Raw genomic sequence first — 288,358 nt, forward strand, 5'->3', positions numbered from 1 at the left:
CTGAAAATCTAGAAGAAGAAAAAAGATCTGGGAGCAATCAACAATTTGCTTTCATTTTCTGTTAAATCGTGATTTTTTTTTGCACTTGGTATTGTTTGCTAAGTATGAAGTAAAAATCCACTCACAATCTACTTAACGTAAGCGCGCCCAGAACGAAATAGCTCATTTCACATCTAATTGTGGATATCGTTCCTTTGTTAAAAATTCATAGGGTTTATAAACGTGTCCATTAAGTACCGGAGTCTCCGTTATTTCCCCAGCTCTTTTCCCACTGCCAATTCTGATCAGAATTTTAAAACACCCCTCTCTATGAAGGTGTTCTCTGAAGAACCAAAAGCCGGGGGTGGGGAGTGGGGAGGTAGAACTTATGAATATAACTAGAAAGACCCCCTGACCAAATATGCTGCAGTTTCCTGATTTAGTTTCAGTATAATGTAGGTAAATGGACAGGGGCAGACCATCCTGTGTTTACCTCAACGTCATGTTACTGCTCTAAAGTTCTGCCCCTCGGTAATCTTTAAATGTGGTCTTAACTAACAGCTGGTCGGGTTGTTCGGTTGTGTTGCTTTTTGGAAAATGGAGGAAACTGAAGAGCAGGCAGTTGGCTTAGCTTCTTCTCCGTTCTGGTTCTAGCGCCCCTCCACCCACGTTAGCAAGACCTAAGTCATGTGCCGCTTCTTAATACTGGGCATGTTGTTTGCTGCAGGGGACAAGACAAGCAATGCTCTGCAGTCCAGTGTCTTGGTTAATCTCCATGTGGGGCCCCTGTTGCTTGTACTTCATGTGTTTTCATTGATTTGGGTCAAGAACATGCACATACTAGAAAACTAATGGCGGGGAATTCCCCGGCGGTCCAGTGGTTAGGGCTTGGTGCTTTCACTGAGTGGGTCTGGGGTCAGTCCCTGGTTGGGGAAGTAAGATCCTGCAAGCTGCATGGCATGGCCAAAAAGAAAAAAGGAAGAATGAAAAGTAATAAGAAAAAAATATAAAAAACTATTAAAAAAGTAAATTAAATTAAAAAAAAAAAGCAAAGAAAAAGGAAACTAGTGGAGAGTATAAAATAAGGCTGTGTAACTGTACATAACAAAACTGTGATCACGTGGCATGGAGGAAAAACACTTTTCTGGATTTCGTATGTAAATTTACAGCCATTGTGTTACACTTAATATATTTCAGAAATCACCTTTTCTCCTCATATGAACTTATCTTTGTAATTTAACTCAGCAAGGAGCTTGCAAATTCTGGAACAATTTGAGCTCAATACAACTCTGATTGGAAGGATCGACTATCACCTGTATTTTATCCTGCATCACTTTTCAGTATTAACTCACATCTTCTCGTTAGTTTGCTGCCCTGCGTAAAACGGCCTACTCATCTCCCTGGTTCCCGAGTGTGTGATCCAACGGCAGATAACGTAGATAAAAGATCCCTGCAGCTGTTGGCCATTGTTCTGAATTTCGTTTAATGGATTAAGTCATCAAGGTGATAATACTACACGCTTTTCCCACGTTTGATCTCCTGGACCACAGGAGTTTACAGACCAAAACAGTGACGCTACTGCCAAACCCTGCCACTCACAGCCTCCAACCGCCTAGCTTATTATTCTGGTGTCCTGTGAACCAACAATGAATCAAGCCAAAATACTGATGGAAAAAAACCAGAGAGACCAGAATGTGGACTTTTCAGGGGGGAGTAGTCGGTGTGAAGATGCGCTCACAAAATTGTCATTGGTGGAGGTTTGGCTTCTGTTTTGTAATCCAAAGAATTCCTCTATGAGAACCTATCTAAAGGGATCTGGATTTTAACTATCAAAATGTCTCACCGTGTTGCCAGTAATGCTTCAATTTCTTTCAGTTCCTCCAAGAGGCATTATGCGTTAGCCCCCTCACATAACTCGTGAGATGAGGAGTGAAGGCATACAGTGGAGAAGGGAACCGGCCCGGGGCAAACTTGTGATGAGAGCTCTCTTGTGACGTACAGATTGTGCTGTCAAACTGCTGTGCACATTTTTACAGGAGAGGCACAAAGGGGGTCCCCAGACCAGCTCTCAGGGTTTAAGGCTATCTTCACTGGGAACGAAAAACTGACTGCCACAATGGTACTGATCCCCTGGTAAGCACACAGTGGGAGTTGGGCTCAAGTGTACGTCACACAGTAACACAGACCCTTGTGCTTCCAGCCCCTCCAGTTGCCAGTCCCCTGGGAGAGGAATTAGAAGTTGGGATTTCTGGTTCACTCAGCTCCCAGCTTTACCCGGCCCCGAGGTACCCCCATTTCCTACTTCCTGTAGCCCTCCTTCATGGTGGAAGGCAGAAAGCAGGCTTGAACTCCAGGCCAGCCTGGTTGCCAGCTGCCAACGGAATGAGATAGCTTGTGAGGTAAGAGAGGTAGGATGGGAAGGGGTGCTAGCACAAAACGGGTGAGGAAAAGGAAAAGAGGAGTAGTCACCTGACTCTGCCTCCCAGCCATCCCACTCATACGGCCCTGACCAGCCTTTCCATCTCGCCCTCTTTATCTCTCACTATCGTAGTTCGTTAGGTGGCAGAAATGTGGTGGGAGTGTTGGTAAACTGGAGATTCCAATAGAAGTTGTCTACACAGGGATAGCAGTTCTAGGCAAGCCTCAATGGTGATGATACTTACACCAGGCTCTCAGCTCAAGACCACAGATCGACCCTCATTATATGTATTTGGACAAAATCAAGCCCAGTGTGGGGCTAAAGCATCTGTGAGGTTGTCTGATAAAACCTAACCCATTAAAACCCTCAGAGTGTCGATCAACCCTAGGCAGACATCTTATACATATGTTCCCCACCTCTGTTTCTCTAGGTGCACAATGAATATTCTAAAAAAAATGTGCTTCTCCATAAAGCCTGGGTCTTCAGATGTTTTCCAGCAGACGTTTCTGCTGATTTGCTCAGATTCTTTCCCCTGTCTACTTTTATAACTGAAGGAGAAGGGTCAGGATGGCTGAATGGGGGTGGGGTGAGGGCCGTGCAAAGACACAACAAGGCTTGCAGGTCCTGATGACCGAGGGATACTCAGACCCTGCCTCTACTTCACTGTGACAGGCTGTCTCCTGGCACAGTGCCAGTGCTAGCATTTTTCCCTGCAAGCATCTCTGGCTTCATGTTTGCCTACTGCTCCAGCAACTCCTGGTTTCAGCCTACTTGTCTTTCTCTTTGTTGGGCAGTGGGGGAAGGAGGAGAATGGTGGGCGGGGGAAGCAAAGAATCTTAGTGATTTTTCCTTCCTTCCTTCAAGACTAACAGTACGTTAATAAGTAGTTCTATCCAGAATCCAGTTGTTGTTGTTTTCTTATAACAGGCAGGCTCTGAAGAGTATCTAGTTTGCCACACTGCAGCAAGTTCAAGTTTGCTAATATTTTTTTTTTCAGTTGAACTATAGTGGACTTATTATGGTAGTTTCAGGTGTACAACATAGACAGTATTTTTGTATGTTATACTCCATATAAAGTAATTATAAAATATTGGCTCTATTCCCTGTACTGGTACTGTATCTCATTTATTTTATACCTAGCAGTTTGTACTCTTAATCCCCTTCCCTCTCCCCACTGCTAACCACTAATTTGTTCTCTACATCTGTGACTCTCTTTCTGTTTTGTTGTATGTGTTCGTCTGCTAGCGCTTCTTACTTTGCAGACTTTTTGGAGACGGGGTCTGTGTCTTGCTCACCACTGTATCCCTAATCGCAAGCACAGTGACCCACATACAGTAAGCATGTAATAAAGATCTACTGAGTGAATGCATCCCTGGGGGACGAACTAACCCTTTACCCCAGACTCCTCCAGTCAAACCAGGAGGGACCTCCTAGTCTGGCTCTTTGTTGGAGAAAAGTTCCCCAAATCTATAACAATAGAGGTCTAGGCCTGGGCTCTGCCAGTCGTTAGCTTTGTGACCTGGGGTAAATGGGCCGGTCTTAATTTTCTGAAACTTAGCTTTTCTTCTTTTGCAAAAAAAGTGCCAATAACATCTGTCACATAGGTTGTTGTGAGTTTTCATGAAATCCAAGATGTGGGACTGTTATATAGTAAGCTGTTTTCCCACTGGGTGCCTCTGGGGGAGGGCTGAGGGAATGACTCTCACTTTATAGACTTCAGCTTTTTTCTTTCTTTTTTTGTCAACTCATTCCAAGCATTAGTATTAGTAAAAATGCCTTTAAAATAAAAATGTCCTTATAAGAATATTAGTTTCCATCTGCCTGACGTATATGGATGTTTATTCTCAGATTGAAAGGAACTGCGTCACTGCATTTCCATGCAAATCTCACTACTCAAAAAAAGGGCAGTTGAATTAGCTGGTAAATAGGAAGGGTAGCAAGTGTTTGGGGAGCGTGTTTGAATGAAGATGGTGTCTCCTATGAAAGTAAGGGTTTAGTATTAGGAGATTTTGCTGTGGGGAGTCTGGAAATAATGCTACACTTAGTTTTCATGTTGATTATGTATCTCACGGTTTCATCTACCCTATTTTTAGCTTATTAATAATTAATAAAACTCTTTGTGTTGTAGAGAACGCGTCAGACTGATGTGCTGGATAAGCTCATGAACACATGTCTGCTTCATTGTGCGAGTAATAAGATTGCATTAATGGGCCGGGGCCTGGTGAATATTTGTAGGTGGCAGCCACGTGGTTCTCAAGTGCCGTCACCTCATACCCTGCACTGGTTAACCACCACTAGTTGCTGCTTATTTTCTCAGTCATCATTTTACAGTAAACATTGTCTCATGATAAACCATAAAATTTAGAAACACACAAGAACGTCGGAGTTCTTGAAGAGCCGATGATCTTTTTCATTAAGGCTAGAAAGGGGAAAACGTGATAATGCTATAGTGGGAATTCTTTTAAAATATTTGTTTAGCTTGGGTTTAAGCCATCTAGCTGTGAAAATAATAAACCATGGTAGCAATAGCAATATGCTGTAATTCCCACAGAGCACATTCAGCATAATTTCTTTTTTTATATACATAATAAAACCATAAATAAATGTGCTTACTCTCAGCTCACGTGAAATTACTTTCAGCACCAGGTGTTTTTCTCTCATACCTGTCTCCTTTAGGGTCAGTTTTTGCTTGCCCCCCCGCCATCACCACCGGTAATATGTGAGTCATCTGTGAATAAATAACTGGGGGTGGCATCGGATCTTGAACTTGAGTTTGGCGAGTTTGAGGGGAGACGGATCTTTGTCTCACACGCAATAGGCAGGAAGGGGCCAGATGGTGCCTCAAAACAGCCATTTAAAACTTCTTAGGCTCCAGGCACCAGCAGCTTTCTTCTGGAGGCCTCACCCCACACCGTATCAAACATGCAAAATGCACTCACGTGTGACATTCAATATAATTTTCTCTATAGGACTTTTGGACAGGATTTTTTGTTTTTTTGAAGAGGGGGGCCGTGCCGAGCAGCATGTGGGATCTTAGTTCCCCGACCGGGGATCGAACCTGCACCCCCTGCAGTGGAAGCGTGGATTCTTAACCTCTGGACTGCCAGGGAAGTCCCGGACAGGGTTTTTATAATTCTGCCTTTGAAATTATTTTCCTACAAGTTGCTCATTTCATTTACAGCCAGCTCTGACTTCTCCATGACCGTGCGGGCTCAGAGACTTTTTCCAGTGCGACACAGCCCCACTTACAAATGATTTCTAACTCAAACGATGTCTGTGTGGATGTTAACTTTGCTAATTAGAGAAGTTGTCATGATACAAAATGTATAGGTATTTCATTAAATAACTGTTTGCTTTTGATCATGCACATTTCACTGCACGTTGACACAAACCATTTTCAGTTCTCCAACATTATCGTAGACCTCGGTGCCTTTAGTGCCTTGCTGGTAACACAGCCGTAGTTAGAAAAATAGGTGACTTTCCCAGGGCCGGATGGCTTCTTAATGTGGAAGATAGGAGTAGAGAAAGAGATTCCATTTGAGGAGCTTAGTCCTCCAAATGCCATCCCCTTGTACAGAGGAAGGGTTTCTATTAAGACATGCTTAAGGGGCAAATAGCACTGAGTGTCAGAGAGTATGAGTGTTCGTGGGAGAAGGTGGGGTAGAGCAGCACATTTATACCTTTCTATGGGAGGAGAGAGAGAGAAAGAGAAAGAGGTGGGGGGAGCGAAAGGGGAGGGGAGGGAGGAGGGAAGGAAGGGAAGGAGTTATGGTTATAGCAGCAATGTTTTACAGTGACCTTCAGCCTTGTCTTCAGTGCTGGAACCTTCCCATCAGCGTTTATCCCACCCCCTCTTTTTGACTCTTGCCAAACACAGCCAATATCGACTAAAGTTTGCCCCACTTCCTCAGGATGCTCCCTGCCAGCCTAGAATTTTCCAATTGGATATCTTGCTGCACATGCGTTACTCGTGCCCTAGTAGCCCTCCCCCAACTAGCCCAACGCCATGTCACCACCTCCGACTCCCTGAAGAGGAAAAAGGACCGACCATCCCAGGGAACCCAAGGCCCCCACTATCCTGCCTACTGGTTACACAGCATCAGCAAGGGCTGTGCGCGCTCATTTCGAGAAGAAAAATCAAGGTCTCCCGCCCCCGGTAACACACTAGAGGTGAAGTGTCCTGCTCAGGGGGTGATCGGCTGCCGCGGGGCTAATGCTTTATTCATTGTGTTGCAATGGCATCACTAAGAGCACATTAGCTTAAAGAGTAACTAATATGTTCTTGGTGAGAAACATTAAACAGGATGAGCAACCAGCTCAGGCCGGTCATGCTCTGATCCAGGTTTTATTGCAGGTAGATTTCCATAGATTAAAGAGCTCTAATCAGGGCTTTTTGGAAAACAGATAACTCATTTACTAGAGTTTGCAGCCGTTTAAGGGTCAGTTTTCCACCCACTACAATTAAAATGTTCCACTTTGTAGCTTAATATGTTTTCCGTGGTTGGGTCAAGGTGTAGAATGAGGGTGTAATGAAAAAAAAAAAAATGAATACAAAACAGCACAAATTATAGAGTTAAATATACTCTGCTTTCCCTTACATAAGAGGATAATAATGTTCACAGAAATCACTTTCTGTACATAAGTGTGGCTGAAAAGACCAGTATGTGAATGATATACCTTAATACACTACGCATTAATTTAAAAGTCTTCTTGGATTTGTGGCGCTGTCCATGGTTTATAGAGGTTACCTCTCCTGATGGCTGTGTCTTTGAAGCCAGAAATCCACCCGAGGTCTGTTTCGGAGGCGTTACCCCCTTTCTCAAAAGGACTCCTCCTCTGGTCTCTCTGCTGCTCTCTATCGGCAGCCTGTAGTTTTACCATTTCAAGTGAACCTTTTCTGTAGTTCCAGCTTTCTGTTTACGTTGTCTATTCTGTAGAACTTTTTGAATGGGAAGGGAAGAGAACAGAGAGGGTGCCAGCAGGAAAAAACTCGTCGTTTGAGTGGAAGCAAGGATTCTCTGATACGTCCTTATGTATTTTAATGAACTTGTCTGTGACTTACTTATTTGGCGGTTGTGCCTCAATGTCCCTATTCAGGGTCTCGAAGCGCCCCAAGGCCTACACGTGTCTGTAGAAGTAGGATTGAAAGACGGAGCTCAGCTGTCTTGTTTTCTAGATAAGGACTTTGCTGCGGGGAGACTTTTTGAACTGTTAAGGCTATTTTGAAACAGTTGCCTGTCAGAAACATTTTGGGGACTTTTGTATCTGGGAGAAGTTAGAAGTGATGAACTCTCAGGTTGGAATCTTGATGTTCTGTGAGCTTGGGTGTGTTTGTCCTGATTGATAGGTATCCATTAATGAGGGGAATTAGTTGACCCATGTCATGTTTCATAAACAGTCTTCAAGTATAATATTGCCCTTCTCAGAAAATCTGAAATATACTAAGTATGGAAGGTGTCTCTACAAAGACTTTGAAATTACATATTTTTATCATAGCAGCTTCCAGTCCTGTTTTCTTTTCTTTTCTTTTCTGTTTTTAATGGAAAGAGAAGTACTTTACTCCTATGGTCTCAAGCTTTCTCTTTTATTATATTCTTCAATTTAGAAATATAAAGTTAATTTTTTTAAAAAAACAAAGAGTTCCCGAAAACAAAATAATTTTGCCTCTGTCATTTCTCTACACTTACGTATGTAATGCCGAATAGTATTTTTCTTTGTATCAAAAGATAATTGGCGGGCTTCCCTGGTGGCGCAGTGGTTGAGGGTCTGCCTGCAGATGCAGGGGACACGGGTTCATGCCCCGGTCCGGGAAGAGCCCACATGCCGTGGAGAGGCTGGGCCCGTGAGCCATGGCCGCTGAGCCTGCACGTCTGGAGCCTGTGCTCCACAACGGGAGAGGCCACAACAGTGAGAGGCTGGCGTACTGCAACAACAACAACAACAACAAAAAAAAACCAGATAATTGGCTTTATCTGCTCTCCTGCCGTGCTGGTTGAGTTATCCCTTTGGCAAAGTTGGTTATTTTGTTTGAATGCATCATTACAGAGGGAGGCCTTCTGTTTCTCTCATATTCATTCTCTCTTTTTCTCTTTCAACACTGAGTTCTTCGAAGACAGATATGTCATGGGTAAAACTTTATCATCCATTCAGTAACCGTTTCCTCCCTAAGCTGGAAGGATGACGAACTGTAGTTTAAAATTGGCTACTAGACAAAGTAGAAAAATGGAGGATGTAATCACAGACCCTTAATGGCATTTTGTGTTTGAGAAATGGCCAGACCTGCTTTTTATCCTCTGTGGTGCATGCCAAATTGAAACTTTTCCTTTCTTCCCCTGATTTCACTTCTTTAGCACTATAGGTATCTGCCTTTGTTACACTAACGCAGCACTTAATGGATCAGGCGATGCCGTTATTTATAGATTTCAGCTTCTCCAAGGAGCAGCTGGGAAGAAGTGTCACAAAGGAGAACATCGCTGTAACCTGCTTATGACCCTACATTGGTTACCAGGGAGGTGTGGAATCTTAGATCTTGGAGAAGGACTTGTTAAGCGCACCAAGAGCTTATCTGGAAAATTCTAACATTTTTAAAAAGTTGTCTTTGATACTTGTCTGTGTTCTAGTTTCCAACAGCAATTTTCCCTTTTGTGTTCTTTAGCTTTCAGACCTCCAACCTTTGAGACTGGACCCTGGAACTGAATTTTGTCTTTTTGTCCCATTATTACTTCCTTCTTTCCCTTTCTTATTTTCCTTTTTACTTTCTTTCCTTCCTTCTATGCCTGAATTTATTTGAAAAGCATACGTGTGTGTGCGCGTGCGTGTGTGCGTGCGTGTGTGTATATAAAATTTTGTATATGTAATTTATATGATGATTTAAATACATTTTAAATTTATAAATACATTATAATTTTATATGTATACTGAGCATCTGGCATATTCTAGGTACTATGCTTGCTCCCTGCAGGGATGCAAAAAATGGCCAGTTTCCATGATCATTCTAAGCATGTTGTTTATTAGGGACATAGACATAAACAACTAATTAGGATATGAAGTTACAAGTGCTGGTATAGAGAAAGGTTCAGAGCACTGTGGGAACACAGAGGAGGGAATACATACCTCCTTTGTCTTCTTGCCTTAAGGGGCAAACTAAAAACTACTTAGAACAGGAATGGCATTTCTCTCCTCAGGTGCACTGTGCTGTGAGGTGTGTCACATCATGACCCCTTTGAAAAGAGTTCAGTGGTTTTATAAACATGTGAGTAAGATATTAAAGAAGGTCGTAGGTCAGGTATTAAAGAAGACCTTTTGATTTTGTGGCTTTGATAGAAAGTACTGCAGGGTCCATCACTGCCTGAATCCATCTTAACCCAGTTCCATCCTCTGCCCATACTGTTTCTAAGAGGTGACTTTTCTGTCCATTTCCGAGTAGGATCTTTCTAGCTTTATTTGATATAATATTCCTACCTTGCAATTTCCTTCATCAGAAATTCCCCCACCAAATCTAATTCCTCATAAACTTTAATATAATTTAAATCTCTTCTTCAAAATCTTAATCCTTTTGTCTCACACTAATCGGGAGACATCAATCATTAATAACCAACATCCTGTATAGTTAGCAGACGTGACAACTTCATCATGCATTATCACGTAGTACCTTAGGTAGTCTTTGCTATCGGCTGCCTCCTTATAACCCTCTTCAAGCTCTCTCCTCTAAAGGGTACCCACCATCCAAAAACTACTCCCATCTAAGAAGTAAGCAGCAACATAGACTTTGCTGACATTTCTGTAGAGGACCCAGGGGAAAGGTTTACATTGTATATTTCCCAGTGAAGCACCTCAAAGTCCGCTTTAGTCATTTCTCTTCTCTGAAGTCCCCTTTTCTCATGAGTGGCTACCAAAGATCCCTTCTTTCTTTCCCGTCAAAGCACTTAGCCTTGGTGTCCTTTTTTTTCTCTTTTTTTTTTTAGCCACATTTTTTTTTAAATAAATTTATTTATTTTTGGCTGCATTAGGTCTTTGTTGCTGTGCGCGGGCTTTCTCTAATTGCGGCGAGTGGGGGCTACTCTTCGTTGCAGTGTGCGGGCTTCTCGCTGCGGTGGTGGCTTCTCGTGGAGCGCGGGCTCTAGGCGCGTGGGCTTCAGTAGTTGTGGCGTGCGGGCTTCAGTAGTTGTGGCGCGTGGGCTCAGTAGTTGTGGCGCACGGGCTTAGTTGCTCCGCGGCATGTGGGATCTTCCCGGACCAGGGCTCGAACCCGTGTCCCCTGCATTGACAGGAGGATTCTTAACCACTGCGCCACCAGGGAAGCCCCTTTTTTACCACATTTTGCAGAGCAATTCTGTTCTGCCTCGAAACTTGCAGATTCCGCCCATCTCCTAGATCAGTGTAAGAGGACCCATTCTCCTTAGAAGCCTGTTTAGTAATCCTCTACCATAATTTAAGCATGTCTTTGTGATCCTTTTGTGTTTGAAGAGATAATAGTGAGAATTTTTGTAAAACTGATGAAAGACATTAGGCTCTTCTGGGGTTGTTCCTCAGTGGGAGAATTAGTCTGAATTACTTCACTTACCATTATAGGAAGCAGAAATGTCTCCCTTATTCCTAAACGGTTGCTTAAAAATCATGGGGTTAAAACGTAAGTAATATCTATTTAACAATACTCTATATTGTTTTAAACTATGAGCATTTCCATAACCTCAAGAGAACATCCTACTGATTACGTGGAGATCAAAGTGAGATATTTTCTTAGTAATAGAAGCAGAAAGTAGAACTTTGGATGAGAATGCATTTTTCTTTTTACTAGAATATAAAACATAATAATGCTAGTGAATACTTCCTATAAAGTAAGAGAGTTTCAGATGTCATATGAAATGTTTCCTTTGGAATGACCTCTCAACAAGACGTTAATAAATCAGATTTTCTCACTATAATTATTCTTCTATTGAAGTAGGTATAAACCTAAGGACTTAAGTCAAACAAAATCATCCTTTTAAATTAACGAAAGAAAAATTTTCAAGACTGAACTCATCTCCACCCCCTTTTAATAGGAATCTGTGTTTTGTGGACAGTTACAGGTGGATTTTATTACTCACTGTGTGTGTGTGTATGTGTGTATGTGTGTGTCCGTCCTTGTGTTCCTTGGGACCTTAGACAGGTAGAATGAGTTGTGTTTCTTAGAGCAGAAGCCTGTGTCATTTTTTTAGGCCAAATAATATTTTCTCAGGCTTGGTGAGTTTCAAAAACTATCTGCCCCATGGATACAGCTCAGTGAAATTCTGAGCATAAATATGTCTTGTTGAACAGTTATGAAATTGGGTCTGAGGTTTTGTACTTGAAGGTACCTTAACAAAGAACAGGTTAGATTTCAGTTGAAACCTGGACAAAGCTGTACTGTTATCCTTGGCATCTGTACATCTGATTGTACAAAAGCTTCACTAAAAGCTGTAAATAGAAACTGCCAATTTCACAATTCATCATGAATCTCTTGAAATCTTTTGCAGTTGCACAGGTAGAAAAAGAAAAACCCAGAGAGAAAAATGTATACATCTTTTAAATTACATTGTATTATTTTATAAAGGAACGGTGAAAAGGAAGAAATGTTCTGGTACAATTTAGATGCGACACAGAAAACTAGGGCAACACTTACTTTTAGAAATATCAAGTGTTACTCACTGTTTTAAAATTAATTACATAATTATCCAGTAGAACACAAAGATCCCAGGGTACCTTAATGGAAACACTACACTTTCAAATAAAATAATAATAATTAGCACCTACTATATTCCAAGTGCTTTATTAGCTATAATTTTTAACTCCCCACATCTCTGTGTGTAAATAAACATTAAGAATATTAATCTTTTCTATAGTTTAGAAATAAGAAAACTAAGGCAGAGACATTCATTGGAAAGATGAATTAGGCATTATGGCCTTGAATCATTTAAAGAGGCAGGTACTCTGTAGGAACAATAGATGTTAGTAGAGTATAAAAATCACTCTTGTAACTATTCATAAATTACCAGGTAGTAATTAATTTAAAATATCACCTTTCTCCCAAACCAAATCACTTTAAAATTTTTGAAGAATTGAAAGGCATCCTTGGGCTTCCCTGGTGGCACAGTGGTTAAGAATCCGCCCGCCAATGCAGGGGACACGGGTTCGAGCCCTGATCCGGGAAGATCCCACATGCCGCGGAGCAGCTAAGCCCGTGTGCCACAACTACTGAGCCTGCGCTCTAAAGCCTGTGAACCACAACTACTGAGCCCGCGTGCCACAGCTACTGAAGCCTGCGCACCTAGAGCCCGTGCTCCGCAACAAAAGAAGCCACCGCAGTGAGAAGCCTGCACACCTCAACGAAGAGTAGCCCCCGCTCGCCGCAGCTAGGGAGAAGCCCACACCCAGCAACGAAGACCCAACGCAGCCAAAAATAAATAAATCTATTAAAAAAAGAATTGCAAGGCATTCTTGAGTCTATTGGAAATGCCTAAGACATGACAGAATTTCCTTTAGAGTCACCATTCTAGGTAGGTACATGGCAGCCACATGAAGTTGTATGTCATTCAAACCGTTGGATAGGGACCTTGAAGAGATGTCATACATAGAATGTCACCCTCTCATTAGGGGATAAATTCAGGTTTACAAACCACAGCTTGCCAAGGAAGCAATACTTTTTGCTTTTGTGATGAAACAGTAGCAGTTTTGTTACTATTCTCGGTGAAACAGTATCAGTCATAAAATGGAGATGGAGAGCGTGGGTAGAAGCTAAGGGCCACCAGGACACTCGATTCCCCTTAGTAATACCACAGTCACTAAAGTGAAAACGAACACTGGAACAGGTATAAAGCCAAGGAGAGCTACCACCACCCCTAAAATACTGTAGTGATAAAGGCAAAGTGAAACATGGCCAGTCAGGCACAAGTCATAAAGCCTACAAAGTAAAGGAACATTCTCTGATACAGTGTTCCAGAACTGCAGACTCATTGGACAGAAAAAAAAAGTTGTCATTAATGCCAGTTTGGGGAGAACTTGAGCTAGAAAAAGAACCAGCCAACTGAACTTCACTGGGGAGATGAGTAAGACAAATAGTGACCTTGCAGTGATCTCAAGCGCCTCTCCTCCTGGGCCATTTGAACAAAAGCATGAACACATTGTAGCCTGACTTTGCTTTGGCGTTCTGAAATGGCTGGAGGTGGAGAGAGGAAAATGCTTTGAGGTTTCACCACAGAACTGTTGCTGGTCTGTGGCTAGCTAAAGGGCAGGCATTTTGGTTAGCTATATATTGATGTTATTGGGTGTATTTTATATGGTGAGAATCTCTTTGTCTGATGGCATCCACTGCCTGGGATAAATGATGCATATAATATCTAAACACGTTCTGAGTTTATTTGGGTGGTAGAGTCTAATTGCGAGGTTTGAAACATTTGTCCTGAGTACACTTTGCTCCCAAAGTTGAAATCATTCACTACTTCTTGATGAAGGTGTTTTATCTTCCTGATAGACTATTGGAAATAATTCCCCACCATCTCTCATTCCCCTATGTCTGAGGGCTAGGGATTTGTGGAGACCATAGAAACGATTTGCTCAATATCCACCTATCCTTGAGATATTGAAACCTGAGCTTCCATTTGAATTAAACTTATACTCACCTGGCAGTAAGGGGTTTTTTGTATGTTTTTTGGTTTTTTTGAGAATACAGTGTTCAAAAGGATCACTGATTCTTGCACCTGAGAATCAAAGAAATAAAAGAGCATACCATAAAAGGGCCAAACTTCACACTAGATACACTGACAGACTGTAACACTAATTCTAAAATATATATTAGCAAAAGACAGTTGCAAAATTTTCTAAATTTGTGTCTAAATAAAGATAAGTACTTCGAATTCAGTTGTTCTACCAATCTACTTAAAATTCAAACTTCTCAGGTCAGCCATCCAAGTGATGTGTTTTGTCTTCCAGTCTTGAACTGGTAAAAGTGCTTTTAAAATATGTACATAGGAATGCTATGTCTTTGCATTTTTAAGGATGGAGAGAAGGCATAGCATTTTATAAGTGGTACAACATAGAGGGACCCTTTGTAACTTTAAGTAATGTTTTGTTTTTTTGTCTTTTTCAGAAAGGTGCTTTGAAAAGTCTTATAAAAATACATTTCTATATAAGCTGTGCAATTCTCGGGAAAAGTCAGACCAAACAAATTGCAGCCAGTTAAATTTATCTTGTCATAGAACTAAGAAAACAAATGCTTTTCCTCTGCTGCCCCAGCACCCTCTGCGTCTTCTTCGACGGGTGGGCAGCACACCATTCTTTCCTTTTGCCTTTCCTGACGATTGTAATTTGGGCACACTCTTTACCAATCTCACGGGGAGTAGCTCCTTGCTTTTCTTTCTCCCTCTTCCCAACTTTTTCTCCCTCTCTGAATACATTTCACAGACGACCGTCTTCGAAAATAACAACATCAATTAATTTTTGAACTTAAAAAAAAAATCACATTTAGCCCTGAGTCTGCCCTCTCCATTGATGTGTCATGTGCGGAGTAGGCTGTGAGGGTCTGATAAGTCCCGTTTGTGAAGTCTCTTCAGTAGGAGGCCAGGCACTAGCCGCTCCACAGACAGGCTGTTTATTTCATCCAGCCCTGCTCCAGGTGGTTTGACAGTTGACCCGCACATCATCCCGGGAGGATGCAGCTTCGCCTCTGTGCCTCCCACTGAAAGCTGTTCTTTGTCACTTATTTGTTTGGTTGTTGTTGTTTGTTTTGAATAGACAACAGTTTTTCCCATGACAGCTCCCCCAGTTAACAATGACACTTTCTCACCGCACTGCTCTTCTTCCCCTTTTGCAGAATCCGATGATCTCCGTGGGGACCCTGCGCTCAGCCATCAAAGCACTCCCGCCCCTCAGGATGTTCGTAATTCAATAGTAGATGCAGGCGGCGTTGAAAGCATCACACAGTGTCCCCAGCAGCTTCCTCAGATGATGGCTGCAGGTAAATGTCGGTGGCCAGCACGGAACACAAACAAGGCATTTTGCGTCTTAGTGGAAAGCCTCCCCAGCCATGAAAATAAGTATTGAACCAGGAGCCTGGGCTCCTCAGAGAAACCAGGCTCTGGAACTAGTGAACCTCAAAGAGCATTAAGTCAAATTTAACTTATTTTGCTGACCCCCTTTTTTTTTTTTTTTTAAGCTCTGTGCTATTTGTCTTCAATATTATTTATTTGTTTATTTTGTTTCGATGAAAGCCTGTGCTTATAAGAAATATTTCGGGAGTCACTTTAGAAAGACACCTGCGTTTCCTTAATGTACGTATGTAAATAGTTTGTAAAGGACGGAATATGTTACAAGGTAACACTTAATAAATTCAGTCAGGACCAACTTGACTGCTTGACATCTGATTTTAGAGATTTTATTAGACGGTTAGAGGGAGTGCCCGCTTCAGAATTACTCTCGGAAACAGGTGAATTTATTTATTCTAAGCCAATTGACTTGTTTTACCCAGAGAGTCCCCTGGCTTTGCCTCTCCACCAGGGAACTTAACTAATGTTTCACCTGGAGAAGGAAGCGATTCTTCAGTTTTTTCCAGGGGTACTTCCTTAATGGCATGCTGCGTATAATATAAACTGCGTGTCATTCAGTTTCCCCCCAGAATGTGTTTGGAAACTCTTTTATGTTTCTGCCTGGAGAAAGCACCGCTGTAGGTTACAGTGCTATTATTTTTTGTGGTTTGGGAATGTGCTTAAACGAAGCCTCACGTCTCTAGAAATGCGATTTGTTTTCAAAGAGACACCATTGCCTGTGGACTCTAAATCAGAGTTTCTTCCCCCCTACCCCATCACAGCAGCCGATGGTTTGGGGAGTCTCGCCATCGACACGACCCAGCTGAACATGTCAGTGACGGACCCCACCGCCTGGGCCACCGCTATGAATAACTTGGGCATGGTTCCCGTGGGGTTGCCTGGACAGCAGCTCGTGTCAGGTAAGCTTGCTCTTGGGTTGGAAGATGCCTGCAACCACGCCACTGGGTGTGGGCGACAGGCGCCTTGGCCGTCTTTGCACGCGCAGGTGTTGAGCCCGGTCTGGGACTGATGACCGGGGCATGGTTAGGCAGGCTGTATGCCTGAGATTCTTCTCATCACCTCGCTCTTCTGCCTAACGGCCATTCTCAGAAAAAGCCACACGCGGTTATCTCTCACCGGTGGCACTGCAACACCAATTTTGTATTTTAAATGGGTAAATAGAAGAGCTGATATTTGCTTTCCAATTTACAAAACTCTTCCACAGACGTTACGCCATTTGATTCCACAGCCGTCTCTTTGAGACAGGTATACACTTACGGTGGGCGTGGCTCTTGTTCATGTTCCCGTGTTAAAAACAGGGAAAGAGGGGTCCAGAGTTTGGGTGACTTGTCCAGCACTGAAGTGGCAGAACTTAGAAACCCAACTCAACGGACACTGCGTTCCCTGTTTTCTTTCCGTCACACTTTGAAATAGTAATAACAGTCGTGTATTCAATATAGAAAAAGTTTGGAGATGTCACAAAGTAGAAGGTCATTTGAAAGAGTTGATCATTTAATTTAACACATGTTTATTGCAGATTTTCCATGTACCCTGTAACAAGTGCTTTGGGAAATAGAAAAAAATATATATGTATGTAAGTGCCCTCGAGGGTTGAGTGAGCATATCTCCCCAAACTGAAAAACACAGCGACAAAAAACAGCAATAAAAATAATGTGTAGAATCAGGTGCTAAGAGGTGGTTCGGTAATTTCCAGAAGGATCAATGCCTGGGGCTCTGAGGGAAGATGTTATCAGGGAGGTGGGACTTGAGCTGTCTGGAAAGATACATAGGGCTTCAGTATTCACTTATTCAACACACATTTTTTCCCCCTACTTATTTATTTATTTATTTATTTTATTTTACTTATTCATTTTTTACAGCAGGTTCTCATTATTTACTTTATACATATTAGTGTATACATGTCAATCCCAATCTCCCAATTCATCCCACACACCCCTCACCCGCCGCTTTCCCTGCTTGGTGTCCATACATTTGTTCTCTTACCATCTGTGTCTCTACTTCTGCCTTGCAGACCGGTTCATCTGTAACATTTTTCTAGATTCCACTTATATGTGTTAATATACAATATTTGTTTTTCTCTTTCTGACTTACTTCACTCTGTATGTCAGTCTCTAGGTGCATCCATGTCTCTACAAATGACCCAGTTTCATTCCTTTTTATGGCTGAGTAATATTCCATTGTATATATGTATCACAACTTCATTATCCATTTGTCTGTCAGTGGGCATTTAGGTTGCTTCCATGACCTGGCTATTGTAAATAGTGCTGCAATGAACATTGGGGTGCATGTATCTTTTTGAATTATGGTTTTCTCTGGGTATATGCCCAGTAGTAGGATTGCTGGGTCATATGGTAATTCTATTTTTAGTTTTTTAAGGAACCTCCATACTGTTCTCCATAGTGGCTGTATCAGTTTACATTCCCACCAACAGTGCAAGAGGGTCCCCTTTTCTCCACACCCTCTTCAGCATTTGTTGTCTGCAGATTTTCTGATGATGGGCATTCTGACCATTGTGAGGTGATAGCTCATTGTACTTTTCATTTGCATTTCGGTAATAATTAGTGATGATGAGCAGTTTTTCATGTGCCTTTTGGCCATCTGTATGTCTTCCGTGGAGAAATGTCTATTTAGGTCTTCTGCCCATTATTGGATTAGATTGTTTTTTTAATATTGGGCTGCATGAGCAGTTTATATATTTTGGAGATTAATCCTTTGTCCACTGATTCATTTGCAAATATTGTCTCCCATCCTAAGGGTTGTCTTTTCATCTTGTTTATAGTTTCCTTTGCTGTGCAAAAGCTTTTAAGTTTCAATAGGCCCCATTTGTTTATTTTTGGTTTTATTTCCATAACTCTAGAAGGTGGGTCAAAAAAAGATCTTGCTGTGATTTATGTCAAAGAGTGTTCTTCCTATGTTTTCCTCTAAGAGTTTTATATTGCCAGGCCTTACATTTAGGTCTTTAATCCATTTTGAGTTTATTTTTGTGTATGGTGTTAGCGAGTGTCCTAATTTCATTCTTTTACATATAGCTGTCCAGTTTTCCCCACACCACTTATTGAAGAGGCTGTCTTTTCTCCGTTGTATATCCTTGTCTCCTTTGTCATAGATTAGTTGACCACCGATGCATAGGTTTACCTCTGGGCTTTCTATCCTGTTCCCTTGATCTATATTTCTGTTTTTGTGCCTGTACCATATTGTCTTGTTTACTGTAGCTTTGTAGTATAGTCTGAGTTAGGGAGTCTGATTCCTCAACATTGCTTTGGCTATTCAGGGTCTTTTGTGTCTACATACAAATTTTAAGATTTTTTTGTTCTGGTTCTGTAAAAACTGCCATTGGTAATTTGATAGGGATTGCATTGAATCTTTAGATTACTTTGGATAGTATGGTCATTTTCACAATATTGATTCTTCCAATCCAAGAACATGGTATATCTCTCCATCTGTTGGTGTCATCTTTGATTTCTTTCATCTGTGTCTTATAGTTTTCTGAGTACAGCAGGTCTTTTACCTCTTTAGGTAGGTTTATTCCTAGGTATTTTATTCTTTTTTGTCACAGTGGTGAATGGGGTTGTTCCCTTAATTTCTCTTTCGGATCTTTTGTTATTAGTGTATATGAATGCAAGAGATTTCTGTGCATTAATTTTTGTATCCTGCAACTTTGCCAAATTCATTGATTAGCTCTAGTAGTTTTCTGGTGGCATCTTTAGGATTCTCTATGTATAGTATCATGTCATTTGCAAACAGTGATAGTTTTACTTCTTCTTTTCCAATTTGTATTCCTTTTATTTCTTTTCCTTCTCTGATTGCCATGGCTAGGACTTCCAAAACTGTGTTGAATAATAGTGGTGAGAGTGGACATCCTTATCTTGTTCCTGATCTTAGAGGATATGCTTTCAGTTTTTCACCATTGAGAATGATGTTTGCTGTGGGTTTGTCATATGTGGCCTTTATTATGTGGAGGTAAGTTCCCTCTATGCCTGCTTTCTGGAGGGTTTTTATCATAAATGGGTGTTGAATTTTGTCAAAAGCTTTTTCTGCATCTATTGAGATGAGCTTTTGGTTTTTATTCTTCAATTTGTTAATATGGTGTATCACATTGATTGATTTGTGTATATTGAAGAATCCTTGCATCCCTGGGATAAATCCCACTTGATCATAGTGTATGATGCTTTTAATGTGTTGTTGGATTCTGTTTGCTAGTATTTTGTTGAGGATTTTTGCATCTATATTCATCAGTGATATTGGTCTGTAATTTTCTTTTTTTGTAGTATCTCTGTCTGGTTTTGATGTCAGGGGGATGGTGGCCTCGTAGAATGAGTTTGGGAGTGTTCCTTCCTGTGAAGGTTTTTGGAAGAGTGTGAGAAGGATGGGTGTTAGCTCTCCTCTGAATGTTTGATAGAATTCACCTGTGAAGCCATCTGGTCCTAGACTTTTGTTTGTTGGAAGAATTTTAATCACAGTGTCAATTTCATTACTTGTGATTGGTCTGTTCATATTTTCTATTTCTTCCTGGTTCAGTCTTGGAAATGTATACCTTTCTAAGAATTTGCCCATTTCTTCCACGTTGTCCATTTTATTAACGTTGAGTTGCTTGTAGTAGCCTCTAATGATGCTTTGTATTTCTGTGGTGTCCGTTGTAACTTCTTCTGTTTCATTTCTAATTTTATTGATTTGAGTCCTCTCCCTCTTTTTCTTGAGGAGTCTGGCTAAAGGTTTATCAATTTTGTTTATCTTCTCAAAGAACCAACATTTAGTTTTATTGGTATTTGCTATTGTTTTCTTTGTTTCTATTTCATTTATTTCTGCTCTGATCTTTAATGATTTCTTTCCTTCTAACTTAACATTAGTTAACCGTATAAGTTTGGATTTTGCTTTGTTCTTCTTTCTCTAGTTCCTTTAGGTGTAAGGTTAGATTGTTTATTTGAGATTTTTCTAATTTCTTGAGGTAGGATTGTATTGCTATAAACTTCCCTCTTAGAACTGCTTTTGTTACATCCATAGGGTTTGGATCATCGTGTTTTCATTGTCATTTGTCTCTAGGTATTTGTTGATTTCCTCTTTGATTTCTTCAGTGATCTCTTGGTTACTTAGTAACGTATTGTTTAGCCTCCATGTGTTTGTGATTTTTACGTTTTTTTCTCTGTAATTGGTTTCTAATCTCCTAGCATTGTGGTCAGAAAAGATGCTTCATATGGTTTCAGTTTTCTTAAATTTACCAAGGCTTGATTTGTGACCCAAGATGTGATCTATCCTGGAGAATGTTCCGTGTGCACTTGAGAAGAAACTGTAATCTGCTGTTTCGGATTGGAATGTCCTATCAATATCAATTAAATCTGTCTGGTCTGTTGTGTCATTTAAAACATGTGTTTCCTTATTAATTTTCTGTCTGGATGATCTGTCCATTGGTATAAGTGAGGTGTTAAAGTCCCCCACTATTATTGTGTTACTGTTGATTTCCTCTTTTATAGCAGTTAGCGTTGGCCTTATGTATTGAGATGCTTCTATATTGGGTGCATATATATTTATAATTGTTATATCTCCTTGGATTGATCCCTGGATCATTATGTAGTGTCCTTCCTTGTCTCTTGTAACTTTATGTTAAAGCCTATTTTATCTGATATGAGTATTGCTACTCCAGCTTTCTTTTGATTTCCATTTGGATGGATATCATTTTCTATCCCCTCAATTTCATTCCGTATGTGTTCCTAGGTCTGAAGTGGGTCTCTTGTAGACAGCGTATAAATGGGTCTTGTTTTTGTATCCATTCAGCCAGTCTATGTCTTTTGGTTGGAGCATTTAATCCATTCACATTTAAGGTGATTATCGATATGTTTGTTCCTATTACCATTTTCTTAATTGTTTTGGGTTTGTTTTTGTAGGTCCTTTTGTCCTCTTGTGTTTCCCACTTAGAGAAGTTCCTTTAGCATTTGTTGTAGAGCTGGTTTGGTGGTGCTGAATTCTCTTAGCTTTTGCTTGTCTGTAAAGCTTTTGATTTCTCCATCGAATCTGAATGAGATCCTTGCTGGTAGAGTAATCTTGGTTGTAGGTTCTTCCCTTTCATCTCTTTAAATATATCGTGGCACTCCCTTCTGGCTTGTAGAGTTTCTGCTGAGAAATCAGCTGTTAACCTTATGGGAGTTCCCTTGTATGTTATTCGTCGTTTTTCCCTGTTGCTTTTAATACTTTTTCTTTGTCTTTAATTTCTGTCAGTTTGATTACTATATGTCTTGGCATGTTTCTCCTTGGGTTTATCCTGCCTGGGACTCTCTGCGCTTCCTGGACTTGGATGGCTATTTCCTTTGCCATGTTAGGGTAGTTTTCGACTATAATCTCTTCAGATATTTTCTCGGGTCCTTTCTCTCTCTCTTCTCCTTCTGGGACCCCTACAGTGCAAGTGTTGGTGTGTTTAATATTGTCCCAGAGGTCTCTTAGGCTGTCTTCATTTCTTTTGATTCTTTTTTCTTTATTCTGTTCCGTGGCAGTGAATTCCACCATTCTGTCTTCCAGGTCACCTATCCGTTCTTCTGCCTCAGTTATTCTGCTATTGATTCCTTGTAGTGTATTTTTCATTTCAGTTTTTCATTTTTCATCTCTTGTTTGTTTGTTCCTTAATTCTTCTAGATCTTTGTTAAGCATTTCTTGCATCTTCTCGATCTTTGCCTCCATTCTTTTTCCGAGGACCTGGATCATCTTCACTATGATTATTCTGAATTCTTTTTCTGGAAGGTTGCCTATCTCCACTTCACTTAATTGTTTTTCTGGGGTTTTCTCTTGTTCCTTCATCTGGTACATAGTCCTCTGCCTTTTCACTTTGTCTGTCTTTCTGTGAATGTGGTTTTCATTCCACAGGCTGCAGGATTGTAGTTCCTCCTGCTTCTGCTGTCTGACCTTGGTAGATGAGGCTGTCTCAGAGGCTTGTGCAAGTTTCCTGATGGGAGGGACTGGTGGTGGGTAGAACTGGCTGTTGCTCTGTTGGGCAGAGCTCAGTAAACTTTAATCTGGTTGTCTGCTGATGGGTGGGGCTGAGTTCCCTCCCTGTTGTTGGTTGTTTGGCCTGAGGCGACCCAGCCCTGGAAGCTGCAGGCTCTTTGGTGGGGCTAATGGCAGACTCTGGGAGGGCTCATGCCAAGGAGTACTTCCCAGAACTTCTGCTGCCAGTGTCCTCGTCCCCGTGGTGAGCCACAGCCACCCCCTGCCTCTGCAGGAGACCTTCCAACACTAACAGGTAGGTCTGGTTCGGTCTCCTATGGGGTCACTGCTCCTTCCCCTGGGTCCCAATGCACACACTACCTTGTACGTGCCCTCCAAGAGTGGAGTCTCTATTTCCCCCAGTCCTGTCGAAGTCCTGCAGTCGAATCCCTCTAGCCTTCAAAGTCTGATTCTCTGGGAATTCCTCCTCCCGTTGCTGGACCCCCAGGTTGTGAAGCCTGACGTGGGGCTCAGAACCTTCACTCCAGTGGGGGGACTTCTGTGGTATAATTGTTCTCCAGTCTGTGAGTCACCCACCCAGTGGATATGGGATTTGATTTTGTTGTGATTGCACCCCTCCTACTATCTCACTGCGGCTTCTCCTTTGTCTTTAGATATGGGGTATCTTTTTTGGTGAGTTCCATTGTCTTCCTGTCGATGATTGTTCAACACTTAGTTGTGATTCCTGTGCTCTCGCAAGAGGGAGTCACACACTCAACACATTTTTTGATACACTGTCCTCGTGCAGTCACTCCAGCAGTAAACCAAATAGGCATGGTCCCTGCTCTCCCAGTATTTGCAATGGAGAAGCAACAGTTATTATAGTGTGGTCATTGTTATATGTCAGAAGAACAGTTCACTTTTGCGCATCAAGTTAGCTGAGGGTAGACGGTATGCATTAAGTAGAAACCAATTGCCTTTGGAGAGTTAATAAGTTTCACACCCACGAACCTGTGTACTTTGAGTTGAGTTGACCAAACATTTGGTTTTTGGTTGTTGTTGTTTGTTTTTGTTCTTTTTGTCAATATGGGCCATACATGTAAAAGTCTAAACTAGCTGTAGTAAATTATATATAATGTGTATGCATGTGTGCACATGTATACAAACATATATGTACACACACATACATATATAAATATATATGTGGTTTCTTATTTAATATAAGAAAGAACATGAGAAGAGAGGACAGGAAAGCGAGAAACAGAAAAAGGAAAGTCAAATATTGAGTTAAAAGCATTATACTTAGGATTTTTATAAAATTCTCCAAAATGTTATAAAATTCATACAGTTGAGGATTGGTCTGCTATGGGATGTGTGTGTATGTACATAAAATGACATTCTCTATGGTTTGAACATGCGTTTATCTGGACTCCTTTTCTCTAAAGCTAATCTAGACAGCTAATCTAATAAGTTGAGAGCAGAGATTTGTATGTTTCTGCCCAAATTTTCTCAACTGCCTAATTGAAAGATTCCTATAGCAGAAATTACTTTACTCTTGTCTCCACCTCCCACTCCTCTCAGAAAGTGTTGTGTGACTTCCAGAGTAAGCCACAGCCTCAATAATTCATGATTTTTTCTTACGATTTTGAGTCTTCTGACGTTTTAACCATGACCAGTTTATGATTTTCCCAGTAACTTACCATGAAAAGAATTACAGCCCTACTTGTTATAGAAGATTTACCGTATCTACTGTGAATTACATTCTCTGTCTCTCGTGTTAGCCAAACTGCTTCAACTGTGTCTGAGCCTTTTGCGCTCTTCCTGAGCATCCTTCATCATTCCCCTCATCCAGCAGCTGAAGTACACTCTGCTTTGTTCTCAGGGCTGCCAGCAGACTCTCTTTAATGACCCTCTCTCAGGGTCAAGTCCTGTTTTATTTGGTGAGTGTTTATATGTTTTCCTCCAGTCTTTTTTCTATGCAAATATTTGAATCCTATTAAATATAAAATTTTCTATTGTGTATTTTTATTAGCACCTTATCCTAAATTATTTTTCCTTTCTATAGTTTTATATTAAAATTTTAGAATAATCCATTAAATAAATCTTCCACAGTTTTCCTGTATTTACATTTAAGCTATTTCCATTCTTTTACTCTTACTAACCAAGTTTCTTGGGAGAACATAATCTCTTCAAGTATGTAAAAACATTTTACCTTTTCTGTAAAATGATGATTATATCTGTTTCCTGGGATAGTTGTGAGATTATAATATGATAACTTCACATACAGTAGCTGCATAGTACCTACACATAGTAAGCATTCATTAAACATTAACTGTTATTCCTTCCTTCCTTCCTTTGATGTTTTTCAACAAATAATATTGCAGTGAACCTTTTTTATGCGTAGAGCTTTGCAGCAATTAGAATTATTTTGCTTGGATGGACTACTACGTGTAGAATTAGTTGGTCAAAACAAATGAACATTTTAAACTTTCTTGTTAAATACTGGGTAATTAATTTCCAAAATATAAACATATATTTAATATTTACTGACTTGATATACAAAGATGGCATCCTGTTATTTTACTTTATTTTATAACTACTCCTTTTAAATTGTATCATTTTCCTGCATTTATTTTCTATTCATATTTACTCTTTTGTAAATATATTTATTACTTTCATACTATATCCATTTATCACATAGGGTTCTGGGTGATTTTTTTATTAGCTTGTATTTGGTCATTACTTTTAAGCATTTTAATCTTTAAAAAAATTTTTTTTTAATTTATATTTATTTTTGGCTGTGTTGGGTCTTCGTTTCTATGCGAGGGCTTTCTCTAGTTGCGGCAAGCGGGGGCCACCCTTCATCGCGGTGCGCGGGCCTCTCACTATCGCGGCCTCTCTTGTTGCGGAGCACAGGCTTCAGATGCGCAGGCTCAGTAGTTGTGGCTCACGGGCCCAGTCGCTCCGCGGCACGTGGGATCTTCCCAAACCAGGGCTCGAACCCGTGTCCCCTGCATTGGCAGGCAGATTCTCAACCACTGCGCCACCAGGGAAGCCCTAAGTATTTTAATCTTGACGTTCATATTTTCTAAAAATATTTATCCAGTCTGTATTTTGCCTCTTTAGTATTGTTCCTTTAAAAAAAAAAAAGTTTAACATTTCCTTTATGAGTCCTTTATGGTTATTTCATTTCTAAATACAGAAAGGTTTTGCCCATTCTCTACAGTTGATATATAGTCCTAACTTGCCATGGCTCCATGAATGTACTTCCTTCTTTTATCAGAAATTCATTTCTTAGGTATATTTCAACCTGTTGCTGAAATACCTATTCTGTACTACTGATCTCTTTTTATTCTGGCACCACATTGTTTCAATTCTTATAGCTTTATAGTATATTTATATAAAATATCTTTTTACTGTACCCAATGTGTGGTGCTCTTTGTTTCTTTTTCCCATAGTCGTAGAGCCACAGAATGTTACTCCTGGCCCAGTTTTCATGCTGGTGCCTCTTTGAGGCAACCTTTAATGTCTCAGAAGGGACTTAAAGATAATTTAGTGTATCCTTCTTTCCAAGAAATCTCCTCTAAAATGTCTCTGACAGAATTATGGAGAGGCTGGATTTTATGCGCGCTTGGCTTTCTCCCAAAGTTTCTGGTATTTCTAAGTGACCAACGCCTCTTCCCATGTTTGTTAAAATTAAATTGACACTAAATCCCTTTCCTTACTACTTTTTTACTATTTTTTGAGAGATTAAAATTATCGGCCAAACAAGGCACACATTTTTCATATCCTCTGATTTTAATCCAAAGGATTTCCAAGGAAATCTGAGGCAGTTATTGCTGCCACATCACGCCATTTTGATGGGGCATTGCGAGCTCCCACAGTTACACCTCCTTCATTTTCCTCCCCTTTCATCATCACTCACATGTTCCCCACCACAATCCCATTCCCACTTTCATGAAAGTCCCCATTTACCTTCTTCATATGAAGTGCTACTTGAGATCATTACATTGAATTTGTTTCTTTTATCCAAAATACACCATTCTACTGGTACGCTGGTATACTAAATCCCATACTCGAAGTCCTCCTTTGTGTATGAGCTAATATTTCCCTCCTTATGGTATTGTATGTTTATTTTATTCCTCATACTTTTAGATTTGTGGACTTTAAAATTTTTTCTTTTTTTTCTTTTTTAATTATCAATTCTTTCTGCATTGGTATAGATCCAGGTTTCCTAAACTGGCCTGTTGGGATATCAGTGTCCCACAGTTGTTAGGTAGGGTGGATGTCATGTAAGTATTTACGTGACCTAACAAGCATGGCAAATTCTGGGTTTAACACAAGTAGGTTGCTTTCTTTGTGGGTTCCTCAGAGCCTTTACTCTGCTAATGAGTAATGCACAGTGTAAAAGAGTGGTATCTCTTAGGTAGGATTCCCTAGACGTAATTTAGCCTTTTAAAGATATCTATTAGCATCTCATGAGACACTAGAATATAGCCATCTAAGCCAGACTTTTCCCATCAACTGTGGAGATCCCTCTCTAGGACCATCCGTCTTTCTTTGCCACATATGATATCTTCCTTGCGATCTAGTTTACGATCAATTTTGTTTGTTTGTGTTTTCACTGAACAGTGTCCCTGCCTAATCTCAAGTTTCAGAATAATCCTCACGTGGTCTGGTGTTGCCTGAAAGCTTCTTCCCAGTTTCCTACAATACACGTTGTCTCCTTTCAGGAGTGCCCCAATCCCCACCTCTGGTGTCATCAGCTGAAACCAAGAATATCAAATCCCGAGCTTTGACACCATCTGTGTGACCAGCTGCTCCCTTCCTATATACCCTGGCTTCTTCTCCAGAGTTATCATCATCAACTGGAAAGCTTGGGAAGCAGCAGCTGAGTCCCCAGGTGTTAAGTTGTTTGCCCAGGCCTGCCTGGGAACGGGTAATATTCCTGGACGTTCTCTGACTGTGAGATTATACCTCGCTTTGCTGTAAACTTTTTGAAGTTTTCTTTCCTAATGTCAGCAATCTCTCCTTAGCTGTTACTGACTTTAAGTGGACATGCATCTCTTACCCCAGGTTTCTCAGTGTGCCATTTGTTGTATTTCAAATACATGTTCGGAAAAGGCATCACACCTCCCTGTTAGCTGTGGAAGTGCCACGTACCTTATCGCGTCTTAACCTGGAGCTTAACCTGGAGAGGTCTCAAAAGACCTCTTCCCTCTCACAGGTATCCGAGTTGTTCCTTGGTTCCTACCTTGCGGTTTCTCCTGAAGCTCTGAGTTTGCTCTCAGCGCCTCTGTTCTCTGCCACTCTGGGGAGAGCTGAGATTTACAACTCATGGGGACAGTCCCCTCTCTGTCCTCTTCCTCTCTCCGACTTACGGATGCCCCCATTCATTTTAATTCCACTCTGCTTCCTCAGAATATTTTTTCTCTAGTTTCCTTGTTGGGTTGTATAATCCTCCCAGGAACAACTTTATCCTCTTCAGTATGCCCAGATATGAAGAGGCATTTGTTAAATCCTTTCATCTCCTGAAGCATCACTCTTTTAACTGGGATTTATTGAGCCAAACGTACTGAATACTGGGAATAAAAGACATAGACCTCACTCTCCTGTATTAGACCCTAGTGGGGGAAATAGAGAAGAGGGAATAAGCAAATACAAATCAATGTAAGTGGTTCTGCCACTAGCAGATAAAGGGTGCTATTGGATGTCGCTGAAAAGCGGTAAGCAGGAGTGTCATATGATTAGAGCTGTAGTTTTTGTTTGTTTTGTTTTTGTTTTGTTTTGTTTTTTTATGATTTTTATTGGAGTATAGTTGATTTACAATGTTGTGTTAGTTTCAGGTATACAGCAAAAGTGAATCAGTTATACTTATATCCACTCTCTTTTAGATTCGTTTCCCATATAGGCTATTACAGAGTATTGAGTAGAGTTCCCTACGCTATATAGTAGGTCTTTATTAGTTGTCTGTTTTATATATGGTAGTGTGTATATGTCAATCCCAATCTCCCAATTTATCCTTCCTCTAGAGACTGTCATACTGAGTGAAGTAAGTCAGAGAGAGACAAATATCATATGATATCTCTTATATGTGGAATCTAGAGCTGTAGTTTTACAGAGCACTTTTATTAAGTCCTACAGACAGCCGATGGGAATGAGGGAAGATTGGCAGCAAAGAGATCAGATGGGAGGCTGTAGCAGTTTCCCAGGTAAGAGAAAATGATGGCAATAATAATCATGGTGGTAGAGACAGAAATGAAGGGACCCATGAGACATTTAATTATAGAAAAAAAAACAGGAATTGATGACTGAGTCCATGTGGAACGTAAGGCAGGTAAAGAATCAACAGTGACTCCTGGGCTTGTAGCTTTGGAAATTGTGTAAATGGTGGAGTCATTGACTGAGATGGGGAAGGCTGGAAGGGAAAAGGGTGAGGGAAGATGGCGAGTTTCTCTTTGGCTGTGTTGAATACGAAGAAGCTGTTGAAGGAAACACGTGGTGATCAGTCACACGTAAGGGGTCTAGAGCTCATGAAAGAAGCGGGTATGGAGATGTGGCTTTGGCAGTCACAGCACATGGATGGCCATTGACTCCTATCTCTACTAGTTACACTTTTGCTGTGGAATTAGAAACAGGCCCCCAGCTGCTCATGCAGGTCTCAGCCTAACCTCTAATTGCATCTCCAAATAGCTCATTCATCTGTGCCCTCTCTTTTGACCCACTGGATTGCTGTCTGTTGCTGGACTTCGATTGAAATAAGAGAAGTAGTCAGAGACTTTAAAATGTAACCTCGGGATCTATACCTGAAGCCATCTCATCAGCGCACAGAGACACTCAGATAGACTATCTGATGATAAACCATCCCCCATACTCGTTTTTAAGATGAAAATTATACTCAGGCCAGCAAACTTCCTTTCTTTAGTCCCTTCAGATATTGATGGTGACACTCTGTCACAGGCATGATTAAGGGATGCAGATAGCCTGGTGCTTAGTAGTTGGACTCTCTAAAAGATGATGCTTGGTCCTCTTTTGTTTTCCTTTTCCATCTTGTTGAAAGATTTCTCATTATCAAGTGTCAGAAAATAAATAGGCCCTTGACTCATATCTCACAATTTATGTACCTGATTTCATGTCTCCTTGACAGTTCTGTTATACTTTCCACGGTTATTTACCCTTTTCTCCCCAGGACAGCAGGACAGTACATTGGTGTATTCATTCATTCACTACAATATTACTGAAAGTTCATAACGTACAGCGTGTGTTACAAGACACCAGAGAAACAGCAGTTTACATGACAGACAGGTGATGCCCCTGTGGAGATACACATTTCTAAAGAAGCAGATGTTATCCAAGTAGCTGTGCAGGTGATTATATAATTACAGTTGTGGGCTGTTACAAAAGAGGGATGGGAGCCTGACTTTTAGCTCAGAGGCATTGGAGTGTGTTCAGAAAAGGTTCCCCTGAAGAAGTGATATTCGGCCTAAGACCCCAAGGATAAATGAAAATTATCCTGGTAGCAGGAGGGAAGAACAGGAAGAAAGGGCGAATTTGGGAAGATGAGAAAATTCTAAAAGCAGAGAATTCCCTGTGGAAAGGCCTGAGGTGATAAGAACTTGGCTCTTTCAAGGAAATGGAAGTAGGTGTATGCATGGGCAAGAAGCGGCAGTTGGCACGGGGCGGGTTGGCAGATTGGTACTTAACATATGTCTGGAGAGGTTGGCTGGGGCCAGATCCTGCCTGCCAAAGCAAGGAGTACAGATTTTGTTGGAAGTGCAGGCTGTTGAAGGATTTTAAACAGGGAAGCAACCTCCGACTCGTGTTTAAAAGAGAAAAAAAGTCAGCCAAGTTGTTTTATAGGGACTGGATTGAAGAGTGGTGAGAGGCACCTGACCTCACACCTAGAGGCTTCTGGAAATCCCAGAAGAGATTAATGGTAGCATGGAGTATTGAGTACCTATTACGTGTCAGGCATTGCCGTAGGCGCTGGGGATGTACATGCCCTCCTGGAGCTTTCGTTCTAGTGCTTTGTTTATGATGTGTGTGTGTACAGTGTTTCTAGAGGTGAGACAATTTGTAGATAATTGTTTCCAAAAGCTGTAATATTTCCTTCTGCCTGTACTGTGTACTGTATAAGGTAATTGATGTCACTTCAGACAAATCAAGGCTTGTCCTCCAGTAACTCTCCACAAGTGACAACAGCCCATATCCTTGTTGGCTAGAGCTGTTAGGAAGTGAAAGTCCTTTCCAGATGCTTGCATAACATAATATAGTTATTTGAAATATAGTCATTTTCTTCTCTTCCATGGAATGAAGCACATAAACATTACTTGCTTTGTAAATTTACTCCCTTATAGATTGACTTCTTTTGAATTATCGATGTGTAATTTCTTTCTTCCTGTGTATGCCATAACAATTTTTTGGAAAATTTTAAACTGGTTTCCGTCTCTTGATTAGCTTAGTCTTTATTTGGTCTGCTGTACTGTGGTATATGTACCAGTCAACTAGCGTGTTGGACTACGCAAGTCACTTTCTTACCTACTAGCCTAAAACTAGAGAAAATATATTCAAAGAATTGCATGCATATTTGTATATGCATATATCTATACATTTATATATGTATACATAAATGTCTTTACATAAATGTCTATACATAAATGTATATATCTATACATTTATATATGTATAGATATATATTAAGTATACACATATTGCATAGAAATATAACGTGTACATGTGCATATACGTTGCAAACACATGCATTCCCTAGCTTTCTTGGTTTCCTTTTCTTCCGCTGGGATAGAGAAGCTTTGATATCTTTGACAGCAACATGAGCTGAAGGGAGATATTTGCATTTCATAATGGAAAATTGTATCCTGGCCCTACAGTAGACATTCTAATGCAGCCGGGAACAGAAAGAAAAACCAAACAGTTTTATTCCGATATTAAAATCAATTTGTGTGTTTTCTGTCTTGTGTGCACACATGCGTATTACTGTGTATTGGAGTTTTGTTTTGAATTAATGTCAACGCCTTTTATTTGTAAATATAGAATAATTGCATAGCGACTTCTGTATCTTGTTTCTTTTATTTCCTTTTATTTTGCAGCCTTATCATTTTCTGTGTTCCATATTGTGTTTCTGAGTTGTAGATATATCACATTATACCTTTATATAATTAGGCTATCATGTATCTCACAGACTGTGACGGACTCTACACTTATACAAGCAAGAACCATATCGAATTCATCTTTGTATTTCCTCTATCATCAAACACAGAGCTGGGTGCTCAATAACTATATAGTTGATTGAATGTGTGATTTGATTTCTTTATATAATTAATTATCTAAAATGTATTAATTTTGGAAAAGTCACTTTTATACCTGGTCCTTGGACTGTTCTAAAGTATAGCTTTTATGTCATTAATCATGGTTAGATATGAAGGGTGGCCGTAACCATCAGCCTCCTTATTTGATGTCTGTGAGATTTGATGTCTTTTTCTACTTGTTATCTTCCCATCTCTCCTTATCATGCTTATTCTTTCATTTATCTTCTTATACGTGTGAAATATATTTATAACAGCTGTTTCAGTGTACTTATCTACTAAGTCTGTTATGTGTGATGTTTCTAAGTTCTTTCTATGGGTTTTTCTCCTTGTGATGGGTCATATTTTTCTATTTCTTCTTTGAATGCCTAGTAATTCTTCGTTGGATGCCAGACATTGTGAATTTTACATTGTTAGGTGCTGGGAGGTACACCTCAGGCTCTGTTTGGGTTTCTCTTCCCTGAGTTAAATCCTCAAAACTTTCTAGACAGCAGACTGGGACAATCATAGGTTTCACTTCATCTGTCTCTCTTCTCTCGGTAATTACTGTCCTGTACTTCCCGTTGTCCAATCCCTGAAAACTGTCACTTCATGTATTTTGTCTTACTTTTTAGCTGCTTGAAGCAGAAGGTTTAATTCTATCCCTGTTGCTTCCTCATGGCTGCAAGCAGAAGTTTTCAAAGTCTTTTGAAAAAAATGTGTGTGTGTGTGTGTGTGTGTGTGTGTGTGTGTGTGTGTGTGTGTGTGTTTCCCTAGGGACATAATCAGTATAAATCTGAGGCTATGCTATGAATGGTTTTACTAGGAATACTGAAAACAATAGTAATAACTCCACCAGTTACTGAGCACCTAGTATGTACCAAATACTCTAAGTACCTTGCTTCATTTAATCCTCTGCTAGCTAAATATTATTAACCCCATTTTCCAGATAAGGGAACCGAACTTGGGTGATGTTAATTAACTTACGTAAGGTTAGCCAGGTAGAATGAGGCAGTGCTGGAATGGAAATCCAGGTCTGGCTGCCTAAACTGTTTCCACTCTATCAGGAATTGGGGGGAAATGATTAAAACAAAACCTCCTACATTTTTGCCTCAGGCCAGCCCTATCTTCACACTTTTACTTTTAAAAATAAATACCTTAGGTAGAAATATATCTTGTGGGATGGGAGGGAGTGATGATTGTAGAGATTTTTTTGTATTGCATTGAAATTTAAAAGATTTCAGTTATTTAATTTTTATGCATATCATTTATTGTGCTTGAAATCTGGAGATTTCCATTAAAAGTTACAAGTTTAGGACTTGGGGTCCAGTGATCTAAGATCTGTACTAAAGTTTAACCAGGAAAAACTTAGTAATACAAAGTTGACTGCTATGAATAAGACCGTGGTGGTCATGCCCTCCAGTTAATGTCAGTAATCAAAAATGATCATAAATATAGGGCAGATATGTACATTTCAGTCTAAAAATAAGTAAAGAAAGCTCTCCCAAAGGAAAAAAGAAACTTAGAACTTGTCAGTGATTAACACACATCAGATGGACTTGAGTCCAGCATATGTGCTCTTGGGAAGGTACCAAATCCGGAGCAGGTGGGCTGGTTGGTTTGGTAACATGGGTGGAGGGAGTTCTTGGCTGAAGGATTCTGTTGATGCTTTCCCAAAAGAGTGGGAGGCAAAGTTATCTGGTGAGGTTAGGTGGGCTGATGAGGAATGAAAAGTTTGAGGAGGGAGAGCCCTTGAAGGCAGTCGCTGGAGGAGTGAGAAGAAGCTGATTATGGAAACTTAGGAAGGTTGACGAACACTCATTGCGAGCCTAGCGTGATTTCCCCCAGCAGTGCTGTATGTTCCCACTGGCGGGGGGTGGTGGGCACAGAGAGAAGGAGGGTGGCTTTTATCCAGGTTGGGTTTCAGCAGGTGGCTGAAATAAAAGGACAAGGGCACAAAGTGGATACGATGAGCTTTGCAGGAGAGCCATTATGGAGCCAGACCACACAGTTGACTGGGGGCAGAGCAGTGAAAATGGGGAGGACTGGTGTCAGGGAGAATGTGGAGGGGTCCCTGGATGGGAGAAGCTGGTAAGAGCAAGCAGGAGGTTGGAAGGGTTGGAAGGTGTGAGGGAGAAAGGGGAGTTAGCTGATAACAGCAATGAATGGGGACCCTTTCTGTGGTCTTTGCAAAGAAAAATCCTTTTCATTAGAAATTGATGAACTCTCTCTCTGCAAGAGGCAGACGGTGGCTTTAGAGCCTGAGGTCTTGGGTTTGAATCCAGGCTCTTTCCATTAGCTGTATAACTTCGAGCGATGTATTTCCCTTCTTTGAGTTTGTCTGTCTGTAGAGGGGACATAATACTCTCAACATCAGAGAACTGTTGCAGTTTCCACAATGGGTAATGAAAGTGTAGGACATAGTGTGGGGATCCAAAATGTTAGTTTCCTTTACCCTCATTGGAGGGCAGTGTAGGGAGGAGTAGTGGGGTGGGAGCGATCTTGGCCGACTCTCTATTTTAAGGGAAGGAAAGAAGATGTGGCCCCTCTAAACAGTGATTCCCTTGTTCTGACTTTCCTCCTGTTCTAGGAGCAGTGACAATGCTTCTCCTCTACAAGCCAAGTGGAGGCATCCACATGTACCAGAACACACCCATAAATTGTAGCTCTGTGACAATATTACTCAAAGTAATTTCCACAAGTCACTGTGTCAACTGTAGATTGCAGGGCCTATTTCAAACCTTCTGAGACATGAGGCCCGGAAATGACAACTGAAAACTTGAGAACATAACTCCTTGAAGTACTTCAGGGCCTGGGCTGGTGGGGAAACAAAGCAAAATGAAATACCCCGTTAGGCCTGGGAATGGGTAGGGAAACTTGTCTGATGCTGCATTTCCCTGGCCTTAACTGTAACGTAATTTTACAACTGATTTTTTTTGGTGAAAGTACCCAAGCCATAAAGTACCTAAAAGGGAGCTGCCAACGCAAATCTAAAAAATATATTTTGAACATCTACTGTGTTCAAGCACTGTGTATAATCTTATCTAACCAGGTTTTATCTTGGAGAAAAAGGTCTTGGGCATCAAGATACACATCCTTGAACTATAATAAACCATATTTTCCTCCTCGTTAGGGACATTTACTTGTTCTCATAGAAGGCACATCTTTGACCTTGAAGCCTTACTTCTGCAGGTTTATGCCTGTGGGCGAAGAGACACTTTATCCTGAAGAGCAAGGGGAAATACTGTAGTCTTCAAGTTCACTAAGGCTTTGCGACCACGAGGGCATCTTTAAAGAAATATTCCTCCCTTCACTGGCTGGAACTCTTGTGGTCTCCATCAGTTAATGCTTCCTAGCCATGTACTCTGTCTCATCAGGAAAAATAGGCCTCACACTCTAATGCGAGGCACCTAAAGTCTCCGCAGGGGACCCTTGCTCGGAGTGAATCACTGCTGACGAGGTTCTAACCAGAGGCATTTTCGTGAACTGGGCAATCACTCAAAAATGCTCGTTTTCTGTTTTCAAAACTTTGTGGCCTCTCTCGGAAACCATGTATTTGAGAACGTCTTTTTGAATGTGTTCATCCCCAGCTGTGAGAAAATACTGCCTTGTCGTGGGTAGGAAAAAAGCAATTTAGGGAAATTTTAGAGGAAGATGATGATGCCATACGTGTCTGGATTTCTGTGTCATCCTCGCTGGGGCTCGGCTGGGAGAGGGACAGGCCAGAGGCTCTGCAGGGGCCAGAGGAGGCCCTGACTGACTAGAGAAGCCTGGGAAGGCAGGAAGGTGCCGGAAAAGCCAGTCAGCATCGTGTAGGGAAGCAGAGCGCCGGCGGCCCCGGAGGCTGGGTGTGAATCCCCCTCTGCGCTGTCACATGGGGACTAAATGACCCTGGGCCAGTTGCACAGGTCCCGAGGGCCTTGCTATGCCCACCTGTCAAAGGAGGGTGTCCAGGTTCTCTTAAAGGTCTGAAATACTAGATTTAGGAAAATCCTCAAAATTCAAAACATGAGCCCTTACTATGCATAGTGACTAGCATCCAGGTAGTATCTTGAGGAAATAAAGCAGGATGGTAACTTTTAACAAGAACCACAGGAAGAGTATCTCTATAATTGAGGTAATCTTTCTGGCAGCAGTGGTGGTTTTTATTTGTTTGTTTGTGTATTGGTTCTTTAATGGACCCAGAGAGCCCCTGCAGAGTTAATCACACACCCAGCCACGGAAGTGATGTGGGAGAATCATTGTAAGGAACTTTCATCTTTCTAGGCTTTGAAGAAACAACTTGCAACACAGGGAAGGCAAGTCCTTTGGCAGAGCCGTGGCATCTACTGAATAACCAATAACCCAGGGCAAACGTGAGGGTGAGAGTCGTGTAGATGCTAGAAATCAGGTCTCAGTTCAAGCAGCCTTGGGAGCAGGGTGAACAGGGCCTTCTGTAGCTCACCTTTTCCTATCAACAGAGGGTAATAGGGTACAGACTATCTAAAATCCTAAGTAAGCGGCCTTGTTTGTTCGTATTTGTAGTTGCTCTTGGTCGTGGCTATATCTGATTTATGAATTGTCAGTTCCTTAAGGAAATTAGGAACTTCATAAACACATGAGTAAGGAGGAACCAGAAGTGTCTGTTTTCGTTTTCCCACCCACCTCCCTTCACAAAGCTCTTGCTGTTCCCGAGCCCAGGCTTAAACTGAGGAAGAGAGCCAACACAGCTTCCGTGCAGCCCTTTGCACGGTCGATGTGTGACGGGTTCCTTTTTTGAGTGAGTAAACCACGTGTTCTGTTTTCAACGGCCTCCTGCTGGGCCCCACGCTTAGGAAGGAAAAGGAAATAAGACCAAGCCTGTTCCAGTCATGTTCATGAGAACCTGAAAACAAGACATGGGGCAAAAAATAACTGAAATAAGAATCATTATCAAGAATTATTAAGAACCATTAATAAGGATCGTTAAGAATTTATCGTAACATGGTATCCATTGTATGGGAAGGTAAGAGCTCCAGCTCAGTAGAAGTAAGATTTGGGCGTTAGAAGGGACTTTAGATAGTAATATCTTATACTGGTGTTCAGGGTTTAATTTTTCAGAGAGATTTCAGATACCGTATTTCATTTAAACCTTAGTGATCCATTCCACAGTGGCAAATGTGTCTCATACTGTTCCCATGCAGACGTTACTAACCTATCGGGACCCTCTTTCCTACTGAAGTAGTGTGTGTTTTTATATGTCAACATGGCACTCCAGGCAGCCAACACCAGTACAAGCATGAAGAAGACTTTCTGCTGACCCTGATCTGGTCCAGCCCTTGCATTTCACGGATGAGGAGATAAGGTCTGGATAGGGTCTAGTTAAGTTCTACAGAATAATGTATCTTGACTGCTTTCTCCATCTTTGATAGGTGGAGAGGACCATCCAGGCACTCTTACCTCTTTCCTTCCACACCTGGTGAAGAGCGTGCCAGGTCTGGGAGTGCCATTGTACTTTCCACTGAATGAAACTGGTTATAAAGCAACAACTAAACTCTAACCTTGGCTGCGTAAGCACAAGACTTACTAGGAGATGACATTTTTCATTCATTCACTGTAAGAGTTTTGTGTACATTAAAGTAAAGGGAAAGCCTATTGATATTTCCCAGGGCAATTGAGATACGGATAAAATTAATGAACCATGCTCATTTCTCCACATTTACAATCAGAGTCTCCTTAACTCTTCCTTGTTAAATTTTGTATTCTGGTTACTTTCTTTTCCCTGGGAGACCATGCTTGCTTATCCATCCTTTCCTCATGCTGTATCTGCGTGTGTGTCCATCTGTCCATCCGTCCACCCATCCCTTCTTCCTTCCACCCAACCTGTATCTTCTGCTTGATGCTAAGCCTTTTAAGGGAAAGAACTATGTTTTATTCATCTTTGTGCCCCGACACCTCCCAGCACGGTGCATGTTCAGTAAATGTTTGTAAAAGGAATTTTTTGCCTTTGATTTCTTGCCCCTTTACCCGCTCTCTTTTTATTAGAATGGTACAAACCATTTGTACCCCCTTTTTCTCCTATTTGAAAAAGAGAAATTAAAAAGTACCTTCCTTAAAGGCTTGTGATTATCTTTCATCAGGTTGTAGACCTGAGTACTCACAGCAGGCAGCTCTAAGACTGTGTAAGTTTCTCGCTGCTACTTGTACTTCCAGCCAACGACATATCAAAGGGGTGAGGCGCTATTGTGTTTGGGCTGAAAATGAATTTCCTTCCAGGAGCAATTCAGAAGCATACAATGCATCATTTTCTTTCCTCTTATTATTTGTTCTTCCCCTTTTTTATATAACTTATTTATAATGACTAATATAACTATCAGAAATGTCCGCAGAGCTGTGCCCGGCTTTGCCTCAAACTCCTTGGTACCAACTGACAGTGGTCAGGATTGGGGATCCACCCCACTCCAGTAGCAGCCTCACCCCTCACACCTTTTGTTTGTTTGTGTGTGTGTTTGTTTGTTTGTTTTGTGTGAGGACAGAGAGAAGAACGCAGAGAAGGGATTTCTTTAAGAGACTTCTCAGGAGAGTCATGCTTTTCGTGCTTTGACTGAAAAAACAGATCGGTAAAGAAAATAGTAGCCTTTAAGGAAAAACATATTATAATTTTTAAAGTGTATGTAAAAATAAAGCCAAAATATGCAGAAAGTATTGAAACTAAAATTTTATTCTCAAGAAAATGGATTTTTGAATTGATATTGCCCCCTCCCAATTTTAGGGATTCCGTACTATTTCTCATTGTATAAAGTGACAGTATCCATCTATTTTCTACTTTCCCTCCCTCCCTCCCTCCGTCCCTCCCTCTCTTCCTTCCTTCCATACCTCCCTCCCTCTTTTCCTTCTTTACTAGTTGTCCACCTTTCACTGTGAAGAACCAGAGTTATTTCTGCCCTCATGGAGCTATTTTTCAATGGTGGAGACAGATAGTAAGCAGGTAAATTAATAAGTACATCATTACAAATCATAATAATTACTAGGAAGGAGATAGTAGGATGCTGCAACGGTAGAGCACAAAGGAGGGAATCTACCATGGATCTTCATGGAATCAGGTCAAAATTTAGCCTGAGAGGGGGCTTCCCTGGTGGCGCCGTGGTTGAGAGTCCACCTGCCGATGCGGGGGACACGGGTTCGTGCCCCGGTCCGGGAAGCTCCCACATGCCGCGGAGCGGCTGGGCCCATGAGCCATGGCCGCTGAGCCTGCGCGTCCGGACCCTGTGCTCCGCAGTGGGAGAGGTCACAGCAGTGAGAGGCCCACGTACCGCAAAAAAAAAAAAAAAAAAAATTTAGCCCGAGATCTTGAAGGCTGAGGAGGACTCAGCTCTGGAAAGAGTGGAAGGAAGAGAGTTTGAGTTACCCTAAGGGCAGAAGGAGCTTGACTTGCTTGAAGAACTGCTGGAAGACCGGTTTATGGGATGCGGTGGAAATTGTTATGAGAAGACTTATAGAGGTGGTTAGAGGCCCTGTGCATCCTGAGAAAGGGTCTGGACTTAATTCTAAGATCAACTGAAGGTTTGTTACTCATACATTCATTCATTCACTCACTCAACCAACAAGAGACTCCATGATTGAATTAAAGGAGATGGGTTTCGGCGCTGGAGTGGGGATGGAAGCAAGGGAATCAGTAAAGAGACCTTGCGAGTCCCAATAAGAGGAGAAGAGTGAGTGTGGCCTCCACTGGGGGATGGGAGTGAAGTTGGAGAGATGGGGACAGACCCGTGATACAGTTTTGAGGTCGAGGCCTCAGGACTGTGTGATTAGATGAGAGGGGAATGAGGGAGAAAGGGGAATCAAGATGGATCCCAAGTTCCTAGCTCAAGAAACGGGGTAAGTAGTGGTGGCGCTTCATGAGACGAGAACTACAAGAGGAACAAATGTAGGGGAGACTCGTGTATCAGATCTATACATCTTAGGTCTGAGCTCTTGTGAGAAATCTAAGTGATACGACGTAGGCAGAGGGAGATACGGGTCTGGGGTGGGAGACGTGGGGCAGACACATACACATACGGGGATGCCTGTGTTCCTCAGCACGTGGAACATAGCCGGCGCCATGGGTGTATGGGAAACGGCATGAAGAGAATAGCGGCAGGGGAGGGGGGAGGAGCGGGCTTGGAAAATCTCCAGCATTTAAAATTTAGAAAGAAGGGATAAGTCAGTCATGGGGGTTGAGAAGGAGCAGCCAGAAATTTAGCAGGAAGCAGAAATGTGTGACCTTATGGGGGCCAAGACACATTTCTCAGCCCCGGAGCAGCCGCAGGAGTGATTTCTTCTAAGAGCTCAAGTAAAGAGACTGAAGTGGGGAGGTCACTCACTGGTGACCTTAACGAGAGCTAATTCTATTTGTAGAGGTAGAAGCCAGGTTGGTGGGTTAAAGATTGAACAGAGGGCTTCCCTGGTGGCGCAGTGGTTGGGAGTCCGCCTGCCGATGCAGGGGACGCGGGTTCGTGCCCCGGTCCGGGAGGATCCCACATGCCGCGGAGCGGCTGGGCCCGTGAGCCATGGCCGCTGAGCCTGCGCGTCCGGAACCTGTGCTCCGCAACGGGAGAGGCCACAGCGGTGAGAGACCCGTGTACCGCAAAAAAAAAAAAAAAAAAAAATTGAACAGAAGAATCAAGTGAGATGAAGCCAGTGAGAAGCCAAAATGAGCTACACAAAGAAAAGAGATTTTTAATAGTAATAATACCCTGATGATATTAATGGATTCACTACTTTTCATTTTTGCTTCATATTTAAATTTGGACCAACTATTAAACCCCCTTCCAAAAAGAGCAAAAAAAAGAGGGAGGGAGGAAAGAAGACGGAGAGTAATGACAAATTTAAAGCAGAAACATTTTGTACAGTCAGCTCTTTGAAGATGTTTGTCTAGAAAGAGAGCACATAAATTTAAAGGCAACTTGAGGGAGATATGGGATCAAGAGAAAACGAAGATGAGCTCAGATGTAACAGTACAGTTTTGGAAATGGTCCCTTAGATAGGAAAAAGTATTTGATTCAGGACAGAGGGACTAGTATAAAAAGTAGAGTCCTTGAGAAAAAAGAGCCCCAAAACCCTTGATGTGAGCCAAGCTCTTCAGTCCACATTACAGATAGTAAAACTGAGGCACAGAGAAATAGTGAATCCTTGTTCTGGGATCAAACAGTGAGCCACTGGGAGGGAGGATTTTAAAACTCGACATGAAACACATTCTTGACTGACACAGTCTTGTAATTGCCAAAATTTGCGTATACTGACTGAATTTTTTTCTTTTCTTTTTATTGGAGTAGAGTTGCTTTACACTGCTATGTCAGTTACTGCTGTACAGCAAAGTCAATCAGCCATACATATACATATATCCCCTCTTTTTCGGATCTCCTTCCCATTTAGTCACCAAAGAGCACTGAGTAGAGTTCCCTGTGCTCTACAGTAGGTTCTCATTAGTTATCTATTTTATACATAGTAGTGTACATATGTCAATCCCAATCTCCTAATTCATCCCACCCCTCCCTTCCCCCTTGGTATCCGTACGTTTATCCTCTGTGTCTATGTCTCTATTTCTGCTTTGCAAATAAGCGCATCTATACCATCTTCCTAACTTCCACATATATGCATTAATATTGGATATTTATTTTTCTCTTTCTGACTTACTTCACTCTGTATGACTGTCTCTAGGTCCATCCATGTCTCTGCATATGACACAATTTCATTCCTTTTTATGGCTAAGTAATATTCCATTGTATATATGCCACATCTTCTTTAACCATTCCTCTGTTGATGGACATTTAGGTTGCTTCCATGTCTTGGCTATAGTAAGTAGTGCTGCAATTGAACATTGGGGTGCATGTATCTTTTTGAATTATGGTTTTCTCAGGGTATATGCCCAGTAATGGGATTGCTGGGTCATATGGTAGTTCTATTTTTAGTTTTTTAAGGACCCTCCGTACTGTTCTCCATAGTGGCTGTATCCATTTACATTCCCACCAACAGTGCAAGAGGGTTCCCTTCTCTCCACACCCTCTCCAACATTTATTGTTTGTAAGTTTTTTGATGATGACCATTCTGACCAGTGTGAGGTGATGCTTCATTGTAGTTTTGATTTGCATTTCTCTAATAATTAGTGATATTGAGCATCTTTTCATGTGTTTGTTGTCTATCTGTATGTCTTCTTTTTTTTTGTTTTTTTTTGCGGTACGCGGGCCTCTCACTGTTGTGGCCTCTCCCGTTGCGGAGCACAGGCTCCGGACGCGCAGGCTCAGCGGCCATGGCTCACGGGCCCGGCCGCTCCGCGGCATGTGGGATCTTCCCGGACCGGGGCACGAACCCGTGTCCCCTGCATCAGCAGGCGGACTCTCAACCACTGCGCCACCAGGGAAGCCCTGTATGTCTTCTTTGGAGAAATGTCTATTTAGGTCTTCCACCCTTATTTTGATTGGGTTGTTTCGTTTGTTGTTTTGATATTGAGCTGCATGAGCTGTTTGTATATTTTGGAGATTAATCCTTTGGCAGTTGCTTCATTTGTAAATATTCTCTCCCATTCTGAGTGTTGTCTTTTCGCCTTGTTTATGTGCAAAAGCTTTTAAGTTTCATTCGGTCCCATTTGTTTATTTTTGGTTTTATTTTCATTACTCTAGGAGGTGGGTCAAAAAAGATCTTGCTGTGATTTATGTCAAAGAATGTTCTGCCTGTGTTTTCTCTTAGAGTTTTATAGTGTCTGGCCTTACATTTAGGTCTTTAATCCATTTTGAGTTTATTTTTGTGTATGGTGTTAGGAAGTGTTCTAATTTCATTCTTTTACATGTAGTTGTCCAGTTTTCCCAGCACCACTTATTGAAGAGGCTGTCTTTTCTCCATTGTATATCCTTGCCTCCTTTGTCATAGATTAGGTGACCATAGGTGCGTGGGTTTATCTCTGGGCTTTTTATTCTGTTCCATTGATCTATATTTCTGTTTTTCTGCCTGTACTCACTGAATTTTTGCAGACATTTTCCTTGATAAATAACAGAGCAATGACGACAGGTGTTCACTGAAGTTACTGGGCACGGCCATCTAGTGCGACACCATTGCTCTCTTTTGTGTAATCTCTGCTTCTGAAGAGTGATTTTACATGTCTAAAGTTCACTTATATGCCTTGATTTCCTATCTTTGTGCTGTAACTCATTCTAAATATTTACTTTGGTTAACTAATTGATTATTGTGAAACCCATTGTAGTACACATGGCTTTTAGAAACGATGAGAATTATTACTTCTCTTGCTGTGAAATAATAAGGCCTCACCTCCATGTTGGAACCTGCTCTCCAAGGATACACAACACTTGTGAATAATAGATTTCTCACAATCCTCACCTCCATTGCATCTTATATCTGCATATATGTTATTTTTGTCTGTTCTTTCACACGTGCTAGGTCAGAGGACCAACAAATCATTTCTCTTTCTCTCCCCACCCCACTGTCTCTCCCTCGTCCCCCTCCCTCTTTCTCACCCCACCCCACTGTCTCTCCCTCTTCCCCTCCCTCTCTCTCTCTCCCTTCCCCCCAAAATCACCACCCCCCAAATATAGTGGGAGCAGTATTATCTATTATTCCACAGAAAATATGGAATTACTCCCCAGACCCTAGTGGTTTGCCTCCGTGAAATGGAGTTCTATGCCTAAACAAAGAGATATTTTACATAAACAAGATGACTGTGTTTAGCCTTATGGAATTCTAGTAAATACTAGTAAAGGATTTGACTTTTACTTGCTGGGCATATGAATTTCGGGGTAGAAAAAGATCTCACACATCGATTTGCATTACTTTGACTGCTCTGTTGGTAGTCTTTGAACTGTTTCCAAGTTTCAAATAGCATAAGTAACTCTGCAGTTAGTATCTTGGACTTTTTATTTCCCATGTGGAATATTTCTTTAAGTTCAGTTTCCAGGTCAGCAGATGATATGGTCATTTCAGTTACTCTGGAGGCATCACAAATTATTTTTGAAAGGGCTTTATAATTTCTACCCTCATCAGAGATGTTTTCTGTTTTCTTTTTAGCATCCTTGCTCACTCTGGGTGTTGTTGAAATTATGTCTGCTAATTTAGTAAGCAAGAGTTCTGCCTTCTTTGTATTTGCCCAGGAGCCATAATTTAAAGGGCCTCCTAATGGTCCCACAGCCAGATGGAAGCCTGCACTGACACCAGAGGTGTTTTTGCTGTTCTTTCACCTGCTAGTTAATAATTAGGCAATATTTCCAGGCTCACAGTTGGATCAGACTGAACTGCTCTTGCTGAGCTGTTAATGATTCAGAAACACCTTCCCCTACCTCTCCACCCACCTAAATTCTACCAGGTCCTCCGAGGGCACCTCCAGTCCCAGTCCATTCAAATAGCCTCCCCTGGTAGCTTGGGCCAACTGTGGTGTTGCCCTCCCCCTTCCACACCAAGGCAATGATTGCTCTTAGCGTATGGTTTGACCCCGGGCTATGGTCAATTTGTTTCCATTATTTGTTCTGCTGATAGGATTTTGTAGAACGGATACACTCCACCTGTCAGAGGACGCTCACACCAGGCCTTTTCTCTTTAGTAGGTTTTCCTCTCTGTGAGCAGAGACTCTGCCTAGCACAGTGCTAGACACACAGGGATGCATAATTTACATGGATTGTGGTGTTGAAATGAATCCCACGTCAGACAGATTTTACTCCAAAGAGTGATGGAGTACAAGAAAAGCCGTCCTCTCCCCCTCAAGTCATTTCCAGAACTCTGGACAAGCACAGCAAATTATTATTATACTTCATCGTCCAACATTATTGTTTTCAGATCATTCTGATTTGTTCTTTAGGTACCGTCCCCTCATGGTCTTTTCTTGCTTAGTCTTCTGGCTTTTTCCAGTGAGCAAGATTAGTTTCTCCTCAAACAAAATAGTTGAAACATTCTCACACGTGGGTTGAGTTTCTTCTCTATTTAGATCATGTCTCTTAAGTGACACGGATCCACTTAATCCTGGCAGCCTTCATTGTTATTATTGACTCCGTCTCTAATGTTAGTGTTTTCCAACTCTGCTGTTTTCAGAATATACCTGTTCGTGTCATTCATGTGTTCTTTTATTAGTCATCTCAGGTTTCACTGACATACTGAGCTTCTCCGGCTGGGGAAGAGCTGCCACCCGCTTGTGGCTATCTCTGCTTCCTCAGCTTCAAGCACTTCTAAATCGTGATGGTTCAATTTTACCTCCTCTGCCATGATTTCTAAGCCACTGATTCTCTAGAGTGAATCCTTGGCAAATGCCCCAAAACACCGGTATGTAGGGGTGTGTGTGTGTGTGTGTGTGTGTGTGTGTGTGTGTGTGTGTGTGTGTGTGTGTGTATACATGTTTGTGCATATGTATATATGTCTATAAACGTGTGTTTATATAGTCACATATACATTCATGTATATATATATGTGTGTATGTGTATCTATATATCCTCTAGCAATTAGAATAAAATTAAAACTACAGAAGTTTTCAAAACTTTTTAACGTTAAAACACTCTTGAATGATCACTGAAGCAGAAAGTCATAAAAGATAGTGATTATCCAGTTGAATAGTAGGGATGAGGGGGTTCTTGGGAGCATGTTTCAAAAACCATGATCTGTCCCCCTGCTGTTCATTTCACATCTCTTCACTGTACCCTTTGCCCACCAGGTTCCAGCCACATTGGCCTCCTGGTACTTCTGGAATGTGCTAAGCCTGTTCCTGCCCGCGGGCCTTTGCTCCACCCATACACTCTGCCTAGAATCTCCTCACCTAGAGCTTTCCGCTTCCCACAGCCTGACCCCTCGTTATTAGGAGCTCAAATCAAAAGTCACGTTTCCAGAGAGACCTTCCTTCACCAGTCAGATGGCTTGCTCCCTCCTTTCCACCTCCAGGTAACTCTGTTACATCCCTACACCCAGCACTTAACCACTACCTGAAAGTAGCTTCTTTCCTTATGGCTTATGTTCCACCAGTTCCCCATCAGGAGGTAAGGTTCGGCAGAGGAGAGGTCACTCTGTCCTTAGAAGGCACTTATTAGTATTTGCTGGGAGAAAAATATATTGATGAGACGTTAGCTCTAGTGGACTCGAAAACTTTCATACAACTTCCTTCTCTCATTTCTAAATCCATTAGGGGTTTTGTGTGTGTGTGTGTGTGTGTGTGTGTGTGTGTGTGTGTGTGTGTGTGTGTGTGATACGCGGGCCTATCACTGTTGTGGCCTCTCCCGTTGCGGAGCACAGGCTCCGGATGCGCAGTCTCGACGGCCATGGCTCACGGGCCCAGCCGCTCCACGGCACGTGGGATCTTCCCAGACCGGGGCACGAACCCGTGTCCCCTGCATCGGCAGGCAGACTCTTAACCGCTGCGCCACCAGGGAAGCCCCAGGGTATATTTTTTAAGCTCCCAATTTTTAAAAATGTGTTTCACGAGCTTCTTCTGTAGTTAATGTTATCAGGTCAAGTTTTGATATTTGAAGTCTGATTGCTGATAGGAATTTGAAAGCCCATGGTCAGAGGGTACTACAAAGAATGAGATGTGTTAAAATCAGTTCTAAACATTTTAAAATAGCACCTGAAGAGAAGTTTTACTTACTAAAGTATTAAGTAGAATTTCAAAGTTCATTTCCCCAAGGGAACCATCACGTTCTTGTACCACTTAAATTACAATGCCCAAAAGTAATTTTATTTCTTATCTTTTAACTGGAAATGAAACAAAAAGCTAAAAATTTTATATCCAAGTAAACGATGGCGGGTTAATATTACTATTTGGTGAACATTGGTTTTTATCACTTTTCTCTCAGTTGTAGATTTACTGAATGGGAAGCAGCTATTAGGCACATCATTTATTTGGGAAAAACAATATGTTAATATAGTATTGTAATTTGTATTCTCTTCATTCCTTTATCGTAGAAGAGTCTGTCCATGCTGAACTGGACTCCTAGTTCTAAAAATTATTTTATGTAGAGTTAAATTTTTAATAGGCCTACTCATCCAATCCTAAATAATCCTCTTGGGAAAACAACATCAACACTGTTACAAAGAAATTATATACATTATCAGCATGTCTCAGTAATGACATGCTCAATGACATGGAGGGGTGTGTAACATGAATCCCGTCTCATCTATTTCCCAACTAAGATAGGGATTTTTTAAAAAGGAACTTGGAACATACAGAGAAAATTTTTATAGCGTAGTTTTATTATAAAAATTTTGAGTACGTAACAGTTATCTTTAGAAGAAAACTATTGTAATCTAAGGGCTCAGAATAACCACTCTTATATCAATGTATTTACTTTCGGTCACTTTTTTTTACAAAAGTATAAACAAATATATTTGATACTAAAAATATGGTATCGTTTCAAATATATGATTGTTTATCACTTTTTCTTACCAGGGAGGAAAAAGACAATTTTCTCATGTCAGTAAATATTCTTTGGATGCATAATAGTAGACTTAGCCACATGTAATGTTGACCCATTCCTTAAATCCTTGCTAAAACCGCTATTATTGTAATTTAAACCTTTGCTAATGAGTGAAAAGAATCTTGCTTTTATTTGAACCTTTTCAAATCTTTTTTTCCCAGTTTTATTAAGATATAATTGACATTCAGCATTATATAAGTTTAAGGTACACAGCACAGTGATTTAATTTATATATATCATGAAATGATTGCCACGATAGGTATAGTTAATATTCATCATCTCAGATAGGTGAGAAAAATAAATAAATAGATAGATTGTTCCTGTCTTGAGAACTCCTAACAGCTTTCCTATATAACACACAGCAGTGTTAACTCTAGTCAGCGTGTTGTTCGTTACTTATTCATCTTCTAACTGGAAATTTGTACCTTTGAACCACCTTCATCCAATTCCGCCTCTCCCCACCCCTCCCCTTTGGCAACCACAAATCTAATCTCTTTTCTATGAGTTTGGACCTTTTCAAAATCTTAATTGATTATATGCATCTATTTCTCCTCTCGTGAATTCCCTGTTTGTTCTCTACTGAAACATTTTCCTTTTTTTCTTTTTGATTTATTAGTGTTCTTTCCATATTAGGGGCTTTGCCCTTTTATATGTCATATATATATATATATATATGTTGCACATATTTTTAATAGTTACAATTTGAATTTAGTGTAGGCTACTATGTTTTAATAGAATTGTTACTTTATATAAAAGTTAATCATGGTACGTTTTCTTGAGAATCTTGAGAGTATTCTGATAGCTGTGAGCTAGCTTATTGACAGTATAAGATCAAATTTTCTCCTGCTTATAACTACTTCTTATTTGTATTCATGAAATACTCCAAATATACATTAACATGCACTCATTTATGCATCAGTCAGAGGATCCTTCCCTCCCATTGGGAAACAGGAAGGCTTACTCTATATCTTGATGCTACAGGTCCTTCCAAGCCCTGTGAGACCTTGATGCTACCATGCCCCATACTTCTTTGCTCTGTGCTTTCTGCATAATATCCTTCCCTGAGGAAGTAAACACTAAACAGCCTGATGTGAATTATGGTACCAGGTAGGGACCAAGGAAAAAGCAGAAAAAAAAGAAAAATTCATTATCGTTTCAAGTATATTCTCCTGACAGACAGAGATGGCTCGGCAATAACGATGTTATCTCCGTGTTCAGGGATGACAAGGAAAGTATGTTTCACCCAGCAGTACTTGAGACTGCCTTGTTTTAATAATTTCAAAAGACTGTGCATTGTTGGAAACTCTGCCTTCTGAAAGATTGTTTTCCTCCTGAACGGCTTTGCTCAGAACACAGCACCACTTTGTGGGTTGAAAAACCACCTGGCATAGTGGCAAAACCATGGGCTAAGAGCCAGACTCTGCCAGGCTCTGTGCAGAAATGCTCTTACCGTCCATGTGAGCTGAGGCAAAGTATTTAACTTCTCTAGACCTGAGTTTTCTTGTCTCGAAAATGGGAGTTCTCTCATCTGCTTCTTGGGGTTGCGATGGGAATTAATAATATAGTGTATGTGATGCCTTTGCAGTGTATGCAAAGGTACTCAGTAATTGGTGGTATTAGTATAATTATTATTTAGTAAACTGGTTTTGTATAGCTCTCTTTCCAAGAAGATTTTGCTGCATCATTAGAAGAAGTACTTCTATGTCTTATTCCTACTGTGCTGGTTAGAAGGAGGCAGCTTAGAGATGCTTCTGTCATCCATTCTCCACAACTGCGGTTGTGTCAGCAAAGCTGTGTTAATAGTAATAATTGCTCACATTCATTGTGTATGTGCCAGGTATTTTGCCAAGCATCTTAGAGTTATTATCTCATCTAATCCTCATCTAATGAAATAGGTGCTAATAGTACCTCATTTTTACAAACGAGTACCCCCAAGGCACAGAGGAGCTAAGGAATCTGTTCTAAGGCCAGTGAGAAGCACAGCCAGAAAATACACATGAGCAGTCTGGCTCCCCCGCCCATCAGTCTCCTGCATTTTGCTGTGCTGCCTCCCTGGAGACATTTAACTCAGAAAGGTGCTGAAAGAAGAGAAGGAGGATGCTCAGAGTTGAGCGTGTCATTAACCAGCAGGGTGGTGTCCAGAAGGAGCAAAGCCACTGCCAAACAAACTCCATGCATTCTGCTAACAACAAACTGGCTTTGTATTTCTTTCAATAAAGAGTCTCCACAGTGCCAGGAGAATTCCTATCGTTGGTAATGGTGTCATTGCTTCTTTTCCCGAGAACCCTTTTCTGTAATTGCAACCCTATAAACAGCAGCAGCAGGGGACCACAAGGGAAGCCTTTGTTGATAGTACTGTAGGGTCTGTTGCCTTTGAGTAAGTAAATAGACCTTATTTATTAATAAGCATGTAGAATTTATTTAAGATACTAATTGTGAGGGAAGCAGTGGAAGGATGTGTGGATTTCCCATTGGATTACAAACTGAAAAGAATCACATTGCAGTATTAACAAGATCTAAACTAGCTTTGCCTCAATATTCATTTTAGCACCCAGGATAAGGATGTCGCTCTCCTCGATTCTATTTTAAAATCTGAAATAAAAACAGTTTAAGCTTTGCTTGCCTTGAATCATTATTACAGTGGGGTTGAGCCATCTGTGTTTTTCTCATTCTGCTCATGGTTCCAAGGAGAAGTCTTCAAATTTAACACGTTGGGAGAAGAATTTCTGTGGAGGGAATTCAGATATACAGTGACATCTAAAACCCTGCAAGTTGGTATGTTACTTGGGAGACTTTTTCACTCTTGGATTGAGTTGAGAGTGAGAATTAATCTCACCCTACCAAATCATCTATAATTTCCCAAACTGCTTGAGGTCTGGAACCATGCTTCGTGCCAAATTTTGCTGAGTTCACCGATAATCCCCAATATGTTTCCTGTTGACTTCTGAGATTTTAGAATTGGCATAATAGTGGGCTGTTTGTTTAAATTTTACTTCGTATATCTATGAAGTATTGCTATAATCGACACACAATAAACTCTACATATTTAAATTGCATGACTCAATAAGCTTCGGCACGTGAGTACATTTGTGAAGTCATTATCACAATCAAAATGATGAACGTGTTTGTCACACCAAGAAGCGTCCTTGTTCCTTTTGTAAATGCTCCCTCCTGCCTGTTCAAACCCACTCTCCCCAACAAGCCAATACCCAGGCAATCATGAATCTTCTATTCATCTCTATACATTATTTTGCATTTTCCAGAATTTTATATAAATGACACCATACAGAATGTACTCCATTTCTGGCTTCTTTCACTTAGTATAATCATCCTGAAAATCATGTGTTGTCATATATATGGATGGATGAATAGAAGTAGTAAGAGTGGATATCCTTGCCTTGTTCCTGATCTTACAAAGAAAATGCAGTTTAGGATGAGGATGCCTCTAGGTTTTATCATCACCTTTATTTGGTTGAGGAAATTTTCTTCAAGTTTTAGTTCGCTAGGAGAGTGGATGTTGGATTTTTTTCAAATACTTTTTCTGCATCTATGGAGATGATTGTAGTTTTGGGGTTTTGTTGTTGTTTTATTTTTTAGTTTTAGTCTGAAACTTTGGTAAATTAAATTGATTTTTTAATGTTAAACCAATCTTGCATTCCTGGAATAAATCCTACTTGGTCATGATGTATTATCCTTTATATGGATCATTAGACTCAATTTGCTAAAATTTTTCATCAAAGTTCATGACAGATACTAATAATTTTCTTTTCTTCTAATGCTTTTTTCTGGTTTTGGTATCAGTGTAATGTTGGCATCATAAAATGAGTTGGGAAATATTGCCTCCTCTTCAATTTTCTGGAAGAATTACTGTTATGTTTTCTTTAATATTTAATTTATACTAGGGTAGAGTTCTCTACTGAAGTCATCTGAAATTACAGTTTCCTTATAAGAATGACTTTATGAATTCAATTCCTTTAATAGATATAGGGCTATATATTTATTTTGACTTTAATGAGCTTCAGTAATGTGTGTCTTGCAAGGAACCTGTTCCATCCAAGCTGTCAGTTTTATTGGCATAAATCTGTTTGCAGTATTAATTTATAGTTATTAGGATCTGTAATTATGTTACCTTTCTCATGTCTAATATTAATAGTTTGTATCTTCTATCTATTCCTTCCTAATCTTGGCTGGAAGTTTATCAATTTAATTGATCTTCACAAAGAATTAACATTTGGTTTCATGGATTTTCTCTACAGTTTTAAGGTTTTGTATTTGATTCCTGTTTTATCTTTATTATTTCCTTTTACTGTTTATATTGGGCTTAATTTGCTCATCTTTTTCTCTAGATTTTTAAAGTGGAAGGCAGGTGCATTGATTTGAGACTCTTTTCTAATTAGGCATTTTAGTGCTATAAATTTCCCTCTAAGTCTGCTTTAGCTGCATCCCATGAATTTTGGTTTGTTGTATTTATTTTCATTTAGTTTAAAATACTTTTTAATTTCTCTTTTGGTTTCTTCTTTGACCCTAAAGGTTATTCAGAAATACGTTATTTTGTTTCCAAATATTTGATGATTGGCCAGGTGTCTTTCTGTCATTAATTTCTAATTTAATTCCTTTATGGTCTGAGAATACACTTTGTGAGATTTGTATCTTTGTAATTTTATTGAGATTTGCTTTATGCCCCAAATATGGTCTATCTTTGGTAAATGCACCATGTACACTTGAAAAGAATGTGTTTTCTGCTATTGTTAAGAGAAGTGTTCTATAAACATTAATCGGGTCCAATTGATCCATGGTGTTATTTTAGCTTTCTATATTCTTACTGATTTGCTACCTATTTGTTCTAGCAATTATTAAGAGAGAAGTACTGAAATCTCTGACTGATATTATGGATTTTTCTATCTCATCTTTCCATTCTATCAATTTTTACTTCATGTATTTTCAGTCTTCTTATTCAGTGCAAAAATATTTGGGGTTTGTTATGTTCTTTTGATTATTTGACTCCTTTATTATTATGAAATGACCCTTTTATCTCTGGTAGCGTTTTTTTTTGTTCCAACATCTACTTTGTCTGATATTAATATAGCTCCCCTCTCCAGCTTTCTTTTAACTAGTATTAGCATGGTATATAATTTAAATACTTTTAACCTATTTATGACTTCAGATTTAACATGGGTTTCTTATAGACAGCATATAGTTGGGTCTTGCTTTCGTAATCCAGTCTAACAATCTCTGCCTTTTAATTAGGATACTTAGACTGCTTACCTTTAATATGATTATCGGTACAGTTGGGTTAAAATAAATCTTACTAATTGGTTTTATTTGTCTATTCTATTCTTTATGCCATCCTTTCTGTCTTCTTTTCAATTGAGTATCTTTCATGATTCCAGTTTTCTCTCCCGTTGGTTTACCACTTCATGTATAGTATAAGAACCATAGACAGTATAATTTTATATCCCCCTCTTGTCTTGTGTGCTATTTGCTGTTATACATTTTACTTCTACATTTATTATGAACCCAAATACATTCCTAGTATTTTTGCTTTTTCATTCAATTATCTTTTAAAGAAATACAAAAATCTGTTTTACACTGAACCACATATTTACCATTTCCCATGTTCTTCATTCCTTTGTGTAGAACAAGACTAAGATTTACATTTTATATCATTTTTTGCTGCCTAAAGGACTTTATTTAATATTATCATAGTGTATATCTGCTGTTTTGGATTCTTCAGTTTATTATGTCCAAAAATGTCAATATGTTGCTTTCATTTTTGAAAGATATTTTTATTGGGTACAGAATTCTAGATTGACAGAATTTTTTTTCCCAATTCTTTAAAGATGTCACTCCAGTCTTTTGGCTTGCACTGTTTTCAGCAAGAAATCTGCTGTCATTGTTATCTTGTGCCTCTGTACATAATATAACTACTTTTCTCGGGATGCTTTTAATAATTTGTCTTTATCACTGGTTTTAAATAACTTGATTATGATGTGTCTTGGTATACTTTTCTCCATGTTTTTTGTGCCATATATTCTTGAGCTTCTTGGATCTGTATTTGTCGCTTTTATTTTCCGTGAAAGTTTATGTCCCACTGGAACCGTGAAGCCCAAACCCAGTCTTCAACCTTTTTGTGTCCCCAGCACCCAACACAAGGTTTGAGCACAAGTGCTTGGTGATGGTGGTGTTTAATAAGTGTGTCACAGAGTTCTCTGTTCCCGATATCAGGTAAGGGTACTGGGCAGAAAAGGCCCCAGGATCAACCCTCATAATACACACTTGATACAACCTCCCAGTTTACTCTCTTTGATTTAAGCTTAACTTAGCTCTGTTTGTACAACAAACACTTGATGCTGAAATTGTTCATTTCACTCACGCCTCTGTCCCATCACTCTGGGATGGAAGGAAGACAAATACCTTTGATAAAGGTTTCAAATCCTTTTGACTGACTTACCAAATGTATTTGAAAAAAAAAAATGTGATGATCTGTTTTTGTTACAGTCAAAAGAAAAAAAAAAAAAACCATTACTGAATAAGGGTATGAAGGCCCAAGCTAGCATTTCTACTCTGGGTTTTCTGGCGAGTGGAAATTCCCTGTCCAGTTTCAACCAGCAGATGTAGATTAGCTGGGCCTTGGACTCGGTCCCTGACAGATCTGTACTTTGTAACTGCAGTCCTCCACGCCATGGACGCTTTTGAGGTAGACTCAGCCTGAAGGAGGCCTGCTGATCCAGAATGCCCCCCCGTACTAAGATAGAGGAGAAAGATACATAACAACATAGATAAAGAATGATGGAACACCCAACAATCCCCTGCCCTCAAAAAAGTCATTCGATAAATGCCGTAAACGTGGCCACTGTTGGAAGCTTGGCTCCAGCCCCAAGGGGAAGCCACCGTCTGACTTGGGAATGTATTTACAAAGTGCCCTGTGCTCGGGCTTGGGGGCACGGTGGCTCGGCTAGACAGATACTTTCAGTGAGGAAGGCTACTTGTCATTCAGAGTGTGGACTGTCTCTTTTCAGGAGGATGGCACAGGTGCTGTGTAGCCCTCCCGAATTTTGCTGCTACCTTCTAATGCAGTTATGTGCCCAGGTGTCTGCATCACAGTGTCCTGAGCACCTCAGGGCCAGGGGTCCTGGCTTACCTCTGTGTCCCCAGCGACTAGCACAATGCTTAGCAACCCGGTAGATACTGAATGAGCAGGTATCTCAGAGGGGTCTAGGGCAGTAGGCCGCTCAGCTCCTCAGTGTTTCCAGCTATAAAACTTAGTGCAGGGACTTCACTGGCGGTCCAGTGGTTAAGACTTCACCTTCCAATGCAGGGGGTGCGGGTTCGATCCCTGGTCGGGGAGCTAAGATCCCGCATGCTTTGGGGCCAAAAAACCAAGAAAACATAAATAAAACAGAAGCAATATCGTAACAAACTCAGTAAAGATTTTAAAAATGGTCCACATCAAAAAATCTTCAAAGAAAGAAAAAAAAAAAAAAAAGAACTTAGTGGATGACCCTAAGGTGGAGAATGGCATGGTTGTGTTGGGACCATGGGTTATGGTGAGAAGAAAGAGGGTACGCCACACACACACACGCACACACATCCATGCTCCCTCCGTTTCCCCTCCTCCCTCCTGTCATGCTCCTGTGTACTCTTTAAAGCACAGTAATATATGGAGTAATGTATTGAATTCTCTGTCTGCACAAGATAAACACTTAGCACCATTGTGGAGCCCCAGAGGCCTTTGAAGTGGAAAACCCTAACTGTAATTTACATTTGTATATTGATTTCTGGTTTGTAAATTGCTGGCATATAAATACCTGTCGTAACATCTGGCATCCACAGTAACTGTGGGAAGTAGGCAGGGCAGGTTGTAGCCTCACATCTGCGAGGAGGAACCTTAGGTGGGCGTGGGGCTGACCCCTAAATGTTGGGCATCCCAGCTCTTTCCCTGGGCCCTGGGCCTCCCTGGAGACCACAGGCAAGTAGACCCTCACTGCAGCCAGGAGAGGATGGGCCACAATCTACCTCTCCTCCAAGTCCAGTGATGCTGTGGGCAAATGTCTTTAGTCTCCCAAACCTCAACCTCCTCATTCATGTTTAAAGCGGGAACGATCTTGGAGAGATGTAATGAGGACCGGCTTATTAAGCGATAGGAAAAGGACTCTGAAAATGTAGTGTTGCCCAAAGGCTTAGTGACAATTCAAAACAAGATGTGTCTGGGAGTGAGCATGAGAGGTGGACCCCCAAATGAAGAAGAAAAACATTCTTTGGATTTACAACTGGACAGAAAATAATTTCAAGTGAAAATCTGGCAGCTAGTCTCTGCTCTTAACCTTGAACTCTCCAGGAAAAAAAAAAAATTGGGGTATACATTTCATGCGGGAAATGAGTTCTCTGAGTTTTTCCTACTGAGGAATTGACAGTGTGGAGGAAGACTCGACCAAAACAAGCACTTAAGAAATGTTCCTCAAAGTATACCATGCTCAGCGCAAAGAGCTGAATTAGTTTTAAATGGCAATTTCTTGGTGAAATTATTCCACCTTAGTTTACTTCTCTAAAAAAATCAGCCACTGGGGTTACTCGGGATATTGCTAGAAACGGCAGGCTATCAGAGAGTCTGGTCTGGCGTTGGTGTTGTCTAAATTAAAATGCACGCCAACGTGTAAATAATTAAATCTAGCCAGAGCATCAGATGTAACGAAGTATTTTTAAAGTCTTGTGCTGCTCAGTTTTAATTTATTTAAAAGATATGCGTGTGTGCGCATGTGTATGTGTAAAGAAGCTTAATAACATAGCTATGTTCATTTAAGTTAATAAAATAGGATTGCAAAGGGAAAAACTAAGTTTAAGGGGAAAACAGATATGCCAGATATATGAAGAGCACAGTGGTGTGTTTGGGTATAACATCTAATATTCCTGGCAGAAAAAGCAGAGCGGAAATAGCATTGAATTCTGTAATTCTCATTTCCAGGCACAGAAAAACATCTTGGGTCCTTGGCGGGTAGGGAGGAGTATTTTCCTGATACTAAACTCTCGGAGAAATTTCTCCTGTGGAGATACTGTACAGCACTGCCTCTCTCAGTTGTTTACCTAGAAGACCCTCCTGATTTCCACCTAAAGAATTACTTCTTGAAATGAGGATAGATGATAAAACTTTAGCTTAGAAAGCAACGGAGGACTGAGATACGCCTTTTTTTAAAAAGAGGATGCTCACGCAATACTGTATCGTGTATACGGTGTAGCACACACATGCGTGTTCTACACACACAAATATACATAATACTCATCATTAAAGTAATTAGCTAATATGTATCGAGCACTTCCTGTGTACCTGGCACTCTCCTAAGCCCTTTAGGTGTTTTAATTTATTTAAGCCTCACAACCACCCTATCAAGGTAAGTATTATTTTTATTCCTCTTTTTGAAGATTAAGAATGGAGAAGTAGAGAGGCTAGTCAGCTGGGCAGAAGGGTGAGCCTGCCCTGGGCCATCCCTCCATCTGTCTGTTACTGCCTTTCCCTCCGATTTCTCTTTTCTTTCCATCTTCAACTCTCTTTGCCCCCTATCTCCTCATTCCTACCCAGGATCTACATTTCCTTTACTCTCTCCATCTTTATTTTTCCCTGAATTGACCATAGTATAAAATCAAAGATAGTGTCTATTGAATATGGTTTATGCTTCCTATGTAAAATTTTAGCAGTGGATGAGTTAAAATTTTTATTTCACCTCTTTTGTCAGCTTGCTTTGATTAAGTAGCTCTTTACTTATGCCACCATTAGATTATAGCATTCCCCTGTGGCATGAAAGTAAGTTGTACCCATAATAAATAATTTTTAGGAAGTATCCATTCCTGGCCTGAATTTTCCAAGTGGTCCCAAGCCGATTGACCTTGCATGGATTTCAGTGATACCGTATCACCCTCCTGCCTCTCCATCCCATTCCTCTAGGATCAGGCCTGTGTTTTGCAGACACGAGCTGGCGGGAGGGGGAGTGTGATGCTCCAGTGACGAGCGCTGAGACCTGTCCTGTCAGTGTTTTCTGTGGTCTCGAGCACCCCGTCACTCCTCTGCCTCTCAGACTCAGTATCAGTCACATGTGAGTAACAATCATGTCACTGTCCAATGATATTAAGAGGAATGACTAGCAGAAGCCCTCGTGGCTCTCATTGTTCAGTTAATAAGCTAAACAGAAAGAACACCAGATATCATTTGCCCTAGAATCTTACATGAATTTATGCAGTGACATTACGATTGAACAACCAAGCGTTACACTGTCTTGTCCCTTTAGTATGAACTCTGTCAATTCTGCGAATTTTGCAATTTCTCTCATTCATTTAACAAAAATTTCTTGAGGGTGACACCCGGTGCCGGAGACTGTGTTGGATCCAGGCGTTAAGGTGATGCTTACACAGTAGAAAAATTAAATTAGTATTAGATTAGTCTGTGATTTAAATACAGCACACGCTTCACAGTTTCCCTTAGGAGCATGAAGTGTTTACTTTTAAAATAGGCTCAATTTTCTCTCCAAGTCCACAGCTCTGTACTGATCTTATTTAAAGAGACCAACTCTGTGTTCCTTCAGTCCCTTCAAACAGTAAGTTTAAACTGAAACCTACGTAAATTGTTTAAAATAATATGATGTGAATGTTTTCTTTGAAGCTAAACGTTGAATACATTTTCCTTTGTTCCTGTTTAAATTTATGAGATGTTACCTATCTCCCAGATGCCTTTGTAAACCGAAACCAAGGTTGATAAATAAAATCAAAAGGTTAGGCCCTGTATATTGCCTTGGAGAGATGCAGGTTTCAAAGGAAAGATCCCTATAAAGACGTTCACGGGCTGTGAAACGCCACCTCTGCTGTCACGACCACTGACTACAGCGGGCTTTATATCAGTATGACGCCAGGCTATTACCCTGACTTCAAAGAAGAGGAACAGCTCTACAGAGCGAAGAGGCACTGAATGCCAGAAAGAAATGTGTTGACGTAAATGCTCTAGTCTTTCAACATACACTTGGAGTGTCCCCACTCCTTGGAAAGATCGGCAGATAAATGGATTAATAGATGGGTAAAAATTAAAGAGTGCGTCCTACGTGCTTGACAGAATATTCACACATATTTCTCAAGATTCAATAGTGTGTGGCTTGTACTTTCTGCTCCTGTGCCACGAGCCTGTCAGTGAGGACAAAGCAGAGAACACCAAGAGCCTATCCAGTCCTTTTTCCCCATCATTATGTAACAGTCCTGCTGTACGAAGTCACATAACATCTTACAGAGAGGAAATTAATCATCAGCTAATGAGATAGGGCTGTAAAAAGAAGTTTGAAAGAAGTAATTTAGAGACCCCAATTAGGGCCTGTTCTCGTGGGTCTCCCATGAGCATCGCTGGCTGATCCCAGGTCCAGGGGTGTGAGAAGGGGTTGCGGGGAGAGAGTGGGGGTGTGGGGAGGGAAGGGTGGGAGAAGAGGGAAGAAGATATAGAAACTTCTGGGCACACAAAGAGGCTTTTGCAGTACTCTGGATGAGAACTAATGAGAATAAATAGAAGTGGGGTGGAAAGAGAAGATGCCGTAGAAAACCTCTCAAGGGTAGGTCTGTCCGAAAGGCCTACCCTGGATGTGTTTGCCTACAGAGGTTTCAAACTGGGAACTGAGAGGAAGGGCAAGTACCATTAAAAGAAATAGGGAAACCCCGAAGTTACTTCATCTGCTCAGGAGGCTCTAATAGCACTGGGACAGGATGGATGCCCTGCACACTAAACAGGTTGCCATGGAGGACGTTCAGACGAAACAGAGAAACAGGTGAGAGGGTGCAGGAGGCCACAGGGCAGGGACAAGAACTCAGCACGAACTTCCAACACCGGGACGTAGGGGTAACCCCGCTTGCCAGCGGACTTGGCAATGGCCCTCCAAGTTGGAAATCAACAACAAAGCGTTCAGAAGAAATAAGCGTTAGGGGGAAGGTGTCTAAATGGATTTGTCTAAGGGTATCTCCTCTCCTTCTGTGGCTGAGTGTGACCTGCAAGGAGAAATTTGCTGGGGGATTGGAAGGGGCAGGAACTTACAGAGAGACTTGTCCCGCTGTTGTGCAAGATACTGAAGGCCCGGGAGGGAACATTCGAGACAGGAGGAGAACCTAAAAAGGCAGATTGGGGAAAATTCAGTGCAGGACGCAGAATCTTCTATTTCATTTCACAATGCCAACTGCAGAGCTGCACGATGGCGTCCTGCAGAGACAAGACACGTGTGTTCCAGTTGAATGAGGTCGTTCGGTGATGTCAGCTCCGTGATGGGACTGCCAGAAAGGCCCGCATCACTAGAGGATGTGAAGCTGTCGGCACAGGCCTGGCACAGAGCAAGTGTTCGAACGTGACCACTGTCTTTCAGTCACGACGTACCAAGTCAGCAAAAAACACAGAGTACAGAAAGGGAGCGAGCACTGCTGATCGGAGCATCAGCGTCTGCGTGGCCTGTTTCTGGGGACAACCCCAGACCTCAGAGAAGGTGGTCTTCGAGGACAGTCCCACGTGGAAGGACTGCGGGAGGCAGGGTGCCGAGCGTGGCCGAGAGAAGACGCGGGTATTCCCGTGAGCTTCCGTCATGGATTTGACCAGTAGAGGTGGGAGAGAGAATTAGGCCTGGGGCAGCAGCTCAGGAGTGCAGACTAAGGACAACGGATTTAACTACGGGATGTTAGGTCCTGAGCCAGCACAGGAAGGGTCACTGTCTCATTGTGAAAACCGTTAGAAAATGGAATGGGCCACCCTGGGAGTTAGCGAATGTGCTGTCTCTAGACGCCTCCCAAGGAAGGCAGATGGAGAGGTGTTGGAGACGGCAAATGCACAGTGAAGAAGCGCAGGACTTTTTGATTCCAATTCCAGCTTTACTCCTAACCAGCTGTGTCGCTTTGGGCAAGTCACTTAACCTCTCTGGGCCTCAGTTTTCTCCTCTCCAAATCAAGAGGGTAGGACTAGGAAATGCCCAAGTCGCCTTCAGCCTTGGAAGTAACACCCAGTGTCTTTTGCTTCCTTGTCTAAGTGAACCACTCCCCACCTGGCTGGCACTGCCAGTGTGGTTTTTGTGCCTCAGCTGTGAGGCTCATTGTGTCTGAAGGGTGTGTTTCAGCAGGCCCAGGGGACACAAAGCTGCTTCATTTGGGTGTGACAGCTCAGGCCTCTGTAAAAAAAAACCTGCTCCGGCACTGAATTCAAATCACCCGGCCTCCAGCGTGCATGAATTTCCCAGAACCTTTGACGGGCTTTTACCTCCAGCTCCCTCAAAATGTATCTGGTTCCTGTGCACAGGTTGCTAGAAAGATCTGACAGACCCCTTTCTAGCTGTCAGTTCTCTGCACCGGTTTTGGTCAGAAGGTTTGAAAATCCTCTTCACTTGGTGTCGTGTCGTATTTTCAGACATGGGCACAGATTTCCTCACTCAAGTCAACAGTGCTTGAAATAGCTGTTGACGGCTACATTCCTCCAACTGCCAGCATCACATCCCCCGTGGAAGGGGACAGAGGGCTTTATTGATGGAATGAGGTCTTTGTTCATAACGTGTGCACAGCAGGGCTCGAGGAGCTCACCTCGGATATGCATCCTGGGTTTAAATGGAAAACATACCTCTCCACCTTTGGATCTCTTTGGAAAGATCACAACAGCATTTTCAGTTTTGCTTTCGTAGAGATTCTGCTTGAAGATATTCACTTATCATGTAAAGGACACTATTATGTTAACTGATAATCTGTGTGGTTGCTTTGTTCTCCACAAATATATGGCAGTCTTCAAGGTTTGCTTCTTTGCAGAGGGAGAACCTAAGAGCAGTTCTGCCTCCAGAGGACCGATTTGGGACATTTCTTCTAAGACAATATTTACAACTATCTTTGTGTTTATGATCCCAATAAGGATATTGTGGAAATACCTTTTTTATATGCCCATTGCATATATAGAAGCCATCCTTTTTTAAGACTTGGGTCAGCTGTCATGCCCTCCCGGGTTCCTTCTGGGACAATTACCCCCACCCTGCTGTATTAGTTTCCTGGGGCTGTCACAACAAAGTACCAAAAGCTGGGAGGGCTTAAAGCAGAAATGTCTCCTCTCACAGTTGTGGAGGCGAGAAGTCGGGATCACACTGTTGGCAGGGCTGTCGTCTCCCTGAAGGATCTAAGGAAGAATCTGCCCCACGCCTTTCTCCTAGCTGCTGGTTTCTGTCAGCAGTCCTCAGCGTTCCTTGGCTTACAGCCGCATCACGCCAGTCACTACCTGCGTCCTCTCTGTGTGTCTGTCTGTGTCTCTTCTCTTTTTCTTATAAGGACACCAGTCCTATTAGATGGGCCCCCCCCCAACCAAGTATGACCTCAACTTGATTACATCCTCAAAGACCCCGTTTCTAAATAAAGTCACATTCCCAGGCACCAGGGGAGTTAGGACTTCAACATACCCGTTCAGGGGACACAGTTTAGCCCAGGACACCCCCTATCCCAGACTGGTTCTGATGCCCCGCTTCTCTGTGTTTCCATAGCACATCGTATTTAAATGTTCCACAACTGTCGTCACACTGTAGTGATTGTCATTTTCTGTTTAGTTGTTTCTGCCACTAGACTGCTGCTTCCACGAAGAGAGGACTCATATCTTTGTCTTTGCAGGCCAAGTACCTAGCAAAACATCCAGCACCTAGTAGGCGCTCAACTGTTCGTCAAATGAAATACATCACCGTGATGATCTCTGATGTGTATACAATGTTGATAACATACTTATATAAGGTTACATTAAATAGATGTAAAAATACGTATTAACGTTGTATGTGTTACCATTAGTCGCATACTTAACCATGTGTTGGACATTCTGTTAAACACTTCGGGTTTTTATTTAATCCTAATTAATCCACCCAAGAACGTTAAGATTTAAATATGATTATCCCCATTTTACAGATATTATAAACAAGACTTAGTAAGGTTAATTAAATTTCCTGAGGTCACGGAGCCAGTGTGTGGGAGACCCAGGGTCCTGACCACAGGCTGCAGACTTGGGCGCGATAGACGGCTGCCCTGAAGACTGTCCTCTCTGATGCTCCCATTTTGTGGATGTAGCATGTCTGGTATTCATGTTCGCCTTTACCTGATGAACACACAGAAGCCCAGAGAGGTTAAGGAACCAGCCAGCCTTGTGGTCACCCAGCTGTGCCCACATCCTTTTACTTCAAGATCACCTTTTTAGAAACTACTTTCCTTTGTTGATCATGAAATGGTTTTTTAAGAATATTAAAGAAAAGGAGGACACGGAATGGAAAAAGAGTTACTTTCGTAGTCCATGAACTTAACCGATCTTATAGAAGGGCAGGACTTGTCAACTGCAACGGGAAACCATTGTGAAACAATCTCCCCTTCCTAAACTCCCAGGAAACAGAGTGTCCTCAAGTATCACGTGGTTTCTCTGTCGAGGGACGATAGATCATATATATTTTTTTAATTTTATTTTTGGCTCTGTTGGGTCTTCGTTTCTGTGCGAGGGCTTTCTCTAGTTGTGGCAAGCGGGGGCCACTCTTCTTCGCGGTGCGCGGGCCTCTCACCGTCGCGGCCTCTCGTTGCGGAGCACAGGCTCCGGACGCGCAGGCTCAGCAGTTGTGGCTCACGGGCCTAGTTGCTCCGCGGCATGTGGGGTCTTCCCAGACCAGGGCTCGAACCCGTGTTCCCTGCATTGACAGGCAGATTCTCAACCACTGTGCCACCAGGGAAGCCCTTGACAGATCACATTTTGAATCAATAATTCTTCTGAAGAAAGGAGAGGAGCTACTGCATATTTGTCATAGCCCCTCCAGCTTGCCTGTGCCTGTGCAAGTCCTGAGTCCGGGACCCGCACGTGCATGGCATCTCCCTGGACTTGAGGTCCCACCTGGCCCTCAGGTAGGAGGAAGGGGATCCCAGAGCCCTGCTTCTGTGCTTGCAGCCAGCCATACGAAGAGGAGCTGGACAGGGCCGCAGTCTTGGCAATAAGTAACACTTCTTCTTGTTTGAGTGCAGTTTCGAGAAGAAAGTTCTACTATATGCTTAATTGGATTCTTTCTTCCTGCAATTTCCACCTCCTCCCTCTTTTCCCTGAGTGGAATTGGAGCTCTCCATCTCTCAAGTTCACGGGGGCAGCTTTTCTAAGCAAGACAAGGACCTGACTCTGAGAATGGACATTCTCTCCCCACCTTTGTCTTGCGGTGCACGTGTCTCAGACTTTCAAAAATTGTGCCTTTGCTTTAATGCGTTAGTCCATAATAGGCTCCTGTGCTCCTTCTATTTTTTTAAACATCTTCATTGGAGTATAATTGCTTTACAATGGTGTGTTAGTTTCTGCTTTATACAGAGTGAATCAGCTGTACGTATACATATATCCCCATGTCCCCTCCCTCTTGCATCTCCCTCCCACCCTCCCTATCCCACCTCTCTAGGAGATCACAAAGCACAGAGCTGATCTCCCTGTGCCATGTGGCTGCTTCCCACTAGCCATCTATTTTACATTTGGTAGTGTATATATATCCGTGCCACTCTCTCACTTCGTCCCAGCTTACTCTTTCCCCTCCCCATGTCCTCAGTTTCAGTCTCTATGTCTGTGTCTTTATTCCTGTCCTGCCCCTAGGTTCTTCAGAACCTTTTTTTTTTTTTAGATTCCATATATATGTGTTAGCATACGGTATTTGTTTTTCTCTTTCTGACTACTTCACTCTGTATGACAGACCCTAGGTCCATCCACCTCACCACAAATAACTCAATTTCGTTTCTTTTTATGGCTGAGTAATATTCCATTGTATATATGTGCCACATCTTCTTTTTCCATTCATCTGTCGAGGGACACTTAGGTTGCTTCCATGTCCTGGCGCCTGTAAATAGAGCTGCAATGAACACTGTGGTACTTGACTCTTTTTGAATTATGGTTTTCTCAGTGTATGTGCCCAGTAGTCAGATTGCTGGGTCGTATGGTACTTTTATTTTTAGTTTTTTAAGGAACCTCCATACTGTTCTCCATAGTGGCTGTGTCAATTTACATTCCCACCAGTAGTGCAAGAGGGTTCCCTTTCCTCCACACCCTCTCCAGCATCTGTTGTTTGTAGATTTTCTGATGATGCCCATTCTAACTGGTGTGAGGTGATACCTCATTGTAGTTTTGATTTGCATATCTCTAATAATTAGTGCTGCTGAGCAGCTTCTCATGTGCTTCTTGGCCATCTGTATGTCTGCTTTGGAGAAATGTCTATTTAGGTCTTCTGCCCATTTTTGGAGTGGGCTGTGTGTTTTTTTAATATTGAGCTGTATGAGCTGTTTATATATTTTGGGGATTAATCCTTTGTCCATTGATTCGTTTGCAAATATTTTCTCCCATTCTGAGGGTTGTCTTTTCGTCTGGTTTGTAGTTTCCTTCACTGTGCAAAACGTTTTAAGTTTCATTATGTCCCAATTGTTTATTGTTGTTTTTATTTCCATTTCTCTAGGAGGTAGATCAAAACAGATCTCGCTGTGATTTATGTCAAAGAGTGTTCTGCCTGTGTTTTCCTCTAAGAGTTTTCAGTGTCCGAGCTTACATTTAGGTCTCTAATCCATTGTGAGTTTATTTTTCTGTATGTGGTTAGGGAGTGTTCTAATTTCATTCTTTTACATGTAGCTGTCCAGTTTTCCCAGCACCACTTATTGAAGAGGCTGTCTTTTCTCCACTGTATATTCTTGCCTCCTTTATCAAAAATAAGGTGACCATATTTGCGTGGGTTTATCTCTGGGCTTTCTATCCTGTTCCCTTTATCTATATTTCTGTTTTTGTGCCAGTACCATACTGTCTTGATTACTGCAGCTTTGTAGTATAGTCTGAAGTCCGGGAGCCTGATTCCTCCAGCTCCATTTCTCTTCCTAAAGACTGCTTTGGCTCTTTGGGGTCTTTTATGTTTCCATACAAATTGTGAAATTTTTTGTTCTAGTTCTGTGGCAAATGCCAGTGGTAGTTTGATAGGGATTGCATTGAATCTGTAGATTGCTTTGAGTAGTATAGTCATTTTCACAATGTTGATTCTTCCAATCCAAGAACCTGTTATATCTCTCCATCTGTTTGTATCATCTATAATTTCTTTCATCAGTGTCTTATAGTTCTGCATACAGGTCTTCTGTCTCCTTAGGTAGGTTTATTCCTAGGTATTTTATTCGTTTTGTTGCAATGGTAAATGGGAGCGTTTCCTTAAATTCTGTTTCAGATTTTTCATCATTAGTGTATAGGACTGCCAGAGATTTCTGTGCATTAATTTTGTATCCTGCTACTTTACCAAATTCATTGATTAGCTCTAGCAGTTTTCTGGTAGCTTCTTTAGGATTCTCTATGTATAGTATCATGTCATCTGCAAACAGTGACAGCTTTACTTCTTCTTTTCCAATTTGGATTCTTTTCATTTCTTTTTCTTCTCTGATTGCTGTGGCTAAAACTTCCAAAACTCTGTTGAATAAAGGTGGTAAGAGTGGGCAACCTTGTCTTGTTCCTGATCTTAGAGGAAATGGTTTCAGTTTTTCACCATTGAGAATGATGGTGGCTGTGGGTTTGTCATCTATGGCCTTTATTATGTTGAGGTAAGTTCCCTCTATGCCCACTTTCTGGAGGGTTTTTATCATAAATGGGTGTTGAATTTTCTCAAAAGCTTTCTCTGCATCTATTGAGATGATCATATGGTTTTTCTCCTTCAGTTTGTTAATATGGTGCATCACATTGATTGATTTGCTTACACTGAAGAATCCTTGCATTCCTGGGATAAACCCCACTTGATCATGGTGTATGATCCTTTTAATATGCCGTTGGATTCTGTTTGCTAGTATTTTGTGGAGGATTTTTGCATCTATGTTCATCAGTGATATTGGCTGGCCTGTAGTTTTCTTTCTTTGTGACATCTTTGGTTTTGGTATCAGGATGATGGTGGCCTCGTAGAAAGAGGTTGGGAGTGTTCCTCCCTCTGCTATATTTTGGAAGAGTTTGAGAAGGATAGGTGTTAGCTCTTCTCTGAATGTTTGATAGAATTCACCTTTGAAGCCGTCTAGTTCTGGGCTTTTGTTTGTTGGAAGATTTTTAAGCAGAGTCTCAGTTTCATTGCTTGTGGTTGGTCTGTTTATATTTTCTGTTTCTTGCTGGTTCAGTCTCGGAAGGTTGTGCTTTTCTAAGAATTCGTTAATTTCTTCCAGGTTGTCCATTTTATTGGCATATAGTTGCTTATAGTAATCTCTCACGATCCTTTGTATTTCTGCAGTGTCAGTTGTTACTTCTCCTTTTTCATTTCTAATTCTATTGATTTCAGTCTTCTCCCTTTTTTTCTTGATGAGTCTGGCTAATGGTTTATCAATTTTGTTTATCTTCTCAAAGAACCAGCTTTTAGTTTTATTGATCTTTGCTATTGTTTTCTTCGTTTCTTTTTCATTTATTTCTGATCTGATCTTTATGTTCTTTCCTTCTGCTAATTTTGGTTTTTTTTTATTCCTCTAATTCCTTTAGGTTTAAGGTTAGGTTGTTTATTTGAGATGTTTCTTCTTTCTTGAGGTAGGGTTGTATTGCTATAAACTTCCCTCTTAGAACTGCTTTTGCTGCATCCTATAGGTTTTTGGTTGCCGTATTTTCATTCTCATTTGTGTCTAGGTAGATTTTGATTTCCTCTTTGATTTCTTCAGTGATCTCTTGGTTATTTGGTAGTGTATTGTTTAGCCTCCATGTGTTTGCATTTTTTACAGATGTTTTCCTGTAATTGATATCTAGTCTCATAGCGTTGTGGTCGGAAAAGATACTTGATATGATTTCAGTTTTCTTAAATTTTTAAATTTACCAAGGCTTGATTTGTGACCCAAGATATGATCTATCCTGGAGAATGTTCCATGAGCACTTGAGAAGAAAGTGTATTCTCTTGTTTTTGGATGGAATGTCCTATAAATATCAGTTAAGTCCATCTTGTTTAATGTATCATTTAAAGCTTGTGTTTCCTTATTTATTTTCATTTTGGATGATCTGTCCATTGGTGAAAGTGGGGTGTTAAAGTCCCCTACTATGATTGTGTTACTCATGATTTCCCCTTTTATGGCTGTTAGTATTTGCCTTATGTATTGAGGTGCTCCTATGTTGGGTGCATAAATATTTACAATTGCTATATCTTCCTGTTGGATTGATCCCTTGATCATTATGTAGTGTCCTTCTTTGTCTCTTGTAATAGTCTTTATTTTAAAGTCTATTTTGTGTGTTATGAGAATTGCTACTCCAGCTTTTTTTTCAGTTCCATTTGCATGGAATGTCTTTTTCCATCCCTTCACTTTCAGTCTGTATGTGTCCCTGGGTCTGAAGTGGGTCTCTTCTAGACAACATATATACGGGTCTTGTTTTTGTATCCATTCAGCCAGTCTATGTCTTTTGGTTGAGCATTTAATCCATTTACCTTTAAGGTAGTTATGATATGTATGTTCTGTTACCATTTTCTTAATTGTTTTGGGTTTGTTATTTTAGGTCTTTTCCTTCTCTTGTGTTTCTTGCCTAGAGAAGTTTCTTTAGCATTTTTAAAGCTGGTTTGGTGGTGCTGAATTCTCTTAGCTTTTGCTCGTCTGTAAAGGTTTTAATTTCTCTGTCAAATCTGAACGAGATCCTTGCTGGGTAGAGTAATCTTGGTTGTAGCTTTTTCCCTTTCATTACTTTAAATATGTCCTGCCAGTCCCTTCTGGCTTGCAGAGTTTCTGCTGAAAGATCAGCTGTAAACCTTGTGGGGATTCCCTTGTGTGTTATTTGTTGTTTTTCCCTTGCTGCTTTTAATATTTTTTCTTTGTATTTAATTTTTGATAGTTTGATTACTGTTTGTCTTGATGTGTTTCTCCTTGGATTTATCCTGTATGGGACTGTCTGTGCTTCCTGGAGTTGACTGACTATTTCCTTTCCCATATTAGGGAAGTTTTCAACTATACTCTCTTCAGATATTTTCTCAGTCCCTTTCTTTTTCTCTTCTTCTTCTGGGACCCCTATAATTCATACGTTGGTGCGTTTAATGTCCTATAGGTCTCTGAAACTGTCCTCAGTTCTCTTCATTCTTTTTTCTTTATTCTACTCTGCAGTAGTTATTTCCACTCTTTTATCTTCCAGGTCACTTATCCATTCTTCTGCCTCAGTTATTCTACTATTGATTCCTTCTAGAGAATTTTTCATTTCATTTATTGTGTTGTTCATCATTGTTTGTTTGCTCTTTAGTTCTTCTAGGTCCCTGTTAAACTTTTCTTGTATTTTCTCCATTCTATGTCCAAGATTTTGGATCATCTTTACTATCATGACTTTGAATTCTTTTTCAGGTAGACTGCCTATTTCCTCTTAATTTGTTTGGTTTGGTGGGTTTTTACCTTGCTCCTTCATCTCCCGTGTGTTTCTCTGTCTTCTCATTTTGCTTCTCTTACTGTGTTTGGGGGGGTCTCCTTTGCACAGTCTGCAGGTTTGTAGTTCCTGTTGTTTTTGGTGTCTGCCCCCAGTGGCTAAGTTTGGTTCAGTGCATTGTGGGGGTTTCCTGGTGGAGTGGACTGGTGCCTGTGTTCTGGTGGATGAGGTTGAATCTTGTCTTTCTGGTGGGCAGGGCCATGTCTGGTGGTGTATTTTGGGGAGACTGTGACCTAATTATGATTTTAGGCAGCTTCTCTGCTAATGGGTGGGGTTGTGTTCCTGTCTTGCTAGTTGTTTGGCATAGGGTGTCCAGCACTGGAGCTTGCTGGTTGTTCAGTGGAGCTGGGTCTTAGCATTGAGCTGGAGATCTCTGGGAGAGCTTTCACTGTTTGATATTACGTGGAGCTGGGAGGTCTCTGGTGGACCAATGTCCTGAACTCGGCTCTCCCACCTCAGAGACACAGGCCTGACACCCAGCCAGGGCACCAAAGATCCTGTCAGCCACATGGCTCAGAAGAAAAGGGAGAAAGAAAGAAGGAAAAAAATTAAGTTATTAAAATGAAAAATTTAAAAACAATTATTAAAAATAAAAGAAAATTAAAAAGTAATAAAAAGAAGAAAAAAAGAAAGAAGAGAGCAACCAAACCAAAAAACAAATCCACCAATGATAACAAGCACTAAAAAGCCATACTGAAAAAAAAAAAAAAAATCAGACAGAACCCTAGGACAAATGGTAAAAGCAAAGCTATACAGACAAAATCACACAAAGTTCACCTCCTCAATTTTGGGATGATTGGTTGTCTATTCAGGTATTCCACAGACACAGGGTACATCGAGTTGGTTGTGGAGCTTTAATCCGCTGCTTCTGAAGCTGCTGGGAGAGATTTCCCTTTCTCTTCTTTGTTCTCACAGCTCCCAGGGGCTCAGCTTTGGATTTGGCCCCGCCTCTGCGTGTAGGTCGACGGAGGGTGTCTGTTCTTCGCTCAGACAGGACGGGGTTAAAGGAGCCGCTGATTCGTGGGCTCTGGCTCACTCAGGCCGCGGGGGAGGGAGGGGCACGGAGTGCGGGGCGGGCCTCCGGCGGCAGAGGCTGGCGTGACTTTGCACCAGCCTGAGGCGCGCCGTGCGTTCTACCGGAGGAGTTGACCTTGCATCCCGGGACCCTGGCAGTGGCGGGCTGCACAGGCTCCCCGGAAGCGGGGTGTGGATAGTCACCTGTGCTGGCACGCAGGCATCTTGGTGGCGGCAACAGCAGCCTTAGCGTCTCACGTCCGTCTCTGGGGTCCGCGCTGATAGCCACGGCTCGTGCCCGTCTCTGGAGCTTGTTTAGGCGGTACTCTGGATCCCCTCTCCTTGCGCACCCCGAAGCAATGGTCTCTTACCTCTTTGGCAGCTCCAGACCTTTCCCCGGACTCCTTCCCGGCTAGCTGTGGCACACTAACCCCCTTCAGGCTGTGTTCAGGCCGCCAACCCCAGTCCTCTCCCTGCGCTCCGACCGAAGCCCTCAGCTCCCAGCCCCGCCCGCCCCGGCAGGTGCGCAGACAAGCCTCTCGGGCTGGTGAGTGCCGGTCGGCACTGATCCTCTGTGCGGGAATCTCCCTGCTTTGCCCTCCGCGCTCGTGTTGCTGCTGTGCTCTCCACCGTGGCTCTGAAGCTTCCCTTCCGCCACCCGCAGTCTCCACCCGCGAAGGGGCTTCTTAGTGTGTGGAAACCTTTCCTCCTTCACAGCTCCCTCCCACTGGTGCAGGTCCCGACCCTATCCTTTTGTCTCTGTTTACTCTTTTTTCTTTTGCCCTACCCAGGTACGTGGGGAGTTTCTTGCCTTTTGGGAGGTCTGAGGTCTTCTGCCAGCCTTCAGTAGGTGTTCTGTGGGAGCTGTTCCACATGTAGATGTGTTTCTGATGTATTTGTGGGGAGGACGGTGATCTCCACGTCTTACTCCTCCGCCATCTTGAAGGTCTTTAAAGGGTGCATTCTGCTGATCTTGGAGAGTCTCCTGGAGAGGCTGGGGGTGGCTGTGTCTCCTGCTGGGGACACAGACAGTAGCCTAGCAGCAGCCACACTCAAAAACTCCTACCCTGTGGAAGCCGGAAGACACTGCTGGCAGGTGCCTGGTGAGATCCTCCTATGCTCTTGGAGAAAACAATTTTCATCTGTTCATATATTGTTAAAAAGTAATGGGTTCATACTTTTTTTTTAAAGTCTAATCCTTCCCACTTCTTCCTCTCAAACACTGAATCTCAGATCCTTTGATGTGTAGCATAATTGAAGTGTTAATTCCTTGCTAAGCTCTTTTCAAGCTACTACACTCACCATGCAGAGTTCATTCCATCCCACAGTCTCTTTGTATTAATGTCTCAGAAAAAGCAAAGTAACTCTTGCTCTGTATTCAAATATTTTGCCCAAGAGTAGTATCTTTTGTCTCCATTCCTGAAGATGTGTTTATTTATTTGGCCTTCAAAAAGAAAACACAAGTCTGCTACAACTAAAAGAGAATGCAAGAACTGGGCTTCTCGTCTCATTTTGGGAAGCATCTGGTTATTGTAATTCACGGAGCTCTCATGCGGTCCTGAGTGGTTTCAGCCTTAAATCACCCTGTGTTGGCAAACAGTAGTAAGGGCCGGGCCAGGAAAGGAACAGACCAATCTCATGTACGGAATGAGATTAAATAAAGGCATCAGCGTGCCAGTATTCCCATTACCAATATTTCTGTTTCTGATATATCCTCCTGAGAAGCCAATGTGTTATTTCAGTGATGTTGACATTGGAAGCCATTCTGCTGTTCTGGAGCTCCCCTTTAGAATTGGCATCGGGATCAGAAGGCTACATCTTGGTTTGTTTTAAAGAGTAGAGTACATTTGTGGTAGTGGCATGTTATTAGGTCAATGATCCAGTTGGGTCATTCTAGGTGGAAACTTCGAAGTGGTTAAAAGAGATGTTTTTATATCCGGAGCCAGAGACCTGGACCCTAGTTCTGACTCTGCCATTTGTTTGCTTTGTGATGATGGAAATTTTACTTTACTGCTTTAAGCCTCGATTACTTTAGCTGTGAAATGGGAATAACACCTATGAAACTTGATGAAGATTTCAAACGAATAACCAAAGTGTGAGTCCTGCCTCTGTCACTTCCAAACTTTTATGTCATTTGTACTTCACTTTGTTTTGAACAATTATCAGTGAAGAATCCTGGAGTCCCAGGAGGCTAGTGCTCCAAGAGATTATCCACTCAAAAGCCCCGTGTGAGAGACGAAGAACCTGAGAACCATAATTATAGAAGTACCTCGAATGTCAGGGTGACTGCTTTGAAAGAGAATGCTTATTTGACATTTACACTGAGGGTTTCTTAAAAAAGGCCAAAACCAAGAAACAAACCCAAAACCCCACCTCATTTTCCTGAAGTAAGGCTGGTATGCAGTCAAATTAAATGGATTTCCTCATAAATGGGACAGCAGTCCTCTTGAGCTTATAAATCAGGATCACCCTGCTTATTCTGTTCGATCCAGAAGAGGAATGGAAATACCCAAAGCAGCTGGAGGAAAAGCTATAATAAACTTCTTCCTAGAAAGGAAAAGTCCATGCTGGTCCTCTGTATCCCCTGGAGAGTCGGTAAACAAAGTCTGTAGTTGTCACTTCACCTGCCTCTGGGCTTATCTGACCTTTCAGCACAGGTAAGCAAAGGATGAGGCCATGCAGGGGCCAAAGGCACGGGCTGGCTGGACGTGAGAACCACAAAGGACAGGGGGTGGGAGGGAAGAATAGGAATGGTCTAGAATAATGGGGAGAAAAGGAGAACAAGAGAAAGAAATTTCATCCCTGAGAACTATAGTGGAGGGTCACCACGGCTACTGCTGGGGGGGATCTGTGCTTCTGTTTGTCTACCTCCGAACAGTACCACACCACCAATGAGAGTATGTTTTCTGAAAACAGAAAAATTCTCAGGAGAGGGCTCCCCTTGCAGCTACTCTAGAAACTCAATACATCTTAACAGTCCCTACTCTTAGAAAGGTCTTACTAATTAAAAAAAAAATCAAAAAAAATCCCTGAATATCACTTTTGAAATGACTTGCTTTATTATCCCACTAAAAAAAAAACATTCAGTGTTTATATTGGAAAACCTACCCTTTTTGTGCCCTTCCATTTTTTATGCAGGGCGTAAATTTGTATTTTTTATACAACAAGTAAAGATTTCAGAAGGGTGGTCAATTATTTGCTGATTGAATTATAGGAAGAACGTGTGATTCTCCAATAGAACTCAGAAATGTATATAGCTAACATTATGCCCACATGTATCTAACCCAGCCTTAGTAATTATAATCACTCTTTGTTTTTTGTTTCCTGAGGGGAATAGGTTAGGTTGGACCTGAATGCATCATTTATAAAGTATGCACATATAAACTGAGCTTTCTTAAATCGAGGTCACTTGGGTAAGAAGGCTCTTTTGACAAAACTGGGTTGACAGTTGTATTCACTGGGCACTTCAGTGTTCAATGATATTCTTCCCACATCCTGGGTCATAAGGCAGTCACATCTACATCAAAGTTAAGAAACAAGATCATGTTCACAGTAACAGCAAAGCTTCATGGTGTGTGCTTTTACACTTGAATATGCTGTGTTCTGTTCTGCCATGTTAATATTTTAAATAATATAGCTTCCTTTCCACGTAGTATTAAGTTCATCTTTCATTTTCTCTTTACCTTTCTGAAATAGCTTTCTATATTGCTATATTTATGCCAGGGGAAATTCCTAAAACATAGGAAGCATAAAGTCAAATCATCTTTGCAGGAAAACAGCAAAAGTAACAACAAAAACCGGTTTAAGATCCTCCAGCCAAAATGATATCTTGTGTACTTTACAGACTCAATCTGTGTACCAGGCTTTGATCCAGGCCTCAACATAATGACTGGGATCACCCCTATTAACCCAATGATACCAGGCCTGGGGCTGGTACCACCCCCGCCAACAGAAGTGGCCGTCGTCAAAGAAATAATCCACTGCAAAAGCTGTACTCTTTTCCCCCAAAACCCAAGTAAGTGATACCTGTGAGAAGTATTTGATCATCGATTTAAGTTTCTTTCTTTTTTTACTACAGTATTGCATTCATTTTCAGATGTGACTCAAAGTTCTCCCACCTAGGTACACAGAGTGGGGATCGTTCTACAGCAGTCCTTCGTCTCTAGATCAAAACAAATACGTGGGTCCCTGTGTCCATCCAGGAGCTGAATTGACACCACGAGGGGAGCATGAGTGATTGGGGTGAACAGCCAGCATTAAGGACCTTTTTGCGCGCAACAAAGCCTAGCGTTTGCCGCAGATTGCAGTGTGAAATATGTGAACACTTCCATCCATCTTCACAAATGTGGGAGAGAAACTCTGAAATGCGTTTTGCTAGATGGAAAACGGAATTAATTTGGCAGTTAGCAATTTGGTGGTGGAGGGGAGCGGGGAGCCTGCATCTCAGAGTTCCTGGACCAGATTGCATTCGCTTGAAGGAAACATACATTTGATGAAATAAATAGGCCAGTTTGTTTTTTTGTTTTTTTAACTTAGTCTCTGATACTAAATTCATGGGCTTCAATAGCTGGGATTTTTTTTTATTCATATGAAATCAGTGTTGCCTTTTTAAAGTGGACTTTTCAGAAGATTGCTTTTTATCTTTTTATGCAGGCTCCCTCAGATTTAGTAGTTTGCTCATTTAAATGTGAATAATAAAAAAAAAAAAGGAGAGGGTGGTTTCAGGCCTTGTGTTTCGCAGCCAAGTAAGTACTGCGCCTGCTTTCAGGCTCTGCTCCCTGTTCTGCCTTACTGCTCCATTATCCTGCAACCAGCCAAGGCAGACAACAACCATCGGTTTGTTTTTTTGTTTGCGGTACGCAGGCCTCTCACTGTTGTGGCCTCTCCCGTTGCGGAGCACAGGCTCCGGACGCGCAGGCTCAGCGGCCATGGCTCACGGGCCCAGCCGCTCCGCGGCATGTGGGATCTTCCTGGACCGGGGCACGAACCCGTGTCCCCCGCATTGGCAGGCGGACTCTCAACCACTGCACCACCAGGGAAGCCCAACCCTCGGTTTTTCGTCATGTTTTCATTTCATCATGCTCTGTACTTAATGAAGTTTTTTTAATCTTTTTTTTCTGATTTTCCGGGCCTCTGTATTATGAAGGAGAAATGAAATGATGGTAACATTTGCTTGATCTCTGTTCGCGGACGAGCATAGCCACTCTGTGTAGAAATGAACACAGAAAGTAGAGAAAGGTGGGGAGAAGGAGGGGACAGGCACTGAAAGCCAGGACATCCTGCCATCTGTGTAGATCACTCTAGAAATCCATCATTACTCAGAATGGAGAAAGGTAGTCTGTGAGTTTGACTTTCACCAGGTGAACCAGAAAAAAAAAAAAACAGGAACTATAACTAAAAGGCAAAACCCTCTGTTTTTTTGTGATTCTCAGATCTTCCACCTCCCTCCACAAGAGAACGACCTCCCGGGTGTAAGACCGTGTTTGTCGGGGGATTACCAGAAAACGCCACTGAGGAAATCATCCAAGAAGTCTTTGAGCAGTGCGGTGACATCACAGCGATTCGGAAAAGCAAGAAGAATTTTTGTCACATTCGCTTTGCCGAGGAGTTCATGGTTGATAAAGCCATTTACCTTTCTGGTACTTTGCATCACATAAGGGGGTTTTCTCGGTGCTTTGGGATGTTTTGTTACGTTAATATGAGCGTATTCCCTTTTGCCTTAATGCATAATAAAAGTCCTCACAGTTTGGGGCTGGAGAAGGAGGAATTCTGCCCTTAGGCTGCCAGAAGCTCCCTGTTAAGTCTGTGAATGCACGTACGTCCCTGCTTGCAGACATGGTGTCCCATCATCCAGGCTTTAGGAATTCCATCGAGTTTCTAATTAATGTTCTCAAGTGCTTCTTAGATGAGAAGCAATATTATGAATACTGAGGACCATTATTATTATTGGATGTAATTCTCTGGGGGAATAAAGTCCTCTGTCAGCATAATTTCAGTTTTTCAGAAGTGGTTCACTTTCTAGACACCAGGGCACCAGATCAAGATGAGTGCCTTGCAGACAGTGGTCCCCAGGCCTGAGGAGGAGGCCCAGGAAACCGCCCCGTTGCTAGTGCATTTAGCCTGGCTAAGCCCGCCCCACCATCCCTGCTTCCCTGGTGCCATTTATCAGGGAAATTCTTACAGAGGTTGAAATTAAGCCTTCTGCTGCCTTCCACCCTATGGGTGTTGGAGCAAATGTATGGAGCCTGTCAGCAAGGCCTTTGCCAAATCTAAGCATCGCAGAGCTGGTATTGAAATGTAGCTTTGGAAGGATGTCTTTTTAGATTTAACTCACTGCCATTCCCTCTCTGTCTCCATCTGCATATTTCAGTCTGTCACTCTGCACATTACTTCCCTCTTCCAGAGGCGAAGCTAGTGGGGAAAAGTGGGAAAAGAAGAGGGGAAAAAAATCTGAACATTACTACCAGGTTTACCTAACTCTGCAGTCAGCCCCGATGACCATAAAATTGTCTTGCAAACCCCAGAAGCCTTGGGGTTATTCCAACACTGAAGAGACTTTCCTGAGCTAGATAGTGACCTAGAGAACTTTAAAACCCTTATTCCAATAAAACCTGACAGTGGAAAAGAAAGCCTGAAAGTATTCCAGAATGGAGGGGGACGATAAAACATCAAATAAAAATACAACACTCGGATCTCTCACAAAGTCTTGAGCTACAGCATCAGAGTAATCTATTAGACAACTGGGGATTCTATTGAGTGTATGGCACTGGCTTTCACTGGCAAGATAACCTCTCTCTGAGCCTCTCCTTTCTCTTCTGCAAAATCGAGATAGTAATAGTGCTACCTCATCGGATTGCTATGCAGATTGAATCAAAATAAGGGATATTAAGTGCCTAGCAGGGCACGTGCAACATGGGAACCATTCAGTAAGTGGTTGTTTTTAACACAAATATCCTGATGATGATAGAGAAGGAACCCTGCCCTGGGAATTTGGGTTCTAATCACAGCTCCACCAATACAACTATGGCTTTACCCCCACCTGATTAAATGAAAGGGCTACAGTAAATCAAAGGTGTTTTTCAACACTGGCATAACATAATGTTTAGACCCAATCAGAAGACTCATAGTACATTGCCAAAAGATGAACAGTTCCAAATTTAGGCACATGAAAGTTTCAGATTTATGCCTTGATGCTATATTTTTTTCAAGCTCCGACCCGGGCCCCTGCCTGACTACCCCTTGGCATCCCACAGCAAAGGCCTCACCTCCAGCCGACCTGCCTGAGTACACAGGGGGTCTCCCAGCTCTGCCTGGGCTGCCCTGGCAAGGTTGCAGCATGGTCCTGGGAAGATCTGAAAGGCTGACTGGGAGGGGCAGGAAGGAAGGCAGGCTGCCGCTCTTACGTAAGAGCTCCTGCAAGCCCTAGCCCAGCTGGATGGCCTAATTTTAGGACCACAATCACATTTGAGGGCCAAGCTAATTTTAGACTCAGCTTCATCACGGGCTCTTTTAAGGCCTTAATGATGGTGTTGTGATGAAAGAGAGGGTGATTTTTGGAACCAGAAATGTCTGAAAAGTGATGCTCGGGACATGACCAGGGGAAAGTTGCTTGGCCAGTTGGGACAGCTGGCCAGTCTTAGGCCATTCTGCCTGCTCAGCTGTTATGTATATATCACCACGGCCTGCTGATTTGTTAAATTTCCACAGCCCACAACCAAAATATACTCTGCTTTAGCATTAATTCTGCTCCTCTGTGATCAGATGTTTGCTTTTTTTTTTTTCTTTTTGCTTGTGAACACTTTTTTCAAAATTTATTTTCTAACATCTTTATTGGGGTATAATTGCTTTACAGTGGTGCGCTAGTGTCTGCTGTATCACAAAGTGAATCAGCTATACGTGTACATACATCCCCAAATCCCCTCCCTCTTGAGATGTTTGCGTTTTTGATAGGTATTGTTATGTCTTCCCAGTTTTAGAGAGACAATACCTTTTAAACCTGGGAGTGAGAAGGTCATAACAGGAATCAGACTTGAGATCTGTTTCACATTTGTAACTTTTCAAAGGTGTGAAGTACCCTACTGGGGAGAAGCCAGCCTCTCCTGGGATTTTTCAGCTGAGTTTCAACCCCAAATGCTAAAATAATCCATTAAAATCTACCACAAGGTCCTGAGCATCAGTGCAGTACAGCCTAGCATTTCACAGTGGTGTCTCATTTGCAAAGTCCCTGCACAGCAAAAGTGCTTATTTTGCTCTCTCTTCTGGCAGCCCCTGACAGCAGGGATCCTGCTGGGACCTGAATTTATGTTTTTAAAAATCTGAGTACCCCAAACTGAAGAGCAACCTCAAAACCAAACCTCCTTCCCTTGAAGTTAGTCTGGCGGCCTGGTTTCAGTTCTGTTTGTGTTGATTTCTCAGATCAAGTTTCTGCTTATAATCTTTATAAGTTGTGTAGCTCACAGTAAATCCCCCAAAGACTTCCAGGCCCATTTTTTTGGTCTAGCTCTGGGCTCTCACACGGGCTCCTGTGGCCTTCAAAGATTGCATGGACAATTTGCGCAGTGCTGCGTGCCAGATGAGGTGCTGGAGGGGCTGTAAGGAAGGCCGCGGTGAGGCCTCTTGATTGAAGGTAAAATATTCTCCTGTGTGCCCCAGAGGATAAGTGGAAATAAAACAGTATTGCAAAATTGCCTCGGTAATTGTGGCTTTTGCAGCTGCCGAGAGAGAATGGAGCAAGCAGCATTTTCTAGGAGAATGAATTAATAGCCTGTGATCTTTTTAAATATCATAGATAATATTTATAAACTCGCACTCCACCTCTTTCTAAAAAATAAAAGGGCTTATGCAACAGAGTTACAGTAAATTGAAAATATAAAATTGAGGCCATAAAAAGTGGAGGGGGGAAAAAAGCTACATGCCCCATATTTTTCTGATCTTCCTGGAAGCCAGAAGGAAGAAGGAGTTAGGATAAGTGCCCTGGTTCTTGAGATCATCCTCTTGGCAACATTGGCTTGAAGACCCCTCCCACTGGAGCGTTTATCCCCAAATCTATAATAGGCGTACCTTGGGCCGCGCTTCCGCTTCCGGATGGCCTCGGAGGGTAACAGCTTCCCACCTCCTATGGGAAGGATGTCCTCTGTAAGGGAAAAAGAAATCAGTGAGAGCTCCCCTGGCGCGCCTTGAGGGCCCGGCCCCGACTGTGACAGTCGTGCGTGACAGTGTTGTGACAGTGGGATGTGACCCGCCTTCCCACTGGTTTCAGGTTACCGGATGCGCTTAGGGTCTAGCACGGACAAAAAGGACTCAGGCCGGCTGCACGTGGACTTCGCCCAGGCCCGGGACGACTTCTACGAGTGGGAGTGCAAGCAGAGGATGCGCGCCCGCGAGGAGCGGCACCGGCGCAAGCTGGAGGAGGACCGGCTGCGGCCGCCCTCGCCGCCGCCCATCATGCACTACTCAGAGCACGAGGCCGCGCTCTTGGCCGAGAAGCTGAAAGGTAGGAGCTGCGCGCGTTTGCTTCCTCCGCCGCCCCGCCTGCCATGGCCCGCCGCCAGGGTAACAGAGATCCCCAGGCGCCGGGCCCAGGCGTTTCTCCTGTCCCTACGCATGCTGAGTTCATGGGACCGGGGTCCCCCGTGCTTCCTCCTGCTGCCTGGACAGAGCCGTGCCCCTGCCCAGCCCTCTCCCCTGCCTTCTCCCTGAATGTGTGTGTATATATCAACCAAACTCAAGCAGAGGGGGGCAGAAGAGCCCTCCGCACTAGCCCCATAGCAGGCCACCATCTGACTTCCTACCCCTGTTGAATGAACCAGTGCCTCCTCCTGCAGGCGGGCAGGTCCCGGGGCTCCTCCAGGTCTGTAGTTTGCACCTCTGCTGGCCTCTTAAGAAAGCCCCCCCCACACACACACACACACCAGGCTCGTCTGCAACCGTGCTGGGGCCCGTGCAGAACAGAAGAGAAATGTAGAATAGGCTCCCTGTCTAGAGATGGAGGGGAAGGGACCCTCCTAAGGTCTACGGAAGAATTAGAACTAGAAGTGGGCACGTGTCATTTCTTTGACTGTTTTCTGTGCTCCTCTCCCGGGTTTGAGGCCCTGGGGGATAAAGACAGAGAGACGGAGGCTTTAGTACCTGCCACAGTGAACTACAGATGACTGGGGAGAGGCCGGATTTGGAAGGTAGGATGACATGTGTGTCAGTTCTGATCCATTATTGAGCAGAGTTGTTTGACTCCAGCAACGTGGGTGTACTTACAGGCAAGTGATGGTCACACCCTCCTCAGTCCGTTGGGCGTGTCAGGTTTCGATGAAAAAACAGGTCGTGGTCGCTGGCCACCATGAACTGTAGTACAAAGCCAAGGAAGGACATGACTGTCAACCAGCATATGAGCAACGTGCTCTGGGAACTCACGGACAAGTGTGAGTGGTGGTGATGACAGTGTCAAGAAAGTCTTCACAGAGGAGGCAGAACTTGAACCTTGCAGGATAAACAAGATTTGTTTCCCCAGGAGAAGAAAGGGCCTAAAGACATTCTTGTCAGAGGCTGGAGCTCAAGAGTAAAGACAGAAGGAGGCAGAGGGGAATTGGGCACAGGCGGAGAAAGGCAAGTCGCCTCCTCGGGGGAACAGAGCGAAGGTGAAGCTGGGAAAGCAGCCTGAGGCCAGATGGTGAAGGCCCGAGGGCTGCCACCGGATTTGGGTTTTATTCCATAAACAATGGAGAAGTCATTAGGAGAGGAGAGATGCGATTGATCCTTGGAGTGTTTTAGAGCATAGCTGGCAGTGTTTAAAGTGGATTGGATGTTTTCACTAAAGGAAATATGAAAAGCTGCCTGAAACCTATTTTAGGAAGATAGGAAGTTGACATTCTGTTTCTTTAAAAAAAGCATTTAAGGGCTTCCCTGGTGGCACAGCGGTTGAGAGTCTGCCTAACGATGCAGGGGACACGGGTTCGTGCCCTGGTCCGGGAAGATCCCACACGCCGTGGAGCGGCTGGGCCCGTGAGCCATGGCTGCTGAGCCTGCGCGTCCAGAGCCTGTGCTCCGCAACGGGAGAGGCCCGCGTACTGCACAAAAAGAAAAAAAAAAAAAAAAAACTTCTGCTTCTAGCCCTCATCCCCTGCTCCAGCTTTGGGAACCCCTAATCAGATGCAGTTGCCACTGAAACTGTTGACATGGGGAAAAAAAAAAGAAAAACACCTCACATTGTAAGAGCTGTGAGTTGAGTTTGTTCAGTGTCTTACTGAGGACTCTAGCTCAGGGGACAGCCTCTCAGCTCTGAGGAAATTTTCCAGGTAACGGAGGAAGTCGGTATATATGTGATTTTGGTGAAGGGGGTGCCTGTACCCAAGCACACATCTTAGGAGAAGGATGCTGCTAGTCACAAGGAACAGGTATCTTAGTTAATGGCTCTAGTACTTTTCTAAGTGTGGGAAGATGCAAGAATTTGGGTTCATAAAAGTTCCTTCTGAAAATACCTACCCATGTGGAAGCCTGTTCTTCCAGTTTCCCCAGAGCACAGAGTGCCGCATTCCTTTTCTCTGCCCTGCATTCCTTTCAGGGTGTGTTGAAGGTCAGCGACTGCAGTGGCTAATGACCTGATCCTTGTAGAACCTTCTTTAGTTGACGTAACCATAGAGCACCTCTTCCTGATGCCCTTGGCATAGGCTCTGCTGCTCCGAGAAGGCGTGTCTTACCATCATAGGCTGTGGCTGTCCCTTTCATGAAAAGCACATAAAATGCACACGCAGACGTTCTCACTTTTCCATTCAGACTAGAATCCGTAGGGAGTGGGCAGAATGAGAAACAGCAACATTCTCAAGCAGGAATGTTGATTTTGGAACAAATAACTTTTTCTTTAATTAATTAAAGATGGTGTAATTATTACACCATCCAGTACATGGTGTAGTATCACCTCACCTAATGAGCTGCATCAGCTAAACTGTATTCGATCGTGTCCACACCTAGAAGTGACAAAAACTAGCACCTTGGCGCCGTGACCCCGTGGAGGAGTTTCAGGAAAGTTTGGCATCTACGTTAGGTTCTCACCCCACCTCTGCCAGGCTTACACGCAAAGACACACAGAAGTGTCTTTGCGTGTAAGAGTTCCACAGCATTGCCTTTCCTGTTAAAGGATGGCAGATTGGGAAGTCAGTTTGGTAAAGTCATTTGCAAACCTTGCCATTTCAAAACTGTATATTTATATAGATGAGTATAATTTGAAGAATTTAGGAGCCGTACTTTTGCCAAGTACTGTGTGATCCCTTGAGGAGAGAACAGATTGGAAATTTTAATAGATGGCAGTTACAGTAGAATGAGCTAGATGGGGCGACATCTTAGGCAACAGTCAGGTAATATCAAGCATGACAATTTCAACCCAAGCACAGAGTCTGGAGTATAAACAGCTTTTAATTGCTTAGGAAATTGGCTGCCTCTGAGAGGAAATCCACTCCATGCTCCTGATAACGCTGCAGAGCCAGACAGCAGGAGCCAGGGAAACTGTTTCCCTGAAGATGATTTCCTTGATGTGGGGATGTAAAACACCATCAAGACCTCAGGTAAAAAAAAAAGCCCGGATCAGAAAGGAAATGGAAATACGATCTGAAAATACCTAATTGGATTTGACTTTTTTTCCTCCCCTGAGAAATCTTGCTATCTCAGGTTTATTACAAGCATTTTTTCCCCCATTTTACACCATACTCGTTTAGCCTTACAATTTTCTTGTGGAAAATCAGCTTTATCCAGCAAAATCTGTACTGGCCAAGTCTTTACTATAACCGACAAGGACCTCCATATCCTGCCCGGTGGTAAAACTATGCATACAGTAGATGCTCAGTAAATTAATTCCTGTCTCTGTTTCTTAGCTGTTTGGAGCTATGAGCGTGTTGCATTTCCGGCCAGCAGTGCTGCCAGGCGTGATGGGAAGTGTAGGGAAGTGCGATGTGCCCTCGGCCATCATTCCACTCACTCCACAAGTATTCGCTGAGCTCTTTGCCACGTCCCTGGCACTGTGATGCCAGGGAAGCAGCACACAAAGCCCCTGCCTCACAGAGTTTAGGTGTAGTTTAGGTTTCTTGAGTGACAGAGGCAGTTACAAAGCTCTTCCCACTATTATGCGTGGGAAGTGCAGCGTGCTAGCCCGGGAGTGGTAGGCGACCCAGCCTGGCAGAGGTGGGGTGAGAGAGGGGTGACCTTCTGGGACCCGGTAGCCCCGATCCAGTGGTCCCTGGGTCTTCTGAAGTCAGAGGAGACGCTGAGTTGTAATGGTGTAGCGTCTGAGGCGCTGAGCACCCAGTGTCCGTTATGGTTAATACAAATTCTAAAAAAGAAAATTAGCGGGCACCCTGCTGATTAAATAGACATTGTTCCGAGACAGTTCAACTTAGTGAAGACTGACTGGGAAGTGACTGCCCACAGATCCAAAGTTTGTAGCACGGCTTTGAGAAGGTGAGAAGCAGCTCAATACCACCATGATTACACTTTATTGGAAACAGTAGTACCAGGCAGATGAGATAATGAATTTCTCTTTGTCTAACACAGACCATCCACCCCTGGAGGAGCCCCCTGTTTGGACTGTGGAAGGGAGAGATTGATTAGACAGTGAGGAAAGATGATCTCCTGATTCACTGGGGATTTCTCCTGGCAAGAGCATTTAAAAGTTCTTGTGTCCTTTTTCCCCCTTTGGAAAGCTTCACATAATCTTGCATTATATGATGAATGACGAGTTTCTCTCTGAATCAGGTGAAGTTTTGACAGAGCTTTGCAAGCATTGTCCTTGGGATTCCCTGATATGTCATCCAGGATACAGTCTTCCTGCGATCAGCATTTGTAATTTCTGAGGACTAGTCTCTGATGTGCATACAGAATGGCCCCCGATCAGCCTGCCAGAGGGAGAAACCACGGAAGTGGTTGCCAGCATCTTGCTGAGATGGTTGTCAATATTTATGGTTCTGAGAAACTAAAAAAATCCATAATGCTCTGAGCCAAGTCGAAGTTCCATTAGCTAGAAGCCAGGCTTCCTTCTCAGGGCAAAGGAAATATGAAGCACGGGAACCTGTTTGAGAATGACGTCCTTGGACGTTACTGACCTTCACAAGGCAAGATAAACCATTTCAACTAGAAACATTTTACCTGATCCAAAAGCAGGAAAAATCAGTGCATGTTTATGTTGTCCCCGCTGAATTTTCTCATTTTCACAGGTACTAAATTGTTGGAGAGATTGTGTGTGTGTGTGTGTGTGTGTGTCTGTGTGTGTGTAAGTGAACTTGTAGGTATGTCGAGGGTAGAGGGGGAAGTATTAACATTTATGTAGCCTTTCACACTGTCAGTGATTTGAAGGCTAGGTAAGGTACCACCCCTCTTGATGGTTAATTGAGCAGCCAGAGAATGGAGATTTGTTTAGGGATGTCTAAGTTTTAGGTACACATAGTGAAATCTTGGGGATGTTGTAGTATCAGTGCCGTCCTGGAATGTCCATTCTACCTGAATCAGTGTGTGACTGTACACTATAAGTTATTTCCACCTATCATAGAAGCTAGAAATCAGGGACAGCTGTATAGACATACCACTCATTCTGTGTGTGTGTGTGTGTGTGTGTGTGTGTGTGTGTCTATCCCCATTTCTGTGGAAAGAAAAGTGTTGTAGGATGTCTTCCTTTTTTCCCTCATTCTCGAGACGTTTTGTTCAAACATGGAATCTCCCTTCCTGTCATTCCTTTCTAGACCCACCAGAAATCAGGCTACTCCAACCCACTTCAGTTTTCATATTCAGGGCTCGTGGCCTGGCTCTTGTCACACTTATTGTTCTGAAATTCAGGGCCAGATCTCCCTGTGCACCCAAAGAGGGAGAAGAAATACAAAATGAGCCTGTATCAGTGATTTTACTTAACTCACTAATTAATGAGAGAATGAGTAAATGTTAAAACTGGTTCAAAAGAGAGTTTGCTTTGTAAAGACATATTTTCTTCTGGACAAAAATTCATTTACGTTGTTACAGAGAAGAATTATTTGCATTGTTATGCCTTTTCACAATTTGTCTTCTGTCCCTAAAGAGTTGTAAAATAGCCTAGTCAATAACAATTAGAGATTCACATCCCTGGGAAATCAGATAATTCCAGAGGCGGGTGGAGAGGAACCTCTAGCCCAGCATTCCATCGAAAGGGGCTGCAGTCTCTGTGCCCATTTCCAAGACTTTGACATTTTTTTTTCACATTTTTTTCTGGGATGAAGATGACTGACGTTTAAGCAGCCCTTCTTTAAATGGGGGTGGAGGTTTGGGGGACAGGGATTCACAAAGCTCATGAGAATCACATCAGAGCCTTTCAGTATTCGCCACTCTCTCAGATGCTACTTTCCATTTCAGGTTTTCATTATCTTTTAACTTCGGTGAGCTCCTCACCAGTTTCCCTGGCTTTTATTGAGTGACTTCTTCTAGCGCTTCTCCGGTTTCAATGTGCATATGAAACGCTTGGACTAGGTTACAGATTCTGAGTCTGGAGGCCTGAGTAGGGTGAGGCTACGTTTTTGATAAGCCCCCAAACGAGGCTCGTGCTTGTGGTCTTTGACTAGCAAAGATGTGTGCCATATGCAATTTTTAGAATGCCTCCTACGTGCCCCGTGCCCAGTAAACGTGGAAAAGAGGGATAGGGAGGGAGGTGACGAGAAATGAAATGAGATGGGTATGGATTCAGCTACTGAAGTGTGATAATCATTATATTATTTAGTCCTCACGAAGCTGAATACAAAGGTTATTACCTTCCCAGAATTAAAAAGCTAAATTCAAAGCTAAACGCAAGGGTTATTGCCTTCCAGAATTAAAAAAAAAAAAAAACTTTCAAAAAGATTTTTAAGTCACTGGATAAGCTGATTAGCTTACTGTGGAAAGCTCTGCTTCTGTGTAATTATCTGATATCTCTCTTAACTTTCATTGCTTATGGTAATAACCTCGGAGGCCTGGAGGATGAAAGGACCAGCCAGCTTAAGTGCCATGAGAACATTTATCTCTGGTAGACAATGTGAAAACACTCTTCAACCTGAAATTAAAATGTTTATTATCAACTGGTATTTCCCAACTTCTGACCACTGGATTTGCTGTAACTCTCCAGCGCTAACGCACTGCAGATCTATTAGAAATAGAGTATAATGAAAGAAACTACGAAGGGAAAAACTCAGAGTGAGCAGAAGACTGAAATATGTTTTGGAAGTTTTCTTCTCACGTTGACCCCTCAGAACTGGAGGGCCAGTGGATACATGAACCAATGATTACTGTATAGAGTGACTGATGTTTTCATAGCAGGATAGGTAGGGAATTGTGGAAACGTAGCAAAGGGACACCGAATTCATGTTAGGGTTGCAGAAAAGCTTCCTTTATGAAAGGCACTTAGGCTGACTCTTGAGGGAAGCATAGCAGTTAGCCGGGTGGACCAGGAGTTCCGGGGCCCCTAGAATGAGTGCACAGTACATGCAAAAGCAGGGAGACAAGCCCATGGTCCTTAACAAAGAGAAGCGTGACAAAGGAATGGCGAATGGATTGAAGGGGAAACTGCAGCTCAAGGGAGGCCATGGAGCAAACAGTTACAGTAGGCCAGGTGTGACATTGTGAAGACGCTGATTAGAAAACATTGGGCAATTCTTAATGAGCAAATGGTCCATAGTCACTCCAAACTATGCCAATTTCCCCAGTTCTTTGTGTGGAGAAGGCATGTCTGCACATTCTAGTTTCTGAAGGGCACCCATGTTCAGAGTTGAACCCACTCACGTTCACAGAAAGTATTTGGAATTTTTTATAAGTGCGTCTTTGATGTGATTTTTATGAGCTGTGTTAATTTATTTCCGCATGAATAGCTTTAGGAGTGCCGCAATCTAAATCCTGTTTAAATTAGTTTATACTGTTTTCTGTTTTCTCTGTGATCTTTCCCCTGAATCCAGAATTGAATTTTCATTTGGGTATTGAAAATGACCGCTCCCAACACCCTCCTGTAGCCATTCAGGCGGAGCTGCTGGCTTCGTCTTCATTTAATATAAAGTCACGTCTTACATGGCAACAGACATCGACTAGACTTAGCCAGCCGTAGGTTAGCTAATGTTTTCGCAGTTAATTTGAACGTCAGTACATCAGTCATCCACCAGCCCGCCTCAGAAAGTTCAGAAACGAGGTTGAAATTGGGAGTTTTCAAAACTATGTACTAAGCCATATATATATGAGATATACACAGTATATAATGTACATTTTATTTTACATATACTGAGAAAATGGAATTCTGCCTACTATTACTTGTTACAATGTTAGAAAGTCTCTTACCTACTTACTTTTTCAGCTGTGTATTTTCAGTTGCTTAATCCTAAAATTGCTGTCTCTCTTTCTGAAAACTATCAATTAGCTCTAATCTGGTGAACTTATGCTTTAGGTCTAAGAGTGAAGAACGATAAAAATTGGCTCTTAGGTCATTCAAGGAGACATGCATTTTTACAATTTAAGTGTGCTCTTCCTGACAGTAAATTAGGGTATTTATGAACTGCGTGACCACAAGCAAGAGAAGAAAACACTGCGCCCATGCGAGGGTGAAAGAAAGATGGGACCCCGTTGCTCTCTCTCTCTCTCTCCTTGGAAGCCCCATAATGAAAACATCTAGGATTTTTCTCTGTGTTACATAGAGATGCAAGTCACAGCAAAGGCGAAAAATGGTCCATGAAGTCAGAGTTCTCTTTTCTGTTGTTGTTATTTTTTAAGAGGGGGGGAAAAAAAAGAAAAGATTTCTTATACGCATTAGGTTGATTTCTGCTGTCTTTTCGGAGGCCCATTCTCCTAACACATGTCTGCAGAGAGGCAGAGAGAGGGAGAGAGGCAGAATTTATTCTGACTGTAAGGGTCGCAGTGGGGCTCCCACAAGCATAATGCTGAATTACGGGCCTCTCCACGGGTTGAACGCAGTGTTAAGTCGTGTGATGGATTCTATCTTATACAAGCCGCTCTGGTCCATGAAATAAGAACCCCGTGCAGCTGGAGTTCATTGAGGGTTGAACTCAGACTGAAATTCCAGAGTTAACAAAACTGTGCAAACCAGCTGTGACGCTGAACAAGTGCGCGCTCAACTGCGGGTTGGTTGAAATTGGCAAGGAAACTTGAGTCTTTCACGTGCAGGCCGCCCTATGGGCCTTCCCCAGGCCACTTATCTCCTGGGATCAAAGCGTGAGGGCAGATGGGGCAGGTTTGCCCAGGAGTAAAGCTTTGATCCCCAAGCCCAGACTGGCACCACCCAGGCGGGAGAGGGCCCGGGACGGTGACCCATCAACAGCAGGATTTCCATCCTGGAGAATCCGCGGGCGCTGGGTCAAGCGACCCTACCTTCACTCAGTGCAAGTACCTCCTGGGCAGGAAGCAGCCACAGCAGTGAAGTGCCCTGGTCTGAAAGGGGGCCTCTGGGAGAAAAGGTACTCATGGTGTTCCCACAGCGCTCTGCCAAATTCACAAAGCACTCCGCAAATGCAGGCTTTGTATGGTGTGTAAAATACTAACAGCGGTGGTTGATTGTAAAACCTCTGGTGAGTAAAATAAAATAAAATTCCTTTACTAAATATGAATCACCCTCTGTCTGTTCATCTAGAGTGTGTATGTATGTGTGTGTGTATATGTATGCACACAATATATAATAATATATAAACAATGGACGATACACATACAGTGTATAAGGATGTCTCTGGTGTCTCTGGTGTTCCTCTAGCAGAGGGAACATGGTAGTCACTTAGTATTTGTCAGATGCGTGAGAAGCATTTGAATCTTTTAGTCTAATTTTGCTTCTTAGTTTTAGAACTCAGATTCTACTCCGTTTACTTGGAAAATGTAGGATGTTTTTTAAAATTTTTTTTGAAGTCTAGTTAATTTACAATGTTGTGTTAGTTTCTAGGATATTTCTCTTAAATCACATCTTTTCGGGGGTAAAAAAATAGGGATGAAAGGCTCGTCTCCTCAAGTTTGTCTGGAAAATACGCAGTAAGCCTTCAGCAATGGGATCAATTAATGTTGTAATAACTGACATACAGCTTCCACTTCCAGTTAACTTAATCTCCTTCAAACTTGCTTCTTCTCCACCTCCAAGTCAGTCGTAAAACACAGATCTGTTCCAGTAACTATTTGCGAACGGGCAAGTATATTGATCTCTTTGAAATAAACTTTATCACTTATTTACAGGTAGAACCTCCCATCCCCTCCCCCCATCAACACACCCCTCAAACCGAGTTCAAATGGGTTTCCAGTAGCCTTCGAAGGCAAACACTGACCACCTCGGAACAGGTCCTCTTTCGTTGAAAACAAGGAAATATTCTAGTTTTCAGCCTAATCAAATATGTTCTATTAAACCTAAAGTGAAATTAGTTTTGAACTGTAGTGGTAGAAGAATTGACCTATTCCTACTACCACCTTGGGAACAATATCTCACATCACAACCACTTCTAAAAGTAATTTAATCTGTCATCCACATCCTGACAATAACTCAGCAGATTCTAAGTCAGAAAACTAGTATCACCGTATGCGATTTCTGGTGAAAGAATAAAGAAATCAGCTGGAGGCCAAATAGGTGAATAACTGTTTTTCGAGCCAGCCTTAAGAAGGAGAAATCTGGGTTTGGTGGAAGAGTGCGGGTGTACCATATTTCAAAGGATGCCCAGAACAGATCTTCTAAAACTGAGCTCATCGAGAGGGTGAACCACCCTTTGTTTCTTGGGTTGCTTGTGCAGTGCCGTGGAGTTAGCTGTGGGAAGACAAGCTAAGTGATGATGGAGCCATTAGTCGCAGGAAAGCTCACAAGGTCAAGTTCTGAACACACATCCATTAGGATGGACCGTGCTTTGCCTTTAGAGAGGAACCAAAGTGAAAACCAAAATCTTTCCTGGGCGTGATTTGGACTTGGTGGTTTTGCATTTCCAGACGATAGCAAGTTTTCAGAGGCCATCACAGTGCTGCTGTCCTGGATTGAGCGAGGGGAAGTAAACCGGCGGTCCGCAAACCAGTTCTATTCCATGGTGCAGTCGGCCAACAGCCATGTCCGCCGGCTGATGAACGAGAAAGCCACCCATGAGCAGGAGATGGAGGAGGCCAAGGAGAATTTCAAAAATGCCTTAACCGGGATCCTCACTCAATGTAAGTAAGATTTGGGGGGGCCATCTCTTTTGTCACGACGTTGCCTTTTCTTATGTACTCTTTTTTTTTTTTTTTTTTCATTTGGGGGTAAGTAGTCCCATAATTTCCCATCTTACTCCATATCGAATGGCAAAACCTCATAACCAATTTCATGTCCTGTGGCAACTTGGAGGAACACGGACCCCGCCCTGAGAGCTTACTTCTCAAGGTGAGCAGCATTTCTGTAGCTTTTCCTCAGAACACCCGGCCTGGCCCCCAGGGCGGGGCAGACAGACGCTGCTTCGGTGCCTGCTGGACCCACTGCAGTTCACACCGCCCCTGCAGGGTGGCCACCCTCACGTGCGGGCTCTACACCCAGACCCTCACATCCTCCCCGTGCCGAGAGTAGAAGCAGCCCCTGAATACACTGTCACGCGTTGTCCTTGGGCTCTGTTTAGAAAGAAGGTCAGAAAGACTCCTCAGGATCCTTTATTTGAGGTGAGCCTTGGCTGTCAACACAGGCAACTCAGGAGTAGAGATTTTTCTGCAGTATTATTTTTTGTCCTTTTTTTCATTTGGAAAGCAAATTGCCTGAACCACTGGATGCCGGTGATTTTTCACGTCCAGGTCCTAAACTGATGAAAAGGAGTAAACGGGGCTTTTTCTCATAGAACAATAGTTAGGGAAATTACCCAGGGCTCTATTCAAAACAAAGGGCATATATTTTTTTACGGGCACTCTGCGTCTGTAGTTAATGTCACAGTGGCGTCGCGCCTCACAGCTGATCATGTGCCCCTCGCTTGGTAAAAGCTATTAAATGACACTCGTAACGGTGCTGCGCTCCATTCCACACCAGGTGCAGGACCCCGCACGGGATGGCAACATATGAAATTTACATATTCATTCTGAGAACACGTATTATTTTCAATGACATCACGTACCACAACGCCCATCACCTCCTTCATCAGTGTAAACCCCAGCCATAATGTATCCGTTAGGATGGAAAGAGAGGAGGGGATGAAAAGCCAGCATCTTCACTGTAAATGTGTTTTATATGACTTTGTTGTCAAAAGACCATTTTTGCCACAGTGTAAAATGTCACGTGAGGAAAGTCCCAAACGTAAACTCTGATAAGTGACCAAATATCCGGTATGAGACCAACCTGGGACACCCTGTCTTTGTAGGAAAAAAAAAAAGGAAAAACGGAACTGCTGTATCTCATAGAGACTGCTGTCAGACCACCTTACCTAGATTCCCTGGTGGCGAGCAATGACCTTTTACCAGACTGTGTATGCCCAGCAGTTCTGAAGTTGGGGTTACTAGGGCTAGGCTAAAGTCCACTAACACCCAGACCACCTTTTAAAGGAGAGAAGCAGAGAATTGATTAGTAGGCGGGGTAGGGTGGATTGGTAGCAGAGAAAAGGGAGAGAGGGAAAGGCCACACCATTCTAATAATACAATTCCTGCAAAGTTATGGCAAGAAGCCAACTGCCTGGACAGTAGAATGATCACTGATTACCTTTTGCTCACTAGCATCAGTTTGAAATAAATCCTTATTCCTGTGCGGTGTACAGTCCCACTGGGCAGGGAAGACTCAATCCTTGACTCTCACAAGGAAGATAGGAAGGCAGCCACATATTAGAATAGGGGAGGGATTTTGGTTTTTTCTTACGATACCCGTTGAAAGAAGCACTTGTTAAAAACAAGCCCCCCAGCATGTGGCTGAAAGAACGGGATGTGTCTAATATTATACAGGTAGAAGCCAACCTAAGTGTAGAACCACCGAGAGATAGACAAAGAAGTCCAGCACGTGGGGATACAAACGTCAGTGTTTTACTCCTGATAAAAGCTGAATTGGATAATGGGGTTGAGATCTGCAGCGATGATGGGCTTCCTGATGCTGGACCTGGGGGTTGAGCATCCAGCCACAGGCAGCTCCGAGGACCACAGGCTTCTTCCTGTGGCGCCTGTATCTGTATGTACCACATCACACGTGGAGAAGCAGACGGGAATGAGTACAGGTGACCCTCGAACATTGCACAGGGGTTAGGGGCTTGGGCCCTCTGCAGGATGAAAAATCTGAGTATAACTTTACAGTCGGCCCTCCCTGTCCCCAGTTCCATGTCCGCAGATTCAACCAAGCATGGATGATGCAGTATGGTAGTATATATAAATGGACCTGCACAGTTCAAACCTGCGTTGTTCAAGGGCCCACTGTACCCTGTACAGGCAGGCTGGTTCACTTGCTCCCTGAAAAAGAAGAGAATGAAGGGCTAGAGCAGGGCCAGGAGTTTTGGAGGAAGATCCCACCTCATGGAAACCACAAGAATGGAGATTACTAACATAGATAACACTTAGGTACCTCACCTGTAAAATATCAAAATTTAAATTCTTGCTTTTAGCCTTCAAACCTGTCCTTCTTTGGTTTTTTCCTTCCCATTTTAATAAATTCGCAGACCAAAATCCTGTAATTTTCACACCCACCATTCCCCACCACCAAAGCCCACATGTAGGACAGCAGGAAATCCCATTGTTTCAACATTCAAAATTGACCCACTTTTATTCATTTTCACTGCCACCATTCAAGTGCAGGCTGCCTGAACGATGATAAGAGCCTGTTATGTCAGTTAAATATGGTGTCCACTTGTAAGTAATAGAAAACCCAAGCAAACTTTATCTTTAAAAATGGAGCATTTTCTTTTTATACCCAGTGAAACCCGGATTTGTTGGCACTGATTCAGTGGTTTAAGGCTGTCAGGCCTGAGGTCTCTGTGATACTATCAATATTAACCTTCTTAGATAGTTGTCTGAGAGGGCTGCTGTTGCTCCTGCCATCACATCTTGTTTTTACAAGCTGGAATCACATAAGAAAAAGGAGAGGAAGAAAGGAAGAGGAAGGGGTTGCACCTTTAGAGCAGGAAAGCAAATTTGCCCAAAGATCCCCAATAGGCTTCAATTTATGTCTTGTTGTGCAGAATTATTACATGTGGCCATGCCGAGCTACAAAGAAAATGGGAAATATACTTTTTGACTGGGCCCATTGCTCTCCAGAATAAAACTGGAGTTCTCCGAGTTAGGAAGGAGGGGAGAATGGCTACAGAGAGACATTTTGCAGTTTCTGCCATGTGTAATTCCTCCCTTTCCACCTTTCCTCCAGCTCAATCTATTTTTCACACATTGTCTGACATAAGTCAGAGCACGTCTTCCCCACTTAAATCCCTTGAGTAGATTCCCATTGCGCTTACAATAACATTCATCCTCCCGAGCCTCAAGCTCTCCGTGCTTGCCTCTTCAACGTCAGCTCTCCCTCACCTCATGAGGCATCATCTCCACTGGCCTTTTTCCTGCCGAGCCCGTTAAAGCTACCTCCCACCTCCGAGCCTTTGCACATCTGTTCCCTCTGTCTGCTGTGCTCTTCCCTGTACTCTGCGTACTTCCATCCCTCTCATCCTTTAGGTCTTGGCTGTAAGGCCACCCTTTCAGAGAGGCCTTCCTGATCCATCCTCTCCTAGCAGGCTCACCATTTCTGCATCTCATCAGGTTCCTCGGGGCGCTTATCCAAACGGGTATGACTTAATGAATTCTCTGGTTTTGGTTTATTATAATAAACGTCACAAAGGAAAGGACACGTCTCTCCTAGTCATCGATGTATATCAAGTGCCTGGAACATGGAAATACGCAACAAATATTTGGTGGGTGAGTGAGTGAATGAATGAGTCCGTTGGAAGGAAGGCAGGAAGGAAGGCTGAAACAGTAAGCTCAGAAGTTTCCAGGAACCTTGTAGAACAGTTTGGCATCGGTGTTAGCACTGTCTGTGGGTAACAGAGTTTCACCTTGCATGTGTAATCAAACAAGTTGAAGAAAGAGCTCACCAGCTATGCTCTTGTTGGAAGCTGCTATATTTTACCAGACACTTGGTAACAGGCTAGAGGATGGCAGGAGAGTTGGGGTAGAAGAATAAACACAGAAGTTCATGTTGACATCTCCCCAGTTGTCACTGTCTGACGAACTGTACCTTCCCCATCTCCCTATTACTGTTTGCGAGATTCCCCCCCTTAACCCTGTAATTTGATTCTGGGAAGTATTTCAGCAGCCAGCAGATACCAACAGGGATTGTGAAAACCCCAGCTGAACTTGACAGGCCCCCAGAACTGTCCAAGGGGTACACGCCCCAGCCACAGAGGCCCTGAGGGGCCTTCGTGTGAATCCTCAGTAGCCGGGACCCTTCAGGATGACTTGAAGATGGCAGATACTTTCAGTATGAGCCTCAGCTGGAGTTAAGCCTGTGACGTAGAACGGGAACATTGCATAGCTCACTGAGCCATCTCAGAATTTTCCATTCGTTTTTATGTGCTTTTACAAAGACGACAATTCCCCAGATGCAAAGGGGAACCAAATTCTAATGTGAAATTCACCATAAAAATATTAGCAGTAACCTGACTAGCCTGGTAGGTGTGTGTACATTTTCTCATCCTTTGAATTTTGAAATAGATCTCATGTCATGTCTGGTGGAGTTATGTTTGTTCGTCTCCACCGCATTTTCTGCTTCCCCAGATGGCTTCAGGGTGAGTTTGGTGTCCATACACGGAGCTACCTCTAAAATAATAGCTGCGGAAGTCCACAGCAGTCGACGTACTTGCCATATTTTCCAAAAGTAGAACCAGTCATCCCCCCACTTATCAGCTTTCATGTTTCTGGCAAACACCACAGGAATCCCATTTGGCTTTGTCTTTTAGAATTAGATTAGGATTGTAAAGCACTGGGTTTCGGGAATGACATCTCGGCTGTCTTTCTCCAGAGTGGCTGGAAATTTCCTGGTTATTTGACAGTTGCTCCCTCCCACGTAAAAGATCCACACAATGTCAATGTTACACTCCTAGAATTCCATGGCAGCCTCTCCATTAGAGAGTCAAGTTTCAGGGAGTCGTTCCTAGGCGTTTTGGAAGCAGGTCTATTGTTGAACTAGTTTATTACAGCAAGTAGGGCTGGCCCGGTGTCCTGAGGAGAGGGCCCACTGAACAACTTCCAGGCAAATTCCGGCACGTTACAAAGCTCCAGGCGCAGTAAAAGTGTGGGTCCCTATATAGATTTTGTTGGAAATAGCCAACTGGTTGACCAGGAGAAGGGAAATTCCAGTGCATGTTAGTCCATTAAAATGGATTAAATGCACATATCTCCTTGCCTTGCTTATCCTTGCTTTCATATTTGAACAAATAACATGTGTTCAAAGGGAAAAAAAGCCCAAGAGCCATGAATAATTTAAAGGTTGAGATTTATTTCAAGGTCTACATCAAAGGCCAGCAGTTACCTTCTAGCTTTGTTGGTGTTCAGTTCTGCCAACATTTGTTTAAGTTCTAACCTTCTTCCTATCTCTGGCCTTCACCCCAGGATGGGCTATGTAAATATAATCAAATAGGCATTGTTTCCATCTGAGCCTTGGCATAAAGTGTCAAAGGGCAGGAACTAAACCCAACCACGAGTTTGGGAAGTATGGCATCCATTCACTTCTACTTTGGATCGTTTTTCACCTGTGACAATGGATGTGCAGTTTTCAAAGATGTTAGATGAGAGCATCCTTTAAACTGGTGGGGCACCTAGGGCTTTCCCTTCCTTTCTGGGCCAGCTGGATAGATCTCATTCACTATATATAAAGGAAAAAAAAGTTCAGTACAGGTGAATCATCTCATCCTTATGTCATTTTATTCTCATATCATCCTTATCTCATCTTTATGTCACCTCTCAGCCTATCTGTTGGGCAGAATCTCCCCCAAGTTTCCCAACCGAGAGACTTTCAGGTTTTGATCTTCCTTGCTTTTTAAACGTCAGAGGAACTCCCCATAGGCCTGCCCACATTCAGGTTTTCAGTTATGAGCAAAGCTTGTCATTTCAAAGCTCAGAGAAGAGCTGTTTATAAAGTTGTGGAAGCATGTTCCACAACACTCAATTATTAATGTGCATGCCAGGTTGATCAATTGTCCATGCCTTGTTACAACACGCACACATCTGATGAAAATTTAAACACTCCATGATCATCCCACTCTGGTAATTTCCCAGCACACTTCCTGGTAAGAGAGGAAAGAGGGAAGGGAGCAAAGTGGGGAAAAGGCAAACGGGAAGCAGAAGGTGATGGAGAAGGACTTAGTAATATTAATTTAAGATTATGTGGGGCTTCCCTCGTGGTGCAGTGGTTGAGAGTCCGCCTGCCGATGCAGGGGACACGGGTTCGTGCCCCGGCCCGGGAAGATCCCACATGCCGCAGAGCGGCTGGGCCCGTGAGCCATGGCCGCTGAGCCTGTGCGTCCGGAGCCTGTGCTCCGCAACGGGAGAGGCCACAGCAGTGAGAGGCCTGCGTACCACAAAAAAAAAAAGGATTATGTGCCGTAAGTATTAGCAGGATGGAAAACTAGAAATTGTTGAATGTCAGAGCTGGAGGGGACCTCAGACCCTCATTGGCCCAAGCCCCCTCATTTTATAGAGGAGGAAACTGAAGTTCCAAGAGCAGCCCTGATCGGCCCCTGTCATTTAGCAATTTATGGGCAGATTAGAACCCAGGACTCTTGGCTCCTTGGACAGTTCGCTTTCTCTGTGTGCGTGTGTGTTTATGAAAAATGAAAATGATCAGAGGAGGATAAGTATAAGTTTATAGTTTACAGGTGGGTGTGAAGAAGTGTGCTGACATCACACTGAATATAAGAGCTGCTCCCTGGTCAGAAAACAAAGTCTTTGCTTCTAGCACGACCCTCTATCCCCCCTCCGCACTCGTACTTCCTCCCCATCCCTTGTCTGAAGCATTTCCCCTCCTCCCCAGGCCAGAACCAAAGCTCCTATCACACCTCCTCCGTGAATCTTTTCTGTCTGTCCTACGCATAGCCACCTCCCTTTCTCCTCCCTTCTGTAGCGCTTCTGTAGACAGTCGGTACTGTCTACTTGGGCACTTGATTATTCTTTTAAGCATCAGGTTTGGGGTTTTGGTTTTTTCCTCCAGCAAGACTTTAGGCTAAGCAGAGACAGAGACCGTTTGCTGTTCTCTTCTCCCGCCTCACTGCCCCACTTTCAGGCAACATTCTTGTAAGCACCTCAGTATCCAAATACGGGTTGTTGATCCTGTGTCACAGGTGGAAATGAAAGTAGTATTGGAAGTTGGGCTGGAACCTAATAACTGCGAAACACATTGTAAATGTTGGTTTGGGGGGTAAACCGTGATCTTAACTGGCTTTGATCTAATATACCATTCTCCTTAAAAGTGAAATACATAGAATATACTTTAGTTGAGAATTTTGCAGAAGTAGTATTAGAGCGCTGTCATTGATGTTATTTTAACCTGGAGATTGGGAAGGTTAGAACTACCATGCAGATTTGTTTTGTGCACTTATGATAGGAAATGGCATCAACCTCATCTTAGATCTCGAAAAAAGCCGACAGTGGAGAGTTGTGAGCCCAGCTTGACCATAAATTAGCCAGGTGACTTTAGGAAAGGCCTTGAAGCTCCTTAAGTCTTTGTTTTCTCATCTCTGCGATGAAAGGGTTTGACCAGACAGTCCCCTAGGCTCTCTTTCCACTCTGAAAATTCGGCTGTCCTTATCGTATCAACAACTTCGATCCTTGAACATCTCTGAATGTCTGCACACAAGTACCTGCCGGGATGTCAGTAAGTCCGGAGCTGATCATAGAACAGAGGATCAGATGACACTCTCGGTGCCCGTCCGGACTCTGCCTGGCTGCGGAGGTTACATCTCCGGGCAGTACTGTAAGTTTTAAGTTTCTTGAAGGCAGATACGACGTGTTCTTGACTCTCTGTGCAACTGAAAAAAGTACCGATTAGTATTTGTGCTCAAACAAAAGAACACTGTCCAGGGAGACTCGTGACAGAGTAGCCACAGACAACGTGAGAGAACATCTACTTCAAACTGCTTAGGTGTGCAGACCCCTGCTGTAGCAGGTAGCCTTGTGATCCGCAAAGCCAAAAATATATCCTGTCTGTTCCTTCACAGAAAGTTCGCAGACCCCTGTGCCATGGGATGACAGAGGTAGGAAGGATATTCAGGACTGACCGCCCTTGACCTTGGGATTCAAACAGGTGGAGGTTTCGCAGGCCACACAGCTGCTTAGAGGTGGAGCTACGGCCTCAGAAATGCAGGCCGCATGACCCTCCCTGCCCGCCCGCGTGCCCCCAGAAACCCTGTGCGACTCCTCGACCCCTAAAAGCTCTCCCTCAGCCCCACCTCAAGCTTCGCCTGCTGAGGCTTTTATTCAACAACAGTGATAAGCAAAAGTAGGACAGCACGGATTTTAGATGAAAGCATGTGCTGAGCGCGCACCCCGAAAGGAGTCAGTTGCAGTCTGGTAGACAGGTGAGCAGGGGCCCTCTTTCCAGACCCTGGGATTCTTCCTTGCTGTCTTTCACATTCCTGAGTACACTTTTGGAGAGGGCTCAGTGCAGCTTCCTGCCCCATCACAGCCGCAAATATTTGTCTTCTTTGCAGTAGAAAATTCTGGTCACCTTAACATTTTGGACCAGCCGTTGTTAAAGCCTTTCCTGCCCGCCTTGGCGCTCTCTGCAGCCTCCCTCTCGGCAGTTCTCATGCTGGGATTCACCGGGGCTGCAAGGACCAGCAGCGTCTCTGGATCTTTTTGTCCCCAGTGCCTAGTGCAAGGTCTGGCACGGCGGTATGCTCCACAGTGTTCGTAAGACTTTGGCCCATAGTACAAATGCATATACAAATGGGTATAAATGCACGATTTGAAGTTGCACAGATGCTATTTTCCATCCCCAGCTTCACCACTTGCTAAGTATATGACTGGTAATGATACCCTCTCTGTGAATCTCAGTTTCTTTCTCAGTGAAATGGGCATAATAATAGCACCTGCCTCAGATCGTTGTTGGGGAATTTAAATGAGGTAATGTTTTAAATCAGAGGTTCTCAAACTTCATTATGCGTTGGAATGACCCGGGGACCTTGGAAAAACAGACTCTGCTGGATCGGTGGTTGCCAGAGGCAGAGGTTGGGGGGTGCAGGGAAGGGGTGAAGGAGGGCAAGAGACACAAACTTCTAGTTATAAAATAAGTAATTCCCGGAGATGAAATGCACGGCCCGACAGCAATAGTTAACAGTACTGTATTGTGTATTTGAAAGTTGTTAAGACAGTAAACCTTAAAAATTTTCGTCTCGAGAAAAAAAACTTGTAACCATGTGAGATGACGGATGTTCACTAACCTTGTGGTAATCATGTCATGGTACGTACGTACTGCAAATCATTATGCTGCGTACCTTCAGCTTACACAGTGTTGTATGTCAGTTATATCTATCTCAATAAAACTGGGGAAAATGTTTTTAGGAGAAGGATCTGCTGGGCCCCACCGCCCCGCCCCCCCGAGTTTCTGTGCAGTAGGTCTAGGGGCTACTTGCATTTTAATAAATTCCCAAGTGATGCCCACGATGCTGGTCCAGGATCCACGCTTTGAAAGCCACTGTTTTAAATCATCAAGCGTAGTGCCCGGGCCAGTAAGTCTAAGTAATCAGAAATAGCCAGTTACTGTTGCCTGATTCTCCTGGCGCCACTCGTGGAGTTGATAGTGACCCAGAGGAAAGCAGGGTCACGAAGGAGAAGGGATACCCCGAAACCAGGTCTCTTCCCTTCTTGCTGGGTGATCAGTCTTCACGACAGGCCAGTTACTGATAAAAAGGGCAGTTCTGGGCTTTCCTGGTGGCGCAGTGGTTGAGAGTCCGCCTGCCGATGCAGGGGACACGGGTTCATGCCCGGTCGAGGAAGATCCCATATGCCGTGGAGCGGCTGGGCCCGTGAGCCATGGCCGCTGAGCCTGCGCGTCCGGAGCCTGTGCTCCGCAACGGGAGAGGCCACAGCAGTGAGAGGGCCCGCGTACCGCAAAAAAAAAAAAGGGCAGTTCTGATGGGTCTGTGGACTTCTTTCCGTGCTTCGCAATGGAAACTGCAAATGTGGATAGCTCAGGTTCAGAGAATCGGTCATCATGTAATTCAGGCCTTTTCTCATTGATCAGGAATGGCAAAATTTAACATTTGATTACCAGCTGTTGACAAGGGATAGGAAAACAATCTGAAAAACACTTATGGGCATAAAATGTGAGTGTGACTTGGCGATAGCTCTCAAAAATTAAAAATTCATACACTCTTTTATATATTTTTTCCACTGCTGAGAATTTCTTATAAAGATACTTAGGTAAGAATGTGTCAGAAAGTATGTCTGAGGATGTTCACTGCAGCCTTACTGATAATACACGTAGGACTTAAGAGCAAGATACAGCACAGTGTATATATCAATAATATTGGCACTTTATGTAAGTAAAACAAGGTTACACATAGTGTACTGTATGTATCTTTGGAGGGATACTCTGTTAACAGTGGTTACCTTTAAAGAGAGACACTGGATGGGCGGTAGTCAGGATGGGAAGATAGACTTTTACTTTTCATTTTATTCATTTTTTTCTTATATACGTATATTACTTTCATTTAGTCAATAGGGATCATCCAGACAGGGTGATTGATTGGATTTTCAAAAGCCTAATAGATGCTATATATTGTAAGGAACCATCAAAATTATAATAGCTTCATGGATTTTTGTTCCATTACTTTCCAGAATATTTGAACAGATGCATTAATAAGGGTATCTACAGTTCCCTGAAGTGTATTGGGATTTATACTATACAGAGCTTCAAAAGTCACTGTCTGCCTAATAGCTTACCATTTATTGGAAAAATGTCACCATTTCCTGCTTGCTCAGAATTTGCCAAAAGCACCATGTTTCTTTTTGTGGAATTTGATCCAGCATGTTTTTCTTCCTATCCGCACCCCACTCCCCAAAAGAACCAGATTTCTGGCCTCACCTAGCCAGGAAGTTCAGAACCGTGGTACCTGCTGGTGGCGTTCTGGCCTCAGGTTTAACAGGGCTGGAATGGATTCACAGGGTTACACAGCATGGCTCTTTTTAGTCATCTCAAGACAAAAACCCCAGAATGCCCTTTTTCCTCCTTGACTTGAAATTCCCGTCCGTGCCTCCTTAATATATGGGTTTGATGGAGTTAATTCTGTTTCCTGGGCTTCCCGCCAGACTCACCGGCTCCTGAGTGAGGACCCAGAACACAAGTGAGGGCGCAGGAATCTCTCTGGGAATCACTCTAGCAGCTTCCCCTGTCATGTTCAACACTAACGGCTCCTCCCTCTGGCTTTGTCTCACTCCTCTGGGCGTCCAGAGGGCCCAAATCACTTATTCCACTCACTGTTATAATTCTGCAATCCAGGACCAAGGCTCATCCGTCCCACCCTAGCTTTTGGTATTTAAAAACAACACTAAAACGCTAGTGGGGGAACTCAGCTCTTTTCATTTGTTACACACCTTTGAAAATCTCTTAAAGGAAAGTAAAATTTCCTCTGAACCCCACAGAGTTAAGGCTCTATCAGGAGCCTAGATAACATTAAAAACAAAAATTCAGCTTGGAAGATTTGTTTGAGGTGCTCTATTTAGGCAGGCCTACTGCCTATAAGGACTTAATCGGTTTCTCTTGATATTTGGGAGACTAAATGGATTGAAAGCTCTCTCACAGCTACTTAGCTGGAACAAAAGATGCAGGAGGTGTGGGGGACTCAAGACACACACTCAGGAGCACATGGAGGAAAAGGTCTGGGTTTGTTCTCTGGAGGAACCTAACCTTTCTCTTTCATTGCTTCCAAGGCTTTTCTGCCCAGAGCTCAAGAATCAGGAGCCTCGTACCCCCCAGAAGTCTGAGGTTTTGTGCTTGGTGCCTGGCCCCTTCCCAGGGAGCTTGTTTGAGTGTGTTCTATTTCTGGGTGTTTACCCAGAATGTCCTGTTCTGAGCTTGTCTTTTCTGAGAAGACTGAAGACAAGTGCTTCTCAAGATAATTGATCAAATTCTCTCTCATGTAAGAAGTCTGTTCTGAAGTCAGCAGATGTCCAGACATTTTGAGGTGAGGGGAAAGTACAAAAAAAAAAAGGTTGTTTAATTACCGAGTCTTAGGATTTTTTGTTGAAATGCTGAAGAATTTATACACATGTGTCTGCATGTTATGTGCATAAGAGAATGAATAATCACTAGTAGGGTGTTCAATTAATTAAACACAGAGGGCATTAGAGGAGGCTCTAATGTCGTGGTGGCCTAAGTATGCAAACCAAAACCTAAGCCTGTAAATGCGTCACGGTTAAGAAATGGAAACCTAAGGACAACCAATCACAAATAACCAGCTAGGTTTTGAGAGACAACCAAACAATAATCTCCTGGCTTTGCTTCTGCCTTTTCCCTGTAAGTCTCTCCCCAACTCCTGTCAACGGTGCACTCCTAAACACTTCCGGTTTGGTGCCGCTCGACTGGAATCCATTTTTGTTGAAATAAACTTCAAACATTTTAATATACCTCAGTTTATCTTTTAACAAGAGGTTTGTCTCTGCCAAGAGTGATTAGCAGTTTCCTCAAAGCTCTATTTATCCTCCGCTAATGTTCACTTATACCTGCTGGAAATGTACTAGGGACTCTACTATGACACCTAAGACGGACATTCCAGCCTACTTTAGAAAAATCAGTCCCTTTTAATTTTTTCCGTTTCTCTCAAATAACCTAATTTAGGCAAAGTTAATACAGAGGATTGTGGGAGGGCGGATTGCAAGGTGTGAAGGGTAAATATTAATTCTCTTACGGAGCGCTCTTTCTGTCGTTAATACTTCCCAAATGCTGAAGACTTCTAATCGCTATAGGCTCTTATGGGGCCCTGCAGCCACCACTCTGTAGACCCCTGGGTGGTGGAGGCCCCGGTGGCGGTTGATGTGAGTCTGCTCTGCTCTCAGCTCAACGTCTGCACGCTACCTTTCTGAACAAAGGCCAGTGCCATCTTGTTTACTATTTCTGTCTTCTCTGAGCGGTGAAGTAGAGTGTTAAAGATTCCACTTAGTAACTCCCTGTAGTTTTACTGTGTATAGAATAAGCAGTATGAATTATACTGGAGAAGTAGTGAGTGGTAGTCGGATTCAGGGACTTGCTCTTTGGTGTTTCCTGCTGCAGTGAAGAGAGCATGGTCTTTCCCTGGGACACCAGTCCTAGCGGTCACCCTGATTTATGGTATTAAAAATATGCCGTCTTTGAATCACATTCATTACGGCCTACTCTTGGAGGTAGTTTTTCACTAATGATGATGAATTCCTGCTGATCCTAGCACTCTTCTGAGTCCTTTTGTGTGCCCAAGATCTTTCATTTGCAAGACGAATGGCTCATTCAGGGACAGTCTGCACAGAAATGAGAGAAGTCAACTGGACCATAGAAACACTGTGCGAGTATTTTTTAAACCTAAGGTGAGTTACACGGTTTTTGTTTTTTGGGATTGAGGGTTTTTTTTTAAACTTGTTAATATGTGGGGGGAAAGTATAAAACTTAATAAGAAAAGAAGTATAAAAGTTCTCAGATTTAGTTTTGCTTTTAATTAATTACGCTACTGAAAAGAATACAATTACAGGAAATTGAGAATGGCCCAGAAAATTCAAGATAAGTCTCTGAATTCTGACTTCTTTCTGAACTTCCGGTGTGTATTCCGGCTCCCTCTGGATGACCTTCAGGCATCTCAGATTCAGCCCGTCCAGAAGTAAACCCCTTATCTTCTTTCTCAGACCTCCACCTGTGCTCTCGGTCTCTGATGTGCTTCTCAAGTTTGAGTCATCCTGGTCTCTCTTCTCTCCAGCCTCACAGCAAGTCAGCCGCCGTGTCCCATCGACTCCTTGCTCCTCCCTCCATTCCAGTGCTCTGTCTTAATTCAAACCTTCATCATCTCTCCCAAACAAATCCTACTCGGATATGCCTCCTCTAGCCTACAGTATAAAGTCACAGTCTGGCTCGGCATACACGGTCCTTCCTGACTTATTCCCACCCAGCTTTAGCCCTCTCCCCACCAGCTACTTCCACACAAAGTCCTTTCACAATTCCATGGCCACCTCTGAACCGGATGTCCCTGCCTTCTCTACTGGGCAAGCATTGATTCATCATTTAAGACTTAGCAAATGTTGTTCTCTTTGGGGGTGTTCCCTGACTCCATCTACTGAGTTAGCTATCATGTCCCCATAGCTGTCATCCATACCTCTCTTGCATAGGATAGTTATCTGCTTGTCTTTCTTGCTCCCCAGAGACCATGGTCTCATCAAGGGCATGGACTTTGTCTTAATCATATATTTCTAGCAATCAGTGTCTTAATCATATATTTCTAGGAATCAGTCAAATGCCTGGTGACTAGGAGGGTCTCAGATGTTTTCTCAATGGATGGATGAATGAGTGAATGGAAATTAAACCCTGGAATATGGTAATAACATGTTCTAAATAACTGAGGCATTGGGGCTTCCCTGGTGGCGCAGTGGGTGAGAATCCACCTGCCGATGCAGGGCACACGGGTTCGTGCCCCGGTCCGGGAAGATCCCACATGCCGCGGAGCGGCTGGGCCCGTGAGCCATGGCCGCTGAGCCTGCGCGTCCGGAGGCTGTGCTCCGCAACGGGAGAGGCCACAAAAGTGAGAGGCCTGCGTACCGCAAAAAAAAAAAAAAAAAAAAAAAACCTGAGGCATTTATCCTCAAACAGGGAATATCTGCAGGAGTACATGCCTTGAGTAGATATTAGGGGATCCATTTTTGCCCTTGAACCTGTGCAGAGTCTTTCTTCTAAGTACCTTCCCTTCTGTACTCCTCCAAGTGCATTACTGGTCTCTCTTCCTCCCACTCCACACACGCATGTATGACCACATAATTTTCTCTTTAGTGTATCCCCTCTATTAACAGCCTTCTCCAGTTGATGGCAGAATTTTGACTTCTATCACCCAGATAACTCAGCCTCGACCTTTCCTGTCCTCTCTCCTCAGGCCTGGTGTCAGGACACCACAGTTGTTACTCTTCTAAATGATGCTGATCAAAGAGGTCTACTATCAAAAGCAATGAGACCCATTACTCTTTAACAATCCCGTGATCACCACCCCCGCCAGATAGTCTCATCAGGCAGTGGATTCCACCATGGGCATTTTGGGCCGAGTGCTCTGTGCTGCCCGTGCAGCAGGCATCTGGAGGCCCCAGATGATCCCAGCATCCCCGCAGGCGAAGCCATGGGAAGCCCAGGCAGTGGGGCTGAACCAGTTCTCCTCGGCCAGCCACGGGCAGTGCATCCAAGCAGAGCCCTGGGGGTCGGTGGTCAGGGGAAAGTCAGCCCTGGGAGCAGCTCATTGTGACTAGTCTGGCAGCGTTACTTCCTCCAGGTGAGGCAGGAGAGGGGAACTGCATGCGCTCAAGGGCAGCGCGAGCTTAGCTTAAATCCTCCTGTTACAGGCGAGCGCGGCAAGTTCATCAGGAGACATGATGATCAAGTTTGATAAATAAGGAGATTTGGAGTTGCGATCTTCGTGAGTCAGAAAACGGTCCGTGTAAAACCCCTGCGAAAATCACCCGTAGACCGAGAAGTAGTTGCTTATTAGCGTTAGAAGATATTTACCATGTAGTAAGTGAAGGGAATCTGCTTTCTTCCTTTCCTCCATCACACACTTGTTTATTTCTAATGTTTGCAATGGGGGCACCAGGTGTTGCTCTTCTGTGGGGATTCTTCTATTACTCTCTGACATTCCTCGGACACCTGGAAGATGTGGAAGAGCTTTGATGTCCTTTTTTAGAATAGAGCCTTGGGAATCACTTTAGAAAGATTTATGTTAAGTAGAGCATTGGCACCCCTAAGAAGCTCATTTTGACTGTGCCTTCCTAACTAAATATTTAGGAGTTCAGGTTTAATCATACGGTTCATTCAGTGCTGTAATTTCCTTAATCCCGTGCTTACTAGATCAATAACTGCTTAAGCAAGATTGAATCTGCAGTTGGTTGACCCCCGCCTCTCACATCCACTACTAAGAGCCCATCCCTTTCCCTGTCTACGTTTGTTCACCACCCTTCAACGTTGATCACGGACGTAGCGCCTCCCCTGGAAGCCACAGAAGTGCTAAATTAAGTCAAAGTGTTAGAGTTAGAACTTCCAGAGTGTCGGGAGCCAGAGGGAGGAGAGCCTTATGAAAGTTGAAATGGAGTACGTGGCCATGATGAACTACGAAGGACGCCATATGGTGTTGGAATAAGATCTGCACGAGGTGCTGCTGGTTGGGTGAGCCTTGGTCTGTCTTGAGGTGAAGGCAGCGGCTCCCATTTTCTGCCAGAGGGCTGGAGGGCTGGCTTTAATGGGTGCGACAGGGGGAGAAGAGGGGACCAAGGGGTAAAAATGGCCTTGAGACTGAAGGGAGATATGACACAAACTACTCATTGCCCCAACTTGGAACTCGGACACGGTAATGTCTTCAGCGGGCTGCACTGGGGTCCTTGAGATGGAGACCAAAAGCTAAAAAGAGATGTGTTTGGTTCTTCCTCATTCAGCCACTCCCCCCGGGCTTCACTTCTAAGGCTCCAATCCAGGCATTACTCGATCCGTATATCTATATTTGTGTGTCAACACCAGTGCCTGTATATCTATAGATCTAGGTGTATAGATGTACCAAGTCATGTTTTTAGACAAGAAGTAACAGATGCTTGGAAGCAGATGTCCATGAACTTCTCCCAGTCATATTTAGAGTTTGTTTTAACCTAAAGTTATGGACACAGACATGAAGGGAGACCTCCCCAACCTTGCTGCCATGTAAGTACAAAAAGGCACAAATGGGATGGATATTGATGATGTTATTTCTGCTGCGACATCATCCATAGACTCCTAGTGTCTTTGCTTTGCTTCCCTATAGTGATCACAACATAAATTACTTGTCTTGTTTGACTTCCTTGTTCACCAAAGTTGAGCAGATTGTGGCCGTTTTCAACGCTTCTACCAGACAAAAAGCTTGGGACCATTTCTCGAAAGCTCAACGCAAGAACATAGACATTTGGCGAAAGCATTCTGAGGTTGGTGATTTTATTATTACTTTTCTAACCACCGTCACACAGCTGGATTGGCAGGGGATAGTGTGGCTGCAGCCATGATGGTTTTTGTTACAGTGGGCGGGCATCCTGCCCCTCGCTGTCAGCTCCAGATCCAGCTCAGATTTGTTCCTTATCCAGAAAAGCAGCTGACTTAATGCTTAGAGGACGGAGTGCTTGTGTCCCCTGCAAAGGGAGAAAAGCATCTCTCCCATTCGTAGTAAAGAGCTCAGAAATAAGCTAAGACACTTCGCCTAATCACTGTGCAAAACAAGAAAACGAAAAAGTGTAACGTAAACTAGAAAACTAGTTTTTAAATTACTGAGTTTCTTTTCAGTGTTCTACAGCATGATGGTGACGGTTTGCTCTTTGGCTAGAAATGGCAAGTATGCCTTTCATCCACATCTTCTCATCCTAAGCAATGTCTCCGTCCCCTGTGCTAGCCAGCAGGTCCTATCAGACCTCTCCCCAGGGCAGATTTCCTCAGGGAAGTGAATGTCCAGGCTAGCCCTGTCCACCCTTCTGCATCAATGCATGTGTGAAGTGTGAGTATCTACCCCAAGGCAAGAGTTCAGAACTTAACCTTCGCTGCCACCTAGAAGGACCAGATTGTGTCATTAGTCATTGGTGGTCCAGCTGTTATTTTTAATTCCTCAGTGTAGTGTACGCTTTGAACCTGTAATTTAAAAGTAAGTATACTGTCTTTGTTTGCTTCTTCCTTTTTTTTTTTTAACGAGAGAATGTTTTTCATTTGGATGCCTCTCCGTCTCTAGCGTGTTAGTATTAAAGTTCTCTAAACGATAATCCCCTTTCCAAATCCCAAACTTATAGAAGGTAAGGTTTATTAATGTAATGATTTTGGCTCACACTTGTAAAATAAGTGTTTTATGTAGAGTTTGAGGAACCACAGAGTACTGCAGTATCAATCATTTGGGTAGCATTTTAAGTGCCCATTAACTAATGCTAAATTACAGTTGAATACCAATGGCACTTGATGTAGCATCCATATGCATACCAAGTGAATTCTTTATTATCACTGTTATTATGGTGAGTACTGAATGCGCAATAATGGGACACTTAAAAGGCTAGTGCAGTTTATTATTAAGAAGGACATTTTTAATTTTGTTCACAAATACCGAGAAGGTGCTTGGTGACTGATGCAGGAGGCGGGATTTCTCTCTTATTCTTCGGGGGCCAGAAAACCAAAGGATGCTTACCCAGTGCTCTCCCAGACACTGACTTGAGCCCCATGTCAAGGTTGATTTTCATGAGGAAAGAGTCCCAAAAATCAATGATGAAATACATGAATCGAGGGTTCTGAAACACTAATTGGAATCCATAGACTATGATTCAGATTTGGGAATGATCTGCCTGTGAATTGTTTATTTATTTTTTCTTTTGGCTTCACATAAAACCAGACATGATTAAAAGAAACATTAAGAGAAGGGCAGGTGGCATGACGCTGAGTAAACCCGGGCATAAAGAAGACTGTCGTTAATCTGGGAGTGGCGGCAACTGTCCGTTACTGATCTAAATCACGCTTCCTGCCACGTCGTATCCCGTTCCCCCAGCCCTGCCTCCCCCCTTGCAGAGCCATCCCCTCCCTTGCTGAACAGGACACGCGAAGGCTTCCAGCCTTGTCCCGAGGAAGCCTGCTTGCTTTGCTCCCTACTGGGAGGTAGAAAGGGACACAGCCCAGAAAGATGCTTCTGTAAAGGGTCTTTGTGTCTCCCTGCCACTCCCACCACCACCTCTTCTGATTATAGGAGGAAATAGAATTCTAAATTACCTTTGATTTTCTCTCCTCCGTGTTGCCCGATTGATTAAATACCAGTTGGCAATTTAACGTTGTGGATGATTTCTCAGTTGCATGTGAGCTTGATAATTGGCTTGATTTTTCCGCGTTCCTGTGAACAGCGTCTGTTAATTACCTGCAGCACCTTTACAGATTTATTAGCGTGTCCACGTGATTTACTGCTGAACCAGAGGCACGCTGTGGAAACAGCCTCAGCTTTTTTTTTTTTTTCCTCCAATCTTTTCCTTTCTGCCAACCTTCCCCACGAGAACAGCTAATGTATGACAGTTTGTCATTAACTGTAGGAACTAAACAACAGGCCCTTTTAGCCTCGTTTATTCTTTCCACCTGAAGTTTCTTTGCTTCAAGTATTTTCAGGCCACCTCCTCGGGAATTGGGCTCTTTGTCGGTAGAAAGATTAGTTGTCCACAACCTAAAAACTTCCCCACTAATCACATCCGCCTCCAAGACCCGATGGTGTTACTTAAGGCGGAATAGGCACCTCTTTCTACAGGGTGGCATGGGCAAGTGAGGGGACACTGCCTGTCATCCTGGTGCCTCTCAGGACTGCCCTGTGATGGGTGGCCCTGTCCCAGGGACCTTGCCTTCTGCCCTCCCCCCTTTCCCTGTCTTTGGTGACTTCCCTGTCTTTGTCTCTGCAATTGTGGTTCCCAGAGTTCAGAGCTGACCATGCAAATGTGGTTAGCAATACAGAATTCCCTTCCCATCGTGCTACAGTTAAAATCTGTGGGCTAAGGAGAGAAGAGAGTTGAGAGCACCTATAACAGAATAATATAGACGTATCCATCCATCGAATGAGCACTTTAAACTGTGTTTAAAGTCATGCCATTAACACGTTAGGTGTTGTAATTTAGTTTTATTCTTATTCATAGATTTATTATAAAGTGAAATTATTTTAACTGTTTGACTTTTTTTTTAGACTCCAATTTAAATGGGGAGAAAAACAACAATGCAGCTCTTTTCACCCCACCCCGCTTTTTTTCTGTTGTTTTGAGGACAGAACATATAAAAGAACAGAATGGATAAGGATTTGCAAATATATAATTTACAGCTTGATCCAAAATAATAATATAATTATTTAATGTAAGCAATTAGTGTCCTGATTTTTAAGCACAGTAGTAAACAATTTATTGTGTAATTCTTCACTTTTTTCAGTGAGTTTTCACATATACTCTTGCAGTCAAACAGCCTTGTATTACTACTACCCCATTTTTGTGTGAGTAGACAAAGGCTCAGGAAATTAAATGCCTTGATTGCAGTCACTTTTCTAGGAAGTGGAGAAAGAAATGACCCTTAGATCTTAAAGGGATGCTAAAACAACCATTACAACATAAACAATAAACCCCACGTGATAATTTAAAACACCAACAAAGAAGGCATCTGTTTTCATTTTGTCCTCCGACATCATTTGAATTTCACCATTTGGATATCTGAAGTGTGTGTGTGTGTGTGTGTGTGTGTGTGTGTGTGTGTGTGTGTGTGTGTGTATGTGATCACACATGGGCACATACACATGCAGGGACACTATTTTGCATGAATAATAATAGTGGTCAACATTTTCAACTTAATGGACCAAGTCTCTCACGTGATGCTAAGTATCTCACATGCATTAACTATTTTATCCTCAAAACTCTCCTTGTCGCACTATCTCAGTGAGTGAATTGACACTAAGAAAGATGAAGAAACCTCCCTGAAGTGACACGGTGGGTCAGTGGTAGAACGGCCTTTTAAAAAAATTCCCTTGCTCACATTCCTGGCTGCCCCTACGTTCCAGTTCTGGTAATAGACATTTCTATGGGAGCCTCACAACAGCCCTACCAGTTGGACGTTGTTGTCCCCCTTTTTACAAATGAGGAAATTCAGAGATTAAAGAACTTGCTGAAGAGCCCTTGACTCACCATTGGTGATCAGGAACTTCTCCCAAGTCTGATACCGAATCCCTTGATTGGTCCACACCCCAGACCCCTCAGAACTTCACTCTAGATTAGGTGGGGCAGTGTTTGGGAGGTGAAGACATTCCTACGTCAGTCATAACACACGGAGACACCACTGGGAAAGGTGTGTCATGTGTCGCTGACTCTGACGCCCGTGGGTCCTCTGCTTCCAGGAGCTCCGGAACGCTCAGAGCGAGCAGCTTATGGGCATCCGCCGAGAAGAAGAGATGGAAATGTCGGATGATGAGAACTGTGACAGCCCTACTAAAAAAATGAGAGTTGATGAATCAGGTAACGTGGGTAACTGCCACATCCCTGTGAGATACCTTAATGATCTTCCTAATCTGAGATGGGGCATACAGATTGAGAAATGGCCACAGAACTCACTTTTATTTGAGTTAAACTAAACTTTCATCTTTGACTGACTCTGCCTTGTAGTAATAGAACTTGAAATTCCTTCTTGGGAACATAATGGTTTAAATTGTTCCAGTTGTTTCTCTGTATGTGGGTCCGGGGCCACACTTACTTTCAGGGATATTTGCCTGTTCCCATAAAAATCCTTTTCCACAGTGTGGCAGCCACCTCTGATGCTGAAATACAGGTAAAATCTGGTTTCAGTCAGTGTACTTCTTACGTGGGAAACGTTTAATCCCTAAAGAAGCTTTCTAGCCTCCGAAGCAATGTGCTGGAGAATTAGACTGCTTTCCGATCAATTTTAGTTCCTAACCTGTAATCAAAGGGATGGTCCCGTTTGGTACCAAGAAAGGGGCATCAATCCTTGAGTTATAAAAAGGAGAGAAGCTTAAAGAGAACCCTGATTGATATTCTCTGCCTAATCTGAGATGCTGATTTAAAACTCTCTTCTCAAATTGTATGTTATTCCCTTGATGTAAAAGCAAGCAGAAGTGCTCACTCAAACGTAGGAGGCACCAAGGGAGACTGCTTGTCCGAGGGGAAGGGTGTTTCCTAAAGGGCCTGGGGAAAACCACAGTCGCCACCTTTGGCAAAAAGGGAATAAAACACTCACCTCTCCCAGGCCTTTTCGGGTGACCAGGAACAGAGGATCTTTGCTGGTTTGGTTAGTAGAAGCCAAAATCAAGATTCCAAAATGGTCAAGTCATCAAGATTACAGAGCGGTCAGTTAGGTTGACCGGTCAGTTCCACATCTTGGCTGTTGTGAATAGTGCTGCTATGAACATAGGGGTGCATGTTTCTCTTTGAATTATAGCTTTGTCCAGATATATGCCCAAGAGTGGGATTGCCGGATCATACGGTAATTCCATTCTTAGTTTTCTGAGGAACCTCCGTACTGTTTTCCATAGTGGCTGCACCGACGTACGTTCCCACCAACAGTGTAGGAGGGTTCCCTTTTCTCCACATCCTCTCTAGCATTTGTTATTTGTAGATTTATTGGTGATGGGCATTCTGACCCGTGTGAGGTGGTACCTCATTATAGTTTTGATTTGCATCTCTCTAATAATTAGTGATGTTGAGCATCTTTTCATGTGCCTACTGGCCGTCTCTATTTCTTCTTTGGAGAAATGTCTATTAAGGTCTTCTGCTCATTTTTCAATTGAGTTGTTTGTTTTTATTGTTGTTGAGTTGTATGAGCTATTTATATATTTTGGAGATTAAGCTCTTCTCAGTCGCATCATTTGCAGATATTTTCTCCCATTCCGTAGGTTGTCTTTTCATTTTTTTTTTTTTTATGGTTTCCTTTGCTGTGCAAAAGCTTGTAAGTTTGATTAGGTCCCACTTGTTTACCTTCGTTTTTATTTCTGTTGCTTTGGGAGACTGAGCTAAGAAAACATTGGTACGATTTATGTCAGAAAATGTTTTGCCTGTGTTCTCTCCTAGGAGTTTTATAGTGCCATGTCTTATATTTAAGTCTTTAAGCCATTTTGAGTTTATTTTTGTGTATGGTGAGAGGGTGTGTTCTAACTTCATTGATTTACATGCAGCTGTCCAACCTTCCTAGCACCACTTGCTGAAGAGACTGTCTTTTCCCATTTTATATTCTTGTGTCCTTTGTCGAAGATTAATTGACTGTAGGTGTGTGGGTTTGTTTCTGGGCTCTCCATACTGTTTCACTGATCTGTACGTTTGTTTTTGTACCAGTACCACGCTGTTTTGATTACTGTAGCTTTATAGTATTGTCTGAAGTCTGGGAGAGTTATGCCTCCTGGAAGCAACCTAAATGTCCGTTGACAGATGAATGGATAAAGAAGATGTGGTACATGTATACAATGGAATACTACTCAGCCATAAAAAATGAACAAAATAATACCATTTGCAGCAATATGGATGCAACTAGAGATTACCATACTAAGTGAAGTAAGTGACAAAGAGAAAGACAAATACCATATGATATCACTTATATGTGGAATCTAAAATATGGCACAATTGAACCTATCTACAAAACAGAAACAGACTCCCAGATGTAGAGATCAGACCTGTGGTTGCCAAGAGGGAGGAGAGGAGGGGGAGGGATGGACTGGGAGTTTGGGGTTTATAGATGCAAACTATTGCATTTAGAATGGATAAACAACAAGGTCCTAGTGTAGAACACAGGGAAGTATATCCGGTCTCTTGGGATAAACCATAATGGAAAAGGATATATATATAAAAGAATGTCTGTATGTGTATAACTGAGTCACTTTGCTGTACAGCAGAGATTGGCACAGCACTGTAAATCAACTCTACTTCAATAAATAAATAAATAGTGGTCAGAATGCTCTGTTTTTCCAGGGCTTTAGAAGAGAATGCCAGAAGCACAAGATGATCACAAGAAAAAGCTCCTGCATCCAGACGTATACAGAAGGGAGTTTCATTTCCCTAGAACAGTGGTTCTGAAAAGCATGGTCCCCAGTCCAGCAATGTTAGCATCACCTAGGAACTTATTCGTAATGTAAATTCTCGGGGGTGCTCCTCGAGACCTACTAAATCAGACTCCAGAGGATGTGGGGGTGGGGGGGATGTGAGATTCAGAATCTGTGATTTAAAGCCTTCGGCGGGATCCTGATGCAGGCTAAAGTTTGAGAACCACGGCCTTAGACAATTTCCCTTTCATCCTCAAATTCCGTTCATTTGAATCTTTTAGAAGCTTAGCATAAAAGCAGGCACCACACCACTATTTTCTGAAGCCATATATTATCCTTTGTCTGAAAAATGAACCGAGCATTTATGTGTCAATGTATGTCTCTTATTAAACTGATATCAGATTTCTCAGGACTGCTCGATTATTGGGTTTGGATTTGCTTATTTGAGGAAACCACCTTCCACGCAGCGTTTCTATTCTGCAGACCTTCATATATCAGAAGAAGAAAGTGAGTTTTGGGTGTGATTTTTCTTAAATTCAAGGAGCTCTTCCAATAAATAAATAAATACTTTTTTTCCTCAAAAAAAGCTTTCATCATTTTTTTAATCAGAGTTTTTCAGGACATGTCTGCTTTTCTGATTGTCAAGAATACTTCCTTGTAGTTCTGCTGTTTACCACGTATAGTAATTTACAGCGTGTCTTTGACTAGATGAGGGGCAAGTTTACACAAAACCTGGATCCGTAACATCTTTATAAGGTAGGTGTAGAAGAAAAGAATGGAATCAATCAGGAATTCTGATTTGAACCTGTGGCTTTTTTCCCCCTTTGCGGGGAGCGGCATTTCTTTTTAAACAACCTATCAATTTCTCAGGTAAGAATTATGTATAATTCCATGGCCTGCTTGGGATAAGACAAGAATAATAATAACTCAGGAATAGTCACAAGCCACAGAGGAGATCTTACAGACCACGGCAGCCAGCATATACCTGCAGGATTGGCCCCTGATCTGTGCTTCGGAAGAATCCGCAGGGATACCAAGGACCTCTCCTCTCACTGAGGACCACAGGGGTCCTCCCTGGAAGTTCGACTGAAGAGCCTTCTTCCCAGACCTCTGTGGTTTTCCTCCCAGACGTCTGATAAGAGCCTGAAGTAGGACTTGAACTTGCAGAGCTTTCTCCAGGCTCGTTCCTTGGTCAGCAGGATTAATGAACACAATACAGTATGTGTTCCACACCAGGCCGCGGGCAGAGATGAAAGAACCAGGGTTCGAATGCCAGGCCCTGAGGGGTTCAAAGTCTTTTGTGCTTCTTGAAATGAGACGGACCCGGAGAATGCGGTGTGTGGTTTATGAGGAAAGCGCAAGACTGATTGGAGGGAAGGGAAGGCAACTGACCTTCCTTATTCCGCTGGGCCCTCAGGATCCTGCCTAAAGGCAGGTAGGTGGTGGTGGTTCTTTCAGCCATGCGTATTCGGGGTGGGGGCAGCCTAACAGCAAGAATCCCATCTTGTCTTTTGACCAAGCTTCAGACAAGATCGTGTGAACTGCTGAAAGGGGGGACTGAGGCCCTACAGCCTGAGGGAAACAGGCCTTCCAGCGGCATCTCCATAGGCGACCCGCCACTCGTTTTTTTAGGTACAAATCTGCATGTGTTAATCTAGTCACCTCCAAGCAGACCTCCGAAAACAGAGCGCTCTACTGAACGGACAGAGGAATTGCCAGACCTGAAATAGAAGTAAACTTCTCCATCCTTTAAGGAATCCCTGCCCCCTCCTTTTCTGCCAAAACAATGAGACCTTGCCTCACCGGCAGCAGCTGACCCAGGAATTCTTGGAAATCCCGGGGAGCCTCGGGCCTGCCCTGCCCTCCATCTTCCTCCTAAAACAAAAACCTGCGCAGGTTTTATTGCATTTCTGAGGGGGAGGTGGAGAGAATTGACTTTGGTTTTCAGAAAAAGCAAGGTTTATTGTGTGAGGACTTGTATGATACCTTGCGTTCAATGTTTTTTTTTTAATCAGAGTTTCTCAGGGCATCTCTGCTTTTCTGATTATGAAGAATACTTCCTTGTACTTTTGCTGTTTACCACGTATAGTAATTTACAGTGTGTCTTTGGCCAGAGTTCCGCCAGACCGGCTGTCACTTCCACATCCCTCTGGGCGGCGGGCCAGTCACCGCTGCTCAGCCGGTGACTCTTAAAGGGGAAAAAGGAGTTTGCTGGAGCCAAACTAAGATGCTGATAAAAATGAAAATGAGTTTTGCTAATACACTTGAAAATCAAGACAGATTTATCGAAGCATTCGTTCAAGAAAATCGGCATCCTGTTCCAAAGTCTGTGAAGATAATTTTTGATAAAAATTCAAACGTATTCTTGCATATAGTCTGTCTCCTGCTGCAATCAAGCCAAACTTTCAAAGCCAGATCACTTCCTCCTTCTCCCTCTCTCTCCCCCCTCACCTCTATTCTCCCTCACTCCTTCCTCTCACCCTTTCTCCTTCCTCCCTCCCTCCAGGTTGGCAGTGGGGGAGGGCCAGGAGTTGCACAGGAAGGAAGGGAGAAGAGAAGTCTGTCCTAGACGGTAAGGCTTCCCTGTCAGAACCTGATCAGTGTCAGTATTGTGAGTTCAGTGAGTCGGTGCGTATGAAGCCCTTCCAACAATACTTAGCGTGGAGCATGTAACAGGTAACTCAGTGACTGTAACTGTGCTTCTCGTCTTAGTCATCCCCCAACACCTAGTCCTGGGCCCTTCACCAAGTAAGTGCTCAATAAAAGGGGGTTGACTTCAGTTACATAATCCCCTTCTTCTGGTCCCTGTTTTTGATGGTTCCGTCGTGTAAGTTGATCAGAAGACGATAGCCCTTGCTCTGGCTAAACTGAAATGGCAGGCATTAAGCAGCGTGTTCAGACAAGAATGGTTCATTTCTCCACAACGTTCAGAACTTCTGCACGCCCAGAATTCAGTGCCACATGCTGAGACCAGAGAATTGAAACTCAGCGTCATTCTGATGATTGACAAACGCTTGTCAAGCATCTTCTTGTGTTCTTGTGTTCAAGACACTGTGGACCCAGGGGGTATGGAGAGAGCTAGACACAGCCTACCCTGCGCTCTGAGGTGTGAGATACTTTGAAAGAGATAAATAAGCATTTTAAGTTAATAGAAATACAGTGCCTGATGCCAAATATATTTTAAGCCGTTAATTTAAATTCAGGATAAAGCGGAATGAACGTCCCTCTCCAGTGTATGTACCTAACCCAATATTTGGTGAGTATACATTGCACATTGAACACAGATTTTAGAAGAGAGTAAATCTAAAACGGCCCTTGCTTAATAGACGACCCTTAAACCATTCCATGTGCACAAATGCTCTTGGCTTTTAATTACACCTTATTTAAACTCTGAGCTCCTTATAGGAGCAAATACTCTTTTAATTATGAAGAATGTTTTCTGGGTTGTTAACTTTCCATGGAAACTCACCACAAAATAGGTACGGACCTTTTTTTTTTTTGATTCCAGTAAGAAGTCAAAGATTTTCCAGCTCTTTCAGCCAATGGAGTCAAATTAGGGACTCATAATTAAGTTCACTTGGAATCAGCAGTATTCAGTCTGTCTAAACAGTTTCATATATAGCTGGAAGTCTTAGGTTAAAAAAGTTAATAGTAAGGCTCTCTCGGGCTATACCCTGATCTCTTTGAACACCAGGACTGCCTTCATTTTTCTGATTCAGTTTATTTCCAGTATGGGAGTGCTTTTGAAAGACATAAGAATGCCCAACAGACAGATTACAATTAGGCACGAGTCCAAGAGGAGGTTCGCTGCAGCCCCCAGCACCAGCCTGGGCACAGAAGGGAAGGGCTACTGGATTCCAGTTCAGGGTCCTGCAGCCGACTGATGGGGCCCTGACGGGAGCCATGTCACTCGCAGCTGGTAGAAGCTTCCTTTTAGGAAACATTGAGTGTGATCCTAGCAGGCTTACTCTGGGGTCGCTGAGAACCGGGCAGAGGGACAAGGGCCTTCAGACGTGCAAAGTGAGATGGCTCAGTCTCACATGCCTGGGACTGTGCTCCCTGCCCAGCAGACTCCCGAAGGCAGGAGTACCAGTGGTGAGAAGGATAGGCTGTTCGTAGACCTTCTGTTTTCACACGTGATGAGCGTCTGAAGGAGAAGTAGAACAGTGATGTGTGTCCATCAGTCACCGCCAAGGTAAAGACAAGCGTTGTATTTCCAACCGTGACAGAATGTCTTCTGGGAACCCAAGGGCCAAACAGGGAGGTGTGATTAATTAAAACTTATATGGCTTAAAGATGATGAAACCAGTCTTCCGAGGCGGGCTGAGCAGCCTGCTTCATTCCTAATCTCTTGAAAGAGAGCTTCATTTGCAAGGAGACAAGGCTTCTTTCTCTGTTTCTTCCCTTTATTTATTTATTTTTTTAAATCTTGCTCATCTTGCCACAGGAAATCCAATCACTGTTTATTTGGGGTAGATTTTTCGGTTCCTTGATTTCACGTGCAGTTACAGTTCCCATTTCGTAATGGATATGTTTCTGAACAGTGTAGAAATCAGTTCTTTACCTTTTAAACGTAAGAGGCAGATGCTGTTAAACCGACCCCATGCAGCAGGATTCCTCTGTCACGGCAGCACTCCTGTCCAACCAGACCGTGCTTACCTGTTCTGTAAATTCACATTTGGAGGCTAAACTGTCCTTACGCGGAGCCCCCTTATAATCGTAGTTTTCTGTAGCCCTCCACAGTGCCGTATTCCCAACATCGCTCTCATACATAAACAGATTTTCCAGAATCGTGTGTTTCGTGTCAAATCAATTTGGGTTGCTGACATTGTGTTGTCTCGGAGACCACAGATTTTTCCCTAATGCTCCAGCCATTCAGCTGAGCGGCGCCTCCAGAAAACCCAGGCGAGCCCTGGTTGAGGGTCTGCATCAGTTCACACCTGGTCAGTACTAGCTTGGAGCCGGCTGGGTTCTCTGAGTAGTTTTCTGTGTGCCAGCCCAGCACATTCTCCCAGCTCAGCCACCTTGCAGAGAGGACTCCGGCTCTATCAAGCCCTGGCTTCTGACCTGGTGACAGGAGCCCCTGGAGTGTGGTGAAGGGCTCCTGAGCTGATGGGTAGCTGGCAGGCAGAGGAGAAAAGCGAGGAACTTAGCAGCCAATGTTCAGAAAGGGAGAAGTGCGGAGACCTTGACCCAGGAGGAATGGAGACAAATGGCCAGTGGGCCGCACGAGGTCACGGCACAGCCGCCCGTGCCCAGCCTGCGGCGCTGTGATGCCTTTCAACTGCCAGGAGCGCCATGATCTAGATTGCAGTTTATCATGTTTTCGGGGCATTTCATTCTGATAAGTTTTGATGCAGGATCATTCCGTAGGGGAGTAGATTTAATCCTGTTTTCTTAGCAGGCTCTGAGGACACTGAGGGAATATTTATGTAATAAGGTGCAAAGTTGCTATGGAAAATACTATAGCAACCTAACATCTTCGCAGAGCCAGGCAGCCACTTATAACAGCAATCTAAATTTACATTTATTTTAGTGTCATTTTATCGACACTCTTAGTATCTCATTCTGACAGGATGTTAAAATATGTTTTCAGCTTGCATCTGAGCAAAATTAACACAGTGTTCTTGGAATTTAAGTGGGGTTTGCACAACTTCTGGAAAAAAGCAGAATATTTTCGAGGGAGTTTAGATGACAGAATCTGGGTAAGTTTGTAACTCTTCTTTCTCTTTCCTAAATGTACGAAAGAATTCCTTAGTGGCATTTATTCCTAGTTTTTTCTCTTAGATGGTAACTAATGAGTCGGAATTTCTGATTACCAAATGAGGATTATCCTTTTCGACACTGACGTAATTTTTTAAGTGCTCACCTATGATTCTAGCTGGCGCTTATAGAAAACACTTTTAGTAGATCAGCTCATTGCCCTCCAGCAGCATGTGACTTTTTGATAATGAAATCTATTTTTTATATAAAAAATACCTATTCATTTTGGAAAGTCTAATGATTAAGAATAATAAAAGATAAAAGTCAGTTATAACACTACAAAAGACTCTTTAGTTTCTGATTCGTTTTCTTCTTCACAGCCTAACTATATGAGCATTTTTGTATGTATTTTTTAATATATACATGATTACGTTTTTAGTCAGACCTTTTTCTATAACAAGTGGGGTTTTTTAAAGCTTTTTTAATATATTAATGAAATAGAAAATATAGAGCAAATGCGTGTGTATCCTTTCTGGATCACGGGCTCCTTCCCGTGAACCTTTAGGACTTCAAGCTGTAATCTTTGAGGTGGTCAGAGTAGATACCTGAGGTCATTAAAGCCTGAAAATTGGGCCAGCCCTCCCCAAAGCATCTTTTAGGTCCCTTAAATGTGAGTGTGGCAGGGAACTATAGATACGTAGCTGGTTAGTAGTGGAAAGATAGTATCTATTGATTTTCTTCTCTACCTCTCCATCTGAAATCTTAAAGTGTGACTTTAACACTGTGAAAGTGGGACATTGGCCAAAAGAATCGATACCAGACTGTATTAAAACCTATGCTGCTACCAGCTTCTTGGCCCTGATGTACTGTTTGTGAACACCATTGTCCTAATTCTCCTGTGCTTTTATACTGCATCGTTCATCAAGACACAGTTGGTGACATAAAGTTATTGTACCTTGACTCCTAACACTGTTGCCTGTAAGCTTCATTAATCCAAGACCTGAAGATCTACTGAAGGAATACAGAAAGTGAGGACAGATATCCAATTGAATTCCAGTGAGCCACACTCAGTTAAATGCCCCATAACTGATGGAGAAAGTAATTGCCAGAAGTAGCAGTAATTATTTCTCCCCGTTCTTAGAAATTCCGCCTTCCAGTTGTGATACTTCGAAGCGCTGCACATTGAAGTTTATAGCAATTTTAACAATTATTATTATAGCGAGCGCTCCCATGTCTAAATGGCTGAGAGATTCCTCTCTTTCACTGGCATGCATGTCCTTGATCCCAAAGAATGCTCAGCAGACCTTCTCCCCAGCTCCAGGACACAGTGTGGGAAGCTTTCGGGGAAGGGGCTAGAGAAGGGACATTTTATTTGAGGCTCCCCATTACCAGCAGAGAAGTAGGGAGACAGATTTCTGGAGCAGTCGATTCATCGTAGTGCTTCAGGGCAGGTGTTGCAGGTTCTTTAATGAGCCCATTGTACTGATAACTTCTAGAGCCGCTGTGTCCCAGAGACCTCTGCATTCCACGTCCTGCATGTGGGTCATTGCCGCCTGATGCAGTTACCCAAATTTTCAGTTATCAGAATTACCTTAGGAATATGTAAATATCAACACTAGGGTATCGGTTAATTAATCATATATCCATAAGCAGCCTTGAAAGCAACCATGTTTTAGAAAACTATATAATGGCATGAGAGAAGGCTCTCTGTATATTGCTAAGTGATTTTAAAAAAAGCAATTACAAATCAATGTACAGATCATTCCAGTTGTGTGTCTGTGGATGTGTTGTATTCACAATGTATATGTTAGGGGGAATCTGTAAGGAGATAGGTCCAATATTCAGAGTGACTGTTTCTAGATTGTGTGATTACCAGTGATCTTTTTTCTTACTTTTGCATCTCAAAAATTTCTACAGCACATACATGTATGATTTAAATAATTGGACTACAGCAAATATTAATATAAAAATTACCCAGGAGAATCTGTGGTGAAATTTGTATTGATTGAGGAATACTACCTGGCCATTTTCAATCACAGGAAAGTTGAAAGTAGTCATGAATGATAACTGGTATCAGATGATAGAAGTTCATTGAATTGCCCTCTTTTGCTTCAAGTTGGGGAATAATCACCTTTAATTTTCCATAATATTTTACCTTCCTAGACCACATCGTCCTGCAGTTTCCTCTTCCAAATATGATCATATTTGCGTGACTATTTAATTAAGGATCCAAGAAATAATTCAAGTTCTGATCCAGGCAGACATGTTGAATTCTTACCCACGAGGAGACTGGCAACCATGAGTCTCTTCAGATATGAAGAGACCCCTAGAAAGCACCTTAAATAACCTTCTCCTTTCTTCACAAACAGGAATGTGCAGTCCCACGTTGAGCAGTTAATGTTATTTGCCCAAGATAGTAAGTGGAAGGTACTAGAACTAGAGCTAATACTAATACTAGGTATTAGTACTAGAACTCGGTACTAATTTCCTTCTTTCCACGTTAATGACCTTTCTATGGCACTACTAAATGTTGTGGGGAAAAAAGCTCCAGAATAGAATATCCCTCAAATGCCGTTAAGTGGCATCTTAAGAGTCAGTAAAATCAACCAAGGATTTTGAATGCCTGCTACGTGCATGGCACCACGATGCCGTCTGGAACAGAGGTAGGCCGGAGATGTTTACTACCTTAAAATGTTAATCCAGACCAGGCTGACTGGGGCTTTTGCGTAGTCTTCCCGTTACTTTCTGGATTTTTCTACTGACTAGAAAGAGATTGGCTTCAACATAGGCAGTGTATCCAGCAAACTGTTTTCTAGCCCATTCCAACAGAAATGCCAGCTTTTAAAAATATTCAGGAAATTGGCACAGTCCCTTTTCTAGCTGAATGATATTTATTTCCTCATAAACAACCAGCTCTATGGCTTTGGGCAAGAAGAAGAACTGCTTTGAAGAGGCAAAGTGTATCAGGAAGGAATCATGCCATATCATGTATTCCTTTGGTAAACCAGGCACACTGTCACAGCCCGAGTCTTCCATTCCCTGACTCTCCAAAAAGGTAAAGAGAAAAATAAAACTACTTCTCTAAACACAAGCACAGATGTGATGATGGATCTGCAATGATCTGAGCTACAATATTAGTTCTTTGATTTCCCATCTCATCCCATGTTTCCCCTGCATCCCCAGGGCCTGGGAGAGCCTACCTGAAAATCATTCATTGACTCTCCATCTAATTTCAAGACTTACTGAAGCGCTCTCCATCCTTCCTTGTTCCTGAGGCTTTTCTTTATGAGATCTACCCCTCAATCAATCTTAAAAATAAAAGTTTGAGCGAGAGCACCTACAATAATATCAATGTTATTGAGATGCACAGACTCAGGGAAGTTTTGATCGGGAAGAGATCTTAGAAGTAACGTGTCCTCTCCCTTCTTACCCCATGTTCAAAATTAATGAGAAAAATGTGGTTTTTATCCCCAAACAATAATCAGCTGGAATGCTGAATAATGTCTGCAAGTTTGTATTGGGGATATTTTTTTTTGTAATTACAAGTTTTCACGTAAAACTTAAGTGATAACACACATTTGGCAAATCTCTTGGAAGTAGGATAAGAGATTTAATTCTTCTTTTAGTGACTTCCTAGTCGGTTGATTAAGAAATGTCTCCACCTGCCATACTAGACTTTTCTCATATAGTTTATATAATCCGAACGTCGTAAAGCCATCCATTTCTCTATCCTTAGCTCTTTGCTTCCATGAAATTGTCTTAAGCAACGCCGTAATACGAAGCAATGATAAAATGAAAACAAATATTTAGTGAATTCTTACTTATGACATGTATGGGACCGTGATATCATTTGTCTTGCAGTGCCATATGAAGGGGGAAAAATAGCAGACCAAGTCTTGTAAGACTACTTGAGACTCAGTCTTTGATCTGAGAGTGGTGTTTATCTGCTCTGAAAAATCCCTGTAGCTCCCCAGAGTTCTCCTTTTCCTGGAATAGCGCTGGATCGTGGGTCCATAAAGCTCTCGCTCTCAGAAGTCAGAGCCAGAACTAGCAGATAAACTCTAACATGCAGAGCTGTGAGAGCTGAGAGTATCTGAGAAGAAGTTGTGTAAATCTGTTCATCTGAGCTCTTACCGACCCTGTAGAAGGTTTTGTTTGGTTCTTTGTTTGTTTTAAGCAAATAAAGGTGAACACATGCTGAGATGGAGGACCTTCTACCCAATCTGCTCCTTCGAGACTAGCTTTCTCAGAGGAATTCTTCTCACCTTTCAGAAACAAAATATTTCATGCTAATTCCTGCTTAATTGGAGGGAAGTCATTTCTTTAAAATCATTGAATATGAATTTGAAGTCTGTTTCATCCCCGTCCTCTTTAATTCCATCAAGGTCACCTCCTAAACTTGCCCAGACCGCACTATTTCTCAATTAGAAAAAGGGGTAGAGCTGTTTTAAAGCATTTAGCATCTGATTAATAGCGCTGAACTGGGGCTTCAGCACTTGCAGAGGGATTCTGAGGAGTCGCCAGTAAGAATATTCATTGCTACCTGGAAAAGTGTCCTCTTCAGAAACCAAAAGCAAATCATTTTAATGAAGAAGGCAAAAACTGCTTTTTTTATGGGGATGTGAGAAAGATGATTGTACTCAATATATAGCGGGTTTTAATATCCGAACAACTCTCTCCCAGGGAAAACTTGCTATAATTTAGCCATCCAGACGGTTTATAAAATGCACCCACTTTTCCCTGCCCAAGGACTCTGAGTCTGTCGAAGCAGGATTTTGTCGCACTCAGGCTCTGGGGATGGGAAGAAGTGATGAGAAGAGGTGTCCAGTTGACAAATGTGAGCTGGAGCCATCCAAGTGGAGAAGAAATCAAGAGTTCCGAAAATAAGTTTTTGAGAGCCTTCCTTCCAACTTTCCTCCCCATTTCCCGGGCCTGACTGAGGAACGCCGAGCTCACCTTGACGCTCTTTTGAAGAGGGCTGGTCAAACCACTAGAAAAGCTCTGAGAAAGTGGCCTACATGAGTGAGAATTGGTGTCCCCGGAAGCGAGGTTTTAGAGTCACCAAACAGAGTGCAGAAATAACTTTGAACCAGATGAGGTCAGAGGCCCCTTGAGGGATCGTCGTTTTGTTTCCAGCGTGGCTTGGCAAATGATGTCCCTTCCCTAAGCCTCAGCCTTCTTAGCAGTAACATGAGGCTCATCCTAAGAGGGTCTCCTTGAGGTTGTAAGAAATAACCGATTAAGGGTTTCCATGGCATTTTGCAAATGGTGCTGTGACAGTGTGGGGAATGGATACTGCTAAGCAGTGACAAGGGTAAAGTGAGCAGTTCCCAGCCCTGGCTGCACACAGGAAAGACCTGGGAAGCTTTATACAACAGACACCAATGCCTGGGGGTTAATGCCCAGGCATCTGTGTTATTAAAACGCTCCGCAGACGAGTCTGATGCACAAAGGATTGGGAACCACTGGCGTGTGACATGAAGATTGATGGCTGTCAATTATAGGTGGGAAAGAAGAAAAAAAAAAACAAATAGAGGTAAGGTAACAGAATATGAAAACAAGAAGAAAATGAAGTAGAAGATAAAAATGATTAGTGGAGAGGAAGTGGCTGACATGGGCAATGTTAAAGGACCAAAGAAAGAAGAAACGAAAGGGAGGTAGTTTAGTCGTTTAAATACGGCATGCGTGACACAGATGGAGACCCCCCCTCATCATATCTGTGCGAGATGCATCCAAGTATCCTTTGGTTAATTGGAAAAAAGACTAGCTGGGAGGAAAGGAAAAATTAAAGTAGCCTGGATGCAGAAAGACAGAGTCCCTGCTTTTCTCTCATGCTAGGAGAATAGCCAAGGACTGTTTTCTCATCCATCAGTGGTGAGAGAGAGAAGCAGGGGTGCCTGGGCATTTGCCAAAGAGAAACGCCTCAGAGGACCTAGCGACTGGTCTGGGGAGAGTGTGCACGCAGGAAGGGCCTCCTCTCCTCCACTGAGAGGCTGGTCCAAGCGCCCTTGGTCAAGGGTGATTAGTTCCCACAGAGCACGGAGATATAGCTCAGCCTCTCCTGGGTGCAGGCCACAACCCTGCTGTAGCCGAGCTTTCCCCAGAAATATGGCTGCAAAGAAAAGTAATACACAACCACGTGTAGTAGGTCAGAAAAATGTGTTTTGGAGACACTGCCTGGAGGATTTGTGAAAGCAGTCACAGTATCATCACGGAAAGGCAGTAACCCGCATTCAGAGAGGAGCAGGGAGATAGATGAATGAAATGCGAGAAGGCAAGGCAGATGGCAGAGAACCCTGGAAGGCTGTGTTGGATGGTAAAGGCTGGAGAAGAGTAGGTCCTTTCAATAACAGAGAAGCCGTTAGAAAAGGCTGAGAGAAAGCAGGCGTCAAAAAACAATGAAAGAAACACAAGCCTGGAAAAAGGTTATGAAGAAGTGGGGATCTGGTCTCTAAAGGCTAGTGAAGAGGTTCCAGAACTTCGGTGTACATTAGAATGACTCGAGAAACTTGCTGAAATGTCCAACCTCAGGCCCCCATTTCAGAAACTCAGATTCAGAGGGTCTGGGGTGGGTCTGGGAATTCTCACATATGAGATACCATGGCGGGACAGGTTGAGGCTGCGTGTGGACAAACTTTGAGGACAGCTGGAGTGAGGGTGGAGCACGGTCCCCCGGAGAGGTGTGCCGTCTGTGAGGGGGGAACACGGCCAGGGAGGGGGCACTGTTCCTGAAGACCCGTGTCATTCTGTGATGTATCCTGGTCTAAGTCGGATGGCCCTAAAAAAGACTCTCTGAAGCTTTCAGAGAGAAAAAACTGTACCTGCATCTTGGAAATCGGAATGGGGACTGCAAGTGAAAAAGAAAACTGAAGGGTAAGCAAAAACAAAACAAACAAAAAAAAAACGAGAGTTGGGAGGAAGTGCCCTTCTGGATGTGTCTACCGCCGCGACCCGAGTCGTCGGGCCCTTAGCAACCCAGCCTCCCCTCCTCCCTGCACCCATCTTGCCCTGTCTCCTGGGCACTGGCTCCTTCTGGAGTCGGCAGGGTCCTTTGGGAAAGCGGTCCTCACCGTGGGACGGCCCCACCCCACTCCTTGCAGCTTTTCACAGTGTAAGCCTGACTTCAAGGCCCAGCCCCGCCCCGCCCCGCCTTCTTCAGAAAGGAGCCTCACCCACCCCCAGCTTTCTTTTCCCAGTCTCTTCCTCGGTCTGACCACCACGGCTCGTGGTGGGGAGAGGAGGGAAGCGGCCTCCGCACGTTCATACCTGTATCGTTTTCCCCATCGCTGGGCGTGGAGCCCCCGAAGTCAGGCGGGTGTGCTTGCCTAGAGCAGGCTCTGAGCCAACGTTTGCGGGACTCACTGCAGCTGTGCTTCCCTGAGGACTCTCAGGGCATCCCTCACCCAGCAGAGCATCCTGCAACCTTTTAAATGGCAGACACCCTGCTGTTGGAAGAAGCGAGCATGCCTCTTTCCTTCACTTACTTTCCTCCAAGGACAATGAGAGAGTTGGGGGAGGTATTAGATATAATAACATCAATGGAAAAGCGGTAAGGCGTGAATGCGGTGAATTCTTAGCAGCGTCAGTGGCCCAGAGGCACCGCACGGTCACGGCCACCGGTGCAGACCGCTTCCTGAGGAGGAGCTCTGTGGACAGGGCGACAGAGGATTTTCTTTTCCTGAGTCACCTGCTGCCGGTTGTGCCCGCAGACGCGCATTTAAGCCATTATAATAACGAGATCCAGCTTACCTGCACTCTCGAAATTACCCTTATTCCACTGGCCTCACACAAAGATGGAAATAGACCCTGCATTGTGCTTCTGGTGAGCTCTCCCTAATCATAGCTAATGCGCAGACTATAATACACACTACAAATAGAAAATGTTATGTCAGTGCTAAGTTGTAATAATAATAATCCTGCAAAACCGTAGCTGAAGGAATTTCCGCCAGCAGTTGGAGGAAGATCGCTGCTTCAGTGGCGATACAGGTGTTGCTGGAAAACAGATTGATTATAGTTCATCCGGACCACGATAGGCTGTCTAGCAAGAGACTGCAGCAGGCGTCTCTGATGCTCTCCAGCTCTGTGCCTGGACGCTGGGGGCACCGACATGACAGCATTCCAAGGACCCCGTGCTTTGTCTGGTCACCTGAGGGTCATCTGATGTTTGTCCTGGGCCTTCCTGAGCCTATTCAGACCCTGGGGAATCTGTGGAAGAGGGTTTTCACTGCCTTTACTCCAGCTGAAGGCACAGGACACCTAGAAAAGCAGAACATAGAGGAGTTGGGTGGGATAGGCACTGGAACACTGGTCCTTTGGGACTCCTGAGACCAGGCAGAGTCCTTGGACACGGCTCTCTTCATAGAGCCTTTTATAAAAAAATTTTATTGAAATATAATTGATTTACAATGTTGTGTTAGTTTCAGTTGTACAGCAAAGTGAATCAGTTATAATATATATATATCCATTCTTTTTTATAGACTCTTTTCCACTATAGGTTATTATAAGATGTTGAATATAGTTCCCTGTGCTATACAGTAGGTCTTTGTTGGTTATCTATTTTATATATAGTAGTGTGTATATTTTAATCCTAAACTCCTAATTTATTCCTCTCCCTTTACCCTTTTGTAACCATAAGTTTTCTATGTCTGTGAGTCTACTTCTGTTTTGTCAGTAAGTTCATTTGTATCATTTTTTTAGATTCCACGTATAAGTGATATATGATATTTGTCTTTCTCTGTCTGACTTACTTCATGTAGTATGAGAATCTCTAGGTCCACCCATGTCGCCGCAAACGGGCAATATTTCTTGTTTATGGCTGAGTAATATTCCATTGTATATATGTGCCACATCTTCTTTATCCATTCATCTGTTGATGGACACTTAAGTTGCTTCCATGTCTTAGCTGTTGTGAATAGTGTTGCTGTAAACATTGGGTACATGTATCTTTTCAAATTAGAGTTTTCTCCAGAAGAACAGAGCCGAAGGAATCAGGCTCCCTCACTTCAGACTATACTACGAAGCTGCAGTCATCAAAACAGTATGGACTGGCACAGCAACAGACATCTAGATCAATGGAATAGGATTTAAACAGGATAGAAAGCCCAGAAATAAACCCACGCACTTATGGTCAATTCATGGAGCCTTAATAACCGGCCGAGGCCCAGGAGCTCAGTGGTCGGTGGTCTCAGTGAAGCCATTTCAGAGGAGGGGGACACAGCATAGAAGGCGGGATCCCTGAGCGGATCAAGTCAGGCCTCAAGGCTCCAGGAGCCTGAGTTTAACTTCTGTATGGCTCATCCCCAGACTCCTCCTGCAGAAGATCTATGTGTGTTCGTTTTAAAATGGGCTTATCCTCTCTGCCTCCGTAGTGGAGCCCTTCTCCTGCAGAACAGTCCCCAAAAAGACCCAGCAAGGGAATGTTTGCCTCTGTTAGGAGCTGATCAGGTCCCACAGCAGGGTCCCTGGTTTCCTTCGTGCTCGAGCTGCAGTGCTTACCTGCGAGGGGCCACCCCGGTGCCATCACGTCGGGGAGTGTAGGTTCTGGAGTCCCCCTTGCGGAGGATAAACCCTGCACCTCCAGCCACCTGTGCAAACCTCCACACCTCTCAAACTCAGTCCCATCACTTGGAAAATAAAAATAATAGTTGTATTTACTATGTCATGTTTTTGTGAAGGTGAAAGGAGATTGTGCAAACATTGCCTGGCACACAAAATTGTTAGCTATTACTACCACTGTTACTATTCCTATGACTACAGCTACTCCTGCTGCTACTGCTACTGTTATTGGGGGAAAACAGGGAAGGAAAACAGCAGTGACTGTACCTTTTGCCCAGATTTCCCCCTCCCTCCGTAAGGAGGTGGCTGGGGCATGGAGACAGGGCTGGGACGGGACTGCCTTCACAGGTGCAGCACATGGGGCTGAGGCTCATTCAGAAGGTCGAGGAATGGAAGCAGAATGCCAAGCTGAGCCTGTGGTGCCGTCAGACGTATTTGTTCAAACAAGCCAGTTGTAGCTCCAGTTCAGAAGCCGGGGGATAGAAGCGGCCGTGGCCTGAGCTGCCGCTCACCAAGTGTGGTCTCGGCCCTGGCAGCATCAGCACCACTCGGAGCTTGGAGGAATGCAGATTCTTAGGCTGCGTCCCAGACATACCCCATTGGAAACTGGGGAAGGGGCCCAGAGATACGTGTTTAGCACACCCACCAGGAATTTCTGATTCAAGCCAATATTTGGGAAACTCTGGGTTAGAGTAAGGCCAGCTGTTTTACAAATAAGTTCCAAATCTTCAAGTGTCTTTACCAAAGAAAAAAAGTTCATTTCTTGGGCACACTAGAGTCCAAAGCAGATATTCTTGGTCTGTGGGCACCTTTCCTCCAAATGATGACTCAGAGACCCGGGCCGACTCCGGCAGCAGGAAGATAACAAGGGATTGAGCAGAAGGCACACCTCACGCCCCCCTCACGCTGCATCGGTGAGAACCAGTCAGATGGCAGCCCCTGGGCCAGTCACCTCTCAGGAACAAGCTTCACTAAACAGAGAGAAGCACGACACAATGTGCCGTCTGTGCCGCAGCAGCGCCACTGGGCCCCCCACCCCAGGCACCCTGCCGGAGGAAGAGCAGAATGCAGGAAGGCAGATGGAGCCTGGGGACGGTCCCTAGGTGCCCAGGCCATGGGGGCTGGAAGGCGCGCTGATGTGGTGGCCGTGTCTTCCAGGTCTCAGACGCATCCAGTCGTCCTGGGTTCTGGACCTTTCAGCACACGTGCCTTTCTGGGCAGCAGCCGATGGAAACCTTGAAAAAGACATTCTTTGCGCGTAGGGAGGAAATGCGCAGCTGGGCAGCGTCCTCCCAGCATCTCAGGAGGACATCTGGCAAAGTGGAGGGGGGACCCCCCCCCCAACGACACCAAGACAAACAGTTTTCGAGAAATCCAGATATTGTTAGAAACAGTATGTTAAAGTGTTTGATTATTTAGTTGCATCTTGCCTGAGCATGGAAGAGACATTAACATACTGTCAGCTTACAGGGACGTAACCCAAAATAGCTTACACATTTTCATATAGGGCTAATTATTTTTCTGAGGCTGGCTCAGGGTGCTAAGCGAGAGATTTCAAGGCTTTCAGCAGAGTATTTACTTAAAGAAGGTAAGCATGCCATTATCTGTTCCCAGGGAAACACCGTAAGTAATGGAAGAGACAGAGGAGGAGGTCACTCTGACCATGATTAATACAAAGACTAATGGTTTATATAGGATCTAGTCAAGGGTGCAGCAAGGTGCCGTAATGCCTTTAAGCCTCTTCTTCAGCAGTACAATTTAATCTTTGGATCAATTTATATACACTTTGGTCATTTTAGTAGCCTAGTGCTAAGTTCTGAAATGGAATTTAATCTTGTTTAGCAGAGTTTTTTCAGCGTTGTCGTTTTGGTTTTGATCCAATCAGAAAATCCCTGTAACAGAATTTTCCTAAGGTCCTGAGCAAGTATAAACTGATGCCCGCACTGGCCTTGCCCTCGTGGAGGCCACAGCTCTCCTCACATGGCTTCACTATGAATAGCTGATTGGTGAATGAATGAATGATAATCCAGAGGCATCCCTGGATTCAGCAGTGCCTTTAAAATCACCAAAGGAAAATTCAGTTGTGTTCAGAATAGTTTACATTTAAAGTGCCTTCACTGTATCCTTTTTAAAAAATTTTATTGAAAATCGGTAATCCACGTGTTAGCTAAATATTCTATTTATTGGAACACAGTGCAGTCCCCAGGGATTCCTACAAAAAGATGCATACCGTTGTTTATTTTTAATCCTTCTTGTTTGAACAGTGGATTCGTTGTGCTGTCTCTCAGGGGTCAGTTTTATCACAGAAGCTTGATTATACGTTGTTCGAAACTGTTTACTTTGATACAGTGTCCTAGAAAGAATGATAGAGAGAAATGAAAGGGTGGTCCTTTTAAGTTTCTGAATTTTGAGTACACTGAGAAATGATGTTAAGTTAGAAATTATTAGGATTTTGTTTCCTTTAGAGCTCTGGTCCAAGAAACTAATCTAGCTTCTTCCAGGAAGCTTCATCTGAGGGGTGGATGATGCTGAATACTGTTTACAGACGGGTGACCACAAGTTAAGTGGAGTCAATACATAATTTCTCACCCTTTAGAAGAAAACCACTTTGCTGCCACATGAGTAACCAACATTTCCTTTGCAACTATCAAGCTTGAAATTATTTAATAAGGAATGTAAATCAGTTATATGCCCCAATTATAAAAACGTTGATGGGATTGGCTATGGTATTGATTTGGGGGCGGGGGATGGGGGGGATGGAGTTACAGCTGCTGGGGTTTTTTAACCTTTTTTTATATGATGATATCCCATTCATATTCCAGAAATGCAAATGACACTGCATCCTACTCGGTAGGAACAGTGGTCAGTCGGCTTAAGCCAAGAATAAGAAATGTCAGCAGTGCCATCCCACAGGCTTATGAGAGAAGCCCTAAAATAACGGATGGTGCACTTCCCTCTATGTATTTCTGTTCAGAAAATGTACTGAAACGTTGCTGTCACATGCTTTATAGCTGCTTGCATTTGGCTACACAGATTCCAGCGTATCTTGCGGACCATGCAATGCATCTGGAAAATGTGATTTCCATCCCTGCACACTAACCGATTTCTTCACAAACACCTGCTATCAGATATGACAATAAAAATGCCACTCTGAATTGAGAAAGGGCCAGATAGAGCTTCCTAAGGAAATGACTTAAGTGTCTTTGAATGCTACTCAATGTCGTAATGTGCTTCTGTAGCGCCAACACTTTTCCCATCATTTGCATTTTCTGTAATTTTGCCCTGTTACAACATCCCTCTCTTAAATGATGCCTCATAACCATTTCCTTAGGGGTTGGTAAACTGAACTGTCAGGAGTTGGTACCTCAGGGTGTGGACAAGATCTGAAGTTGGGCTGTGCAGTGTTGAAAAAGCACTAGCTCATACTCCTGGGTATACCCTGGGTCGTTTCCCATTGTTTTTTTTTTTTTTTTTTTCGGTACGCGGGCCTCTCACTGTTGTGGCCTCTCCCGTTGCGGAGCACAGGCTCCGGATGCGCAGGCTCAGCGGCCATGGCTCACGGGCCCAGCCGCTCCACGGCATGTGGGATCTTCCCGGACCCGGGCACGAACCCGTGTCCCCTGCATCGGCAGGCGGACTCTCAACCACTGCGCCACCAGGGAAGCCCCATTTCCGATTTTATGTCCCTGAAAACTGTAAAATTGGCAGTTCCTCTGTTTTGCACACACATATACACCAAATAAAATTTCCTTTATTCAGCCTCCAGTTCATTCCACGCACCATTGCCAGACCAATCTTCCTAAATCACCGATCGCATCACGTCCTTCTGCCGCCTGGGCACCTTCAGTGGATCTCAGTTGGCCTCCCCATTTGACCCTACCTCTCCAGCCTGACTTCTGAACCTCCATCCTCTCTCATCACCCGGTGTGGCTCAGCTTTCTCTCAGCTGCTTCCAGACAGACTCTTGCCTTTTGGTCAAGCTTCTCTGCTTCCTGCCCCAAATATTCTATATTCAGTTCTCATCTCTGGGCTTTGCTTCTGCTCTTGCCCCTGAGTGAGGTGCCCTTCCCCAGTTCTTGGGCTTTCACCCTTCAAAGCCCTCTTTTTTTTTTTTAAGTTATTAATTTATTTATTTTTGCTGTGTTGCGTCTTCATTTCTGTGCAAGGGCTTTCTCTAGTTGTGGCAAGCGGGGGCCACTCTTCATCGCGGTGCGCGGGCCTCTCACTGTCACGGCCTCTCTTGTTGCGGAGCACAGGCTCCAGACGCGCAGGCTCAGTAGTTGTGGCGCACGGGCCCAGTTGCTCCGTGGCATTGTGGGATCCTCCCAGACCAGGGCTCGAACCCGTGTCCCCTGCATTAGCAGGCAGATTCTCAACCACTGTGCCACCAGGGAAGCCCAAAAGCCCTCTTTTATTAATCCAGTCTGCCTTTTCCTTTCTCTTCTCTGAATTCCTGTAGGATGGATTCTCTTGCAATAAACCTTGACACTAAATTAGTCACTTGTTTATTTAGCCAGCCAACATTTATTGAGTGCCTGCTATATGCCAGGCATCAGGCTCTTCTCTCTTGCTTTGAGTGTGTTCCTTTCAAACGTGTTGGTTTCTATTATATTTCAAGCTCCTTGAGAGAAGAGACATACTCTGTCTCTCTGTCTTGTGATCCAAGATGCCCAGACAGGCTCGGGCATGGAGTACATATGCAGTAACTGCTTGTCGACTAATTGATCCCTGATGGTTTGAGGTAGGGAATTTTCTGGTTAATTGCATGTTCTATTCGATTAGTATTTCAGTGTGTACTATACATAATCATTTTGCAAAGTAGAATACCATAAAACACTCAACTATAAAACTACTGTTAACATAATTTGATGGTTGATATTTAAGGAGAGAACTCACTGGGGTTTCAGGGCACCTCCGTACAGATCTGTCACCATTGCACGGTAATGTGTGGGTGGAACATCTGAGGGGCTGACCTGGATTTGGCTCTAGGATTGGTATCGGATATGGTGTGGGGTGCGGAAATGATCCTGGACCGAGAACCTGCTGGACAGGGACTCCATGCCATGCCCTTACCAACCGGAAGTTACTTCTTTAAAGAAGCTTCTGATAAGAAGCTTTTAAAATATCTACACTTTTCTCTTGCTTACAAAAGTAGAGAATGGATTTTCTGAAGGAGGGGGGAAGAAAGCATGGGAAACTGGTGAGAAAGTAGAGGGGGAGCATTTGGAGTTCTTTTCAAACAGTCTGGTATGAAGTAAACTCATCTGGCTGGCAGAATATCCCAGTGACAGGGAGCAGAGACTCTGGAGCCCCATCTGGGTTTGAAGGCTGTTGACGCTACTCTCTTTGTGGGATCAGACAGGTTCTCTAACTTCCCTGAGCCTCATTTTTCTCATCTCTAGAGAGGGGGTGGGTAAGAGCAGCACCCACATCAGAGGCTTGATGGGGGGATGATGTGAGTTAGTCCACGGTCCCGTGTCTATCGTACAGAGAGTACTTCGGAAGCTATTGTGATTATTGCAGAGACCACCAAGCAGTAAGCTGGAAACTAGGGAAGGGAGTCGCCATCCTCAATTTTGTTTTGAACCATTCACTCTGTTCTATTCCATTTCGGTTGTTTTTGGAGCCTTGAGATGCGTAAGACCCTGAGTTAAGTGTCTCGGTTTCTCAGTCAGGTGGAGATGTGAGTGAGCTCTGAATCTGCACATAGAGAATTTCAGGTTTCAGGAAGGAGTATTAGGGTAGGAATCTGTTGGTGAAACAGATGGAATCAGGTCAGCATTCTGATAGGAGTCAGAGGGAACTAACTAGCTAACTAACTGACTCATGCAGTCAGTCTGACCCGGCAGTAGAGCAGGAAGGAACAGTGTGTGTGTGGATCAATCCCCAGCTCCCCTGGGCGGCTGCGGCTGCGTGCCTCCATTGGGGGGCCGCTGATAATTTGAAAGAAAGTGGCCCTCCAAGGAGCTAAGCCGTCCTGCCTTCCTGCCTTCCTGCCGAAAGGGAAAGGGCAGCCACGAGGTAGATAACGATGATTCCCTGGAGTTCTGGGCACTCATCACCTAGCAACACGAATCAGCTTCTGAGAGGGAGCCTGGGATCGGGGAAGAGATCAAGAGACAAGAATTTGGAAGGAGTCAATCCTGTGCCCACAATCGTACATAAGACAGGACAAATAGAATAGCGAAAAATTCCCAAAGAAGCAATGCTCACCAGCTGCAAAATAAAGCACCCCAGGGTAGCTCATTTGGGTTTGGTACAAACGTGAAGAATCCGGTTTAGAATCCCTTTCGTACTGAAGGCTGTCCATCTAAGCGAGAAGGTCACTCACTTGAACTCATTCTGTTTGCCCCTCAGCCCTGGCCGCCCAGGCCTACGCGCTCAAAGAAGAGAACGACAGCCTCCGGTGGCAGCTGGACGCCTACAGGAACGAAGTGGAGCTGCTGAAGCAGGAGAAAGAGCAGCTGTTTCGAACGGAAGAAAACCTGACCAAGGACCAGCAGGTGCAGTTCCTGCAGCAGACCATGCAAGGCATGCAACAGGTACCTGCGCCCGCATTGGTGTCTTTGTTCTCTAGAGAAAGGGACGTGCGTATGCAGTGGCGGCTGTTTGCTGGGAAAGGTGGAGGAGAAAAAAGAACAGCAGCAAAGCTTAGTGGCTAGGTCAGGAAAGTGCCGATGACCGTGGAAGGGGAGGGTCAGGGGAGAAGCCACACTAAAGAAATAGGTTGAAGCGCTACACCCTCGAAGTGGGAAGCAAAGGAAGAGAAGCTAGGAGTTTGCAAGCTCCGTACATAAAATTTAGCCTCATGGCAAAAGGTCAGAAAATCCTTGCCAGTTGTGACACCAGTGTTCTGTAATCTTAGAACTTCTCAACTTAAAAGCAGGCAGACTGATTTCTACAGAAGCGTGGCGAGTTTGTTTTTGAGATAGATGAATACGTAAACTGTATTATTTCCATTTCTCATCTTGGATGATACTTAGGATGTAGACCGGTTCTCTGAACACACTGTGTATTTCAGAAATGTTTGTTGATGGGGTGGATGAAGCACTAAAATTTGGGGCGATAGGTAACTTCAGAAACAGGCCAGCATCTCTGCTTTTGTTAAAGATCGACAGGCTTCATCCTGGCACACTCACGTTAAAGCTGGGTCTTTCCAGCTCATGTAAGAAAGAGATAGAAGCTGTGGGCTTTGGAGGAAGCGGAAGGAACGTGGACTGTGGGAAATGAGGGCTTGAGGGGGTGGGAAAAGACTGGGCACTGACAGCAGAGGGCAGAATCAAAGAGTCATAGCTGGGTTTATATCTGAAAACATTGACTGATACGTGATACTCTTAAGGTGTGTGAATTATCTTAGAATAATATAGCCTGAATTATCATCACACATGGTTATTTGTATTACTCCTCTGAGTATATAAATCTAACCACTCTTTTCTGGAAAAAAAAGATTGTTCTCTATAAACAAGGAAAATATAAGCAAGGTGATGGGCAATTGTATAGTGAGTAGGATAATTTTTTCGAATTCCCCCACCGATATTGACTGCTCTCTAAGAGCAGGAGCCTGAATTGCCTACAAAAGTGTCACGATGATTAGAGGTAACTGCTGCGGCTAAAACCTCCGCCAAGCAGGGAAAAAATAATTGAGAGGAAGGGATGTAAGAAAGCGTGGATCGGGATACAAACAAGTTAATGACCAAGTCACAGAAATTCTGTCTTAAACATCTCCTGCCATTTAAAAGCCATTTTGGCGTCTTGGCTTTGAGTCCTAACTCGCTGATGCTCACAGTGTGTGTTAGACAAATCAGCGAGATTCAGAGGTCAGACCCAGCCAGGAAAGTGTCATTACAGGCGGGGCTCAGGCCCCCCGCACTTGGAAATCGGTGTTAACAGCTGCCGCCGGGAGCTCCCGGGGCTTGTCCATCTGTCCGCACGTTGGGGGTGAGTGGCGCCCTTGCCAGGAGGAGGAGCGTCCGCCGTCTCTCATACCTTATGCGTCGGGCCCTCTTTTCCTCCAGGAAAGATGACTCTGGTTGCATGAAAAGTCGATATAAACTTTTAAGCTGTATATATAAGTCCATGCCACTCTCTCACTTCGTCCCAGCTGACCCTCCCCCTCCCCATGTCCTCAAGTCCATTCTCAACGTCTGCGTCTTTATACTACCAAATGTAAAATAGATAGCTAGTGGGAAGCAGCTGCATAGCACAGGGAGACCAGCTCGGTGCTTTGTGACCGCCTGGAGGGGTGGGATAGGGAGGGTGGGAGGGAGACGCAAGAGTGAGGGGATATGGGGACATATGTATACGTATAGCTGATTCACTTTGTTATACAGCAGAAACTAACACAACATTGTAAAGCAATTATACTCCAATAAAGATGTTATATAAAAAAAAAAAAAACCTTTAAGCTGGTTGAAGATTCAAATCTGAAAGAAGTCAGGAGGCGAGGGTGAGCTAGCCAATCAGAAAGAAGCATGCGGGGTGTCAGCGCCCCGCCCCGGTCCACACTGGAGCCCCGCTGTGCATCCCCACGGAGCTCCAGCCCCTTAAAGGAGCAGTTCCGTTCTCGCGGCTTCTCATACATTTGCAGAATCTCCTTGTCCGTAGGAAATGTACTTTACTGTGTTTGCTTTGTTTTGGGGGGAATTTTGTTTGGGAGTTTGTTTTGGTTTGTTCTGGTTTGGTTTAAACCACAGAAAGTTCTGGACCTAGAAGTGCAAGAGCAGGGTGCTGGTAGGGTTGGTCCCTCTGTGGGCGGCGAGGGAGAGTCTGCTCCGGACTTTCCCCTTTCCTCCTCAGGTTTGCTGGCGAGCTTTGTCCTTCCTTGGCTTGTAGATGCATCACCCTGCTTTCTGCCTTCGTCTTCAGATGGCCTTCTCCCCGCGTGTGTGCCTGTGTCCCAATTTCCCCTTTTTATAAGGTCACAATTTGTATAGGATTAAGGGGCCCACACTATTCCTGTATGACCTCGTCTTAACTAATGACATCTGCCGTGACCCTGTTTCCAAATAAGCTTGCATTCTGAAGTACAGGCTTTAGAACATCACCATATAAATTTGGGGGGACACAATTCAATATTTGTTGAATGGAGGAACGAATGGACAAAGGCACAGAGGCAAGAACTCGCCTGGTGCCTCCGGGGAGCTCTGGGTTGTTTAGGATTCTTGGATCATAAAGGGCAGGGCAGGGTGTGGGGAGAGGTGATGCCCTAGGAGTCCGTGTAGCACCTCCTTAGCACGCGGAAAGCACTAGTGCAAAGGCAGCAGTTATGATTTCCATTTTCACTAGTTGTTAGCTGGATGCACGGCGATCACTGTGGCAACACATCTTTAATATAGTTTTTAAATATATGTGCTCATTTAAGAGTCATCTTTCTACCTTACCTGCTTTGAGTGAATCCCCACAACTTGCCAGTTTGAGCCCCACTGCAAAGAGTTCTCCTGACTGTAAAACCCACCCTCAATCTGCCCTCTGTCCACTTTATAAATCAGAAAAGCATCGTCTCCCAGGCAAGTCAACAGAGAGAGGAGAGGGCTGGTCTCTCATATGTCATTGTTTTAGCAATCCATATAGGGGAAATTATTTCTGCAACAAACAAGAATATAAACAGTCTTAACAGCCTTAAGACAAGCATAAAATTTTTAGAGTTGCCTTCATGTTTAGCCAAAAAGTTTCTAACCTTTCTTCTTTTCATCCCTGAAGGGTATGTTCACTGACTTCCCATGGTTTCTCATGAGTTCATGGAGGAAACTTTAAGGGCAGGGTTCTGAAAAATGAAAGAGCCTCGGGTGACTTTGTCTGGTTGTTTCTTAGTCTCCCCTTGCCTTGCATGTGAGTCACAATTTAATGTTAGAGGTTTCACACAAAAGGAAATGATAGCTTGTATCCATGGTAACATGGTAGCCTTAACCTGATCTGAAGCTGGCAACAGAGTTAACCTGTCTCTGCCACAGGGAGAGTCAGGTTGCAGGCTTTCGTTTATATCTTTAGGTATCCAAGAAAAGCATATCCATATTTGAAATTCTTATTTACCTTCAGGTTACCACACTGAATTATTTTCTTAGGTCGATCGAGGTAAAATTTACACACAAAAAAAATACTCTTGTGAGGGTTCTGGGAGTTTTGACAAATTCATACAGTCATGTAACCATCGCTACCACAATCAATATATAAAATAATTCCATCACCGCCCCCCAAAGTTCCCTTATGCCCCTTTTTAGTCCACCCCACTCCCAGCAACCACTGATTTGTTTTCTACCCTCATGGTTCTGCCTTTTCAGGAAAGTCATATAAGTGGAATCGTACGGCGTACAACCTCTTGAGCCTGGCTTCTGTCAGTCAGCATAATGAATTAGGGATTCATCTGTGTTTCTGTATGTGTCTGTTGTTCGTTCTTTTTATGCTGAATGGCATTCCACGGTAAGGAAGGGCCATGCTTTGTTTATCTAGTCACCAGTTAATGGACATTTGGGTGGTTTCCTGTTTGAGGCCAATATGAATGAATCTGCTATAAACATTCACTTACAGACTCTTTGTTTGGACATAATTTTTCATCTCACTTGGGTAAATACCTAGGAGTAGGATTGCTGGGTCATATGGTAAGTGTGTTTGACATTTTAAGAAAATGCTAAACTGTTTTCCAAAGTGTCTGTCCCATTGTGCTTTCCCGAGGGTTTACATGAGAGCTACAATTGTTCTGTGTCCTTATCAGCCAGCACTTGGAATGGCCAGTTGGTTTGTTTTATTTTACTCTGTCTTTTTTAGCCACTATAATACGCGTATATTAGTATCTCGTTACGGTTTTAACCACACCTGAATTTAAACAGGATCTGTATTTTTATTCACGAGGATAAGTCAGTATGTCATATTTCTAAATAACCAACTTAAAAATCAGAATTCTTTTTGAAGCCATGTGTAAATCATATTGATAGGACTGGTAAATATTTAGATGATAAGAGGATACCATTATAAGCTGCTGGTTATAAAACTGTGAGTGACTAATGATTATGTCAGAAGGGTCCCTCATACGTACTTCCAGCTGATGCTGTTTAATGCTGTTAGCAAATGTCATCTGAAGACCAGCTGTCTTAGGCCAGTAGACCATTAGCCCACGTAGAACTCTCTAACGCTCTTGGCTTGCCATTATTAAAGACCAGGGCTAGTCCGCTGTCTTGACAATTTTCAGCAGGGGAGACCAGGAAAAAAAATTGGGGGAAAGAGGACTATTACGACCAACACCATTTTAGAAATTAAGTAATTGTTTTTTTTCCCTTATGCTCAAAGAGGAGTAGATGTGGGATTCTCTGTATATGTATTACAAAAGCTAGTCTAGACTAATTTTACAGAAGAGGACAGAGAAATACAATAATGTTACTTTCTTAAAATACAAAGTAACCCCAGCTAGTTTTACCAGAAGTTGGTCAAGGATTGGCCTTTGGGATATATATTAAGAAATAAATGAAAGTGTGTTGAAATGAGAACATCAGTGAGTGCATCTATCTGACCACTTAAGGGAAGTTAAGCATCTCTTGTGAAATCTCCTTTAAACGATGCAGTTGCTTAGTAAGTACATTTTTAGAGATAGTGAAAAGTTTGTGTTCGATTCCCCTCCTGATGTCGTATGTAATGAAGTGTCACGTGTACATGTCAAAGCCAGGATCGTTATTATGGCAGCAGGAGTCATATCAAGGATTGCGATGATGATGGCTGTGCTGGGGATGGTGACTGTGGTAGGGGTGCTGGCTCTGCTGGCGGTGGGGGTGGTTTTGATCATCAGAAAACTTTAGGGGAAGACAGGTAAAATGAACTTACCCAAGACAACTTTAGATAATTTCTTCTTAATTTCTGAAAAAAAAGCATGTCCCTTAAAAATTTTGAAAATCCTAGAAAGGCCAGCAGCCCACTGCTCCCAGTGGCCTTCACAGGTGATGCTACAAAGAACTGGGGCGCGGGCTTCCCTGGTGGCGCAGTGGTTGAGAGTCCGCCTGCCGATGCAGGGGACGCGGGTTCGTGCCCCGGTCCGGAAAGATCCCGCATGCCGCGGAGCAGCTGGGCCCATGAGCCACGGCCGCTGAGCTTGCGCGTCCGGAGCCTGTGCTCCGCAACGGGAGAGGCCACAACAGTGAGAGGCCCGCGTACCGCAAACAAAAAAACAGAACTTGGGCGAGGTGCTGCAGACAGATAACACGGATAAATGCAACAGGGGTCTCCATTCTCTTGATAACTGTTCACTTGTCATTTCTGTTTTCATTTTCTTTCTGAAATGCCCAGCAGTCATATAAGGGACCTACGAGGCTGATGCTCTGTGCCCATTGTCCTTTTTCTCATATTATCTGTTTAAACTTTATCTTTTATCCTTTCCACTGAAGCTTCTATTTGATAATTGTGTTATTTTATATGCAAATGTTATTTCTGTTCTTTGTCTACTATCTTTTCACACAGTCTTATTTTTTGGTTGCAGTATCTTCTCAAATCTTTTTGAGAATACTAATCAGAATTTTTTAATTCTTATTGTTCCTGAATCATTTCTATTTATTCCAGGACTGGTTGTTTGGTTTCTGTGTCTGCGTCAGTCTCTTTCATGCTCCAGGTTCCTTCTCACGTGAGGTAATGCGTGGTAGCCTGTTTGTATCGGGGATGAAGGGCTGGGGTCACTTTTCTAGGACTCCGTGTGGCTTACTGATGGCTGAGTCCAGGTCACCTCCACAGCTGAGTCTTTCTCCTGCCCGGTGGCTCACTGACTGGCAGACTTCATTTTGAGGAGATTTGGGAATTCCACAAAGGCCAGGGTCTGTCCTACACTAAGAACTCCATGGAATTCCCTTCCCATTCGCTCTGCTCTCTTAAGTTTAATCACTGACAGACATTTTAATTGCCTGTGGAGGAAGGAAAAAGCAAAAGCAAACACACATGGACCAGGTCTGACATTTTGAACAAGGACCTGTTTCAGGGGCTTTTAGCTTAATCCAGTTGTTGAATGAATCCTTGGTTAGCATGGTGCCCGGGGAGGGGGTGGGGGAAGAATATTACATGTTTTTCCGGCTTTCCAGAAACAAGGGAAGGGAAGAACAGTGAGCACATATTCTGAGTGTCTAAGAGGCAGGAACATAGAGACTTAAGGCAGAATATTTTGGAATATAGGCGCTTCAGAGTAAAGAAGCAGATCCACAAATTAGAGGGGTTTAAGGGAGGAGAAAAGGAAGGTAAGTAGTCTGGAAAAGGTGACAGGAAGAGGCTGCAGTATGTAATAACAAGAGAGAAGTTAGATTTTTAAGTGGGTTTTTTTGTTTTGGTTTGGGTTTGGGTTTTTTTTGCGGTACGCGGGCCTCTCGCTGTTGTGGCCTCTCCCGTTGCAGGGCACAGGCTCCGGACGCGCAGGCTCAGCGGCCATGGCTCACAGGCCCAGCCGCTCCGCGGCATGTGGGATCTTCCCGGATCGGGGCACAAACCCGTGTCCCCTGCATCGGCAGGCAGACTCTCAACCACTGCACCACCAGGGAAGCCCTAAGTGGGTTCTTTAAAAATTTGACACAGGGGGCTTCCCTGGTGGCGCAATGGTTGAGAATCCACCTGCCAGTGCAGGGGACATGGGTTTGAGCCCTGGTCTGGGAATATCCCACATGCAGTGGAGCAACTAAGCCCGTGCGCCTAGAGCCTGCGCTCTAGAGCCCGCAAGCCACAGCTACTGAGCCCACGTGCCACAGCTGCTGAAGCCCACGCGCCTAGAGCCCGTGCTCCGCAACAAGAGAAGCCATGGCAATGAGAAGCCCACGCACCGCAATGAAGAGTAGCCCCCGCTCTCCGCAACCAGAGAAAGCCCGCGCGCAGCAACAAAGACGCAACTCAGCCAAAAATAAATAAATAAATAAATGTATAAAAAAAAAGTTCAAAAAATAATATGTATGCATAAAGACATATTCACACACATATCTGGAATTTTTACGAGCTGTGGCTGCAGAGACATGATCCATGTTTACTTTATTTTATTTCAACTTACCCAGATGAAGTTTCTTTCTTTCTGAATAGAAAACAACTCACAAGGCATTTCCCACATTCATGTTAAAAGCCTTTGATATTTTGCTAGAATCAGAACAATCATAGAAACATGTACATCTCTCAGATGTGGCTTTACATAGGTTCCAGGGCAGGATATCAGGGTTCACAGCGCTGCTTAATTTGGGGTGTACCGTGGTTGTCCTTCCTTAACTACCCCAGAGTTTGTCATTTCCTTTTCTACCTGTTCTTCAACCAGTACCTTGGGATGATGCATTGTAATAGCAGCCTGCGTGATGGTGATGATAATATTTATAATTCAGTGCCCCTTCCCTCTGGCTGCTAAACGTCAGCTGTCTCGGTGGCAGCATGTGCATTTTCTGACATTTGCAGATCACGCTCCCTGGCACTTCTCAGAATGTCTGTACCCACTGCAGTGTGAGACTCTTGAAGGGATGGTTGGGGACATTTGGAACGAGAAATAGTAACCGGTGCTCCGGTTCTTGGCTCAGGGCTTCACATTGCAAAGCCCAACCCGTTTGAAATGATCGCACCTGACATCTGCTTAGGGGCTTAGGAGTTACTAAGGCACATTCCCATTTGACTCCAGACAAGATACAGAGGACTAAAAGTGAAGCTCACGGAGAGGAAACCGCCCTGAGTTTTCAGCAGTTTCAAACAAGGGAGGACCATGGGCATCTTGCCGTTTTCACTGGACAGAGAGAGACCTTCAGATAAGGAAGGAGATACTCTGCCTTCGTGGACGTGAGCGGCACCGAGCTTCTGCCCAAGAAAATGAAAACACCAAAGCAGTAGGAGGAGGGAGAGGGTTTCCAGCTTGGCTGTTTTCTGCACAACCGTGTACAAATCAGCCTATCTGAACCTCAGGTTCTGCATCTGGAGAATGGACCCTGCCAGCCTCGGTCAGCGTTTGTGGCCGTAAAATGAGGTCACCTATGTGAACGCATTTGGAAAAACTGTTCTGCAAAGGCAAACTGCAATCGCCACATTCCTGGGGCCAACGTGAAGACATGTAGAGGTTTAAGAGAAGGCTCAGGACTTGCAGAGTAAGTCTGGACAAATCCAGAGCTGAGCTTCCTGACCCTGGGGTGGCCGGTGCTGTTGCCTCTCCGCCCCTTACAGCTGGAGGACCTGCTCGCCCCAGTTTACTCTCAAAAACAACTTCTTTACTCCACTCCGTGCTCACATCTCAGGAGTATGAGCTTATCCCGGCTTCTCAGGTAGAACTCGAGACCCAGAGATGAAGGGTGACTTGCCCAGGGTCCAGCATGGTCGCGGTAGAGTCAGATTTCCAACCCAGGCCTGCCTGACCACGGCCCCTGCATTCCCTCTGTCACCCCGTAACTCCCCACAGTGGACCAGGTGGAGAAGTGGGGCTTCAGGGCCACAGTGACCAGGGGAGCAGGACATGGGGAAGCTCTACCCTTCCGGCGCTCCTTGCTTGCGAGAAATATTTTTGGCAAAAACCCGTTGCCTCTTTTCTGACTCTGTCACAGCCCTTAATGTGGTTTTTACGTTAGCAGAGTAAGAGCTAGCAAGAAGAAAGGAACACACACGTGGCTTTTATTTATTAAATTTGAACTGTGAAAAGAAGTCTCTTCACTTCTGGGACGAGAAAGAGAAGCCCTAATAAAGTTTACTTCTGGGAGGCTTCAGCCCACCATTAGAGCTCCTGCTCTGCCCGTAATTAACTTGATCATCAAATGCATCCTAATTAGTAATCGTCTCTTCTGAAAGCAGTGAGGTTAGCAGATGGACGCATGTGGGAGCCAGGGGTAGAAATAATGGCATTGCCCTGCAGACCATTAAAATCGCTTGGCTTCTACCTTTTTTCGCTTTCCCCAGTGTCTGCAGTAGGAAATATGGACCCTTGGGGGATTTGCAGCCATTCCCAGGATAAAGGAACTTGGCTTTTCCCCGCACACTGTCAGCCATAGTTGGTGGATGACCTTTGAATGACCCTCCCCTCCACCACCTCTTTTAGAAATTGCCTCCAGGCCAAGAGTACCAGCTTTATAGTGAAATGGATCTTTTCTTGAATGCAGCAAATCAAAATGGGCTTTGGCCGCAGACACGTACTGTTTGGCCATTGTAGTATCTCCCTCCAGCCACGGACACTAAAATGAATCCTTGTGTTCTGGCCTTGACTCCATTTCTCTATAGTCTAACCATGCAAAGAAGCAGCCTCATCCACGCTGAAACCCTGAACCCGGATGCACACATGGCCGCCTGTGTATAGCAGGTGTCACGCTCCCAGCCAGACTGATGTAATTATCCATCATCTCCAGTTGGGCTGCGGTTGCGAGGGAGTCGTGCTCCGGGGCTTTCTCCGTGCAGCTGGTTAGGAGAGGAAACATGAGGATTAGGAAAAGCAGCCCATTTCCTTCTCATCAGAAATGAAGGCTGTGAAGAGAAAACAGGGAGAAGTGTAGGGGGGGTGGTGAAAGAATATAACATGGAAACAAAGAGGAAGGAGAAGAATGACTCAGAGGGAGAAGAATCCTCTTTATCTGAGTAAGAGAATAAACAGAGGCCGAGAAGCGTAGGTGGGAGCTGCAGTTTTTCTGGGTCCAGGTTTGTCGTTATGGTTTTTGTTTTATTTTTCTTCATACAAAAGAGTATATGCTCAATGCAAAAAAACTTGGAAACCTAAAAGAAGCACATAAAAGGAAACACATCATTCAGAGTGTCACTACCCAGATATAACTATGGTTAACATTTACATATATTCTTTCAGTCTCCTTCTCTCTTTGCACATAAACATGTAGTGTTATCAGTTTTAAAGATCAACCAATGGGCTAGCCAGACATAGTCAGTTAACGTTTCTGGACTTGTAACCAAAGAGTGGAATTGGGAATTCAGTACCAGGATGTTAGATGGTTAGTTAAAGACTAAGTTTTCTCCTCTCTGTTTAACAAAGCACCCTGAATAGTCATCAAGGGAAGCTTAAACAAATGTATTGCCCAATCTGGTGCTCACTTTATAGACCACCCACTTCACTCAGTTGATCACTGAAAAGACCCTGCCTCATGAAGTTCTTAACTTGATGCGACTCCCTCAGTTTGGTAATTACCTCTCCAGCTTCGGTGCTTTCTGTTTCATCTTTGTATCTCGCTCTCGCGCTCGCTCTCTCTCTGTCTCTCTCTCTCTCTCTCACACGCACACACACACACACACACACACACACACACACACACACTAAGTAAATGGCCACAACAGCTTTATTTTCTGGAAGTAATTGGGGAAGATAAAAAAGGAGAAAGTATATTTGAACTCTGGTTATAGGTTTCCAAGGAAGGGGCATTACAAATGGTGCTTATAAATGAAAGATGAGCAAAATGACACTCCACACCTTTATTATCACCTTTTTCTTCTTTCGTTTGTTTTGTAGTTTATTGTAGTTACATTTGTAATTTATTCTGCTGTCCCCCATGCATACACATTCCACTTTTTATGTCCTCCACCACACCACCACTTTAATTTATTTTAAGCCGGGTATCGCTCAGGTATTCCGGTCAGAAGGCTTTCATTGGCAAGCACCGGTACTCTCATTCACGGTATTAGAGAAATATGTTTTCGCCCATGATTTACATTTTATCCTAACTCATTTCCTGAACCAGTGCATTACACATTTTTCAATCATTTAAATACAGAGTGGCACTCGGCAATTTTGTCCTTCACTAATTCTCTGTGCATCTTGTTTTCTTTTCTCCTGGGTTTATATTTCTTCCCTAGTGGTTTGTATTTCTTCAGTGCTACTCACAATTTATTTCAGGAAGATCTTGGTAATGACCTAACTGTAAAGTCCATAAAAAAGCTGTTGTGCTGAGTTTCTTTTTACAATATAATTTCCCCAGGTACTCCTTCTATTTATCATTTAGGGAGAAGGAGAAAAGAGGTGTTTGTGATGTAGTTTCACCGCTCGGCATCGGGTAACATGAGCTCACGTAGATTTCTGAGAGTTGCCAGGTCACTTAAGGAGCACTCCAAGGTCTGACCTTTCCCTCATGGGTCCTTGGGTCTTAGTTGATGGGTCTGGTCTTTTCAGTCTGCTTTTCTGCCCAGCTGGTGATTGATGTGCTCAATTTTAAGTCCACGATTTGCTGGACATTTCTCACGGTCCACCCACAGTATAAAAAGCAAGGTAGAATGTGATGATAATGGGAATTCTGCTTTACGTATAAAATTTGGACTGGAGATGGGCTCAATTTCACCACTATTTTTACCTCAAGAGAACTGCAGAATACAGACTGCTGAAGCTAGGAGGGGCATTGGTGAGCCCCCTAGACCAGCCCACTTATTTCCTGATTTTAATCAAATAGAGTTTAAGTCACTGAGCTAAGCCGTATCCCCCCCACCCCCGCAACCTCCCTTCTCACCTCCGCTGCTCATGGCTCCTGATTCCTGGTCCTTGGCTCCTTACTGGGCCTCCACATGCTTGCATTCTGAGACTCTTTTCCTTTTACATTCATTTATATCGATCTCCTAGCCCCCTGAAAACTGAGGTGAGACACAGGGGCTATGATTTCCCCCCAGCATGTTAAATAACTGTTAGTTTCTTTTTTCTTCTGATATTGGAGTAGAGACTAATTCTGGCACCTAAGGCCAGTCTTTCATGGCTAATTTAGTCATTTATAGCCAACAGCTCTCTGAATAAACAGATGAAGAAAAGAACAAATTGTTGAGTCGCCACACGTTTTATTCTCAGCTATTGAAAACTGTAAACCATCTTCCCTCATTCTTTTTTTATTTTTAAGAATTGACTGATTGATTGATTAATTGATTGGCTACGTTGGGTCTTCGTTGCTGCGCTCGGGCCTTCTCCAGTTGCTGTGAGCGGGGGCCACTCTGTTGCGGCGCGCGGGCTTCTCATTGCCGTGGCTTCTCTTGTTGCGGAGCACGGGCTGTAGAGCCCAGGCTCAGTAGTTGTGACTCACGGGCTTAGTTGCTCCGCGGCATGTGGGATCTTCCTGGACCAGGGCTCGAACCCATGTTCCCTGCATTGGCAGGCGGATTCTTAACCACTGCGCCACCAGGGAAGCCCCAACTTCCCTCATTCATAATCTCTGCTGCTCTTCCTACTCATGCCTGAATACATAATAATCTCATCTCATTGATTGAATAGAGCCAGATTTCTGACAAATCTTTGTTGGAGTGTAAGGATTGATGGAGCCCTTCTGTCTTTAGGGGTCGTGAATGCCCTCTGCTGGTATTAGATGCTAAGGAGCTTATTAGTCACTGATGTCATCTGGTGTGGCCCCAGGGCTATGAAAGAATGACTACAACCTTGGGAAATAAGCTGTTGTGTTTTTACTTACGCTGAGTGTGTGTACGTGCAGTCACAAATGTTTCTGTTCAATGTTTTCTGCTATCCAAATGCTTTAAGAGCCTTGCATCCTGGGAGTTGACATTTTTATCACGTTTATCAAGGAACCAAGGCTTAGAAAGAGTAGTAAGAAGACTCCAAACCAGGCAATAGAGTACTTAAAATTTCTTCCTGATTGTTTTTCCTAATCTTTTGAAAGTGAGATTACATCACACGTTGATACTTGAAGGACAGTGGCAACATGCCAAGCCTACTTTGAATGAAAGACCCTAGAAGATGTCAGGGGGTGAGGACATTTTCCTAAGCAGCTCTGCCATTCCCTTCTTCTTGCTGTTCCTGCCGATGTTTGCAGTTGATGAAGCATTTACATAGCACTCAGCTCCTGCACTCTTGATTGGCAGGACCTGTACAGAAAACTGTACTTTTCAAATAGATGTGGGACATTTACAAAAATTAATCCCATACTAGACCTTAAGGCAAGTCTCAACAAATTTCAAAGGGGTGATAATATTTTCTGATCACAATAAAATTGTTAGAAATCAATGTCAGAAAAGGTAACTAAAATAAATTCTATATACTTAGAAATTTTAAAACACACATCTAAATCCACAGGTCTAAAAAGAAATCAGAGTTTTAATTTTAAAATAGTTGGAAGTAGTTGATTATTAAAATACAGCATATTAAAACTTGTGGGATGCAGCTAAAACAGAACCTAGAGGAAAAATTTTAAACTTTTAAATGTCTGTTTAGTGAAAAAAGAAAACTGGAAACAGGAATGAGCATCCAACCCTTATTACAAAAAAAATAAACACAAAGAAGGAAAGATAAATAAAGATAAGGATAGACATTACTAAAATAACACAGAGTCATACATTAGAGAAGATCAACAAAGCCAAATGTTGCTATTTGAAAACACTAATAGAATGGAAAAATTTGGCAACACTGATCATAAAGAGAATAACTTAAAAAACAATGTTTTAAAAGAAAGTGAGTTATAGCTATAGATGTAACAGAGATTGAAGAACTATGAAAAAATCAGGAATAGTTTTACTACAAATTTTTAAACTCAGGTGATATAAACAAATTCCTAAAGGAAGAAAAGAAAACCTTATCAAAATTAAATCAGGAAAAAATTGAAAGCCTGGATGATCTCATAAAAAAATTGGAGTTAGAAGCTTAAAATCTTACATCAAAGCAACAGATCCAAAATGGATTTACTGGAAGGTTCTACCAAACATTCAAGGAAGATTATGCCAGCCTTTTGCAAAATTGTTCAGAGAATAGAAAAGGAGGAAACGCCTCCCAGCTAACTCATAAGGCTAGTGTACCTAGTACACTTGATATCAAAACAGGACAAAGGCAGTAAAAAAGAGGGGTGGAAATGACAGGTCAGTCTCACTTATGAACATAGATTTAAAATTCCTTTTTAAAAGCTAATTTAATCTGGTATTTTATAAACCACCAAACTGGATTTATTCCAGGAATGCAAGGTTGGTTCAACGTTGCAGAAGTCTATTAATATGATACAATCCCATTAACAGGTTAAACCTGAATAATACAGTCTTTTTAATAGCCACTGAATATCCATTCATAATATGAAACTACAGAAAAAATGAAGATTGGAACAACTTGGAATAAAAGAAAACTTTCATATCTTCTTAAAGATTATCCACAGTGAACTCAGTGGCAAAACAGGTGGTTTTCTTTAAACTTCCCAAAGTAATTCTCACATAATCCTTCTTAATCCTGATATAATCACTTGGACTAGAATATAACTGCTTTATGTCACTTACTTGTATCATGATTTACATTTTCAAATTATCATCAGGAAGTAAAAATCACTGCTATATAGAGTCTATTGGCAGTCCCTAAGAATGTGGTCTCCCTATTCTTTCTTTTGGAAAGAAATGAAAGTCATCAACACTGATCTTGGTGTTGATTTCCCTGTTTCTAGAATGCACATGTAACTAGCTGTGGATCACACAAGATCATCTTTTCTGTGCCATCATTGTTAGAAGCTGGCCTTTCAGCTGACTTCAGCAAAACCTGTGATTGAAATTTTCATTAAAAGGACACGGGTAGACTTCCCACATGTAATGTTAAATTGCATGCGATCGCCGATCTCAAGTTGAAGGATTGCTAAGGCTGGAGGAACACATCATCACAGGGTAGATATTAAGTGTAGAGCTACAGCTTTAATTTCTCTTAATTTTTATACCTGGGGACCCTTTTTTGCTGTTATCATTCATGGCCATGCTGACCCAATTTATTGTAAAGGGTCTGAGTGATTCAACTCACTTCTTTAGTGCTTCCTATGTTTAATGGTGCAGAAGCAGAGAAGATTGGTTTAAAATGGTAATTTTCTGTCTGCATCCTTGAGATCTATGCAAAATGGGTGGTGCTCTATTTTATTTTACCCAATGGATCTCAGCCCCAGATATTAAGAATATGTGGCACATTTCACAATGGCAGTCAGTCTCTGTTGAGCTTTTCTCTTGCAGCTGCTGCTACTGTTGCTGCGGTTTTGTTTTCTTCCTTAAATGCAGTCTGCAGTTCAGGGACTGGGCAAACCTGAGATAGTCCAGAGGCTAAGTTACTGCCACGGAGACCACCTGCAGGTGGTTAAAGCCCCTCAGGGAGACTGTCCTTATCTGGTGAGGCCTTCACCTGTCTCCCCAGGGCTTGGCTCTGGAACAGGGAACAGGTGAAACTTGGAGAGCTCCACGAGGTTCTGGTTACTCTGAGACTCCTAATGAGGGGTCCCAGACCAGCCCCAGTGTATTAAAATAACGTGGAGACTTCAGGGAACGAGCAGACATCCTCTGCCTCACACCTTCTCTGTGACAGACGAATGTGCCCATTATTTGCAAACCTTGTTGCAGAGCCACTAAAGATTCAAAGCACTCGGTTCAGGGACAGTTCTCCTCTCCTCACCCTGCCCCTAGATGTCTGAGTCTCCTAGCCATAAAAACGTCAACTTGCACTAACAAAGGAAAATTGGGAAGATTGTTATCATTGAATTAGCTTCACTCAAGTTCTACCATTAATCAAGAGTTAGGCAACATAGGTGATGACCCATGTCCATCCTTAGTCAGACATCTGTGGCTGATGTAGAGATAGAACTTTCAGCTGTATTTTCTCTCTTCATTTACATGTTAGATCATTACAACTTTCTCACCAATTAGGATTCAACTAAAAGCTCTCAAAACCACGTTTTTACTCTGTAACCATTAAGTCAAAAGCTGCTTTCCTAAAACTGCAGTCAGGGTGGTCACTGATGATGGTAGTATCTGTTACTGATGCCAGAAAGAGCATGGTTTGGCTCTCCACGGGCTGAACTGAATTAGCCCCAGATCACTTTGCATAAGCCAACTCCAGAGGTGACCACGGGATTTTGGTCACAAGTCACCCATAAAGGGTTTTCTAGCTATAAGCTCTGATCGTGACTGGGTTATAAACCCTGCAGAAAAAGAACAAATCTCTTTTGGCCTTTGGGGCACAATGCAAGACCCAGCTGTGCAATTAGGTTCTTGTTTGAAGTAAATGGGCCAACCTGGCTGGAAAGCATGTTAATATTTTAAATTTCTACATTAACAGCTGTACATGTGCCCAGAGGCTGGGGTGATGACCACCTTATATAACTGCCAAAAAAAAGTGACAAGAATAAATAAATCCCAGCAAATCGGATTATCGTTTGCAGTGGAATTGCCAGCAGAGGCAACGGAGGGAATATCACTGATTTATATTCCTACTTCAGCAACACATTTGACACCTTCTCTTGGGAATTGCATGAATGGTGTTAATTCAAGTTGGCTGGCCCTGTGTTTTGAAAATTGGCTGAAGGAGGACGACCAGCATGGCCAGGATGGGACTGAACAACAGACCTTCCGCTATGAATATTAATCCCCAGGAGTGCCCACTCATGTAAGGCCCGCTCACTTGACCTTAGTCTGTCCATTTTTGCAAAGAGGATAGTAACAGCCCTTTCATTTAACTTAGTACCCTTTGCCATTGAGGAGCCTCACATATTAATGGATGTTCTTCAGTCTCATAATGTCCCACTCGTGAGTATTGTCATCTTTATTTAACATGTGAGGGAAGTGAAAAACAGGAAGTTGAAACGACACTGCAAATCACGCTATTAAAAAGAAAATCATCTGAAGAAGAGAAAATGGGTTTTTGAGTCTTCTAAGCCACTTTTGCATCTTCTTTTCCTGCGTTCAGTAAGCAAGACATTAATTGATGTGTTGCTTTGCAAATGATAAATCATTCCTCATGAGAAAGTTGTGAGGGAAAGAGGAGACCAGAGCAGTAAAGTGGCTTGTTTGAGGTCACACAGCAAGTCAGCGATAGAGCTAACCATGTTAACCTTGAAACAATGACCTGGGGCTTATTTTTTTTTTGCCTTTTCTCCAATCCTTGGCTGTATTTCTTTTCATAATAATGTTGCCTTATTGGGGTACAGTGTATCGTGATAAGTAACCCCATTGGATTATACAAATGCCAAAGGGTATCTTGTCTTTTACACAAGGCCCTCCCAGGAGGATATCCAAGTAAAGGAAATGGTCTCTAAAACCAAGTCTGATGACATATTTCTCCCCTCCCAAGGTCATTATCTCCTCTCCTGCCCAGACACTGGGCTTCGTGCCAGGGGTGTGCCTAGTGTAACTTGACACTCCGAGGGGGTCCTTTTTTAAACATCCTCTTCTGCTACAGGACAAAACTATTTTCAGTAATAATCATGAAATGAAACAAGTAATAATAGTGGCCAAGAAAGAAATACAGTGAGATTTTTCTTATATTGAATTTCACATACAATTATGCCTGTAAAAACATTTTTAAATAAAATAGTACAATGTAAGGAAAAAATCACAACTCTATTAAATAATTTTTTTAACCCACCTAACAGTTTGAACTTTGATCTTTTGATTATAGTTAATATATTACAGTCTGTAAATAATTGTCCAGTAAATACGTGAATCTTAACAAACCCAAATGCAAAAGACACAATTTAGGCAACTACTAACAGTACCACTGATTTGATAACATTTTCTTGATCTGTCCTTTAGTTTTAAGGCAAACAGTCAACAGTTCTGAAAGAACTCATTTCAACTTGAAAACTATTAAAATTCAGTAAAAATATGTAACATAAGAACTAAAATTTGCACTCAACAAAAATAATACAACTCATGGTTCTCACCATGTTTCCCTGTTTCAAATTTTAGGCATAAAAATTCTTTAAGAGGTCCTGTGGAATGAAGTAGCTCAGTTCTAGCTCTCAGTCTTTGCGATAACTGTGCCAGCATTGTTTATTTCGAATCTACTGTAGAAATGTAAGAATACATGTAGTGCTACAGGGATTGGAGACACTGTGTCTGAGACAAGCTCAAAATCCAAAAACTGGGTGTAGCTGAGTCCCGTGTGAGCATATGGGGGTGGGGGAGGGGGAGGGTGGGAGCAGACTGCGATACTGACATTTTCCAAATTCGTTTCTACATCGAGTATGTTTATTAAAGGGTAAGAAGTGAAACTGCTCATTTGAAGCTTGCACATGTATATTGACTCTTATCGGTAAGGCCAGTAATTGGTTAGGCTTTAGATGAACAAAGGATTTTATCATTGATTATGTTAGAATTGCCGGTGCATGCTGATAATCAGCAGATGGACCTTCGTTTAGTTTGATTACCATTAAGTTTTGTGCAGTGGCACCTGCTTATTTCCTGCCCCAGGGCGACAGCGCCCAGAGCCCCGCCCTTGGAGTCCTTCCACTGCCTGCAGACTTAGGCCCCCAGATCTGCACCTCGGTGGTTACCTGCGTTACCCAATTCTCGGTCACTCTTGAAGTCTTACATTTATCGCTCCTGCTTCCCTTCGGGAATTTTGCACAGCTCATGGAATTCAGGGATTCTTCCCTTACCCTGTAGCAGGGGAAACACCAGTGTTAGGGGCCAGCCTCAGAGAACCTGGAAACATTCCAGCTCCAAACCCTTGCTCTCCGGGTTGTATGCTTCCCCTCCAGAGAACCCATGGCCCGTGGCCTCCCTTCGCCCACGTCCCGTGAGGTCTTGCTCCAGTGTATGCACACTGTGTGTGTCCTCGGTCAGGCCCTTGCTCGTCTGTTCAGAGAAGGGAACCCCTGTCAGAGCACACCGCCCTGGGTGGGTGGCAGGGTGCCTCATGTCTCAGGGACCCTCTTGAGGATCCAAACCCTTGAAAACACTTACTTCTGCCTTCTCCCCAGTCTCCCAGAGCTGTCCCAGGCTCCCAGGGTACCAGTAGGCATGACCCCAGGGTTCCTTGTCTTGACCTCTTGGAGGGCCAGCCCTGTCAGACCCGCGCCTGGGCTGTTTGTCTCTGACCAACGTTAGGATCTTAACAGCAGGGTCAGGGAACAGGGCCGGGCTCCTCCAAGCGTCTCTCAGTTGTAAATGAAACCTGATCCCATCACGAGTAAGAGATTGCCTTTCTACCTAGCAATGAGAATGGCATTTAAAATTCAATATCAGAAAAGATATTGACGAGATTAAGGGCCTGAAGGAATTGATTTATGAGGAAAGACCCAAGGAATTAAATATGCATAGCCTGGTGTAATAGGATATCAGGCCCTGAGCACAATTTCATTCCTATGATCTGGTGTTCCTGCTATCAGTCATCTAAATGGTGGGGTTCTCTCCAAAAGATGTTTCTCCCCCAGGGGTCACTGAGCTGTTGGCAGAGAGGGAGGCACTGGGATGGATAAACCAGGCCACAGGCTTGGTCACCCTCGGACCTTGATATAAATGGAAGCGCAGTTTCATCCGCCGGTAGAAGCAGATGACATTTTAAACAAGAATAAATTTGGAGTAGTTTTACCACCTCGTGCGACAAAAAAATTCAAACTAGTTCAATTCCATCTTTTTTCTTTTTTTCCCAAGGAGAAAAGTGAACGTAGTGAGTACCAGGTAGTAAATGACTGTCCTTCCCCTGAGCCAGGTTTCTCTCCTTTCTCAGGAATAGTTAGATGTGTTGGCCTTTAGGCAAAGCCTTGCTCTTAGGTTGTGATAATATGCACTTGATTTTTTACATCTCAGGCTTTTCCCAACAATCAGGGATTGGCTCGGGATTCAGTGTTAGACGTGAGGTGGGAACAGGCAGACTGCAGCAGTGGGACCTAGCGCGGCTGCCCTTCCTAAGTGGTTCTGAAGTCTGTGAGAAGCAAAGCAGGCCTGAGGGGTGGAAGGTCTGGAGAGCCTGGGGAGAAAAGCAGCAGAAGCAGGGAGCTGTGTTTGGGTAGCAGGATCTCACCAAGGAGGAAGGGACGAATGAGCGGATCCCCTCACCTTGTAGCAGGACAAGATGAAAAGGATCTGGCAGAACTGGCCACCAGGGGGGTTCAGATAGCAGGCTGAAATACACGGAGTAATGGGGTTGGAGACAAGGTGTGCAGACATGGTGATGCTGGATGCCCGCAGGCGTCGCCCCACGGTCTGGACATTAAAACAACTGCTGATTGGTCTGTCCAGACATAGTCACACCCACCCTGGCCTTTGGTGGAAAACTGTCTTTGGAAGCCAGCAGACCTCATTTCCTTAGGCGATATCCTACTGGCCTTTAAAGGCTTATCCCACTAAGTAGGGCGTCGAAGTTATAGGAAAGTTATCGAGATGGAGTAACATTTATTAAAACTGAATCAAAAGAGCAAAAACACATTAAAAATTGATGACACTGTATGGGCTCAAATATTTCCAGACCTCAAGCATTAGTATTTGGTGGCTCATTTCTAATGAGTAGAGAACAAGGTCTGATTCAAAATGGATCCCCTGAGCTCATGTTCTCCTAACACCTGAACTGATCGCCAAGAATCTCCTAGGGAAACCACATTGGTTGTAGCCACTATTAGAGTATTTTGTGCCACCCTAAATTCATTTTAGTGGATAGACTAGCATCCTCGTGACCCGGTATCTTGAGGACAGTCTACTTTGTTTCCTCCGTGTCCTGCATACTGTCTAGCCCAGCACCGTGTACTTAGGAGATAAGTGATGATTGAAAGAACGGATAACTGAATGATTGCTTGATTGATTGATAATTGAATATTACTGGATTGTTTTAAAAGAACTGAACATAGAGCCAGTCGCTGGGGAAATCTTGAAATGAGGGGAAGCGGGAAAGAGAGAAAATGTGTGTGTGTGTTTGTGTATAGGTGTCAGTCACTATCGGTATATATTATATCTACCTAGTGGCACGAGTTCACGTGACCTGCCGCCACCGTGATTTAGAAAGAGTACTCCTCCACCGCCATGGAAGACACAAAGTCAGATGCTCTCAGTTTCATGCCACCCAGCAGCTCCATCCCCAAGCAGCTCACCAGTCCTGCAAGAGATTCCTGAGGTGGCACTATTCAGTGAGTGTCAGCTTGTCATGAGACGTTGCTGGTGTTCTTTCATACAGAGAATCTGCTCCGTAGTCTGGGGCTTTCATGGAATCTAAGCTCATCTGATATGTTAGCTATATAGAGACTTGACCTCAGTGACAAAATTATAGAATTTAAGGGGAAAAGACAAGGAAAGGGTTACAGTTTTTAACGGAAAGTGAAATCCACCGCAGCACTCACAGAAGGATACACAAAGGCACGTCTCCAGCAGCCTCGGTCTTAAGTGGAAATGGTGAATGCGTAGGTAGAAGTCATTGCTAGGAAGGTTTTAAGTCTGGCATGTCCTGATTTCCATTTCAAATTGACGGATCAGTGTGGTTGTCAGGGTAGAAACCACAGTATGAAGTAGGAAAATCGAGTTGTGCAAGTGGTAGGTCTTTCCCTGATACCGTGGCCTCGGATACATGACTTAACCTCTGGGTGCCTATGAATCGCCCATCTGTAAACATGGAAACGTGACCTCACTTATTCTGGGGCTCCAGATAACACTGGTAATGCTCTCCGGATTTGTCAGAGAGAAAGACCCATTACACACGGAAGTCTCCATCCCCAAAGAGCATTACAAATGATCCTATTAAATCAGTGGCCTGGAAATATGAAGATGTGTCAGGTTCGGCATTTATTTACCTGTTTCTGTCCGCCAGAGTGTTTGCACTTGATTGGCGTATGGATAATTGCCTAATTGGCACACACTCAATTGTAACCACCAAAAATGTAATAGTGCATCTGTTTAATGCCACACTTCCCAGTGTTAAATTAAAATTGCGCTGCAGTCAGCCGGTCCAGCCGAGAGGCTCTTCCGATTAAGTTCTAGCTGCCTGTGAACTTCTGTAATTGAGGCACTCTGGAACTTAAAAATTCAAACTGGAAAGAATATTATACAGTCTCACAGATTTCAAGTGAAAAAGGACCAGAAAGGCTGACTTAAATTATCTAGTTGCAGACTATCTCATTGTTTTTATAAGACATCTAGTCATGTGAACAATCACAGTTTCGGATCACCACGGTTTTGAATCCATAAATGTTAGATCCGTGAGTTTACCTTTTGTAAACAAAAGAAACAATTCATTGGAAAGAATGCGGAAAATAGTCCAGGGGCGTTTATTTTGTTTTTCCTCTAGTGGTGGTTTTGGTTTATTTGTTTGCTTTTTGGTGGAACATGGGGAAGAAATTACATAATAATAAATTCACTGATTGGATTTTCTTAGACTTTTAAGAAATATTCCCGGGCTGAGAGTCCGCCTGCCGATGCAGGGGACACGGGTTCGTGCCCCGGTCCGGGAGGATCCCACATGCCGCGGAGCGGCTGGGCCCGTGAGCCATGGCCACTGAGCCTGCGCGTCCGGAGCCTGTGCTCCACCGCGGGAGAGGCCACAACAGTGAGGGGCCCACGTACCACAAAAAAAAAAAAAAAAAAGAAAAAAGAAATACTACCCTATAGATTAAGGATGGTATCTAGAACTTCCAGAGTAAAGAATCAAAATGTCTTAAGTGCTATTTTCCTCTGAAGATTTCATATACCCATATGTCTAGAACAATAAATTACCCAGTGATAGATCCTCAGGTAGTTGTTCTCGTTTTGGGCTTTTGTGTGTGTGTGTGTGTGTGTGTGTGTGTGTGTGGTTTTTTTTTGTTTTTCTTTTGTTTTTTTGCTAGATCGTGGCTTAATCTCATAGAATTGGGGAAACCAGAGCAAGCATTCATTCACCTCTTTACTCATTCATTCATTTAGCACCTGCCGTGTGTTAGAGGTCACCCAGTTATTGACCCTACCATTGGTGGATGTAGGCTCGTTGGGGAGATATCTATGAAATGTAATATATCGTATAAAAGTGCTTTTGGAGCGTGGAGGTTAGAACAGCTCACTTTGCTTGGGTGATCAGAGGGGGTCTTTATTGAGGAAGAAACCAAGCCTACTGCTTATAGCTCTGCAGGTTTTGCCCTGGACAAGGGCATCAGGCCAGATGGGTGAAAGGGGTTGAAATCAAGCCCCTACTGTACTGCCCAACCATGTGCCTTACTGAAGGGTCCTGTCCACCTAGAGGATGGGGCTCTTTTCTATCGTATAAAGTCATCATATGGATTGACGTCAGCCCGAAAACATTCTTTAAGTTGGCTTAAAAAATGAATAGGAAGCTGCCAGGCAGAATTCCGGGTAGTGAGCTTTTCACAGAGTCATGAGAGGACCTGGCATGGCTGGGGAAGGACGACACAGCCAGTGGTTTGGATTTTGTCCAGTAGAGATCGGGGGATCGATGGTATTTCTTAAGCACAAGAGCACTTTGATTCAGTTTTCTCAGGAGTGTAGGGTGAACGACAGGAGGAAAAAGCAGATCCAGAAGAGAGCTGCTCATCCTAAACGTGACAGTGAAGATGGTTGGAGAGAAGGCAGAGGAACGGGCAGAGAGGTTGTGGGCGTGATGCAAGGGCGGGCATGGACCTCAAGGTTTTCACTCTGGTTACCAGGGGAATAGAATTAGCCTTGTGGGGGAGGGGTCATAGTAAGCACAGTTTGGAACACTGTAGGGAAAGGGTCTGGTGGGCAGTAGGAGGGGCGGAGGCTGTGAGGTCAGCTTTGAAAAGCAGGAGCGCGGGAGCCGAGCCCGTGCAGTTGAAGCCATGGGTGTGAACAGGATCGCCTGGAGAGAGAGGACATGCCAAGGCAAACAGAACCTGGCATCCTAGTTGGCCGTTAGAAGAGCGTTAGTGACTTTAGTAAGAGCAGAGTCTGAGTAGGGTACTCTGGACAGAAGCAACGTTGTAGCAGGATTAAATAAGCATTTAAAGAGACAGTGGTTTTCCTTCCCAGCTGCATATTAAAATTATCTGTGGAGGTTTTTTGTTTGTTTGTTTGTTTTGCGGTACACAGGCCTCTCCCGCTGCGGAGCGCAGGCTCCGGACGCGCAGGCTCAGCGGCCATGGCTCACGGGCCCAGCCGCTCCGCGGCATGTGGGATCTTCCCGGACCGGGGCACGAACCCGTGTCCCCTGCATCGGCAGGCGGACTCTCAACCACTGCGCCACCAGGGAAGCCCTGTGGAGGTTTTTTTAAAAAATATTATTGCCTGGGTCCGTCCCCTAGATATTCTGAGTTAATTGGTCTTCTGTGGGACCCAGGAATAAGTGTGTTTGAAAAGTTCTCCAGATTTAAGAACCACTACCCTTGACTCTCCCTTTAAGAAGTGTCAGTAAACCTCAAAAGCTGGCAGACATGTGAGATGCATAAAACCCCAGGGGGTCAGAGAAGTATGAGATTTTTCAATGATGAGGAATCTTTTTTTAAAATATATATAAATTAATTTATTTATTTGGCTGCATCGGGTCTTAGTTGCAGCACGCGGGGTCCTCGTTGAGGCACGCTGGATCTTCCGTTGCGGCTCACGGGCTTCTCTCTAGTTGTGGCATGCGGGTTTTCTCTCTCTCGTTGTGGCTCACGGGCTCTGTAGTTTGCGGCACGCAGGGCTCTCTCATTGAGGAGCACGAGCTCAGTAGCCATGGCAGGTGGGCTTAGTTGCCCCGTGGTATGTGGGATCTTAGTTCCCCACCCAGGGATCGAACCTACATCCCCTGCATTGGAAGACAGATTCTTTACCGCTCGACCACCAGGCAAGTCCCAAGGTGAAGAATCTTGATATTATTAGACTGACAGAGGTTAGAAAGTTGGATAATGCAAAGTGTTAGTGTGGGTGTGGGGTACAGTAACTCTTATAGCACTGGTGGGCGGGTAGGCTAGTACAGCCATTCTGTGATGCAGCTTTGGCAGTGAACTCCTCAGGCATGCCCCATGACCGACAGCTCCACTGCTGGATATGCACCAGGGCAAGTCTCCCTCGGGTCCATAGGGACGAGCATTAGCATCTCCCACTACAGCCTTATACAGGGGGAGGAGAATTGGAGATAATCTTAGTGGCCTTCACTGGGAGAGTGGAATAGGTAAAACTGGGTGGACGTATCCCGTAAAATAGTATGCGGCCACCAGAAGCGATAGTTAGATATATATATGTATCAACATGGATCTTAAAAACATAGTAAGCAAGAAATATGAACACTATCACTTAACATACAAATGCATACTCTCAAAACAACAGTATATATTTTGGAAAAACACATTCAAATAAAAAAGAAACCGTTGAAAGCGGTTGCCTACATACGAGAAGAAAAGGAACTGGGGATGATTCCTTGGAATCACACTTTTAAATTAAAAAAAAAGTGTGATTCCAAGGAACAGTGAGAACGGATGGAAGCTTACATGGGAAGTGAGGTCAGGGGAATGGTGTGTGTGTATGTACACGAGCGCACGCACGTTTTAATAGCATGAAGCAGTGTTGTAAATGTGTGGATGAAATGGCAGACTCAGTGGAGTTCTCACTTCCCCTCTGATCTATTCACAGTGTTGGTAAAAACAGCTGAGAGTTGTGTCCAAGTGGTTTTCCTTTCTTTGTCCTTTCCCCAACCTTAATTAAGTTCATCTGTTTGCTCTTGTTGCTGTTCTTACTAAAGCAGTGTCTGCTCCTTTACAGACATACCAGAAAATTACAAGCAAAACTAACAGAAAGATCCATAAGCCCACTCACCCAGAGACAGTATCCAGATTCAGTTCTATGAATAGTTTGCAAAATTCAGTGAAACCCTCTCATAGCCTGAACTTTTCATGTGGAGAACAGTATATCATGAGTTAATTCCATGTCCAGAGACACTTGCACAACTTCATTTTAATGGCTGCATGGTGTTCCGTTGTACAGAGGCACCATCGTTACCGGAGCCAGTCCCCCTCTGCTGGACATCAGTCGTTTCTAAATTTTGCTACTTCGAGTGCTACAGTTGAGTGAACATAAGCTACCTATGTTTGAAGACAATTTCCTGTCCTTCATTTGGCTCATTTTTAAAGGAGGTTTAAGGAGTGGATTCGAAATTGTCTAATGACATAAGAATCCACTCGGCATCGTGGAAGTCAGAGCACCAGATCCCCTCGGAACTGTTCTGGGGCTGGTCATGAATGAGAATAGAGAAACAGGGTCATGCCCCACTGTTTGGAAATGGTCATTTTCATTACTTATCACGGTGCCAGAGTACAATATGGCCCCCGGGTTTCTGCACTTTGGTCACTTGGTGCACGATGGAATCACGTAACGCGTGAAGGGAGCCCGTGTGGGTTGCGTGTATTGCATCATATGTGAGTATGATACGGGCAGGTGGTAAAATAAGGGGCGCTGAGTGTTTTGAAAACTGCAAGGAAATCACTGTTTGTGCTGGGGGACCAAAGCAGGTTCTTAAACCTACAGCCAGCACCGGACGAGGGAGCAGGACACGCAAGCCCAGGGGTTAAGGCACAGGGTGTTTTTCTGAATACTTCCTCCCCCGACCACGTACCGCAAAACTAGCAGTTTTGAAGATTTAAGTTAATCCTTCCACTTGGCAACTTTAAGCGTCAGGAATCCAGTGCCAGTGTTTATTCCGGCCTTGATAGTTCAGAACTGGCCAGGCAGCTCTGCAGCCAGCTTGTCCAGCCCCAGAAGTCACAGCCTTGGTGTGGAGACAGCTACCCTCGTGGCAGGAACGCACTGACATTCTCGTATCGTTAGTGCAGCACTTGTCGCGTGCAGGAGCAGAAGAAACAGACTTCCGTCTTTGCAGACTAGCCCTTTGTTGTCAAGAAGCTCTGAATACGACATAGCTGCTTCCGGGGCCTGTTTCGAAGCTCTTGAATGTGCTCTCCAGCCTGTGTATATATTAGCACATAACCATGTTCCAAAGAATTAGTTCTGGGCAGCCCCGTCCTCCTGGCAGGCCAGGCAAGCCTCCCATGCATTACAGTTGATAGGGCAAATAGCGCTCAAGGCTTCACAGCAATGCGTTCAGTGGCCCTGCTTCAAAACAACGGTGCAGGCCATAGCTGAGTGTTTTGACAGCTTGTATCAGCAGTTTTCTCGACTGATACATTGATGGCAGTTTGGACTTCAGTCCTGCTGATCTAATAAAACATCACCATCATAACAGAGAAGGTAAAAGGCTCTTTTGTGCTCCCAGCCACCTGGTGAAGCAGCTTTACAGAGCTACTGTAAAGCTAGCTTTAGGGTCATATGTAAAATGATGTAACCTCGGACAAGTTGACTCATTATTTTAAGTGTCTTTATGATTTAATTTCTTCAGCTGTCAATGTCTTAGTTTCTTACCACTATTCTACATATTTTTACAGATACGCATCTGTTTAAAGGAATATAAAGGTGCCTTCACAAACACTGGAACAAGCGTCGTGCATCAGTGTCACAAACAGCCTGATACTGTGGCATTATCTGCACACTCGTTCCACTACGGGGGGGGTGTGTGTGAAACAGACATTTCAGAAACGTCAACTGAAGTCTGGATTAAGCTTTAAGACACGTACAAACCTTTCCCTCGTGTTTTGGAATGGTTGTTTTCAATATCTTACCGTATTCCATTGGCCTTCAATCCTACTTATCCTAAATATCCTTTTCACAGCAATTGCTGACCATCCAGGAGGAGTTAAACAACAAAAAGTCAGAATTGGAACAAGCAAAGGAAGAGCAGTCACACACACAGGCATTACTCAAAGTCCTCCAGGAACAAGTAAGTGAATGCAACAGCTCTGCCTCGTGAATTAGTTCAGACACGGACACACGCCTCCCCCGTGTTCGACACACAGGCAAACAGTGCTGCAGTTAATCTTGGAAGTGACCAGCCTGGACCCTCCCCACCTCTTAGCAGCTTTGCTGGGTAGAATTTATAATCTCATGTGCAGCATCTCTGCTTTCACTCTCGTGCCTCTTTAGACCACCCAAGCCCCCCAGCGATGTGTGAACGTTTCTTCCAGAAGACAAACGAATTTCGATAAAGTTTTAAAACATTGGCAATGCAGATAAATTTCACAGCAAGCAGCTAGTTTCCTTTTAAGTCTAATCGCAAGGAAAATGAGTTTAGCATAGCCCACAATCCTCCTGCAGACATCTGAATCAGAAGGACTGATTCATAGCGACATTTAAAAAAATCTCTCCCCTGTGCATCAGGGCACTTATCTAACCAGGGTGAGCAACAGACCTTTCATATGAAGTTTGTAAATCTGAACGTTTCACCCTGGCTTTCTTTGATACTAAAGTGTGGCCTGACATTGATAAGTAGATTTGAAACTATCGTCTTACAGCAGGGTGAGATGGATCACTCGGCAGCTGAGTGAAATCTAAGCCCAGTATCTACACGCGAGAAGCTGAGAAAGCTCTTGAAATGCTTTCCTATTTCTGGCCTTCGCGTGCTGCCCATGATGTAATGAATGGCAAATGGAAGGGGAAAAAAAACATCACCTATAGTACCCGTAGCCCTTTGGGGGTAGTCAAATTTAGGTTGCTTTAAAATTTTCACTCACAATGGTATATGAGGAGGTCCTCTGTACAACATATATAACTTCAAAAGTGATTTTTTTTAAAAAACTATGAGGTTGGAAGAGTGCGAGCCTAGTCAGCTGTGACTCAGTCACTTTCCAAGTGATTTTTAACTTTTTAATGGTTTGGACTCAAAATATATTGTCAGTCACTTTCCCCTAAAAGTATAAGTGAATTGTGAGGGAAAAGTGAAGATGTTAGATAGTTTATAAGCTTTTATAGCTTTGGAGGAAAATGCTTTCTAAAGCTAATCGTTACCTTTATACGATTAAGATAGATTCAGTAACTTAGACTGAGGCTTACATTATATGATTTTGGATAAGTTAGATTGAACTGAAAAAATATCGATGGCTAAATTCACAATGACCTACTGTCTAAGAGACCTGCAGTCACTGTTCTTTCTTCTTTTACATTATTCAAAGGCTTTCAACAAAGTAGAGCTGATGTGGTCCAGATTTGCTCCTGATCGGACAGACGTAGCTCTGAGCTTTGTTGTTTTACATTTTCTCTCTCTGCCTCCTTGATTTACTGGGATGAGGAGGGGTGAATTCCTGTCTCTAAATGACTCAAATCCTTTATTTTGATTCAAAATCCAAACTCCAGTCATAAAAATAGATGCTAAGTTTTGCAGAATTCATTGCTATATCCTTGTCGTCATGGCATGCGTTTTTAAAGAGCAATGTGCGTACACAGGCTTTGGTAAAGCATCACACTTCATTCTCCATTACTTAAAAAAAAAAAAAAGATAAATGGGGAACATGAACAAGATTCAGAACAACGAAAATCATTAAAAACCTAGGAAATATGACTGGAAAGGAAGCATTTTTAAATCTGCTGTGGTAATGGGATGGCCCCTTGTCAAGCAAAGGCACCGAGAATACATAAGCTTAAGAGAGCCCACGGCAGCCAAATGCATTTGGGTGCTGTTCGCCACCAGACTGTTTTCCCGAGAGCCCCTTGCCCGGTGCCCCTGTCATCCTTGTAGATGAGAGCAGGCAGTGGACACGTTCCTTCCGTCTCCCTGTAGCTTCCCGCCACACACAGACATACATTTAAAAACACACCTCTGCCTCTCTGAACAATGCCTTAGAAAGCTTTCTTTGGACTTGTGTAGAGTAGCTATACGTGCAAACACCTTTTCAGTGCCTGCATAGACAGGGCCTAAACAGATGGCCTCACCCCCAGAGATTTGATTGGGCCTAGACTCTTACTACAGTAAGTTCCCTGCATACGAACCTTCGAGTTGAGAGCTTCCGAAGATGTAAATGTGCGTTCGCCTGTCCAATCACATAAGTCAGTTCACGTGTCTGGCGTACATTGTCACCTGTGTGCATCCTCTACAAGTGGTCGTGCTTTTGCGTACTTTACTGTACAGCACTGTATAGAGTGCAGTCGTGCAGTATCTTTATTTCAAGCCCAGGATGTCCGAAAGCAAGCGTAAAAGCAGCCGTGACGTAGCTGGTACTACTGTACTTTTCAAGGTACTGTCCTGTAAGATTAAAAATGTTTTCTTTATTTTTTGTCTGTTTGTTTTTTACGTATTATTTGTGTGAAAAGTATTACAGACCCATTACAGTACAGTACAGTACTATATAGCCGATTGTGTTAGCTGGGTACCTAGGCTACCTTTGTTGGACTTACAAGCAAATTGGACTTACAGATGCGCTCTCGGAACGGAACTCGTTCGTATGTAGGGGACTTACTGTATTATATAGACGCGCACACACACACACAGGAAAAGACACATCCTGCTCTGAAGACGTGGAATTTTGCTCTTTAACGTGACTGCCACTTGATGGAAATCCTGAAAAGAAGGAACAGGTTGTGAGGGCAGACCCTTACCGTGCGTAGCCCTCAGCCCAGGGAAGGCAGGCTCATTCCCTAAGCTCTCTGTTTGCTAAGATGCAGCTTCACCAGGTCCCACCAGGCCCCACTGGCTCCTGCCTTTCATGTCCTTCACAGAGGTGGTAGCTTCCAACACCTGGAGCCTGTTCCCAAGCCCAGGTATCCTCAGACAAGATGTTAGCCCCTCCGTCTGGAGGAGACCAGCAGCTCCGGAGAGAGCAGGGAGCCAGGCCATTGAGGGCAGAAGTAACAAAACCTTCTTCTGAGCCAACCCCGCTCTTCACTCCCAGAAGCACGAGTTACAAGGTGGGACAAGCAGAGGGGGTTGACGCAAAGGAGAAGATGAGGGACACCTATGAAAAGAAAACCTTAAGACAGGAAAGCAGAGAGGGGTTTTTAAGTCCCTTTGTGCCCTCTGATAACAGATGGCACTGCTGTCACTGAGGCGCACTTCTTCTTCTCGTGTGTATCACACATTGCCTGTGCTCCCTTGTCTTTGTTATGTGTAGAAGCATCAGTGGTGTAGCCCCAGAGAACGCAGGGCAGCATGCCTCTTTGTCAAGCAGGAGCGTGATGTGGAGATGAGTCTTAACCTGCCCCACTGGCCCACAGCCAGCTGCCCCATACTCAGCTCCTCCGTGGCGCCATTGCTTTGGCAGAGGCTCTCTCTTGGCACGGAGAGCGTGTGGTTCTCTTGCTGGGAGTCTGAGATCGCCTGACAAAAATCAAAGAAGCTTTCATGTTAACGTGTACCAAGAGCCCGAAAGAACCAACATTTGAATCAACATTGGTGGTGCATTTATTCTCTTTCAAACTTGACGCATTTATATCCCACCGTGAATATTTTAGGCATAAAAGAGAGGATGTAGAAGATGCAGCTTCCTAAGCATAACAGGCCAGGAGGAAGTACCAGCAAACAGCTGCAAGGCCTGCTCCCCTTTGCCCTTATTCTCTGTCTTCATGTGTCTGCTTCAAGTCAGGCTAGGATAACAGGCCAGCTAAAGGTTTCCAGAAATCTCCCGATAACTGATGACTCCTAAGCCTTCTGAGGGAGAGGCATTTTCAGATGTTCACTGTTAAAAATCTCGTTTGAGAGATAGCTTTTCTTCTGATGCCTCAGTGACCAAGGAGATGTGTTCCCAATCCTTCCTTTCCAAAAAGAAGCAAATCGTCTTGTTTTAGACCTCCAGAAACCATGTCAGTCATTCAAATAGGTTCTCAAGGAGGACACGTACAGTAGCACTGTGGCATGTTAAAACAAGGGGAGATAACATAATTCTCGAATAATTGTTATATAACATCATTTAGCTGGTGGCAACTTGCAAACACTGCCGGGTTGAAGTTAATAGCAATACAACGAGGAAATGGAATCATTTATTATTCTTAAGAATGAATTTTATGCATTTTATGCCTGTGGAACTGCTTTCTAATTTTATTATTTAAAAATAATGACCAAGGCCCACTTATTTCTTGCCAGCCATCAGGTTTCGTAAAGTATTGGTCTCACACTGGCTTCAGGAAGACTCGTTAGAATTATGTGCTCCATCTGTTTTTCTTGTTGGAAGTTTCATAAAGGACAGCCTCAGATAAATCAGGGTTTACAGGATGATATACACTTAGTAGATAATGCTTACTTATTCATTTGGGTTTTTTTGTTTTGTTTTTTCTTAAAATCTGCAGTTGAAGGGTACCAAGGAGTTGGTCGAGACCAATGGCCACAGCCATGAGGACACAAATGTAGGTACCACAAACCTGGTGTTTGCTCTTCTTGCTTGGTGTTGGTTGAAAGCCCACGAGAACGTGGTACTTTTTGACACAAAGGAAGTCAGAAGCCCTGCGTCTCAGCGGCTTATTAAGATGACTAATATATGGTAGGTACTGTTAGCTTAGGTTACCAGATGTGGACATAGGAGTACTTGAGCTAAGCTCTATCATAAAAATTCTCATCTCAGTGAATTTATTCGAGCCCTTTATATTTTCAAAGCTATAGACCAGTGAGGTGTTGGGAGGGCAAATGGAATGAGACCCAACAGGGTAATACATTGTATACTGCATGTGTTTTTTATTAAGTTTGCCTGGCAATGAAGAGGGTAGCGAAATGGCTGCTATGCTGAAGGGGTTTCAAAGCAAACCCCTTCTCCCAGAAAAGCCCTTGAAAGCGTACCTTTCTCTGTTTCTGACCCCGATCAGTTGCATAGAGCATCCGTCCTCTTGAGACAGAGTCTAATGGTACAGGATCCCACCTGGCACTCTGCTTCCTCCTTGGTGTACCTTGAATTTCCCAGTATTAGTCAAGTACTCTCTTTGCCTTGGAAGTTCTTTAGTCTCAGGTGAAACAGTACGCCATGTGGATCATTGTCTCTCCATACGTTGGATGGTTTTGTTTTCGCCTTTTTTAAAAATCTCTTTGATATCTGTATGTATTTGACTATCCTCTTCATAGAAAATGCTTACTGAGCCGTTCTTTTCACATAACACAGAATCAGACATGGTCATGAATGCCTGATTAAGCTAGAGGGAGGAGAAATTATACATTCCATGTTCACTCTTGTTTTAATTATATACAGCAGAGACCCTGACATTCGGAGTACCAAAAAATCCCCCTTAATAACTACTGTTCCTACCAAACAGATGTTTAACATATGATGCTTATTGAGAACCTACTGTGTACATGGGGCTCTGCTAACCGTGGGAGGGGGTGGTTAGAAAGAAATATAGGCTTGGTGTCTGCCCTCAAAGAACTTACAACCAAAGGCTGTTGATGAGCTAAGGGAGACGTGGGCAGGCAATATACAAGATGGGATACATGTGCAGGAAGGTGAGGCCGCTGTGATTTGTTGTAGTTTGAAATCCAGACTTTGCTGTTTATCAGCCGGGTCAGCTTGACGAGCTACTGAACCCCTCAGAGCTTCATTTTCTTCATTTGTAAAACTGACTATGCAGCCTACCTCAAAAGCTTATCACGATGTAATGAGCTAAGGCACATGGAAATCTTAAGGTGCTGTTATTATGGTCTCTCTGTGCCAGATACTCAAGAACGGCTCCTGGATCTGTGGGATTTGGGTTTGGCTTTGAAGAATAGATAGGACTGAGAAAGCAGAAAGTTAGGGAAGGAAGCCACTCACCCAGAGCTCTCCACAGGCAACAGTGTGACCTAAGTAGAGTTTGTCTTCCCGCTCCAGTATTTCATTACCCCATCCTTACCCGAAAACCCCTTTTCAGGATCCTGTTTTCCAGAGACACGTTACTGCCACGTTTTGAAACTTTCATATGCACCCCCCCTCAGAGTCAGCCCCTCTGTGCCTCCCAAGGAAGCTGCTGTCTAATCCAATAAGCCAGACCAAGTGGCAGTATGTCTTGATTTCCTGATCTGTGAAATGGGGGTGACATTACCTCCCTTTCCTTCCTTCAGGTTTACTGTGAGAAGCAAATGACATCACTGATGTGGAAGCCCTTTGTAATTGTGAGGTTCTAACTACATGGGATGTTGTTAGGATTACAAACTCATCTGCTGATTGAATTCAGTGTGGAATTCACGCTGAACGTGGAAAGATAGGCCTGACACAATATCTAGTCTGTAGCCTCTTTCTTGAGAAATGTCAAAAGGTATATATTGTGAAGTGGAAAGAGTGAAAAGAGATCATCTTTAAGGTCTGTCGTCCTCTCTTAGAGGAAAGTTTTTAACGTTTAAGAATACCTCTCTAGGGCTTCCCTGGTGGCGCAGTGGTTGAGAGTCCGCCTGCCGATGCAGGGGACACGGGTTCGTGCCCCGGTCCGGGAAGATCCCACATGCCGCGGAGCGGCTGGGCCCGTGAGCCATGGCTGCTGAGCCTGCGCGTCCGGAGCCTGTGCTCCGCAACGGGAGAGGCCACAACAGGGAGAGGCCCGCGTACCGCAAAAAAAAAAAAAAAAACCTCTCTAGAATCCATGACGTGTGCTTTGTAATCAACCCCCAAAAATGATGGTTGAGAAATGGGGTTCAGTCAGGCCAAGCGGGAGAGAGGAGCAGCCTCTTGCCCGCTGGGGCGGGTTCGGGGAGAGATTTGTGGACTGATGGAGTCTGGTAGCACTTGCCCGACATCTCAGCTGGCCGCCTCCTCCCTCACCGAGCAGAGGGCTAGGCTAGTTTGTGCAACTCTAAAAAATTGCCTGTTCTTTCAAGCGTTTCCCAGTAGGTGGATTATTCACCTGTCCTTCCCTTTTCTGTCTGTCACGTTGTCTCCTTTGGGTAGTTTGCCCAGCACCTCCACTAGGTTGTGTGAAAGAAAAGAAACAAAGGTCTGTTATTTTGGCCACACGGTCGGAGCGCTAGCAAAATATTTTAAGATATTTTTAAATGTCTGAAATGAAGTCTACGTGTCATCTGAAGTTTTCACCAGCCCTGTGGTGGTGAAAGGAGAGGGGGCTTTCAAGCCAGACTGAGAGGGTTTGAATCCATTTTGATCACTGAGGAGTCATGTGGCCAGAGTCAGTTCAGTGATTTGACCTTTTTGAACTTCAGTTTCCTCATCCAGAAGCGTACTAAGCGAAACCCCATATATGAACACCTGGCCCAGAGTACGTCCTTGACAAGTATCAATTCCCTTTTCATGCATCAGTATCAGAATATTCAATACAGTAGGTAGTGCTCTGACAGGATGAATTTTAATGTAGATCATGAGCTCTAAAGCTTCTGGCCCAGAGGTTACTGACTGAGACATATTGATTATTTTCACTATTATTATTCACATGCAGGGATAGGAGCTGTGTATATTACCATTTCTTAATAATAATTATATAGCGGACTGGTGCTGGCTTAGCTAGGTATTCTTGTGAGAATTAACAATTGCTTTCTTAAAGCAGTATATTTTATTGGAGAAGGAAAAGGTTTGTATGAAACTGGAAAATTACAGAAAAGTATACAAAGGTAGAGAAAAAGAAGCTAATATCTCATTACTCAGAGATAGTCACCATCAGTATTTTATTTTAGTTCTTCCCACACGTGCATGCATACGACCAGAGGGGAAAAAACCATAAATAAATGAACCAATAAATATGATCACAGTGTCTTCCATTTTGTACCTTATTGATTTCTCATTATACCATGAGTATTCTTCTTGTCAGTAAATGTTCCTCAGAGACATGGCTCTTAAGGGCTGTGTAACGTAGATATGAACTAACTGAACCACGCGCCTATGTGTTAGGCATTTAACTTCCTATTGTTTTTTTAATTTTATAAATAATGCCGTAATTAACACGTCCATAAATCCTGGTCTGCATTGCTCAGATTTGTTTCTGGTTGATTCTGTATATTAATAGCTGTGTCATGAAGCCTGGCAGGGAGATTCAGACGTAACAGAATTGTTGGGCATTCAGAATGTTAGCATGACAGATGCACACCTGCCGCTCAAAGATGTGTCAGAAAAAAAAAAAAAAAAGATGTGTCCTGTTTTGCAACTTAGTAACTCTTTTGCCTATTTAGTCTCAAGAGCTAAGCTTATGAGACGTAGCCGCACCTAGAGTCAGTCAGTTACTAATTATTTTCTACTGTTTTTATATTTTATTGGGCAAGGACAGTATCTGACCAACACCTTGTTCAGTATTCTTGAGGTCCCCAAACAGAGGCACCCTTACAAAGCCCACCCTTGTCCCCATGCGCAAGACCTTCTGTGAGCTCACGCCCATGAGAAGAGGTTTCTGAAAGGCTAATCTAAAAGCATTGGAGCCGGAAGCTGAGATCAGTTGCAAAGGCCTTTTCTCCAAGAGGACTGCACTTAAGATCTGAAGCGGGTTTTTCCTTGTATTTGGAACGGGATATATTTTAGTATACCCAAGTTTAAAACTAGCCTTCAGTACAGATCCTTCAGAGATTTCAGTTATTCCAAAACCAATTTTCTTTCCTCAAAAGCAAAGCTGTGATTTTTCGTTTGGTCTCTGTCTCCGAGCTCTCTCTTAACCCCTAGGATTGCTGAATAACTAACCTGGTCCCTGGTCATTATGTATAACAGATATCAAAATCTTCAATTAAAAACTTTAAAAATTTAATTTAAAATTAAATTTACTATTAATTACTTTATTGAATGTAATTAATTTGATATCTGTCCTCACCTTGCATCTCTTTTGATGACCTTCCTCCCAGGTACCTCCCTCCCAGAGGTATCACCACCCATGATCCTTAACCTGCATATGCTCGGCGAGAAAGTGGAAGGGAAAGGAGAGGATGCAAGAAATGCAGGAACAGCTAGGAGGGATCAAATAAAGTGGCTACTTAAGCCGGCAACGTATAGAAAAATTTGGTCTAGAAGCTTTCCATGAATTTTTTCTCCCCCCTCTTTGTTTCTGCTACAGGAAAGCTTTTACCGCCCCCTCCTCTACTTGCATAATTCAAGCTCACACACTGGAGCTACAGAAATCATTTGCAGTCTGGAAAGAGGTTGAATCTGTGGCACTGAAGGTTACCCTGTCTAGTGGAACACCTTTCCCACCCAACAATAAAACAAAAACACAAAAGAGAAAAGATTTTTCAGTTTTTCACGTTGCCTCTGTAAGTAAGTAAATCCTCAGGTTGTCTTTAAATTTGTCAGGGTAAAGATGTTAAGAGCATATGGAAGAGATACCGTGTGCAGAACAGTCTTCAAGTTTAGCACACGCTGCGGCAGAAAGCTGCCATTAACCGTGTATTCTAACGGTGCCTATGGCGGAACCTCTGCTAGCGTCGAGCCCTTGGCCCAGCTGCAGAACGTGCGTACCATCCTTTGGGTACGTTAAGCACAAGAGAGTATATACATACTGATGTATCAAACAAGGCTGAAGAAAAACCCCACCGGAAACTGGGACCATAGTCTCAGAGGACAAAGACGACTCAGGCTCTATCCTTCCCTCCTGTAGCTTCTGGCCTGTTCTTGGAGGCCCCGACCTTGAACTGGAGGAGAGAGTAAGGAACACCTCAGCACAAAGGTCTGTCCCTCCCTCGCCCCATTCCACAGGCTGCATGGCAGGGAACTGGAGCACCGGCCCAGGGAGCGTGCGCCTGCAGATACCGGGGGTGAGACTGCAGACGCCACGGTCCTTCCGGCCCCTGGGGGTCTTTCCTCTCACCATCTCGCTGCCTGAGGCTGTACGAAGGCCCCCAGTCTGTGTTCCAACACAGTCTTCCATCCCCCCCTTTCTTTTTTTTAATTTATTTTTTATTTATTTACTTGTTTTTTTGGCGGTACGCGGGCCTCTCACTGTTGCGGCCTCTCCCGTTGCGGAGCACAGGCTCCGGACGCGCAGGCCCAGTGGCCATGGCTCACGGGCCCAGCCGCTCCACGACATGTGGGATCTTCCCGGACCGGGGCACGAACCCGTGTCCCCTGCATCGGCAGGCATCTCAACCACTGCGCCACCAGGGAAGCCCTTTTTTTTTTTTTTAATTTTATTGGAGTATGGTTGATTGACATTGTTGTGTTAGTTTTAGGTGTACAGCAAAGTGATTCAGTTCCACATATACGTATATTCATTCCTGTAGATTCTTTTCTCATAGAGGTTATCGGAAAATATTGAGTAGAGTTCCCTGTGCTCTAAGTAGGTCCTTGTTGGTTATCTGTCTTGTACGTGGTAGTGTGTATGTTCATCCCAAGCTCCTGCTTTATCCTTCCCCACCACGTTTCCCCTTTGGTAACCGTAAGTTCGTTCTCTATGTCTGTAAGTCTGTTTCTGTTTTGTAAATAAATTCACTTGTATCATTTTTTTAAAAATTAGATTCCACCTAGCAGTGATATCATATTATATTTGTCTTTCTCTGTCTGACTTACTTCGCCTTCCATCCCTTCTGGACTCAGTAAATCAACAAGTCGTCACTGAAGGAGGCAGCAGAATGTAGAGATTAAGAACAGATCTGGGCACCGAGTAGCCTGGCTTTAGTCCTGGTTCCGCCATTTACTGTCCGGGGGACCCTGGGCCATTCATCGCACCCTGCGCCACCATTCTGTTCACTTCTAAAACAAAGGTAGTGACTGCAGCTACCTCGTAGGGTTATCGTGAGCATTGCTAAGCAGTGCTGACGTGGCCGGGAAGCGTTGGGTATTATTATTGCTCCATCCTTTTTCATGGACTGATGCTTCCTTTAGCCTGTAATGTATGGCCCCATTCACATATTAAATGCTCACACCCAGCCTCTGGCCTTTTGTTCCAGTTACAGCCTCTGTAACGTTGCTTTTCTTCTGCTGGTGCTTCCGTTCCCACCGCTACCCCGACCCCACCCTCCTGCGCCCACCCAGCTGCCTTCTTCCAGCTAGTTTACCATGTTTTCTGCTGTGAATTAGCCGCATCCCCGCCATTTGCTGTGAAACCCAGAATTGCACGTGAAAAAAACCACACACATCCCAACCCAGCCCCCTCGGAAAGGACTGATGGTCGGAGGAGACCCTGTTCATAAACTCTCTTCTCAGCATGTGCCCCAACGAAGGATTAGAGAGGGAACTGCTGTCAAAGTTGGACAAAGCTGGCTTCAGGGTTAGTGTCTTTGGTTCCAGTAAACACTCGAGAAGTTTCCTTACCAGGAGCCTCACTGCCAACCCGCCATGTGTTTCCACAGCTGGAGCTGGGCCTACAGTTAGGCCTTTTTGTCAGGACGGGAGCTGATAGGACCTGCTTGGCCATTAGAGGATTTGGAGCGTGTAATAGGATTAGTGCATGTTTAATAAAGCTGACAGGTTGGGTTTGGAGACATGAAAACAGCCAAAGTAGACATAAATTTCAGTGCTGACTGAAATGGTCTGACACAGACATGGATACCTATATAGCTAAAATCAAGATCTGAAACCAAGATTTTCCACTCTGGAGTCAATTATACTTCCCCCAGAAGGTTAATGATAATCCTACGTGATACAGAAGCAAAAGCAATTGTTTAGAATGGAAGATTGGTAACTTTTATAAATCCAATACCCACACACACACAAATGCTCTTATCTTAAAAGAGCCATTTTCTTTTTTGTGGAAAATATAAAGAAAACAATCACCTGCAATCTTACCACTCAGAAATCAGTGTTTACACTTTCTTGTGTTTCCTTCAGCCTCGCCTATGTGCACATATATACATTTTTACCAAACTTACAGCATATTATATGGGCAGTTTTACAGCCATACATTTTTTTTCATTGTAAATCATGAGCAGTTCCCCATGTTATTAAGTGTTTCCTTGATACAACTTTTAATGACTGCCTAATACTTCATGCCACAGATGTGCTGTAGCGTATTGAATCAGTCCCTGCTGTGGGCCTTTAAAATAGCATTTGTTTTTGCTGCCATGGATAGTGTGCAATGAGTATTCTTTAATGGTGGATTAGTTAATCCATCCACCATTTAAGCACTTTTGAAATGGGGATGCTTTTCCATTAGAATGGGATTTAGGGATAGAGGGAGATCCACTAACTCTTTACAAAGATTAAAGCTCAGCCCCTACATGGTAAGTGATGAGCTAGACAACCAGTAATACTGTCTGAATGTGACCACATAGAATACTGAGTTCTTCAACAGGACATGAAAATGGCTCCCAAGAATGTCTGCATTCTGCAGAGAAAGGCAAATGGTATAGCCTTCGTGAATGATTTAGAAGAATGATACTGAGACATGTTATTGGGGGTTTTGTGCTGTGAACTAGAGCGTCTTCCTGGTGGTCTAGGGATGGCAGAACCTGTTCTCTGTGTGGATCCCAAACCCAGGCCACCCCTACCCACCCTCTCCAGAGAATACATGAGTTTGAGAAGAATGTCCAAGTACAAGGACAACATGAGTTCTAAGCCCAAACAGAAGCTTAACTTTTTATTTCTAATATGGCCAGGAAGATACATGGAAACTCAAAACCGTCAACAAGAGATGCACACAGGAATATACAGACATGACTTGAGTGCAGGCAGTATCATTTTAAAGTGTAATAAACCTAGAGAGCTCAGTCACGGGAACCAGGCCTCCCAGGAGATACAGCTTAGCACTGCCTGATGTGCTGCTCAAAACGGAACAGGAAGAAAGTTGAGGAGCATTTGTGGAAAAAGCCAGGAGCCCGAAATGTGGACAGAAGCACTTTGTTCTAGTGCCTCTGGAAGATGGTAGGGGAAAGTGGGGCGCCTCCTTCTCTTCACACAGCTTCGGTTCCTGCTGACATATCACCAGGATTAGTGACCTGAAAACAGCAGGGAACAGGGATTCACCAGGAGATGAGCGTCCCCTGGTGTTAGTTCTCTATGTTCCTAGACACTTATTGTTTTTCGAACATTAAATGTTCTACAGTGATTTCTACACTCCCAGTTTCTGCTAACCACAGAGACCAGGAAAGGAAGAGGTGTGAAATGTGCCGGCCAGGGCTGGGGCGAGCATGGCCCGGCTCACCGTCTTGACGCTGGTCTTGCAAGGATTCTCTGTTCAGCACTCCCTGGGTCTCAGGAGGGTTGTGTAACGCTGCACGGGGCAGTCATTCTCTCACCACACACACTGCTCATCTCCAGACCTCATCCATCACAGTGCCACAGAACTCACTAGACGGTGGTGTTTCTTTGAGGAAACGTGTAAGGACGAGGACAGAGAAGGGGAAAGTAGGTGGAAAGGTGGAAAGAAGAAAAAAGGGGGAGGGGGGCGGAGAAGACTGCCGGGAAGAGTTTTCCTAAGTTTCGTCGCTTGCTGCCGCCACCATCCCACCCATCCCCGCCAACTCGAGAAGCGAAACGGCCTTCACCAGAGGTGTGTCTGTAGTTGCACGACTATGCCCACGTAATGAAAACTCTACCCCAGAAGAAGTTTATCCCGGACTTCGAAGCAAACAACTCAGGTGTTAACCTGCAGATGCAATATTGATGGGCTTCCTGGGGGTGACGACAAAGGTCAGACTTGGAAATACTACTTGGACATTTCAGAGGACCCATGAGCAAGGGAAGTGCGTTCTACTCGTTCAGCCTTGCCCTGACGGAGGCGCCCCTCTCCGTTCCCCCAACCCTGTCTAGGACCTGAGAGGTGGGAAGCGGCCCCAGCTGTGAGTTCGTGCCAAATGCAGCCTCCCCTCCCTCCCTCCTGGCCTGCCCACCCCGCCCAGAGGGGCACCCGGCCACACTGCTCTCCCAGGCACCAGGCACCCTGTTTGTAGCCACCTGGAACTTCCTCAGGCCACACCTCAGCCTGAACTCCCTCCATGTCTTTCTTCCTAATTCAGGCAGAGCAAACGTTGAGCTGGGGAGGAAAGCTACTGCCCCTGCCCAGTGGAAGAGGCCTTCACATCTTACGTTCTTTCTAGAAAGACTCATCAGCCTTGGAACACTTCATAGGTTTTGTTGTTGTTGCTGTTTTAAGATTTCTCTTCTTTTTTTTTTCCTTCTCCCAAGAAAATCCTCTAAGCCTCAGCCTCCCCAGCCCTGAAATTGCCCTTGTAGGGCAGATTTGTGGCCATGATGCTGCATCGCCGTCACTTGTATTGTTATGTCAGCTTCCTTGTGAGATTTCAGAGTGCCTTTCATGTCTGGACAGTTTCCAGACTGTTCGGTGTATGCTGATGAGCTACTTACGTTTATGAGACTTTCAGAATCTAATTTGCACAGTTTCTTGCCATTGCCAGCTTTGAGAAAGATGACTTGAGACTAGGAGAAAGGTCTGCAAGTGCGACCTACGTAAAGCCCCCAAACCTATGTGGGTCTAATCCCCCACTCCCCTCACCACACGTACACACACACTGACACACATGCACACAAGTATAACATGTCTTACCGCTGTAAGCTTAGGTATCGTTCCTGGACATTTTTTTTTTAATAAATGAATTTATTTATTTATTTATTTTTGGCTGCGTTGGGTCTTCATTGCTGCACACAGGCTTTCTCTAGTTGCGGAGAGCGGAGGCTACTCTTTGTTACGGTACGCAGGCTTCTCGTTGCAGTGGCTTCTCTTGTTGTGGAGCACAGGTCTAGGTGCACGAGCTTCAGTAGTTGTAGCTTGCAGGCTCAGTAGTTGTGGCTCACAGGCTTCAGTAGTTGTGGCACACAGCCTCTAGAGCACAGGCTCAGTAGTTGTGGCGCACGGGCTTAGTTGCTCCGCGTCATGTGGGATCTTCCCAGACCAGGGCTCGAACACGTGTCCCCTGCATTGGCAGGCGGATTCTTAACCACTGCTCCACCAGGGAAGCCTGTTCCTGGACATTGTACACAGCAGTATTCAAGTTGGTCCCCTTGGTAAGAACAGAATAACTGTTGGCCTGCTATTGGGAATAACTGTTGACCTGGGATCCTGAAGAAATGACTTTAGTCAACAGGTCAAATTCGGCTAGGTGCACCATACATGAAAAACTCTAAATAATTAGATATTTTTATTGGTAATTCAGCTTTCCTCCATCTATGATGTCATGCTTTTTGCCGGCAGTGCAAATTCTGCTGTGTTGAAGCCCAGCTCAATTCCTACTTCTTGGGGTCTTATCCTAAGATCAGCCCAAATCAATTACCATCTTCTAAATATTCCCACAGTAGTTATCATTATCCCAAACATTCTGAACTACCCAGTTATGATACGCCTAGCTTCTCAACTCAGGTGTAAGTGCCTTAAGGGCAGGTAATGTGTAGGTGTGTGTTACAGAACCTAACAGAGTGATGAGCCTGTGTAGGTGGGCACATCTGTAATACATTTATAACGCTTGTTGACTGATGATTGAGTGGAGGTAGAAACTCCAGCCACCTCAGACAGCTCTGTGAATCTGTTTGGCCTGATTAGGTGAGAAATGCAAACACTTCCTTATCTATATTATCTGCAGGTGATCTTAAGGATTAAGCACATCTCGTTGCAGTTCAGTTTCAGATGTGTACAGAGGTCTTGCCGACTGTGAAAGTTAGAATTGAGGTGGTAGGGGTCACTCATCCAGCTTTCTTATGTTACAGCTTTAATTTGGTGTAAGTTTTCTTTGCCTATGGCTATGCGTCTGTGAGTCTTAACATTCTCTAAGGCAATACTTCCCAAACTTTAGTAAGCAACAGAACCAAAAGGAGAGCTTCTTAAAGCACAGATTGCTGGGCTCACCCCTTAGAGTTTGAGATTGGGAAGGTTTGGGCTGAAGCCTGAGAATTTGCTAATAAGCTCCCAGGGCCATCAGTCTGCAGACCACATTTTGGGTAACTACTGCCTGCTGTCCACTCCAGTTCAGGTCAGGTGCTGCTAGGGGCTTCCTTGTCATAGTTACATCACACTGTCCTTCAATATATTTTACATGCCTGTTACATACTCTAGACTCTTAGGTTCTTTGAGAGCACGAACCACTATTACTCATCTTTGAATCTTATCTAGCACAAAACCAACCATATAGTAGGTGCTCAATACATATCTGATGGATGAGAGAGTGGTGGAGGTTCGATAAATTCTAATCGAACTATACTGAACTGAGGTGTCCAGAGACTTTAGTCTAAATGTTGAACTTTGCTGTGATTCGATCCCCAAAGGAAAATATACAGTTACTAATTGCCAGGCTCTGGTTTATAAGAAATCACAGCCCTTTGGAGAATGCACAAAAGATACGTGGACTCACAACTAGGTGCTTCTGTGTCCACCCAAGTCCACACAATGGGCAGTGCAGTGTTGTAGACAGAGTGCTGTGTGTTGGGAGCACACACAAGCACAGCCTGGTCACCATCCTCAAGGAGCACATGGCCCCTTGTGGAGACAGCAGGTGCTGAAAAGGGAAATCACCAAACACTGGCTTCGGTGTTCTCAGCAAAGAAAGGACTTGGCCTGGGATTAGGGGCTTGAACGAAGTCCAGAAGTTGTGACTCCCTGAGAGGTAACTTGGACAGAAGGCAGTTTAGACTAATAGCTCCAAAGTCTGGCTACCTGGGGCCCGGTCTTACAGCCACTGCTCTCTAGGTATGTGAGCTGAGGAAAGCACTTAGCTTATTTGTGCCTCGATTTTATCATCTGTAAAATGGGGATAAGAGCAGGACCAACACCTGGCATCTACCAGGCACTCAGCAAGAGCTAACTATTATAATCACTGCCCTTATTCATACTATTTTTTAATTCAGAGGGCCCCAAATTCTACATCCACCATGAACCATGCACCAGCAATCCAGACCACTTTGTTCTTGGAGTATTTCTCATAGGTGGCATATGCAAGAATGCAGTGAGAAGAGAGAATTGGATTTTGGTGTGTTAGGGAGGGGAGACTGTCTAATGTTTACTGAGATCTCACAGTATGGCTGGCAAACCTTGTAAAATTTGATTTTACTTTAATAATAATTAAATGTCTCTCTTGCCCATTTATCAGATTGCATCCCATCTATTCTCATGACCTAATTTACCTCTGTACAGGTCAAAAAGACTCTGAATTTTAATATTATCATTAGTAACGTAAACTCAGCAGGTGAAAATTATGATAGTGAGTGCTTTGTAGCAGAGAAAAATACGAAATGTCATACTGAGAAATGGACTGGGAAAATAACATGCCAAGAGCACCGCAACACAATTAATCTTCACCAACAATAGAGTCAGTATCATACAAGATGAATCAAACTGACTAATTCTGGATGCACGTACATACATTTTAAAGTATTTCGCGTTAGTTTCTTCTGTTTGCTGCTCCATTTTTATTGGTTAAGGAGATTGTTCACGTCAGTACTTTTTCAGGCTCTGAAGGGTAGCCTCACTTGTGTGGATATAGTAGCATGGGTCCCATTTTTTACGTATTGAAGAGAAACACACAAGATCAAGTGTATCTTTTTGCACTTGGCAACATTTATGGCAGCATATAGCAAAACTAAAAACACTACAACCTGCCCTTTAAATAATGAATGGAGCTAAAGGAATACAGAAGATTTTTTTTCTCATTTTTACATAACTTTTATTTAATATGATTGTCACAAAACTATGCCAAAAGAAAGGCATCTCATCACCAGCTTGAGACCATAGTTTAAGCTTGGTGTGAACTGTGATAGCCATAGTTAAGTTATGATCCAGGCAGGAGTATACTCTTAGTTTTTAATGGAAAACATTACAAAATTGAAATGACTCCTTCCTATCAGGGTTCTCTTGTTAAAAGTATATGTGGGATAATCCTGTGTTTTCAAATAAGAATTAAATAACTATATATATACACACACACACAACTATATATATACACACACAACTATATATATACACACACACACAACTATATATATACACACACAACTATATATATATACACACACACACAACTATATATATACACACACACACAACTATATATACACACACACACAACTATATATATACACACACACACAACTATATATATATACACACACACAACTATATATATACACACACACAACTATATATATACACACACACACACAACTATATATATACACACACACAACTATATATATACACACACACAACTATATATATACACACACACACAACTATATATATACACACACACAACTATATATATACACACACACAACTATATATATACACACACACACAACTATATATATACACACACACACAACTATATATATACACACACACACACACAACTATATATATACACACACACAACTATATATATACACACACACACAACTATATATATACACACACACACAACTATATATATATACATTCATGTGTGTGTATATATATTACGTAATACTCTATATATGAGTATGTGGGAGGAGGGTTATATATAAAATATGAAAGGTAAATATCTGAATGTTAATAGTGCTTATATCTGAGCAGTAGAATTCCAATTAATTTTTAAAATCTATATTCTGTACGTTTTCTGCCAGTATATATATTTGTAAAGAGAAAACCAAGAAACGTTATTATTAAGAATTAACGTGGCATGGACATATATACACTACCAAACGTAAAATAGATAGCTAGTGGGAAGCAGCTGCATAGCACAGGGAGATCAGCTCGGTGCTTTGTGACCACCTAGAGGGGTGGGATAGGGTGGGTGGGAGGGAGACGCAAGAGGGAGGGGATATGGGGATATATGTATATGTACAGCTGATTCACTTTGGTATAAAGCAGAAACTAACACACCATTGTAAAGCAGTTATACTCCAATAAAGATGTTAAAAAAAAAAAGAACGTGAACTAGAGAATTATCTTAAATTTGAAACAGGAAAAGAAAGGGAAAAGTTTATAAGCTTATATTATGGTCTCTCCAAAAAAAGTTAATATTTAATTTAAAAACATATTGAAGGGCTTCCCTGGTGGCACAGTGGTTGAGAGTCCGCCTGCCGATGCAGGGGACACAGGTTCATGCCCCGGTCCGGGAAGATCCCACATGCCGCGGAGCGGCTGGGCCCGTGAGCCACGGCCGCTGAGCCTGTGCGTCCGGAGCCTGTGCTCCGCAACGGGAGACGCCACAGCAGTGAGAGGCCCGTGTACTGCAAAAAATAAAAAAAAATTTTAAAAATTAAAAAATAAAAAATATTGAAAGCACTAATAATAGATACAAACTCAAAGTTAACTTTTTACTGTCTAAATCTAAAGTAGTAAAGAAATTATTTTACTTTAAAATGATGCTACATCAAATACATTTAGGGACCAGAAGAATGTAAAATACCCAAAGCGACTGCATTGTTTTTTCCCCTCTGCATTATATGTAGTCCTCCTAGACTTCTGGGAAATCACTCCCAGCCAAGGGTACTGACCATATCCTGTGACTGCCAGTCGGTCTCACCTATGAAGTTTATCCTCTCTGGGTAATAACAGATTCATTCAACAAATATTACCGAGAGTCTACCATTTATTCTTTCAACCAACTATATTGGTTGAAGATTTACCACGTGCAGGGGACTGTGCTAGCAACTGAGGACACTGTCGCTTTGTAGAGAAATGACTGCAGGTAGAGCAGGCACATGAAGACCAGGCAGAGACACTCTGAGGGTGGCAAGGACAACTCCCCTGTTACCTGTGGGACGGGGGAGAGACGGCAGATGGGCTGGAGAGCCCCTGCCAGCCCAGATGCTATCCTGAGCCTATGACCCATATTTCCCGCTACCTTTCCAAGACCTCACATCCAGTATTTCTGAAATACTGGAGCCAGTACTTCTCATTCTTTGTGACCTCTGATTCTAGCATCATTATTCTGCTAGTGGTCCAGACTTTGCTGAAAAGCTTTTAATTCTTTTCTTTCCTCTGTCCATTCTTCCTTTAGAATGGCTTCTGTATCCCCCGCTTTTCTCTTTTATCCCATCACCTCAGTGGTTCTGCTTTATTATCACATACTTGGGGTATAGCTGGGGCTCCCCCAGTCCCCCTGCCCGAGTCTCTTCATCTGCTTGGCCGGTCCTGCCCGTGGCCCTCATTTGGTCTTTGGAGCGCTGCCTCAACCTCGGCTTTCCCCTGCACACATCTTCCAAACCGCGTGCCTGTTACAAGTCACACTTGGCCAAAGGACAAGGTGTCACCACCTAACAGCAGCAGAGAGCCAGGCCCATCCCAGCTAACACTGCTCCTGGGCCAGGCCCCTGCTGCCTTTCTTCTCTGCTCCCCTTTGCGTTCACGATTGCACCCGAGCCACCGCTCATCAGCCAGCATGGAGCCCCTGCTGGCCCCCCAAGAGGCCCGGACTGCTGGCAGCCCTCAGAAGGGGATGGCGTCCCAGTGGTCAACAGGCATTTTTCAGTTGACAAGGACTGTAATAGGCTGACATTACAGTCCATTCAAGAGAGGCAGCCCAGCATGGTGGTTAAGAGTCTGGAGTGAGACAGCATCGGTTCACATCCTGAGTCTGCTTCTTACTAGTTGTGTGACCTTAGACAAGTCCCTGGCCTCTCCATTCCTCATTTTCCTCATCTGTAAAATGTACTGACCTCCTAGAGCTGTTAGGGGGATTGGGTGAGTTCATATTTGTAAAGTTCTTATACTACTACCTGCACAAATTAAGCACTATATGTGTTTATTAAATAAATATAACCAAGAGTGATCTAAAAAGAAAGCCACCAGGAGAAATGCTTTACGTGGATATCTCTGGTAACTAAACCACAGTGAGTTTTCTCTTTTTTAAAGGGTCCTTTTTATTTTTTTAAAGGTTTTTTTAAATTAAATTGATTTCTTCATTTATGTTTGGCTGCGTTGGGTCTTTGTTGCTGCGAGCGGGCTTTCTTTAGTTGTGGACAGCAGGGGCTACTCTTTACTGCAGTGTGCGGGCTTCTCGTTGCGGAGCACAGGCTCTAGGCACGCGGGTTTCAGTAGTTCTGGCACACGGGCTCAGTAGTTGTGGCTCACGGGCTCTAGAGCGCAGGCTTAATAGCTGTGGCGCACGGGCTTAGTTGCTCCGCAGCATGTGGGATCTTCCTGGACCAGGGCTCGAACCTGTGTCTGCTGCATTGGCAGGCGGATTCTTAAACACTGCGCCACCAGGGAAGCCCTTAAAGGGTCCTTTTCATGATGCATAACCAGTTCTCACTGATTTTAATCTTTGCAAGTGGAAATCTTAGAAAATCTTGGAGTTGTCTTAGGACATAATGCATGCACTCTGGGTCTGAGTCCAGCAACTGAAGCCCAGTGCGGTGGCTCGTATCCCAGTGTGTAAAATGTGCTAGTGTTGTGATGAATCACTAACTCTTGGCTGAGGGCTGGCGCTCCACACATCTGCTCTCAAATGGTCTCTCTGAGGCTGAAACCTGTTAGGCCTCTGAGGCTCCCCTCTGCAGACCCTGGACATCAAAGGCTTCTGAGAAAAGGGACAGGTGGGTGGGGACCCATGACCCTCAGGCCTGGCAGTACCAACCTTCAGCAACTGGTAAGATTAGTGAGGCCTTGGGACTTCTAAGCCACAGAAAATTCCCGAGATCCTGCATTCCCTTGAACCGTAAGAAATTTTGAAGCTTACTCAGTTACTCATTCTCATCAATCCTTTTCTCACCCATTTGCTTTTTAAATGTTTTTTTCCTCCCTCTTCTTCTTCTCTTCCTTCCAATTTTATTGGCACTGAAATCCAGGATAAGTGAACCTTGTCAGTACCAAGTTGGCTGCCTTACTCTGAAGGGAAACTCCAAGTCAGGGAAAAGGGCACACAGCAGAGGTGAAATATTGGAGCAAGAAGACACTGTAGAACTCATCTGCTTCAAATCCCTCTCTTTACAAACAGGAATCATGAAACAAGGGTACACAGCGAGTGGCAATTAGAACCAGTCTTCTGTGTCCAGATCCATCATTTTTCTTTCACTGTTCCAGGCCATTGTCTGTGGGCCGTTCCTTCATTTATCAGCCACTGGCCACCTGCAACGTGACAGTCACTGGCTCATAAAGGAAAGTGTGAGACGTATCCCCATCCCCCTTCCTCCTCCGACCATGGTTCTGATCTTACGAGGAATCCCTGAAGGTTAGTGGAGACTGGCCTGTCACTTGATGGATTACTTTGGGTACACTGAAAAAATTCTGAGTAAAGGATACTGAAGTAGCTAAGTGGCATCTTGACCATAGTCTACGGGGCCCTTGATTCCATGGAGTGTGATGTCTAAGAGTAAGGCCTTATGGTGTGGTGGTGACGGTGTGGGAAGTGACATGGGGAATCTTTACCATGCGGATCTTGACAACTGCCCCACTCACCTTGCACTAGGAGCTGTAGGGCCCGCCAGCCCTTGGAGGGCCACAGGGTAGATTTCATACGTGTGTGGTGTGGGGAGGATGTCGTTTGGTATGCCACTCAGTCAAGTAGTCAGCTAGTGGCTGTGCTTACATATAGCTCTTCAAAATGGCATCTGCCTGTCATAGGCTTCTTTTTATTTCTTTTTAAAGTATAAGGATAGCAGTAGAAGAACAGTGCCACAGAACATTTAGAAAACAGAAAATATGTACAGTTTGAATCCCATGACAATTTATCACTTTCGCATACATGTTTTTATATAATTGTGGTCAGGGTCTTATACAGAATTCTCACCTAGATTTAGTACCCCAAGTATTTATTATGTACCTGTGCTGTATCCACTCAGTCCTGAGGATAATAAAAGTGAGTAACAATCCTAATAATAGTGATGCCTTCCTGGAAGGTTATAGTTTTCGAAAGCACCATGTCACGTATGACATTTTGTCTTCACAGCACCCCGGGGGATAGGTATAGGTTATTATCTATGATTTACGTAAAAGAAAGTTCAGAGATACCCTGCCTAAAGTTATCTAGTACATAAATAACGGTGACAGAATTAGAACACGGATCCCTTTCGGCCATGCTGTCTCACTTGCTTGGATACGGTGAGTGGCCTAAAGGAGTTGGCGGTTTTGTTGAGGAAACAAACACAGGTGATTCGGTTTATTCCAAATGTATAAGTGGCCAGCTGCCACAGAAGTGACGGGAAATGTGCTGAGATACGGAAAATGTACAAATAGCCTGGAATAAATGCCCTTAAGAGATACGGGACTTGTGCTATGTATAAAAATATATGTCGGAGGTGGTGAAGAAAAGGAGAGAGCTTTCTATGAACGTAACTGGACAGAACATCTAAAGGAGATAGGCTGTATCGGTAGGATTGAACCTGAATGCCAGGCTCAATCTGATTTTCCCATGGGTTATTGGAAAGCATCGGAGTTTTTCCTATGGGTTATTGGAAAGCATCAGAGTTTTTCCTATGGGTTATCAGAAAGCATCTGAGTTTTAAATTGGAGATTGACAAGATGAAAGCGGCATTTTAGAAACTGATCTGGTAATATCAGGTAAGGTGGACTGGAAGAGGAAGAAACCAAAGGCATAGACAAGGTAGGAGGTTCTTGGGGTGGTCCAAGTAAGAAACGAGGAGAAGGGACAGTAGAGCGCTGGTAGTGGAAATGGGGAAGGGGAATGAGAGACATTTCACAGATACTTGATAGAATTCAGGTCTAGGGAGGCCTTAGGGGATAGAAGAGAATGAATCAAAGGCCTGCAAGTGGAAGAATGATGGCGCTACTAGTAGAAACAGAAAAGTTAGAGGAAAATGCAGTCTGACATGTGAGGTGAATTGGACTTTAGCCATAAAATTACAGAATTTTAGAAGAACCACCACATCAGGAAGGACTTGGATTCACACATTTTTCAAAATAAGGACATTCCTTTCAAGGAAGCCTTAAATAGAAGTCCTGTATTGTAAAACAGAAGCAAGTTGTAATGGAGTGGGAATTCTAGCGATCCGCTCCTTGGACCTTCCATGTCACCTCTGTAGAGGTGACGGGGTTCCATAAAGCATTATTCAGAGATGGTGGACCCTACCCAGCACGCTCATTTTTAGACAACTGATCTGAGGCTTAAAGATGTTGCATAACTTGCCCCAGGTCAACTAACTGTTAGTGGAAGAGCCAAGGCTAAAACTTAAGCATGTAGTATGTCCCCTACCACCTCATGACCACCTCTCATTCTGAATTTGAAATGGGCAGTGATCATTTCAAGCAAACAAACCCAGTGGTCAGTTGGTGATAAGGAACAGAAGTTAAAGAGTTAAGTGTGACGATAGTTGAACCCGTGAGAATGAAAGAACTCTGATCAAAGGAAACAGAGAAGAAAAAGTGGTGACTGAGCTTTGGCAAAAGTATCAAAGTTAGAGGATAAAAGGAGAAAGTAACCTTCTTATCCATGTGTACCGGGCCCGCAGAGGGAAGAAAAAAACCAATGAAGACGAAATAAAAAATTAGGAGGAAAAAGACCAGGACTTCTTATGTAACAGAAGCAAATGAGGCAGGTGGTTTAAGGGGACAGAGTCAGTGATGTCAAATATCACATGGTACGAAGACTGAGAAAATAGTCACTGAAAATCTTTCAGAGGACAGTTTCATCGGGTGATTAATGAGAAAGCTGAGGTTTCAGGTGGTGAGACAGTAGATGCAGTGGGTATGCACCATGTATTCGAGAGGCTTTGCAGCAGAAAGCAAATAGCACTAAAGTTAAGCAGGTCACAGGAATAATGAAGTGAAAGGAAGAACGAAAGGCTTTTATCAGGCTGAAGAAACCGTATTCTTGGTTCTTAGGGGCTTGGGTAGGCGTAGGGGAACAAAAACAAAACAAAAGCAAAGCACAGTTCTAGCTCAGTAAGTTATTTAAAAAGAGCTTTTCTAAATGGATAAACTACTTTGACCATTTCTTAAAGTAATTGACAAGGACTCTTCGAGGGGAAATTTGTGCCTTTGAGTAGCTTAACCTTTAAGAAGTCTTAAAAAAAAACTCCATGATATCTAGTTTCAGATATTGAAAAACCTCTTCTTGCAGCCCTTTAATGATTCCTTCTAAGTATCACAGAAATTAGAGTTAAAAGGTAGACCGAGAAAAGATTTATTAGATAACCTTGTTCATTCTCCTGCCAAGTGCAGAATTGTTACTTATTGTGCATTTTCTAGTCTGCAGTGCTTTTTACTGTGTCAAGTGAATGGTGTTCTCACCACTTCCTTTGGAATACTATTTCATAATCCTGTTGATCTCACTGTGCGGAAACCCTCGATCCCCATCCTGATGTTTCCTCCCTACCGTATACTTTGTACACCATTAACAATTTGTCCTTAATAACCTCCATCTGCACTGATCCACGTCCAGTTTGCAATCTCTAAGCACCTGGAACACCTACACCAGTAGACACGTAATTCTTCAGGGCATATTACAACTATCAGGGTAAAGGATGTGTATGTGATAAAAGATAAAGAGTCTACTAATTTTACGTTTCTAATGATGGAAGTTTCTTTCTATATTCCAGAGATTTGGGGTAGGAATGAGTCAAAAGAACAGTGAAGTTTTTAAGAAAGGGGCAAAGTCTTTCTAACTTACGATCCAACATCCCACTGTTCTTTTGAATGAGTCAAAAGAACAGTGAAGTTTTTAAGAAAGGGGCAAAGTCTTTCTAACTTACGATCCAACATCCCAGTAAAAGGTATTCCCCAATTACTGAAGAGATAAGTTGGAACATTCTGGGTAGAGAATGTGAAACTCTTAAGGTAGGACCAGGACTTAGACTTGAAGCATGGATTTATAGAGTTAGAGATGAAGCACAAACTAGATATCCTCTGATATCCTTGAAAATGTGCTCCCATATGGTCAATTTGTCCCTTTTGTGATGGGTTGTTCTCAGAGAAGGTTTTGGCAGATGTCCATTTGAGGTTCTATCCTGTGCTCCTAAGACAGTGGTCCTGGCTTCACCAGCTTTATCCTCACGGATCTTACAGGCTGATCATGCCCCGATAGAGGGGCCCAGATGGAAGCTTGAACATACAGTGGATTATGTTACAGGAGAGGAACAGTGAGCTTGGGGGAGCCACCTCTTTTATGTCAACCAATAAGCAAGCCTTTTCTTTGTCCCAGAAGGAGACATCAGGGTTGTGTGCTACAAACACTAACTTGGGAAATGGGCCATAAAAGAGCTGTCAGGGCCTTGCTTCGAAGTTCAAAACCCTGTGGATCCTACTTTCTCTCAGATATCTTGACAATATGTCATAGAAACCTTAAGCTCAAATTTGGACAAATTATCTTCACCCATACTTGCTTCTTTCTGTATTTTCCTTTTCACGGAGGCACTGAGTCGTTCTCAACATTTTCCTCATCCACCAGGTCATTGGATTTTTTTTAGCTCTACCTCTTAAATATCTCTTACGTTTCACCCTCTGCACATCACTGACTTGGGTTCTACCCTCGTTATAAAAAGGTCAGAATTAAATAGACAATTGCAATAGGCTCTAACCTGGCATCCCTGCCCCCACTTCCCCCTCCTGCAAGCCAGTATCCTAAAATGCAGAATTGTTCGTGTAACTCCTGTGTTGAACACTCTTCACTCATTAAGCCTTCCAGGTAAAATCCAAGCTCCTTATCCTGGTCCACCTACTTCTCCAGCTCCATCTACTGACATTTCCTGTAAGCTTTCTTACAGACCTTTTACAAGAGGGAAGACATATGGGAACATAGGTATATGTATAACTGATTCACTTTGTTATAAAGCAGAAACTAACACACCATTGTAAAGCAATTATACCCCAATAAAGATGTTAAAAAAATGAATTTCTTTGGATAATTTTTTCTCTCTTGATTTTTAGAATATTAAAATATAACTACCTGGGTATGGGGGGATGGAGCATGGGGAGTAGTTATCTTCCATGCCAAAAAAAAAAAAAAAAAAGAATTGCTTGCTGGCAAGCATGCACCTCTTGCCACTTTTAAACTCAGTATCATTTAAAACGTAGCATTCCTTGGCATGTGGTAGGCATGTAATATATATGCAGCATAAATATTTCTTGAGTGGCTGAAAGTAAAAATAGGCTTAGCTTAAATGCAAGAAGGGTTTGACTTGGGGAATTATTTAGTTCCACCTTCTCTCTGTGTACTCCCTTCAACCAGTTATAATGATGGAGCTCTTTTGACAGACATTGGATGATAGTTTAGCTAAATGAAAACACAAAAAGAGGGTACGGATATCGCTTATATCTACTTTGAAGACAACCCCAAACTCGCCACCTACTAATAACTGTAATTCTCTTGTTAAATTAAACAACTCTACTACAAATACAGACAAATCAAATTAATTTTACTTTTCTAAGGAACCAGTGAGTCATTACAATACTTCTCGCCTTTTTTGTTCTAGTGGAAAACGATAAAAAGCACGGCACGTCAAGTGGCTATCTAAAACTACTGTCCTGTCTTCTGACCCTTAAAACACACCCATATTAACTTTCAGTTATGTCTCTGGCAAAATGTATAACAAAAGCATTCACCCATCTCATTAATTCTGTGACTCTGTCAGCAATAGTCTGAACTTTTTAAAAAAATTTATTTTATTAAAGTATAGTTGACTTACAATGTTAATCTTTGCTGTACAGCAAAGTGCTTCCGTTATACATATATATGTATATGTGTGTGTGTGTGTGTGTGTGTGTGTGTGTATATATACACACACATTCTTTTTCATATTCTTTTCCATTATGGTTTATCACAGGATATTGAATATCGTTCCCTGTACTATACAGTAGGATATCGTTGTTTATCCATCCTATAAATAACAGTTTGCATCTGCTAATCCCAAACTCCCACTCCACCCCTCCCCCAGTTCCTCCCTTCCCCCTTGGCAACGACAAGTCTGATCTCTGTGTCTGTGAGTCTGTTTCGTAGATAAGTTCATTTGTGTCATATTTTAGATTCCACAGATAAGTGATATCATATGGTATTTGTCTGTCTCTTTCTGAAGGATCTGAGCTTTTACATCATGCCTGAGGCAGGCTTAGGCTCTAGGACGCTTAGTCAGTAGTAACGCTTTTGAATGGTCACAAGTTGGTCCACTTCACTAAATGGCGTTAAAGACCCAAGTCTCTTGTTTACGTGCTTGGACACACCTTTGACTATAATGGAAATGAGAGTTCCCCTTCTGTAGGCTCTTGAAGCCACCTTATTACAATATGCAATTGTAACTGGAACCTGCCTGATGAGCTTAAGCACCGCTTCCTGGCAGAGCTCTTCTTCTCCCTCCGGGGGAGTCAGAAAAGCAGCAACATCTCCACCCTGGACAGAACTCACAGTGGTACCCAAAGGCTGAACCATCTGCCAAGCCTTGGTTCTGTGCTGGGCCAGGCCTGCTGCACTGCTTGCTGTTGGAGCCTGGCAGAGAGGTGTGTCTACTCCGTGGTCACAGACGAGGACCATGCAGGAACGCACCATTTGTGGTCGGCAGAGCATAGGCTGCAATATTCAGTCTCAAGAAATATTTCCACAGACTCTTAGTTTTCCATCCTCATGTAGCCAGCCCTAAGACATCGTCAAAGTAGCAGTCACTGGTAAGGCCTGTCTGGCTCCTTGTAGACTTGTTGATCCAGTAGCACCTGCTGGAGCCTGCTCAAAGTGCCCTTTCTTTATGACTCCAGCTTTGGACATGGGGACAGGAGCCTTACAGCACCTTGACTAGGCTTAGTCTGGCCTGCCCTTGCCATCTCTTGCTGGTTCCTGATGCGCTGCCTGCCCTCTGTGGTTCATTTTCCTTAAAAAACCTGGATCCTTAACTGTGTGATGGCCTCAGGACACCACTCAGTGTTGGCAATTAATGTGGGCCTGTTCTCTGCTAAACTCTCCTCAGTAATTTCATTTGAACCCAGTTATCATCCAGGCTGTTAACAGATCACCCCTTCCTGGAGAGACCGTTTCCACTCATCCATGAGCTTCATTATTTATATTTTTCTTAAATAATACAATCATCATCCTAGTTAGTATTTTTTTTTGGACACACCTTTGACTGTAATGGAAATGAGAGTTCCCCTTCTGCTCTGTTTCCTCCTATACCTCTTCAAGCCGTTAAAACACATCCATATGTTATTTCATCACAGAAGGAATTCCCTGTGACTTCTCTTTATAAAATATTCTGATCCCGTCTACATACACCTTTGGGTTTGTTGTTTTCAAGTTCTGGATTGTGTTTCTACTGGGACTGCCTCCCAAGATCCCTTTTTAGAAGTATAAGAGCATCTTTCTAGTGACCTTTTAAGTCTAACTGGCTCAACTTGCCTTGGACCAGTCTTAATTTGAGTGCCTTCAGGTAGAATCTTTACATGCTCAAAATGCTCCCAATAATTTCCTATATTCTTTTATTTGGCCAACTCTGTTAATTTATATAAACTAGCTAAATATCTATCCTGTAACCAGTTCCAGTCCTGGGAACACCTGCCAAGCCATCTAAGTTGTCCTTTGTCCCTCCCTACCTACCCTTTGTCCTTCTGACAGAGTCCTTATCATCTAATGGAAACAGTATCCTTAACTCTTTGTCCAATGTGCTAGTCCTTCTTTAAGGCCTATCTTAAGTGAGAAATTTCCCTCCAATGAGATTCCACTACCCTAATGATTCTACCATCCCATATATGCAGGTCTCTGATCATTAAATTTGATCTCCTATTAAATCATTCTCCATTTTGAGTCCTAATATCAAGTCTGGGAGAATATGAGTTAAATCTTTTTCTCTGTTTTTAAATTAAAAATAATAAAAGAGGGCTTCCCCGGTGGCGCAGTGGTTGAGAGTCCGCCTGGCGATGCAGGGGACACGGGTTCGTGCCCCAGTCCGGAAGGATCCCACATGCCGCAGAGCGGCTGGGCCCGTGAGCCATGGCCGCTGAGCTTGCGCGTCCGGAGCCTGTGCTCCGCAACGGGAGAGGTCGCAACAGTGAGAGGCCCGCGTACCGCAAAATAATAATAATAATAATACTAAAAGAACTAAAAATAGTCGAGCCTCAATGTTTCACATACTGGCTTGCTGTACAATTCTTCATTTCTAGTTTCCAGAGAAAACGATTCACCAACCTTTGCTTTATCTACCTTTTGCAGTTATGTATAAGGACATAGACTTACTCACCTTAAACACTCCTAACGACAGTTCTATCTCACCTTCCCAATAGGCCCTGCTTCCCCACACACTCACACAAATTACTTGCATAGTATTATAAATGAGTCTGTATATGCTTTTCAGGAAATTTTTTCATATTTGAAATAAAAACTTTGTTAAAGTAGCTAAAGTCAAATAGTTGTTGCTAACAGTTTTATCAAAACATGGATTAAAAAGGTAAGATAATTGCACAAAATGTGCCACTTTTTCAAAGAGTTACTTAGTTTGCTGGGAGCAGTAGCTAGGAGGCTAAGTTTTAGAATTACTCTTCTACTCTTGGGCAAATAGATCAATCACTTATAAAAGTTGATCTTCAGTTATAAATGGACGTGATTACCTCTTTTATAGAGTTTAAAAGACCTGGTGGCTTTTGTTGGAATGCACAGAATCTACATAAACGCCTATATGTTTTTGTTTTTGAACTTTATAGGAAATTAATGTGTTGACAGTCGCATTGGTCAACCAAGACCGAGAGAACAATATTGAGAAAAGAAGCCAAGGCTTAAAATCAGAGAAAGAAGCTCTGCTGATCGGTAAGGAACTTCTGTTTTCCTCATCTGTTCTCTCATAGGTAATAATTCACTTACACAATATTTAAGTAATTCACCTCCAACTTGTTAATTTAAAAGCTTTGTCAGAGGTAGGATTAACTTCATCAAGATTGTATTATACACATTTCAAATTAGGGGCATGCAAGCCAGTAGGGACTTTGCTCTTCTGTAACTATGTATATTAGTTGGTTATCCAACGTAAAACTGAGTACGAGGAAAACAGATTAACTTGCATGTCACATGTTATAAATCTGAATTTCAAAATGTGGACACAACTGGACGCCAGGTTGGGTTCAGTGCAAAAGTTTCACACCAAGCCAGATCCCCAGGCTCAGGAGCGGCCACGTCCTGAGGTCAGTCCCAAGGCCAGACCTGAAATGCTGATGATACAGGGACATCTAGACTACAGTGCTAGGCCAATCTAGGACAGTCTAGCCAGGCTTCCCTGCCCAAGTCTGGACTCATTTATCCAAGATAAATAAGACGAGCTGGCCACTGAGGAAGGGGAAGGAAGAAGCAAGGAAGTTGCTGTTCACCTAAACATATTCAGTTGCCCCACGAAATATATCTAAGTTGGCTTTTTCTTTGTCAGGACCAGAGAGAGCTCTAAATATTCTCTCTTTTCTTATGTATTTATTTTTTATTGAAGTATAGTTGAATTACAATGTTGTGTTAATTACTGCTGTACAGAAAAGTGACTCAGTTATACATATATGTATACATTCTTCTTCGTATTCTTTTCCATTATGGTTTATCACAGGATATTGAATATAGTCCCCTGTGCTGTACAGTCGAACCTTGTTGTTTATCCATCCTGTATATATACCGGTTTGCATCTGCTAACCCCAGACTCCCAGTCCAACCCTGTCCCCACTTGATAGTGATCAGCGTATACAAAAGCAGTACTTAGTCTCATAAGGAAGTCTTCTCAGTGGGGCTGTGGTGGTACCGTGCCTGGGACCCCACCTTCGAAGCCTGTATATTTAAGGCCGTCTCCAGAGTTCTCAAATCCAGAGAAGGAGAAGCCACCAGCTTCACTCCCTGATGCACAGCATTGATCCAAGCTGCACCTTGGCACTGACCCCAGTGTTAGCGTCCAAGTTTAGCCTGGCTCCTCTATGGCAATGATTAAGAGTGAGGAACAAGGCTGTTGTACACGAGACAAACTGTTCTTCTGTGGTTCGTTATCTGGCAGGAGTACCGCCTGGTTGCAGTTTCTAAATATTGCATGCACTCACCTCAAAATGACAGGTGCATCAGGTCCTGTAGAAGCTGGCACAGGAGGAATTAAATTCAAAAGAGAGTCCCAACTTCATCCATCATCTATAGATTTTCTCAACTACAAGGTTATTGAATATGACATCAACTTAGAGCTACTCCAAGGAAAACCAATTATTTCTTTTCCTCTGTGATGATATACAGCTGTGATAACATGCCGTGCACAAATTTCATAAGACATGCTGATGTGCTATCGGTTCCAGGAACCCAAAATGAACCCGTATGCAGTTAGCAACTGGATTTTTCTCCTATTGGAAAATGTGTCAAACTCTGACAACTGTTTCTCTTTCGCTCAGTGTGACAAAGTTGTGATTTCCCCCATGATACTTTCAGGGTATGAACAGAGCACGTAATTAATGATCTGCTGTAAACTCTCCCTCTTTAAGTCTGAGTAATATAGACCGCTTGATGGTAAAAAAATGGAAATGGGTATCCATTTTCTTTATTTCCTTCCTCTCACAAAAGACCTCTGCTTCTCCTTTTATGTTCTACTTGGAGAACTTAGTTCATTTACAATATCTGCTAAATAGTTACTGTCTATATAGATAGATGGATAGATTATATATATACGCACACTTTATGTTATTTTACATAATAAATTTATTTACAGTATTTATATTATATATAAATTACTCTAGGTGTAGACACGGACACACATACACACACACACACACACACACACACACACACACACACACAGGTCTTCCTCAATTTATGATGGGGTTACATGCCGATAAACTCATCATAGGTTTAAAATATGTAAGTCAAAAATGCATTTAATACACCTAACCTACCAAACGTCGTGGCTTAGCTCAGCCTACCTTAAACACGCTCAGAATACTTATTAGCTAACAGTTGGGCAACATCTAACACAAAGCCTATTTTATAATAAAGTGCTGAATAGCTCATGTAATTTATTAACTACCCTGCTGAAAGTTAAAAACAGAATTGGTTGTGTGGGTCCAGAATGGTGTGTCGGTTGTTCACCCTCATGATCGCGTTGCTAACTGGGAACTTCGTCTCAATACCGCCGTCCAGCATCGGAATATGATACTGCATATCACTAGGTGGGGAAAAGATCAAAATTCAAAATTGGAACTATGGTTTCTACTAAATGTGTACTGCTCTCGCACCATCATAAAGTCAAAAAAATCGTTAAGTTGAACCATTGTAAGTTGGGGACCATGTGTACACACACACACACACACACACACACACACACACACGACACAAACATTTTTTTTCAATCAGCCACCTCACAAGTTTAAAAACAATATGCTTTACACACTGTAGGTTAATGGGAGTAAATACGAGGGTTACGTTTATAACATGTCAACTCTGCTGAGGTCTTCTAATATTAGAAAAAACTTAAAAATTGGTAAATTCAACTGTGTTTGGAATTAAAAATTTAGTAAGTCGGGATCTTCAATAAAAATTAGGTACAGCCAACTCCAAATTTTCCAGGCCTTTTCTCTCACTTTTGGTCTCTTAAACTGGTCCCTTAGATTAGCATTTGAAAGTTCAGCATTGAACAAAAGAAAAACAGCATGTGACACTCAATTTGAATGAATATATGAGACTTGTTAGGTAGAAGGGAGGCTGGAGACTTAAGGTTTGGTTAAATTTAGGAATTTAATTTTCCCTCCATTTCTCCATTACCTCTCCACCACAATATTTTATTTTACTCTGTTTAATGTAAGTTTTATTACAGATGTGACTTCCTGCCCAAACCCTACCCCCAAATTCCTAGGTACTTACACTGTTTTGTAGTCAAAGAGAGAGTAAACATTCAAAAGAATGCCAGGGTAGAGAAGAGTTTCCAAGACTGGCTAAACAGATCTTGCCAAAGGGTGCAGTTGTCCCCGCCATTAAACGTGCCTCTCTGCTAATTGAGTTTGGCCGTTCATGTTTTGTAGAAATCTAAATGTTGGGACCATAAAGACCTCTCCTGCAGCTTCTGGAATCCAGATAAGGACTGTGATAGAGACGGAATGACAGAATATGGGTCCAAAACTGCTCTGGACCAGGCTAGAGAGAGAAGGGAGTTTCTGGTGCTGGGGCTACTCTTTTCTGAAGAATACTTGTGGGGAGAATGATTCTGGGAGCCCCCTGGACTTCTGATACATCTGGAGGGGTCAGGAATACTCTGCAATTTCCCTGGAATCTTCCCTTGGAATAACTAAACCCATATGTAGGGTAGGCCTGCTCTAAGTCACTCTGAAAGGCTAGGAGCACAGCAGAAAATCTCCCTTGTATTGGAAATGCTTATCGGCAAAATCTTCAGCACGTGTAGATGCGCTATACGCAAATATATTCAGGTAACCCCCTGTTGGGACACACAGATGTTATATAAAAAATGCACAGTGGCACAAATCTTGATTGCCTGGAAGAGAAAAGGGGAGTGAAAGATAAGCTATTCAGATGGATCTCATCTACAGAAAACATAAAACTGAGGCTACAGCTTCCTAAATAATGAGCAGTCCTAGTTACTTGTGACATTAATTTATCCGGACAAAAGAGTATATTCTTTCCAGAGAGTCTCACGACCGTCTTATAAAATTGGTGTCTTTAAGACATATAAATTTTATATACATTACAGAAGATCAATGGAATTTCATCAGTAACACTACTTGGAGCTTTGCAGATTTCGATCCTGAGTCCCTTGGGAGACCCACCATGCTACCAAACTTTCTGCTTGACAGTGAACGTAGCATCAAGCGCTATGTTCCAACTCAACTAAAGTAGCTAGGCCCTTAGGAAGCACTTCATTATTGATTGCTAGATTATTTATTATGCAATCAATCCTTGTGAAGACAGGTTGGCATATAATTGAACCTAAAAGAATTACATTTTTATGGGAGTTTTGGAGGGTAGCATTTTATATCTCAAAACTGTATGCTAACCACACATTAGGTCAGCTTGACATTGCCTAGTGTCTATGCCAGAGCTCCTCGTTCCTTCCACATGTGCCCTACATGTTGGATTTGGCATGCGTTGAACTTGTGTGGGAGAGGATGAGTCAGTACTTCTGGTTTAGGACCAAAGCTCTGGAGCCGTGTTTGGTTGGAAACCCCTGGCTATTGTTACGAAGGAGAATGGATCAAAATTTTTTATTGACAGGCAAATAGCTCTTCTGAGGAGATGTTGACAGTCTAACCCTGGGTCTGTATCACTCCATCTTCTCTTGCTCTTTAATTAATTCCAACACAACACATTTCCAATCCCAGCAGCCCTGACAGGCACCCTGTCAATGCTGGTCATCATTGTAAATCCCATCCAAATATAGTCAAAACCTTCTCAACAGCTCTGTTTATAAAGTTGCTGCTCCAGACTCCCCCAGGCCCCGGAGAACCATCCTCACATTCTTAACGATCAGGCAAGCTTCTTCACATACCATCGTGACTCCTCTGCGGATCAGGACATACATATTATGGGGAACCAAGGTGACTGTTCACATCAAGCCCCTCCCCTCCTACCACCACCACCACCATTTCCATCACTCTCACCATTTAACCCATCTCCTCACAGCCAGCCTATATCTGAATTGGAAATGTCCCCCCTTATACATGGGTGTTAGGAAACAGATGAAGGAGATGTAGAGAAAAACACTTAAAGAAGGTTGAGTGGCGACTTTTTGGTGTTTTCAGTGAATAGAGTTGAGGCTATATTTAGTCCACCTGAGAAAAGTAATCCGGGGAGTGTGTTCTTGTCTGAAAGCTACTGACCATAAAGAATGAGTCATTGACCTAAATCTTATTTCCAAGACACAAATGTCCATATCAGTAAATCAACAAACATTTGTCAAGAGCCTACTCTAAAAATTACCAGCCTTCATTGTGGAAAAGAATCATCTGGGCAGCCTGTTCAAAAGACAGAATCTTTGTCCTCACACACAGAGATTCTGTTTATTGTAAAACTAACATCCAAGGTGATACTGGAGCAGTCACCTCTGGGACTGTGTTTTGGGAGCTGGTGGCCTGCCATGTACCAGGATGTATCTTAGCGGACGGTGGTGATAAGGTGATCTCTTCCCTCAAGAATTTTATAGACTAGTGAGAAAGAAAGTAGTTAGTGACCATGAAACTAAAATCAGAAATACAGAGAAGGAGCTATTTCTGCTGCAGATGCCTTGTGGGAAGAAAGGACAGTTGAGGGAGCCCTAAAGGATGAATAGAGTTTCCTCTGGTTAGATGGGGAGTTGTCAAGGCCATTTCAGATACAAGGAACAATTTACTGAAAGGCCCAAATACAGTCTCAGGAGTTTAGTTAAAATAAGACAGAAAGACAGATATTTTTTTAAAAAACTAAAAACCTAACTGTACAAGATCAGGTATTATAATCACCGAATAAGTAGGAAAAAGGGCTTTTTGGAAAATTAAAGGTTTTTAGAATCCCAAGGCACTTAGAAACATCAGACCAAACCACAAGTGTTTGCTCCCTCTTCTGCTACCCACTCCCAGTCTTGTCTCTCTCCACGTCTCGTAAATGCTTTGTCACTCTGCAGCCACCCACAGACAACTGTCCCCTAGTGGCTTAGTGGGAGACCCAGATTTCACATAACCCCTCCCTGATGGCTCTCAACTTCTGGTCAGTCCTCTGTAGGTTTCCAGCTAATATGACTGTGTCTAGAGACATCTATTCCTCTGCAGAGCTGAGATTCCTGGAAACAGATCCAAAAGAATGTTGCTGTGATTTATGTCAGAGTGTTCTGCCTGTGTTTTCCTCTAGGACTTTTATGGTATCCAGTCTTACGGTTAGTCTTTAACCCATTTTAAGTTTATTTTTGTGTATGGTGTTGGAGAATGTTCTAATTTCATTCTTTTACATGTCGACGTCCAGCTTTCCCAGCACCACTTGTGAAAGAGACTGTCTTTTCTCCACTGTATATTCTTACCTCCTTTATCATAGATTAATTGGCCATAAGTGTGTGGGTTTACTTCTGGGCTATTCTGTCCTGTTCCATTGATCTATATATCTGTTTCTGTGCCAGTATCAATACAATTTTAAGAATAAGAGTCCACAAGAGAAAAAGAAATCTGTATATTATGTTGAGGTAGGTTCCCTCTGTGCCCACTTTCAGGAGAGTTTTTATCCTAAGTGGGTGTTGAATTTTATCACAAGCTTTCTCTGCATCTACTGAGACGACCACATGGTTTGTAGCTTTCAGTTGTTAACGTGGTGCATCACATTGACTGATCTGCAGATACCGGAGAATCCTTGCGTCCTGGGATAAATCCCACTTGATCCTGGTGTATGATGCTTTTAATGTGCTGTTAAGAGTTGATTTCGTAGTATTTTGTTGAGGACTTCTGTATCTATGTTCATCAGTGATACTGGCCTGTAGTTTTCATTTTTTGGTAAAATATCTTTGTCTGGTTTTGGTATCAGGGTGATAGTGATGGTGGCCTCACAGAATGAGTTCAGGAGTGTTCCTTCCTCTGCAATTTTTTGGAAGAGTTTCAGAAGGACAGCTGTTAACTCTGCTCTAAATGTTTGGTAGAATTCGCCTGTGAAGCCATCTGGTCCTGGACTTCTGTTTGTTGGAAGTTTTCACATTATTGATTCAATTTCAGTGCTGGTGATGGTTCTGTTCATGTTTTCTGTTTCTTCCTGGTTCAGTCTTGGGAAATTGTATGTCTCTAAGAACTTGTCCATTTCTTCTAGGTTGTCCATTTTATTGGTGTATAGTTGCTCATACCAGTCTCCTGTGATCCTCTGTATCTCTGTGGTGTTCGTTGTAACTTCTCCTTTTTCATTTCTGATTTTATTGACTTGGCGCCCTCTCTCTTTTTTTCTTGATGAGTCTGGCTAAAGGTTTATCAACTTTGTTTATCTTTACAAAGAACCAGCTTTTTGTTTCATTGATCTTTTCTATTTTTTTCTAAGCCTCTATTTCATTTATTTCTACTCTGATCTTTATGATTTCTTTCCTTCTACTAATGCTGGGTTTCGTTTGTTCTTGCTCTAATTGCTTTAGGTGTAAGGTTAGGTTGTTTGTTTGAGATTTTTCTTGTTTCCTGATGTAAGCTTATCTCACTATAAACTTCCCTCTTAGAACTGCTTTTGCTGTGTCCCGTAGGTTTTGGATCGTGGTGTTTTTGTTGTCATTTGTCTCTAGGTGTATTTTTATTTCCTCTTTGATTTCTTCAGTGATCCATTGGTTGTTGCAAACACTTCTGATTGGTTTCCCAGTTTCCCTTTTGTCTATTCACCATACAGCAGCTTGAAAGAAAATCTGAAAACATAATTCAGCTCCTATCATGCCCCTGCTAAGAACCCTCCCATTGGTTTCCTGCTATGTTTAGAGCTTAATCCAGCCCCCTTACACTGGGGCCCTACGTGATCTGGCTCCCCACCTACCTCTAAACACATGCTGCACCACTCTGAAACCAAGTTTGTTCCTGCCACCCCATTTCCACCTCAGGTCCTTTGCACTCGCTGGTGCCTATACCTGAGTCACCTTCCCCCAGGCTCTCTGTGGCTGACCCCTCTTCATCTGACACACGGACAAATTCACCTTCCTTGACCTCCTATAAAGCAGCCCTCCACCAAGCTTGAGGATACTCCCCGCTCCTGTCTTATTACCTGTTTTGTTTTCTGCAATATGCCCACCACTCTCTGAAAATATCTCCTTTTTTCATCTTCGCATTTATCGTCTGTGTTGCTTACCTAGAATGTAAGTTCTCCAAGAGCAGGAACCTTGTCAGTCTGGGCAATGCTGTGTCCCTAGAACCTTGGCATCTAATTGCTGCTAAGGAAATGAACCAGTAAAAATCTAGCACTACTTGGTTAATTGAAATGTCACTCCCTTGGTCTCGGTGACATCTAAACATGAGAATAAACTAGATGATGTTGGTGGGAAAAGCTCAGAATGCCTTTATGTGCTTGTTTAAATGGGCCTCTTCCTAATGAGGGATTTGCCACATGTTGTCTGGAGCTGGTTTGTGTATCTTTCTAAAGTAGTGTTTCAGGCCCTGAACTGTACAGGAAACTCAAGAGTACTGACAGCCTCCTCTATTCCTTCTTTATTTTCTTAAATTAGCTACTTACAGTTGTATTTTCCACTGTTGGGAAGCCCATTCTTCAATGTGGAGACCTCGCTTCTCCATGGAACCGGCCAAGACCAATTCTCGAGTCATCCCTTTGGAGACCCACCAGTTCAGCAATGGCTGAGCTCTCCACCCTCAGTTCCTAGTGCTCCTTTTACCCAGCCTTTACAGTGTTTATGGTCTTCCAGAGAACCATAAATAGTTTCCAATTCTGGGTTGGTAGCATTTTTCATTGGATTTTGAGTTACAACTATCCTTTTTTTTTTCCCCCCCCCATTCTCAGGAAATATCCCAGTTCCTTTAAAGGAGCTTTAAGAGACTTTAGTTTGATTGTTTAGGAAGCTTCCCCGAAGTGAATCTGATCCAGAGCCAGGGCCTAGAAACTACATTTTCTCAGACGCCGTGACTGATGCTTCTGTGATGCCACTGGCGTGGGCAGGATCAAGGGGGGGAGGAGGGGTGCAGTACTTGGGGGATGATGACTAAGGGTGTTCCCATTTCCACTGCATCTCTAGCGATACTGAAGAACCTGGTTGCCATCCAGAGGAAAAGCTTGGAAAACCTTTATTTAACTACCTGCTTTGACCCCACACGTCTTTAGTGGCAACTGCTCAACTTTTATAAGGAAAAGCTAATGGCTTGTTAATATCAGCTACCACCAAGATGGTTCTAAACACTCTCCTAGGGAAAAATACTCAGGTCCGGATTAGGATTTCTAATCTGATTTTAGAAAGATATATAGAAATCACATGTGCATTTTCCCCTTAGCTTTATGAGCAAAATAGTTTCAATAAAAAGTTTGCATGCCCAAAATATCCAAGTTACTCTGTCCTGAATTCATAACAGGATGAGTTAAGGGCAGGAATCACTGATGAATAATTCCTCAAAGTTACCTGGTATTTGAAAGAGTACTACATCCTTGGTTAGTACTGGTAGCAATTTTTAAGGTTCTTATTTCTCCTGATTTGTCAATAATAGAAGAGTAGAAATTTTAAAGAAGTACACTGGCCATTCTCAGTTCAAGAGGATAAGTTCATGTATTATAACTGTATACTATATTCCTGCTACTATTCTGCTATTCCAGAACACACGAATACTGTCTAAGGGCAGAGTTCCTTGGGGTTACAGACCCAAGATTAGGGCTGTGGGACAGTAAACAGTGAGGGAGGCCGTCATCACAGAGGCAAGAAAAGCGGCCACCCCAGGTCCTCCCACTTCTGGTATCCCTGAATTTCCTCCTTCATCTTCTTAGGTCAAGAGTTGTCTGGGCTTCCCTGGTGGCGCAGTGGTTGAGAGTCCGCCTGCCGATGCAGGGCACACGGGCTTGTGCCCCGGTCCAGGAAGATCCCACATGCCGCGGAGCGGCTGGGCCCGTGAGCCATGGCCGCTGAGCCTGCGTGTCCGGAGCCTGTGCTCTGCAACGGGAGAGGCCACAAAAGTGAGAGGCCCACCTACGGCAAAAAAAAAAAAGAGTTGTCAGCCACTCCCCCATAGCCCCCACCCCCATCCTCTTCTGAACCATCCTATTCATTCTATTGGAGGCATTTAACTGACTTCATGTCACACTCCCAGGGGCATTTATAGGAGAGGCTGCAGGTTATCCAGGAGATGTTGATGATTCTTTGTCCTGTAGGGATATTAACATAAAAAATGTTCTTCTCTATTTGCTGGGGCCCTGGGATACTTGAAAGGCTGCTCAAGCCCGTCTACCTTCTGAGATACCCCCTTGTCCCATGGGAAACTCACACATTCTTGTCACCCAAGGCTACAGCACCCCACCGCCTCCCCTGTGCTCGGCTGGCACAAAGCCAGATTAGTCAGTCTGCGGCCTAAGCGGAAGTCCAGCCAAGGAAAGGAATGGCCGCCTCGCAGGGCCCCCCCCCATCCCCAGTCTCTACAAGCCGCTCTCTTGAGGCGCTCCCTGGGAGCATCGCATTTAAGAGAAGAGAAAAGCTTCTCACTGGGAACACCCTTGCCTTCTCAAAAGCCAGCCAGCACTGACTGCTTCTCCCTTCCCCATCCTCCTTTCCTCCTTATAGGGGGCAGGGGTCTGCCTACCGTTTGTTGGAGGCTCTCTGTGGAAAGCAGTAGACATAGCACCACTTGTCCTCAGCCTGGGACAGCAGGGAAAGCCCCACTCACCATCCTGAAATAGAAGCAGTTCCCCTTGGGAATTCCCTGACAGTCCAGCGGTTAGGACTCGGTGCTTTCACTCCTGAGGGCCCAGGTGCAATCCCTGGTCGGGGAACTAAGATCCCACAAGCCACGCAGCATGGCGAGGCCAAAAAAAAAAAAAAAAAAAAATCAATTCCCCATAAGAATTCTGCCCCCTCTCTCCCACTTAAGGAATGCAAATGAAAATGTTATTTTTTTAAATACTTCTATTCTAATTTATTTTCTAAGTAAATCATTCATGGGATTCTATACTTGAACTCTTATTGGTAACGCACTGACTTACAGTGCCGCCTCACGAGATTTGAGAATTTCAGACACAGGGAAGTAGTTGCCAGGTCTATACAGTTAAAACATAAATTATCAAAGTGGTAGGAGAGGGGACAAAACAATCCCACTTACATATATTAAAAATGGCTATTGGCCACTTAAAGAGATTAAAACTACCATTGTTACCTTCTGTCATCACCATTATTTCATAAGAGAAGGACATTTTAACAAAAAACGAAGAACATAATCTCAGAATCAAACAGTAGTTCCTTATATTTCAGGGAAAAGGTCAGTCTCTGAAGACTGAGGTTTTAGCTTTATGGAGAAATGTTAACTAATCGTCTGTGTTCCTCATTTCACTGTCCACCAAGAAAACCCACATAAAAGCAGCGTTCTGAGGATAGGTCTCGAAAGTACTTGTGTAGACTCTTTGGGTCTCTGCTCTCAGCCTAAGGATAAACGGAGAACTTTTCTTTAAAAACCGACACTCATCCAGAGCATCGCAAGCATCACACAGGAGATCGGGGGGCCATGAGACCCTATCCCAGGTCAATCCAAGGCCACCTGCAAGCCAAAAGTGTCGGTCTGAACCCAGTTTCTTGACAGATAGAAGCATACAGCCTATGGAGCTGACGTCCCCATTTTCACCATTTTGCTTCTGGTTGTAAGAGCATGGAGGGTAGGAGGGTAATGCTTTTACGTCAGCCTCGACGCTACCGTTCAGCTTTCCATCTGTCCGTGCGGTGTTGACAGTTGAATTTCACGATGGAAAAGCCCTCTGATTTATAATCAGACTCCAGCCAAACCGTCCGTTCCTGGGCCTTTTAAAATGATCTTGTAAATTACAGCAGCGAGAAGGAGAGAGCAGGCTAGCTCCCTTAAAACAACAGCGAGATCCAGGGGGAGACAGCAGAGGATTTGTGCCTGCCTCAGTGGCAGTGAGGGGAAATATGGATTAAATCCCCTTTGTAACCAGCAGCTGTAATTATCAGGGGAATTTGACACAGCTGTAGGAGCCGTTTTCCTACTGCAGTCTAGTGAGGGAAAGAAAAGGGATCATTTTATCCTTCCAATAACTACAAGTTTATATTGGCAAATCAAGCATAAAATTGGTCGTTGAAAGGCTTCCAGGAGCCTTTGTTTAGAAATACCTTCATTCATCCATGTGTTTTCTTAGAGTCTCGCTTTTCCAACTACTGTAGTTCCGGGAGACAGTGTTCTGTTGGCCGTGTTACCGTTACCGTCTTCAAAATGTGCAGTTATTGAATGCTTGCCGAGAGCCGTTAGAAATGGCAAGACCGCGACTCAGCCTGACAAAACCGTCACTGGGGTCAGATGGCATTATTCGCCTGAGCCTTTTATTTGCCTCTCAGTAATGTCCGGTGTCTGTCAGTAATGTCCGGTGTTTGTCTTTTTAATGCAGGCATCATATCAACGTTTCTTCACGTCCACCCTTTTGGAGCCAACATAGAATACCTCTGGTCATACATGCAGCAGCTGGACTCCAAGGTAAAGCCTTTTTCTCAACTTGCGTTGCTGAAATGTAGCATGTTGACTGCTGGCTGCAGGTCGAAGCTGCGTGAGCTGCGTTAGGGATATCATAGCGTATAGGAGGTTTATCTGTACTTCTTCACAAGGACTCAGTTTCTGGTAGAGAGTTGTCTTCTTTTCACTTGCTTTTGTCTTTGTAGAAAGAAAAGCAGTTATCGAAAATAACAGTTACTTTCAGCACATGCCAAATTATTTTGAAAAGCATATGAGGGATTTAAAAGTGCAGGTTGGCCTGAAAGTTCCCACGACAACGGAGAAATCATGTCAGGGTGACTGATGGGGCATTATCCTTAGACCATGTTCTCACAGGATTCTATGTTAAGGGCTCCACACAACAGAGGAAAAATCACCTCAAATAACATAAAACTCTGATATGACTCTCAAGAAAACTGTATTAATGGTGGTTTTTTGGAAAAAAAAAAGACTACAAAAGTTCCTCTCAGTTATGCCCCTCGAGGGTCATACCCAGGGTCAGGACATCACTCCTCATTTCCGTGAGGCTAGTTTTCCTCCTCTGCAGACCAGCTGCCCTCCTAGCCCATTGGGGTGTTTGTGCGCCGAAAGAGAAGGGACAGAAAGAGCTCAATTTATGTATCAAATTCCAGTGAATAGTGAGAGAGGCCTCTGTGAAAATCAAGTGATGGCGTTCACCAGTACTGCCTTGGGGAGCCCTGGAAGGGGACAGAGATGCTAGGCCTGTCCCTGGGCAGTTTGCTAAGTGTCCTGCTGAGAAGGAAAATGGAAGTAAGAAGCTCTTCCATAGAGCACAGCAAAGCGCCTGGGATGTGCAGGACCGGGCCCACAGCTCGCTGACCTGAATACACACACATACAGTCATTCTGAATCTTCAGTGGTCAGTATCGATTACACTGCTACACTGTCATCTAATTTTGATTCAGATGATCTTACCAATTCACAATCCCACAACCGCCTGACCTTTCTTTTTCTTTCTTTTTTTTTTTTACATCTTTATTGGAGTATAATTGCTTTACAGTGGTGTGTTAGTTTCTGCTTTATAACAAAGTGAATCAGTTATACATATACATATGTTCCCATATCTCTTCCCTGTTGCGTCTGCCTCCCTCCCACCCTCCCTATCCCACCCCTCCAGGTGGTCACAGAGCACCGAGCTGATCTCCCTGTGCTATGCGGCTGCTTCCCACTAGCTATCTACCTTACGTTTGGTAGTGTATATATGTCCATGCCTCTCTCTCGCTTTGTCACAGCTTACCCTTCCCCCCACCATATCCTCAAGTCCACGCTCTAGTAGGTCTGTGTCTTTATTCCTGTCTTACCCCTAGGTTCTTCATGACATTTTTTTTTCTTAAATTCCATATATATGTGTTAGCATACGGTATTTGTCTCTCTCTTTCTGACTTACTTCACTCTGTATGACAGACTCTAGGTCTATCCACCTCATTAGAAATAGCTCAATGTCGTTTCTTTTTATGGCTGAGTGATATTCCATTGTATATATGTGCCACGTCTTTTTTATCCATTCATCTGTTGATGGACACTTAGGTTGTTTCCATCTCCGGGCTATTGTAAATAGAGCTGCAATGAACATTTTGGTACATGACTCTTTGTGAATTATGGTTTTCTCAGGGTATATGCCCAGTAGTGGGATTGCTTGCACTTGACCTTTCTAATGGGTCTTATACTTCAGCTTTGAGAGAAGTCATCTGGAACAAAACGTGTTTTTCAGGCATAGAGATCCATGCCCTCTTATTCTCCCGCAGCTGGTGACAGGGCAGACCATACAGAGTGAGATGGAAAGAGGAGACTGGAAGAGTCTTGACGTTCGGAATCACGTCATTGCCTTCCCTGTGGCCTCCCCTCACTTCCACGGGGGGAGGGGAGGGTGACAGAAAACACTCCTTTGAACTCAGATGAAATGAGGAGGAGTGATACGATGTTACTTTGTTGAAAGAAAGCCTTGAAGACCTACTTCGTTTTTCCTTCTCCAATACCATTCTTCATAATATCACCACTACCTTTGCCCGGAGGATTAAATGAAAGGCCACTTGCACCACTGTGCTTGGCATAGAGTAAGCCCTCAAGACATAATTCCTATTGTTGCTATTATCCATCCTTCCCTTGTATTGTTGACATTTCTTTCCTTCCCTTTCTGGAAATCCCAAGTGGGAAGCCTTTGTGAAGAAGTAGTGGTTGTTTCAGTATGAGCTGAAATGGCCAAGGAACCCACTCATCATTCATCTAAGAATTGTAGGGCTCCTGTCTCCTCTGGCCCATCAGTGCAGGTTGATGATCTGTAGGTCTGTGAAAGGCGCGTTCACGTGTGAGTTGCATACGTGTGTGTGCGCGCGTACACGTCCAGGTATAATTGATTATTTGATGGGTAGGAGCTCTTGTTCTATTCTTCCCTGCAGGACGGTGTCCATCCTTCACTCGCTCGGGTGAGATCTGTGTGGTCTCCCTCAGTAAGGAGAGAATTCACACACCTGGTCTCTGGTCCTTAGATGATGGGCCTTTCCGGAAGGGATTCGGTCAAAGGGAATTCCGTTTCATCTCAGACTGATACCTTTATTTTAGAAGATAATAAAGAAGGTATTTCCCTCACAGAGGAAATATACAGGGTCTCGGTCTCTCCCAGACAGCCCTTCACCTCCTGGACAGAATGCTCAGTGGAGCTGTCAAATTCTTCCCGCACGCCAGAAAATATGTCAAAAAGTGTTCTGACTAAAACTCCTGGGTGCCAGGGATTGGACCGGATATTCTTTCTATCCCAGTGAGGCTGAGAGGATACTTAGACTTTTTAATCCAGAGAGCAAATTACTGCTGTATCCTGGAGTTCCATATCCTTGGGGCTTTAAGCAGAAAACAAAATAATGAGAGGTTTGCCCTCTAAGTATCCACCAGGGCCTTGTACCTGCACCGACTGCCAGAAGGCTCATAATCCTGGAGCTGCTGCCAGACCCCGACGCTGAGGTTCTCCTGCACAGCGGCCTGGGGCACCTGCTCCGGTTAATCAGAAACGAACCGGGTGTCAGGGGGATGCTGCATTAAAGCAGGGGACTCGGCCTGGCCTTCGCAACACAGGAGGTTTGCTGACTCTGGTGAAAGAGCTTTTTAAAAATTCCACTTAGCATAACACAGTTTCCTTGAGATCAGACAGCATCGCTATTACCACGACTTTTGTTAAGATAACATTTAGATTCTGCCTTCCCCTGTGCGGACGGGAAGAAGGAAAGCAGGCTCCGTCCAGCCTGTAACAGAGCCGTTTTTCTTAGGATTTCCCCAAAGGCCACAGCTGGGTATATGAATGATCAGAAATGGAAGGGGAGACAGGAACTGATTTAAATTAGTCTGGGCATGTAAATTGCACTTGGGTCCCTAAAACTGTGTATCCCCAAACAGGCCATTTTCCAGTTACATACGATTTCTGCTCTTGAGAACGATATTTGCATATTACTTTGTCTCCTCTGCCTCTTCTAAACCACTCTCATTCGCTCAGCTTTCTTGTATCAGAAATATGTGACCAAGTCAGAAAGTTGCATTCAGAGGGAGGCAGGGCCGTGGTGGTCAGAGGAGATGGCTTCTTGAAGCTTTGCTGAGCCAAAACTCATGCCTTGGTGGGGGGTCTTCCCTGGTGGCGCAGTGGTTGAGAGTCCGCCTGCTGATGCAGGGGACACGGGTTTGTGCCCCGGTCCGGGAGGATCCCGCGTGCCACGGAGCGGCTGGGCCCGTGAGCCATGGCCGCTGAGCCTGCGCGTCCGGAGCCTGTGCCACGCAACAGGAGAGGCCGCAGCAGTGAGAGGCCCGCATACTGCAAAAAAAAACAAAAAAAAATACTCATGCCTTGGGCATGGGCAGGTAAGCTCTTCCACACAGGCAACACTGTCTTGAAAATGGTTTCTGATCAGTATCTAGAACCTCTCACATCAGCCCAAAGCCGTTCAAGGTCACTCACTGCTCCTAGGAAGGAAGCAGGGAAGCAAGGAAGTCACGTTTGAACAGCAGTGGATGAGCATTTTCAGTCTTACAGGCAAGAGGAGGGAGTCCTCTGCTCTCCCCCCAATTTATGTGTTGTCTAAGAGATTAAGACCCAGTTCTCCGAGTGTGTCTGGCTCCCGCCTCTGCACCCCGGCAGCCTCTTCCCAAAACCCACGAAGTGGAAGATTTGATTCTGAAACCAGACTCAATGTAATGTGGCCACAGAGACTGGAGTTTTTTTAGAAAGAGTTGCCATTTTTGGCATGACACCGTGTCTGGTAACAGGCTTGGGCGCTCGTGAAGTGTTCATTTCCCACCAAAGGGGCAAACCATTTGCATTTGTATACTAGAAGCATACCTCTGAAACACAGACTATCTTGTCAGTTCCAAGGAGGTTCAAATCAGCCTTAATTGAAGGGCGTTCTTTCCCAGATGACAGCTAGCTAGGCAGTAAGGTTGGAGAAAATGTTCCAAGTAGTGTTTGTAAGATGGCCCACCTGAATAATCTTTAATAGTGTGTATATTCTGGTGTTCTCCTGAATAGCCACGTGTCACAGTATGTTAATGAGTGAGTGAGTTTTCTGTTGCTTAGACAGGCTATCGTGAATGTGTTTTCTAGACATCACAGCACCTCTGGAAAGCATAAGGCATATGAAACTTCGGAGGTAACGAGACTTCCATCTGGCTGCGGGAAAAGTGGAAAGGAAGCTGCTCTTTCACAGCAAGAGAAATTGACAAGGTCACCAGGGACCCAGTGACTGGTCGGCTAAGTCACTGCTTTTCACAAACCCAGCACTGTCTAGGGACTAGGCAGAACAGAACGGGGAGTGGCCAGGGCACAAAAGAAATCTAAGAAAAGACCCTGCTCTCAAAAAGCTTGTAGTCTAGGGGCTTCCCTGGTGGCACAGTGGTTGAGAGTCCGCCTGCCGATGCAGGGGACACGGGTTCGTGCCCCAGCCATGGCCGCTGAGCCTGCGCGTCCGGAGCCTGTGCTCCGCAACGGGAGAGGCCGCAACAGTGAGAGGCCCGTGTACCGCAAAAAAAAAAAAAAAGCTTATAGTCTAAATGAGCAAATGGTATATTTATGAACTAACTTGAGAATCAGATGTCAACTAATGAAGTGCTAGATTTGGCAGGCAGATAGATACTGAGTGAAATAGGAGTTGGAGAAGGGCGAAGTACATAAGGGTCATGACCACCAGGCGGTGCCCTTGAGTCCGTGTTCGTGCTCCTGGTTTCCTCTGGGGCACTTCAGCTGTCCTTGCTGCATGTCTCCCCTTTCTCCTCTTTCTCTCCTTCCTTCCTTCCCTCATCTTCCATCCAGAGCCTTCCTTTGCTCCTTCTAATTCTTTCCCTCTGTTTATCTTCTTCCTTCTTCCCTGTTCTTTTCCTCGTACCTCCTTGCCTTCCTCCCTGCTCCTCTTCCTTCCAGTCCTTTCCTTCTCTTTTCCTAAGTCCTCACTTCTGTTTATCTTCTTTCCTGTTTCCTCTCATACCTCTTCCTCTGTGTCCTTCCTCCCTCCCCACCTACGTTCTGTATCTCTCTCTGCAGATGTCTGTTGCAAGGTGTCTGTGTGATCTGCCCCGGGATATGAGGATGAACAAGATTTAAATGTGCGCTAAAGGCTAACCGTCAGTTTATCCTATGGAAGGAAATCTGGCTTTGCAGTTGGCTTCTCTGACTCTCCAGCCTTGACAAAGCCTATGTCGGTGTCTTTTCAGTCCCCCAAACAGGAACCGCTCGCTCTCCACTTGCCTGCCTTGCCTGACTGATACGGGGCATGGAGCCGACCACCCGCTCAGTCCCCCAAACAGGAACCGCTCGCTCTCCACTTGCCTGCCTTGCCTGACTGATACGGGGCATGGAGCCGACCACCCGCAGAACAATTGATTTATGCCGGCCCACGTCAATTTATGCACATGCTCAGCGGCCCGGCAAGGAGGCAATGGGCTTGAGCTAGAGTCAGCAAATCAGAAAATAAGTCAAATTTCAAACTACCTCTGTGGTATTGCCACCACACAAGCCCCTTGGTTACACGGAGCCTTTATTTCCTTCTCATCTTTCCTTTTCAATTAGAGCAAATCAATCCTTTCTAAAAGAATAAATGTTAGAAAATTTTAAACAAAATAGGAGTGGAGGGATCCACTGACAACATCAAAGACTAAAAGGACAGAGACCCCCAGTTTCTTAGAATAAAAGCCAGCTGGGTAAGAGGGTAATAAAAGCATCGTGTTTGTGAGAGTCCTCCCCAGTTTCTACAGCACCACTACGTGGTATATGGGAAAATGAGATTTCATAGTCACGGCACCTTTCTGATCTATATCGTAATGCCACACGGGACTCTCTTAGCCACGTGTATCTGATTCGCCTAATAGTATCCTTGTGAGAGAGTGAATCCAGTGCTGTGAAGGCAGGGCTGGATCAGCATCAGAAACCCTGCACTGAGTTCTAGCCCCTCCACTCACCAGCTGGGCCAGCAGCAGCCCTTCCCTGGACCGCGGTGTTCCATCTATGACAAACAGGAGCTTAGAGAGGATCCCTGACCTCAGAAGGGATATGGGGAAGGGAATCCTGCACACCTGGTGGGGAAACGGATACCTCTCACTCTGAGTTCAGCCAGTGAGTGCCAGATGCTTTGTTTATGTGAGGACTCCATGACGATTTCAGGTCTCAAGACCAGTGGTCTTGAAATGATTGGTAGGAAGAGAAAGGATATTGTGAAGGCAGTATCACAAGAGCTGACACATTTTTATAAGGAAGAGAAGGAAACAGAATTAAAGTAAATGAAGATATTTGTCAAGTAAAAATTCTTTGGCCATAGGGTAAAACAGAAGGACAAACTGAATTTTCTCTCGACTTTGTCTTGGAGATCCCAAAATGTCACATGTCGTATAGGTTATTTCGTCAGGGTAGGGAAAAGGTTTAGAAACCATCAGACTAACGTGAAAGCAGTTTCTCCTTCATTTTTCTTCTCACATGAGATATAAACGTCTTTAGGGAAATGCTCTAGAATTTAGCTGAGCGCCTTATTAAATGGATTTTTTTTTTTCATCAGGCTCCTTTTATTGGTTCCCGAATAGAGTTGTCCCTTGGTATCTGCAGGGGATTGGTTCCAGGAACCCCTGTGACTACCAAAATCCATAGATGCTCAAGTCCTTTATATAAAATGACTTGGTATTTGCATATACCCTATACATCCTCCCTATACTTTAAATCATCTCTAGATTATTTACAATAATATCTCATTGTGGTTTCGTTGGCATTTCCCTGATGATCAGTGATGTTAGGCACCTTTTCATGTACCTATCGGCCATCAGTATGTCTTCTTTGGAAAATGTCTATTCAGATCCTCTGCCCATTTTTTGATTGGATTATTTGTATTTTTGCTATTGAGCTTATGAGTTCTTTATATAATTTGAATATTAACCCTTTATCAGACATATGCTTTGCAAATATTTTCTCAGATTCGGTAGGTTGTCTTTTCACTTTGTGGATGGTTTCCTTTGCTGTACAGAAGCTTGTTATTTTTTTTTTAAATGGATATTTTAGATGGGATTTCATTGGAGGGTGACTGCTCCGTAATTGTGACACATCCCTGTCCACATTATTTACATCTTCGTGGCAGAATCAGGCTGTTACCTTGTACTACCAACAGCAACTGAGAGTTCACTACTTCTGAGGACACCAATTTTCATTATGCTCATTTCTGGCTAATTGGTTATTCAAACTAAGTAATTATGAGAATTTCAAATCCTAGTTTCACTACTTCTTAGCTGTGTGACCTTGGACAACTTATTTAACGTCTCTGTAACCTTAGTTTCACTGTCTATAAAACAGGTTTTTTTATGGGCTATAATGTGTGTTAAATGACTTAATATATGAAGAGCATTCACAGCCGTATCTGGCACACAGTAAGCGCTACTAAGTGTTGGCTGCCGTTTGTTTTGTGCTTGAAAGTGCACAAAAGACCTATTACATTCTCTCAGTTTGAGATCTTTGCCACAACCTAGTGGACAGATGAATTTTAAATGGCTTGCCCGAAGACCGGTGCTAATACATGGTAGGGCCAGCACTCAAATCCAAGTCCTTAGAGCATCTGATGAGCTTCTTTCCAATTCCCTTGTCTTGCAAATGAGAAAATACCCAAAGAGATTAAGTGACTTAGGCAAGATGGTGAAGCTGGTTACTGGTCATTCCATGACTGGAATCTGATCTTTTGCCTCTACATTTCTTTCTTCCAGCAAGTGAAAGGTTTATTTGCTTGTTTAATGAACTTTTTGATGAGATAATACACTTAAAGCATGTACGCTGTGCCTGGCCCACAGCGAGGACTCAGGAAGTGGTGCCTACCTATTTCCTGCTGCATGCCTTCTTCTGCTTCCTTTGTGGTTGAAGTCTAGGCTCAGGTCAAAAGCCACGATGGAAAACAAGATGTTGCTACTTTTCAGTACAGGCGAGCCAAGATTCCGCATGATTTGCTTGCAAATTTTTGGTGAATGGTTCAGGAGGGGATGCCCAACTATTAGCATATGACTGTATAGGCTGGTTGAGCTGGGAACTTTCAGGGGTTTTTTTTGCTGTTGATGTTGATATCACTCTAAAACAGTATTCATCACAGAGGAGCTCTGCCCTCCTGTACAGGGACACCTCCCCCATGGTCCCCACCCATGAGCACAGAGGCAATGACCAAATGGATTATTTCTAATTCCCACTCCACAATCCCCAACCCATTTGGGTACTGACATCGGTGTCAAAGCACATAGCCAGGGAGCCTGGATCTGCACCTCAGCTCCACACTTACTGCCTGGGTTACCTAATCACTCTGGACCTCAGTTTCCTCATTTGTAAATTATCCCCTCTCTTAGAAGAGCATGGTGAGAATTAAAGAAAGAGTGTTAAGAAGAGTCTGGCAAGGAAAAGTCTCGCAGTGGTTGTGAGATGTTACACTTTTTACAGTCAGCTGCAGGACTGCTAGGTGGGATGGCCTGACCTAACCCCAGCTGGCCTCCTACAAAGCCATTAGCTTTAAATCAGATCTTTATTTTCCCCTCGAGAATTCAGCTTTTTCTCCCCTTCCTAACGAACAGTACGAGGCTTCTTCGCCACTTTTCCAAAAAAAAGTGATAGCTCTGCTGGAAACAAGTGTGTGGTGGGATCCTTCCATCTGTCAGTTTCTCTGTGGCCTCTGCTTGATCTGGAAAAAGACTGCTCATCCCAGGGGTATCACTTGAATTTGACTGGGGACTGGAACGTACTGTAGATGACCTGTACCGTCCTCCAAAAGAAAAAAGGGAGCTTGTTAAGAGAACACCTTGACTTCATAAAGCTTAAGGAAAACTGCCTCTGGACCAACTAAAAACTGGGTTTGACCACACACTTCTCTGTACTTGCTCTCTTTGGCTTATGAACACAGGGCTTGACCCATCTACCGCAAAAGGTTTGATTGTTGGTGTGTAGTATTCGATCAGCATCGCCTAAGACGTATACAGAGAGATTGTATTAGCGCCAGGCCCTGCGTTACATTTTACAAACAATCCTCACAATTACGCTGAAAGAGATGTTTTTATTTCTATTATACACATGAAGAAACTGAGAATTACAGCTATTAAATGACTTGCCCAAGGTCAGACGCTCGAGGCCTAGCCCAGATGCAAATTTAGGGGTATCTGATTTAAATCCTCAATGTAAACCCAAATATGCCTGACCCGGGGCAATTATTAACAATAATCTGGGTACACCCCACACTGGGCGGAATTAGAGACTCCAGAGAAGAGGCTAGGGAATGTGCTTTTTTTTTTTTTTTTTTTTTATCGGTTAAATACAAATTGTGGTGTATTCTTAACATGGAACACTTTACTGCCAACACACACGATATTTACATACATATTGGTTTATGTAGAGAGCCTTACGGAGGACAATTGTTGAGGAAAACAGCAGGCTACCCAGTGGTCAATATGCAGATACATTTAGAAAAAGCTTAGAGTTGAACCTGCCCGTGTTATTGCTGGGCTGGGGAATTTAAAAGGTTTCTTCCTCCCTCCCCCCCCCCTTCTCCATTTTTTCCTTCTTTCTTTTTTTTCTTAACATCTTTATTGGAGTATAATTGCTTTACAATGGTGTGTTAGTTTCTGCTTTATAACAAAGTGAATCAGTTATACATATACATATGCCCCCATATCTCTCCCTCTTGCGTCTCCCTCCCTCCCACCCTCCCTATCCCACCCCTCTAGGTGATCACAAACCACCTAGTTGATCTCCCTGTGCTATGCGGCTGCTTCCGACTAGCTGTCTATTTTACGTTTGGTAGTGTATATATGTCCATGCCACTCTCTCACTTTGTCACAGCTTACCCTTCCCCCTCCCCATATCCTCAAGTCCATGCTCTAGTAGGTCTGTGTCTTTATTCCCGTCTTACTCCTAGGTTCTTCATGACCTTTCTTTTTTTTTCCCTTAGATTCCATATATATGTGTTAGCATACAGTATTTGTAAATTGATACAGCCACTATGGAGAACAGTATGGAGGTTCCTTAAAAAGCTACAAACAGAACTACCATACGACCCAGCAATCCCACTACTGGGCATATACCCTGAGAAAACCATAATTCAAAAAGAGTCATGTACCACAATGTTCATTGCAGCTCTATTTACAATAGCCAGGGCATGGAAGCAGCCTAAGTGTCCATCGACAGATGAATGGATAAAGAAGATGTGGCACATATATACAATGGAATATTACTCAGCCATAAACAGAAAGGAAATTGAGTTATTTGTAGTTGGTGGATGGACCTAGAGTCTGTCATACAGAGTGAAGTAAGTCAGAAAGGGAATGTGCTTTTAACAAGTGCCCCAGGTGACTGATACTTAGAAAGAATGCACTACACCCCTGGTTCTTCACCCACAGCTTCTGACAGTCATGGGGATCATTTAGAGCAAACCAGTGCCAGGGGCCAGTCCACATGTGGTGAACTCTTCCCCAGTTCTTTCTCTGATATAACACTCGACCCTCTGTAGTCCCTCGGTTTTCTCAGCTGTAACACGAAGATAGATCATAATGTCTGTCCCGTATATGTTCCAGGATTGTTGTGAGAAGGAACTCAGGATACTGGTGAAGGTGCTTTGGACATTGCTCACTGAAAGAAAACTTACTTTTTCAAATTCATTATGAATCTTTTGTGAGCTGACATGGGAATCTAATAATCCCGTTAACATGGCTTTATGGAAAAATATATTCAGATTTCAAAACAATTCATATAAAAATTTCAGAATACAATTGATTTCAACTTTCAGGACTGCCTCTGTTTAACTAAAGTTTTGTTTCATAGGCCTAGGAAAATTGACTGTATCATGTAAAATCTTTTTGATGTGAATATTAAATGAACAGTTAATTTGACTTCCTGGTCTATTTAGTCTCCCTTAATTGTTTTTTTTTTTTAATTGAAGTATATAGTTGATTTACAATGTTGTGTTAGTTTCTGGTGTACGGCAAAGTGATTCAGTTATACACATCTATACATATTCTTTTTCATATTCTTTTCCATTATGGTTATTTATTATTATTTTTTTTTTTTGCGTTACGCGGGCCTCTCACTGTTGTGGCCTCTCCCACTGCGGAGCACAGGCTCCAGATGCGCAGGCTCAGCGGCCATGGCTCACGGGCCCAGCCGCTCCGCGGCATGCGGGATCTTCCCGGACCGGGGCACAAACCCGTGTCCCCTGCATCGGCAGGCGGACTCTCAACCACTGCGCCACCAGGGAAGCCCTCCATTATGGTTTATTATAGGATACTGAATGCAGTTCCTTGTGCAATACAGTAGGACCTTGTTTATCTATTTTATATATAGTAGTTTGTATCTGCTAATCCCAAACTCCGCATTTATCCCTCCCCACCCCCTTTCCCTTTGGTGACCGTAAGTTTCTTTTCTATGTCTGTGAGTCTGTTTCTGTTTTGTAAATAAGTTCATCTGTCACATTTTATATTCCACATATAAATGATAGATGGTTTTCGTCTATCTCTTTCTGACTGAGTGTGATGACCTCTAGGTCCATCTATGCTGCTGCAAATGGCATTATTTCATTCTTTTTTATGGCTGAGTAGTATTTCATGATATATATATACTACATCTTCTTCCTCCATTCATCTGTCAGTATACACTTAGGTTGCTTCCATGTCTTGGCTATTGTAAACAGTGCCGCTGTGAACACTGAGGTGCGTGTACCTTTTCGAATTATGGTTTTCTCCAGATATATGTCTAGAAATGGGAATGCAGGATCATGTGATAGCTCTATTTTTAGTTTTTTAAGGAAGCTCCATAGTGTTTTCCATAGTGGCTGTACCAATTTACATTCCCACCAGCAGTGTAGGAGGGTTCCTTTTTCTCCAAACCCTCTCCAGCATTTGTTATTTGTAGAGTTTTTAATAATGGCCATTCTGACCGGTGTGAGGTGGTACCTCATTGTAGCTTCGATTTCCATTTTCTCTAATAATTAGCAATGTTGAGCATCATTCCATGTGCCTATTGGCCATCTGTATGCCTTCTTTGGAGAAATGTCTATTTAGGTCTTCTGCCCATTTTTTGATTGGGTTGTTTGGTTTTTTTCTTACTGAGTTGGATGAGCTGTTTGTATATTTTGGAAATTAAGCCCTTGTCTGTCACATCATTGGCAAGTATTTTCTCCCACTCTGTAGGTTGTCTTTTCATTTTGTTCATGGTTTTCTTTACTGTGCAAAAGCTTTTGAGTTTAATTAGGTCCCATTTGTTTATTTTTGCTTTTTATTTCTGTTGCCTTGGGAGACTAACCTAAGAAAACACTGGTACAATTTATGTCAGAGAATGTTTTGCCTATGTTCTCTCCTAGGAGTTTTATGGTGTCATGTCTAATATTTAAGTCTTTAAGCCATTTTCAGTTTATTTTTGTGTATGGTGTGAGGGAGTATTCTAACTTCGTTGACTTACATGAGGCTGTCCAGCTTTCCCAACACCACTTGCTGAATAGACTGTCTTTCCTCCATTGTATATTCTTGCCTCCTTTGTCAAAGATTAATTGACCGTAGGTGTGTGGGTTTATTTCTGGGCTCTCTATTCTGTTCCATTGATCCATATGTCTATTTTTGTGTCAATACCATGATTTTGATTACTGTAGCTTTGTAGTATTGTCTGAAGTCTGGGAGGGTTATGCCTCCTGCTTTGTCCTTTTTTCCTCAGGATTGCTTTGGCAATTCTGGGTCTTTTATGGTTCCAATATAAACTTTAGGATTCTTTGTTCTAGTTCTGTGAAAAATGTCATGAGTAACTTGATAGGGTTCACATTAAATCTGTAGATGGCTTTGGTTAGCATGGCCATTTTAACAGTACTAATTCTTCCAATCCAAGAGCATGGGATATTTTTCTGTTTCTTTGAATCGTCTTCAGTTTCTTTTATCAGTGTCTTTTATAATTCTCAGCACATAAGTCTTTCACCTCTTTAGTCAGGTTTATTCCTAAGGTTTTTTTTGGGGGGGGGGCGGGGTTGATGTGATTTTTAAAGGGATTTTTTTTTTACTCTCCCTTTCTGATATTTCATGGTTAGTGTAAAGTAAAGAAATGCAACATATTTCTGTATGTTAATCTTGTATTCTGCTACTTGACTGAATTATTTTATCAGTTCTGATAGTTTTTGTGTGGATATTTTAGGGTTTTCTATATATAGTATCATGTCATCTGCATACAATGACAATTTTACTTCTCTTCCAATTTGGATACCTTTTATTTCTTTTACTTGTCTGACTGCTGTGGATAGGACTTGCAATACTACGTTGAATAGAAGCAGTGAGAGTGGGCATCTTTGTCCTGTTCCAGATTTGAGCAGGAAGGCTTTCAGCATTTCACAATTGAGAATTATGTTGGCTGTGGGTTTGTCATGAAAAGCTTTTATTATGTTAAGATATGTTCCCTCTATACCCACTTTGGTAAGAGTTTTTATCATAAATGGATGTTGAATTTTTTTTTATGTCATTAAGTTTTTAGGTATTTGGGTTCTTTTCTTCATATATATATATATATATTTTTTTAACATCTTTATTGGAGTATAATTGCTTTACAGTAGTGTGTTAGTTTCTGCTTTATAACAAAGTGAATCAGCTATACATGTACATGTATCCCCACATCTCCTTTCTCTTGCATCTCCCTCCCACCCTCCCTATCCCACCCCTCAAGGTGGCCACAAAGCACCGTGCTGATCTCCCTGTGCTATGCGGCTGCTTCCCACTAGCTATCTATTTTACATTTGGTAGTGTATATATGTCCATGCCACTCTCTCACTTCATCCCAGCTGACCCTTCCCCCTCCCCGTGTCCTCAAGTCCATTCTCTACGTCTGCATCTTTATTCCTGTCCTGACCCTAGGCTCTTCAGAACCTTTTTTTTTTTTTTTTTAGATTCCATATATATGTGTTAGCATACGGTATTTGTTTTTCTCTTTCTGACTTACTTCACTCTGTATGACATACCCTAGGTCCATCCACCTCACTACAAATAACTCAATTTCGTTTCTTTTTATGGCTGAGTAATATTCCATTGTATATATGTGCCACATCTTCTTTATCCATGTATACTGAATTTTATCAAATGCTTTTTCTGCATCTTTTGAGATGATCATGTGATTTCTGTCTTTTCTTTTGTTGATGTGGTATGTCACATTGTTTGATTTGTGTATTGAACCATTCTTGTGACCCTGTGATGAATTCAGTTTGATCATGGGGTATGATCTTTTCTATGCGTTCCTGAATTTCGTTTGATAACTTTTTTGTTATTTTTTTTATTGCAGTATAGTTGATTTACAATGTTGTGTTAGTTTCAGGTGTACAGGAAAGTGATTCAGTTACACATAGATATATATCTGTTCTTTTTCAGATTCTTTTTCTTTATAGGTTATTACAAAACATTGAGTATAGTTCCCTGTGCTTTACAGTAGGTCTTTGTTGGTTATTTATTTATATATAGTAGTGTGTATATGTTAATCCCAAACTTCTAATTTATCCTTTCCCCCCCACTTCCCCTTTGGTAAGCATAAGTTTGTTTTCTGTGTCTGTGGGTCTATATCTGTTGTTTATATAAGTTCATTTGTATCATTTTTTTTAGATTCCTCATATAAGCAATATCATATGATATTTGTCTTTGTCTGGCTTACTTCACGTAGTCTGATAATCTCTAAGTCCATCCATGTTGCTGCAAATGGCATTATTCCATTCTTTTTCATGGCTGAGTAATATTCCATTATATAAATATACCACATCTTCTTTATCCATTCCTCTGTCAATGGACATTTAGGTTGCTTCCATGTTTTAGCTACTGTAAATAGTCCCGCTATGAAAAATGCAGTGCATGTATCTTTTCAAATTATAGTTTTCTTCGGATATATGCCCAGGGGTGAGATTGCAGGATCATGTGGTAGCTCTATTTTTAGTTTTTTAAGGAACCTCCATACTGTTTTCCATAGTGGCTGTACCAACTTACATTCCCACCAACAATGTACGAGGGTTCCCTTTTCTCTACATCCTCTCCACCATTTGTTATTTGTAGAGTTTGTTTTTAATTTATTTATTTAATTTATTTTTGGCTGTGTTGGGTCTTCGTTGCTGTGCGTGGGCTTTCTCTAGTTGAGGCAAGCAGAGGCTACTCTTTGTTGAGGTGCGCAGGCTTCTCATTGCGGTGGCTTCTCTTGTTGCAGAGCACGGGCTCTAGGCATGTGGGATTCAGTGGTTGTGGCATGTGGGTTCAGTGGTTGTGGCATGTGGGTTCAGTAGTCGTGGCTTGCGGGCTCTAGAGCACAGGCTCAGTAGTTGTGGCACACGGGCTTAGTTGCTCCACGGCACATGGGATCCTCCCAGACCACAGCTTGAACCTGTGTCCCCTGCATTGACAGGTGGACTCTCAACCACTGCACCACCAGGGAAGCCCGTTTGTAGAGTTTTTAATGATGGCCATTCTGACTGGTGTGAAGTGGTACCTCATTGTAGCTTTGTTGCATTTGTCTAATAATTAGCAATGTTGAGTTTGGTTCCATATGTCTTTTGGCCACCTGTATATCTTCTTTGGAAAAATGTCTGTTTAGATCTTTTACCCATTTCTTGATTGGGTTGATTTTTTGTTGTTGAGTTGTATGAACTGTTTGTGTATTTTGGAGATTAATCCCTTGTCAGTTGCATTGTTTGCAAATATTTTCTCCCATTCTATAGGTTGTCTTTTCATTTTGTATATGGCTTCCTGTGCTATGCAAAAGCTTTTAAGTTTGATGAGGCCCCGTTTATTTTTGTTTTTATTTCCATTACTCTAGGAGAGAGATCAAAAAAAAAAATTGCTGCAATTTATGTCAGAGAGTGTTCTGCCTATGTTTTCCTCTAGGAGTTTTATAGTATCCAGTTGTACATTCAGGTCTTTAATCCATTTGAGTTTATTTTTGTGTATGGCATTAGAGAATGTTCTAATTTCATTTTTTTACATGTAGCTGTCCAGTTTTCCCAGCACCTCTTATTAAAAAGACTCTTTTCTTCATTGTATATTCTTGCCTCCTTTGTTGTAGATTAATTGACTGTAGGTGTGTGGGCTTATTTCCAGGCTTTCTATCCTGTTCCATTGATCTATATTTCTCTTTTTGTACCAGTACCATACTGTTTTGATGACTGTAGCTTTGTAGTATAGTCTGAAGTCAGCGAGCCTGATTCCTCCAACTCCATTTTTCTTTCTCAAGATTGTTTTGGCTATTCGGGGTCTTTTGTGTGTCCATAAAATTTTTAAGTATTTGTTCTAATTCTGTGAAAAATGCCATCAGTAATTTGATGGGGATTGCATAGAATCTATAGATTGCCTTAGGTGGTATAGTCATTTTGACAATATTGATCCTTCCAATCCAAGAACACAGTATATCTTTCAGTCTGTTTGTGTCATCTTCAATTTCTTTCATCAGCATCTTAACAGTTTTCAATGTACAGGTCTTTTGGCTCCTTAGGTAGGTTTATTCCAGGGTATTTTATTCTCTTTGCTGTGATGCTAAATGGGATTATTTCTTTAATTTCTCTTTCTGATATTTTGTTGTTAGTGTGTATAGAAATGCAACAGATTTCTGTGTATTCATTTCATATCCTGAGACTTTACCAAATTCATTGATGAGGTCTAGTAAATAGTTTTCTGGTAGCATCTGTAAGATTTTCTATGTACAGTATCATGTCATCTGCAAATATAAGTTTTACTTCTTTTCCAATTTGGAAAAGAAGTCTTTTATTTCTTTTTCTTCTCTGATTGCTGTGGCTAGGACTTCCAAAACTCTGTTGAATAAAAATGGCGAGAGTGGACATCCTTGTCTTCTTCCTGATCTTAGAGGAAATGCTTTTAGCTTTTCACCAGTGAGTATGATGTTAGCCGTGGGTTTGTCATATAGGGCCTTTATTATTTTGAGATATGTTTCCTCTGTGCCCACTTTCTGGAGAGTTTTTATCATAAATGGGTGTTGAATTTTTATCAAAAGCATTTTCTGCATCTATTGAGATGATCATATGGTTTGTATTCAGTTTGTTAATATGGTGTATCACACTTATTGATTTGTGGATATTGAAAAGCCCCTTGCATCCCGGGGATAGATCCCACTTGATTATGGTGTATGATCCTTTTAATGTATTGTTGGAGTCAGTTTGCTAGTATTTTGTTGAGGATTTTTGCGTCTCTGTTCATCAGTGATACTAGCCTGTAATTTTCTCTTTTTGTGGTATCTTTGTCTGATTTTGGTATCAGGGTGATGGGGGCCTCATAGATTGAGTTTGGGAGTGTTCCTTCCTCTACAGTTCTTTGGAATAGTTTCAGAAGGATAGGTGTTAACTCTTCTCTAAATGTTTGGTAGAATTTGCCTGCAAAGCCATCTGGCACTGGACTTCTGTTTGTTGGGAGTCTTTTAATCACTGATTCAATTTCAGTACCGGTAATTGGTCTGTTCATATTTTCCATTTCTTCCTGGTTCAGTCTTGGGAGATTGTACCTTCCTAAGAATTGGTTTATTTCTTCTAGGTTGTCCATTTTATTGGTGTATAGTTGCTCGTACTAGTCTCATCCTCTGTATCTCTGTGGTGTTCATTGTAACTTCTCCTTTTTCATTTTTAATTTTATTAATTTGGGCCCTCTTTTTTTCTTGGTGAGTCTGGCTAAAAGTTTATCAATTTTGTTTATCTTTTCAAAGAACCAGCTTTTAGGTTCATTGATCTTTTCTACTGTTTTCTTAGTCTCTATTTCTGTTCTGTTCTTTATGATTTCTTTCCTTCTACTAACTTTGGGTTTTGTTTGTTCCTCCTTCTCTAGTTGCTTTAGGTGTAAGGTTAGGTTGTTTATTTGAGATTTTTTGTTGTTGTTGTTCCCTGAGATAAGCTCGTATCACTATACACTTCCCTCTTAAAATTCTTTTTGCTGTGTCCCATAGGGTTTAGAATGTAATGTTTTTGCTTTCACTTGTGTCTAGGTATTTTTTTTATTTCCTCTTTGATTTCTTCAGTGATCCATCGGTTATTTAGTAGCATCTTGTTTAGCCTCCATGTGTTTATGTTTTTTGCAGGTTTTTTTCATGTAGTTGATTTCTAATCTCACAGTGCTGTGCTTGGAAAAGATGCTTGGTATGATTTCAGTTTTTCTTAAATTTACCGAGGCTTGCTTTGTGGCCCAACATGTGATCAGTCCTGGAGAATGTTCCATGTGCACTTGAGAAGAAAGTGTATTCTGATGCTTTTGGATGGAATCTTCTATAAATATCAATTAAGTCCATCAAGTCTAATGTGTCATTTAAGGCCTGTATTTCCTTATTGACTTTCTGTCTGGATGATCTGTCCATTGATGAAAAGTCCCCCACTGTTACTGTTGATTTCTCCTTTTATGGCTGTTAGTATTTGCCTTATGTATTGAGGTGCTCCTATGTTGGGTGCATATATATTTACAATTGTTATATCTTCTTCTTGGATTGATCCCTTGATCCCTGTGTAGTGTCCTTCTTTGTTTCTTGTAACAGCATTTATTTTAAACTCTATTTTGTCTTCTGTGAGTACTGCTCCTCCAGCTTTCTTTTGATTTCCATTTGGGAATACCTTTTTTCCCTCCCCTCACTTTCAGTTTGCATGTGTCTCTAGGTCTGAGAAGTGGATCTCTTGTAGACAGCTCATATACAGATCTTGTTTTTGTATTCATTCAGCCAGTCTGTGTCGTTTGGTTGGGACATTTAATTCGTTTACATATGGTAGTTATCAACATGTATGTTGATACATAGGTCTTAGGTCTTTTTTCTTCCTTTCTTCTTTTGTTCTCTTGTGACTTGATGACTGTCTTTAGTGTTGTGTTTGGACTCCTTTATCTTTTCTGTGTGTGTATCTACTACAGATTTTTTCGTTTGCAGTTACCATGAGGTTTTGATATAGTAGTCAATATATATATGTACATAATTGTTTTAAGTCGCTGATCTCTTAATTCCAAATGTTTTCAAATATCCTGCATTTGTACTCTCCTCCTGATTACTGGCTTAGATATCATATTTGTGTGTAGATGATTTCCTACCTTTACTGTATGTTTGCCATTACCAGTGAGCTTTCCCATTTTGTAATTTTCTTGTTTCTACTTGTGGCATTTCCCTTTCCACCTGGAGAAGTTCCTTTAGCATTTCTGGTAAAGCTGCTTTGGTGGTGCTAAATTCTTCTAGTGTTTGCTTGACTGTACAGCTTTGGATTCCTCTGTCAAATCTGAATGAGAGCCTTGCTGGGTAGAGTATTCTTGGTTGTAGGTTTTTCCCTTTCATCACATTAATTCTCTTGTGCCACTCCCTTCTGGCCGACAACGTTTCTGCTGAAAAATCAGCTGATAACCTTATGGGGATTCCTTTGTATGTTATTTGTTGCTTGTCTCTTGTCAATTTAATATTTTTTCTTTGTCTTTAATTTTTGTCAATTTGATTACTGTTTCTTGGCATGCCTGAGACTCTCTTCCTGGACTTGGGTGACTGTTTCCTTTCCCATGTTAGGGAAGTTTTCAGCTTTTATCGCTTCAAATGTCTTCTCAGGCCCCTTCTCTCTCTCTTCTCCTTCTGGGACCCCTATAATGCAAATGTTGGTGCGTTTGATGCTGTCCCAGAGGTCACTTAAACTGTCCTCATTTCTTTTCATTATTTTTTCTTTATCCTTCTCTGTGGCAGTGATTTCCACTGCTGTGTCTTCCAGCTCACTTATCCATTCTTCTGTTTCATTTATTCTGTTATTGACTCCTTCTAGTGTTTTTCATTTCAGTTATTGTATTCTTCAACTCTGTTTGGTTGCTCTTTACATTTTCTAACTCTTTATTAAAAACTTGTAACTTCTCTTGGGCTTCCCTGGTGGCGCAGTGGTTGGGAGTCCGCCTGCTGATGAAGGGGGCGCGGGTTCGTGCCCCGGTCCGGGAGGATCCCGCGTGCCGCGGAGCGGCTGGGCCTGTGGGCCGTGGCCGCTGAGCCTGCACGTCCGGGGCCTATGCTCCGTGCCGGGGGGAGGCCACGGCAGTGAGAGGCCCGTGTACTGCAAAACAAACAAACAAACAAACTTGTAACTTCCCACTCTGTGCATCCATTCTTTTCCTGAGTTCTTGGCTCATCCTTGCAATCATTATTCTGAATTCTTTCTCGGGTAGATTGCCTATCTCCGTGTCACTTAGTTGTGCTTCTGGGGTTTTATGTTGTTCCTTCATCTGAAACATATTCCTCTGCCATCTCACTTTGTCTCAATCTCTATTTGTATGTTTATGTATGTGGAAGTTAGTTATGTTTCTTAACCTTGGAGAAGTGGCCCTCTGTAGGGGATGTCCTATGTGTCCCAGCAATACACTCCCTTCTTGTCACCCAAGGGCCAGGGGACCAGCTGGTCCCAGGGTAGGTTCTGACCTGTGTTTGCTGACTTGGTCCGCACGCTGCTGGATCCTAGTTCTCTTGCTTCTAATGTCTGCCCCCTGGTGGGTGGGGCTGGCCTAGAGGCTTGTGCAGGCTTCCTGGTGGGAAGGGCTGATGCTTGCCCACTGGTGGTGGGTGGGGCTGGGTCTTGGCCCTCTGCTGGGCAGGGCCATGTCAAGGGGCATGTCTAGAGGTGGCTGTGGGATCAGGAAGTCTTTATGCAGCCTGTCCACTGGTGGGTGGGGCTTGGTTCCCACCGTGTTGGTCATTTCACCTGAGGTGTCCCAGCACTGAAGCCTACAGGCGGTTGGGGCCAGGTCTTGGTGCCAAAGTGGCAGCCTCCAGGAGAGCTCACGCCAATGAATATTCCCCAGTACCTCTTCCACCAGTGCCCTTGTCCCCACAGTGAGCCACAGCTGCCCCCTGCCTCCCCAGGAGACCTTGCGAGACCAGCAGGTAGGTCTGACCCAGGCTCCTGTGGAGTCACTGCTTTTGCCCTGGGTCTTGGTACACACACGAAATCACGTGAGCCCTCCAAGAATGGGGTCTCTGTTTCCTCTGGTCCTGTGGATCTCCTGCACTCAAGCCCCACTGGCCTTCAGAGCCAAATGCTCCGGGAAGTCCTCCTCCCAATGCCGGACCCCCAGGCTGGGGAGTCTGACATGGAGCTCAGAACTCTCACTCCTGTGGGAGAACTTCTGCAATATAATTGTTCTCCGGTTTGTGGGTCGCCCACCCAGGGGATATGGGATTTGATTATTTCGCAAGTGTGCCCCTTCTACTATCTCGCTGAGTTTCTTCTTTATGTCTTTGGATTAGAATATCTTTTTTGGTAGGTTCCAGTCTTTTTATCAATGGTTGTTCAGCAGTTAGTTGTGATTTTGGTGTGCTCATGTCAGGAGGTGAGCTCAAGGTCCTTCTATTCTGCCATCTTCATGATGTACATACTCTTAATTACTGATTGATAGATTTTTTTACAAACCAGTGCCGTATCGACAGGCTCAACAGAACCCCTTCACAGTAGCAATAAGGAAGTCTAATTGTGCATCTATAACAGAACTTGCTTCAGCACCAACTGGGTAACCGCTGGGATTCTGAGTGATGCAGGATGCCTCAGCAACACTGGCAGGAGTCCTTGTCCAGCTTCTAGAAGCTGTCTGTGTTCCTTGAATCGTGGCTCCCTGACTCTGTCTTCAAAGCCAGCCATGGCAAGATGAGTCCTTCTCACCTTGCCATCCTAGATATCTAGTCTTCTGACCCAGTTTGCTAGTATTTTGTTGAGAATTTCTGCATGTATATTCATCAAAGATATCGGCCTGTAATTTTCTTTTTTTATATTGTCTTTGTCTGGTTTTGGTATCAGGGTGATGGTGGCTTCATAGAATGACTTCGGGAGTGTTCCTTCTTCAGCCTTTTGGAAGAGTTTGAGAAGGATCAGTATAAGTTCTTCTTTGTATGTTTGGTAGAATTGCCCAGTGAAGCCATCTGGTCCTGGACTTTTGTTTGCAGGGAGGCTTTTTTTTTTCTTTTTAAATTACAGATTCTATTTCATTTCTAGTGATCGGTCTGTTCGAAATATCTATTTCTTCTTGATTCAGTTTTGGTGGGTTGTATGTTTCTAGAAACTTGTCCATTTCTTCTACGTTGTCCAACTTGTTGGTATATAATTGTTTGTATTTCTGTGGTATCAGTTGTTTGTTTGGTCTCTCTTAATTGGTTGTTGTTTGTTTTTTTTTTTTTGGCCACATGGCATGTGTGTGGGATCCTTGTTCCATGACCAGGGGTCGATCCCACACCCCCTGCATTGGAAGTGCAGAGTCTTAACCAAGGGACCACAAGGGAAGTCCCTGGTCTCTCTTAATTGTTAAATGGAAAGTAACGTATAGTCTGTAAAATGATATCCATACAGTGATTGTACCAGGAAAAATAATGAGGTCTTATTCACTGAACATTTCTATGTGCCCAAATCTGTGCTAAGCCAGTAGTCTTCACACATCCTAACTAAATGTTGTCATCCCCACCTGCTGAGACTTACTTAGAGAAACTATCATCTTGGTAGGGTCATTTGGATCATAACAATAGTACGATATGGAATTTAAACAGAAACGTCAGACCTCCATTTCCAGGATCTCAGTGAACTTGCTATTTGAGATCCCTATATATATGCATGGATTAGGATGCGAACCCAGAAAAAAAAAAGAGCAATGGCTGCATTAGAGTAAAAGGGTTGTGGTTGTTTTGTTCTTTATTTAAGAAAAAATGAATTAATTACTGGTATAAAAATATATGTAATAAAAGTTGGGAGAAGAAAAAAAACCTGCATTTAAAAAACCTACCTGGGTTTTATGACTGGATGGACCTTGAGACTTTTATTGCTGTGGGTGCTGGCTTTCATTTTTATTCCCAAACCTTTATGGTCTTCTGGTCCCTGTGAAAGTTAAGAGAAAGTTAGGGTGGCAAGAAATCCACCGACATGCCCTCTGGCCCTCACCAAGTTAGATAAAAGTACTGCCCTTTGTATCAGAGGAGCGGTAGCTTTCCCCAAGTGGTGATCAGTTTGCTCTGAGCCATCGTAAATCCCGCCCCATCTCCTTTTTTATCTAGGGAGGGCTGTTCAGGCATGATGCTGTCAGTAAGGTAGCCATCCATATGAAGGGTGAACCTGAAACTTGCCACCCACTTGTCTCATGCCCCCCTCCCACCAGCTGCCCAGGAGATGACGAAGCTAATCACATTCAGCCCTTTAACTTGTGCCCCTTTTATAAAGAACATTACTTTACAGCCTAGTAGGAAACTACATGTTTGTCTCATTGGGAAAGCATGTCCTCACTCAACCCCCTGCTTCCTTGTTTCCCAAGAGTGACTTTTCTTCCTTTCTAACAGATATCTGCAAACGAAATCGAAATGCTTTTGATGAGGTTGCCGCGCATGTTTAAACAGGAATTCACAGGCGTGGGAGCAACGCTGGAAAAAAGGTGGAAGTTGTGTGCCTTTGAAGGAATTAAAACTACCTAACTGTGAAGAGCAGCAAAGCCTCTGGATATGACACTGCCTGGACCCAGCCAGGGCTGTGCAGTGTGGGCCCAGGAGGTCTGGGGCTGGTCCAGCGCAGGACCTTTATGGAGCCATCAGAGCCTGACTTCAGTTACATCTGTGGCGTTCTCTTGTGAGTGGAAATGTAATTGTGTACCAGTTCCCTAAAACAAACAAAGCTTCATACTGTGACAGATCTGTTTGCTACGAAAACCAGCGATTCCACAGTCATGATGGCAAAACCTTAAAATATGCTACGTTTGAGAATAGCTCACCAAGTAAAATATTTAAAGTTAATGATGGTGTGGCAATGGTTGTTGCTAGGCTACAGAGTTGTTGTATATGTAATCTATCAATCTATCTGTCATTCAATGACATTTTCCTGAAAGTCTTTCTGTTTTAGTAAAAAAAAAAAAAAAAAAGAGAGAGAGAGAGAAAAAGTAATTTTACAGTGAGGAAAATAAATCATACCAAAAGAAAACTTGAATATGTGTCTGAACAGTTACTGTATTTTGTAAATTAAGTTATATGCTGTTATAGGGACTTCTGCCTTATTGAAGAGGCAGAAGATGTGATTGTCCTCCTTGAGAATGCTTTACCAAGAATATTATTTTTCTAATGTAACAGTTCTCCATCATAAGTTCTTTTAACATGGACGGCATAACAATTTTCATAAAATGTAAATAAAAGAAAAACTAGTGCTACTGTCTTGTACTTGGTATAAAATTCAGGTTTCTGCATCAAAATAAACATTTAGTAAATATTCCTGTTACAAATTTTATAGCAAAGATATTAATTTTTTTCAATAAATATGACTTCTACCGTATTGGTTTTGCAAATTGTTCTTTGATATATTTTCATTCTTCCTTAAGAAATATTTTTCACATTATTCAGTCCCATCTCACAGACCCTCATTTGTAAATGATTAAATAAATGCATGAGTGACATTGAGACAAAATGTTATTTCAAACAGGAATATATAAAAATCATAAAGTGGAAAGTACTAAGAAAAGGAGATTATACAGCATTAGAATAGATAGATAGACAGTATTGGAAAATACCAAGATGATATGACATCCAAATGTAATCAACATAAATGTTACCGTTGTTTTGTGTTCTCATGCATAGGAACAAAGCAGCCAATTAATATTATTAATTCCTGGATTTACTTATTTGTATGTTTTCTGGAATACATACAAGTTAGAAAAGGAATTAAAGAATTCACACTTGGACCAACAGTTTAGAGAGAATCTGGGCTTCCCTTCTTTAATTACAAGTAGACTAGGGCTTTAAATTGTATCTCCTTCCTGCTTCCTTACATAAAAATTATTTTAAAAAGACAAGTATTCAAGATTTGATTAATTTTAAATGAAACATTTTTTAGGAAGACAGCTGAACAGTGAATGTTCTTTGAAATTCTGAAAAGACATTCATAATTCCCTATTGGACATAATTGTCCTCAGGCTCTTTTTATTGAGCCCTGATAAATTAAGGTTCTTATTCATGCCTCCCATAAACATCTACACATATGTTATGTTCAGGCTCAGTGCTAAACCCATGAATAGGGAGCTGAGTAAGAAAGGACCCACCCCCCTCCCACCCACAATGAGCCCATAGCTCAATGGGAAAAAGACATTTTCCCCAAAGTGTCTATATGATGTGAGCCACGTAACAGGAAAGATGTGACAACAGAGCTATGGGATTCAAACTAAATATCAATGTCATATTAAATGTTGAAATACTAGAGGCCTTCCCATTACCACCTGTTAATGCCCACTACCACCATCATCCTGACACATGTATCCAGAGCGAGCTAGCTACTGCTTAAGTTACTACTGACTAAATGTTCTTCACTTTCTGTTTAGTCCAGTGTTATCACGGTAAGCAAGAGAAATGAAGCATGCCAACTTTTATCCGAGCATTTTAGGAAATTGTGGCAGCTTTCAAAGGCTGTCTAGTTTTCTATTCCTTAGCCAAAGGAGAGCCAGAACAGGTTTTGGATACTAGAGAAAGTCACATGCTTGCACTATTGCCATTTTGGAAAGCTCTGATGTGACACTCTGTTACGTAAAGCCAACAATTTTAAAGCAGGAGTTTTACTGGCCACTTGAACTCTTTGTACACAGTGTCAATTTGTTAAAAAAAAAAAAAAAAAAACAGAAAGAGAAAAAAATAAAACACGAGAGAACATTTTAAGACTTCAAAAAAAAAAATAGGAGACACAAATAAGGATATAACAGTCAGAAAGGAGACGACCTCATTTATAGATAACGTTACTATAAAATAGAAGACCTAAGAGGTTCACCTGAAAAATAATTAGAAAAAACGAATTCTGTTTAGTGGCAGTTATAAAGTAGGGACACAAGGGGAGGTACCACAATCTAGACGATCTGCAACTTGAAAGTCTGGTAGGTGTTTTCAAACGTGCATTCATACTTTCAAGTATTGCCTGTAGTCACTTTAGCCGAAGGATACACTGCACAGGGTATCTGACTCTGGAAAAGGAGCTTAGAGCTCTGACTAGGAAAAGGAGTTGGTGCGACCTTATTTTAGATCTGACAAAAGGACACCACTTTCTAACTTCTTCAATTGTGCAGATAACTTTTGCAGGAAAAAAAAAAAAACTTCTAAATTAGTTCACCCACATTCTGGTTTCAGATGGGACTTTAGAGATCACCTGGGGAAGGAACTAACTTTGGTACCTTTGAGGGCCGTCTACATATGTCTGTCACCCCATCCTCCCTAATCTTCGGGATAACCCTATACAAGGATAGTATTACTGTCCTCATTGGTCACACAAGGAGAATAAGGCTCAGAAGTTCTAACCATTTGGCCCAGTTCGCACAGTTAGAAAATTCTGAATATGGGGTTTGAAACCAGGACCCAGTGACTCCAAAACATGTTCTTCTTTTCACTACATCACGCTTCTAGTTCAGTCTATCCCCACTCCTCCTGTGAGCCCGATGCCCATGCAGTACCTTCGGATCACCGCTTTTACTCTCCTTTATTCTCCACCATCCCCTGCACGTGCGTACAAGTGGGAAAACTCTGGCCTTTGTCTCCTAAATCTACCCAATAACAAATCATTGTTCTTGGATTCTGAGAAGTAAGCAGAGCATTGAAAGTTTGGAGATCTTGTAACCCGGCCCCAACGGGGCTTTCTGGCTTGCTTTTTCACTGCTCCCCTGAGTAGGGCTAACATTTTTTGCCTTTCTGCTTTTGCTCATATCTTTCTATCTGAAGGAAAAGACCTTACGCGCATCTAGTTGTCAAAATTCTACACAGCCTTAAGAGGAAAACACAAAGACACCCTCTGCCGTGAAGCTTCTCTCCATTCCCCAAAAGTCATTTCTCCGGCCTCTGCACGGCCATCCCACATTGACTATTTCTTAAGGCATTTACTGCCCAGCTGTCTTTGCCTCATCTCCCCGTTAGACCGCAAGTTCTTTGAGGGATCCAAGCATGTCTCGTTTACTTTGAATTATTTCTCAAAGTGGTTTTACTTATAAATATTTAGAAAGCAGGACAGAGAAGGAACCAAGATGTTTTCCTGCCTCCAGAGACTAGTTTGCTTAGTTAGACACAAAAGGAAAAATTACAAAGTATTTGAAAAGGCTGCAAATATTTTAGATCCAAGATTCCAAGGCAGACAATGTGATAATGTACTACATAATATTGAAATACAAAAAGCAACCCAATTCCTTCTTAAAGTTCAAACCCAGGTCAATTATTAACTCTTCTACGAAGCCCTGATCCCCTCAGGAATCTCCTCTCCTGTGTTCCCACTACTCCAATACAATTCTACTGCAGCCCTAATGCTGTACGTTAACCATTTATGAATGCAGCTGTCTCTCCCACGTCCTGCAGGCTGGAGACCTCCCTTACTCATCCCTCTAGTCCCGCAGACTGACACGACATACCATGACTTTTAAGTATTTATTGACTGAATGAACCCAATGCATGAAAGAAAAGCCCACACAGGAATTTTCTGAATTTGTTGAGTCAGAACGTATTGAGATATTAGGTCCAGTAATAGAGGCTAGAACTTTCTTTCCCTCAGTCGTAAGACCTCGGCAGCATTCTTGCCTTTTTGAAAAAAATTTTTTGTTTGGAAAAATATGTATAACATAATATTTATCTTTCAACCATTTGTAATTGTATAATTCAGTGGCATGAAGTACATTCACAATGGTACATAACCAGTCACCACTCTATTTATAACTTTTCCTCATCATCCCCAACAAATTTTACGGTACCCATTAAACAGTAACTCCCTATCCCGCCTCCTTCAACCCCTGGTAACCTCTCTTCTACTTTACGTCTCTTTGAATTTGCCTATTCTAGGTCTCTCATACATGTGGAACCATACGGTATTTGTCCTTCTGTCTCACTTACTTCACTTAGCTAAATGTCTTCAAGGTTCGTCCATGTTGTAGCATGTGTCCGAATTTCATTCCTTTTTGAGGCTGAATAATATTCCATTGTATGAGAACTCTTCCAGCTGGCTTAAGTATCCTTTTTCTGTTGGAGCAAGGAAAAGTCAGTGGTCTATGCTTGAAAGGACTCAAATACTTTTAGTAAATACCACATCAAAAACAACATTTGGAAGTGTAGAGAAGTTTGTCTCCATCTTGATAAACCTCTCGTTTGCAATGAGGGTAATAAAAAAGAAATGACAGAAGTAGAAAATGTTGGCAGTAATTGTGTAGAAAACGAGACTTTTAAACATGCATGTGACAAATATGGTATGTGACAAGTTGTTTTTTCTTGGTAAGGGCTAGGGACGTTTTACTTGGACTTTTTTTTTTTAAATCTCTTTTCTAAAAATGGGTGCTGTGTTTATTTGTTACACTCAATAAAAGCTGTTTTATTCTGAAAACGTAAGAACTATTTTACCATAATGCTCATCGTTTCTCCTCATAAACTGAGAAAATAAAGAGATGTTAGGCTCCTAAAATCTTATAGCTTGGCTCACTTTATATCAAAATGGTAAAAGGTTCACATGTATATTCAATCAGCCTGTCATTAGTATCTGAATAAACTATACTTTTATGTGTAGCACACCAAACATGAACATTTCAGAGTTAAGTTATAATGAATGTGTTTATGTATTAGATCATTAAAAATACTGTGTTTCTAGTTCCACCAACTCTAATTTCCCTCTTCTACTTTCTAGTGGATTTTTTTTTTTTTTAATTCCTGGGCTTCAGACATTTAGCAATTTCTCATACTATGTAGGACAGCGTGCAGTCTGTGTCAGAGTTGAGTCCCAGCCCTAACCCTCACTGGCCTTGTGACTAAAGCTCGTTACTTAAAGCCAGTGAGGTGCTAGTCCCAGATTCATGAGACGGTACTGTTAACACCTATGTCGGAGGATGGCTGTGATGATTAAATAAGAGAGCGTGCATAAAGCACACAGATCAGAGCCAGGGAGACTGAGGCACTGGCTTCTTCAGAAACAGTACTTTAGATATATCATCCCAAGCAAAGCAGCCAAGTGCTTTCCCTGCTCTTAGCCAATTCCTGTCTTTAGGGATAAATAGTCAATATGTTTCTAAACATACGAATAAAATAAGACAAGTACAAGCATCATCCCCACAAACAGTCCATTAAATATGTTCAATAGTCCATTAAATACGTTAAGACCAACATAAGCAGAATAGTTGCAACTCTCTAACCTGCAAAGACACTCACAACTCTTACAGTCAAATGGGCAGTCACCATCACAGTGACCCTCAGCCAGGAGTAAATCTAGAGCCAGAATTCTTTGTTACAGCTCCCTTTTTACTTATTTCGCATATTTCCAACAGACAGTAATCAGGGTCATATACATTCAACTGGGAAGAAACTATATGGCTCTGGGCAGCTGCCATTTTGAATGATGGTCAACTAGGTATACAGTATGCGAGGATTAAGTGAAGTATTAATTATGTTTTCTTTAACCCAGAAGAAACACTGTCAGGAAGAATTACAGTTGTAGCTGGAACATGCAACAGTATTATTTTAGAGAACATACATGTCTATTACAGTTGCTGAGAGTATCAAAGTAAAAGACTCCAGTAAATCTAGTAATTACAGACTGGTTGTGTCAATAAAATAAGCTGTTCGGGTCCAAAATTTTAACTCCGTTTGCCTGCTCTCAGAACTGTACGGATACCCAGACAATAAAGCTCAGATGTTTCTAATACACATTTCACCTCTTTTATAATGTACGTGTATTGTACAGGGCTATGGAATGGAACGTTCTTACTTCACGGGAAAAACAGACCCAAATAGCAAACATTTTACAGTAGAAGATGGTACTTTTCTATACAAAGCAAAAAAGTGGTTAATGTACAACAGAAAGTGCATTGCATGTAATGAAATGCTTTTTTATTTGTCTAGCAAATATATTTACTGTGTGTTGAAAATTGTAATATCTTCCCCTGCACAAAGAAATTTCTATATAAAGCTCATTTGCGACTGTAGGGAGTAATACTCTTTTTCTTGTTTACTAAAGTAGTCTGTCTTAAAAAAAATCAACCCCAACACTGTCAGGTTCACGTAAGAAGAGCTATGTGTAGATAAGAATAGCACTGAATCGGAAACCGGACTATTCCATTTCATATGCTTTTCATCTGAGCAAGTAACTATGTAACCCACGACATCTGGTAGCAATCTCTTTTTGGAAAGCATTCTTCTTTCCAAGAAAAATGGAAAAAGCTAAAAATTGGTCAAGTTGAGGCGCTCATCAATAAATAAATCTTTTGCCTTTGAATATGTTTATGCCTAAGTGAGGGTTGCTTTCTCTAGTATTTTTTGATACAGAATGTGAAATATGGGCTGGCAAGTCACTGTCTTCAGGCAGAGATAACGTATGAACACCACTGTGGGTGGTTTATTAAACAGGCAGTAAGTGTTACATCAAATCAACATATCATGCATCATTTTTATGACAGTAAATCAAGTTTCAAATAGAAAGTGCTATGAATTCTTGGTGAGGATAACTGTCACTTCCTAAGGCTGGGCAGCAACTGGGAAGGGAGCCGGTAACGGTAACTTTGGTTCAATATACGCCAAAGAAAAGGCTTTGTGGTGCTGGGCCTGGTATACAATCAAACTGTGGGTGGCAGAGGACAGCAAAGTCTAGACTATGCCAACCTACAGTCCAGTATTTTATAGATCGCTGCTTGATTCTACAGGCTGAGAAATGAAGCTTCCAACCTCTCGGCCATGGAAGGAGTAGATTGCCTGGTCGTAGAGACAGTATAGCGAGGCATTCGAGAGCATTTTTCTGGAATCACTCCAAGTGAGTGATCACAGGAACGTGACTCAATCTATGAAATGGGGATAATAGTAACAACCTGTCTCATAGGGTCTTTCTGTAATTTTATCCATTATCTGGGTCTTACTAGGTCATCTAAGTTCATAGACCTTAGCAGACGTTTTCTGTCAAACGTTTTCAGTCTCGTGGCCTCACAGTTCACTGCCAGTTGGAAAGTATATCCCCTCAGAGGTCACCACTAACATATCAAGTGGATGCAGCTTCCTGATTTCTCCCTGGAATAACAAATGCTTTAACACAACGTAACCGGAAATCTCCCACAGTCCCAAGAGCCTGGCGGACTGTGTGGATCTAGAGCGAGGCCTCCAAAGAACTCCAGATTCCTGTGGCCTCACTGGGAGGTTTTAGGGACTCGTGAAATCAGTGAAGAATCAGTAAAGCTCCGAACTCACGCCAGACCTCCTGGAAGACAGTTTTGGCAAAAGCAAACCTGGTGTGTTTTTTCAAATATAAAATATTTCAAGGCAAACAGAACAACATCCCAATCTTGGGACTGAGAAAGAACTCGGTAGGTTGTCCCTGGTCCTCGATCTCCAGGAAGAAGGGGCCGTTTTGGTGGGAGAATAGAAGGGACAAAATCCATCTTGTGCTTCTCTGCTTCATGTACTTTATGGAAAGGCAACATGGATGGTATACCTCATGTTTCTCCAGCATGCAGGTTTAAGGAAAAACATGGGAGGAGAAGGGGTGAGGAAATCCTCATTACTGCCGCTGGAAATTTCTCAAACCTGGAAGCACCCAACTCCTGCTTTGTTCTTATAACCCCCCCTTTGGACTCCTATTTCCTTCTTTTCCCATAAGGCTTTGCCCTGTAAGTCCTCATCTCACTGTCTCATGATTTATCAGGTCACGTACAGTGGAATATTTTAATAAACTGGGAAGGAACACCCACCACTATGCATGTATACAGGCACGAATGCACATGTGCACAGACATGTATACGTTCACACACTAATAAAACTTCACGTACACACGTGTGTATATCATACACAATGCAAACGTACACAGATGTAGCCACATTTACACAGAAACAGCTATACTGACACTCAAATATCTCTGCTTTCAGTAATCGTTTTTGCCCCTTCAGGTTCTCCCCTCTTCTCCTTCTATTTCTATCAGGTATTCACTCTTCCCAGGAGGGTGATTAACTTAGGACAAATAAGAGAAGGTGCCACTAACCACTGTAGATAATAAACATATGAAACGTACTCTGAAAAGATGACACTGGCAAAAAATGTAGGTGGGTTTGAAAACTTTCCAAAAAGTTTACGAAAGAGTCAGAAAAGGGAAGGAAACTGAGCTAGCTAACCCACGAGGACATCAATGAGCCCTGTTCCAGGGAGGCCCTGGAGCAAGGTTCTAACCCAGGAAGTCTTATATTTACAGCAACAATTCCTATAGCAGATGGAGATTATTAACAGCCCTATTTAATGGCTAATCTGTATCTACTCCTCTTTCCCTGTAATTCTGTAACCTCCTCCCACGCCAGCTCTGGACTTGGTCATTTTGACCTGCTTTTGGCCAAAGAGATATTAGCAGAAGCTTGACAAGCACCTGCAAATTTCTGCTTGCCCTCTTGCATGACTGGGTTTGTGCACTCTTGCACTCTGACATGGCTATAAGAACGTATCAGGCTAGCCTATGGGAGGATGAATAATATAAGTAATTGAGGCAAGTGGCCTGAGTCAAGGCCACCCTAGATCAGCTACCAGCCGGCTGATCTCACATCAAAGACAAGAAGTATAATTCAGCCTTAATTGGGTTTTTTTTTTAATTTATTATTTATTTTTGGCTGCATTGGGTCTTTGTTGCTACACACAGGCTTCTCATTGTGGTGGCTTCTCTTGTTTCAGAGCACGGGCTCTAGGCATGTGGGCTCAGCAGTTGTGGCTCGCAGGTTCAGTATTTGTGGTGCACGGGCCGAGTTGCTCCGTGGCATGTGGGATCTTCCCAGACCAGGGATCGAACCCGCGTCCCCTGCGTCGGCAGGTGGATTCTTAACCACTGCGCTACCAGGGAAGTCCCCAGCCTTAATTATTGGTTGGCAGACTTGCGAGCTTAAGTAAATGGTTGTTTTAAGCCACTGAATTTTGGAGTGACTTGTTACGCAGCTTTATTTGTGGCAAGAGATAACTAACACAGAAATTGTGATTTAGAATTAGGGTGCTGTCATAACAAAAAAGTAAAACGTGGCATTGGCTTTGAGACCAAGAAGTGGGCGGAGTCTGGGAAAGTAATGAGAAAACTGCTATAGAAGGATGGAAAAGTAGCAACACTGATTATGTAGCAGCAGAAAAAAAAAAAAAAAACGGTAAAATTGTCATTTGGTCATTCAAAAGACAGGAAATGTACCTATTGAACTTCGGGATTTGAGTAATAACATTTCCAGGCAGAATGTTGAAAGTATCAGTGGCTCTCACTACCTACATATTGATAAGGTTCCTGTAAGAAAAGAGAAGGGTTCAAGAAATAACCAACCAGTCTGTAAGCAAGTTTAGCGGGACTATAGAAGGACCATAAGTTCTTGGTTGGAAAACAAAATTGTTTCTTATCTCTAGTCTCTTCAGTCAGCAAAAAATTCTCAAAGTAAAATAATGCCTGGGGCAAGGATTCAAACAAACATTTAAGACCTTTTATTATGACTTCTGAAAGAAAGCAAGCAGAACCTAGCAGAACCTCTAAGCTAGACAAAAGGGCTGCTAGGAATCTTAAGAGCCTTGCCCCACAGCAACCTGACTTGCCCAAATAACAGTAATTAAGTCTAGAGAGAGATCTAGCTCTAAAAGAAGTGGAGGTTTTGCTTTTGGTTCATCAGATCTGTAAGAAACTCACAAAAACTTTGTGGGTACTGCATTGGCAAGAGTTCTACCAGTTTATACTAAAAGAAACTGAGACTGTGGAAAAAGTAGGAAAATCTCTGGGCCCCCCATTTCCACAAACAAAAAGGAGGGTGAGAAAACTCCTCAAAGCACACAGAGATAGCCAAGGAGAGTGAATAACTAAAGTCATCCTGGATGGTAGAACAGAGAGCCAAGGAGCAGAACTGAGGCCCAATCAAGGAATATTGCCCTCCTGTGGAATAGGAGGAGGTCCTGGCAGCCTTCACAGGACCAGACTTCAGAACTGCTATGAACTACTGCCTCATGTAACTTCCATTCTTCATCCTTTTGAATGGGACTGTCTGCTAGGATTATTCTGTCCTTTCTTACCCTAGTGTATCAGGTTTGGGGTAAAAGAGCTTATCTTCTTCATTCATAGGCCTTCGTCAAAAAGAATTTACATCCAGGAGCCACATTCGAACATGGTACGTGTCTTGAGACTCTAGACCTTGAGCCCGATGCTATGATTAAATGAGATCATTAGGGATCTTGGGAGGAGGGGGTAAGCATATTCTGCATGTGTGAATAAAATGAATAGTTGGGATCAGGGTGCAGACATCCATCACTTCTGTACCAGTTTCCATTCCAATTTCTGTATCAATTTTCTACTGCCACCCATAATGGTGCATAACAGACCACCCAAAAATGAATGGCTTAAAACAATCGTTTAGCTCACAAGGTCTACAGGTTTGTGATTTAAGTTGGGGATTTCTCCTGATCTCAGGTTCACTCGCGTGAACTTTAAGTCAGCTAGCTGCTGACTGGGATCATGTTTCTGGTGGTAGTCGGCTGGCGGTTGGCTTGAAGCAAGCGTGTCTCAATGACCTCAGCTGTGACAAATCCACTCTCCTCCGTTAAGTGTCTCTCATCCTTCCAGCAGACCAGCCCCAGCATATACTCATGATAATGATGAAGGAGCAAGAGAAGAGGAGGATTAAGGTTATGATTATGAAGAGCAGGAAGAGAACAAGCCTCAACGCACCACGACTTTCCCAGTCTCTGTTTTCATCGCACTTGCTAACCACCAACTGGCCAATGTAAGGCACAGAGCCGAGCCCAGACAAGGGGTGGGGCCTGCGATGCAATCCACCTACCATAATTCCAAAAGCGTCTTCCACAGAAACGAATGTTCCAGAAGACGTTATGAGATATTCCACTAAAAACAGAGTTCTACAGTCACACGAATTTGTCAAGTGCTGTTTATTATATCCTTTTGGTGAATCACGGTACCCATTAACCTATGAAAGACTCTGAGAATTCCCATGTCTGTTTACCTTGGTTTAACTAGTATCTCAGACACTTATTTTAGCCATGAGACACATTAATCAGAGAGAACTTCTGAAGACATCTTGCAGAACACGTGTTTCCCGAATCACATTCTGAGAAGCGCTAGTCTTAAGTTATGAAAACTTGTAATAACTGCATTACAATCAAAAGCGTTAGGAGACCTAGGAACTTTCGGGGCACAGATTAATAAACTGCTCGTGGTTACCCCTTTCTCTACTCCCAGAGGAGAAACCAAGCGTCAGGAAAGCTATCCAAGCCCCACAGAAAGGGAGCAGCAAAGCTGGGATGCGTGCCCACATCTGCCTGACCAAACACCTACCACCTTTTCATCTCCCTACCTGTCAGTGGTGGGATATCAGGCACCACGACAAACGGCAGGGGAAGCAGCACAGGTGACAGTCTAGCAGTTGAGAAACTGGTTTTAGTGCTGACTTTGCCACTAAGTTTTCTTGAACAGGTCACAACCTCTTAAGCAGGGTAGATTGGAAACACCATTCTTTACGTTCCCTTGCAACTTGAAGAATCTGGAAACTATTCTGATGAACAGCTCTTTAGGACACAAGAATCCTCTGACGCTCCCGATCTGCCGCCATAAAAATGACCTAAGGGGCTTCCCTGGTGGCGCAGTGGTTGAGAGCCCGCCTGCCGATGCAGGGGACATGGGTTCGTGCCCCGGTCCGGGAAGATCCCACGTGCCGCGGAGCGGCTGGGCCCGTGAGCCATGGCCGCTGAGCCTGTGCGTCCGGAGCCTGTGCCCCGCAATGGGAGAGGCCACAACAGTGAGAGGCCCGCATACCGCAAAAAAAAAAAAAAAAAAAAAAATGACCTAAAACTTACTGCCTTGTCATTAATCTGGTCCTGAATTAAACAAGTTCATTTTGAAATTTGCTTATTTCACTCACTTAAGATACCCAAAATATCCTTCCAGCCTGAAACTCTTCCCTTGCCCTTCCTAATGTTCCAGTGAAATCTCGATGATGTACTACAGGGAGGGCACATTAATATTCTGAGGAAATACAATACCTGTACTGCAGACTCTAATTTTAGAACATTCATCACTGAGGATGGTTTTCCTCTTCCTGTCCTAATTTTTTTTTTTTTTTTCAGGTTGTCAGCCCTTTGGACTACACTGAGCTAGGTGGTGACTTTCTTTTATTACACATTTCTTTCCTGAGGGCTTGCCCTTTGTTAGGAATGGCAGGAGGCCCAGAAAAGGGGAGAATCCGTAGCCCTTGGCTGCTCTGAGTGTGCCCTCTAACTGGGGAGATGAAACCTGGTGCAACGGGAGGCCACACAGAAAGCACCAAATGAACAGCAGAGACAAGATCACGTTGTCAGGGAAGCTCTCACACTGTCGTGAAATCCATCTAGGCTTTACCTCACCATCACGCTGAGGCAATGAGGTGAACTAGTTGCAAATCCTTCGATCTAATACCTGGTTTTGATGTGGCAGCTCCCGTAGCACCAAACTCGGCCTTGAATGAAATCCTTTTGTCTTGGAGGAAACATCCAAAATACATTTGAGTCTCCTGTTCTCCTACAGGCTGCAAGGTGCCTCCTATGCTTTTACTGACAGCGGTCTGACAGCACGCACTCGGGAGAGCCTCCCCTTCGCGTAGGGCGCGGAGGGCCTCTACAGCAGGGTTTCTCCATCTCCGCCCTAGTCACAGTTGGAGTCAGATACTTTGTTGTGAGGCTGTCCTGTGCACTGCGGGCTGCTCAGCAGCTCTAGGTGCCACTGGATGACAACAGCACCCCTTACCCCAGGCGTGACACTCAGATATGACTCCAGACACTGTCAAATGTCCCCTGGCGGGGAGTAACCTCTCTACTGGCTAAGAACCACTGCTCAAGAGAATGAGAAAAAAAATCCCAATTTCATTGTTGCTGTTAAAAACGGATACCATCTCCACCGTCACCAAGCAATGTCCCTGCGGTGTCGAGCTTCCTTCCATCCTCCAGCCTAGTGCGTAGTTGGGACTTCTCACGGCTAGGGTGATTCACCAAATCATGCATCTTCTCAAGGTGAATTCTCTGTGGACCCACCTAAGCATACTTCCCAAGACCTCCACCCCTATCAAGCCAGGGTCAAATTGAGGGTCTTAAAAAGTCTGGAGTCCAGTCTCTTCAGCAAGTGATGTTGGGAAAGTTGGACAGCCGCATGTAAATCGATGAGGTTAGAACACACCCTCTCACCGTACAGAAAAATAAACTCAAAATGGCTTTAAAGACTTAAACATAAGACATGACACCATAAAACTCCTAGAAGACGTCATAGGCAAAACATTCTCTGACATAAATCATACCAACGTTTTCTTAAGTCAGTCTCCCAAGGCAATAGAAATAAAAACAAAAATCAACAAATGGGACCTAATCAAACTTACAAGCTTTTGCACAGCAAAGGAAACCATAAAAAAGGGTGAAAAGACGACCTACAGAATGGAAGAAATTATTTGCAAATGTTGTGACCGACAAGGGCTTAATTTCCAAAATATACAAACAGCTCATATAACTCAATAACAAAAAAACAAACAACCCAATTGAAACATGGGCAGAAGACCTAAATAGACATTTCTCCAAAGAAGAAATACAAATGGCCAACGGGCACATGAAAAGATGCTCAACATCGCTAATTATTAGAGAAATGCAAATCAAAACTACAATGAGGTATCACCTCACACAGGTCAGAATGGTCATCATTAAAAAGTCTACAAATAACAAATGCTGGAAAGGATGTGGAGAAAAGGGAACCCTCCTGCTTTTGGTGGGAATGTAAGTTGGTGAAGCCACTATGGAAATCAGTATGGAGGTTCCTCAGAAAACTAAAAATAGAATCACCATATGATCCAGCAATCCCACTCCTGGGCATATATCCGGAGAAAACCATAATTCAAAAAGATACATGCACCCCTATGTTCATAGCAGTACTATTCACAATAGCCAAGACAGGGAAACAACCTAAATGTCCATCAACAGATGAATGGATAAAGAAGATGTGGTACATATACACAATGGAATACTACTCGGCCATAAAAAAAGAATGAAATAATGCCATTTGCAGCAACATGGACGGACCTGGAGATTGTCATACTGAGTGAAGTCAGAAAGAGAAAGACAAATACCATATGATACCACTTATATGTGAAATCTAAAATATGACACAAATGAACCTATCTATGGAACCGAAACAGACGCGTGGACTTGTGGCTGCCAAGGGGGAGGGGGTTGGGGAAGAGATGGAGTGGGAGGTTGGGGTCAGCAGACGGAAGCTATTGTATATGGAATGCATAAACAACAAGGTCCTACTGTAGAGCACAGGGAACCGTATTCAGTAACCTATGATAAATGGAGAAGAATATTAAAAAAGAATGTATACATATATGTCTAACTGAATCACGTTGCTGCACAGCAAAAATTGACACAACATTGTAGATTAACTACACTTCAACTAAAAAAGAAAAAGTCTGGAGTCTCCAGAAGACAATATCATTTGCTGTAAACCATAAAGCTCACAGATGGGACAACAAGGATTTGAAGGTGGCTTTATTTACCTCCAAATGTTCACGCTCTTTCCTTCACCAGCACGCCAACCACATGCCTTCAGAAAAACTAGAAACAACAATTTGGGAACCCTATGAAGGGCATTCCACGGTTTTCTCCACCCCTCGTCACGCAATAGTACATACACGGATATCTTTTTATGCCTATAACATCAAATCAACAGACTGTGATACTAGATTAATTCAATAAACATACAGCATTCACTGTGTGGCAGGTCCACCCTCATTGAATCCTCATAATAACCCACAGCAAATACTCTCCTCATTCACTTTTTCGTCAACTTATTTCCATGTTCTGGTGAAGAGTCTGTGGAAAACCACTTCAGACCCCTGGGCAGTGGTCCCCACCCCACCAGTGGCCTGAGCCCTGGGAGCACAGCCCCGTCCTCAGCAGGGAACTGCTGGGCAGACACGGGGGACACCTGCACCTACATACCAGTCTGTGACCTCGGGCCGAGTAGCAGTAAACTTGGGTCCTGGAGCAGCCCACCCGCTCTGACAGTCCTCCTTGGGGGCAGCCTTTCCAGCAGCGGCCTGCTCTCCCTCTTCAACAGACTGGATGAGGCCCACCTACGTTATGGAGAGTCATCTGCTTTACTCAAAGTTTACTGATTTAAACGTCACCCACATCTAAAAAACCACCGGATGCCACACCTATCCAGGTTGACGCTTATAACCATCGCCCCAAGGAACAGGAGTAAGGCAGGAGTGTTTTTCTTAACATCCACTGACTGTTCCAAAGGCAAGCTGGCCCTTTCGATTCCAGCAGGAAGGAGGTATTGCGCTCCGTGTATCAAAAACAAAACAACGAAGCAGTGGAAGAGCCACAAAGAGGATTAACACAGACTGGTGGGAATGTGTCAATGCCAAGCACTTCCCTCAAAGAAAAGTGGAGGGAAGCAAAGCTAGTGCCAGCCCAGGGTGCTGCAGGGATAAGCACAGCAGGATAGCTGCCTTCCTTGATATCCATGCCTGCAGATTAGATCTGACTCTTTTAGATAAGTCTCCATGTTAACAGATAAAAGTATGGTGCAGTCATGGAAATAATGAAATTCCCAAGAGCTCTGAAAACCTGTTCCCCACCTAAACTAAACTCTTCTATCATCCAAAATGGCTTTTAAGGGTGTTCACTGATGGTAAGCATAAGAAAATATACTCCGAGCTCTTGCAAACGATTCCATCTAGAGACAAGCACATGGGGACATAGCATAAATTAACAAGCTTCCTTTGTAAGAGGAGTTCCCACTGCCTACAATCCCTTCTGGTGCCGTCTGCATCCTTGGCTTGGTTTCAGAGACTTTTATGTTGTTGAGGTTTTTGGGTTTTGTTTAATGATTTCCCCCCCTAATAAAAAATGATTAGTGAAGAGAGGTCTTGAGTGCTGCAAGGAGAAACACTGGAGGATGTTATGTATTAAAAACTGGCTTGGGATCCAGGTGTCAGCTTCTTACAACTCCGCCCAGGGCTGGTTCCAGTTCTCTTTGCTATATTCAGACTGGTCTCTGAAGAGAAAAGTGTCCATGTATAGCAGTTTTGTGAAATGCTTAAATAGTACACACACACACACACACACACACACACACACGCACATAAAGGGAGATGACTTGGTTGTTCAAGAGGGAGATCATAACTCCAAGATACGTTCCAATCTTTCCTCCTTTGCTATCTGACCGTGGAAACTTAACTACCCTATGCCTCAGGTGATCCACCAGCAATGCTCAAGTGGTAACAACATTTGTCTGTCTTCTTCCTAGTAAGTTATAAATCAGGCTGTTGGAACGCTCTGTAATCTTAAAGTCTATAAATCAAGCACAGTGAAATATAGAAACTATCAATATCATCACCTTAGGTCAAAAACAAGATTTAAATTCCAAGCTCCAGTGACGAAAGGCTACTGGGTGGAAATGCCGTCAGCTGGCCCATCGCTCTTGTCTCCATGTTTAACATGTCCTCCTTCAGATCAAGGAATCTTCCGTGAAAGACAGCCTCACAGTACAGTAGCATTGTTATAATAGCAGACTGACCAAAATGGAGACAGATGGCTGCTCAGTGGCAGGTTTTTTTGGGGGGTTTTGTTTGTTTTTTTGCGGTACGCGGGCCTCTCACTGTTGCGGCCTCTCCCGTTGCGGAGCACAGGCTCCGGACGCGCAGGCTCAGCGGCCATGGCTCACGGGCCCAGCCTCTCCGCGACATGTGGGATCTTCCCAGACCGGGGCACGAACCCTTGTCCCCTGCATCGGCAGGCGGACTCTCAACCACTGTGCCACCAGGGAAGCCCCCCATATAATCTTTAGTCAGTCCTCCCAGGCTGCAGGGAGTTTTATGATGTCCTTCTTTCATAATGTCAAAGGATTTCTGCCAATCCCTAATGGCCTACTTCTGTTTTCTGAACCATTTTCTTGAAGGAGACCCAAACTTCGGTAAAACATTCCAGTGTGGTACTCTCCCTTGGCACTTTTGAGGCACCTCTAGCACCTTTTGTCAGTCCTCTGAGTCAATGACATAAAAAGAAATCACAGCCAAGTAAAAATGACTGTGAATGAAGCAAAGCTAGGTCTCTATGACTTGCAAGTACCCAGCGGCCAAGAGCTTCGATGATGCTCCCTCTACTGATTGACGTGCTCCACTGTCCTTTTACTGACTGTTTCAGTACCATACTGGGTTTGTTTATGTACCATAAAAGTATTCCTGGGAAAATATGCACTAAATGGGTCAGTGCTGAATGGGATATGACTGTACCCTTAAAAACATTATGGTTTGACACTCAAGGGACAGCAGCAATCCTCACGAGTTATGAAGGCCATGCACTCTGACCACTTCTAGGAAGCCTTGAATACCTGCCCCCCACGGTCCCTGTCTGAGGGCCTCACCATATACGAGGCACTGTCCCTGCCGCAGCCTGGTACAGGGCTCTGGACGGTGTAGTGGGTCCTCTGCTGGACATGGCCCAGCAACCCACAAGGTCCCTCCTGAAAAGCTGGATGATGGCACCTACAGAGAGAGGCCACCAGAAAGGAGGGACTCCAGGAGCTGAGGGACACTCTAACACCCACCACCAAGCAGGAGCTGGGAGGTTGGAGGACAGCAGGAAGTCAGTCAGTAGGAACAAAAAAGGCAGAACAAAACTGCTGTCGTCACAATGGCGGAACAGGAGATCAAGGAACAGTCTCTCCTGCTCTCCTAACCTGACGGACCTGGAAAGAGGCCTTGCTCTATGGAAACTGGCTTTCCCCGTGTACTTTATGTTTTTTAACTGGCCTAACCTAACATGCTCCTGTTTCTTGCATTTCCCAAGAGCCTAACGCTGGTATCACCTCACTCTACCCCAGATCAGCTGAATCTGAGCGTCAGTGCGCCGCCCTGACGTGGATTTATAATAGCTACTTTTAGCACCAGGATGAGTCTCTTAGGCAGCCTTCAGTGCGAGGAGGCTTTATTTATGCCCTTCTTTGGGGGCATTCAGCAGCCCTAATGAATGCCTATCTCACGCCAGCCAAGCAACATGCCAGACGCTACAGGTACAAATGAAAATGAGAAATGACCTCAATCTGAAGAGCATTCCAAGAACCTGAACTTCCAAGTCTACAGTCCTCTGACAGTCCCGCAGCTTGCAAAGATATCCCATCCTAAGATTTCCTGTCAGAGATTATGGAACCAACACCACTATTAAATAAACACCACCATGCCAACGGATCAACAAGAGCTTAGGAGGGTTTAGTTATGTAGACAACTGAGAAGAGAAAATTAGAGTTAAACATCTAAGGCACAAGATGGAAAGGTTAGCTCTTCTACTCAAGAGTCCCAACAAAAATAAAGCATCAGCAGAAAAAAAGATGAAACCACTAGACTACCACAGAAAGACTTTCTTAATGGTATGTTTCTGATACAAATGCAATTCTAACCTGCTCGGGTTCGGTCAGCAGGTGAGAGAAGAAGGGCAAAGGAGGTTCCTCTTGAGATTCAGAAGAAGCCTGGGTCAACAGAAAAATACAAAATGACTGCTTCCCCTCAGAGTATTCTAAGGAAAGAAAGAGCTGCTGTTAGCCCCCAAAATGCTTTTATGTAAATTAGAAAAAGATGCTTCCTCTGGGCAGACAAAACCCCATGCCAGTGCTTAGGCCTCAGCAAACAGAGCGTAGGCTGGATTTCCACACTCATTTCTCTTCTTGGCAAGGTATCCTTGTGCAGTTAACTACCTATAAACCATTACATGGCACAGGGAAGGGGGAAGAGAAGAGAGAATCAGACAAAGAAAGAATAAAAAGAATCACGCAGAAAGAGAGAAATGGAGAGGCAGAGAATGAAACTGAGAGGGGAGGTCAAAGAAAGAAGGGAAGAGAAGGAAAGACAGAAGGGAGTGAAGGGGAGAAGACAGAAGGAAGACTCATGAAACAAAGAAAAAGGAAGGGGGCCAGATGCTTTGGGTTTGTTTCTCCATGGCCAGTCCATGCTTGGTGGTGACGGAGAGGCCGGGTGAATACTCTTAACACATTCAGTTCCGTTTAGACCAACACACCTGTCTGGAGGACCAACTTGTGATGCACTGTGGTTGAGGCTCTGGGTACAGATCTGAGTGATGCTGCCTGCTGGGGAGCATTCAGAATGAAATAAAACGTCTACCAACCTCTCTGGGAGCACCAACGCACACGTGATTAATTCCGACAAGAAAGTGCCATTTCAGGCAAGGTAATGGAGTCTCATGACTTCGTCAGTCAATCAGAAAGTCAAGACTTGACCAGAAGAAAACAAACAATGAACCAACCAGCCAACCAACCAACAGCCCACCCGCAATCAACCAACAAGAAGAGCCCTTGCCTGTAAGGCACATACTATTGAGGTGTATAGTTTCTAGACATGTAATAAAAATGCCAGATGTCTTGCAGACATTTTTGACTATCACAGCTGCTGTTAAAAAACAGAAACAGTTGTTTGATCCACCTCCCTCCACATCACCACCACAAAACAATTCCCTCCCACGTATCAGCATCTGCCATGTGGCCTGATGTTAGACATTCCTTTAGCAGCCGGAGGAGAACCTCCACAGCACGTGACATTTCCTAGATCAGCACCTTGGTTACCAATTTAGAATCTTCCCAGCACCTGGAACCTAGAAATACATTGTTAAGATTCCCCAACAATAAAACAGGCCTGGTCATGTCAGCTCAGCTCCTTAGCTGGGGAAATACCAGACAGCCAGCTGAGAGCCTAGTAAGCCCTATGCACATGAACTCAGAACTGGTGGATGTCTGCAGGAAGACAGACACTACAGGAGGGGGAAGGCATACTAAAAACCAGACCCGGGGTGGGATAGGGAGGGTGGGAGGGAGACGCAAGAGGGAGGAGATATGGGGATATATGTATAGCTGATTCACTTTGTTATAAAGCAGAAACTAACACATCATTGTAAAGCAATTATACTCCAATAAAGATGTTAAAAAAAGAAAAAAACAGACCCACCTGCAGCACGCTTTCATCATAGCCAGTGCTCCAAAGGCCATGTCCTAGTGTTTTGGTTCTTTCATTCGTTCAGTACATGTTTACCGGGCCCCTGCCTGAGTGTTAAATATGGAGGCAAGCTGTGCAGACACAGAAGTGAAGAAGAGCTAAGCCCTGCCCTCAAGGAACTTACACCCTTATTAAACAAAGAACTCCACAAGTAATTAATTATTCAGTAAGAATTACTAAAAAGTAACTACACGTGTAACTGAGACCAAGTACAGGGCTCTAGGCAGGTGTGTAACTGGGGCATCTGATCAGGTCTTCAGGGCATGACACTTAAACTGAGATCTAAGGATTGAACCATAGCTAACCAGACGAAGAGGGAGAAAAGAGCAGACCAGGAAGAGAGAAGAGCCATCCAGAAATCCTTGAGACCGGGGTGGCTCCCACCTGGATCAAGAGGAATGACGGGGAACAGGTCAGAGTTATACCATTGGGCTCTGGAAGGCCAGGTTACGGGTAACCTCTGTTTATTGTCTTTTAGACCGAGTCATGGTTTTTCTCTTTGACTCAACTGTCTAATCTAGAAATACCTGATCTCTGGTGTGTGAGCTGGCTGCGATGTGTAGCTCCATCCGTGAGACATCAATATAAAGAAGTTAAAGAAACAGACTCACAGATATAGAGAACAGACTTGTGGTTGCCAAGAGGGGGATGAGGGTGAGAGAGGGATGGATTGGGAGCTTGGGATTAGCAGATGCAAACTATTAAATATATACAGAATGGATAAACAACAAGGTCCTATGTATAGCGCAGGGAATTACATTCAATATCCTCTAACAGAGCATAATGGAAATGAATATGAAAAAGTATATATTATATACATATACACACACACACATATATATGTATAACTGAATCACTTTGCTGTATACCAGAAACTGACACAACATTGTAAATCAACTATACTTCGATAAAAAATAAATTAAAAAAAAAGTTAACCTTCAAGGTTCAAACCTCAGTACCACACAAGGCTCCAGTAGCCCCTTCTCTATTTTTGTACCTCCCAACAGAGCTTCCGCACCACCCAAGAGACCCCTCTGCCTCTCTTGGCAATAGATCACATGGCTTTCAGTGACTTGCATGCACTTGAGCTTCCTGAGAATTCTCGTAAGCCTGCTCTGCTTCTCCATGGGAACAGGGTCTCCTAAGCCTGCTCTGCTTCTCCATGGGAACAGGGTCTCCTAAGCCTGCTCTGCTTCTCCATGGGAACAGGGCACAAGCACTTAATGTTAACGTACTGAGTTCTCTCTAAGAAGGTTAAAGAGCACAAATGACTTTACTACATCCTCTAGGGGTCTGTACTCCTGCCATCTAATCATCTTAATTCCTTTTCCATTCATTAGAAAAGGGGACTGCTAGGAGAAGAGAATCCCAGAATTCATATAAGTCTGAGTAATAGCCCTAAAAAAATGTATAAAAGATTTCAATTCTCCTTACTTCCCTTCCTCTAGTCAGATTCAACTAATGGTACATCACAGAGGGAGTCAAGGTATTCCTCTAACACTTATAGCATGCAATTTTGCAGCTAGAATAAGAAATAAGTAGAAATTTTCTGTTTCTGGGATGGCTGGAATTTGAGGTATAATGTAGTCCAGGGATGGGAGATGAGTTCTACCCTGGATTTCAACCCCGTTTCATTGGCAGTGGTGGTCAGAAGCAGAGTCTTGATGATTCTGAGGCCCAGCAGGTAGGTCTATGCGGTCAGCCAATGCTGGGGCATGGGAGTGGTGAATCACAGCAAGTGTGCCACTTGTTTCCCATCCATGGGAAACTGAAAGACCACAGAAGGCCATGCATCAGATCTTCAAGACCTCATCAGATTAAGTTACTAACATCTGCTCCAACAGGGGAAAATTTCCCCAGTCCTCACGACCTGATATACACAAACATGTCACCTGAACAGTAATTACTCATATTTGATTCATTTGTGGCCCCTATCTGCTGCTACAGGATCACCGACCCTTTGGAAATTCTTTATTTCTTAAGTCTTTCTATAGTTCTCTACAAGGTAGCTCTCATGGGCCCATAAGCAAGTCTATTCCTGCCAGTGCTACTGGTCTACCAAGCTGAAAGGGTACTGCCACTCCCAGAAGCATCCCATTTCCCTCTAGAATTCCCCAGGGCTGAACAGTCTTCAGGAATCCACTATTTGTCTCACAAGTACAGTGGGTTCCACCGCCTCTCCATCAGTATCGTTTCTGATGCCCGAAACCAAACTTTCAGGACCAAACTTTGCTGTGATGTGCGGTGAAATGAGTGTGTTAGATAGAATTCGAAGAATGACTCACCGTGACCCTCACTTTGTGCCCCTTCCCTTCTGAGTGTGGGTGGAATCTGTGAACACAATGAGACATCTCTCCTGTGATTATGTTACTTTATATGGCAAAGGAAAGATTATCCAGCTGGGTCTAACTTAAACTGAATAAGCCCTTTAAACACAGCGCTTTCTCCAGCTCATGGGAGAGAGAGAAGTCAGAGATATAAAGCACAAGGATTTGATGTACCGTTGCTGCCTTGAAGATGGAGGGGCAAAGTAGAAAGAAATGCAGGTGCCCTCCGAAGCTGAAATTGGCCCCTGAAAGAAAACAAGGACCTCAGCCCTTTGGCCACAAGGAACGGAATCCTGTCAACCTCGTGAATGTCCCTGGAAGCAGATTCTTCCCCGGAGTCTCCAAGGAAGAGCTCAGCCGGACTGACACCATGACTTTGGCCTTGCGAGACACTGAGCAGAGAATGCAGCCAAGACTTCTGACCTCCAGAACTATGAGATAATGAGTGGGTATTGCTCCAGGTTGCTAAGTTTTGGTAGTGTGTTACACATAAATAGGAAACTTATACATGGAGAAAGGAGAGGAAAATCCTCTCCTCTGCTCCCTACACTAGTGTTGTTTTGTTACCCGTGTTTAACAGTCCAGGGAGATGAATCTTTCTGATTTTAGGCACAATATTACTGTTTTCCAAAGATGTGTCCAATGGGTACTGGGCCTAGGGATAGTCATTACTCAGTCTTTAGAATACCCTTCCCAGCTCTTGGCTAAAACTCTTACATGCCTCATTTCATTATGATGAGTTCTTATAGGAGGCTTCCCAGTTCCACTTTGAAGAGATGTATGAGATCATCTATACTCACTCACTCACTCATGTATTCATTAAAGAGTGAACATCTAACATGTGGAGCTGTGTTCTAGGTTCAAGTGATACAGAAGGAATGCATCAAAGTCCAGCCTCTCACAGAGCTTACGTTTTCCTAAGAGGTAAAGAGACAAATACGTATCTATTTCAAGTGATGCCAAGTGCTATAAAGAAAAACGGAGCAAAGTAAGGGGATTGAGAGCAACCCAGGAGAGGAGAAAGTATTTTATATACCTGGGTTAGCAAGGATCTGTAGACAAGGGGGCCATATGAGCAGTTAAACAGTCAGCCATGTGAATATGTGGGGAAGAACACCACAGGCAGAGGGGATCCTAAGTGTAAAGGTGCTGAAGTAGGAGGGTGTTTGGCATGTCTGAGGGCTGCCATTGCTGGACAGGAGTAAGCGAGGCGGGGAGAAGGAAATGAGGTCAGTGAAGTGTCAGAGGCTGGATCATGTGGGGCCCTATGGGCCACTGAAGAACTTTGAATTTTACCCTGAGTGAGGTAGAAAACACTGGAGGGATTTAAACAGAGCAGTTTCATCACCTGACTTGCAGTTCTGTGGAGGAGGAACTAGAGGGGAGGGGGAACCAGCTGGTGAGCCAGTGTACTGAGCATTGATGTTGGTTTGTGGAGGGATAGCCATGAAGACAATGAGAAGATGTTGGATTCTGGACATGTTAGAAGGTGGTGTTGACAAGATTTGTGGAGAGGTTAGACACGGAATGTGAAGGAAAGAGAACAGTCAAGAAAAATACACGCCTGTGTCTGAACTCCAGCAGTGGACGGGGCTTAAGTTCTTTCCCAGGAGATGCCTCAGGCTACTAGTCCTGTTCTATGAGTTCTCCACCTGCCACTAGACACTGAAGCCCAGTGGTTGTAATGTCCAGGTTAACCTTGAGATCTCTGCTTTGGTAAATAAAATTCTAGACACAGCCAAGTTTCTGTTGGGAGGCAAGAAAGCCAGGTGAGGCAAAATCTTCCAAGCAATAAAGATCTCCGACTCAGCAGGCAGACTGTTTTCCTTATTTAACATGAAAGAGCAGAAAGTACATGGCATTGGTTCCCCAGCCCCTAATTCCAACAGACTTACACATTTTTTCCCAGCTTATGAGTAGGATGTTAAAATCTGAATATGAGTGTAAAGTCTGGAACCCAGTCCTAAGACATCCTGAGTCCCTACTGCAGAATTGGTCCAAGTAGTATTTCAAGGGTTCTACAGCATTTCAATCCAATCATTGCTTTTGTATATGAGCAGAGAATAAATAAGTCCTGGAGTTCTGGCATGAAAATCACATATGGTCCCTGAATGCGGGGCACCATTTTATAAATAAGAAAAGAAGTGTGAATACAATAAAACCTTTTATACAGCTAAAAACAGCCGGTTCAGACAAGATGGGTATAGACCCATTCTCCTGACTCCTGTCCACTAAGCACAAGGATAAAACCTGCGAATGGTACAAGAGGCACCAAAGGAAAGCAAAATGTGGTAACAAGAAAGCCAACTGGTCTGGGACCTCGGGACCTGAGGAACAACACAGTAGCAAGGCATCTTGCATTCCCCCACCCAAAAGAGGAAGGCCATCCAGACACGGAATCTCCAACCTCCAATCTAGCAACAAAAGGCGTCCCAGGTTACTCTTCCCTGGATAAGACAGGAGAGCCTCTTACAACAAAGGAGGATCATCAGAGCCCCACCATAAATGGCCGGGGGAGGCACTCTCTTTCCCCGCAGGCCTCACTCTCTTTTTCCACCAGGAGGTACCAAGGCCTTAGGCCAAGGGTCCAGCAGGAGAGGAACAGCTACAGTAGGTGGACAGTCCTAAAGCCTCTTTGTCCCCAAGGTCCGAGACTCTCCTCCCCGCAGCTCATGGAAATAACATGGAAAAGGCCCAGAAAACTAAAAAGCTAAAACAAACTTTAGCTTGTAAACGATTCTGATATTTTTGTAGCTAAGGATTAATAGGAAAGATTGGCATATATAGTAGGGTTGAGCTGTGGGGCTAATAAAATAGTCTCTGTAAAAGATTTTACCTAGAAACTGAGATGTCCAGGTGGGGTTGCTAGTAGTGAAATCCTTAATCCTAGCTTTATATTTTAAATACAGACAAACTGAGGTTAAAATGAAATACACAATTTTACTGGTATACAGGAAGAAAGAAAGAGACATTGGTCTGTATAAGGCTTTAGACTAAAATCTGATTTTCAGCTAAGGTGCTGTGGCGGAATACACATTAAAAAAGCTTTTAAATAAAACTGAAATATGTTTTTAAGCAACAGTCCAAGGTAGCAGACCTCCTAGCTCTATCAAGATGGCCTTATTCTTGCAGGCCAAAGTTTAAATATAAAAACAGACCAGGGCTTCCCTGGTGGCGCAGTGGTTGAGAGTCTGCCTGCCGATGCAGGGGACACGGGTTCGTGCCCTGGTCCAGGAAGATACCACATGCCGTGGAGCGGCTGGGCCCGTGAGCCATGGCTGCTGAGCCTCCGCATCCCGAGCCTGTGCTCCGCAGCGAGAGAGGCCACAACAGTGAGAGGCCCGCGTACCGCAAAAAAAAAAAAAAAAAAAAAAAATCCCATATAGAAAAGCTGTGTACAGTAATCAGTCAAGCAACCAACTGCCCCTCTTCAGCCTTCCTTTGAAGATAAGATCCCTCCACAAATGACCTGCTCTATAAAAAACAGAGGAAAAAAATCAGTTCTTATAAAAGCTAACTGGAAATTTCAAGAAGAGAATTCCCCTAATACTACTTAGATGCTTTTAAAACAAAATATTTAGTTAATAGAATCCACTTGGATACATTCCTGTCATAACGAAAAGGACTTTTTAAAAATCCATTCTACTTTTGTAAATAAAGAAGTATTAACTCAATCAATAAAACTAAAGACTACCAAGGCTGCAAGGGATGAAACCATTTTCAACTACTGAAAAGACAACTAGCGCCATGGAGCAGACTGCTCCCTGGAACAAGATGAAGATGCTCAGTGTCACCTCACCAGCAACCTCCCATATGGTCTTTCCAAGTGTCTTTGTCTTCACTTATTAGTGTGAAATATAGGAACTAAATATTTTTAAATGTAAAGAATCTCTAGCTTGCTAAAGATTTTGTGTTATCAGCTATAAGAAAGAATGAAATCTTGCCATTTGCAACTACATGGATGGACCTTATTATGCTTAGTCAAATAAGTCAAACAGAGAAAGACAAATACAGTATGTTATCACCTATATATGGAATCTAAAAAATAAAACAAATGAATGAATATAACAAAACAGAAACAGACTCACATACAGAGAACAAACTAGTGGTTACCAGTGGGGAGAGGGAAGGAGAGGGGCAAGATAAGGGTAGGGGATTAAGAGGTACAAACTACTATGTATAAAATAAGATACAAGGATATATCATACAGCACATGGAATACAGCCAATATTTTATAACTTTAAGTAGAGTATAATCTATAAAACTATTGAATTCCTGTTATACACCTAATATATAGTATTGTAAATCAACTACACTTTAATTGAAATAAAGACTGTGTTAAAGGAACAGTTCACACAATCCACTGGATTAAAGGTGAGTTATGGGCTTATTTTTTTAGGACCCTTTTTCTAGATTATAAAATACTACATACTCAGTATAAAACTCTTTCAAAAATACAAAGACATATAAAGAAAAAAATAAAATAAAAATCAGCCCTTGGGATGTAATGTACAACATGATGACTATTGTTAACACTGCTGTATGGTATATTTGAAAGTTGTAAAGAGAGTAGATCCTAAGATTTATCATCATAAGGAAAACAACATTTTCTTTTTTTTTTTTTTTGAGTCTATATGACATGATGGATGTTAACTAAACTTACTTTGGTAATCATTTCACAATACGTGAAGGTCAAGTCATTATACTGTACTCCTTAAACATACACAGTGCTGTATGGCAATTATATCTCAATAAAACTGGGGAAAATCTGTTACCAAAAAAAAAAAATTGGTCTTACCATTCCGAGTTAAGTACATTAAAAATTATTTTATATCTTTCTATCATTTTACCTCTGAAAATATATCTTTTTAAAAAGTTGGAATAATGCTATGTGAAAAGTACAAATTCTGTTTTCTCCTTTATTATATCTTTTATTTTCCCATATTAGTAAATGCTTTTCAAAATATGATTTTCAATCACCACACATTATTCTACCCTATAGATGTACCATAATTTACTCATTGTCCTTCTCATTGAATATTTAGTTTCTAACCAACTTTTTCTATTCAATGTTGTTCTGAATACCCTTATATATAAAACTATTTTCTGCATCTCTAATAATTTCCTTATGATCTGGTAACAGAATTGGAATTGCCAATTCAAAGGAATTTGAACAGAATTGGAATTGCCAATTCAAAGGAAATTAGGAAGTCCAAGTTTAAATAATCCAAGGATCAAATAAGAAATTACATTAGAAATTAGAATATATTTTCAATTGTACTAAAAACATATCAAAGTTTGTGGGTTGCAGTTAAAGCCTTGTTTAAAGGGAAATTTACTGTTTCATAAATAAGGTAGTGAAGAAAGACTGAAAATCAATTTATCTGAGAAACCATCTCTAGAAGTTAAAAAAATAGCAAATGAACAAGATGGAAGAAAACAATAAATGTTAAGAAAATGAATTATTGATAATAATAATAATGTTTAATAAACTTATAAACACTGGAGAAACAAAGACAAAAGTTGGCTCTTTCAGTAGACTAATAGCATAGATCAGGAGTAAGAAAACCTATTCTGGAAAGGACTAAGTAAATTATTTTTTTAGTCTTGGCAAGTCTATGGTCTCTGTGCAACTCGTTATCTGGCACTGTAGTATGAAAGCAATCATAAACAATAAATGAATAGGTGCAGCTGTGTCCCAATAAAACTTTATTGACAAAAACAGATCCAAAGCTAGATTTGGCCCAAGCCTATAACTGACCAGCCTGAAAAAGATGAGCCCAGAGATGATATGTGTGTGAGAGAGAGAAGAATGGAGACAGACAAAGAGGGGACACAAACAACAAAAATTAGGAATGAAAAACGTGACATCAAGACTTGCACAAGCCTCTTAGAGAGCCTCATCCACCAGAGGGCAGAGAGCAGAAGCAAGAAGAACTACAATCCCACAGCCTATGAGACGAAAAGCACTTTCACAGAAAAATAGACAAAATGAAAAGGCAGAGGACTATGTAAAAGGTGAAGGAAAAAGATAAAACCCCAGAAAAACAACTAAATGAAGTGGAGATAGGCAACCTTCCAGAAAAAGAATTCAGAATAATGATAGTGAAGATGATCTAGGACCTCAGAAAAAGAATGGAGTCAAACATCAAGAAGATGCAAGAAATGTTTAACAAAGACCTAGAAAAATTAAAGAACAAACAAACAGAGATGAATAGTACAATAACTAACTAAAATGAAAAATACACTAGAAGGAATCAATAGCAGAATAACTGAGGCAGAAGAACAAATAAATGAACTGGAAGACAGAATGGTGGAATTCACTGCTGCAGAAGAGAATAAACAAAAAAGAATGAAAAGACATGAAGACAGCATAAGAGACCTCTGGAACAACATTAAATACACATACATTCGCATTATAAGGGCCCCAGAAAGAGACGAAAGAGAGAAAAGACCCAAGAAAATATTTGAAGAGATTATAGTCAGAAACTTCCCTAACTTGGGGAAGGAAATAGCCACCCAAGTTCAGGAAGCACAGAATCTCAGGCATGATAAACCCAAGGAGAAACATGCCAAGACACATGGTAATCAAATTGACAAAACTTAAAGACAAAGAAAAATTATTAAAAGCAACAAAGGAGGGCTCCCCTGGTGGCGAAGTAGTTAAGAAACTGCCTATCAATGCAGAGGACACAGTTTAGAAGCTTGGTCTGGCAAGATCCCACATGCAGCGGAGCAGCTAAGCCTGTGCGCCACAACTACTGAGCCCACGGGCCACAACTATTTTAGCCTGCATGCCTAGAGTCTGTCCTCTGCAACAAGAGAAGCCAGTGTAATGAGAAGCCTGCAAACCTCAATGAACAGTATCACCTGCTCACCGCAACTAGAGAAAGCCCACATGCAGCAACGAAGACCCAATGCAGCCAAAAATTAATTAATTCATTCATTTTTTTTAAAAAAAGCAACAGAGGAAAAACGACAGATAACATATGAGGGAACTCCCAAAAGGTTAACAGCTGATTTCTCAGCAGAAACTCTACAAGCCAAAAGGTAGTGGCACATTATATTTAAAGTGATGAAAGGGAAGAACCTACAACCAGATTAATCTATCCAGCAAGGATCTCATTCACATTCGATGGAGAAATCAAAAGCTTTACAGACAAGCAAAAGCTAAGAGAATGCAGCATCACCAAACCAGCTCTACAACAAATGCTAAAGCAATTTCTCTAAGTGGGAAACACAAGAGAAGAAAAGGACCTACAAAAACAAACCCAAAACAACTACGAAAATGGTAACAGGAACATACATATCAATAATTACCTTAAGTGTGAATGGATTAAATGCTCCAACCAAAAGACACAGGCTCGCTGAATGGATACAAAAACAACACCCACATATATGTGTCTACAAGAGACCCACTTCAGACCCAGGGACACATACAGACTGAAAGTGAGGGGATGGAAAAAGATATTCCATGCAAATGGAAATCAAAAGAAAGCTGGAGTAGCCATACTCTTATCAGATAAAATAGACTTTAAAATAAAGAATGTAACAAGAGACAAGGAAGGACACTATATAATGATCAAGGGATCGATCCAAGAAGAAGATATAACAATTATAAATATATATGCACCCAACATAGGAGCACCTCAATACATAAGTCAAATGCTAACATCTATAAATGAGGAAATCAACAGTTACACAATAATAGTAGAAGACTTTAACACCTCACTTACACCAATGGACAGATCATCCAGAAAGAAAATTAATTAGGAAACACAAGCTTTAAATGACACAATAGACCAGATAGATTTAATTGATATTTATAGGACATTCCGTCCAAACACAGCAGATTATACTTTCTTCTCAAGTGCACATGGAACATTCTCAAAGATAGAACACATCTTGGGTCATAAATCAAGCCTCAGTAAATTTAACAAAAATTGAAATCATATCAAGCAACTTTTATGACCACAACACTATGAGATTAGAAATCAATTACAGGGGAAAAAAACACAAACACATGGAGGCTAAACAATACATTACTAAATAACCAAGAGATGACTGAAGAAATCTAAGAGGAAATTTAAAAATACCTAGAGACAAATGACAATGAAAACACGACAATCCAAAACCTATGGGATGCAGCAATAGCAGTTATAAGGGGGAAGTTTATAGCAATACGATCCCTCTTCAAGAAACAATAAAAATCTCAAATAAACAAACTAACCTTACACCTAAAGGAACTAGAGAAAGAAGAACAAACAAACCCCAATGTTAGTATAAAGAAAGAACTCATAAAGATCAGAGAGGAAATAAATGAAATACAAACAAAGAAAACAATAGCAAAGATCAATAAAGCTAAAAACTGGTTCTTTGAAAATATAAACAAAATTGATAATCCGTTAACCAGACTCATCAAGAAAAAGAGGGAGAGGACTCAAATCAATAAAATTTCAAATGAAAAACGAGAAGTTACAACAGAGCACCACAGAAATACAAAGCGTCATAAGAGACTACTACAAGCAAAGCTATGCCAATAAAATGGACAACCATTATTATTCAACATAGCTTTGGAAGTTCTAGCCATGAAAGGAAGACAAACTGGAAAAGAAGAAGTAAAACTGTCACTGTTTGAAGATGACATGATACTATACATACATAATCCTGAAGATGTCACCAGAAAACTACCAGAACCAATCAATGAATTTGGTAAAGTTGCAGGATACAAAATTAATGCACAGAAATCTCTTGCATTCATATAAACTAACAAAGAAAGAACAGAAAGAGAAATTAAGGAAACAATCCCATTCACCATTGCAACAAAAAGAATAAAATAGCTAGGAATAAACCTACCTAAGGAGACAAAAGACCTGTACTCAGAAAACTGTAAGACACTGATGAAAGAAATCAAAGATGACACAAACAGATGGAGAGATATACCATGTTCTTGGATTGGAAGAATCAATATTGTGAAAATGACTATACTACCCAAAGCAATCTACAGATTCAACGCAATCCCTATCAAATTACCAATGGCATTTTTTACAGAAGTAGAACAAAAAGTTTTGTGTAGACACAAAAGATCTCAAATAGCCAGAGCAATCTTAAGGAAAAAAATGGAGCTGGAGGAATCAGGCCCCCTGACTTCTGACTACACTACAAAGCTACAGTAATCAAGACAATATGTTACTGGCACAAAAACAGAAATTTAGATCAATGGAACAGGATAGGAAGCCCAGAGATAAACCCACGCACCTATAGTCAACTAATCTATGACAAAGGAGGCAAGGATATTCAATGGGGAAAAGACAGTCTCTTCAATAATTGGTGCTGGGAAAATTGGACAGGTACATGGAAAAGAATGAAATTTGAACACTCCCTAACACCATACACAAAAATAAACTCAAAATGGATTAAAGACCTAAATGTAAAACTGGATGCTATAAAACTCTTAGAGGAGAACATAGGAAGAACACTCTTTGACATAAATCACAGCAAGATCTTTTTTGACCCACCTCCTAGAATAATGGAAATAAAAACAAAAATAAACAAATGGGACCTAATGAAACTTAAAAGCTTTTGCACAGCAAAGGAATCTATAAACAAGATGAAAAGACGACCCTCAGAATGGGAGAAAATATTTGCAAACAAATCAAAGGACAAAGGATTAATCTCCAAAATATATAAACAGCTCATGCAGCTCAATATTAAAAAAACAAACAACCCAATCCAAAAATGGGCAGAAGACCTAAATAGACATTTCTCCAAGAAGACATACAGATGGCCAAGAGGCATATGAAAAGCTTCTCAACATCACAAATTATTAGAGAAATGCAAATCAAAACTACAACGAGGTTATCACCTCACATTGGTTAGAATGGGAATCATCAGAAAATCTACAAACAACAAATGCTGGAGAGGATGTGGAGAAAAGGCAACCCTCTTGCACTCTTGGTGGGAATGTAAATTGATATAGCCACTATGGAGAGCAGTATGGAGGTTCCTTAAAAAACTAAAAATAGAATTACCATATGACCCAGCAATCCCACTACTGGGCATATACCCTGAGAAAACCATAATTCAAAAAGACACATGCACCCCAATGTTCATTGCAGCACTATTTACAATAGCCAGGTCATGTAAGTAACCTAAATGCCCATCGACAGACAAATGGATAAAGAAGATGTGGTACATATATACAATGGAATATTACTCAGCCATAAAAAGGAACGAAATTGGGTCATTTGTAGAGATGTGGATGGACCTAGAGACTGTCATACAGAGTAAAGTAAGTCAGAAAGAGAAAAACAAATATTGTATATTAACACATATATGTGGAATCTTGAAAAATGGTACAGATGAACTGGACTGCAAGGCAGAAATAGAGACACAGATGTAGAGAACAGACGTATGGACACCAAGGGGGGAAAGCAGGGTTGGGGGGTGGGGGGGTTGGTGGTGGGATGAATTGGGAGATTGGGATTGACATATATACACTAATATGTATAAAATAGGTAATTAATAAGAACCTGCTGTATAAAAAATAAACAAAATAAAGTTAAAAAAATGAAAAAATGAAAAAAAAAGGAAAAGGTGACATTATTATGGGTCCTCTATTGGAAAAATCATAAGAGCTTATTATGAGCAACTTTAAGCCAATTAATTAAAAAATTTAGATGAAACGTACCCTAAGAAAGCTCAACTTACCAAATCCAAAAATAAACTCCAAATAGTTCTATTTCTATTACAGGAATAAGCCCATAATCTAAAGCCTTCCCTCACTGAGAATCTTAAATCCAGAAGAATTTACCAGTCCCTTCCATCAAATATTTGCCAATTAAAAATTGTCACTTGCCATCTGCCTCTACAAGGATGAAGTCTCTGGCCACTGACCTTCAACACACTCTGGAAGGAGTTTAGGGTAGATCAGGAATGAGGCACTCTGTGATCTGAGAAAAACTGGCAGAACAGGCCTTCAGATGAATATTTTTCAGAAGACTTTATGAACCAGAAGTGAGTTCTCACCAGACATCACGCCTGCTGGCATCTTGATCTTGGACTTTCCAGCCTCCAGAACAGTGAGAAATAAATATTTGTTGTTTAAAATACCCCATCTGGAGGCTTCCCTGGTGGCGCAGTGGTTGAGAGTCCGCCTGCCGATGCAGGGGACACGGGTTTGTGCCCCGGTCTGGGAAGATCCCACATGCCGCAGAGTGGCTGGGCCCGTGAGCCATGGCCGCTGAGCCTGCGCGTCCGGAGCCTGTGCTCCGCAACGGGAGAGGCCACAACAGTGAGAGGCCCGCGTATGGCAAAAAAGAAAAAAGAAAAAGAAAATCTACAAACAATAAATGCTGGAGAGGGTGTGGAGAAAAGGGAACCCTCCTACACTGTTGGTGGGAATGTAAATTGATACAGCCACTATGGAGAACAGTACAGAGGTTCCTTAAAAAACTAAAAATAGAATTACCATATGACCCAGCAGTCCCACTACTGGGCATATACCCGGAGAAAACCACGGTTCAAAAGGATACATGCACCCCAATGCTCATTGCAGCACTGCTTATGACAGCCAAGAAATGGAAGCAATGTAAATATCTATCAGCAGATGAAAGGATAAAGATGTGGTACATATATACAATGGAATATTACTCAAACATTAAAAAGAAAGAAATAATGCCATTTGTGGCAACAATGGATGGACCTGGAGATTATCATACTGAGTGAAGTAAGTCAGACAAGAAAAGACAAATATCATATGATAGTGCTTTTATGAGGAATCTTAAAAAATACAAAAGCTAAATAACTAAGATCCTCTTAATTGCTTTTGGCTGTGATCTAACAGAACGCCAGTCTTGTTTGTGGCAGCAGTGGGCCCAGGTGAAAATGATCAATTCCCTGAACACTCTTGTATCTAAGAGGCAACATAGTTCTGGCCAATGAGATATAAGAAGTCTACTGAATGGGACTTCTGAGACGAATACCTTGTGTAAGTTTGTGATAAGAAGATTGTAAACTTGAAAGAAAAATCCCATATGGAAAAGTTGTTTTTATGGTGAACTTATTCTATGAGCCCAATTTCTTGCATCTTCTCATACCTAGAAAAGCACTAAAATCATTACGGACATATGCAGACATCTGCATCTCGCCACTAGCAGCAGCCTTCTGCCAAAACGTGTGCTTGATTGCACTCTATCCCCTAAAATCACATATATACTGACTTCTCCCCTTACCTCTTTGGAGCAGGTCCTCAGAACTGATAGGCTGTCTCCCAAGCTACAGTACTCATTTTGCCCCAAATAAAACTTAACTCACAATTCTCACATTGTGCACTTTTTTTTAGTCAACATATTTAAGGAATAAATTACATCAGACTGACAAATTCTGTAGAGTATTAAAAGAGGGACTATTTCCCAGCTCACTCAATGAGGAAAGCACAAAACTTGCCAAGGATATTAAATAAAGGAAAATTAGAGGTCCATCTCTCACATTTACATATATTCAAACGTTTTACGCAAAATTTTAGCAAACCAAATCTAATAACATACAGAAAGGATAACACATCATGACCGATTTGGGTTTAAGAAAGAAAAAAAAGCAAGTTTGATTAAACATTCAAAAATCAACGTATTAACCATTTCCAAAACAGGCAGTCATGGCTGCCAGGGAGGAAGTACTCACGTTGCAGGCTGAAGCGTAAGGAGGGGCTGAATTTCCTAAAGCACAGGCTGGTGGAGGCTCGTTGGGCTGAGCAGGAGCTGGAGCTGGAGCTGGAGCTGCAGCAGGAGCGGGACCCGGAGCCTGCGCCAGACCCTGCGCTGCCGCCTGTAGCCAGAGCCAGAATATCTGCTTCTGGTGTTGCGGCTGCCCCAGAACATCTCCGAATTGAGACTCTGCACTCGGCCAGCAGCTAGTGCTGCCTGTGCTGAGCATGCGCGGACGTCTGGGTTTGGGAGTGCAACGTGCGCTGTGAGCAACGATGCGCTGAGCTACCCATAGCACCTGGCAACTAATGGCGTGGCGTTCGTCGGCTTAAGCGACTGCCTCTTGTTTGGAGATGAGCAACTTGGCCCGCTGAGGGCTGCACCACGAGGCCTTTTCTGCAGCCACCTCTCCTCGGCCTCGAGAGCGTGCCCTCCTCCAGGCCCTTATGCCCCACTGCTCGGATAACGTGCTCGCTCGCCACCTGGTTAATGACACATCATGCTCGCCAGCCGGCCTCTCGTGTTGGCCAGTGCCTTTGCTTACAGGCCCAAATCCCAGCCTTTTACTATGACGACAGCTATCCCTGCATCTTCCCTCAACTGCCTCTGACAGAGACAGTAACCAAATGCATGCATGGCAGGATGCTCAGTGTCTGGTGGTGTAGCCATAATCCGGATGCTGGGCTGCCTGCAGACGCTACAAGTGCGGAGGGTCACTGCTGTCTGGGCCCTCTCAAGTGGCAGCCTGCTGCTCCGGGATGCCTTCAGAAGCATTTCCACAGAATTCAGCAGCTGAGCAACAGGGCCACCTGTGCAGCTGGCGAGGAGCAGTCCCCTATGACTAATCTGAAGAACTACGAATCAAGCCTCCCGTGGCTCCAGAACTACCAGAAAGTACTGCTCGCCGCAGGTGCTGAGCCCAGAGGAGCAGGCTTCTGTCACCGACTCTAAATGACTTCGGGATTCTGGGGCACCCCACCTGTTGCTGAACTTCAACGTATGTGTTGTTTGCTTCTTGCTCTACACATCCCTTTGAAACGTTTGTAATCGAGGGATGCAAAGAGCTGGAAAATCCTAGAAGTAATCCAGGAAGGGATTCGCATGGGAGTGGCCCCTCTCTCTCCATTTATGTGACTTGAAAACTGGGCAGTGACTCGCAGAGGTCCATGAAATATCCTGCAGAAGGTTGATGATGCTGACTCCCAATTACCTGACTACCGATCTGTCAGAAGAATGTCCACGAGCTAATCATGCCCTCTTTGAACATTACTATAAAATTTCTCACTACCCCCTCCAGGCTGGGACACAGAGTTTTGAAGGCAAAAGCCTGCTGTGGCCCACCTTGCCTGGCAAAGAATAAAGCTATTCTTTTCTACTTCACCCAAAATTCTGTCTCTGAGAATTCATTCAGTGTCAGGGTACAGAGGCCGGATTTGGTTTCATTCCCTTCCTGTTTTGAAGATATAACAGAACTCTTATTACTACTTCTCCCAGAAAGTTACCTGAATACGTGACAGAGCTGGAGGGGAGAATAAAAAAAACAACAATGTATTTTACCACATTAACATTTTAAAAGACAAAATATGATCATCTAAACAGATGCAGAAATGTAACATCCTTTCATAAAAAATAAGTCTATATGTTAACAAAGAATAGAAGGGAATTCTTTTATGTATTAAAGACTATCTATCCAGGAGGAGGAGCTTCAAGAGGGCGGAAGAGTAAGACGCGGAGATCACCTTCCTCCTCACAGATACATCAGAAGTACATCTACACGTAGAACATCTCCTACAGAACACCTACTGAAGGCTGGCATTAGACCTCAGACCTCCCAAAAGGCAAGAAACTCCCCACGTACCTGGGTACGGCAAAAGAAAAAAGAATAAACAGAGACAAAGAATAGGGACGGGACCTGCACCAGTGGGAGGGAGCTGTGAAGGAAGAAAGGTTTCCACACACTAGGAAGCCCCTTCGCGGGCGGAGATTGTGGGTGGCGGAGGGGGGAGCTTCAGAGCCACGGAGGAGAGCACAGCAACAGGGGTGCAGAGGGCAATGCGGGGAGATTCCCGCACAGAGGATCAGTGTCGACCAGCACCCAGCAGCCCGAGAGGCTTGTCTGCTCACCCGCCGGGACGGGCGGGGCTGGGAGCTGAGGCTCGGGCTTCCGTCAGAGCGCAGGGAGAGGACTGGGGTTGGCGGCGTGAACACAGCCTGCAGCGGGTTAGTGCACCACGGCTAGCCGGGAGGGAGTCCGGAAAAAAGTCTGGACCTGCCGAAGAGGCAGGAGACTTTTTCTTCCCTCTTTGTTTCCTGGTGCGCGAGGAGAGGGGATTAAGGGCGCTGCTTAAAGGAGATCCAGAGACGGGCGTGAGCCGCGGCTATCAGCGCGGACCCCAGAGACAGGTGTGAGACGCTAACGCCGCTGCTGCCGCCACCAAGAAGCCTGTGTGCGAGCAGAGGTCACTGTCCACATCTCACTTCCGGGAGCCTGTGCACCCGCCACTGCCAGGGTCCCGGGATCCAGGGACAACTTCCCCGGAAGAACGCACGGCGCGCCTCAGGCTGGTGCAACGTCACGCCGGCCTCTGCCGCCGCAGGCTCGTCCCGCATCCGTACCCCTCCCTCCAACCCGGCCTGAGTGAGCCAGAGCCCACGAATCAGTGGCTCCTTTAACTCCGTCCTGTCTGAGCGAAGAACAGATGCCCTCAGGCGACCTACACGCAGAGGCAGGATCAAATCCAAAGGTGAACCCCAGGAGCTGTGCGAACAAAGAAGAGAAAGGAGAGTCTCTACCAGCAGCCTCAGAAGCAGTGGATTAAAGCTCCACAATCAACTCGATGTACCCTGCATCTGTGGAATACATGACTAGACAACAAACCATCCCAAAATTGAGGACGTGGACTTTGGGAGCAATGATATTTTTTTTTTTTTTTTTTTCCTTTTTCTCTTTTTGTGAGTGTGTATGTATATGCTTCTGTGTGTGATTTTGTCTGTATAGCTTTGCTTTTACCATTTGTCCCAGGGTTCTGTCTGTCCGGGTTTTTTTGTTTGTTTGCTTTTGTTTTTTTTAGTATAGTTTTCAGCTCTTTTTATCATTGGTGGATTTGTTTCTTGGTTTGGTTGTTCTTTCTTTTTTTAATTACTTAAAAATTTTTTAATAATTATTTTTTGTTTTTTATTTTAATAACTTTTACTTTAGTTTATCTCTTCCTTCCTTCCTTCCTTCCTACCCTCCTTCCTTCCTTGCTTCCTTTTATTCTGAGCTGTGTGGATGACAGGCTTCTGGTGCTCGAACCAGGCGTCAGGGCTGTGCCTCTGAGGTGGGAGAGCCAAGTTCAGGACATTGGTCCACCACAGACCTCCCAGCTCCATGTAATATCAAATGGCGAAAATCTCCCAGAGATCTCTATCTCAACGCCAAGACCTAGCTTCACTCAACGACCTGCTGGACAGCTACAGTGCTGGACACCCTATGCCAAACAACTAGCAAAACAGGAACACAACTCCATCCATTAGCAGAGAGGCTGCCTAAAATCATAATAAGGCCACAGACACCCCAAAACACACCACCAGACGTGGACCTGCCCACCAGAAAGACAAGATCCAGCCTCATCCACCAGAACACAGGCACTAGTCCCCTCCACCAGGAAGCCTACACAACCCACTATAGTCACATTTTAATAAAAGTTCTAGTCAGCGCAATGAAGGCAGAAAAAGAAATAAGTATATACGTGTTGGAGAGGAAGAAGTAATAAAACAACATTTTCCTCTTTTTTTTTTCTTTTGTGCAGAAAGCAAGATTGTATATGTAGAAAGTTCAAAGTACAATTACAAGCTATTAAAATTTAAAATCATATTTATAAGGTTACAGCTTTCATGGGGTAAATATACCAATTGTGATGGTTAATATTCTGTGCCAACTTGACTGGGATAAGGGATGCCAAGATAGCTGGTAAAGCATTATTTCAGGGTATGTCTGTGAAGGTATTTCTGAAAGAGATTAGCATTTGAATCAGCAGACTGCTTAAAGATCTCCATTACTCACATGGGTGACCATCCGTTCCTTTGAGAGCCTGAACACAACAAAAAGGCAGAAAAGGGGCAGATTTGCTCTGTTTGAGCTGAGACTTCCATCTTCTGCCCTTCAGTGCTCCTGGCTTTCAGGCTTTCGAACTCACACTGGAAGTTATGCCATCAGAGGCCAATTCTCAGGCCTTCAGACTCAGAGTGAATTATGCCACTAGCATTCCTGGTTCTCCAGCTTGGAAACAGCAAATCAGAGGACTTCTTGGCCTCCATACAGCATGAGCCAATTCCTAAAATATATCTCCTCATACACACATATATATCCTATTGGTTCTCTTCATCTGAACAACCCTATTACGCCAATTAATCATACTTCTTTATACCAGAAAAAAATGAAAATAAAGTTTTAAGAGATTTCATTTGCAATAACATCCAAATGCATAAAATACCTGTGAAAAAAATCAAACAAAAAATCATATGCAAGACTTCTACATAGAAAACTATAAACTATTACTGAGGAAATTAAAAAATATCTAAGTAGGTATATGTACATACATTGAGAAACTCAACATTGTCAAGATATCAATTTCCCTAAACTGATTTATTAATTCAATGCACTCCAAAAGAAAATAGCAACATGTTTTACTGTTTTCATTGTGGAAATTGACAAGGTGATTCTAAATGTTATATGGAAATACAAAAGATAAAAACCAGTATAATTTTTTTAATAAATTTATTTTATTTATTTATTTATGGCTGTGTTGGGTCTTCATTGCTGTGCTCGGGCTTTTCTCTGGATGCGGCTAGTGGAGGCTACTCTTTGTTGCAGTGCACAGGCTTCTAACTGTGGTGGCTTCTCTTCCTGCAGAGCATTGGCTCTAGGCACGTGACCTTCAGTAGTTGTGGTGCATGGGCTTAGCTCCTCCACGGAATGTGGGACCTTCCTGGACCAGGGATTGAACCTGTGTCCCCTGCACTGGCAGGCAGATTCTTAACCAGTGCACCACCAGTGAAGCCCAAAAATCAGTATAATTTTGAAGCGCAAAAATATTAGAGTGCCAACTCAACTGGACATCAAATTTTGAAAATTAAGAGAGTATGATATTGGAGCTACGATAGACAAATGAAGCAATGGAATAGAATAGAGAGTCTAAAGATACACCTACACAATACACCAGAGGGCAGACAGAAGAAGCAAGAAGAACTACAATCCTGCAGCCTGTGGAACGAAAACCACTTTCAAAGAAAGACAGACAAGATGAAAAGGCAGAGGACTATGTACCAGATGAATGAACAAGATAAAACCCCAGAAAAACAACTAAATGAAGTGGAGATAGGCAACCTTCCAGAAAAGAACTAACAATAATGATAGTGAAGATGATCAGGTCCTCGGAAAAAGAATGGAGGCAAAAACCGAGAAGATGCAAAAAATGTTTAACAAAGATCTAGAAGAATTAAAGAACAAACAAACAGAGATGAACAATACAATAACTGAAATGAAAACTACACTAGAAGGAATCAATGGCAGAATAACTGAGGCAGAAGAACAGATAAATGACCTGGAAAACAGAATAATGGAATTCACTGCTGCAGAAAAGAATAAAGAAAAAAGAATAAAAAGAAATGAAAACAACCTAAGCGACCTCTGGGACAACATTAAACACACCAATATTATAGAGGTCCCAGAAGGAGAAGAGAAAGAGAAAGGACCGAAGAATATATTTGAGGACATTATAGTTGAAAACTTCCCTAACATGGGAAAGGAAATAGGCACCCAAGTCCAGGAAGTGCAAAGAGTCCCAGGTGGGATAAACCCAAGGAGAAACATGCCAAGACACATGGTAATCAAACTGACAACAATTAAAGACAAAGAAAAATTGTTAAAAGTAACAAGGGAAAATGACAAATACAAGGGGACTTGCATAAGGTTAACAGCTGATTTCTCAGCAGAAACTCTACAAACCAGAAGGGAGAGGCATGTTATATCTAAAGTGATGAAAGGGAAGAACCTACAACCAAGATTACTCTACCTGGCAGGGATGTCATTCACATTCGACGGAGAAATCAAAAGCTTTACAGACAAGCAAAAGCTAAGAGAATGCAGCATCACCAAACCAGCTCTACAACAAATGCTAAAGCAATTTCTCTAAGTGGGAAACACAAGAGAAGAAAAGGACCTACAAAAACAAACCCAAAACAACTACGAAAATGGTAACAGGAACATACATATCAATAATTACCTTAAGTGTGAATGGATTAAATGCTCCAACCAAAAGACACAGGCTCGCTGAATGGATACAAAAACAACACCCACATATATGTTGTCTACAAGAGACCCCACTTCAGACCTAGGGACACATACAGACTGAAAGTGAGGGGATGGAAAAAGATATTCCATGCAAATGGAAATCAAAAGAAAGCTGGAGTAGTAATACTCATATCAGAAAAAATAGACTTAAAATAAAGAATGTAACAAGAGACAAAGAAGGACACTACATAATGATCAAGGGATCGATCCAAGAAGAAGATATAACAATTATAAATATATATGCACCAAACGTAGGAGGACCTCAACATAAGGCAAATGCTAACAGCTATAAAAGAGGAAATCAACAGTTACACAATAATAGTAGAAGACTTTAACACCTCACTTACACCAATGGACAGATCATCCAGAAAGAAAATTAATTAGGAAACACAAGCTTTAAATGACACAATAGGCCAGATAGATTTAATTGATATTTATAGGATATTCCATCCAAAAACAGCAGATTACACTTACTTCTCAAGTGCACACAGAACATTCTCCAGGATAGATCACATCTTGGGTCATAAATCAAGCCTCAGTAAATTTAAGAAAATTGAAATCATATCAAGAATCTTTTCCGACCACAAAGCTATGAGATTAGAAATCAATTACAGGGAAAAAAACGTAAAATACACAAACACATGGAGGCTAAACAATACGTTACTAAATAACCAAGAGATCACTGAAGAAATCAAAGAGGAAATCAACAAATACCTAGAGACAAATGACAATGAAAACACGACGATCCAAAAACCTACGGGAGGCAGCAAAAGCATTTCTAAATGGGAAGTTTATAGCAATACAATCCTACTTCAAGAAACAAGAAAAATATCAAATAAACAATCTAACCTTACACCTAAAGATACTAGAGAAAGAAGAATAAACAAAACGCAAAGTTAGCAGAAGGAAAGAAATCATAAAGATCAGACCAGAAATAAATGAAATAGAAACAAAGAAAACAATAACAAAGATCAATAAAACTAAAAGCTGGTTCTTTGAGAAGATAAAAAAAATTGATAAACCGTTAACCAGGCTCATCAAGAAAAAGAGGGACAGGACTCAAATTAATAAAATTGGAAATGCAAAAGGAGAAGTTACAATGGACACTGCAAAAATGCACAGCATTGTCAGAGACTACTACAAGCAACTCTATGCCAATAAAATGGACAACCTGGAAGAAATGGACAAATTCTTAGAAGAGCAAGACAAGGACGTCCACTCTCGTCACAATTATTCAACATAGTTTTGGAAGTCCTAGCCACAGCAATCAGAGAAGTAAAAGAAATAAAAGGAATACAAATTGGAAAGAAGAAGTAAAACTGTCACTGTTTGCAGATGACGTGATACTATACATAGAGAATCCTAAAGATGCCACCAGAAAACTACTAGAGCTAATCAATGAATTTGGTAAAGTTGCAGGATACAAAATTAATGCACAGAAATCTCTTGGATTCCTATACACTAACAATGAAAGAACAGAAAGAGAAATTAAGGAAACAATCCCATTCACCACTGCAACAAAAAGAATAACATACCTAGGAATAAACCTACCTAAGGAGGTAAAAGAACTGTACTCAGAAAACTATAAGACACTGATGAAAGAAATCAAAGATGACATAAACAGATGGAGAGATATACCATGTTCTTGGATTGGAAGAATCAATATTGTGAAAATGACTATACTACCCAAAGCAATCTACAGATTCAACACAAGCCCTATCGAATTACCAATGGCATTTTTTACAGAACTAGAACAAAAAACCTTAAAATCTGTATGGAGACACAAAAGATCCCGAATAGCCAAAGCAATCTTGAGGGAAAAGAACAGAGCTGGAGGAATCAGACTCCCTGACTTCAGACTGTACTACAAAGCTACAGTAATCAAGACAATATGGTACTGGCACAAAAACAGAAACATAGATCAATGGAACAGGACAGAAAACCCAGAGATAAACCCACGCACCTTGGTCAACTAATCTATGACAAAGGAGACAAGGATATACAATGGAGAAAAGACAGTCTCTTCAGTAAGCGATGCTGGGAAAACTGGACAGCTACATGTAAAAGAATGAAATTAGAACATTCCCTAACACCATATACAAAAATAAACTCAGAATGTATTAAAGACCTAAATGTAAGGCTGGACATTATAAAACTCATAGAGGAAAACATAGGCAGAACACTCTTTGACATAAATCACAGCAAGATCTTCTTTGACCACCTCCTAGAGTAATGGAAATAAAAACAAAAATAAACAAATGGGACCTAATGAAACTTAAACCTTTTGCACAGCAAAGTAAACTATAAACAAGATGAAAAGACAACCGTCAGGACCTCCCTGGTGGCACAGTGGTTAAGAATCCACCTGCCAATGCAGGGGATTCGAGCCCTGGTCCAGGAAGATCCCACATTCCGTGGAGCAACTATGCCTGTGCACTGCAACTACTGAGCCCGCATGCCTAGAGCCCATGCTCCGCAACAAGAGAAGCTACCACAATGAGAAGCCCACACACCGCAACGAAGAGTAGCCCCACCTGTGACAAACAGAGAAAGCCCACGTGTAGCAATGATGACCCAATGCAGCCAAAAATATAAATAAATAAAATATAAAAATTAAAAAAAAAGACAACTCTCAGAATGGGAGAAAATATTTGCAAACTAATCAATGGACAAAGGATTAATCTCCAAAATATATAAACAGCTCATGCAGCTCAATATTAAAAAAACAAACAACCCAATCCAAAAATGGGCAGAAGACCTAAATAGTCATTTCTCCAAGAAGACATACAGATGGCCAAGAGGCATATGAAAAGCTTCTCAACATCACAAATTATTAGAGAAATGCAAATCAAAAATCCAATGAGGTTATCACCTCACACTGGTTAGAATGGGAATCAGAAAATCTACAAACAACAAATGCTGGAGAGGATGTGGAGAAAAGGGAACCCTCTTGCACTCTTGGTGGGAATATAAATTGATATAGCCACTATGGAGAACAGTATGGAGGTTCCTTAAAAAACTAAAAATAGAATTACCATATGACCCAGCAATCCCACTACTGGGCATATACCCTGAGAAAACCATAATTCAAAAAGACACATGCACCCCAATGTCCATTGCAGCACTATTTACAATAGCCAGGTCATGGAAGCAACCTAAATGCCCATGAACAGTAATATTCCATATATATAATGAAATATTACTCAGCCATAAAAAGGAATGGAATTGGGTCATTTGTAGAGATGTGGATGGACCTAGAGACTGTCATACAGAGTAAAGTAAGTCAGAAAGAGGAAAACAAATATTGTATATTAACACATATATGTGGAATCTTGAAAAATGGTACAGATGAACTGGACTGCAAGGCAGAAATAGAGACACAGATGTAGAGAACAAACATATGGACACACCAAGCAGGGGAAGGGGGTGGTAGTGTGTGGGATGAATTGCGAGATTGGGATTGACATATATGCACTAATATGTATAACATAGATAACTAATAAGAACCTGCTGTATAAAAAATAAATTTAAAATGTTCTGCATCAGAATAAAAAAGTAAAATTGTATGATCATATCAGTAGCTGTAGGAAAAAAAAAAGATAGACCTACACATAGAAAGATACTCATCTATGATAACCACTCATCTGTATTCTTAGTTAGCAAAGGATTTCTTGTTTTCTGGGGTTTTTTTCTTGTTGTTTTGTTGCTTTGTTTTTTTCATGAGAGGATGTTGAATTTCTGCATCTGTTGAGATAATCATATTTTCTTTAACTCTTGAATGTGGGAAAATAAATCAACATCAATTTTTGTAGGTTAGTACCTTTCTTTACTGTTCTAAGAATATTTTTATACTCCAAAATCATGTAGAACTCATCCAAAGGTAACTTTATCATGTCAACTTTAAGATATAGATTTATAATCCATAGGGAATTATTTTTTGTATGGGGGGGTGACTAGAAGTCAAGTTTTATTTTCTACATGTATAGCCTACTTCCCCAGCACCATTTAGCTAACTGAGCAGAAACTTAAGTGGCCACACATAGCAAAAAATATAGACTTCACAACATTAGTTCAGACAAGTCATGAAACAAATGCACAAACAATAACAAATAGCAACAAGAACAGACTAAACTAGTGTACTGGTAATAAATTCTCTCAATTTTTAATAGGCTATGAAAGTCCTTTACTGCTTCTTCACTATGGAAGAATAATTTCCAGAGTACAAAATACTAGATTGTAGGGTTTTTTTCTCTCAATACTTTATTTCACTCCACTCACTTCTTGCTCACATGGTTTCTGAGAAGAAGTCAGATGTAATTCTTATCTTAGTTCCTTTATAGGTAAGATATTTTTTTCCTCTGGTTTCCTTCATGATTTTTTCTTTATCTCTGATTTTCTATAATTTGAAAATACTACGCCTTGTAAGTCACTGTTTACTATAAAAGTTAAAAGGTGAAACTATTTAAAATAACTATTACTAGAATAATAGACATACAATTTTAAAATATGTAAATTAACAATGCAAAATGTCAGGTGAGAAGTAATATTATGTTTTTTGTATGTAACTGAAGTTATAAGCTTAAAATAGGCTCTTATAACATCTTAAATACAAGCTATTTTATATAAACTTCATAGTTATGACATAGAAAAAATCTTTAATAGACACCCAAAGATGAAGAGAAAGGAATCAATTCACACTACAAAATATATATATTTTTTGTGTGCGTGAACACATACTGAAAACAAAAATGGTGATCATAAATCCTTACCTATCAATAATTACTTTAAATGTAATATATTAAATCACCAACCTAAAGACATAGAGTGGCTCAAGGGATAAAAAACTTCCCAACAAAGAAGAGCCTACAACCAGATGGCTTGACTGATGAATTCCACCAAACATTTAAAGAAGAATTAACACCAAACCTTCTCAAACTCTTCCAAAAACTTGAAGAAGAGAGAACACTTCCAAACTCATAACCTTGTATACAGAAAATTCTAAAGAATTCACACACACAAAAAAATATATATTTTAGAGCTAATAAACCATTTCAGCACGACAGTAGGATAAAAAATAAACAAAAGTTAGTTGTATTTCTATACACTATCAATGAACAATCTAAAAACGAAATTGAGAAAATAATTCCACTTACAAGAGTATCAAGAATGAAATACTAAGGTTTAAATTTAGCAAAACAAGTACAAGGCTTATACACTGAAAACTACAAAACATCATTGAAAGAAACTAAAGGAGACCTAATTAAACAGAAAGACACCCCGTGTGAGCAGATTGGAAGATTTAATATTGTTCTGGTGGCAATACTCCCCAAAGTGATGTACAGATTCATGCCATCCTTATCACAAATCCAGATGGCTCTTTTTTTTTTTTTGCAGAAATTGACAAGCTGATCCTAACGTTCATATAGAAATTCAAGGAACTCAGAATAGCCAAAATCTTGAAAAATTTGGAGGACTCACACTTCCAAATTTCAACACTTACTACAAAGTCAAAACAGTATAGTAGTGGTATAAACATAGATGTGTAAATCAATGGAATAGAATTGAAAGTCTAGAAATATATCCACGCATTTATGCTCAATTGATTTTTGACAAGGGTGCCATGACCATTCAAGGGAGGAAAAAAACAGTCTTCAAGAAATGGTGCCGGGACAATTGAATATACACATGCAAAGAATGGAGTTGGACCTCTACCTTGCACCATATTTTTGCTCAAAATAAATTTACCCAAAATAGATCAAAGACCTCAATGTAAGAAAAAAAACTTAGGTTAAATCTTCATGGCCTTGGACTAGGCAATAATCTCCTAGATATGACACCTATAGCCCAAGCAACCAACAAGAAAATACATTGGATTTTATCAAAATTAAAAATTTTGTGCATCAAATGATACTATCAAGAAATTACAGAGTCATAATGGTGTCCGTGTAACCTCCAGAGACTGGTGCATTGGACCTCAGCCACCCATAAAAGATGACAGCAGCAGCTAGGCCAACTTTTGAACCTGCAATAGGTAGGAGAGGAAAAGGAGAAGGTGATTTGAGCCAACTCTCAAAGCAATATTCAAGTAGAAACCTACCCTCTCATACAGATAAAATATAGACAAACCACTCAGGATGTCCCTGAAGAGGTTAGGAACCATGACTTCAGGAGACAGTTGGAAGAGAGAGAAAAAAAATAAGAGATATTCCAACCGAGAACATACAACCTCCTCTTCAGTGTCAAGCCTTGATTAGACCAGATTCCCACTGCCAACCTTGATGCAGCTGATCTTCTAACGGATAAGATGAAGATGAAGACTTTGATAAAGAGAGTGATGATGATGATACTGTAGCTCTTGAAGAACTTGAAAAGATTAACAAAGAAAGAGCAGGCCAGGAAAGAACAAGAACAAAAAGGTGAAGAAAAAAGGATTCGTATGCAAAACATTCTGAATTGAAATCCTCTCCTTAATCTCACTGGTCCATCCCAGCCTCAGGCCAACTTCAAAGTTAAAAGAAGGTGGGATGATGACTTTGTTTTCAAAGACTGTGCAAAAGGTGTGGATGATCAGAAGAAGAAAAAGATTTGTGAATGATACGCTGCAATCTGAATTTCACAAAAAGTTCATGGAGAAATATATTAAATAGTACAGTTTTTGCGCTTAATTAAAGACTGTAAAATGTAAACACTCTGACTTTATTGTGGTTAGTTTTTTTTCTCTTTCCCCCCTTCTAAATTGTGTATAGGTTTCCCTAATTTTAAGTTCCAAAATATCTTTTCCTTTATTGATACCTTATTTGATAAGGACTTGGGAATTGGTTTAACCCAGTTTTCATCTCTGAATATTTCCAGTCATATATTTTCTTTTTAATATGGGAAACGGAATCTGCTTGTAATGTGTTTCTAATAATCTAAAAAAAAAAACCAGAAATTACAAAGAGAAATCAAAAAATGGGATAGAATATTTGCAAATCATGTGTCTGTTCAGAGTCTAGTATCCAGAATATATAAAGAACCAATATTAGTGAACAATAAAAAGACAAACAACCCAATTTAAAAATGAGACAGGATCTGAATAGACATTTCTCCAAAGAAGATATATAAATGGCCATGAGCAAATGTCTAGGTGTTTCTATTTAGCCCTCTAGAAGTTTATTTTGGCCCATTATTCTAATTTTTTTTTACTTATTTTTAAATTTCTATGATACCGTCAGGTACACAGGTATCCCTTCCAGTCTCCCATCAGTTTCCAATTTGATCAGCAAACTACCAGTGTCCTCATCTAGATCATTAACAGGCAGAAAGCAGAGCCGTGTCATATACCACTGTACCCCTTTCTGCAGATAATCAGCAACAGTTCACTGATTAGTGCTCTTTCAACCTTTTTGTACAAAAACTAGGCGATGATGTTGTAGCAAATTAACCTTCAAATATCAGGGACTCAATACAGCAGAAATTTAATTCTTATTCATGTCTCAGTCCAGCGTAGGGTAAATGACTTTCCTGGGCACTTTATCACCATGCAATTCTCAGGGAACTGCGCTGCCTCCATCGAATGGCTCTAACGTGCACTTGGATAGGCAACAGAGAGTGTAACCTAAGAACCTCACAGGAGATTTCAGGGGCCAGGTCAGTGGCATGTATCACTTCTGCCCACATCTCATGGGTCACACCAGCCTCCAACTAACTGCTGGGAAATGTAATCTTCCAAAGTGCCCAAGGAGAAGAAGTGGTATTGATGAGCATCTACCCACAACGTCCTCAATTTAATAAAACCTCAATCTTCCAAAGCTGGCACTGGCAGGAGACCTTCCAAGTGGGAAGGGGTGAGAGGACCTTGCAGCCTTACCCTTTTTCCCCTCAGGATTTGCATTCCTTTGGAGCTCTTCCATTTACATCACTACCATCACCATGCAGATATCAGAGGCTGCTGCAGCCATTTAAATGCACCCACCAAAGGGGGACTCACACTTTCCACCAACCTAACAATGTGGAAAAGATGCTATTCACCAGTGCAGCTACATGAAACAGGACAGCTTGTTCCTTACACAGCCCAAAGAAACATGGTGATAACTCCACCAATTCACAAGTTCTCTCTGGGGAGAATTGTTGCCCCTCTAAGCAACAAAACCTGATATGCTCCTATGTCCACTCTCTCTTGCAGGGGGTCCCACATCTGTTCCAAGCAGAAACACTCTTAGATGTCTTACCCCAAAGAACTGTGAGTATTTTTCCCGATAAATCACCTCCTTTACAAAAAACTGATACCTGTAAGCCTTTCTTTTTCAGGGGAGATCCCAGTCCCAACCCCAGAAGCAGTGTGGTCCCAACTCCATAGTTTAAGCAGGACAAACACAACAGAGTACCTACCACGTATTACACCTCGGGATAGATGAGATAATTTTTTTTAATCTTATTTATTTATTTATTTAACATCTTTCAAGACAAGGAGCTAACTGAGAACGAACATTCCCTCCTCACCTTTGTCTGGCTGTGAAAGTGTCTCAGACTTTCAAAAATTGGGCCTTTGCTTTAATGCGTTAGTCCATAATAGGCTCCTGTGCTCTTTTTGTTTTTTTTAACATCTTTATTGGAGTATAATTGCTTTACAATGGTATCTTAGTTTCTGCTTTATAACAAAGTGAATCAGCTATAAGTATACATATATCCCGATATCCCCTCTCCCTTGGGTCTCCATCACACCCTCCCTATCCCACTCCTCTAGGTGGTCACAAAGCACCGAGCTGATCTCCCTGTGCTATGCGGCTCCTTCCCACTAGCTATCTATTTTACGTTTGGTAGTGTATATATGTCCATGCCACTCTCTTGCTTCATCCCAGCTTACCCTTTCCCCTCCCCATGTCCTCAAGTCCATTTGCTACATCTGCATCTTTACTCCTGTCCCTACATTCCTCTGAACGTTTTTTTTTTTTTTTTAGATTCCATATATATGTGTTAGCATACGGTATTTGTTTTTCTCTTTCTGACTTACTTCACTCAGTATGACATCTACCTCACTACATGTCCATCTACTCACTATGTCCATCTACCTCACTACAAATAACTCAATTTCGTTTCTTTTTATGGCTGAGTAATATTCCATTGTATATATGTGCCACATCTTCTTTATCCATTCATCTGTCAATGGACACCTAGGTTGCTTCCATGTCCTGGCTATTTTAAATAGAGATGGAATGAACATTGTGGTACTTGACTCTTTTTTGAATTATGGTTTTCGAAGGGTATATGCCCAGTAGTGGGATTGCTGGGTCGTATGGTAGTTCTATTTTTAGTTTTATAAGGAACCTCCATACTCTTCTCCATAGTGGCTGTATCAATTTACATTCCCACCAACAGTGCAAGAGGGTTCCCTTTTCTGTACACCCTCTCCAGCATTTATTGTTCGTAGATTTTTTGATGATGGCCATTCTGATTGGTGTGAGGTGATAACTCACGTAGTTCAGATTTGCATTTCTCTAATGATAAGTGATATTGAGCTTCCTTTCATGTGTTTGTTGGCAAACTGTATATCTTCTTCGGAGAAATGTCTATTTAGGTCTTCTGCCCATTTTTGGATTGGGTTGTTTGTTTTTTTAATATTGAGCTGCATTAGCTGCTTGTAAATTGTGGAGATTGATCCTTCGTCAGTTGCTTCATTTGCAAATATTTTCTCCCATTCTGAGGGCTGTCTTTTCGTCTTGTTTATGGTTTCATTTGCTGTGCAAAAGCTTTTAAGTTTCGGGCTTTCCTGGTGGCGCAGTGGTTGAGAGTCCGCCTGCCGATGCAAGGGACACGGGTTCATGCCCCGGTCCGGAAAGATCCCACATGCCGTGGAGTGGCTAGGCCTGTGAGCCATGGCCGCTGAGCCTGCGCGTCCGGAGCCTGTGCTCTGCAACGGGAGAGGCCAGAGCAGTGAGAGGCCCGCGTACTGCAAAAAAAAAAAAAAAAAAAAAAAAGGCTTTTGCATTTCATTAGGTTCCATTTGTTCATTTTTGTTTTTATTTCCATTACTCTAGGAGGTGGGTCAAAAAGGATCTTCCTGTGATTTATGTCATAGAGTGTTCTGCTTATGTTTTCCTCTAAGAGTTTGATAGTGTTTGGCCTTACACTTAGGTCTTTAATCCATTTTGAGTTTACTTTTGTTTATGATGTTAGGGAGTGTTCTAATTTCATTCCTTTACATGTAGCTGTCCAGTTTTCCTAACACCACTTACTGAAGAGGCTGTCTTTTCTCCATTGTATATTCTTGCCTCCTTTAACAAAGATAAGGTGACCATATGTGCATGGGTTTATCTCTGGGCTTTCTATCCTAATCCATTGATCTAAATTTCTGTTTTTGTGCCAGTACCATACTGTCTTGATTACTGTAGTATCAGTAGTCTGACACTGTATGTTATTTGTTGTTTTTCCCTTGCTGCTTTTAATATTTTTTCTTTGTATTTAATTTTTGAAAGTTTGATTAATATGTGTCTTGGTGTGTTTCTCCTGGATTTGTCCTCTATGGGACTCTCTGTGCTTCCTGGACTTGATTGACTGTCTCCTTTCCCATAGTAGGGAAGTTTTCAACTATAATCTCTTCAAATATTTTCTCAGTCCCTTTCTTTTTCTCTTCTTCTTCTGGACCCCTATAATTCAAATATTGGTGTGTTTAATGTTGTCCCAGAGGTCTCAAAGACTGTCCTAAATTCTTTTCATTCTTTTTTCTTTATTCTGCTCTGCAGTAGTTATTTCCACTATTTTATCTTCCCAGTCCCCTATCTGTTCTTCTGCCTCAGTTATTCTGCCATTGATTCCTTCTAGAGAATTTTTAATTTCATTTACTGTGTTGTTCATCATTGTTTGTTTGCTCTTTAGTTCTTCTAGGTTCTTGTTAAATGTTTCTTGTATTTTCTCCATTCTATTTCCAAGATTTTGGGTATCTTTACTATCATTACTCTGAATTCTTTTTCAGGTAGACTGTGTATTTCCTCTTCATTTGTTTGGTCTGGTTAGTTTTTACCTTGCTCCTTCATCTGCTGTGTGTTTCTCTGTCTTCTCATTTTGCTTAACTTACTGTGTTTGGGGTCTTCCTTTTGCAGGCTGCAGGTTCGTAGTTCCTGTTGTTTTTGGTGTCTGCTCCTAGTGGCTAAGATTGGTTCAGTGGGTTGTGTAGGCTTCCTGGTGGAGGGGACTGATGCCTGTCTTCTGGTGGATGAGGCTGGATCTTGTCTTTCTGGTGGGCAGGACTGCATCCAGTCGTGTGTTTTGGGGTATCTGTGACCTTATTATGATTTTAGGCAGCCTCTCTGCTAATGGGTGGGGTTGTGTTCCTGTCTTGCTAGTTGTTTGGCATAGGGTGTCCAGCACTGGAGCTTTCTGGTTGTTTAGTGGAGCTGGTCTTAGTGTTGAGATGGAGATCTCTGGGAGAGCTTTCACTGTTTGACATTACATGGAGCCGGGAGGTCTCTGATGGACCAGTGTTCTGAACTTGGGTCTCCCACCACAGAGGCACAGGCCTGACACCTGGCCAGAGTACCTAGACCATGTCAACCACACGGCTCAGAAGAAAAGGGAGGAAAAAAAGAAAGAAGGATAGAAAGAATAACACAATTAAAAAGAAAGTTATTAAATTAAAATTTTTTTAATTAATAAAATTTTTTTAAAATTAAATAAAAAATAAAAGGAATTTTTAAAAATAAATTTAAAAAATTAAAAAGTAATAAAGAAAGAAGAAAGAAAGAAGAGTGCAACCAAACCAAAAAAACAAATCTACCAATGATAACAAGTGCTAAAAACTATATTAAAAAAAAAAAAAAGGACAGACAGAAGCCTAGGATAGGGTAAAAGCAAAGGTATACAGACAAAAATCACACAAAGAAGCACACACATACACACTCACAAAAAGAGAAAAAGGAAAAATATATATATAACTATATATTTTTAGAAAAGGAAGAGAGCAACCAAATCAATAAACAAATCTACCAATGATAATAAACTCTAAATACTAAAGTAAGGTAAACATAAAACCATAAACCAGTCAGTCGCATACTGCAAACCCCAAGTCTACAGTTGCTCCCAGAGTCCACTGCCTCAATTTTGGGATGATTCGTTGTCTATTCATGTATTCCACAGATGCAGGGCACATCAAGTGGATTGTGGAGATTTCATCCGCTGCTTCTGAGGCTGCTGGGAGAGATTTCCCTTTCTCTTCTTTGTTCGCACAGCTCCCGGGGTTCAGCTTTGGATTTGGCCCCGCCTCTGCGTGTAAGTCGCCTGAGGGCATCTGTTCCCGCCCAGACAGGATGGAGTTAAAGTAGCAGCTGGTTAGGCCGCTCCGGCTCACTCAGGCTGGGGGGAGGGAGGGGTACGGATGTGGGGCGAGCCTGCGGTGGCAGAGGCTGGTGGGACGTTGCACCAGCCTGAGGCGCGCCGTGCGTTCTCCCAGGGAAGGTGTCCCTGGATCACGGGACCCTGACAGTGGCGGGCTACACAGGCTCCCAGGAGGGAGCAACATATTTATTTTTGTTTGCAAATATTTCATTATAGGGACCAACCCAAATGTTATAGGATGTTTAACATCCTTGAGCCTCACCCATTAAGGGCTGCTTGAGCTCTCATCATGACAAACACATTTCAAACTGCCCCAGGAGGTGGCTGAACCCCACTCTCAGCTGAAGCTGCTCATACATCCCCTGACCTTGGGACGAGCTTAGGCATCTCTTCTCCCATGGTCCCAACCCATCATGCCTCTCTTTGACCTTTTTTTAAAAAAAAGTATTTACTTATTTATTTCTGGCTGCGTTGGGTCTTCGTTGCTATGCGTGGGCTTTCTCTAGTTGCGGCAAGCGGGGACTACTCTTTGTTGCGGTGCTCGGGCTTCTCACTGCAGTGACTTCTGTTGTGGTGCAGCATGAGCTCTAGGCACGCGGGCTTCCATAGTTGCAGCACACGGGCTCAGTAGTTGTGGCTCGCAGGCTCTAGAGCACAGGTTCAGTAGTTGTGGCACACAGGCTTAGTTGCTCCGCGGCATGTGGGATCTTCCTGGACCAGGGCTCGAACCCGTTGTCCCTGCATTGGCAGGCGGGTTCTTAACCACTGCACCACCAGGGAAGTCCTCCCCTTGACCTTACATTTGATTTTATGATAAAATTATTTACTGTCATGTCTGTTGAGGGAGATAGTGAATGAGTAAATTGTAAATGTTCTCAATCACTATTCATTACCTGCATGCAACTGTCGACTGAAAAAAAACAAACAAACGTACAACGTGAGAGTTGTGAGTGAAGTTTTATTTGGGGCCTAATGAGGACTGTAGCCCAGGAGACAGCCTCTCAGAGAGGTCTGAGGAACTGCTTTGAAGACATAGCGGGGAGGTTAGTATATACATATGACTTTAGCAAAGAGGGGATCCATGCAATCAAGCACACGTTTTGGCAGAAGGTTGCTGCTAGTCACGAGGAGCAGATGTCTCCTTAATGGTTTTAGTGCTTTTCTAAATTTTTTTTTTTTTTTGGACGCCCTGTGTGGCATGTGGGATCTTAGTTCCCTGACCAGGGATCGAACCTTTGCCCCCTGAATTGGAAGCGTGGAGTCTTAACTACTGGACCACCAGGGAAGTCCCTTAGTGTTTTTCTAGATGTGAGAACATGCCAGAAATTGAACTTATAAAATCTTCTCCTGAAAATATCTATCTGAAGGTCTGTTCTGCCTGTTTTTCCCAGAGCACAGAGTACCTCCTTCCTGATCTCCACCCCAAACTCTTTTCAGTGTGTGTTGAAGGTCAGTGACTGCAGTGGCTAGTGACTTAATCCTTGTAGGACCAGAGGGAAAGTGACACTTTTTAGTTGGCACCACACAAGAGACATAAAGAGATCCAAAGGAAATTAGGAGAGGTGAGCACTGTCACAGGGGAATCATTCAGTTCAGAGAAAATTAATTCCTTTATCCCCTTGGGACAGGGCCATTCATTTATTCAATCAACAAAGCTGTTAATTCATTACTATATTCCAGGCATTATGTTAGATGCTAGATATATGGAGATAAATAGGATACAGTCCCTGCCTGGAGTTTTTGATCCAATGATGGAGACTGAAATGTGATAAGCCAATTACAACATTAAATGTGTGTTCAAAGCCATGATGGTGGCAAAGAGCCTTAAGGACACTCCTGACAAGTCATTGTGCTCTATTTCTGCAACTATTCAGGGACACTTTGAAGAGGCCTGGGCAATGACTGATCCAAGTTGTAGACTTCCAGCAACTTCCCATCCCAGTCATGGCAAGGACCCCAGAGGCCAGAGAGAAACTGGTAAGTTGCCTGGGGTCATGGTGATAGCTTAAGTAAAAACCACAGGTTACGGGAATCCAGGGACAACTTCCCCGGGAGAACGCACGGCGTGCCTCAGGCTGGTGCAACGTCCCGCCGGCCTCTGCCGCCGCAGGCTCTCCCCGCACTCCGTGCCCTCCCTCCCCCAGCCCCCACCCGCCGCCTGAGTGAGCCAGAGTTCCCGAAGCAGCTGCTCCTTTAACCCCGTCCTGTCTGAGCGAAGAACAGACGCCCTCCAGCGACCTACATGCAGAGGCGGGGCCAAATCCAAACCTGAGCCCCTGGGAGAACAAAGAAGAGAAAGGGAAATCTCTCCCAGCAGCCTCAGGAGCAGCGGATTAAAGCTCCACAATCAACTTGATGTACCCTGCATCTGTGCAATACATGAATAGACAACGAATCATCCCAAATTAAGGAGGTGGACATTGAGAGCAAGACTTATTACTTTTTCCCCTTTTCCTCTTTTTGTGGGTGTGTATGTGTATGCTTCTGTGTGAGATTTTGTCTGTATAGCTTTGCTTTCACCATTTGTCCTAGGGTTCTCTCCATCTGTTTTTTTGTTGTTGTTGTTTGTTTTATTTTATCTTGCTTTATTTTATTTTACTTTATCTTCTTTCTTTCTTTTTTTCCTTCCTTCCCTCCTTCCTTCCTTCCTTCCTCCCTCCCTCCCTCCTTTCCTTCTTTCTTTCTTTCTTTCTACTTCTACTAATTCTTTCTTTCTACTTTTTCTCCCTTTTATTCTGAGCCGTGTGGATGCTAAGGCTCTTGGTGCTACGGCCAGGAGTCAGTGCTGTGCCTCTGACGTGGGAGAGCCAACTGCAGGACACTGGTCCACAAGAGACCTCCCAGATCCACATACTATCAAACGGCGAAAATCTCCCAGAGATCTCCATCTCAACACCAGCACCCAGCTTCACTCAACAACCAGCAAGCTACAATGCTGGACACCCTATGCCAAACAACTAGCAAGACAGGAACACAACCCCACCCATTAGCAGAGAGTCTGCCTAAAATCATAATAAGTCCACAGACACCCCAAAACACACCACCAGACGTGGACCTGCCCACCAGAAAGACAAGATCAAGCCTGATCCACCAGAACACAGGCACTAGTCCCCTTTGCCAGGAAGCCTACACAACCCACTGAACCAACCATAGCCCCTGGGGACAGACACCAAAAACAACGGGAACTACGAACCGGCAGCCTGCAAAAAGGAGACCCCAAACACAGTAAGATAAGCAAAATGAGAAGACAGAAAAACACACAGCAGATGAAGGAGCAAGATAAAAACCCACCAGAGCTAATAAATGAAGAGGAAATAGGCAGTCTACCTGAAAAAGAATTCAGAGTAATGACAGTAAAGATGATCCAAAACCTTGGAAATAGAATAGACAAAATGCAAGAAACATTTAACAAGGACCTAGAAGAACTAAAGATGAAACAAACAACGATGAACAACACAATAAATGAAATTAAAAATACTCTAGATGGGATCAATAGCAGAATAACTGAGGCAGAAGAATGGATACGTGACCTGGAAGATAAAATACTGGAAATAACTACTGCAGAGCAGAATAAAGAAAAAAGAATGAAAAGAACTGAGGACAGTCTCAGGGACCTCTGGGACAACATTAAACGCACCAACATTCGAATTATAGGGGTTCCAGAAGAAGAAGAGAAACAGAAAGGGACTGAGAAAATATTTGAAGAGATTATAGTTGAAAACTTCCCTAATATGGGAAAAGAAATAGTTAAACAAGTCTAGGAAGCACAGAGAGTCCCATACAGGATAAATCCAAGGAGAAATATGCCAAGACACATATTAATCAAACTGTCAAAAATTAAATACAAAGAAAACATATTAAAAGCAGCAAGGGAAAAACAACAAATAACACACAAGGGAATACCCATAAAGTTAACAGCTGATCTTTCAGCAGAAACTCTGCAAGCCAGAAGGGACTGGCAGGACATATTTAAAGTGATGAAGGAGAAAAACCTGCAACCAAGTATACTCTACCCAGCAAGGATCTCATTCAGATTTGATGGAGAAATTAAATCCTTTACAGATAAGCAAAAGCTGAGAGAGCTCAGCACCACCAAACCAGCTTTACAACAAATGCTAAAGGAACTTCTCTAGGCAAGAAACACAAGAGAAGGAAAAGACCTACAATAACGAATCCAAAACCATTAAGAAAATGGGAATAGGAACATACATATCGATAATTACCTTAAATGTAAATAGACTAAACGCTCCCACCAAAAGACACAGACTGGCTGAATGGATAAAAATAAAAAAGACCCATATATATGCTGTCTACAAGAGACCCACTTCAGACCTAGAGACACATACAGACTAAAAGTAAGGGGATGGAAAAAGATATTCCATGCAAATGGAAACCAAAAGAAAGCTGGAGTAGCAATTCTCATATCAGACAAAATAGACTTTAAAATAAAGACTATTAGAAGAGACAAAGAAAGACACTACATAATGATCAAGAGATTGATCCAAGAAGAAGATATAACAATTGTAAATATTTATGCACCCAACATAGGAGCACCTCAATACATAAGGCAAATACTAACAGCCATAAAAGGGGAAATTGACAGCAACACATTCATAGCAGGGGACTTTAACACCCCACTTTCACCAATGGAGAGATCATCCAAAATGAAAAAAATAAGGAAACACAAGCTTTAAGTGATACATTAAACAAGATGGACTTAATTGATATTTATAGGACATTCCATCCAAAAACAAAAGAATACACATTTTTC

At 42.7% G+C, this 288,358-nt stretch overlaps 1 protein-coding gene and 1 pseudogene across 2 annotated transcripts; both read left to right on the top strand.

Moving 5' to 3' along the window:
* Positions 1–15,214: 15,214 nt before the first annotated feature.
* On the top strand, positions 15,215–229,340 carry ENOX1 (ecto-NOX disulfide-thiol exchanger 1). Of its 2 annotated transcripts, XM_065895901.1 has the most exons (14): positions 15,215–15,368; positions 16,218–16,355; positions 73,297–73,467; positions 74,885–75,091; positions 78,712–78,945; positions 89,367–89,579; positions 106,384–106,490; positions 110,429–110,546; positions 134,690–134,874; positions 162,558–162,665; positions 166,997–167,053; positions 193,019–193,121; positions 205,332–205,417; positions 229,209–229,340. In XM_065895901.1, exons 1-14 carry the CDS (start codon positions 15,356–15,358, stop codon positions 229,338–229,340), a joined length of 1,872 nt encoding a protein of 623 aa, XP_065751973.1. In that variant the 5' UTR covers positions 15,215–15,355. The 2 variants fall into 2 exon arrangements, with proteins under 2 accessions (XP_065751973.1, XP_065751974.1); XM_065895902.1 differs by lacking the exons at positions 15,215–15,368; positions 166,997–167,053 and having other exon boundaries at positions 16,241–16,355; positions 73,315–73,467.
* Positions 229,341–277,269: 47,929 nt separating this feature from the next.
* On the top strand, positions 277,270–277,925 carry LOC136137810 (spliceosome-associated protein CWC15 homolog pseudogene; annotated as a pseudogene).
* Positions 277,926–288,358: the final 10,433 nt, after the last annotated feature.

The sequence above is a fragment of the Phocoena phocoena genome, chromosome 18 (assembly GCF_963924675.1).
Source record: "Phocoena phocoena chromosome 18, mPhoPho1.1, whole genome shotgun sequence".
Lineage (NCBI taxonomy): Eukaryota > Metazoa > Chordata > Mammalia > Artiodactyla > Phocoenidae > Phocoena > Phocoena phocoena.

Excerpts from the sequence above, each read along its gene's own strand:
- ENOX1 (XM_065895901.1), top strand. Across the intron at positions 89,580-106,383 it reads AACCGGGATCCTCACTCAAT|TTGAGCAGATTGTGGCCGTT; the intron begins GTAAGTAAGATT and ends TGTTCACCAAAG. Across the intron at positions 205,418-229,208 it reads TGCAGCAGCTGGACTCCAAG|ATATCTGCAAACGAAATCGA; the intron begins GTAAAGCCTTTT and ends CCTTTCTAACAG.